This window comes from Eublepharis macularius, chromosome 2 (genome assembly GCF_028583425.1).
Source record: "Eublepharis macularius isolate TG4126 chromosome 2, MPM_Emac_v1.0, whole genome shotgun sequence".
NCBI lineage: Eukaryota > Metazoa > Chordata > Lepidosauria > Squamata > Eublepharidae > Eublepharis > Eublepharis macularius.
In genome coordinates, this window is record NC_072791.1 from 67,941,212 (window position 1) to 68,160,457 (window position 219,246).

The 219,246-nt window shown below is 42.1% G+C and overlaps 2 protein-coding genes across 2 annotated transcripts; both read right to left on the reverse strand.

Moving 5' to 3' along the window:
• Positions 1-1,797: 1,797 nt before the first annotated feature.
• On the reverse strand, positions 1,798-163,186 carry SPTBN5 (spectrin beta, non-erythrocytic 5). Its single transcript, XM_054969930.1, has 70 exons — positions 163,113-163,186; positions 159,811-159,927; positions 157,474-157,641; positions 156,122-156,241; positions 152,378-152,535; positions 150,666-150,894; positions 145,000-145,634; positions 141,506-141,644; positions 139,391-139,623; positions 134,232-134,379; positions 129,609-129,815; positions 128,587-128,799; positions 127,837-127,989; positions 125,686-125,816; positions 124,972-125,223; positions 123,993-124,280; positions 122,999-123,242; positions 119,528-119,667; positions 117,560-117,659; positions 115,764-115,934; positions 110,965-111,129; positions 109,757-109,983; positions 108,267-108,453; positions 103,597-103,797; positions 102,516-102,632; positions 99,916-100,079; positions 99,104-99,236; positions 94,382-94,527; positions 92,842-92,956; positions 92,594-92,704; positions 91,590-91,769; positions 90,438-90,641; positions 89,388-89,537; positions 78,208-79,584; positions 70,043-70,147; positions 69,075-69,260; positions 64,952-65,107; positions 63,139-63,330; positions 62,441-62,533; positions 59,270-59,388; positions 57,186-57,300; positions 54,565-54,678; positions 52,736-52,860; positions 51,023-51,189; positions 48,969-49,153; positions 48,619-48,696; positions 47,423-47,598; positions 46,071-46,161; positions 44,981-45,127; positions 44,338-44,475; positions 42,563-42,819; positions 37,110-37,296; positions 33,830-34,042; positions 27,308-27,504; positions 26,770-26,974; positions 25,073-25,267; positions 24,256-24,411; positions 22,831-23,048; positions 22,443-22,632; positions 14,961-15,137; positions 12,776-12,880; positions 10,757-11,209; positions 10,263-10,334; positions 9,493-9,579; positions 8,368-8,459; positions 7,144-7,229; positions 6,601-6,742; positions 5,819-5,937; positions 3,856-3,993; positions 1,798-2,366 (listed from the first exon to the last, which is right to left on the reverse strand). Exons 2-70 carry the CDS (start codon positions 159,919-159,921, stop codon positions 2,221-2,223), a joined length of 12,939 nt encoding a protein of 4,312 aa, XP_054825905.1. The 5' UTR covers positions 159,922-159,927; positions 163,113-163,186; the 3' UTR covers positions 1,798-2,220.
• A 7,176-nt stretch (positions 163,187-170,362) lies between these two features.
• On the reverse strand, positions 170,363-213,965 carry EHD4 (EH domain containing 4). Its single transcript, XM_054971417.1, has 6 exons — positions 213,647-213,965; positions 203,261-203,437; positions 198,237-198,334; positions 183,741-184,153; positions 181,480-181,644; positions 170,363-176,226 (listed from the first exon to the last, which is right to left on the reverse strand). The coding sequence occupies exons 1-6, from the start codon at positions 213,880-213,882 to the stop codon at positions 175,702-175,704; spliced, it is 1,614 nt and encodes a 537-aa protein (XP_054827392.1). The 5' UTR covers positions 213,883-213,965; the 3' UTR covers positions 170,363-175,701.
• Positions 213,966-219,246: the final 5,281 nt, after the last annotated feature.

A 219,246-nucleotide genomic window follows, 5' to 3' on the forward strand; every position in this document is an offset into this window, starting at 1 on the left:
ATTCAGGCATCTGACGAAGAGAACTTGATTCTCGAAAGCTTATGCTAAAATAAAATTGGTTAGTCTTAAAGGTGCTACTGGACTCTTTTTGATTTTGCTACCACAGACTAACACGGCTAACTTCTCTGCATACTATGCTAAATAAACAATTCATCTGACTACATATCTAAAGGCAGTTCTCAAGGTGGTTTTAATCAGCTGATTCTCTAAGTAATGGTAGTTCCAAACAGGAAGGGAGGGAAAAGCAACTTCATGGAACAATCAACTAATGTGCAGATGATGCTATTAGTACTCTTTCCCTCTTCCTGACTGCTTTATCAACTAAACTAATCCTGTTAGAGATTAGCTGAGGTCCACACCATTCCCATATGAATAGCTAGCATTCTGATGTAGAATGGTTGTCATTTGCCAAAACCTGTGTTGCTTGCTATCACCCTGATTCCTACTCTCATCTGTTACCAGTTGTTGTGCACATTTGGCAATTTTAACTTCATATGCAAAATATGTTAGGAAATGTAATCTGATTTCTATTTACTTATGTAAATTCTGCAACATGTTACCACAGACCTGAAGGTGTACTTTGCAAGTCTCTATGTTCAGTCAAAAGATATTTCTTTACAACACACAAACTATTAAAAGCTAAATCTTCATCTGAGGCAAATTATTTTAGCTCCTCAGGAATTATTGCAGTTAATTTGATTTGCATCATTTCAGAATCTAAACCAGAGGCATTTGCACACTTTTCTTTAAATCCACTTTTCTTTAAATCTTTAAATTTCATTCTCTTATTGTATTGGAAACTAAACATATAAATCGGAAGCATGATCAATTGAATTGTTAGGCACCCAGTGAAAAACAAGTACATATGATAATTTGGTTACAATTTTGAAATCACAGCTTGGTGAATCCAATAGACCCATCTATGATGAAATGCTTGCAAAGCAGGGGGCACATATTTTGAAAGACTGAGTTTAAATGTCAGTATTCAGTCTTGAAGCATTTCAAAACTTGGAATAGCTATGATGAGAACATAAAAAGGGCCCTGCATGTTGGATCAGTACTAGAGATGGGCACGAACTGTAATACGGACCAAAATTAAGCATGAACCAGGCCGGTTCATAGTTCGTGAACAGCGGTTCGTCAGATCCCATTTCTGATGAACCGCCACGAACTTTAGGCTGGTTCATTTGGTTCGTTTTTTGGTTTGTGACTGCAGACAGCCTGGTGCCAGTCAATCAGTTTCCTAGGCAATAGGTGATGGACTTCCTTCAGCTGACCCAGAAGTGACGATTTTCTGACCCAGATGTGACATTTTCACGAACCAAACGAACCTGTTTGTGAACGTTTGTGGTTCGGGGTTTGTGAAATTTGACAAACCACAAACCGCATGGTTCGGTTTTTTTCCGGTTCATGCCCATCTCTAATCAGTACTGGCCAGCAAGAGACTTCTGGGAAGGTCATAATCAGGAAATACAAGCTGCAGCATTACTAGAATCTGCTATTCAGAATTATACTGCTGTTGAATATGTAGACCCCATTTAGCTATCTTGATTGTTGGCTAGTGATATTTATCCTACATGCATTTGTCTAATCCTTCTCTCCCCAGTAGGTTAATTAGTTGCTATGAATGTAATCATTAACCCCTGTATAACAAAACATGTAAGAGTAGAAATGATGTGTGGCTGCAAGACTGAGGAATATTGTCACTGATAAGAAAACCAACTGGATGAGGCAAGTTAGAGCCTTTTACTGTGAAAAGACTTTATTTTACAATAAAGTTGAGAGAAACAGTAATGGTCTTATGTGTAATTCATTTTATTTGAAGAGAAACACTGAAAGTTTATATTAGTGAAGGGTCAGGGGGAAAAATCAGGATTCCATTCCATTACCTAAAGGCTAGTTTTCTTTAGGAAAAAACTGTTTAAAAATTAAAACATAGGAACAGACATTTTCTTTTCTTCAGCTCTAGTGCCATTTACCTCCATTTTAAAGTTGATATTTTTTGTTAGCATACAGCATTGAGAACAGTTGATCATTTGGAGATGCTCGTGCCTTTTAATACCAGGAATGCAATGTACGTATTTTTTCCAAACAATTTTTGGATGTTTCTTTGCCAAAGTCTGCCTTCCTGAGGAATTCATAGCCTTTAGTGACAGTTCAGTGAACAGAACAGCCATACTCATTCAAAGAACTGCAGCACATTCTCTTTTTTTGCTATTCTTATTTCTTAGCAAAAATCTTCTGAAAGACAGTCTTCTCTTTCTTTTGTTTCTGTTTCTTGACTTCTTTCTCTGGCTCTATTCTCCCTGGAGCCTGTAGATCCTCTAAACTCTTTGCTTTTTCATCCACACATTCAGCTTTGTTTCCTGAAAAAGAATTAGTATTTCCCCCCTCTCTTTTATTGAAATAGGGAATGCTATAAAGCTTCTCTTCATGGAAATGTGTAGCAAAATGATTCTTGATAAAAACAGAGCATGGCAAGCAATGCAATTTCCAACTATTATGTTTTATGCTAACATATCCTATTCTTCTGAATTCTTTCTTCTGCTGAATTACAAAATCAAAGTTCAGTGGTACTTTGCATGAATTGATTTAAAGATTCAACTCCCAGCATTTGCAGTTAAAGGTTCCTAAATAGCCAGGATGAAATCTTAGATATCTGCAACTGGTTGAGATATATCTAGACTAACTGGATTCAGGCTGATGACATCCTTTTCAATTAGCAGCTTTATTACAATAAGCCTATAAAAACATAGCTTCATACTAAAAAGCTGTGCCAATACTGTACTCCCACTGGGGGGGGGGGGAAATCTTCCTAACACAGATTAAATTTCCTGTGACAAACTCTATCAGTTGGTGGCACTAGTACTGTCATTAAAAGATTACGCCCCCCTAGTACTATAACACAGCTAGCATAGCCTAGTGGTTAAAATGTTGGACCATAATCTGAGAAACTCCAGTTCAAATCCCTATTCTAAATCCCTATCCCAAATCCCTATTGGTCAGTCATTCTCAGCCTAGCATACTTCTCAGAGCCGTTGTGAGGATATAGTGGTGGAGGGGAGAACAATATAATCCACCCTGAACTCTTTGGAGGTAGGATAGGATAAAAATGCACTACATAAATAAATAGCATCTGCTAAGTGAACCTGGCTCCCAAACAAGTGGTTGACTGGGAATTTTTATGGAGCTGACATAGTATTACATGCAGCTGCTTCACTGAATGCATTGCAGATCTCATGACAGATCAGCTGGTTGTTTGTCTGTTTGACACACTGCCCCAATGTAGACATTTCAGTTGTTGGAGAGAGGCCAAGTGTGTAATGAGAACAAGAAAGAACTTCTCACAGAGCATGTCTGATCGGAGGCAGCTTTCCCAGCTCATTATCCTCTTCCATCTCCCCAAAGATTCAGTATATTTCTCAGTCAACGTACTTTCTCACTTGATTTGCCTTACTTTGAAATGAAATCCTGCTCTCAAGTCATAGCTGACTTATGGCGACCTCATGGCAGGGTTTTCATGGCAAGAGACTAACAGAGGTGGTTTGCCATTGCCTGCCTCTGCTTTAGAATCTCATATTTTTACAAACATTTGCCATGATAGATGTGACTTCTCCAATAAATTCTACTCATCCCCTACGCTATGGAGTTTGAGGCGCCACTTATAAAAGACTGGGGAAGGGAGAGGAGTTTCCCCCATTTTTTACTGCAGCACCTGACCCACATAGCTTTTTCTCCATGTAGGTTCTATGGTGCCGAGCATCAACTTTGTGGGGAGGTGCTGGGAGGAAGGCATATTTGCCAGTGATTGGCAGACAGATGCAGTCTAGTGTTTGCACTTTCCCCCTTATTTACCTTGAGTGTCCTTCTTCAGAGTTCCTCTTTCTCTGCCATTAGAACAAGGATTGGTTTTGTGACAGCTTTGAAGGAGATCCGATGGACTGGGCATCAGCAGAGTTCCCAGATCTGACTCCATGGAAGTCACAGAAGAATCTAATACAAGCAAACACATCTTTAATGGTCAAGTTACAGAATAAGGCTTGCATCAACAAACCAGAAGTATCTTAATAGACCCACTTTTAATTAGTATTTGCTGTTGTAAAAGCAGTAGACTGTACTATTTTTTCTTTACCCATTTGTGTTCCAACAAGCTGAATACAGCCTGTAAGGTGGCCCACTATGGGATCAGTAAACCTGTTGCTGTCAAGCAGCTGGTGTATAACAGTGCTTGGAGGAGGGGGGGGGGGTAACACTGTGCAGCTACACAGCATACCATTTTGCATCTGGCAATAACGTCTGTTAAGTGAGAGAGAGTGAAAAAACACAGCCGACCCTTCAGTTTTCTCCACAGACAAGCTTCCCGTCAATTTTACAACAGGAAAAGAGCTCAGAACTAATAAAGAGCCAAGTGTTTTTTTACTCCACCCCTGAAGGATCTGGGCTCAGAGAATTCAAAGGATAGCCTGCTCCTGTTTGACTGTGTGTGAAGCCCCTCCAGGGCCAGGGGCTTCATCCCCTTCGGGAGGTGCCATCTTCTTTCTACAGTTCCAAAGAACTGTTGACATAACAGAAATTGCTTAGCTCTTTTACAGGGCCAGTTCCAAACTTTAACCATCACCTCGTAGCCTGATCAGTTCACTTCTCATTACTTCCACCTGCCCCCCTCCCCATGCTGGATCATGTTCCAAGCCTGCATCCTTCTTCTGCTCCTGGCTTGGCTGCTGCACCCTTTTTTTTACAGGTCCAAGCTGAGGTTGAGCCTGAGTCAGGTAGAAAAAGTTTCTTCTGCCTTCCTTCTTGGTCAGAAATGTACCTTTCAAGCCTCTAGAAAGCTCAGTACTCTCCAGCCAGTAAAGGCTCCAAAACCTGGCTGCCTATTGCACCTTACATGCTAACAGCCAGCTGTCCCCCCACCTCTTTCAGCTGGGCCCTTTTATCCTTCTTCCCCTGGCCATTCCTTTGCTCTTCTGTTTCTCTGCTCCCACTCCTGAACAAGCCCTTTCTCTCAAGGAGGCCTTTACCACAGAGGAGTCTATTGCTCCATAGGAAATAGTACCTTCCTCCAGGGTGCTCTTCTCCTTCTGTTATTGTCCCAGTAGGCTCAGCTCGGCAACTGGGCTGCTGCCCTCCTTAGGGCTGTGCCTCCACTCCACCCCTTCTCCCCCAAGGTAAGGTTCCAAGCCTGTGACACTGTGCCTGCCTCCACCTGGATCCCCTCACCTTCTGAAGTAAGGCAGCTGGAAAGAGGGTATGGCCTTTCTGCTTATGGTGGCATATCTTTGGACCACCCACTTCTGTGAGGTTTGTCTGGTGTATTCTACACTGATGGCATTTAGGGGTGGATAAAGACTTTTCTGTTTTGTCAGCTCCCTCATTGGTTACATTAGTTTTCTTCAGATGTTCTCCTGGTTATTACTCAAGTGAGATTTGCGCTTGTGTTTTTCCTTTATTTTGTATTAGGTATTTTTGATTGTTGGTTGCTTTCTTGATATGTTTTGAATTTATATAGTGGCTTCAAGAAAATGTCTTTACTTTGAAGAGTGGGGTGAAAATGAATATAATCCATGAATAAAATAAGTACTTTCCATTTATTGAATCCAAATGTAACTTATCTACACAAGCACAGTATGGATAATTACTAGGCCATACACTTGGCTGGTAAGAATTTGTCTCTGAAGAATTAGGAAAAGGGAAAAACCAAACACTGGATGATGATGTTTAAAAGAGACTGCTCCACGAGACAGCATGTTTCTATTTACATAATATAAACTAACATCTTTTGCTAGTTTAATTAATGAAAACCATGCGTCAATATTACCAGATTCTCCATGGTCCTGATCAAAGATAAGGAGTTTGCAAAAATCAGTGGCCACTTCTAATTCCTGCGGACCTCCTGTAAGACTTTTTTCTTGTTTAAATTTGAAGGAAGGAGTTCTCCTGTTAAACAGCAGTATTGAAAAAAATTAGCTTTCTGCTACTGGAAACTCAGAAATGAGTTCCATTAAGAGGCAGTCAAATAAACAGCCGCTAGGAGGATGGGTGTGTATAGTGTATCTAGGAAACTAAAAATCAATCCGAGGGGGGGAGGGGGGAAAGGCGGGGAGAGGGAGAGAGAGAAAGAGAAAGAGAGAGGTAATAAAAGTTCCTCCTATTTGTAACTAGAAGCAAAAGTTCTGTCCCCTATGAGGTGATGCTCTAGACTGTCAGCTGCAGGCATTCAGTGCTTTTATCTGGAAGCTGAAGTGTATATCTCTATAGCATACATGCACAAGAGAGAGAGCTTATACTTCATTTCTAATTAAGCACCAGGGAAAAAATTTGAATATCCAAGGAAGCTGGGTATGAGTATTCATTATCAAAAATGACCCAAATAAAGAGACTGGTCCATGATCAGTTTCTCTCACTGGTGCACTCTTATACAGAAACATCAGCCTCCCTGATCTTAATAGTTGCAACCAGCATGCAACTCCTGCATGTTTTCACCACTTCTGAAGCCATGATTGTGCACCATCTGAAGCAAGCAAGTTCAGGTGCCTTCTTGAGCATTCTATGGATTAAACATGAATGAGGCTTGATCAGTTCTACAAAAAACATGCTTACCTGGGAAGTAAACCTTTGACAACTTGCCTGTCAGAAGAAGAAGAAGATGCAGCTACAAAGCTCCAAGATTTTGCCTGAGGCCTCACTGCATTTGTGGGTGCTGGAGATTCCTTCTGCAGCAAATGCAGGTTGCTAGGGTGGCCTTGTTGAATAATTTTTTATTTTAAAAAAGTAATAAGGATAAGATAAATTATTATAGATCCAGAGGAGTTAGCCGTGTTAGTCTGTAGTAGCAAAATTGAAAAGAGTCCAGTAACACCTTTAAAACTAACCAACTTTTCTGTAGCATGAGCTTTCGAGAATCACAGTTCTCGACGTATCTGATAAATTATTATGAATTAGTTGTTTAAACCAATAATTACTATACTGATGACATACATTCTGGAACATAGAATCATATTCTGAAGGATTATTGTTTCTTAATTTTCTGCATTTTGGCATTCATAATTCTTTAAGCCACAAGCTGTCTTGTTGACCTATTGAGTATAAAAGGTGGGTAGATATAGGAAAAGTTCTTCATATAATTGAATCAAACAGCCCTACCCATGTTAATCTGTAATTTTTGAATCCAGTCCTCCATCAGTTCCTGGGAAGGTGCTGCCACATAGTATTCAGCTCCATCGTTTAACCTGTAAGCCATGAGCATAAGGAATGGATTCTATTAACTTTCATAAGAATATGTACTTCTACGTAAAGCCCCTCTTTGGAAATTTTACTAGAACAGAAAGAATGAACAAGAGGGCTGACAATGGCTTCATCTTTCTGTACTAAGAGAACAGTTGTGTTGAGAAAGTGTAATGCTGGAAAACAGTCACCGAAGTTTTGCTTATATTATTTTACTAGATTTATATGCTGGTTTATAATTTTACATACAGTTTCCAAAGTGGTTCATAGTCACCCCCCAAAAAACATAAAAACCATCTTGCTAAAAACATTAACATCCCCCCAAAACTATAAAAGGGGAGGAAAAGGATATCAGTATATCCTTTATATACTGATATATAAAGGATATATGGGCCGATTCCAGACGGCCCTCTGCAATCCAAAACGTTGCGCGTCGTCGCGCGTCATCGCGCGGAAAACGCGAAATATCGCGTTTTCTCGCGCGAGTTTTGCGCGAGGTCGCGCAAAACTCGCGTGAGAAAACGCGATATTTCGCGTTTTCCGCGCGACGACGCGCAACGTTACGGATTGCAGAGGGCCGTCTGGAATCGGCCATGGTCAGATCTCAGAAACTAAGCAGGGTTGATACTTGGATGGGCAATCACCAAGGAAGATGCTACAGAGGCACTGGTAAACCACCTGCTTCTTACTTGCCTTGAAAACCCTTTGCTGGTGTTCCAGGGCTGCTGCCAGGCTCTGGGCCAAGCTATTATTTATTATTGGTACCTTTCCTGGTGCCTGCTCAGGTAAGGTTTCTGGGAATAGTGCAGTAGGGATCTTGACTTGGATGATGGCTGGAGGAGAGCCTGCTGGCCCCCACGAACAGCCAACCATGAACATGTTCATGAACAGGGCCATATTCGTGGTTGTTCATGAGTCCCTGTTTGTGGATGGCAACGAACAATGAACATCATGTTCTTTTTTTTCCTGTTCATGCCCATCTCTACTCACAATACACTTCTGGAGGCAACGAAGATGGTGGTTAACACTTTTTGAAATGAGTGCCACCACTATCACCACCATCTCTGGACTTATGCAACAGACTGAGCAAACCAAACAAAACACATCTCCTATTTTTCTTGCTTTGCCATTAATGTGATTTACCTTAAGCTGAAGGCATTTTCTTTCCTGGAATAGTTAGGCAATTTCTCACACTTGGCTTCAGCAGTGCTGATTGACAAAACGGGAGTTGTATTCTGGGGGGGGGGGAGAAAGATTATAATTAAAACAGTTATTTGGATTTAAGCAGCAGTTTTCCATCTTTGTTCCAGAAAATTGGGGGACGGTCTCATGGTAGTTATTGGAGGGGTGTGTGTGTTTCCCAACGATAATACAGGCAATTTTCCCTGAAAGCAAACTTTTCTATCATTATCAGATGTCCACTCCAACATGCAACTGCAGGAGAGTGCTTCAAGTTATCCAGAATGCACTCTTGGTTCATATGCCATTGCAGTAAGTCCTAAGTGATTATATATTTTATAGTAGCTGCCAGATCTTTGGTAGCACACAGAATACACACAAGCAAGTTGATGCAGAAAGAGCTTTTTCAAGGTTGAAAGGTTGAAAAAATTCCTCTAGATTAAATGGCAGTACTATTGTTTCCTTGAAGTACTGCAACACAACAAGCAGTTTCCATGATATCTAGAGCCCTGCTGTAGTAATCCCTTGTGGCACTTGCTAGTCGATTTCCTGTTACCCACTTTCTTCATCCCCAAAGCATTTCTTCCCCAAGCAAAGAGCCAATTCTGGCTAACCTCCACCTTACTGAATCAGGAGGTGCTTCAGAAGAACCCAGGGAGCATTTACCTTTGGGTCTGCAGGGATCACTGCAGGGAGCTTTTGCTTGCAACCTCCCAACAATGGTTATTGGTCCCCATGGCAGCCATTTTGTAGTAGCATTCACTACAATTCCAAGAGCCCCCATGTGCTGTTGTATAAGATTGAGAGCCTATGTCCTAACTAGATCTACTCATCTTAAAGAATGTATTTAATTTATAGCACTTCACTGGTTTCAAGGGCTGAACCAGATTATTTATTTTAAAAATTGATGAATTTATGAACCTTGGTGTCATAGGACATGTTTATCTACCTCATCGCAAAATATAAAAGAAAAAGGTCAATTCACCTTCAAACAGAGCACTATAGTTCAATATTTCTTTCCAAATAAATGGATTTTTCAGTGATAAAAATCATATTTAAGAAAAATTAAAGGATTTGAACACAAGTTACCTGAGATGCATCCTTTTCATCACTGTAGAAGTCAAGTTTTTGTCTTTCAAGTTTAACATAAAAAGTGTTCCAAGTCCTTGTCTTTGGCTACAAGATTAAATAAAACAAGTCAACATCCTATAAAGCTTTCGGGTGGACAGCCTAACAACTATCAATACATCTCCCTAGTATTTGGATTTATTTGCCATTGCTAGCTAGTTTTTGTTTTGAGTAGTTTCAGCTAATGTATCATACGGTCATTTGTTCTTCACTTGGTTTTCCTGAGCAAGGCTGTTGGCTAATAGGAGGAACAGAAGAAGCTTGGCAAGAGCTGAGCCATACAATTCAAGCAGAGCTACTTGAAAGAGCTCAGCATCTCTGCAAATTCATTAATGGAAATATACAGCAATTAATGTGAGTGAAGACACAGTATGCAAATATATTAAAGCTTAAGAAGAGAACAATAATTTGTCAGTCTTAGCTTTAAAATATCCGATGTGAAAAATAAAAGTAAAATGAACAAAACAAAATTGTGTTTGTTTTTCAAATAGCCTTATGGATTTACTTCAAATGCATCATTAAAAACAAATGAGCAGGGAGGCAGATAGGTGAAGAAAATGGGGATGGAAATTCTTGCACTGGAGGAAATTTACCTTTTTCAGTTTTCCTACCATCAACTCAAAAAGGGCAAGTAGGTCCGTCTAACATGATCCATTTTTGGTGACCCCTTACTGCACATATCCTACTGCCCTTTCCTTCTGTATCATGAAGACTATTTAAATAACTGTTACCTGTTTCCTTCCTGGAAGAATCTGGTCCCTCTTTTCTAAGACGCCTTCCATGCTTGGGTGTACCATAGAAACCTGTAATGCACAAAGTCCAATAGCAGTTGTAATGTTCCTCCCACCATGGATACAATATGACTATAAAAAAGGTCTTCTCTACCTTTTCAAGCATTACAGAGAAAGGACCTCTGCATTCAAATACAAAGTAAATATATTCTCTCAAGACTAGTGGATGATAATATTTCTAGAATGTTACTATACGAAAAAGCTAGTACAAGTGATATTGACCAGTATGCTTTACTCACTGACACCACCGTGTGATACTCCATAGGATGTGTCTTTTGGTGAGCATATGTTTCTTTTCTGTATCCCAAAGATAATTCCTATTTTATCTCTTTTTATCACAAAAGATACAAAATTCACGTTAATTCTGAATTTATACACAGAAGAAGATGTTATGGATTTCTGTGGTTTTCATAAAAACAAAGACAACAATTTACCCGTGAAGCAGTTTCTGAATCAGGAGACAAATCTGAGTTCAACAGAGTTGGAGAAGTATCTAATGATTCTCTGCTAAGTGCAGACACAGCATACGTGCCTTTGGTTTCCACATCACAGAGGAAGCTATCACTAGTACTGTCTTGCACGCTTGGAGGCACAAAATCGTAATCATGTAGAGGTATCATATCACTGACAGCTTGCTTGGTTTTCAGCTTAGGGGGTAATGAAGAAGGCAAAGAGATTTGGCTGTCCAGGGCCAAATCCTGTAGGTGCACCTTTGGTGCACTTGGCTGGTGTAAATTCTGTTTGGACTTTTTTGATGAAACAGATGGCAAGTGCTGGTTGTTCAGCATCCTTGTCCTCCTGTCTGAATGTTTCCTTCGTAGAGAGGGGACCTTGATCAAGTTCTCTCTCTCCTCAATGCCAGTTTGTTTCAGTAACTTCAATTCTCTCTGCAAGAAATGCACACACACAAACATGAGTGAAAACGGTACACAAATGAAAAAAATTCAGTTGTGAGATTCAGTGAGAGGCAAACTCTCTTCAGCTTCAAGCCTGGGGGAACTCACCCCCCAAGTCTTCCCTACAATACCAAACACCGAATTAGGTTGTAGGATACTCATTCAAATCAGTTCCATGAGCACTAGGAAGGTGCAATTAAAGAAGAATCAAGTAATGTTGGAATCTTCAGCTTTCTCAAGGCAACAACTTTATTTAATTGAAATATTTACAACCCATCTTTCCCTTGGAGAGTCAAAAGTAATGCACAAAATATATGCCAACAAGAATCAGTTGCAACAACAATTAAGAAATGAATAAGAATTCACAATAAAAACTTTACTAAACAGCAGATAGCACAAATATATATTTTCCACATTAACAGTTTTCAGATGTTAATAGAACACCCTTTGAAACAAAACTATTTTGCATCTTTTTCTGAAAGTCAATAAGGATAGTGCCTCAGGCAAATAATTCCATTAGGTTGGGGCACAACTGAGAAGACTTGCACCTGGCCAAGGACGGCCAAAAACTCCTAGAGAATAGACCATTAAGCACAAGTTGATGACAGGGGTGCACCTGGCACGCAAGTTCACATATAAAAAGACTGTCTATTAGATACTGGGTCCCACTCCACATTGGGTTTTAAAGGCAAGAACCAGCATCTTAAACCATGTCCAGAAACAACTAGGTGGAATATGTTAATATTGACTTAACCCAGTCAACAGTTAGGCAGGTGCATTCTACACAATTTGATGTTTCAAATTCGTCTTTAAGGGCAGTCCCCATGTAGAATACAGTACAGTAGTCTAACCTTGAGATTACAGCAGCATCAATCAGCATAGTCAGACTGGCAACGTTCAGTGAGAGAGATAACTGATGAGCAAGATGCAATTTGTAAACAGCACTATGAGCAACAACACTAATCTCTTTTTTGAACTACAAAACTTGACCAAAGGATACCACTAAGTTCTTTATGAGATCTGAAAGGAACAGCCTTATTCCACTCGTGATTGCTCTGTTCTGAGTACTCAGTCTTACCTTGCACTTACATAAACTAAACTTTCAGAGGGGACGAATATAATTTTCAGTTAAAAAACAAAGGACTAGAAATGGAAAAAGAGGGGATGCTTAACCCTTTCTGTGCCGGCCTGTCCCCCTCTATATGAATTCCAAACAGCCTTGCCTGCACAAGGTTCTAGGAGCATATTACTCTTCTGAACATGCAGCGTGAGCCCTACAAAGGGAGAATCAATTGGGAAGGAGATTTTGAGTAGAAGATTTAGACATTCTCTTCTTCCCCCACTGCTTTTTTGTTCCAAATCCTCCTCCCAAAAACTCTTGCTTTTTTTTTTTTTTAAATGTCCCTGGGACAGTTACATGCTAAGAGAGCAAACTGTAAAAAACAGCTTGGAATTGAAATATTTTCCAGTCTAACAAAAAGCCTAACTGTGAAATCACATTTCTGTGCAACGATAACTCTGCCTCCAACAAATCTCCACCAGCTTTTGCCACATCACCTTTGTCTTTCTATTCAGCTGTGCAAATTTCTCCTCTTGGGCCTCCAGCATCTTTTCAAAATCTTGATGTTTCTTCAGTAGTTGCTCAACATCAGAGATAGAATGCTGGGTAAGCAAAGGAATAGAGACAATTTCTTAAAACATAAATGGCTGAGAAGAAAAATAACAATCGGAAAGTCTTCAAAGTCAATGTAAAGAATTCAGCTAACCAGCCTCTTTTGACATTGATGAATCACGCCTGTTATTTCAATCCACACCATTTCATTAAAGTGGAGGCTTTGTGATTTTGTGATTAGGAGGCAACAAGCAGAAGACCCACAAGAACTGGCAGGGGGCATCTCATTTTCTGTTCCTCCACTATTTCCTCTTTCCCTTTCCTGAAAGCTCCCACAGCTTCTCCACTTCTGCTTCCTTCGCTTATTCCCACTCACCAGCCAACCTACCTTTATCTGCCCCTCTGTCTTTAGTTTTCCTTCCTTCCCTCCCCCCGGCAGCTAGGAGGACTCTGGCCCTGTTGGGCCAGCTACTATGCCCAGGTCAGGTTGGATTGTGGGGTTTCCACAAGGACCTGTGGAGGGGCACTTTCCCCTCCTCCTGTCAGACCCTCGAATCCTCTCACCTTTCCTTGCTCTTCTCCACTCTCACCAAATAATCTACCTTTTATCTGCCACCTCCATCTTCAGCTATCTTTATTTACTTCATTTATATCTCCCCCTTTCTCTACAATGGAGAGCCAATAGGGTTGTCAGTTCCCGCTGGGGGTGGGGGATCCCCTGCTTCCACCCTCCACCCCCACCCCCTGCTTACTTGGCTGGCAGAGGAGGCATGGGTCTCCTGGGCACGCTCCTGGGTACAAAGTGTGGTCCCGGGTGGCAGGCCATGCTCCTGTGGGCCCAATTCAGACCGCTGCAGAGCAGGGGAGTATTCCCCCGCTCAGCAGCGGCCTGTTCCAGGCTGTTTTAGGATCAATCTGGGCCATTTTGTCCCCAATCTGGGCCGTTTCGGGCCTGAATCAGTCTGGATTGGGCCACTGTGGAGCGGGGGAGTGATCCCTTGCTTGGCAGTGGCCTGTTCCAGGCTGTTTCAGGCCTTACCCAGACCATTTTGACACCAATCCAGGCTGTTTTGGGCCCAATTCAGCCTGGATTGGGCCACTGTGGAGCAGGCAGCAGCCTGTTCCAGGCTGTTTCGCCCCCAATCTGGGCTTTCATGGGATGGCTGCTGTTGAACTGTAGTGAGCAGCGGAAGTCACATGGTAGCAAGTTGTCTAGTGGTTGTTGGTGGGCCTGGTCCTGCTGAGTCCTCCGTCAAAGGTCAAAATCACTATGGAAAAGGCCCTGCCCCTTCCCCTGCTTTTTATTGATGGAATAATAATCACACTTAACAACAACAATACCACACTTATATACTGCTGTTCTAGACAGATGACTGCCTCACTCAGGTGCACAAAGTCAGTATTATTATCGTCCTCACTTACCACCGAGGCTGAGAGAAGGGCTTACCCAAGGCCACCTGCAGAGCTCATAGCAGTAATAAGATTTGAACCAATAATGTTGTGGTTGCCTAGCAATAGCCACAGAGAGCATTTGTTACAGGTTCTGCTTTTGTTCTTTTGGGATTTTAAAATCCCAACCCATTTTTTTTTAAGATTTCAGAAGAGAGATCTGTCTTATCTCCAGATTTAAGTATACAAATATAGGTCCACATTGAGAGATATGCTGATGATGTTAGGGCTCTTGGACACTCAAACTAACAGGAAGGCTCAGCTCTGAAAGGAAGTTTTGTCGACAGTCACATCCAGGACCTGTGACATTTATGCCACTGTATTAAGCATTATGCTATTATTATTATTGGAAGCCAGTACGATGTAGCAGTTGGGGAATTAGACCAATATTCGGGAAACCTGGGATGAAACCCCCACTCAGCCATAAAAATCACAGGGCCTTTGGCCAGACACTTTCTCTCAGCCTAACCTCCCTCACAAACTTATTGTGAGGATTAAATGGAGGAGGAGAGAATCCTGTATGCTGGACTGTGGTGGCTGGAAAAACAGAGAGATAGCAATATATAAATGAGGCACAGCCCACCATTCATACTACATTTCCATAGGATGTGTGGGTGATTGCTAGGCCAAACAGTCTGCTCACAAAGCAAAATGTTTCAGAATTATGTTGTCCTTGCTCACCCCATAGCTAGGATCTGAGACAAAACCTTCCTTGGCAGTCAGCCAAGCTTCAGCTTGGTCCAGTTCCCTTCGCAGTAACTGGATCTCCCAGTTTTCCTTGTACAAATCCTTCCTCATGTCCCAGGATTCCCTCACTTTGCTCATCAGCTCCAATAGTTCAGAGAGTTTCTCTTCAATCTATAGAAATAAATCCAAAGATTTCTATTAAAGAAGGAGAAAACATAAAGGCATTTGTGAACCAGAGACTGACTTTGTGACTTCTCTCTAGAAAAACTGTTGAAGCAATTCAGTTTTTTGATTGTGTAATCAACAGTAAAGTTATTTACTTATACAACTTATCAGCAATCTTTATTTCAATAGACACCCACAGTAATATATTATAAAAATTAAAAATGTCCTCACCAAGGAACAAAATAATAACTGAGTAAACTGAATAAAAATAACTTACCAGTGACCTTAAAATAAAGTTATTCCACAACTATGTGTTACCACTAAGAAAGCTGTGCATTCTATGTACCTGTCTTCCATGCCAGCAAATGCCAGGAGATTTGGGGGACGGTGCCTGGGGAGGTTGCTGTTTTAGTTGATGTGAAATCACATCCTCTGTGATGCTCTAGGAATTTCTCCAGTTTCTATAGTAAAGACCACAGAGACTGGTGAAATTCCTAGTGTGCCATGGAAGATGTAACGTCATTTCTGAATTGAGGTGTGGAGGATATGATGTTTCTCTCTGGCGATGCTCTGGAAGTTCTTCCAATCGCTTTGGTCTTTATCATAAATATTAGGGAAATTCTTAGAGCATCACCATTAATGCTATCCTCCCTTTTTTCTTTTGCCCCTCAAATAATTGAGGGCAGAGGATTGGGAGTGGGGTGGTGGCACACTGTTAACAAACAAATGACAAGCCTATTTACATGTTGGGATCTTTGTAGCAGTTCTATCAGTAGAAAGTCTTGATCAAAAGGGGGATGGATTTCAGATATGGATTCTTTTGACATTCTTCTCATCCAAATTTTCCAGATTACCTACTTTATTTCCAAACTAGAAATTCATATAATAAAAGATTATCATTTTCAAATTTTGTGCATGCATAGTTTGTTGCATGTTTAAGTTTCTTTAGCATTTTTCCATCCCACATTACTGATGTGCATGTGGATATTGACAAAGCATTGTAGTCTTGGTGTGATTGTATGCATAGCAATATCAAGATTTTGTTGGAGTGTTATAAAAATTTACAAGAGCTCTTGTGCAGATTCTTAGAATATCACACAAGAAGAATCTTGATTTCTCTTTTAAAAGCTCTAAAAAAACCCCTTCACAATGCTATTCATTCATAGTATGTTCCCAAGAACATATACAGGGGAAGACAGATCCAAAGGAACTGAAGAAACAGCTGAGTCAAACTGTGTGTGTGCTCAAATTCTAGAATTAATGTTAAAAGATCCTCCTAGTTAAACCAACATTAAGAACTAGTGAACAAAGCCCAGAATCCACAGCCAAGCTGTACATTACGATCACATCTTTTCCAATCCCTCTGACAGAAATTCTCACCTGCAGGATCTACCTCAGACATTTTTGGATCTATAGTACCCACCTCATGTAGAAAGGAAACAGATCAACAAAGCCAAAATGATACCAAGGGATAACCTGGTACAAGATAGGCCCAAATGTATCAACAATAGAACACCACTGATGGTCACGTACAGCTCTCAGCTCAAACCAGTTCAATGTATCATCATTGACCTGTAACCTATGCTGGACAATGATAGTCTTCTCTCACAGGTATTGGGAGGCAAACCTTTTCTTGCCCACAGAAAGCCCCCTAACCTTAGACAACTTCTCACTCATAATAATGTACTTGCCAACACTGACACAGACTCTGGGACCATAGCCTGCAATAAACCAAGGTGCCAACTCTCTCCCCATATTTACTCTAACAGCATGATCACTGGACCTAACAACACCAGTTATATCATCTCAGGTTCATTAACGTGTTCATCTTCCAATGTTACATATGCTATCAAGTGTCAGCAATGCCCTGCTACTCTTGGACAAACTGGTCAGTCCCTATGCAAAAGAATAAATAGACATAAATATGACATTAGAAATCACAGCTCTCAAAAATGAGTGGGAGAACATTTTAATCTTCCAGGACATTCCACTGATGACTTAAAAGTTTGAGAAACTTTAAGGGGAGATTACAATGTGATATTGTTGAAACTGAGTTTATTCACAAATTCAGAACAATGGACCTCCTGGGGCTGAACAGAGATTTGGGATTTTTATCTCACTGCAGATTCTAATTTCTGCTCTAATCAAGCTGCATTGTACCTTTACATCTTGATGCCCTCCCTTTAACATCCCACCCACCTTTGGCTGGGATATAAAGGCTCAAGGATCTCAATTTCTACTTGTGTCTGAAGAATGGAGCTCTGACTCTTGAAAGCTTACACCCTGAAAATCTTGTTGGTCTCTAAGGTGTCACTGGACTCAAATCCTACAGCCCAGAACAAAATTCTGGGACAATAAAGAAATGGAATGCAGGAAATATACTCCCCTCTAATTCTAGAAGAAACATAAAGCCTTTCACAGCAAAACCAGAGTCACAGCATATTTAAAGACACGAATTGATTGTAATACTAGGATAACACTCATGTTCAACACTGATGACTCTTGCATGGAAAAGATTATCTGTTAATCTTTACTGTACTGCATTAAGGACTCTTGCTTACACTAGAAACAAATGAAATTGCAACTCTCTTCACAATGACTTTGTCTGGGGATGAGCTGTCTGCACCCCCCAGACTTGCCACCGCCACAGCAGGCAGAGAGCAGGGGTGGCGGTGACACCGGGGCCTGGGGGTGCTACAGACGGGCAAGAAGGCAGCCCACAGACACCAGGAGACCCAGGAGCAGCCGCAGACAAGCCCCAGACCTCTCCCTAGGCACAAGGCACTGAAGGGCAAAACACAGGCCCAAAAAACAAAGCAGACAGGCAGGAAATCCCCCTGCCCAGGCACACATTGGGTGGGGCCAGCAAACAGGGCATCAGGCACACAGAAATGCCACCAGCCCAGGGGACCTGTCAAGCTGCACAGGAGAGCCACCCTGGAGAGGCAGCTACCAGGCTGCCTTGCCTGGAAAGGCCCTGCAAGCCCCATCTTTCAAGTAGGGAGTAAGGGAAAAGGGAGAGACTAGAGCTGGGGTAGAGACACCTGGGAGCCTCCCCAGCTGGCCCAGATCAAAAGTACTCAGCCTAGGAGAAGGAGGGTGGAGATCAGAGCAGGGAGAAACACCTGGAGGCCTCCCCAGCTGGCCAAGATCAGTAACAATCAGCCCAGGAGAGGACGGGAGGAGAGCACAGCAGGAAGCCCTATATAAACAGGCTCAGTAGGGAACTGGGGGGTGGAGAGTTGAGGAGTGGATAGAGAAGTGAGCATGTGGTGGTGAGAACAAGCAGGAGCAGGAGCAGGAGCAGGAGCAGGAGCAGGAGCAGGAGCAGGAGCAGGAGCAGGAGCAGGAGCAGGAGCAGGAGCAGGAGCAGGAGCAGGAGCAGGAGCAGGAGCAGGAGCAGGAGCAGGAGCAGGATGGGGCTGTGTATGGAAGGGAGTGGGAAAGGAGGCAGCAGGCAGTCAAGGTGATGGAGTGGATGAGAGGGTGTGTGGGTGATGTATACCCCCCCTACAGCCATGAACCCAATGCCGGCAACAAGCCTCAAGGCAGCCTCCCTGAAGCACCCGTCAGGCATGAAAGTGACCCGTGTGGCTTCGCCCCAGCTGAGGCGGGGCAAGTCTGCTTACCTGAAGCTCCTGACAGGCAGCAGGACATCAGGCATAGTTGCACCTGGATGGGGGCCTGACAGATTTTCAACAGCTAGGGTGGTGTAAAATAGCATTTGGGTAACTTTATACACAATGAATTCCCATGACAAGAAGTTTTATACCCCAAGATACATCCCTGCCAGGAATAACATTTTGGAGTACCCCTAGATCCTCAGACCTCGCACAGGCAAATGCGCTGAGACAATCTATTCTTAATATCAAACAGAAGATGTGTGATCAGGTTATGTACAATAAAGTGGGATCACAGAAGAAACTGGCCTATGAGAATTCTGGCACTCCATAATAAAAGCTCTTTTCTGGGACTCTCAGAGGCCTTACCCAGGACAAGATTAACCAAACCTCCTCCTACCAGGTGTCCAGTGGGGTGCTGCAGGGCTCGGTTTTGGGCCCGGTACTTTTCAATATTTTTATCAATGATCTGGATGAAGGAGTGGAAGGGCTGCTCATTAAATTTGCTGATGATACCAAATTGGGAGCGGTAGCAAACACCCAAGAAGATAGAATTAAAATTCAACAAGACCTGAATACTCTGGAGAAGTGGGCAGCTGTGAATAGGATGCAATTCAACAAGGACAAGTGCACAGTATTACATCTCGGCCACAAAAATGAGAAGTACAAATACTGGATGGGGGATACACTTCTGGGCAGTAGTATATGTGAAAGGGATCTTGGGGTAAGAGTGGACTGTAAACTGAATATGAGCAGTCAGTGTGATGCGGTGGCAAAAAAGGCTAATTCAATCCTGGGTTGTATCAAAGGGGCCATAGCATCGAAATCACAGGAGGTCATAGTCCCTCTCTATACTGCCTTGGTCAGGCCACACCTGGAGTATTGTGTGCAGTTCTGGAGGCCTCACTTCAAAAAGGATGTGGACAAAATCGAGAGGGTGCAGAGGAGAGTGACAAGAATGATCAGGGGTCTGGAGACTGAGCCCTACGAGGAAAGGCTGAGGGCCTTGGGAATGTTTACTTTGGAGAAGAGGAGGTTGAGGGGGGACATGATTGCTCTCTTTAAATATTTGAAAGGCTGTCATTTGGAGGAGGGCAAAGAGCTGTTCCAGTTGGCAGCAGAGGGTAGGACGCGAAGCAATGGGCTAAAACTACATCCACAAAGGTACCGGCTGGATATTAGGAAAAACTTTTTCACGGTCAGAGTAGTTCAAAAGTGGAATCAGCTGCCTGGGGAGGTGGTGAGCTCCCCTTCACTGGCAGTTTTCAAGAAGAGGCTGGATGAATACTTGTCAGAGATGCTTTAGGCTGATCCTGCACTGGGCAGGGGGTTGGACTAGATGGTCTGTACCAACTCTATGATTCTATGATTCTATGATGTAATTTCTCCCTTTCTTCCTCTAACCCTACTTCTATGTCCTACTGTCACTTCCTGCAGCTTAGCTCCTATCTCCTGCCCTTCCTTATGGTCCTCCAGCTTCCCATAGCCTCTCTGTTCTTCGCCCACTATGCTAAGGACTTCTTCCTCTTTCTTTCTACCTTTGTCTGTCACCTGCCCTCTGCATTTTCATGTCCCTTCAGGGACAACTCAACAACTTCCTCTGCTACTGGATGGCGTTTCTTTGGACTAGCCCCATGAAGGGAACATATTAATAAGATTAATTCGAATTAAACACTAGGATTTGCAACATAAATATCTTCACTGGGTTGCCATAAGCAAACTGCTACTGTATTGATTAATGACTGCTGAAGACAGAACTTTTCTTGAAAGCTGTACTTTCCCTTCTCTTTTTTCACTTTGCAACTTGGTTAAGAAAATACAGTTTCCATCTAGTTAAGTGTCTGCCCTATTCCTTTCTCTGTAGATACATCAAGACTTGTTGTTTTTGAGTACACGAAAACCTAAATGCCCCCCCTCCAAAGAACAATTATCTAAAAAGTACACATGCAGGGACACTTACATTTGGGACTAGAGAAGGGTTTTTGTGATCCTGTGGCCTGTTCCAATGCAGTAAAGAGACTGGCCACATTGGGCATGCACTGATCCCTAAAACATTATAAAACTTTTTGCTAATTTTAGTCCAATCTAACTCAGTTTTAGCTTACCTCTATGGACATACTTTTAGCAAAGCACTTGGCATGTACACCATCATGTGTTGCCAAAACCCTCTGACAATCATGCCATCAGTATATGCAAATGTATATTTGTCGTATGTGATAGATTACCAGAGGAGATACACTTTTGTGCTTTTATTTATTTTACAAGATTACTACTCTCATCTAAGCACTCACCTAAGTCTGCCCAAGATGGCTAACACCATTAAGTGAAATGATAAATAATACACTTTAAAATTTATAACAATTAATGTAAATTAAAACTCAGAAGACTCTTTTCTCATGCTGCTGTTTTTATTCATTGCAGACGAACACTCATATTTTCTTCATCTGCAATGAATAAAAACAGCAGCATGAAAAAAGAGAAAGACCAGGGCAAGGGGATAAAAAAAATCAATTAAAAGGTTGGGCAAAAAAAATATTTTGACCTGGCATCTAAATATTAACAGCGAAGATGCCAAGGATTCCGCAGGCAGAGCCCCACCACCAAGGAGGCCTCTTTTTCAGCCATCACCCACTTCACCTCCATCGGCAGGAGCACAAGGAATAGCACTAGAAACGAGGACTTTTAACTGGTAGTCTATACAGTACTGCAGGAGGTAGTAGAAGTGATTGACATCAGTGTAAAATTATGTTGTGATAATTGGTCATTAGTATAAATCCAAATAACATTACCCTATTTAGACAGAACTGTGCTCCTAGGCTGCATAGTGATTCCAAGATTTCATATTATCAAACAAAACCCATCCATTCCAATATCCTCCAATAGCTTGCAGGCGCTATTTATTTTTCATCTTTTCATTTTAAAAAAAGAAATGGAAAAACAGTGTAGTTTTCAATGAACAGAAAATCAAATTAAAAGCAGCAACAGGATCCCAAATGAGTTCAGAAGATGTTTGTCTCCCCCTCACCCGTGATCCACAGATCTCCTTACAAATCATACATAAGTCAAATGGAGTATCATTGTAAAGGTCAATGTATGAAGTTACCAAGTTGAAGTTACCAATGTATGAAGTTACCAAGATCATCAGGATAAAATGGTTCTCTCTACTCTTCCCCCTTTCATAACAAGTGTGTGGAGAACCACATGATGGGTGAAGCACTCAGGGACTCTAGTCTGACATGTTGATTCTGTATCATGTTGCATTTCTGTTTCACCTACACAACTTAAGACTTTTAGATGACAAGACCTTTGATATATTTATTTTTGATTTCTTTGGAAGCCCTATAGAGGTAAGGAGGGGTGCCTTGCACTACATCCTTGCTTGTTAATAACATCAGCCTAACAGAGTAATATATTCCCAAGGACACTCAGTGAGATCCTTCAGGTGAAAAAGAAAATTGAACTAGACTCTCTCATCTTGTGTAGCTGAAACCAGTAAGTGTACTCCAACATCATAAATAAGGCAGGAGAAAATCAACTGTGGTTAAAATTTGGGGCTGGAAAAGGAGTTTTGTAATCCTGTGGCCTACTTCCAGTCAGTAAAAAGACTGGCTATATTTGGTGTGCACTGATCCCTAGACCATTATAAAACTTCTTGCTAATTTTATTCCCATCTAACTCATCTTCAGCTTACCTCTATGGACATAAAGTGCCCATCCTTCATCAGGCTTCTTCCAGATTCTTGCAACTCTTCATATTTCAGCGACTGCTTCTCTATATCATGCTTGTACTCTTCATGCCGTTTAATAAGCAGCTCAGCACCAAGAAGATCATTTGACAATCTCTCAGATATAATCAGGGCATGTATTTCGCTGGCCCAGGCCCTGAAGGGATCAGTCAAAACGAAGGGATTGAACACTAATGTAGCTCAAGAATTTAAACAAAGGAGACTCTATAATACAGACATGAAGGGCACATAGCAAATAATCTGTGTCAGACATTCATATCTGTATCAAAACATTATTATTATTAAAAAAGGAAGACAAGAAGATCCCACATCTAGCAGATTAATTTATACATACATCCAATCTCTGCAATCAGCAAAGTAAATCTGCACTTGTTCTGCCTGCTGTAGCTTCTGCTTTCTCTCTGAAGACCTCCTGTTTAGTTTCTCCCAGCACTCATCCACTTCTGAAAGTCTACTCATCATGTTGTCTCTGGGATGAAGGTACAATCGGCCAAGACGCCAAGCCTCTCCTCTGATCCTTTCCAGTTCTTTTGCAATGGCTATTAGTTCCCTCTGGAACACAGAAAGGTTTGGGGAAAAACCTATCCTGATCACAAATACCAGCCAATATGAAATTTTCAGGAGGCTTAATTATTTATTAGTATAAGAACATTTGCAATTTTATATGAATCTTTTAGCCTGTTGAGTGTCTAATGAGAAGGGAAAAAATTGAATAATTATCAGAGCTATAGTAAATTTCTCCATATCCAGCCTACAGGAGGTACAGACAAGATGTGCAAGGAGCAGCCATCTCTTTCAGAGAAACTCACAAGGCCAGTTCTGGAGAGGTTTCAGTTTTGAGCGTACAGGTCTGAAGCCTAGGGCAGAACTTAAGATAGGCTTGCCAAATGCCTGTCACAGCAATCTGTGCCTCTGCCTACCAATCACCATTTCATAGGTGGGAGGATGCAGGCTGGTGACATGGGGGTGATGCCAGTCATCCCTAGCTGATGAAGTTTTTGGTGAATCCTAAAGCATCCAGAGATGCAAAGCTGTTACTTCCAATTATGTGGAAATGATGTAATGACATTGCAGGATGCTGTTCCAGTGAGTCTCCTCAAGTCTGCTGGGGATTGCCAGCCCTAAGGATTTGCTATTATGTGGCTTCATGCGGATTTCACAACAGAGGCTCCATTCGGTGGTCTAAGGATATGAAATGTGTGTGTGTGTTTCAGTTGCAAACAGAAAAGAGCACAAAATCCGATCACATATTCCCCAAGATCAAAAAGAGTCCAGTAGCACCTTTAAGACTAACCAATTTTATTTTATTGTAGCATAAGCTTTCGAGAATCAAGTTCTCTTCATCAGATGCCTGATCCGAAGTTCGGATCAGGCATCTGATGAAGAGAACTTGATTCTCGAAAGCTTATGCTACAATAAAATAAAATTGGTTAGTCTTAAAGGTGCTACTGGACTCTTTTTGATTTTGCTACTACAGACTAACACGGCTAACTCCTCTGGATCATATTCCCCAAGGACTTTGTAATGTAGAGAGAGAGGCAGATCCTAACAACGCAATCTTAAGCATGCTTACTCAGAAGTAAATTCCATTAGACTAAATGGATCTTGCTAGGGTTACATCCTAAATGTTCTTTAAAGGGAGGAAACCGTAAATGTTTCTGTAAGAGAGTCAACAGCAACACTGCTAGACCTTCCACAAAGCAAAATGTAAGAAGGTTTTTATTCATGTGGGTGTTTCAAAGCACTTGGCTCTACTCACCTCCAGTCGCTCATGCTGGTTAAGGAGGGTCTGCACACCTGACAGGTCATAGCCATACTCTTCCCTGTTCACAACAGCCTCTTTCTCCTGAATCCACCCCGTCAGGTTATCGACATCGTGATCGTACTGGTGCACCTCCCGAGCTGCTCTCAGATTCTGAAGCAGAGAAGATAGGACACTGAAGCCATCTCTTACAGTTATGCAGCTTGTTTGAAGCACAGCAGAAACAAATAGGAGTTCTGAGTCACACAACACAACAAGTACACCACACTTTGTGTAACTCCTAAATAGTACTCTGACAACAATACATCTACAGGTATTTAAGACATGGGGAGCCCTGAGGCATAAGTCTCTGAAACCTATACTGGGGAAGAAGGTTGGCCAGCAGAAGGTCAGAAAGAGAGAGGGGAAGTCTCCTCTCTCCTTCTCTTGTTTGTTGGTCTGTTTTTTCTTGTATTGTAAGCTGCTTTGGGTCCCTCCCTATAGGTAGAAGCACAAGATGCGAATGAATGAATGAATGAACGAATCCATTGCACTGTGAATCATACCCACAACAGCATTAATTGAAGCTAATATGATGCCAATGGAAGCCTTGACACATGATTACAAGAATTGCCAGAGAACATATATGTTGATTATATATGATACAATGTTCCATGTGATCGTCTACACAGGGATGGGATTGTGTGGCTAAAGAACATCTCAATCAGCCCAACATCTTCTGATGAAACAGCTCACAGTGTACAGCAAATTTCTTTTAGCAATAGTGATGACATTATTAAGTCAAACAGAACACCAGGAAAGCTTAGGTTCTTACCTCTGCCCTTGCTTGAGTGGCTTGATACAACCTCTCCCATGTGTTATTGACCAGCTGAGCCCTCTTCTCGACATCACTTATTTGGCTGTAGCACTGACTCTTGAGGTGTGATGCCAACTTGTTTATTAGAAGAACCTTGGCATACCCCAGTGATCTCACCTCCTTTATAAAATCTTCAAATTTTTTCTCCAGAATCTGATGGATGGGAAAGAAATTATTTTCTAAAATCCTGGTACCATTGCCGTTCGTTGAAGATACAGGACATAGTAGATCAATGTTTATATTTTAAAGCAATAAGGTAGCCATTCTGAGTGTAAATGTGGCAATTTTCTCCTGTCAGTTCTGTATGATATCCATATTAGACTGTCCTGCATATACTGAAACAGGTGCAGTCTCCCTATCATATTCTATTGTCATATTTACTGCTGGACTCACCATTGCCCTGTACACAAGTAGAATAATTGAAGAACCATTCTTAAAATCCTTTGGTTTAAGAGAAAAGACAAGACATTAACAAATTTATCCAAGCTCCAGAAATGTGGAAATGGTAAATAAAACCTGCCACCTTAACTGAATGTGAATGTTGTACAGAATGAAATTGGCTGCATTCCAGCATCATGAACAAACAATTTATAATAGGCATGAACCTGGCATGTTACTAGACTCCTTCTCTCCTCTCCATTCTCCAATAAACTTCCTAGTTTTGAAAGTATCAATTCACCTTGTTTGTTGTGATGTCCAAATGTGGAATACCTGGCCAAATTAAAATTTCTTTCTTTCCCAAAATGGGGCTTCTTTCTAAACAATAGGATTAGAAAGAAACCTGGTGTGTTGATCAGGCACTTATATTTGGATGTTAGAACAAAGTAGAATTACAGTGAAGACTGAAAACAGGGAGACTTCAAGCCCCATAAGAACAAGAAGCCAGGTTTGTATTCATGACAAATGAATACAGCTGTTTTGTATTCACTTACTAATTAAACTGAATGCAGCTACACCTTCCTATGCTCTTTAGTGCATTACTGTTCATTCATTATAAAAGAAAAATAAACAGTAATATGGAATATCACCTTAATTTTTTAAAAAGTGTTCATTGAATGGTGTGTTTTATTTCCAATTGTCTGAGTCTCCAGGAACTCTTACCCAATTGGGTAGAAGAAAGGGAGGAGGTGGTTGAAGCTGCTCAGAGTTTAGTGCCATAGTAAAATCTGGTTATCCTATTATTATTAATTTCTTCTAAAAGAAATCACAAAGAATTTGTGAAAGTGGACAGCATATAAAGCTATCTGTAGATCTGTGCCTGATGTGTTCAATGATCCATTGTTGGTTCACTACCCAAGTGATCCAAATGGCCACTTGGGCCACCAAAATAGTGGGGGACAGTAATGTGGGAGGAGGTGCCCAGGTGTGGCTTACACTTGTGGTTACCTCCTGTTCTGGTGCCATCAGCACCAAGGTCCAAAGTAGGATGCAAAGGCACTTCCTCTGCAGCTTGTCTAGGAACTTTCTGGGGTGGCACATGAGCAAGCATGTATCCTTTTATGTTGCTCCCACCTCATATACATGCTAGGCATGCTACAGAGGAAGGTGCTTAGAGCCTGTGGTGGGGGGAACACAGCATCGCAGAAGGGCATTAGCCCCACAGTGGCTCAATAAAGTCAGAATCTAGAAAACACGAAATGCAAACTCTGTTTTACCTCAACATCCTCCAAATCTTGACCATAATTATCTGATTCAGCAATGCTCTGTTTGCTCAAAAGCCAGGCTTCCACCAACTGGACTTCCCTCTCAAATTGATGCAGTTGAGATTGCTCCTGTAGAACTTTAGTTTGGGTCTCAACTTTTGTTAGGACAGAGTTAAATTCATTTAGCAAAGCCTGGAGCTTAGGAAGGATAATTGAGCTGTTATTTAAAAAAAGAGAAGAATTAGCAATCTAAGGGGGAAAACCATTTATATTATTATCAGCATACTTTCCCAATGATCTGTGAATTTCATAACCCAGGAAGGTGCATGCCAGATCCATGCAGCTTTTGCAGAGCATGGCGGCGAGATCCGAACATATTTATTCACATCTACTCATTCACAGCTGAAACGTAGGGAATAAGCTACTTTTTTCTTAATTAAAACTGGAGTGAGCTAAACCCTGCCAGAATGGGTTTGACTCCACTAGTTTTGCTCTTCTTCTGCAGTTTCTATTTGAAAAAGCATCCACAGTCAGTTTTCCACTTGCTTACCTATCTGGGTTGTCACAAGTCAAGAGGTGGTTTCCTGTTTCTTTCAACTTCTCAATACGGGAATTGAATCCCTCTAAGTCAAGCTTGATAGCTTCTACTTTACGAAGCAGTGCTCGAGTACATTCTTCATTCTGTCCATAATCTGGGATGTCCAAGACATATACCTTCTCTGCCATCCAGGATTCCACTTCCAAAAGCTGGAAGAAATCCAGTGAAGAGAAACGGAGAAACTATAGAGATGGATCTGCATGTAGTAACTCACAATTGAATCAGGCTTATCAAACAGGGGAACATGCCCATAAGGCCTGGTAAGACAAGAGGTGCATCCATACTACAAACTTATATTCATGGCTGTAGTTTGGTTACAATAATGAAAACGTATAGGAAGAGATTTCTAGATGATCGCTACATAGGAACTATAGTTCCTACATTTTTTACAGGAGAATGGATAATTGTTAAACCAGTTTAAGTGTTTAGTAGGGGTGTGCATAAAAAATCAGTTTTTTTTGGATTTGGGTATCAAGGGTATATATTAGTATTTCCAATATTTGGGTTAAAAATAATAGTTTTTTATTCAGCTCTGTTTTTCTTCAGGATTCTGAAATTAACCTGGTCCATTATTTCCTATGGGGGAACGTTTCCAGGGGACTAGAGGGGCTTTCTTTGGAGAAAATGGCATCAAAATTGCACTGAAGTGAGGGCTGCCTGTCCTCTAAAGACCCCCCTCCCCAATTTTCAAGATTGGGTCAAGGGGGCCAATTCTATCAGCTCCTGAACAAGGAGCCCCCAGCCCCCCTCCATGTTTCATATGGGGAAAAAATTCAATGCTTTGCCAAACACACAAATGCACAAAGAAAACAGAACCAACAATGGTCAACAGAATTAATGCCAATCCAGAGAATCCCAGCACAATCAACATTGCAGCAGCAAGCATCCAAAAGATGCTCTGAGTTGGCAGCCAATCACAACAGCTTTTATTTTATTTTATTTTATTTATGTCATTTATATTCCGCCTTTCTCATCGAGACTCAAGGCAAATTACATAGTATGAGATTAGTACCATCAGTGGCAAGAACAAGGGCAGGCATTTCTATACAGTGTCAAGAACATTTCCATAAACAATGTCAGAGGGTAAATAAATACAAGTTTACAAAGACATAGTATTAGCAAGGATCCAATATGGGGTTGAAGAATTGCTGAAACAGAACATAATCAATTCTAGGACTTACATTAAACAACATAAAGCACAGGTAGTACATAGGAGTACATATTTAAAGCAACAGATAATATGCAAGGCAACATAATGGTGAAATCTATGGTTCCCAACTCCTTAGTGAAACATCTGGGACCCCTTTCCTACAATACCACCCTCTTAGCTGAGAAAAAGGCCTTTTTGAATAATTCCGTTTTGCCTTGTTTGCCAAGGAGCATGGGGGCTCTCCTGACCTCCTCAGGCAGGCCATTCCATAGGATAGGGGCCAGCTCAGAGAAAGCCCGTGTACGAGTTGCCATTGATTTCTCCCATAAGCAGGCCGGCACCTGCAAGAGACCTTGTTCAGATGAGTGAAGCTGCTGTGGAGGGACACAAGGAGGGAGGCGGTCCCTTAGGTATGCTGGACCAAGGCCATGAAGAGCTTTGTATGTAATAACCAATACCTTAAACTGAGCACAGTAATTGATAGGTAGCCAATGGAGTGACTGTAGGATGGGAGTGATGTTCAAGCTCCTGCTTGCACCTGATAAAAGTCGAGCCACAACATTTTGCACCAATTGGAGCCTCCTAGTTAACTTAGATGGGAGACCAATGTATAATGTATTACAATAGTCAACTTTTGATGTTACCATAGCATGGATCCAGGTGGTCAGGTCAGCTGTGTCAAGATAAGAAGCCATTTTACAGGCTAGAGTGAGATTATTGTAAGCATTTTTTGCAGCTACCTTAACTTGTTTTTCCAGTAGTAGCACTGGATCCAGTATAACCCCTAGATTCTTAACTGAGTCTGCAAGGGTCAAACGAACTCCATCGAAAGTGAGGAGTACAACGTTTTTCAAGATCTCTGACTTCCCAACAAGCATTAATTCAGTCTTGACTGGGTTCAGTTTTAATTTGTTATTTTTCAGTCATTTCACTATGGCTGTCAAGCAGCAATCTAAGATTTCTACTGCATCCTGTAGGGACCTGGATATCGAGATATAGAGTTGAGTATCATTTGCATATTGATGACATCCAACACCATAGCTGCAAATGAATTCTCCTAAAGGTTTTATGTAGAGATCGAAGAACATGGGAGATAAGATTGCGCCCTGCGGAAACCTGCATGATAGTTCCCATTCTGGAGATAGCTGATCTCCGACGGCAACCCTTTGAGTCCATTCCATGAGAAATGATTTAAACCAGTCCAAGGCACATCCTTTGATGCCCACTTCTGTTTCCAAATGCCTCAACAGGATGGCATGGTCTACTGTGTCAAAGACTGCAGACAGATCCAGGAGGAGCAATAAGGAAGCATGGCCTTTGTCTATATTCAGATGGAGATCATCCACTAACACTACTAGTGCTGTCTCTGTCCCATGCCCTGGTCTGAATCCAGACTGGAAAGGGTCTAGAGTGCTAGAGTTTTCCAAGAAGTTCTGGAGTTGGTCAGCTATTGCTCTCTCAATCACTTTGCCCAGGAGGGCAGATTAGAGACTGGATGGTAATTGGCCACACCAGTTTTGTCTAGAGATGTTTTTTTAATTAGTGGACGGATAACTGCCTGTTTGAGTGGCTGGAGGAAGGTGCCCTGAGTTAGCAATTGATTTACAATAGATCTCAGTGGTCCACTTATGTGATCTTTACTTGATTTAAAAGCCAAAATGGGCAAGGATAAAGCGCACAAGTAGCGGCTTTCATAGATGCCTGGATCCTGTTTAGGTCTACCAATGTAATTGGTTCAAAGCAGTCCAAATATAGGCCAGATGGTGTATTAAGCATTTCTTCTATCTCATTTGTATTGCAGCTAGCATCCAGATCTGAGCGTATTCGTGCTATTTCATCAGCGAAAAACTTAGCGAAGGCCTCGCAGCTAATTGTCTGTTCTTGGGCGTAAAGGTTCAGATTTAGGGGTTAGAAGGTGTCTGGATAACCTGAACAACTGGGACAGTCATGAACTAGCCAACGCAATGGTTGCCAACAAGTAACATTTCTTTGCCACTTTCATTTCGGCTTCATAAATCCTCCAGTGTGTTCTGTAGCAAGTTCTATCAGTTTCTGTGCGTGTTTTACACCAGTGTCTTTCTAGATGTCTTCCAGCCCTCTTCAGGTCAGCCAGCTCCGTGGTAAACCATGGTGCTGGCTTCCATCCCAAGGGCCAGAGAGGTTGACAAGGAGCAATGGTGTTGTTAGCTTCAAGGAGCTTTACATTCCACCTCCTACAGCAACTTCTGTGGAGCATGCGTCTGGAATTCTAAAATCCCCCAAATGCCCCCAAGGCATTTTGGAATGTGGGTTTATGAGCCTTTGTGGGTGAATCATTTTAACTGGACCCCCATTCCTAGGGAAAGTAGAGAGTGGGCGATTTTCACAGGCAAATGGAATTGCACATTAGAGAGAGCTTATCGGTCCAATCATCACAGACCATATGAAAGAATCATCATGATTGGAAAGATAATTGAACTCTCCCTAACATGTGATTCCATTCACCTGTGAAAACCGTCTTCCTTCTCCCTCCCTTTTCTGCCCAGCAACTTATAAAATGCCGTCCTGATTGTTTCTGAATATTTTGGGGGTTAATCAGGACTAGCAATACTGGTTTATCACAAAATCTTCATATTAATTAGCACTCCAGAATATATTTTTGGATCAGATAAACCAAATTGCACACCCCTAATCTTTAGTACATATACAGACTGAAAGTATGTAGCAAAACTGAAAGACAATTGCACAAAGCTGCCATGGTGGAACATAGGGAGAGAGGTGGTCCTGTAGATATGAGGGACCAAGGCCATGAAGGGCTTTGTCTATGATAGACAAAACCTGGAATTGAGCCTGGTAATTCATGGGTAGCCAATGAAGCGACAGCTGAATGGGAGTAATATGCATGTTCCACCTAGGTCCTGATAATAACTGAATTGCGGCATTCTGCACCAACTGGACCAAGTGGAGTGTCTCAAGGATCTATTCTGGGCCCTGTGTTATTCAACATCTTTATAAATGACTTGGATGAAGGAATAGAGGGGATACTCATAAAATTGCAGATGCTATTAAATTGGAAGGTGTAGCAAGTAGAACAGAATCTTGACAGGCTGGAAAACTGGGCTAAAACTAACAGAATGAATTTCAGCAGAGATAAATATGAATTTCTCCATTTAGGTACTTCAGGGTCAGAAAGAAATTTTCCTCTATGCTAGATTGCCCAGACATCCTGAAATTTTTTTGCCTTCCTTTGAGCATAGAGCAGAAGTCATTGGGGCAGTGTGGAGAGTAGCTGTGAATGTCCTGCACTGTGCAAGGGATTGGATTAGATGGCCCTTGGTGTCCTTTCCCTCTAGGTTTCTATGTATCTGAGTTGACTTTGAAGGGAGATCTAAGTAGAGTGAATTACAGTAGTCTAGTCTCAATGTTACCATGGCGTAGATCCAGGTGACCAGATCAGCCATGTCAAGGTAGAGGAGCCAGTCTGCTGTAGTGGTGAAGAGCGGCAGGACTGTAATCTGGAGGACCGGGTTTGATTCCCCACTCCTTTGCTTGAAGCCAGCTGGGTGACCTTGGGTCAGTTACAGCTCTCTCAGAGCTCTCTCAGCCCCACCCACCTCACAGGATGATTGTTGTGAGGATAATAACACACTTTGTAAACTGAGGGGGTGTTAAGTTGTCCTGAAGGTTGGTATATAAATTGAATGTTAATATTATTATAATATTCTGAGCTACACTGAGTTTGAAGAAGGTATTTTTGCCACTGCGTTAATTTGCTTCTCTAGCAGCAATGCTCAGTCCAGTATAACCCCATCTTGCAAAGGTCAACTGAACCTCATTGAAAGTGGGGAGCACAATGTCCTTCAATATATCTGCCTTCCCAATCAGCATCACTTCTGGGGTCTTCTGCAGGTGGCACCCTGCACACAGGCAAAATTAATAGTTGCCTGTACACATGCATTCTCTGTAGTGGTCCCCACTAGAGATGGGCATGAACTGGGAAAAATCTGAACTGTGAGGTTCATGGTTTGTCACGTTTCACAAACCACAAACCTTCAAAACTTGCCCCAGTTTGCGAATCGATTCGTTTGGTTTGTGAAAATGTCACTTCCGGGTCAGCAGAAAGTATGCAGACAGCCCATCCCCCCTATTGCCTAGGAAACTGAGTGCTTGGTGCCAGGCTGTCTACAGAGACGAACCGAAATACGAACCAAACAAATTGGGCTAAAATTTGTCACGGTTTGTGAGAACCACGAACTGGCAGAGTTCATGATGCACTTTGGTTTGTATTTCAGTTTATGCCCACCTCTAGTCCCACCTTATGGAATGGCCTACCTCAAAAGGTCAGGAAAACTCCCTCTCTCTCTGTAAAGTTGCATTTGTATACCTCTATTGCATTATTTATTAAATGCCCCTGCTGTTGATTGTTTTGACTTATACTATGTAAACTACCTTGAGTCTCAGTGAGAAACGTGGATTATGAATCATGTGAATAAATAAAAACACTGTTGAGTAAACTTTCCCCCAACTTTCCTCAATTTACTCCGGATATTTGAATGCTTAGAAGGTGAATAGAGTGCACTCAAGACAGTCTCCTACCTCCTTTCAAATAGGAAAACCTTTCCTTTGAGAAGGGGGCAATTGTTGTCAGAATTGTCTTGATGGAGATAGGAAGGCCTTCTGAGACTTTTCGTAATAGGAAATGAGCATGATCCAGAACATTATGAAAGGGGATTGGGTCCTATCAAGGGAAAACTGGCTGACAAACAGCGAGGCAAGAGTGTTGTAATTAGGATCTGAAGTCCAAAAGATCTGAACCCAACTAAGCAGTGGAATCAGACTTTTGAAACATGCTGATTTCATATTTTGTGTGTGTGTATGTGATGTGCAACCATGTGAATGAGAGACCTCCAAAACATCCTATTGTTAACAGACTTGCTCAGATCCAGCAAACTGGAGGACATGGCTTTTATTGTCAAGCTATCTCATTTTGGGTCTTCCTCTTTCCCTACTGCCTTCGGCTTTTCCTAGCATTATTGACTTTTTCAGAGAGTCGTCTTCTCATTATGTGACCAAAGTATGATAGCCTCAGTTTTGTCATTTTAGCTTCTAGGGAGAATTCAGGCTTCATGTGATCTAGAACCCACTTATTTGTCTTTTTGGCCATCCATGTTATCCGTAAAACTCTTCTCAAGCACCACTTTTCAAATACTTTCTGTGGAAACTAGAGAGGGAGGATGCTTTAAATTTCATTTCAGCTTCTATCAGTATTTACTATCTATCAGAAACAGTTGGTTTTTCAAACATATGGAAACTAAACACGGCCTTACATTTCAGCCATATCTTACCTCAGTGAGGAAATGTTGGTTTTCATATGATTGCATGAGCCTCTTTCTTCTCTCCTGAACCTCACCCTTCAGGCTTTCTAAGGCAACCTCCAACTCTTTAACCTTTTCCATGATGTCTTGTGAGGCACAGTGCCCTCCTTTCACCAGCTTTTGGCCAGTGCTAATAACTGCTTTAGTTAAAGCATCGTGACTATTAATTTCATTTTCCAAATTCTGAAACACAGAAAAAATCGAGAACGTTTTTTTAATCTTTATTTTTAAATGCTGCTACCTCATTCAATTACAATACACATAGTTTTTAACAACGCTGAAGCCCCAACATTGAATAATTTGGCTCCAAAGTCATATTTCACTAGAACTGAAAGTATTAAGTTGTGATAAGGAGACAGACTACATAGAGAATTCTCAAGGTGCCATGTGATCTTGGCTTCTTGTCATCTTTATTAACTGGAATGACAGACATGCAGACCAGGAAATAAAACACCTGTTAACTTGCCAGACCTTCGCTCCAAAAAATAGATCATATAGAGACATTACCTCTTTTATTAGCAGGTAATAGGAGACTTATCATTCTTTCAGTTGCAAAAGTTTACATGCTTGTGATTGATTTTCGCAGCCAGTTAAATGTGGTCTAACCTTTTAATATTTTAGTAGTCTGCTTAAAAACTAATATGAAGTAGTATGAGGCAGAGAGAGAGAGAGAGAGAGAGAGAGAGAGAGAGAGAGAGAGAGAGAGAGAGAGAGAGAGTTAACCTGCCAGTCTTGCCCCTTCCCATCATGCTTCCCTCCATGTTTTTAAAAAGGCTATTTGCCTTTTAAAATAAAAAAAAAATTCTCTGTACAATATTTCTTGGTAACAACACAGAAGCAAGCTAACCAACTTTGTGCACTGCTGGCTTGATTAGAATACTTTCAGAAAAACCCCTGGGATGGAATAGGGTCCTTAGGGATGAACACAGTGAGAGAGGGTGCTTCTACAGCAGCCTCACTGTTCCAAAAACATTTTACAGGCCACCATCTTTTAAATCCAAGGGATAATTTAGCTGACCAATAGAGGAATTATCATAGTGTTTGAATTCTTCTCTGTCTTTTAATTTATTGCTCACCTTTCTTGTCAAGACTCAAAGCAGATTGGCAATGGAAAGTGCTATCAAGTCATAGCCAACTTATGATGACCCCTGCTGAATGTTTTAAGGCAAGAAGCTAACAGAGATTGTTTTCCATTGCCTGCCTCTGCATAGCAACCCTGGTCTTCCTTGGTGGTCTCCCATCCAACTACTAACCAAGGCTGACTCTGCTTAGCTTCTGAGATCTGATGGGATTGGGCTCGCCTGGGATATCCAGGTCAGGCCCAAAACAAATTATAGAATTATAAAAGCAATACAATCAAGACCAGTGGAGGATAGACAGTAAATAGTAGTAGAGAATGCCATCAAGTCATAGCTGACTTGTGGTGACTCTGGGTGGGGTTTTCACGGTAAGAGGTGGTTTGCCATTGCCTGCCTCTGCAACCCGGGTCTTCATTAGAGGTCTCCCATCCAATTACTAACCAAGGCCAACTCTGCTTAGCAATAATGCAATAAAATTGGATTATACAATAATTCACTTTACAAATTGCTGGTGCAGTAATAGCTATAATGATACAGCGAACTATAATACGAAATGTGGCTGTGAATATAGAGGTAAAAACACAAATTTGGAACTCAGGTAGAAAAAAGTGCTTTCATCTCTTATTCCGACCCAGAGCAGGCCCAACCTGTAGCTGAATATACAAACCCAAACACAGTATACACAGTCCATGGCTCTTGGAGAGCCACATTTGCAATGATCATCCATCCAAAGAGCCACTGTATGCTCTACGTACCATACAGTGGTATGGACAATATAGCTATTAACAGCTTGTGGGGAGAGTGGACTATAAATTTAATAACATAAATAAATAATAAATAAATCATAACTGTAAACTCATCATGTGCAAAATTAGCATAGTGCTTGTGTGCAAGGAGGGTTGCCTCTTTCCTGAATCTGGAGTGAGGGAGGGGCTGCCCTTTTGACCTTCTTGCTTTCTGCTCAGCCTGAGGCACAGCATCTCAGGTGAAAAAATGAAAATGCCAAGGGCTCCTGGAGGAAACCAAGTTAGCTGTAGAGAAAAGGGTGTAAAACGACGACGACAACCACCCTCCCCTCCTATTGTGGCTAGCTTGATCTTTTTCAGAGCGGCTGCTGTAGTGGTGCTGTTCATGCCCTGACAGTTGTCTGGGCGCTGAGATGAGAATACAAAGGCTGTGGGGAGAAGGGCGAGTGTTGGCTGGAGAGGAAGGACCCTTCCTTCCCTGGCACGAGGTCTGCAACTTGCAGCTTACCTGTTCTCCAGTCCCTGAGGTATCATCTGTTTCAAGGTCAGGAACCACTTGCCAACCACAAATCTCAAGAGGCAAGTGCTTTGCCTACTTTCCTGGGAAGTTGGGGAGCAATGCCCAGAAAAGCCACAAGTGACATGCCAAAGAGCCACAGGTGGTTCCTTAGCCCCAGAGTACCCCTGCCCTAACAGGAATAAAAGAGCTTATGCAATGTTCCCAGGCAGAGGTGAGCCCAGGGCTGCTTTGCACATGATGAGGAAGTAATGACATAGAGTGTAAGAGTGACTCACACATCTTACTTCCAAGCAAAATAAGAACAAGGTACTTGTGCATCTCTCCAAGGAGGACTCCTGGAAGATATGATCAGCACTGATCACCTATTAGATGGGCAGAGAACTTTAGAGCAAAGTTCACTCCCTCCAGCACTTTGAGCTGACAGCGTTGCTCACATCTTATTACTCAGGGCTATATGAACTGCAGGAAAACCACTTACATAGCTCCAGGTGCTAGATGCTTTTGTAGAGGCTGCTGGGCCAATCTGCATGCAGAAGCCTGTTTCTGAATTGTAAATTGTTTCAGAAGATCAAGGAGATTGCCTTTTACTTTTTCTTGTCTTACTGTTTTGAACTTCCAAAATATTAGTTTGATACCTTTGATATATAGACTTTTTATCGTTAGTGCATTCAGATGACAAAATTCTATGTTTCCTGATAGCTACACAATTGACACAAAATGAACGTTAGATAACAGCATTTGGTTTTGTAGACATGCTCCCTTTACAGCAAGAAACTGTTCATTTAATCCAACTGGCAGCAATTTATGGTAACAATGAATGGATTGAGAAAATGCGTTCCTGGAACTCTCGTCACTCCTCCCCACTCACATTTCTTGCTTTACCTGCAAAACTTAAATTATCTTACCTGGTGTTTTTCCTGCAAACTCTGAACATTTGCAAGAGACTGGCCATAGTCTCTGGAGGATGCCAGAGGGAGTTTCTCATGGATCCAAGTTAACTCCTCAGTGACATCTTGGAGGAACTGATACTGCAGCCTGCTGGCCTCCAAGCATCCACTTCTCTCTTGCAACGGCCCCCTAAGGCTCTTGTACCTGGGGATTTAAGATGAACCCTCATTTCAGAACACTCAAATATAGCTAGGGACACATGACTGGTTTTTAAAAAGGAGGGGTGACTGGGAAGGAATAGACTCACAAACCCCTCCTGTTCCTTCTGGTTGGCTTTTGGGAGGTCAGAAAAACCTCCCAAAAGGGAGAGGACAGGAGGGGATGAGCCAGTGTGTGGCTCTTGTGGCCTTTCCATATAGGCCCAGGGTAATGTTGATTGCCACTTTGGGGTCAGGAAGGAATTTTCCTTCAGGCCTCATGGGCCAGGTATCCTGGAGTTTTTCCCCCTCCCACTGAGCATTGAGCAGGGGTCACTGGAGAAGGAGGGGGGTAGCTGTGAATTTCCTGCACTGTGCAGGGGCAGGGGGCAGAAGACCCTTACGGTGCCTTCTGGACCTCTATTTCTATGCAAGCACTTGAGTGCTCTGTGCTAGGAGGTTGATGGCTCCTCTTTTCAACCCCTCTCTCCTAACTGCCAGCTACTGGCCTACTGCTGGATTCCTGTACATGGACAGATAGCAGTCACAATAATTAAAATATTGGGGTAAATTCTTGGGTGGATGGAATTTTCCCCCAGTGACAAAGGGGAAAGTGAGAATATGCTTAGAAGGGAGAAAAGGAGTGGAAGATTTGTTTTCCCTTATTGTGAAGCTTCCTTTCTTGGTGTTCCAGGAGTGGGACAGTAGCCCTTACTCTTGGGATATAGATCCTCCTCTCCAAAGGCAGGGTCAGTCAGCTGATTTTGATCCCAGATGGGAGGGGCTTGTCCCTGGAATCACCAGTCCGTTCCCGATCCCTGACGATACCAAGAAGAAAAAATAACCCCCCTCAATTTTTTATATATAAATAGAAGGGTTCCTTCCCTGACACCAGTGGGAGGAAGACTATCATCTTAACTCTTCATCCAATCCTAGAAACCACCCCCCAAGAAAACTTGGGTGGGTACGACTGCCCCACTCCTGGACCACCAAGAAAGGAAGCTTCACGGTAAGTGAAAACAAATCTTCCATTCTCCGGTGGTCCTAGGGCAGTCCTTACTCTTGGGACATACAAAAGCAATGTGCCTCAGGGTCCAGCTTCCTGGCCTAGAGGACGTGTTATAGTACTCTTCTGCCCAAAGTTGTTTCTGTGGGGGACAACTTATCTATTCTATAGTTCCTGATGAGTGATTATACTGATTTCCATGTGGCTGCCTTATTGATTGTCTCTAACAACTAAAGAATTTATAGGCTGCCGATGTAGCTGCTTCCCTTAGTGAGTGCGCTCTAATGTCCTGAGGCATCTCCAGACCTCTGGCTTGATGTGCCAGAATTATGTACTCTCTGCTTTATCTACTTAGCAAGGAAATGTACACTGTCTGTCCCAAGGAGGACTTTCTGGAAACACTTAACTAGTGTCTCAGACTTGTGAAAACTGTTTAGTCCTGCACAAGTAGAATCTCATATCTCTGTATATATCAAGGCAGTGAGATTCCCTTTCCTTCCCATGCTTTGGATTAGGTTAGAAGGAGGGATGTACTATCTCTTCTGTCCTATGAAAGGTGGAGTTCACCTTCATAAAGAAAGTTAGTTATGTTTGTAACTTTATCATCATGAAGGAAGAGGCATAGATCTTTATCTACTGCTAGTGCCTGCACTTGCCTAGCTAATCTTATTCCCATCAGAAGATGGTTTTAAAGGTCAATTCCTTTAGAGGACATGAGGTCATAGCCTCAAAGCAGTCTTTTGGATAATGCTCTCAGTAAGATTCCGTGTGGAAAAACCAGTGGATCCTTGGAGGATTCGACAATGAGGTACCCTGTTAGAATTTGTTGTATAGGGGAATGTCCCTTCCTAGAACCCCTAATTGCCAAGATGGTCACTACCTGTTGTCTAAGGGTGCTGGTGTTAAGACTTTTCTTCAACCCTTCTTGAAGGGAGGATAGTATTTCCCTAATTGGCCCCTAGAGGGTTATGTGCCTTTATCCATGCACCACTTTGGGGAACTTAGCAGGTATCTTTATAGACTCTGTGGAACTCTTCCTTGAGGCTAACATAGTACCAATTATGCCTTCTGCATAATCCATCCCTATTAGTTGTTTGTATTCAACCTCCATGCTGTGAGACTTGTCAGAGCTAGTCAAGGGTGTGGCATTGTCCCCTGCATCATGGGCCCTCATTCAGTGGGAGGTGCCAGGGATCCATGCTTGAAAGACTCTTCAGGTTTTGAGACCATGTCTTTCTGGGGTGCTATAAGAATCACTTCTGCACTTTACTGTGTGATTTTTTTTGAACAACTCTGTACAACAACCGTACTAGGGAAAACGTACAGAGTTGTAGAGGCAGCTTGTAACTCAGGATGACTATCCCTGTGGTTTGAGGGTTTCTTTTTCTTGTGCCTTGTTGAAACTCTGGCAGACCAGTTGGGGAATCACTCTGGATATCATCCATTCTGCCATTCTGCTTGGTCCATTACTCTCTGCCTTAGCTAGTCTACTGGGAAGTTGTCCTGGTCTGTTATGTGTACTTCTTTTAGATTCGAGGTGATCTTTTGTTTGTATAAACATATGGTGACCTGTGGAAAGATCCTAGGATTCTACCAGACCCAGAATGATGGCTCTGAGTTCCAAAGGGTTTATACTGTTGACCATTTCTTCTTCAGACAGATGCTCTATAACATTCTTCCCTGGGGGTGGGATCCCCATCCCCATAGACTCGTGTTCATGGTCATCACCATTCTCATGGGTTCCCTGAGTGGGATGCCATCATGGGACCAGATGAGGTCCGGCCACCGGCTGGTCTCCTGTTTGAGGATCTCTGGCAACTAAACTATCTTGGACATCTTGTGCTCTAACACCTTGTAGTATGGTAACAGGAATCTCTGTAGTGCACAGGTCTGGAATCTTGCCTCCTGGAGAACATCCTGATAGGATATCCTCATCCCCAGCTGCTGAACTAGAAGCATCACTTCTGCTTTCTGTCTCCTTAAGACCTCTGTTGCCATTACTGACTCTTTGTTACCTTTCCTGTGACTCTTTGTTACCTTTCCTGTGATATTGCTATGCCCAGGTGCAATATTTACTGGGTTGGGAATAAAATCCAGTCTTTTCTTTGTTGGCCATGTATCCATGGTCCTGCAGACAGGCTACCGTCAATTTTATTGCTTCCACCTCTTGTAGTAGAGCTGGAACCATGACCAAGATGTCATCTGGATATGGGAAAGCAGCCACTCTCTGCAATCTAGCCGAGCTATCACTGCTACAAGGATTCTAGTGAACCCCCTGGGTGTCATTTTCAGGTCAAAAAGAAGAGCCTGATATTGAAAGTGCCTCTGAGAGATCGATAGAAGCCAGACAAACTCCCTTCTGAATGACAGTCATGACAAATTTGAGGCTTTCCATTCCAACCTTCCTTGTTCCTATGTGTCTGTTTTATTGGATCAATTCTTTTGGATCTGGAGGAAAAGGGCCCAGCTGGCTCAGAGTTGAATTCCACCGATCACTGTATCCAGGATCATCTCTTACTGTTTGCTGCCAGATTTTCCAAGCATTGTAAATGCTACCCTATCACAATTATGCCTGCTGCCTTGGCATAGACACACTGAGTTCTCTTCTTTGGCCCATTGGTATGCTGACTGGGTTTGGTGAGGGGGGAGGGACTACCCTCCTCTAAATGTTTGATCTGCTTTTCTTTATCCAGAGGTACTCCAGACAGGAGGGAACCATGGTTACTTTGAAGGGAACCGTGGTTACTTTGGCTTTGGGGCAAAAAGTCCACGTTCCAATTTCTGGCTTGCCTGGACTAACCAGGTCTGGGGCTGTGATAAGGTCAGAATTACCATTATTCCCCCAAAATTGCTGGGTAGTTGAGACTGAAAAGGGTGATTTACCCAAGGTCAGCTACTGAGCTCGTGCAGTTATGGGGTTTCAATGAGCAGAGTGCTGATTCGTGGCCCAGTCACTTAATCACAATGTTACAGCAACTCACTTCAGGTGGCATCTTAGCCTGATGAGTCCAGATCCTAGACCTTCTCCCTTTCACTAGTCTGTTGAGAGGCCTAAGAGTAGGCCAAGGCCTGGGAGTTTGGAAGGTCTAGACCACAGGCTTGCACTCTCTGAGGCCTGGGAGGTGGCTAGGCCTACCTTTGCTGACATTCCGCCAGCAGAAATTTTCTAGGCATTCTTGCCTGATGGGTACAGGCCCTTGGGCCTTTTCTCTTTCCCTGGCCTGTTGAGAGGCCTGGGAATAGGCCAAGGCCTAGGAGTTTGGTGAGTCTAGGCCGCAGGCTTGTGCTCTCTGAGGCCTGGGAGGTGGCTAGGTCTGCCTTTGCTGACATTCCGCCAGCAGAAATTTTCCTGGTGTTCTTGCCTGATGGGTACAGGCCCTTGGGCCTTTTCTCTTTGCCTGGCCTGTTGAGAGGCCTGGGAATAGGCCAAGGCCTAGGAGTTTGGTGAGTCTAGGCCGCAGGCTTGTGCTCTCTGAGGCCTGGGAGGTGGCTAGGTCTGCCTTTGCTGACATTCCGCCAGCAGAAATTTTCCTGGTGTTCTTGCCTGACGGGTACAGGCCCTTGGGCCTTTTCTCTTTGCCTGGCCTGTTGAGAGGTGGCTAGGCAGCCCCAGTTCCCCGCTGGATCAGTCTTACTGCGGTTCAGTCAGGGCTGCTGGGATTGGAGCAGTTCCTCTGCTGCTGCTGGAGTCTGCTCCTTTGAAGCCTGAGGGAGTTCCCAATAATATTGGTCTTCATGACAGTCTACCGCGGACTCAAACACCACATCTTCTGGCCATCTGAGAGGGGGTTCCTCCCTGCCCAAAGATGGGGAACCTCAGTGGAGTTTTGCGGTTGCAGCTGTGGAACCTGGGAGAACCTAGGGACCTCTGGCTCTAACGCTCGCCATCACTCTGCGCAAAACAGGGGTGGGGTAGGATGGTAGGGCCTTTCCCTTCCCATGCAAGCTCCACATTGCCTGTTAGCCTCTGCCTTCCTGAGAACTGGGATTACGGATGCACCCCACCGCCACCTGGCTCTTCTCTGGCAGTTTCTTCTTTACTGGGATCGTTGTGCTCTGCAGAGTGCTGCTGAAAACGTCCTGCTTGGATGACTGGGACAGAAAGACTGGTGATTCCAGGGATATGCCCCTCCCCTCTGGGATCAAAATTAGCTGACTGATCCTGCTTTCAGAGAGGAGGAACTATATCCTAAGAGTAAGGACTGCCCCACTCCTAGGACCACCGGAGAAGGAGGAACAAACAGAAAATGGACAACCACTGAAGTACCTATGCACTACATGGTCCACTCTCTCTTCTATTTCATCTGCCATAAAATGCTTCTCCTGCTGAAATTCTTGCACTTTATTTATAAACTCTTGTAGTTGCTCTTTACGGCCAGCAAAATCTTCTTCTAATGCCTCCTGTTTCTTTAGAAGATCGTTCAGAACCAGGAGGTTAGGGCTGCTTTCTGGTACATTCAGCTCACTTCCTAGATCTTCCAGATATTTTTCCACATCATCCACATTACGGAGAAAATGTAGAGCCTATGAGCAGAGAAAACAAAAAAAATAAATTCATAGACCAAAAGAGAGTATTGGGACCTTATTGTAACAGCTGTCTACTTGTACTAAAAAAGAATATTTAAACATTGAAGTGTCCTTTGAAGATAAATAATTAAAAGTTTGATCCAATGAATAGAATGCATTCACAGAATGGAGTCTTCCCCCTTTCTTCCTTATCCTTTGAAAAGCCACTTCTGTGGATCAGGGATACAGATTAGGATACCAACTAGAGGGTGGCAAATTGAGAGCAAATCAGCAGAAGTTATCTTGGAAGCTCCTCTGTAAACAGAGCCAAGAACTCAAACAAGAATGTGGAGGAGGCATTTTCTACTGTCCATCCTTTTTGCTCAGCCCCCTGCACTGCATCCTGCTCTCTTTCTGAGAGCAGAACCACAAGTGACAAAAGGCACAGATTGGACACTTGTCTGCTTCCCTCAAGTTTTGATGGGAAATGTAGGCATCCTGGTCTCGCAGCTTCGCTCTCTGACTGCTGTCCAATGGACTTTTCAACTGTCACTTGTCCAACATTCCGCCAAGCTGCCTACATTTCCCATCAAAACTTGAGGGAAGCAGACAAGTGTCCAATCTGTGCCTTTTGTCACTTGTGGTTCTGCTCTGAGTGTCACCTGGTCCCAAGGAGCGGATGATGAGGTGGGAGGAGAATGCTGCAGAGGCAAGAGGGAGAGATCCTCTCCATGAACTCTTTCCATTCATTGATCCTCCTAATGCATTTAATTAAATTGTTTATTTGCCTTTTACTTAATTGGGATGCAGCAGAATATATGAGACATAATTTTTTGGCAGAAACACTGAGCAATGCTGGTAGTATAGGGATGAAGAAATCCTTTGGAAAGCAAAAATCATGACTCCACACTGAATCAAATTAGAATCTGAATAGTCATATGCTTGAATAAATCTGCAGATGTTTTCAGTGATCACAAGGAACATTTCTTTTGAACTGCCAAGTAACTAAAATTAGTGGGCAACGCAATACCTAATGTACATTTTCATTTCAGTTGAGTTTTTTCTATTGTACATAATGTGAGAACTTAAACTGCATAGAGAAAATAAATACTTCTTTTTGGACAATCTGGATTTTGCACATGTTTGATTGGTTTGTGATGGCCTTTGTTTCTTCTCTATTTCAGATAAAACACTTTCAAGATTTGGGTTCATATTTATATCTGTATCTATCTATCTATATAATAGCTAGCTTTGATCTTGAATTCAGCTCATGGAAAAATGAAACTTATATGGAAGACCTATATTCAAATCCTTGCTTGTATATGAATTTACCAGGGGGCACTAGGCTAGTCACTTCTTAGCCTCTGTTGCTCATCTTTGCAACAAAACCACAGCAAGATCTCTCACTGTTAAAAGTGCAGTGGTCCCTTAACACTGACACTTAGAATGAAATAGATAGGTAGGATTCTAGAGTCATTTTCACTAGAAATTATGCCAAGGGAGATTCCGCCCCACCCCCCTGCATTTTTGCTGTACCTTGCAGGCATCCTGCATCTTTCTTTTCTTTTCATGGCAGTTTTCCAACAATTCATCCCAAAGGTCCTCTATTTCCTGTAGTCTGGACTGGATGGTATCTGAGGCACAATGTCCATTCTGGAGCATCTTTTCTCCTTCCTGCAGCAAAGAAGAGTCAAACATCTCCCTTTATGTTTATTTCCCAAAATAAACTGTGTGTAAATGGTTTCCAGAAGAGTAGCCATGTTAGTCTTTTGCAACCAGTACAACAGAGTCTTGTGGCAACTTAAAGGCTAACAAATGTATTGTGGTCTAAACATATGCCAAAGCTCTCACACCTTTAACACATACTGAATCGGCAGGGGATTTTGGTCCTCACTTTGTAATAAATCCTCTCTCCATCCTTCTTCTGTTTCTGCTCACATTCACGATATCTGTCTGCCAACCTTTTAAGTATCAAAAGCTGCTTTGCCTGAATTAAGTCCTTATACTGTAACACCTTCAAACAATATTATTTTGCTTTTAGTCCACAATTAAATTCAAGTCCCTAATTATGGGACCCTGGCTAGATGTCAGGCTGCAAATTCCCTTCTTTTGGCTCTGATTTTCAGGAAGGGTCTCTTTAGACAGATGCTGATCTCAATATGATGCTGAAATCACTTACAGCTTGAATGCGATCCAAGTCATTTCTGCTGGCTATGATCTCTGCCTGGAAAGTCTGGTGCTTTTGCAATTTAGCTGGAAGATTGCTTGGGTCTCTCCAGCTCTCATCCAAGGCAACAATGTTTTTTTCACTCATCCATGCTGCCACCTTTGTGGAGAAGAGAAAAACAATGATGAAGCAGATGCAAAAGCTCATTTTTCAGGCTTCCCTTTCAGAAAAGTTAATTGAGGGAGAAAAACATGGGGCATTGGAGTTTTAGGACTGGAATGCCAGACATGTAATTTGGCCCCAGAAACTTATATTTTCTGTTTTAATAATATAATTTTAAAAACTTGGCTCAGGCAATTTACCCTCACAAGGGGGAGGGGGGACTCCAGCTGTAGCTGTCTGTTTTTAAAATAAATGTACAAGTCTTACTGTCCCAAGATTATCTTGTTGGGAGTTTTCCTTAACTGTGCCTTTCTTAACCCTGGTGCTTAAAGCTAATCAGTCATTTTAGTGGACTGGCACCTCTAGCTCCCCTGCAATTTTGGTGCCATTTTGTTGAAAAACAGCCATTCCACCCCCGAAAAGGAATAATGAGACTCGAATAATTGTGGAATCCCAGAAAAAACCTGAACATGAATCCCAAAATGGTACCAGGGAACCTGAAAACCATTGAAAAACCTTTTCCCCCAGGTGCATATCCTTAGCCCAGTGTTTTAATTGCTTTTAATGGGTTTGTATGCATTTTAGCACTGATTTTAATTGTTTTAATAATGATGCACTGAGGTTTATTTTGGTTGGTTTTAATGGTTTCAAAATATGATTTTATTATGCATGTTTTAATTTGTTAGCCACCTTGGTGGCCCTTGTGAGGGTATAAATTTTGTAAAATAAATTTTTACAAAACAAATCTTTGAGGTGATTGAAAGATAGACACAACTCAGTATAAACCAGGTACTTTGGCCACATTTTTTGCAAAGTTCACAGCATCCTTACTGATTTTATTTTTTATTTATGTATTTTATTCATGTTATTTATAGTCCACCTTTCTAATGACATATATATTTTAAGAACTCTCAGCAAATAAAGCAAAATATGTTGATACCTCAAAGGAATTGTGCAGAAAGTTTTGGAGCAGCCTTGATTCTTCCAGAAGATGCCTGTGAGCCAAAGAAGTTTCTAGAAGCCTCTCCTTTCTATAATAAGAAACATTAATAACAGAATGGTTCAGGAAGTTGCTTTAAGAAAAGAAAAAGGTCTGTGAATTGCACTACTATATACAGTACATACTATCTTTAGAGGTATGCTCTACTATATAATTTCTGCATGTTTAATCATATCATGTTAATACTTATGCTATGGCTGTTTCCACACAGCTTACCTTTTGCTGGGCTGCAGCGTGTTCTTGTGCGAAATCGCGTGATAACAGCGTGATCTCGCATGAAATGGTGCGATAACAGCATCTTCCTGGCGCGATTTCGCGTGCAAAGACGCTGCATCTCGACAAAAGGTAAGCTGTGTGGAAACGGCGTCTGTTTCAGCTTTGTTTCAGATTTCTTAATCCTATTACATTCTAATCCTATTACATTGCTTATTGGATGCACCATCCTGTTGACTGTATTGACTTACACTGAGTAATCTTCCTTGAGAGAAAAGTGGACTGAAAATAACATAATTTTTTAAAAAAAATAATGACCCAAGATAATAAGGTTAACATTCTCACTCTCTCTTTTATGCCTAGGTTAAAATATATGTTAACTTTTGTGAATAAAGCCCTGCAATTCAAGAACCAGAAAATTGAGCATGGTTGGCAAGGAAATGCTTGAAGAATAAGAAAGGATAAAATGCTACTAAAAAGGAGTATTTCCCCCTTCCCCCAAATGAGTAAATATTGCCAGTCTGATGCTTCCTCAGCCCTATGTATCTGTATAAATGTTACCCAGATTACCTCAAACAGGACTCTAGTAGCTGGGGAGCTGAGATTAGTGCTGAAGAGCTTCGTTGAAGCAGACAAATGGTCCAACAGTTTCCTGTTTCACATAGTGGCCAATGTTGCCCTGGAGGGCTGAGAGACAGGGCATAAAGGCCAAGGCATTTCCTTGACGCTGCTTCCTATCTCTGTTATTGTGGTATGCGCTTCTGACTGTGATGGTTCCCTTTGGTCACTGTGTCTAGTAACCCCTGATGGGCCTATCCTCCTTGAATCTGTTGAATGCCCTTTTAAAGGCATCTGTGCTCATGCCCACTGGTGGTTAATTCTACAATTTAATCACATTGAATAGAGTAGTATTCCCTTTTGTCCATTCTGAGTCTATTGCCCACCAACTTCATTGGGTGCTCCAGAGTTCTAATATTATGAGGGAGGGAGCAACAGTTATGATGAACAAATGAGCGAATCATGGTAAAAAGGCCATTTTAAAGATACACTTAAGGTGTGAGAAAAGGGTTAGGTGCTACCTCCTGAGAATTGTCTGAACCTTTTTCATTATGTTCTCAGAGTCATAATGCTGGCTGTCCATCAGCTGCTGGCCAAATGATGTCATGATGTCAATCTCCTTCATCTGAGCTTCCAGGGCCTTTTCAAATTGCATGTGTTTTTGCTGCAAACTCTCCACACTGGACAAAGAATCCTGCTTAAGATTTTTAAAAACAGGGAATGTTTTCAGTTGGCTATCCCACATTTTCAAGATTCTAATACCTACCTTTGTTTTTCATAGTTTTCCAAAGCATTTTCAAAAGCTTTTTGAATGCGAAAGCACTAGGCCCAAAAGACTGTGTGACTGGTATTATGAGCAGGTGGCTATGTAGAACAATAGCTACATGGAAAGTTACCTTTGGGATTTCCTCTGTAAACTCAGTAGGTGTTGGGATGGAAGCCCACAGTGGGTTCTAAAAGACCCCTCAGACAGCCATTGGAGGAGCTTCAGGGAAATCATTCAATGCAGCTAATGAACCCCATCCTGACATATACAAAAGCTTCTTTCAGGCTTGGTTGTAAACTTGAGACAGTAAGAGACCTGCAATGACCTTTGAGAAGGAATGTTTGGCCTATCCTTACCATGGAGGAGATCTGTTTGACAGCAGGTCTCTTGCCTCAGCCTCTTATATGCAATATGGGAAACACTAATGCTGATCTTCCATACTGGGTTATTTGTAAAGTTTAGTTCCCTAAACTTATCAACAAATCCTGTAAGTAACAAAACAGCAGACTCCAGCCTAGCTTGCTCCCTATTGTGTAAGTGCAAGTTTTTAAAAAAATCTCAAGGAGGTTTTTTCCCCATAAGAAAGCATTTTAAAATGTGATTCCCCACTCCAATCAGCAGCCTAAAGTGAATTACGTGAATTCACCTTTAATTACTGTTTGTTTCACTGTATATGTAAACCAAGGCTGGCATCTGAAGTGCTTTGAACACTCTGAAGATTATATCAATGTGTATAATATTAATATTACAAGTAAAAATAAGAGCAATAATTAATATATGTGTGTGTGGGGGGTGTGTGTGTGTGAAAATCATGTCTACCACACAGAAACTGGTAATTAGTAGACAAGAAGTTGGGCCTTTGGAAGAAGAAACCAAGTGATTACGTTGCATTTTCTCCTCTGCCAACATCTTCTCCCTTTAGCGGAATAAACAGCAGCCTATTTTACTTACCCCCAAATCCTTGTTTGCTAGAAAGGCCTCTTTGCTGCTCAGCCAGCTTTCATTCTCTTCCACATAGCCAAGGAATTTCTGTGAAGGAGACAGAAATCAGATGTGAACTCAGTCTTTTGCCTGTGAAGTCAGGATAGTGCAAAGTTCACTGGTTACTTGCAAATAGATATGTTTTATGCCGTACATTTGACCAATATTAAATTGGCCAGGAAATGCAGAAAGTAATTATTCTGAATTCTGAAATTATCTTTATCCTGTGCTTTTCTCAGACAAAGACGGCTGTTTAAGGGGCTTCTGCCTCGAGCTCTCTCTGTTCCTAATTGACTGCCATGGACCACTTCTTCACTTACCTGCAAGTCCTTGGCTTGAATCAGTTTTAGATGTTGTTCTTGCCAAACCTGGATCATTTCAGTCAAGGACTGTTGTAGCTGGATGAGGGAATGGTGGATCTCAGGAGCTGCATAATGTCCAGAGTTGGTGAGCTCCTGACCATAGGTGATTAATGAACTCAACCTTTCTCCTCGTGCTTCAATCTCTGCCTAAAACATGTCGGGAGAGATTGATGTCAAAATGTTTGTGCAGAACCAGCTGTCCAGGAAGGATACATGTCTTTAGGAACTCTACACAGCAACCTTCCAATACTAATATCTACATGGAAAGTCATATCAGTCCTTGGGCTGTGTCACTGGAACAGCACAGGAAACTCAAGGAAATAACAAATATAGAGAACAAATAATTATTTGCTCTGTTAGTCTAGGAAAGGCTGTTCCCAAACTGGGATTTTCTTGGGAAATGTTAGCAATAAATCAGAGGTCTCAAATACCAATTACTTCTTAACAATAACACAGAGGGTGGTAGCTGCACAGCAAATAGTGTCCCTCAGGGCTAATCCAGATGTGTGCAGGGAGTTCTGTGTTTGGAGCTCCCAGCAATTTTTTAAATTTAACATTCAGGAGCATGAGGCTCAATTTGAATCAGGGCCATTGTGTGCAGGAAGGAGAGCTTTCTCTCCTGAACTGTTTACGTGACTCTATTTGTTCTGTTAAGGACTCCCAGCACACACCTGGCTTGGCTCTAAGATTTCAACTTTCTATGTTTTTCATAAAGACAGTCCAGACAGTTGTGTTATAATCAGTACAATTTTATCCCATCCTTCCTCCAAGAAGCAAAGGGCAGCCCTCTTCTATTTTATTCTTCCAACAATCCTGTGAGGTTAGGGCAGGACTGGGTGAGCTTCATGTCAAGCAAGATTTTGAACCTGGATCACCCTTTACTATCCACTATATCACACTAATTACACGATACTCTATTAGTTTCTCCCATGCAGGCCATTTAAATTAAGAACTCATCTAAAAATTTCTCTACAAGTTTTGTTCCGAACTATTTCTTCTCATTTCCTAAGTAAAACCAATTCATTAGGAATCCTCAGTCCCTTGTTTTACTTTATTATTTCTGAATTTTTGGTAGGATGCTGTACTGTTCAACACAGCTTTGAGTTCTTTCAGCTCACTTGTGCCTTTTCTTTCACCTTAGTAATAGGCAGGTAGGCATTTTGGGTCTAGGAATAAGAAAATTCAGTGGTGGGGTATTGAAGGTTCAGAAAACTGGGAACAAATGCAAGTGGTAGATTATTCTTATCCAATGTTGCCTAAGAGGAAAATATTTGCATCTCAGAAAGATATTCCAAATAAGGGCAAATCTACATGTGATGTTGGGAGTTCCGTGAAAGTAGCTTCCAGAGTTCTTATTTCTTTAAAAATCAAACATATATGTGGGGTGGCAGTTCCAGTAGAGTCCTTTTTCCCAATCTGAAACAGCCACAAGGAGTCGGCACTTGCCTTGTTGGATGAAACATACAAATGGTGCAGGGAAGAAGGCTTACAGTGAAATCAATGGGCTTAGACTGCAGCAACTCTGCTTAGGATTTCACTGTTAATCCCCCTTACCTCCTGTCACGGTCCTCATTGGAAGTGAGTCTGTGGACATATAATTAAAAAAAGACAATCTCTTCAGGGAACTCACTGTGCCACACATAGTATGTGTAACCAAAAAGGAGGACCAAGGTATGGAGAAGGAGTAGTTGGCCCCATAGTGTCACCGTTCCCATAGTCACTGCAGTCGCTTTCTGTACTATGGTCCAAAGTACAAACAGTTTGGTGTGATTGTTTGATGAAGCCTGGATTGTTATGCTTATACATATCAGTTGTCAATTGCCAAAGATATTGAAGCCCTGCATCTTGCAAGATATTCTTAGGAAAGTAACAGTGCAACCCTATGCAGAATTACTCCAGTCTAAACCTATTAAGTTTCAATAACTCTGCATATGACTGTACCCTAGGTGTGAGTCATGGGACTGATATATTCCAAGATCAGGATGACTTTGATTGGTCCACTTAATTCATACTTGCCTTTCGTTGATCATGCTCTTCGATCATACTTTCAGCTTCAGCTAAACTTTTAGGTAGACTCTCAGCCTCCATTGGCCCTCTTATTTCTTGAATCCAGTCTAGAAAGTCTTTCATATCAGAGTTAAACTTCTGCAACTGGTAAGAGGCTGCCAGCTTCTCCCTTCTGTCATACAATAGATGACATACAATAGATATTATTTGCTGGGACTAGCCCGAGGTCACCCAGTGATACAATATTTGTCATACAATAGATATTATTTGCTGGAATAAAACTACTTTGCAGGGGAGAAAAGAGTAAGAAAGGAAGAGGGAGGCTTTCTCAACTGGGGGGTAATCCTTTTTTCTTACCCACAGAACCGTGCTTCTTTCTTCTACACATATAATCAGGCCAACATAAAAGTGGACACACATACTCACAGACTATTCCCCCTTTCCTACACATTCCAGCTCTATATTTTGGATGGTGACAATGTCTATTTGTATTTTACTTTCCCCTACATCTAGAACACAGTGTTTCTCTTAAGGAAGCTAGCACATAAGCTAACTAGCACAGTTTCCCAAGGTACAGAAAGCTTTAAAAGATGGACAATGGGGAAGAGACATGCTTTTCAGTCTGAGATTCATTCAGGTAAAGGCTTCAGAGTTGGCCTCCAGTTTAGTTGGGACCCTATAGCTTATTCTGAATGTCAACTTAACTTAACGCTGGCACAGCAGATCGCCACTGTTCCACTGTAGCGGCTGGATGCTGACATAAGTCTCTGCACTGGCACCTGGGGTGTGTGCTGGGGAGCTGGGAATGAATTAGTCGGCTTCCTAAGCCCTTTTGGGCCCAGGCACGCCCCCAACAACCACAGAAAGGTACACTGCGAAAAACGGTGGCATAGCCCATAGGCACCAATTGTGTGGGAAAAGTCAATCGCTCCCCATGCCCAGCCTTGCCCAAATGGCCTAGTGAAGCATAGGATGCTAATTACCATAGGAACCAATCTGCTTGTGTTGCCATGGCAGATCAAAAAGATGGCTGCTCCCTTAAGAACTGGCAGAGATGTTGGGACTAGCCCATGGGAAGCATACAACAATATTAAACAATTACTTAAATAAATTTTTATAAATTTTCGATATTTAAAGTGCAAGTGCTATCAACAAAGCTAGTGCAATACAACAAGTATAAATAATTCCTCAGAAGTACAATCAATTAATCACGATGTAGCAGCAATAATTCATATACAGTATAAATACACTCTACTAGAACAACCGGGTATAATAAAGTTAATGTCCATATCCTGTCTCCGTTGTCATTTCCTCCTTCAACTGTGTGTTTCCTCTTGATGGTAAAAAAAAGCCGCGGGGTTGAAGTTGGCAAAGCAATCTTCAGCAACCAATCTGGGGCCGGCTGAAGCACAGATTTCACAAAGGCTTCCTCAGGAGTAACCGCTACGGCAAAACCACGGAGAATTCATTGATTCGAAGACCCGGTCTGGGCGGCAGTATATTCTAAATCAAAAAGAGTCCAGTAGCATCTGACGAAGAGAACTTGATTCTCGAAAGCTTATGCTACAATAAAATTGGTTAGTCTTAAAGGTGCTACTGGACTCTTTTTGATTTTGCTACCACAGACTAACATGGCTAACTCCTCTGCAGTATATTCTAAGGCAGTCTGAGTCAATTGGGGAACATATTTAAGATGGCAGCCTTGCAAATATTTTTACCTTTGCATGACCTGGCCTTGGAGTCGTAGCCAATGATTTTTCATCTCCTTTTGCTTCATAGTCAGTTTGTCACTTATAGGGGATGGATTCCTTTTACAAAGTTGGAATGATTCCAGCTCCAGGGACTGAAAAGAATACAGGAAGTCCACATAGTTATAAGCTTGGAAAGAGGCATTATGGTTTAGGTACATTTCAAAGTTTAGTAACAGCAGCTCATGTAAATGAGCAGCATGAGCAGCATGAGCAGCAGCTCATGTAAATAAAGCTCCATGTCTATGTACAGACTCTTGCAAAGTGACAACCTGTGCCATCCTTTGCATATATTACATTCAATTAAATGCTAAAATTTCTGGAAATGGCTGAGCAATTTTTCAGCAGTTGAAAATTTTGTCTTTCAATGTCATAAACAAATTTACCCATATTTTACAAATATGTTTTCAGAACTCACCAAGACATACATATGAAAGAGGTGATGACTACAAGGGCTAATCTTGATAGTACAAGCTGTCACTTGGAAGAGATATGAGTGAGCTTAAAGAATAGGGCAGCACACAACAGAGAGTGAGGTCAAAATACATAAATGTGGACTAATAGCCTGGTTTCTGGAGGAGCAAATGCCTCTTCAAAGACAGTGCTTGAAATGCATGCATCCTCTAAAGCCAGAATGCATTTTTACTTTGGAAATACTGTTTTATGCATTTACAAGTTGATTCAGTTTTAATCAATCATACTCATAAGATAATTTGGACAAGAACTGTTTTGCAGAGCAACAATTCTGTTTTAGACAATTTACTGGTATTTTTTCCTCCAATTGGATAAAAGTAATTTGGAAGTAGAGTCTTCAGGAAAGGAAATAACATGGGGGAAAAGGATAATTAGCCCCTTCCCCACCCATCTGCCCTTAGGAATTGCAGCTGCAATCTATGAAAGAAAAAAATAATTTTAAAGGTCTTGGATCAACATGTAACATGTAGTTCTGCCCTTATACATTATATTCAGCTCACAGGGTGCAACATCGTGAAACAGAACAGGCAACTTATCATTGTATAATATCGAATTTTTGTTTTGTTTTGTTTCCTGAGAACTCTTATGGGGTCCTCTTATCTTTACTACACACCCACACCCTCCAGTGAGAAAAACCTATCAGCTACATCAGTAGCCAATAATATGGTTTGGGTACTGATTCAAGTGTTATACCCTGAGCAAAGAATTAAGGACAGCCAGTGTGGGGTAAAAGCTAAAGTGTTGCATTCTGACTGGCAGGATACAAGTCCACATCCTCATTCAGCTAAGAAGCTCACAGAGAAACCTTGGACCACTTCTATTCTATGAACCTCAAGTGGCTGATACGCAGAAAAAGAAGAGGAAGGGAATTGTACGTGTTATCCTGAGCTCCTTGGAAGAAGGAAGGCATTAAAATATAATTAATAAACAGGAAATTAACTGTGACTTGAGAGGGGCAATGTTATTACTAGTACTGATCTGGATATTAGCACAAGAACAAAATTTCCTTTGTTACAGTGCAATCCTAAAATGAGTTACTCCAGTCTAAGTCCAATTTTTTTTCTTAAAGCATGTGATACTTCAAAGAAAAATATAATGTTTTATCAGTTTTATTACCCTCCTTTCCATTGTGCATCGCTACAGAGTCATAAACTGTAGCAGAAGTCTGACTTCAGGCAGTAATGATCCACTGGAAAATGATAAGGTATCAATGTAATTAGTGCATTGGTTTAAAATTAGTGCTTATCCATACGAAACCTCAGGTGGATGGCAGCCATAATAATCACCATTCCTGTTTCAAATTCTAAGGCCTTCCCATCTTTTACCTCCATATTGGACTGTATGAAGCCAATTTCTCTTTCCGTTTCTTCATGTTTTCGGATTAGGTTTTCTATACTTTCCACATCTTTCCCATAGTCCAGTGCTTGTACCAGTGCACTCTTAAGGGAGCAGGACAAAAATACAAAGATCACAAACTAGTGTGTTTAAACAACAGTTGTACTCTTGCTCTTTTATCCTTTTGATGCAGTCACCTTAATTTGATTTTGAATCACTTTACATATACTTGTGAGTGTAATGCAATAAGTATAGCTTAAAGTATTAAAGAAGCTTTTTGCATACTAACCAAATTCAGGATTTTCGAAGCATGGCAATGCATGTACCAAAATCCAAGGCACCTCCTCCAATCAACAAGGGATGTGCATTCAGATATTTCTTAACCAAAACACTGCCTGAAATCCCCTCCTTAGTTCCTGATCTGAATCTAAACAGGGACGTTTGGTAGCATTGTTAAGGGAAGTTCTTTTCATTCCTCTTGCCTAAGTTCTTCCTGAATTCCCACAATCCATTTCTTTTCTTTCTAAAGTCACAGGTCCCTTTGTCAGATACAAGAAGTGGAAAAAGGAAGAAGTCCTTATAATCGAGGCAGAGGGTGGGAGGGGTATTGTCAGTCAGAGCGTCAGGAAGTTAGCACATGTAGTTAGCTTGATAGAGCAAAGAGTAGAAAATTAGCATCTGTAATGCGAGAAAAATTCTATGTCCTGATTCAATCCTGGGGTATTCATTGCTCCAAATTTGCAAATAAACTCAGTTTCAGCAATCTCGCATTGTAATTTTTCTTTGAATCCTGAGCCTTTATATCCCAGACAAAAGGTGTATGTGTGTGTGTGTGTTATGGATCTGGGGGGGAGTGTTCTGTGTTCTCCCTGCCTCTGATCCCCCAGTTTCTCCTACATAGACCACCACCACTCCAACTTAAACAGGATTTTCATCCACCAGCTGTTGGGGAAAGCTGGTTAGCCTCTGAGGGTGTAGAGAGTTCTGGTATGTGACCAAGCAGCAGGCATATGGGTAAGAATTGACACACCTTAGCCAAGAGAGGTCTTACTACAGAATATACAGAGTACACAAGTTAGAGAAAACAGATCTTGCACAAAAGGTTTGTGGCTGCAAAAGAAAATAAGCAGTTCCTCCTATCAGTTCAAGTATTACAACAGAGTACCTTATTCATCTTCTGCTGGTGATGGGTGCCCAATGTCTAGAAGGGGAGGGGAAACAAGCCTGGCATACCTGATCCTCTGCCCCACCATTCTAGGAACTCACTGGAGCCATGCAGCCAAACAGCTGCAGACTTCTTTTGTGCCCTCTCTTTCCCGAGAGAGGGGAAGAGTTCCCACCCCTAAAACCCAACGTCCCTCCTAGCCAGCCATGGCTAGCTAGTTCTCCTTGCATGTATCTCTCATCTCACGAGTTTACTTTTATAATGGAACCAAACGGACAGAACATACAATTATTTATCACAACTTGTCAGTTTCCCCAAACATCCGAAAGAGAGGAGTTAAGGGGAAGCAAATGACGATTCAATTGGCCTGCACTTCCTGACACTCTAGACTAACTTAGGGTGGAACCACACAAGGCACATGGGTGCATGTCAGATCTTGCAAGGATCCGTGGGAAATGTAGTCATAAAATAAAAAACAACAACTGCTAACTGTGATTCTCAGCTGGGGAGACTTTCTCTCAACTGGAGGGACTCTCTCTAGTTGAGAGACTTTCTCACACATACTCTTTCTCTCTTTCAAAAATCCTCTGGGAGGTCAGGATTGGAGGGGAGGGGAATGATGTAAGAAGAAGCAGGAAAAAAGCCAAGGTGTTTTATGAGTGAGAGAGAAATCCAGTCCCTACCATTTTTCTTCTCCCGGCAGGGAATCGCAGTGCAGATTCCACTCTCCCGGCGTCTCTGAGCTCCTAAAGGAAAACTGAAGTGACTCGATTTTTGAAAGAATCTCTCCAGTCGAGCAGCTGTTCTTTGAAAGAAAATCCACTTGGCTTAGTTTTCTTACAGGAGCTCGGAGAGGGGGAAAGGTAAGACTACCGCTCCCAGGGAAGTTTGCACAACCTAACCTGTGCTCTTCACGTGTAATTCGTCTCATGTGTTTCCACTCTCAGAGCTTGATTTTGAAAAGGTGAATCAGAGGCCAGTTTAATATTAAAAGGCCTATGACAGAAAATAAAAGGGTGTTACAAGAAGGGGCATCAGGATGCAAAGGTACAATGTAGCTTGATTAGACTGACTCTCAAAAGCTCATAGCCTGCAAATCTTGTTGGTCTCTAAGGTGCCACTGGACTCAAATCCTGCTGTTCTACCGCAGACCAACATGGCCACCCATCTAAAACTATCCTTAGGCTGAAGATAAACTTCAAACAGTGCTGAATGGAGTAGCAAGATACAAACCACTATCTCTAGACTAGTTACTACTTTGTAGATACTTTCAAACATAGAGTTAGCAGAATGGCTGATGTCATCACAAAGGGTTCTTCTCTCTATTCCCTTTTGCACATATTCTATACAGTCTATAAATATCCTTGCATTCTCCATTTATTTCTCCACTTTGGGGAAACTTATCAAGAACTTCAAAATGGGAACTGTATAGTAAGAGAAAATCACCTTCTCGCTGATTCTCTCTGTTATGTCATCAGTTTCTCTGATCAAGGTATGAATCTCCAGAGCTCCTTCCAACTTCCTTCTATATGCCTTCAAGTCACCATGGAAATTCTTCCACCTATTCTTCAAGTGACAATTTTTTAATTGATCAGAGTATTTAACATGCAGTCACAGTTGTTGATTTTATGGTCTAAGAGTCATTTCTTTGGGCCTGGTAGAAATTTTCAGCACGGATTCTCCCACACACAATCCCTCCCTTACTTATAATCTCTTGAATAATGAAACAGCACATTCTTATTTTGGAAATGTCATAAACAGATCATATCATAAGCAGCTCAGACTGCCTTTCCCCCTAAAACTCCTCATAAAATGTTCCCCACTCCACGTTTGGACCCTGGTTTATTTCAAATATCAACTTTTAGGTTTGTGATTTTCTTCATTAACCTGTCCCTCTGTAAACATTTGAGGTAAACAAGAAAATAAGGCAAAATTACATATTTTGTATGGTGTCACTAGCTCCACAAATACTTGACTTCTTGGTGTTGTTGTTCTGATAATCCACCAATGTCTTCCCAGGTCAGAAGACACCAGCCACAGCAAAGCACAATTCAGTCATTTTATCTTGCAAACAGCATTCTAAATTCTCTTAAGGGAAAAGATTTCTTCCAAGTTATATGGTAAGCAAAACTGCGCTCATGGATCCCCATGAATCTCCATTCAGGTTCTTCAGGACTGTGAATAGCAGGTGCCTGTTCCATAAGCACTCTGAGAAGGTACATAGCTTGGGTGGCACGGAATCTGCTGATCTCCAGTCCTGCTGCACACCATTGTATCACCTCTTGCGATAAGCTATACATCAAATCGTGTATCAAGCCTGAAAATACTGGGCAGAATGGGTGTCACGTGTGCTGATTACAGATGTCACAGCCACCAGCATGCTGACAGGCTGCTGAGGTAAAGGGTAATAACTGAGGAATTGTGGTCAGAAATGGTGAAGTCTTTCCTCATTATAGCCAGAGGTGTCCAGGGAAAATAGAGGGCAGACTGAGAAATACTAACTGGCACATCTTGAGTTCTGCTGGTGATACAGCAGGGTGCTGTGAATTACATCTTTGGAAAAGGGGAGTGTTTCAACAGTGCTTAGTTCACATGGACCCTCCTTGCCACCTAGGGTAATGCCGATCACCACTTTGAAGTCAGGAAGCAATTTTCTCCAGGCCAGTTTGGCTAGGAATCCTGGAGGTGTTTTTCCATCTTCTGGGCAAGGGTCACTGGGGGTGTGGGTGAGAGTATAGTTGTGAACTTCCTGCATTGTGCAGGCAGTTGGACTAGATGACCTTGGAGGTCTCTTCCAACTCTATGATTCTATGAAACACTGTAACAATGGAAATCCCATGGCTCAGTACTTAATAGGCAAGATACTGGACAATGACCACAAACAGAGGTGTTGTACCAGAGGAAATAAAAGTGTATCTAGGAGTTAAGAACAATTGTACTTGAAGAGGCTCTGTAATTTGACATTTTTGTTGTTGGGGGTGGGGTTCAGATTGTATTCTGTATAACTCAGCAATAATGATCCATTTCCCCCACGGTACCATATTTCTATATTAACAGTGCCATCCAGCAGAGTTCCAGCCTTCTAACCTCATTTACTTTAACTGACTTAGAAGGATTTAACTCTGCTTAAAATGGTAATGCAACTATCGCAAGTGTTCATGATTGAACTGTGTTTTTATTGTCTCTCCCCCCTTCATTTTGGATTTTTAATGATTGAATTACATTAAAACTGAATATTTGATATGAATTTTCAAGACCAAAAAGACATGTTTTTGGACAGAGTCTACTGACTCAGAACAGTGTTGTTGAGAAGATGCTGAACGTCAGGTCCATGCCAGCTTTACAGGCCTATGATGCTATGACAGACAGTTTAAGGAAGAGAGCAATTATTGACAGTATATGAATGAAGCAACTGTCTCCTTGGAGGATTAGTAATGATAGCATTACTATCCTCATCTGGTCAAGAAATCCAGCAACTCTGAATTTTTCTTCCTTCATTTGGACCCCAATATGGATTTTTTTCCACACACCTCTCATTGAGCTGTTTCCGGCGTTGATATACAGTTTTTATTTCTTCCTTGTTCTGTACCTCTAATTTCAAAGCAAGGGCATTGATGGTTTTGATGTGAACATCATCCACAGTCATTTCCTAGAACACAAGAGAGCGAAAGAAACAGATTACTTGTACAGAAAGATAGATTACCTAATGGCTGCTACATCATCACAGAAATACAGGCTCCCCCTCAATGCAAATGTTGCCTTGACAAAATTATAGTGGAGAAAAAAGAGGAGAAATCAACTAAATTTAAATTGCACTGCAGGCTATCAACATAATACAGAATAAATTAATTTTTGGCCTGACATGTATTGCATTTTGGGAGTTTATAAAGTCACCCTTAAAGGTTTGTATGGATATTTGACACATATTCCTATCTTTAAAACTATTACCATTTCATTAACACAAGCTGAAATGGCAAAAACAAATGTTGACAAAATTAAATTGGCATAACATTACATCAGTAAGTGATAACAGGCTGATAGCTTTGTTATTTTTCCTTCACCACTTTCTTGAATGTGCTAATGAATATGAAAGCACACAATATATAAATGCAAAGTAATAAGCATTTGGCAACATGGCAACAATCCAGGTATCACATGGCAATTTAGAGTTATCATGGGCTGGAATCACAGCAGGTTTATGTCTAACTAGCAGGAAATGAATCTAGTCTGACTTGCCCACAACATTCCATTCATAACTTCCACCTTCCATTTGTTTCAACAGATGGCAACACATGCAGGAAAAGTAAACATTTCCTTGTATTTCATAAAATACAGATTACATTGTGATGAACATATTTTCTGGACAATTCTGAACAGTACAAAATTTGGAATATGAAACCATTCCTTTTCATTATACACATATTTTACTTTGCACTAAGTCCAATAACTCAGACAACAAGCAGGAAACTGTTAATTATGGGTCAAAAAGAGGTATTACCATGGGAAGTTAGAGATTTGTTATGAAACTGCTGTCTTAATTATACAGACATATAACTGCTCATTTTTCAATCCAAATTTAAAAAGTAAATAGATTCAAAGCATTTTGTACAATGTAGTCTCACGATTCAGGAAACACTAATCTAAAGTTTCTGAATATTCAATTATATATATTAAAAAAACATGCTGTCTATGACTTTCCTGATACCCCTGTTTGTCTTTTGAAATTCTAGCCTGAGATGGGGTAAGGAGCTGTAAGTGTTAGGCTAGGCTCACATTTCATACTGGGCAACTAATCAAGTATCAAATGAGCAAAATAATATCAATAGCAAACACTGGGCTAAGAAGCAGCCAACAGGGATTGAAATGGATGATGACTGCAGAATAAAGTTCAGCAGGGGCATGAAAAGCAGGGCATAGGGTACAAGAGGGGTCCCAGAACTGACCTGGAGCATCATTTATATTTTGTCTTAGGCAGTTGTCTAGACCATTAATCTGTGGAATATCCATTGTATTGTACTTGTGCTCCTTAAATACATGTTACATGATCGCACAAATCAGGCTCCAAATGCATGGCTGCCGGGCTCCTAGAACTCCAGTGTATCATCTGTAGAAGGGTATGCATTAGAGATGGGCATGAACTGAAATACGAACCAAAATTCAGCACGAACCATGCTGGTTCGTGGTTCACAAACTGGCGATTTGTCAGAGCCCATTTCTGATGAACTGCCATGAACTGCCATGAACTGCCATGAACTGGACTCTTGCTCTTTTCTAATGCATGAACCTGTTTATGGCATTCATATGTACCTGGAAGCTGCAGTGACAAGACAGATAAATGCATGATGTTCACACATGGGTGAGTGTGTGAATATTTTCTATTTATCTTATACCAATCTGGACAATTTTCCATTTGCAAAGTAGTCCTCAGCTACAGAAACAAATTAGATCCAGAGGAGTTAGTTGTGTTAGTTTGTAATTGCAAAATAGTAAAGAGTCCAGTAGCACCTTAAAGACTAACCAGCTATATTGTAGCTTAAGCTTTCAAGAACCACAGCTCTATGATGAAGAGAGCTGTGGTTCTTGAGAGTTTATGCTGCAATAAAGTTGGTTAGTCTTTAAGGTGCTACTGGACTCTTAGAAACCAATTAAAATTTCTTACTATGGATTGAAAGTTCAGCAGCAACGTTAACAATGTTATTAAAGATTTAGTCTTCACCCTATTTTTTGATCCTCTGCCATGGCCTTTATCAGTCTGCAATAAGTATTAAGCCTACTGTTGAGTGCATAAAGAGGGAGTCAGGGAATTCTTTTGACCATGCCTGGTCTAACTCCATGATTGCCTCTTGGTAAAATGAAACAAAGCTGGCATTCTGTCTAGAACTGACATGCATTTTTCATGCATATATTCTGGGGAAGAGTAAACTGACATGAAAGAAAATCCAAATTTCTCTTCTAGTTGCAGGTTTGTTCTGTTCTGTTTTGGTGTCATTGCGTACACAGCACAGATTATCCTGCAACTATGGACAAGAAATCTAGACAAAGGACCCAGGAAAATATGATAGAACCTATAAATAAGGTGATATCCCAACGGGCATGTTCAATTTCAATCTGAACATACATTTCCCTTTTCTAAATTGATTTGCTTCTGCCAAAACAAGTGCATCCCATGGGAATGTGACATTTACTCTAGTATTTGACATCTCAAAAACTTCAGCACAAACAAAACTCAATGAGGCAGCTAATGTGTCGCTATCAGAAAACACTGTCTAGTCACACAAGCTTCTTTTTTTTTTAAACAACCTCCTCAGTGCCCAGATTATCAGGGACAACTGAACTGTAAGAAGAGTCAGCTCTGATGACTCACCATAACAGAGGAAGAACTGGAGATGTCCTAGCAAGGAAAGACGAAACAAGCAGCTGTCAGGTCATGCTGTCTTTGCTAGAAGTGTTACTTTGTTACTAAATGCTGCTTATGTTGCTTTGAAAAGTAATATCACCAGGGCTAGGCCATTTTATTATATTATACTGTTGCATTATAGGACATGATTGAATGTCAGAAGGTGAAAGGGTATTGCTATTACAACCTCAGTGTGCAATTATTAACTGGGATATTTGAATCCAAACTTGGTATGAAAGCCTGAATTAGATATTTGCCCAGCTATATGAGTTGATCAAATTAAGCTCAGAAAAAATACTCTTACCCTTGATGTGCCTCGAAACTCATTCAGTTTTTTCAGGAGTTGCAGGCAGTGCTCATAATCATTTCCGACATCACCGATATTAATCATCACTTCCTGTAGAAAGGGAAATTAGTAAAACTGGCATTCTGGTAAGCACAGTGCAGGTTGAGTCAACCAGCTCCATACCCACCACTTTGCTGGATATTTTTCCTGATGAAGAAGACACGATTTTCCATTTTGTACCCTGGAATTATCCGATTCATAAAATGTCTCATCATATTTAATTACACAGTGATATTGTTATGAATATCCTTATTTGCAAAAGCTGTCATTTTCAAAAAAGAATGCAAAGAATAATAATTTTATTCTGCTATCTAAAGACAGCATTCTTAATAAAGCCAAAATTCTTACTCAGATTATTTTGCACTCTTGTTCTAAATTCCATAAATACTACATTTTGCACATGATCAACAGCTAGGACTTTCAAAGAATAAATAGAGTACAGAAATTTGAAAACAAGCATAAATAGGAACACAGAAATGAAACATTTCTACAACAAAGTGTAAATAATTAAACATGACATAATTTGCAATTGCATTTAGTAAGTGGTCTGTATATAATATTAGTATTTTCAAACAACCATAGTGAAAACAAATATTATTTGAGGATCAACTCTGATATGGTCTGTTGGATGCAACTAACCAATGATATTCACTGACCTTGTCTCTAATCCAGGCTTCTACGTGGTCCACTTTTTGCAAAAATTCCAGGAATTCCCTGCTTTCTTCAAGCATCTTTCCATGAGCAGTAACAACCTGCTGCAGCTTCCCCCATTGTTCTTGAACTAAGCGGGTCTTGAGACTTATCTCCTCTGATTTAGGATGATTCTGGCACACTAAGGTCTCTCCTCTCTTCATGTAATTAGGATGAAATTAATTAAAGTTAATTACAATTAATTAATACAGTACTTCTGGGCTGTTTCTAAGCCCCAACTCCAGGGAACTCAGACTAGCAGTGGGTACAAGGGTAATTCTTCTTTTCAATGACAATGTGCAAAGTCTGAAAAGGAAATTTGTAGCCTTTCTAAGAGAAGATGAATTTAAATTTCATGCATGCTTAAAACACACATTTTACTGCTCTTCATTGTATGCGACAACTTCTATTAATTTTGAATCCTTTGTGTTTCAACTCAAAAAAATCGCTGCTTCATTTTAATTTTTTTCTTGCACCAGTCAAGCCATTTCTAATATCATTTTTGCATCAATGACAAGTTGTATAAAATGGCATTTAACAAGAACAACAAACACTAACAAGAAAAATGGACAAAATTTAAAAACTCGGACACCATACGAAAATTAAAAATAAAAAAAATGAAAAAGATATATTTGCGTACCCCTATCAAGCACTCATTCTTTTATTTCCATTCTCTCCCTTTCTTGCAGAGAAAAAAATGAAACATAAGAAGAATACACTGAGGGGTTAAAAAAAATCCTAAAATAATAGAAGCAATGGCTAATTCTTTACAAAAGGAATACCACTGGGAGCTCTTGAGACTATTTGTGACACCTCAGCAGCCACTTTGGGAGCTGCTAGTCACTTTCTAACTGACATTGCTGAGGATTCCAAGCCTTTTTAGTGTCAGCATGGGAGATGAAGGGGACAGAGACAGACCTAATAAGGCAAAATATAAGAGGAAGAGAAGGTAAAGCTGGGGAGGGGCAAAACAGATAAGGCTGGAGATGGGGGAGGGGAACAGAAAAAGGTGCGCAGGTGAGTGAGCAAGGGTGGGAAAAAGCTGATATGTGGAGAAACAGAAGAAGGGTAGAGGTAGGTGGATGTTTTGAAGAGAAGAAAAGGAAGGAGGCTGCAAGCACTGCCAGGGGGAGGCAAAAGGAAATGCAAGAGGGAGTGGAGCAAATGAGATCCCCTCAAGAGTTTTCACTAGAGATGTGCATGAACCAAAATATGAATCAAAGTTCATCATGAACCAGGCCGGTTCATGGTTCACGAACCAGCAATTTGTCAGAGCCCATTTCTGATGAACCGCCATGAACTTCAGGGTGGTTTGTTTGGTTTGTTTTTTGGTTCGTCACTGCAGACAGCCTGGTGCCAATCAATCAGTTTCCTAGGCAACAGGGGTTGGGCTTTCTACAGTCCTTTTTCTGACCTGGAAGTGAACTTTTGCTGACCCAGAAGTGGTGATTTGCTAGCCCAGAAGTGACATTTTCACAAACCAAATGAACCAGTTCGCAAACTGGGGCATGTTCGTGGAAGTTCGTGGTTCGTGAAACATGATGAACCATGAACCGCATGGTTCAGTTTTATTCTGGTTCGTGCCCATTTCCAGATTTCACAGGTCCTCCACTTGTGTTTTTTTAATGCATAGACCCAAATAATTGCTTTCACAAAGACACCTATAGAATCTAGATACTGGGCAGAAAGACAGAAAGGGATTAAATTTAAAGCTATATTTTAACAAAATGCCTGCAGAGAGACCTTTTAGAACTTAACATTACACACACTCAAGGTTACCATTTTAATAGCTGAGATTTGGTCCATGTGGGCTAGAATCTCAGTCTCAAAGACTTGATGCTTCTGCAGAAGCTTCATTTTGTCACTCAGACTGCAGAGACTTTGAAAAGGAGACTCTTTCAGCTTTTGTCTACACTCCTCAATCCAGTTTTCTGCCTGTAACCAAAGAATCAACACAAGTAGAATTATCTACATTCTCCTGGTCTCAGACAAACCCTCCCCAAATAGTGTTTTCTTATAAATCAGAACTCATGTAAAGGATAGAGTTACGAACAAAACTGAAGGTTTTTTTGCATATAGCAACAGCTGGTATTTCCTGTGCCAGAGTACATTGGAGAATAGTAGGATTCACCATGGAATTGCAATAAATAAATACATACATACATATCTGAGGGTTCATTCAGTTGAATTGTTCACTACCTGAAAGTGATGTGGTAAGATCACCTTGTGGTGATTTCACGAAAAAGTGATGAGAGATTTTGGCTGTAGATATACTAATTGAAAAAAAAGGTCAGACAATAAGCATGTCAAGCTTTTATTTCCTCATCTCTATAATTTTCTTGAAGGACTGAAAATAATCCTTTGTAGTGAGTGTCAGGGTCTTAAATGATATTGAAACAGAGGTTGTTTGATATGAAGCTCAACTAGTGTGGTCTCTACCCCAACCCTCTACCTGAAGACTTAACCCAGTGGCTTTGGAATGTAATAAGTTTAGCATCTGTGAGGGAAACAGAAAAAGAACAGTAACTTTTTTTACTCTCCAGGGTAGGGGAATATAAGGGTTCTGAAAAGAACAGAAGCTATTTACAGCTGTAACACAGTCTTGCTGGGCCCAGACTCATTTATAAGGGTCATTTAAAAGGTAACAGGTAATAATTTAGGAGTGTAGAGAGCAGTTAGCAGGCAAGTTCTCCTCAGAGACTAGATGCCAAGACACCCTAATCTCCTAGTAAAGGATGCTGCACTGGGAAAAGTTTTGATCAATGCAACTTCTAGGGTTATCAATGCCCAGGTGGGGCCTGGATTATTGAAAACTGTGTTCTTGGGGAAAGCTTGAATAATGCAAATGATAATGCTGCTATGTTTATGAATGGGATACAGTTCACTAAATAAATTATTCAGCTTAAAATTGATGCATTAATTACTAAATTAACTCTACAGGGTTTCACTAAACCATAGGGACAATCAGAAATTACAAAATGGTTTTAAATGGAACGTTGTCTGAGGCTAGCCTCAGCAGAGCCATAAAGTGGTGTCTGCTCTTCACATTACAAATGCTGCAGAGCGTCATAAGTAATGTCTTATCCGCTGTGATACAGACGCATGTCAATATTCAACTCTCTCTTCATTTAGTCCCGAGTGTCATGTGACTGGTAGGCTGAACTCTATGAATCTGGTGGTGTGACTCCCCGGGGCATCTGGTCTACACGTTCAGTGACTGAAATTAGGGTTATGTTGACATGAATAATGCCCTGGATGATTCATAAACTAAGCCACCTTTCCTGTTTATTCTAAACGACTTTTTCATCTATGTCCAAAAAGGGCAAAGCAAGAAAGAATCACACACACAGTTTCAAAACTGCAATGGCTTATTATATAGGGCCAAGCAATTCTGCCCTGCTCAACAGGCATATGATTTCCCTTTTAACTCATACAATTTAGATGTTCACAGGAGCATTGTGAGAACCACTTTTAACTGGTTCATTCTGTGATGTGTTTCAAAAGGTTGCAAGTGTCTGGGTGGAGCCCATCATATGAGTGCTGACCATGGAATTGTTACCGCCCATTCTAGTCTAGTCAGTTGACAATGCTGTGGCTTGTAACTGCACGACTAGTTCCACCTGCATAGTTGTAGTCGTTTAAATGTTACAGGGCGGCCTTGTGACAAACCCACAAAAAAGTTTTCACAATATTTCTGTAATACCTAAAAGGAAGTTCATTTTTTGCATTGCAATGGTTGAAGCATATTAAATAGTTGGCTTGATATCACCCAGGAACAACATACAGTACTACGGCAATGGTGTTTGACTGCATGTTTGGCATAGTATTTAGTTTGAGCTTGAATATGTTGCCAGCTTCCTCCCCCTTTTATCTGTACATCCCCACTCCCAGCCTGAATGTACATACTGCATACTGTAATAATCTTGCAGCAGTAACAATTTGTGAAGAAAAAGCCTTTTTCCCCCCAGGAGAAACTGGGAAGGATTTGGAAAGCAGAACAGGACTAATGAAATCAAGCTCCATCATGCTGGAAGACAAAGTCACCTCTTTCTTTTAATATCTGATAGTATTTACTAAAGATAAGTTCCTCCTCCTTTCCTAATATTGAATCCAATCCCTCAATAAACTCCATATTTCTCTTTAAACCCTGTTTTTGTTGTCTTTTTCCTACTGAATCATGCTCCTCACATATACTCACAGCCACCTTACAGCAAGCTAATTCCCAGTCAGTCTGAACACAATTGTTCACATGTGGGCAAGAATGTGGTGATAAATGTTAGCACTAAGGTTGTGCACTTCAAAAATTATCATGTTAATTCCATATTAGAAAGTCAGGAAGAGCATGATTATCATTTTCATTAAATATTGGGAGTATTGTTATCATTCCAGAAAGTTGTATCAGGAAAATTTTCCATACTAATAAATATTGTAACAATACACTCATTCACAGCCTTTCTGAAGGACCTTAAAATGGTAGTTTTTCAAGTGCCTCTTCTCTCAGAGGCAGCCGAAGCCAGGAGGGAGGGCGAGGTAGTGTGGTGCTGGTCTATGGAGCACCTAAACTTTAAATGGCCATTGTTTTCTATGGTTGAGGTGCTACAGATCCACTGGAGGCTCTGAAAATAATGGGTGGTAGACCTGGCCTCTTCCCATTATTTTCAGCTTCCCCTGGATGGTCTATGGTATATCAGCTCTTTAATTATGAAAGGGACATTATTTTCTACAGGCAGCAGACCTGACCTCCAGACTCTAGACTCCATCCATAGAAAATAGTACCCCTTTAAAGTTTAAAGGCAAGTTACGCTGTGGACCAGGAGGAGTTCCCTTCCTGCTCCTGCTGCCTCCCTGACATGGGTCGAATCCACATTACTCATTCTAAGTCGCATGTTCCCTGCATTCCCCACGCAATCCCGAGTGCCGGTCACATTACCTCATTAAACAGACGCATTTCATTCACATTTCTCCCGAATATGTGGTCACAAGTTTTCAACGGGAGTTTCACGGTGGCCGTGAACGGGCCAATGTGCAATTTACGTGGTTTTTTTTAAAAACCACCCCCCTTCCTGTCTCTCCGGCCGTTCCGAGAGTTCCTATTGGCTAATTCAACTTGCAAGTGCTCCGTAGTCTGCAGAAGACTGTTTTTGACTTCATAGCATTGGATTTATTGATTATGCTGTTTCTGAATCAAATCTGGTAGTTTGAAAAATCATTTTGGGGTGAATCCATCCTCAGAACGGACTCACGAAACTTCCTTTTTAAATGTTTTTTATTTTTTTTATTTTATATTACTGTAATATCGAAATTATGAAATATCGAAATAATGACACTCCAAGGAAGTGAAACTTCAGTAAAATTCAGGCACTGAACTGTCCTGCATAGGAAATGCCCACGAAAGCTTCCCACATGCTTCCAAATTTCCAAAAAAGAAACGGGAGAGAGCCATCAGTGCTGTCAGTGGGGGAAAGAGAGGCATCATTATCTTCAATGATGTTTCTTTATAAGGCAAGATCGAAATAACGGAAAAGTACGCTAAAAAAAAATTTAAAAAATGGGCGGGAAAAAAAGGTCCCGCCCAAAAAAGCAGTTTTCGAGCGGCCGTGTGACCAGAGGGACGCGCGAGAAAGACGGATTGGAAGCAGGAATGTGAACGAAGAGGAAAAAATCGCGGATTGGAGGCAAACGGAAGATATCCGATAAACATGCGGGTAATGGGTGAATGTGGATTCGACCATGATATCCTGTTCCAATATTATTAGGAGTAGAAATATCAGAATAGTAATCTGGGGGAGAGGGTGCTTTCACAAAATTGTTGCAAAACAGAATTAATTTCACGCTGCCTCCAAACAAACTGAAAGTCTTCATTTCCCAAACTCTAGACCAGTTTGGTAGAACTTGACCTCACCTCGGCTAGATTCTGGTAGAAGATGGCCACAAGAAGGGCTGTCTGCAATGTTTCTTGCCTGCTTTTGGAGAGCTCTTTGATGTGTCTTCTCCTCTCTATCACGCTGTTGAGCTTGTGCTGGATCGGTGCTCCTTCCAGATCATTGTTCTGTTGTAGTCTACTTGCCTGCTCCTGAAGAGACAATTCCTGAGAACCAAACAAATCTGAAATCATGGCTGTATCCGTTTGACATGTGTAGATAATCAATGCAGTGTTCCTGTTCTGCATCTAAAATATTCTCTTTTGGAAGAAAAGGTTTGGGTTCAAAAAGCTGATGGATTTGAAGGGCTCAGAAACTCGGCGAATTTGAGGCTGCCTATTATTCTCAGATAGATTATTGTGGGATGGTACTACTAGTGCATTGATGGTACACTGGTGTTTTGTGATATGTGCAAAACCCTTCTCAAAACCTCCCCACCCCCCATTTTATCAATACTCTTTTGACTTCACTAAAAATTTCTCACTCGCTTTGTCTAAGGAAGAACTTCCAAATTTGGTTCAAATATTGCTTTAAGCAAAATCTGGTGTCAGGGATTTGAGGCCTCCTCCCTTCAAGGAATTATCAGAACTCTTGTTTTCTTTGGGAATTTCACCCGAGGAGGGACTCCCCCCACACATTCAGGATAGTGCTGCCAAGACACATCTGCACACTGTATTTTCCAAAAACCATTCTAGGCTTTCTGTTTTATTTGTTTCTCTCAGAACTTTCCCAATGATTTTAGTCTGGCCAAACAACAGTGCAGGCAGAAAACTCAGAGGGCCCTTGAAACACTCCATTGAAATCTGAAGGGGGAGTTAAGCATCTGGATTTTGGAAGAAAACCTGAAGAAGTATGGGGCTAAAAGCAGCAAAAATCACCTACGCAAATACAGGCCCGAGTATTTGCTCCTAAGATAAAAATATTTGATACAGGATTATTTGTGTTTTACCTTTTCATCCTGGGAGGCCAGAAGTTTCTCAAAAGCCTCATGTTTCTTGATCTGCTGCTCCACCCCATCCACTGTACTCCTGAAGTCGCTGCTTTTCAAATACATCTATGATAAATCAGAATCACTTTGGATCAGGATTGGTATTATGGATGATTTTGGAGTTACTGAGTCATGTTTGTTATTGTTTTGAGATAGTGAAGATCAGATCTTCTAGTACCCTATGGAGACATACTGTCTCAGAGAGCCAGTTTAGTGTAGTAGTTAAAAGCGGCGGGACTCTAATCTGGAGAAGCGGGTTTGATTCCTTACTTCTCCACTTGAAGCCATCTGGGTAACCTTGGGTCAGTCACAGTTCTTCCAGAGCTCTCTCAGCCCCACCCACCTCACAGGGTGTTTTGTTGTGGACAGGGCTTTTTTTCTGGGAAAAGAGGTGGTGGAACTCAGTGGGTTGCCAGCACAGGGGGCAACTCTTGGCAGGAGGTGGTGCCCCTGGTGCCACATGTGCATGTGCAAAGTGCACGCATGCTCTCAGGGTCAATGACGTCACTTGGGGTCAGCTGGAACAAGGGGGGAGTTTTTAAAAGTTTCAATTGCCCTCAACAAAAATGGTCACATGGCTGGTGGCCCCGCCCCCTGATCTTCAGACAGAGGGGAGTGTAGATTGCCCTCTGCACCACTCCAGTGCATCACTCCTCTGTCTGGAGATCAGGGGGCGGGGCCACCAGCCATGTGACCATTTTCAAGAGGTTCTGGAACTCCGTTCCACCGTGTTCCAGCTGAAAAAAAGCCCTGGTTGTGGGGATAATAACAACATACTTTGTAAACTGCTCTGAGTGGGTGTTAAGTTGTCCTGAAGGGCGGTATATAAATCAAATATTATTATTATTAATGTGTTGGGTAGATTATATAATCTGTTGTACAAAACTGAACATCTAGTCTGATCTTTGGAGACAGTATTGAAATACATGAATACTTCCTTTTAAAAATCAGTATTTTCAATGTATTACTCTATGTTAGAACTTTATTTTATATAAACTTGTGCAAATTAGTGGATGCTTCTTAGTTTATAAAATGTATTTACTTAACTGCAGCCAGTTGTGATGCCCAAAAACAGATGATACAACAATGGACTGGGTTTGTTGGTTGGCAGCAAAGGGACTGAAAGTAGGGTTTGTAGCTGGGCTGTTCAACACAATTTGTACTAGAACAGATTTATTGTGATGTAGGAATTCACAAATCAGAGTTTGTTAAGTAGCTCCATCTATTGTGACTGCCTGACCACAGAGATAGCAGTACAGAGGAGATGTCCTCTCTGCTGGGAGGTGAGACTTGGAAAAGAAGGAGGAAACAAACAAATGAAGGTTTGCATATAACCAAACCAAAGTCTGTTGTACATAGTACAAATGTACTGATTTCTCAATGGAACACTAGTATAGAGATATGAGTATACAAGTATAAAGTTTCACCTAGAACACGGCAGGGATCCCCCACCTTTTCAAGCCTGCAGAAACATTTGGATTTTTGAGGCTAAGGGGCAGGTACTACAAATTGGCTGCCACAGGAAGCAGAGCCAAGTGAGCATGTATGCACACAGAGAGAGGGGAAGAGGAATATAAACACACACACACAGAATGAGGAAATAACATGCACGTAGAAGAAGGAATGACCAATGAAGGAAAGACCACAGAAGGCCACAGAAGGATAATACACATCCACATGCATCGACACGTGCACACACACAGAGAGAATACCACCAAGGGGTGAAAAAGAAGAGAAAAGACACTTGAGGAAGGGCTGAGGTGGTATATGATGTGAAAGACCTCCACCAGAGACACCAGAGACACCAGAGATTCTTTAAACTTTTAATTAGAAATAAATACTTAAGGGCCAGAGAATGTTTAGGACAGCTAAAATGAGAAACTATTAGACTAGAACTAGTTAACAAATTAGACATTATTTCTCAAGGTTGAATGTAACATTATGGATGGTTAGGTTACCACTACACTGTGACAAGTACTATTTCTCTTTCACTTGTGTAGCAACTTCTTGCTTTGGTATTCTTGCTTTGATCTTCCCCAGGGAGATTCATCTATCCCTTTTTACTGCCATCCTCCACCAGTGGATGAAGACTTTGTTTTGTTTGGCATTCCTTCAGTGATTGAATATATATATATATATATATTCAATATATATATTGTTGGTTTAATGGTTTTAAATGTTGTTTTATTACATATGTTTTAATTTGTTAGCTGCCTTGATGGCCTTTGTGGGGGCAGAAAGGTGGGATTTAATTTTTATAAAAATTAAAAATTAAAATGTTCCAGCAAATGTCAGCTACAAAAAGATTACTTTTTTTTATATCTCACACCCCAGAATTTGTAGTCTTGATTTCTCATTTGGTTAGTGTGGTTTACTCTCCAATGTGTTTTGACCCATGAAGCATCTCATCACCTTGTCAGTCCTCCTCATGCTTCAAAGGGAACCTCCACATGTAGAGGTAATAAACCTCTGAATACCAGTGCCAGGAGGCAACATCAGGGGAAGGCCTCTGTGTCCTGCTATTGGTCCTCTAGAGTAACTGGTTGGCTGTCGTGTGAGACAAGATGCTAGACTAGATGGACCACTGGTCTTTCCAGCAGGCTTTTTTTATACTCTTAGATGAAATGCTCATATCTTAATAAACCAGTTAGCATCTCGAGCACCTCAGCACTTTTTGGATCACTTATTTTTTTTACTTAGTTAATTCACCTGGCGCCAAGATAAGTTTGAGGAATTGTTTTTAGAAATTGTTGTATTTTACCTCTTTTCTTGTACTCCAGCTAATAATTCACAGGAGGAGATTCTTCCCTATCTGATACTAGATAGTGATCCAAATATAACCTTGGTTGCTACGTTTCTGTCTAGCGTATTTTCCTTTAGAAATCAATTCATTATTCTATTAGTCATAATAACAACAATATTCAATTTATATGCCACTCTTCAGGACAACTTAATGCCACACTCAGAGTGGTTTATAAAGGGTGTTATTATTATCCCAAAAACAATCACCCTGTGAGGTGAGTGGGGCTGAGAGAGCTCTGGAGCTGTGACTGACCCGAGGTCACCCAGCTGGCTTCAGGCGAAGGAGTGGGGAATCAAACCTGGTCCTCCAGATTAGAGTCCCACTGGCTCATTGCTCGAGATCATTTGATCACAGGAGCTCTGAAAAGGAAAGAAGATAACTTAATTCATTTATAAGCCATCTTTCTTACAGAGACTCAAGGAGGTTTACAAAAATTAAAATCTAAGAAAAATTACAAAATTTCAACAAATATTTAAAATGACAACAATATTTCCTTCATAGAAATATATTCCTGAAAAGTTCTGTGTTGTACATTCTACAGAATGATAGTACTGGGGGGGGGGGGCACTTCCTGATCTCCTCAGGTAGTCTATTTCTCCAGATGGGAGACACAACAGAAAATGCTCAGTTACAGGCTCATCTTACCCATTTGCAAAGCAGCAGCTTTATTTGAGATATTTTTGTACTTGGGCATAATGCCAAAGTATACAATCTATGCATACATCTGTAGTGTATTAGATGTTGTGTGCTCAAGAGTATTTTTAAAATTTGGTTGTTCAGTTTACATACTCTGAAATCATGGTTGGGAAGGACTGGACCACCACTTTACATGTATTTTAAATGGACAAACTGTGCTAAATAGATTTGATGTGAGTGCCTTTTTTGGTAAACATTTAACTTAAAATCTAAGTAAAATTTCAGCTCTAGGCTCAAACCTCAGATTTTCTTCCTTTAAAATTAATCCAGTTCCAAGTATTCTGCCTCTATACTTTGAAGCCTGTTCTTTAATTAGTGTGTGTATTTTAAACTCCAGTTTTACAAGAGTTCAAAGAGGAAACCATTGGCATACAGAACAAAAAACAATTCAAGCCTATCTCAACAACCTAAACCACTGTCAAGTATAAACTTTGACAGAATTTTAAATGTTGCTGAGAAAGCTATAAAGCCTCTGTTATTAAACAGTTCATGGTTCAGACTGACCATAATTGCATGCAGTTATAACAGAGCAAAAAGGATTAGATCATTGGCTTGGACAGCTCGTGACTCTCCAAACTACTCATCAAGGATGTATTGTGGCTTGGCGGGTTTGGACAGTCTCCCTGTTTTTGCAGTCACAACATAAGGCAGCATAAACTTCCTGACTTCCTGTGGTTCATTAGTTTCAATGGTTTTGCCCGCTGAAATGAATGTCTTTATTTTCCGTGCTGTTGTTCCATTCACCCTCTCTCCTTGCCTGTCTTTTTATCTTCCAGGGTTAACAATTATGTGTATGTGTTTGTATGTGTGTGTGTTAATTGGTGAAACTGCAAAGTGAGAAGGCAAAGCAGAGAAGTTCACCATATTGTGATGAAGATACACAATAACTTCATATACCATTCCCCAAATCGTAACAATATGATACTTGATGTTTCCCACTGGCTTTCATTTTATGCACATAAATTATGAATGTATTCACATACACACCCAATCTGGTACACTGTTTTACACACTGCAATTTCCCTAAACAGAGATATTCTTTGCATCATGACTAGAGACGGGCACAAACTGAAATACGAACCAAAGTTTGTGATGAACCAGGGTGGTTCGTGGTTCGCAAACTGGTGGTTTGTCAGAGCCCATTTCTGACAAACTGCCACGAACTTTAGGCTGGTTCGCTTGGTTCATTTTTTGGTTCATCACTGCAGACAGCCTGGCACCGATAAATCAGTTTCCTAGGCAACAGGGGATGGACTTCCTGCAGACCTTCTGCTGGCCCGGAAGTGGCCTTCTGCTGGCCCAGAAGTGACCTTCTGCTGACCTGGAAGTGACAATTTGCTGACCTGGATGTGACGTTTTCACAAACCAGTTCACGAATCGGGGTAGGTTTGTGAAAGTTCGTGCCTGGAATATTTTTTCTGGTTTGTGCCCATTTCTAATCATGACTATACAAGTTGGACAGCTTATATGAGTGGTGGTGGTGTAATGCATACTCATTCAGAACTTTAGTTGTTTAGTAAATGTTTTAACAGAGAGGATCACCACATCTGACTATCAAGTAGACAAACTAATACAAGAGTACGGCAAATGGCTTTCATTGGTACATTTCAGACATCAACAAAGGAACTCATTGTTTTAAAATATATATTTGCTTGGATCCTACCTATAATTTTCATAGCCAGTTTGGTGTAGTAGAGCATGGGACTCTAATATGGAGACCCGGTTTGATTCCCCACTCCTCCACTTGAAGCCAGCTGGGTGACCTTGGGCTAGTCACAGCTCTCTGGAGCTCTCTCAGCCCCACCCACCTCACAGGGTGTTTTGTTGTGGGGATAATAATGACATACTTTGTAAACCACTCTGAGTGGGCATTAAGTTGTCCTGAAGGGCAGTATATAAATCGAATGTTGCCGCTGCTGCTGCTGTTGTCATTATTATAGGTTCAATGAAGTGGGTAGATTTTCACTGATTTCCTCCTCATGTGTGAGACCTCAGATTTACCTTCTAAGCTATTCCTAAGGGGTTTCCTCATCCCCCAGGAACAGCATTTATGGGGTGTTTTAGGATGCCATGGGAAGGGGGAACTTGGTGAAAATCTTTCCCCTGCCTTGCATCCACAGAATCTCTAGGTCAGATACAGGCCACTGAGTCATACTTTTGTCATGAACAAAGATTTATTTCTGAAGCATTTTCATTGAAAACTATTACATAAAGGGCGGGAGTGGGAAAGCAGAGGAGGCGACTACGTGGGCCGTTTTCACACATCTCAGCATAGCACTAAACTCACGGAATGAGGGTGTCTTCATGGCACGATTTCTGATGTCATCGCATCACAATTCCGTTTTTGTGGCACGATGATGTCAGAAATCTGCCATGAAGATATCCTTGTTCCAAGAGTTTAGCACTATGCTAAGATGTGTGAAAATAACCAGGGTCTTCCTCTACACTGCCCTGATACTGTGTGTAAGGCACACAGGGTCAAGCTCAACTGGCTCTCCCTTCCCACTAGCCGTGGCCAACCCTACCCCTTCCGTCCACCTTGTCTGAGGGATGGTCATGCTGGAAAGGCCTTTTTGCAATGCTAGGCCGTTCACACTGGATTCTATGTATCTAGCACTGGGAAACAGATCCAAAAGATAATTACAGAAGACACAATTTTACTGTTTACTCAGCCCTTTGAAAAGTAAAAAAAATAATGTAGTATCAACTGACTCCCCCTCCAAAAGCAATTTTCCTTGAGTAAGCACACAAAATATTACTATTTATTTGTTTTGCACTACCTATGTATGCAATGTTTACAAAGTACAAGAAAACAGGTCCCTGCCCCATGCAGCTTACAATCTAAAATTTGATATAAGGCACACAGCAGAAGGAGAGAAAGAAGGTGCGGAAAACAAACAAAAGCATTGATTTCAGTTACATATGATCAGGGTTAGTTTTGATATGGGAAAGGAACTAAAGCCGGGGTAGGCAATATTTTGGACCAAGTGTCACAAAAAAAATTCAGCGCATACTGTGAGGATGTTGGTGAGATGGCAAAAAGGGGGTGGAGAGAGACAAGGGTTGTACTGAGCCGGGCACACTGGAAGCAAGCTAGGTCCTAATGGCATTGCAAATGCCTTAGGGGCTCAGTACAGTCCCTTTGGCTGTGAACTACCTCAGTAGGCATTTTTGGACAAGCCTCCTCTTGGACTAAGGGATTGTACTAAATACTTCACACAAAAGGTGGGTTTTTGAGGACTTAGACATGAAGAATGAAGAATGAAGAGGAAATACAACTGTTATCAGAATTTTGTTTTTTCTCATGGTTTTTGAAAATTTCAACCGATTTATCAAATTTTTCAGGAGGGCTTCCCTCACCTCCCCAAGTATATGAATGTGTTTCTCATATAAATGTAAAAGTTAGCATAGGATGTGTGGGAATTTAATATTCTTCCTCTTACTAAAATGTCTGCTTACCTTGAACAGTTAATATTTTAAATATGCATTACACACACAGAATGATTCTGCAATCAGCATAACTTTGAGACTACCAACATTCTTTTTCATATTATATCACATCACTTGGCTGGGCTGGAAAGAGAGAGAGGCACCTTTCCATTCCCCTTCTGCATTAGATTCATCAGCAGAGACAGATTCTCAAATGAACTAGTGACGCCCAGAAAGGCTCAGCACGGGTGAATGTTTAAGATACAGACAAGGAAGCTGACAGAGTAGGAAAGATGCAAATCATGTTCCACAGGAAATGATAACCTTCTCCTTACTTTCAGATGAGCCCATTTCTCCCCTTGCCAGCCTAGCAATGTGATTTTTGCAGAAGAAAAATACCTCCCTTTCAAAACTTTTGCTCTGAAATCTCTCAGAGATTTGTTTTAAAAATAGCAATAAATGGTAAAAGTATGATTCTAGCAGTGCTGACTTTAGAGCAACAATAGTTCTTAAATTTATGGGAAAGGTAGTAATACATGTAATATTTTGACCCCCCCCCCCCGCCCCGCTCTCATTCTTGTGAGCCATATTCATTCCACGTGAAATGGGGGTGGTAGTGGTGGGAATTTTCAAGAAACAATTGTTGAATTAGCGTCTATTGCCAGGAACAGATATAAATACATCCAGATAAACAGGTTCAACTACTACCACACTCCCATAATTACTAGAAAGGAACAAAACTCCACCTCAAGAAAACAAAGCAAAGGAGCTTTAGTTGTTTTCACAGCCAGAATTTTTTTTAAAAAAACAGCCATATTAGCACAGCAAAACATTAGACAGAATATTAATGAATTTTGTGTTTGCTGGAAATGGGGTGGTTATGTTTGTAAATATACAGGAGGGAAGGTGTAACCAAAATATTGCTACTATTAATTATTTTCATTATATACTGATGTTCTGTTTTATAAATCAAAACTCAATAATAGAAAAAAATCCAGTCAAAATACAAGTATTAAAATGAACATCTCTTTTCATATTACAGTTCATTTTGCATAGATTTCTAAAATGGAATGGATATCTTCACCACTTTCCTCCCAGTTCCAAAGGAAGCAATTTTTACAGAGATAGATGGACACCATGCATTCTCACCAGCTCGGTGTGATGCTGCATTTGTAGCACAAGTCTGCACAGTTGTTACCAGTGTATCTTGATCTGCATTCCCCAAGATGCTGCCTGGTTCCTGAAAAGTTTTTGACTCTGAATTTGTACTATGTTGTTGTGAAGGCAGCAATTCAGGATAGCAAACTGAGTTTATTGACAGTGAGAAGCCGGAGCCAATGTCACCAGAGTGGAAAGGTGGAACAACTGTACCTGGTGCTCTGATAAGGATGGAAGGTGCTGGACTTTTCTTGTATTCTCGTATCACTTGAATTGGGAAGGAAGTCCATGGTGTGGCAAGTATCAGGGTTATCTTGGAAACATTCTGGTGAGCTGGAATTATCCCAGGGCTTGAAGTCCTTTCAAACTCTTTGCCAGATGAATGCGGGTTCTGAAAGACAACCAGATCTGGATCTAAATGTCCACTTGTGGCTGGCCTTTCACCAACAGGATGATCTCCTTTAGATGTTGAAATAGGTGATAACTGTATCTCTTTGGAGACTGTTTGCTGAGGAAGACCAGGACCAGCAGTGGAGGTAACATGGAACTCAGTTACATGAAGATCTTCAGATGCTATTGAAGGGATGGTGTGATAGGTCATCTGGGATTCTGTTGGGCAACCAGAATATGCAGAAGAAAACTTTTTCAACTGAGGTAATAAAAGGCTGGAGTAAGTATGGCTGCTTGCTTGAGAAGCAGTTCTTAAAGGCTTTATTGCTATACTGCAAGTTGAAATATAAAGCTTTACTGAAGCATGGAGATCTGAAAGCTGAGCATTGCACTGACTGTAGCCATGCTGTGTTGTCTCTGCACTACAAGGGCCCAGAGCTGTGTGCAGGTTTTTGCTATGAGACCGTGAAACAGGTGGAATGGCACACAGAGCAACATCCAGTCGTGACGTCCAGCACGGCAGAGCTCTTGAAGCAGTTGTAGAAGGCAAAGATGCTGCAAATTGCTTGGGACCTATGTGATCAGTAGAGGTGTGGCTCCAGTCACTTACTGAACATGACTTGCAAAAGGTGAGTGGTGACGAAGCACCCACACTGCTGGAACCGTTGCATGGAGGAGTGGGACATGCTGATCCGATGCCAGAAGGATTAACACAACTGTTGCCTTTCCCCAAGCCTTTTCCCTTACTTGCTTGTGCCAAGACTATATCGAGCCTTGAACTATAAACTGTAGAAGATATACAGCCAGATGGTGAGATGTCGTTTCTTGGCGTGGTCTCTGCAGATGATAAATGGGCTGGAAAATACCAGGCTGAGTCTGATAGAATTTCTGCTGATGGCATCTTCTGGAAACTGCTACGCCAGACAGCTGATTTGGAGGCTTGTGACTGGGTCATTCTACTTGAAGACAACATGACTTCCACAGTGGAAATGTAGATGGGTATATCTGGAGTGTTGCAGTGATGGTCCTTGCATGACATCCTTCAATTTCAGTCCTAAATTCTGAAAAACCAAAGTTGTAGAAGTTCCTGGATTCCAGTTTTAAAACAAACTTTTCAACTTTTTTCTCTTTGCAATGGAAATTTCCATTTTCTCTTTTATGGTGCAGGAAAGGTGAAAAGTAATTAAAAATATATATAAAATCCGTATCTGATTAAGAAGTAGTATTTCTTCAATGCAACCAGCACTCCTTCTCCTGTCTGCAAAATGATACGAGCATACTGGAGGCAAACTGAAAAATGATCAAGTATGAGTCTCTGCACTAGAAATGATGAGGCGGAAGTCAGAAGTAAGCCAGAAATGCTAGGCAAAGACCGATGATGCTGACCTTTTTACAATTTCTTCAGCTGAAAGGCTTAAGCTTCTAACCTCAACTGAGCATCTACTGCCTTGAAAGCAACAGAACAGAACATGCTTTGCTGTTTTGAAAAGCAACGTAGCCGTACTTGCGGTCTCCTCTCCCTCTCTCAGCCACTGCCTATCCACACTCGGAATAGCAAGATCTCTGTTTAACAGGTCTTAGAAGAATTTCCTACAACTGTTCCAAGTAATGGCACACCAGAACTCAGCAATAAAAAAGATAGATGTTTGCTTAATTTCCTCCATATGTGCTCTTATTTACTTTAGAACACAGCAATCCTAGACTAAACCTTGCTGAAATCCTTCAAAGGCTTAAGTAACTTGGATGTAACCTTAGCTGTTGGCACAAAGTCAACCCTGTCACACTGGCACCAGGAACGAATGGAAAGAGTTCTAGTTCAGAATATTGCTGGATTCCTTTCACTGTTCACCACTGGTGGGGTAGGCTTTGCATAAAGCTATGTGCAGCGTGGCTTATTATATACAAAACAATTAAGAGCTGGGTTATGGTTGGACTCACTGTAAAAAAGAAAGCTATTCATACATGTCTGGGTTGGTTGGCAGAGGAGTAATATCACCATTCACTAACAAATCACAGTAAGAGCAGATTAATGAATTATACAAGGTCCAGTCAGGTTTTTTTTTTTTAAAAAAAGACCCCACTTTCTGTCAGCACTGAGCTACCCAAAGTTACTAGCTTTCCAACTGAATGTAACTTGGAAACCCCAACTTAATCTTCAGGGAGAGTTTGCATGAATTTCTTTTCATGACTGAAAACAACAGAATACGAATAGTTACAGTTTTTGGTCTTTCACACTTCTGTAATCATATTGTGTACTGCACACTGGGGAGGCACAGCACCCTGAGAAATCAGGGATTTGTGTGAAAGTTGGTTAAAATGTCTGATAAAATCTCAGAAAGTGAGTCAATGACTGGAAAGGGATGCTGGAAATGTTTCTGAGTGTTAAGGGGTAGGTAAGCCTGCAGGCTTGTCATCAATGGCCCCCATTAACATCAAAAATTCTTTGAGCATTTTCATGTATGAAGCTTAAATTGTGCTATTTATATATCTGAATCTAATTGTTGCTTATTGTGGAAGTGGAGAGGAGGCTTTTGTAATAATGAATATGCATTCTGACCAATATACTTTTTTAACCTTCTCATTACAAACCAATCGAAACAAAAGCTGCTTTAAGCCTCATGTGTGCAACAGTAAACCCCACTCCTTTTTAGGTTCTCTATTACCAAATGCTGAGTGATTTGTTTTGACCTAGAGTTATGGTTGCCAAGTCCCCTTACCCTCCTGGCAAGAGGGGGGACCTGGATGTCCTTGCGCACGCACGCTGGATGTCCTTGCACATGCTCGCTCCAGGTGTGGTGTGATGACATCACTTCTGGGAGTGACTGCATCGTGCAGGCCCTGGGAGTGCTCCTGGGCTTCATGAGGGGCTGATTTTGCCCCCCCCCCCAAAAAAAAACAGGCCAAATCAGCATGGAGTGAAGCCTGGAAGCACTGGGGTCTGTGCAATTAAGTCACCCTTGGGAGCGACATAGGTGTGCTGCACTGGGAATGCACCCTGGGGGGCCTATTCCTTTGCCTTTTCCTCCACCAGCCAGGTGAGTGGTGGGGGAGGGAGGAGGCTAGGGGTGTAGGGATTCCATTCCCCTGCTCCCACCTTTCATCCCCAGCCATTGCTTACCTGGCTGGTGGAGGGAAAGGTGGTGAATGGGCCTCTTGGATGTGCTCATTGGGCTGGTGCGACAACATCACTGATGTTATTGCTCCACCCTGACAGTGCTCCAGTGCTTCCCAGTGGGCCAATTTGGGCCACAAATGGGCTAAATTGGGCCCATTTGGGGCCCAAATCAGCCCGCTGGGAAGCACGGCATGCCCTCCCCCGCCTTACACTATGATGTCACTTCATGGAAGTGATGTCATTGTGGTGGCATGGGAGGCTGTGCACACAGGAAGAGGCTCCCAGGAAGAAGAGAAAGATAAGCACCAGGTCCCCCCTCTTTCCTGGAGGGCGAGGTGACCTGGCAACCCTATGGGAGTGGGAGATCCCCTGCTCCTGTTAGGGGGCCAGAAATCCTACCTAGAGTCCAAACGTTGAACTTAAGACAGGATTTGGTCTGAGTGTGGCTGGCCTGTTACTGGGTAGATGATTTCTTATGAAGCAACTGAAGTAGTCTAGATTAAAAAAGAAAATGAAAGCACTGTGTCACAGGCTGGGCCAGCCCAAGCAGGGTGGTTCAAGTCCAAACCTTAATGCCAGAGTCTGAGGGGAGTTCCAAGAGCAAAAGCCAGGTCAAACCGGTGGTCAGAGCATGAGTTAATGCCAGGAGTGAGTCCAGAGTCCAAGAGCAAGGTCAGGTACAATCCAAGGTCATTTACCGGTAGTGTCAGGTCCAAAAGCAGGCACGGGCCAGGAACATGGAGTGGTTGCAGGCAGTAGACATGTTGCTTCCACGCCTGGCTGTCACTCCTGGCTGGTTTTTATAGCCAGGCATGGTTTTCAGCCAGCTGCTGGGGCTCCATCCTGATGCTACTCATCATCGCTCTCCAGCAGCTGGCGTCGTCTCAGGAGACAAGCACTGTGCCGTCTCTCCTGCAGTTCCAGTCTCTGGCGCTGTCTGTGGCGCTCTCTAGGCATGGGTGAACCTGGTGGGGTGGAAGCCTCTGGCTGGGCTTCCCCTGTGGTGCTGGCAGTCCCTGACTGAGCCTCCCCTGTGGAAGTTCCTGGCTGAGCTTCCCCTGTGGTATTGGGGCTAGAAGGTGAGGGTGTCTCAGCTGCTGGCCATAGGCTTTGATCAGCCAGCAGCTGCTGCTCCTGATTGCCTGCTTCTGCTGAGTCAGGGCTAGGGCTGGCTACACAGAACTCTTCTTCTCCTGAGGAGTCCTGGCTGGCTACATGAGGCTCCTCTCCTCTGAAGGAGACCTCACTCTCAGACTGGGCCATGACACACTGAGAGCAAACAACAGAGCTGAAATTCAGGTCCAGATGCTGTATGAAAAATAAACTGACCAACTAGTGAGGACATAGGGGTAGATCCACTGAAGCACATCTGCATATGGATTTCTATGCATGTCTGACAGATACAATGCAATCCTCAATGCAGCGGTGAATGTGTATTTACAGCATCTCAGCAAACTGGAATACAAACCACTGCCCACTCCCACACCTCTGCCTTAGCTTGCAGTGCACGCAGCAAGTATCATCATCAGGGCATGGCTGGACTGCACTCTTACTGCTAAGCAAGAGGCAGCTTTTGTAACCTTACCACAGGAATCCCTCCCTCTCACCTTCTTCAGGAGCCCAGGAAAGGCCTATCAGCACCACTAGGCCACTTCCATTATGCAGTTAAGTGAGGGGGAGGCAAGAGGATCTGCAGAGTGGCCTCAGCTGTGGCTTAATCCTCTGAACAGCTCTCACTCCCCAGTTGAATACACATCCCCTGCAGGGTCCCCATGGGGAAGGAGGGGTACACTTTACTGCAATCCAAGGCTGCAATCCTTGTTACCATGAGAAAAAAAATGAGAATAAACATAGATCATGTCTGAGGATATTTATAAAAACTTATTTCCTTTATCTATGTATCTGTTGTCCAGATCTAGTGAGATTTACTAGAGCCAGTCTGAAGCAGTGGTAGAATAGCAATCCAAAGCACAATTCTGAACTGCTGGGCCTCCTAGGTCTCTCATATGAAGAACTACTGGTCCCAGAGTTCCTTTTGCATAAGCAGAAGGGAGGAACACTTGGGCCATTTCCCCATGTCTAAAAAAATCATGTGACACTCATGGAATGCTGGCGGCTTCATGGCGTGGTTTCTGATGTCATGGCACCACAAAAACCAGAATCATCACTGCCTGATGTCAGAAATTGCGCCATGAAGCCGACAACATTTCATGACTGTTGTGAGATTTTTAAGAGGTGGGGAGATGGCCCTAGTGGGAAGGGCAAAGCACCATAAGACTTTGGGAGCAAGTGCTGTTGCTGATTCTGGTAGAATTTGCAGGTCTAAAATATATGTAAGTGTCTAATTCACTCACAGTCATACACACACTCACACCATGCTGCTGTGTTAAGTGGTGGCTATAAATACAAATCAGGCAGCCAGAAACATGAGCAGGTTAAAGAAAAGAATGAGAAGAAGCTATAGGGCACCAATCTATCCTCTAGTTTTCGAATCAGAAACGGCCTCTGCAGTCAGGCAACAATACAATAACTACGGAAGGAGATTAACAACATTAAGATGAAAATGATTTCAATATAGAGCGGAACCACAAGTGACAAAAGGCACAGGTTGGACACTTGTCAGCTTCCCTCAAGTTTTGATGGGAAATGTAGGCAGCTTGGCAGAATGCTGAACAAGTGACAGTTGAAAAGTCCATTGGACAGCAGTCAGAGAGCCAAGCTGCAAGACTAGGATGCCTACATTTCCTATCAAAACTTGAGGGAAGCTGACAAGTGTCCAATCTGTGCCTTTTGTCACTTGTAGTTCCACTCATAGCCACTGAAAATCACTTGTCACAGGCCCAGTCAAGTATGCATAGCCCTACAGATTCTTTGTGAACTACCAGTGACAGTGGAAGAAGCTGCATTGTTTTTGCAAACTAGCACTTGTCGAAAACTGCAGGTGTTCTACAATGGGGTAGGAATGGTTAAGCCACCTAGCCACCTTTGCTCTTAAGTGTGAACTTGAAAGTAGGGGTGTGCAAACACACACCGTTTCGGGTTTCTCGTTTCGGGAAACGAGAATCGGTTTCGGATACAGCAAAACCCGAAACGGCTAGCCGTTTCGGGTTTGGCAGTTGGGAATTGTTTCGGGTTGTTTCGGGTTTTTCAATGGGAAAATGCCTCCGTCTTCCCGGACGCCTGGGGGAGGCATTTTCCCATCTAATAAAGCCAAAATTGGTGGGAACATTCCTCTAACTCCTCTCTAACGACCCCCCAAGTTTCAGACCGATTGGACTTTGGGGGGCCATGTTATGGCCCCCCAAACCAGGTCCCCCTATCCTCGCCTAAGAAAGGGAAAAGTGAGCGTCTTTTTAGCTTGCTGCTGCTAATCTTCTTCATTATTTCCTATGGGGAAAATTGAAGAGGCAGGCTTGTCCTGCCAGGGGTGGCATTTTGCATGCAAAATGCCCCCCAACCCTCAGGGGCCCTTCTCCCACCTTTCCTCCCACCCCCCCACCAAGGCACAGCCTGCTCCCACTTGGGGGGGGGCATTTCATGGCCTCCCCAAGTAGGTGCTCTTTTCTCTACTACTTACAGCTGGGGGAGGCTTGTCTTGCCAGGAGCCCCAACCCTCAGGGGCCCTTCTCCCACCTCTACTCCCACCCCCACCAAGGCTCAGACTGCTCCCACTTGGGGGGGCATTTCATGGCCTCCCCAAGTAGGTGCTCTCAGCACCCAAAGTCCACCCCCTACAGCCCCACACAAACCCAATTCCCCCCCAGCTGCCACACACAGACCCAAATCCCCACATTAGCCCCTCACAGACCCAAATCCACCCCCAGCAGCCCCACACCCATAACCCCAGGAACAGGCTGGCAAAGGCCAGCCCTCTCCCTTTGTTCCGTATGCTGGGAACTTCTAAACTCTCTTTCCCTGGGCAATTCTGCACAGCCTAGGGGTGCCACAATGGTGGGCACACTTCTGAGTGCCAGCTGGTCCCCGTGAAAGAGCACCTGAACCACAGACACCCTCCCTCAAATTCCCCCACCACCTACAGAGATGGCTGGCCAGCCAGCCCCATTGTTCCCTATGATGGGAACCAACTGCACAACAAAGAATAAAACACAAACAACACAAAATAAAGTTTTTTAAAAAATATTTTCTCCCTTTCAAAGTACAAGTAGGCAAAGCATTATGACACATTACACCAGCAGTCCCCCACACAGAAAAATTAACACAACCCACTTAACATCAGAGAATCACAAAAACACAATTCCTGTCAAAAACACTTTATTTCTTGAACAGCTTTAGGTTACACAGCGGGGGGCGGGGGGGACACCAAAGGACATTCCAGCATTCCACCTCACAAAAATAACACAACTCACTTAACATCAGAGAATCACAAAAACACAATTCCTGTCAAAAACACTTTATTTCTTGAACAGCTTTAGGTTACACAGCAGGGGGGGCACACCAAAGGGCATGGCGGCAGTATCTTACACAAAAATAACACAACTCACTTAACATCAGAGAATCACAAAAACACAATTCCTGTCAAAAGCACTTTATTTCTTGAACAGCTTTAGGTTACACAGCAGGGGGGCACACCAAACGGCATGGCAGCAGTATCTTACACAAAAATAACACAACTCACTTCACATTAAAGAATCACCCAAAAAATTGCTGTCAAAAGCACTTTATTTCTTTAACTGCTTTAGGTTACACAGTAGGAGGGCACAACAGGGCATGATAGCAGTGTACTACACAAAATAATACAACCCACTTCACCGTTTTTGACAGCAATTGTGTTTGGGTGATTCTCTGATGTGAAGTGAGTTGTGTTATTTTTGTGTAGTACACTGCTTTCATGCCCTGTTGTGCCTTCCTACTGTGTAACCTAAAGCAGTTAAAGAAATAAAGTGCTTTTGACCGCAATTTTTTGAGGTGATTCTCTTTTGTTAAGTGAGTTGTGTTATTTTTGTGTAAGATACTGCTGCCATGCCCATTGGTGTGCCCCCCCTGCTGTGTAACCTAAAGCTGTTCAAGAAATAAAGTGTTTTTGACAGGAATTGTGTTTTTGTGATTCTCTGATGTTAAGTGAGTTGTGTTAATTTTTCTGTGTGGGGGACTGCTGGTGTAATGTGTCATAATGCTTTGCCTACTTGTACTTTGAAAGGGAGAAAATATTTTTTTAAAAACTTTATTTTGTGTTGTTTGTGTTTTATTCTTTGTTGTGCAGTTGGTTCCCATCATAGGGAACAATGGGGCTGGCTGGCCAGCCATCTCTGTAGGTGGTGGGGGAATTTGAGGGAGGGTGTCTGTGGTTCAGGTGCTCTTTCACAGGGACCAGCTGGCACTCAGAAGTGTGCCCACCATTGTGGCACCCCTGGGCTGTGCAGAATTGCCCAGGGAAAGAGAGTTTAGAAGTTCCCAGCATAGGGAACAAAGGGAGAGGGCTGGCCTTTGCCAGCCTGTTCCTGGGGTTATGGGTGTGGGGCTGCTGGGGGTGGATTTGGGTCTGTGAGGGGCTAATGTGGGGATTTGGGTCTGTGTGTGGCAGCTGGGGGGGAATTGGGTTTCTGTGGGGCTGTAGGGGGTAGACTTTGGGGGCTGAGAGCACCTACTTGGGGAGGCCATGAAATGCCCCCCCCCAAGTGGGAGCAGTCTGAGCCTTGGTGGGGGGTGGGAGTAGAGGTGGGAGAAGGGCCCCTGAGGGTTGGGGGGCATTTTGCATGCAAAATGCCACCCCTGGCAAGACAAGCCTCCCCCAGCTGTAAGTAGTAGAGAAAAGAGCACCTACTTGGGGAGGCCATGAAATGCCCCCCCCACAAGTGGGAGCAGGCTGTACCTTGGTGGGGGGTGGGAGGAAATGTGGGAGAAGAGCCCCTGAGGGTTGGGGGGCATTTTGCATGCAAAATGCCACCCCTGGCAAGACAAGCCTGCCTCTTCATTTTTTCCCCATAGGAAATAATGAAGAAGATTAGCAGCAGCAAGCTAAAAAGACGCTCACTTTTCCCTTTCTTAGGCGAGGATAGGGAGACCTGGTTTGGGGGGCCATAACATGGCCCCCCAAAGTCCAATCGGTCTGAAACTTGGGGGGTCGTTAGAGAGGAGTTAGAGGAAGGCCCTCACCAATTTTGGCTTGATTCGGTGGGAAAATGCCTCCCCCAGGTGTCCGGGAAGACGGAGGCATTTTCCCATTGAAAAACCCGAAACAACCCAAAACGTTTCGGAAATCGCTGTTTCGAATTACCCAAAACGTTTCGGGTTTTCTGAAACGTTTCGGGAAAACCCAAAACAAATTTTTTCAGATATCATATACCCGAATTGCACACCCCTACTTGAAAGGGAAATTGACTTTGGGGGCTAGTTCATGATTTCACAATGTAAAAGGCCAGAAAAATAAAGGTTTGTTAATTGTCCTAAACTTGCAGCCACATTGATCCATTAGAATTTTTTTTTAAAGATGTTGACAGGATGTCCAGCGGGGCAGCTCTGGCAGCCCCCGCCGACCTTGCTGGTGCCTTGACCCCGCCCACTCCCCCCCAGCAACCTCCTTACTGAGGCCTGTAGAGGGGGCAACTGGCTCACTGCCGAAGACGCTGCTGAGGACACAGCACCACTGAGCAGCTGGGGAGGCACAGGAAGAGGCCGCGCCACCGCCGGAGCAAGCCTGGGAGCCTGGGTCGACGAAGTTGGGGTAGGCCAGCCCCGGAACCAAAGCAACCCCAGTGGGCCTGCTTGAGGTGCGAGGTCTTGGCCCGGGGAACCTGGTGAGCTGGTCAAGGAGGGGCAGCCACCCCAGGTGGCCAGGATGGGCCTGTCCATGGTAACAGGAGTCACTTGTCTCAGGGACCAGGGTCATGGCTGAGCTGACGCCAAGACTGGGAGCGGGGGTGGTGACAAGGGAGGGACCAGACAGGGCTGAGAGGCAGGCCGCAGAGCCTATCAGGATAGGGAGGGGGAATAGGAAGCAGGCAAAGCACAAGGGGGATTGGTGGGGGGAAGAGATAGGCAAACAGAGGGATGGCAGAGGGTGGAATGGCGGGGAAGGAGAAGATTGGGAGGGGTATAAAGGGAAGTCTCCTCATGACACCATGGACGATGAGTGGAGTTGGAGTGGCCTGGTAGCAGGAGAGGCACATCCAGCCAGGCAGGAGGAGGACTGAGGTGTTGTAACCTCCTTCCCTGCCCAACTCTGAGGCGGAGAGAGTCCACCCTACCCCAGGTGGGGCGACCAATGACACAGCAGAACGCTAACTCGGCAAGGTGGGCGCAGGGGTGACGGACACAGGATAATCCCGTTTTAGTGACCAAACTTTTACAGAATACTTAGCAGACTTGTAGAACTCTCTGGCTGGGTGGTGTTTCTAAACAAAAGTAGCAAAAGCAGGCATTTGTCAAAAATATAGAATATGTAACAGTAATTTCATAACTGAACAAACTTTTTTAATGGTTCATGAGATTTTAGGTATGCGTCTGAACCCATGTCATGTTGATGAGTGAGGAGGGCATTTTAAAAATTTGAAAGCCCCCCCCGCCCCAGTAAAGCTTGGTCCTCCTGACCACAGGTATGTGAGAATAAGAGACTGAAGTGACAGAGGCTGTCTGCTGAGAGTTCTGACAAACTCCAATACTGTTGGGGCATTTGCGTGTGCGCGCACAATGGGCGTGGGGGGTGGCGGTGCCAGCGGCTGCTCTTTCTCTCAGATTTATTCCAACGATTTACTTACCTCTTGAGAATTCAATATGTTTTCTAAGTGTTCACAATCCCTGTAAAACATTTGTTGAAGATGGACCTTCTCCAGCCACTCCTTCTTCTGTGTCCACATGCAGCATACTTTATTCTTTTCTTCTAACAAGGCCTGCAAAATGTCCTGGATCTGGCAAAGGAAAAAAAACCCTAAGTTTTAACAATAATCCATAGCAGTGGGTAAGCAATTGTTTATACTTTTAAAAAATATTAATTTAGACAACTAAAAACGAGTCATCAGCAATAAAGCAAAAACAAAACTTTTAATAAATGAATGGGACAGAAGAGTGTTAGTTAACAATTAATCAGAGGATGGATGAAATTTAGTATGTCAAGGACTTGGCTACTAAAAGATCTCTTAAATGCCATTTTGACTAAAGGTATAAGCAGGGCTTTTTTTCTGGGAAAAGAGGTGGTGGAACTCAGTGGGTTGCCCTCGGAGAAAATGGTCACATGGCTGCTGGCCCCGCCCCCTGATCTCCAGACAGGGGGGAGTTTAAATAAGCAATCTAAACTCCCCTCTGTCTGGAGATCAGGGGGCGGGGCCACCAGACATGTAACCATTTTCAAGAGGTTCCGAAACTCCATTCCACCGCGTTCCCACTGAAAAAAAGCCCTGGGTATAAGAATACACAGAGCTAGGTAAAGGAAAGCCACCTCTGTTTGTCTTTTGTCTTGAAGACTACAGGGTTCTGTAAGTCAGCTGTGACTTAATGGCACCATACACACAAATAAAGGAATACAATCTGTGGGAATTTTTTTCACCCATGCAATCCTATGCAGTTATTTCAGCCCAGGCTCACTGATTTCAGTAGAGTTACTCAAGTTAACTCTGCAAATGATTGCACTTTGAGTGGCTTGTTTTTTTTTTTCTTTGAAGGGCCTGTCACATTAAACATTAGTCTATCCTGCTCTCTAATGGTGGCACACACATATATGAGCTAATCTGGTAGGGAGGCTGGTTATGCAAATACTGGTGAACCCTGTTATTTAATTGTTGTCTGGTTATTACATGATTGCTATTACATACATCTTTTGTTGCAGTTTTCACTTCTGGGAGCAGCTCTTGTCCCAGCTGCAGCACCTGATGATAAACCTCATCATGGGCCTCAATCTCTGCCAACAGCTTTTGATGCTGACTTAGCTTCAATCCACTTGTGGACGCATCTCGAGCAGTCTCCTTAGTCATCATTTCTCTCATCACCTCAGATGTCCAGGAATAATAGGAACGGGCCTGAACATGAAACCATTCAATAAAAGATGAATGACAAGGATTATGCCTTGGGTTTGCTAAATTAAGGCACAACCATGTTTCTTGAGCTAGAAACAAAGCCGCAATAAAATGCAGCAATCCCTAAGGAGTGTGGAGTTCTTATGACTCATAATAGGATAGTATAGCAGGCAAAAGCTAACAATTAAAATTGTTTTGCAAGAAAACAATGGGGTAATGTCTCATTAACCTTACAACAGGTCAACCTTTACTGTGCTGTAAGGCTGCAGTCAGACATCATGTTAATTTGCCATGATGAAAATGAATGTAATTCATTTGGGAGGTAATTCAAACCTCACAAATCTGGGAAGAAATTCCAAGGGTAAGAATTTCAGAAGCAACCCAATAGAGCAAGCACATGTTAGGGAAAGAAATAAAAAGGAGAAGCAGAGTTGCTAAAAGGCAGGCATAAGGAGAAAAAGGAATAGTGGATAAACTGCAAACATGAGTCTCAGTGAGAAAGGTGGGCTATAGAAGTACCAGATTTTTTTAAAAAAAAGATGAAGAGTTGCCTGGATTGCAACTCCTGGGAATTCTATGCCAAAAGACCCTAAAGAAATCATACTGAGAAAAGAGGTTGACATAGTCAGCTGGCTTGGCTCTTGCTCTGATTTTTCAACGTTAACTATGTCATCAGCATAGTTTATTATAATATGTGACTGATTAATTCATTATGTTGAATGGCTACCAGCCTTCTGCAATTTAGCAGATTCTAATCTCAAATTTTCAAGCAGGAAACAACAAATCCAAATCTTCCTATACAAGTTCCAAACTGGACCATGAACCTTTATGCCAACATTAATGTAAACATCATGTTCTGAGTCACTTATGTCTTTTCTAATGAACCCACATCAAGCTCTTTGAAATGTGTCTAATATGGCTAATTCTTAAAGTAGGAACACTGACGCTCACTTCTGTTTGAAAGTGGAAAAGTTTGCAGGTTTGTTCCAGCTGATCCCTTCGCTGCTCCACTTTACATCTCAAGGACTCCCATTTCTCCACAACTGCCTGCTGTTTTGCTTGTATCTCCCCTGCTTGCTTTTCAGAGCAGCAGATGAGCACACCATCAGCGGCATCAATTAGCTCTTGCAGCTTCAAAAAGTAAGGAGAATGTCGTTTAACATGTAACATAACCTTTTAAAAATTACTTAACACCACATCTGTCAAATCACACACAAGAATCAGGCAAAACAATGTTAACAAAACTGCGCAGCAGTGACATCTGGTGTCTTCTAAATTTAATAGCAAGTATGCTTATCAGAATTTGGTTCAAGGTGTTTTAGGTCAGCATTATCAGCTATTTGGTTGGGACTCATGTATTGGCGGGGTGTGTGTGTGGCTACCATTGACTAGAGCCTTCAAACTCATGCAGTGACACTAGGCTATCCACTAGGCAGTGGACAGATGACAGAGTATACAAACATATTATATAGTTAACAAAGAGCTAAACATTTGGAGGAGAGGCCATCTGCCTCCTGCTGGAATTTAGGAGGAAAAACCAAGAATATTGTAAGAGCACTGCTGAAGAGGGTACAGTTAGGGACTATAGACTATAATATGTAAATAAATGTATTAAGTTCTTTTGGGGAGAATCTGGTAGATCTTTTTAAGCCCCCATTATGATGGCACCTATGATCCCTTTCTTCACATTTAAGAGGTCCCCTGAAAATGTCTTAACTCTCAAAAACTTGGGGTCAGCATTGCTTTGGTCCTGTGGAGACATCCCTACTTATTTCAGCTTTAATACTAGTAGATAGGTATAAACATAAAAGAAGTAAAGGATTGCCGATGCATAGAATTAAAAAAGAACACATCTAAGAAGGACTATTAAACTTTTTCCAGACTATGATCTGTGCATGATGTGCTTACAAACAGTTGTCTTTAAATGGGAAAGAAAAGTAAGCAATAGATCCTACCTGTTGCTCGTTCCCTGATAATTCATGCTCAAGGGTTGAATGTCTGCGCAACTGGGACTGGATGCCACTTAGATCTCTAGCAATATCATCAGAGATGGTCTTAGATTTCTCCTAGAGAAAGAATGGAGAATCCCACTGTTAATGGATCTTGCATGATTCTATTTGGATGGGAAAAAAGCAACTGCAGCATATAGAAACTCAAAGATAGGCAGAAATCCAACCCATGTATTCCTCAAAGCGATTTTAACCTCAATGTGGATAAGGGCATCTGTCAGGTCTTGCAGACACTTGTGTATTGCCTCAGCATCTTGCAGTTGATCTCCTCGCAATTTTGTCACCTGCAGCAATTCCTCCCACAAGTTCCTGATGAGAAAAATAGTTTAAAGGTGTGAAACTGAAACAGTGCTGGCTTCTGGTTTGAGGGGGTAGGTCTCAGGAAAGATATTCCCAGTAAATCCTGTTATAAGGGGAGGAAGCATAGCCTGATTTCTAGCTGGAAGTACTAGTACCTGCTGTTCTTCATTGTCTTTACCACACAGTACAAATGGGCTAGGCGGCTAGGTGAAGGAATAGCAATAGAAGCTGGAGTGTGTGGCTGACAAAATTACTGATTGACAGGCAACAGGGGTGGCAGCAGCAAAAAGGTTGTGTTGGTGGTGGCAGTAGCTGATACTCTTTTCTTCTTGCCATGGCCCCCACTTGCCCACTGACCCGCAGCTCATTTTGGTGTTCCAGCTGGCAGTGGACCGGCCTCTACCACTATGAGGGAGCGGGTATGTTAAATTGTTGACCATGCCAACTACTGAACTGAACAATAGCAGAGGACAGTAAGAAAAAAAAACATACTGCATCAAACTGAAGCCCAGAGTGTGTCTTTTCATGGGGATTCTAGGCTCTCTTAAAAAAATAAATAAAGATTTTTAGCTCGAAAAAGAAGATTCAAATATAAAAGGTTTGCAGCTCTTCTGAGGAAGCGTGAAATAAAATAGAAATGGTTATTTCCGGAAGGTATCTGGTTCAGATATAAAGACCAAGCCTACAAGATAATATCGGAAGCACAACTGAGGGACTTTGTGTTTAATCATCAAGAGTTCCAGCAAGAAGAAGATTCAGAATCTGAAGGGAGGAGTGGGGAGGAGGGAGTGAGCGCAGCTATTGTAGCTGTTCAGAGAGAATTGAGACCGAGACGCAGGGTGGGGGGGGGGAGGGAAAGACCTGACTCTGATTGACTGTAGTTTGTATCTTACAAGATCTACCAATCTAATAGCATATTAGAAAGTTTAACTTTAATGATGGTAGTATGAAGGGAATGCAATACTTGTAGATGTAGTGTGTGTTTTTTATACGTTGCCTTTCCCCCCCTCCCCCTGTTCCTTTCCCCCCTTTTTTGTAGTTTTTTGTAGTTCTTTGTAGTTTTTGATGTTAGTTTTTAAAAATAAAAATTTATTTAAAAAAAATAAAAAAATAAAGATGTCCTAGCACTCTCAGTAAATTGGACACTCCATTTACCCATTCCTGTGAACCATGGGTTCTTCCCATTTTCTACCATTATTGCTTCCCTAGCATTGGGTCATGATAAGTCAAATTTGGATGTTTACGGAACCGCTGCCCTACAATTTCTGAATGGCTGACTGGTAATGCCTTCCTCCTTCCTCCTTAAAATATAGAGCTAATGTTTTGTTGTAACTTATTTTACTAGCAGTTACTTAACTGTGACTTTACCTTAATTTTTTACTTGGAGGGAGGGGAAGAAATGAATGAACACCATCCCATCTTCTGTTGTCTTACCGTAAGCATTTCTGCTTCTTCCGAATATCCCTGAATTCAAAATGGTTGCAGTGCACCATATCCTCTGCTTGCTGGTGGCACATAGCAACTCTCTTGGCAGCAGCTTCCAACAGGTGCTGGAATGTTTCATATTTGGCACAAAGAATCTTTTAAAGAAAAAAGCAAGCAAAAGGCAGAAACACAATTAAGCTGCAGATACATCTGAGAAATTATTTATTTTTATTTATTTATTTAAACAAAACATGTCTTTGTAGTCTTTCTACCAAAATGGGATTTCTAAGCAGTGAGCATCAAGGCATTAAAACATTAAAACAATAATTTAAAAGTATATATAAAATATTTAACAATGCAATAAAACATCTTATATTCTAATCTTGTATACTTATGTACTAATGATCTGTGGATACTTAAACCCAGAGATTGGAGCCATGAACAGATGTCAGATTTTCCTATACACCTGAAAAATGCCCCAGATTTGCAGAAAAATCTGAAATATAAAAATAATATATTGTGTTTTTTTTAAAAACCCAAATGATAAAAGAAGTGCCTGTAGCTTTAACCAGATGCCCTCAGTGGCCTTTGTTAGGCAACCATAGCAGTTTAGCCAGTATTCCAGGCTTGGTTATGTTAATAAAAGGCAGGGGGAGGGGCAGGACACTTTCCAGGGCTGTTTTGGCCTTTGAGGGAGGACTCATTAGGGCCAGGCCCAGAAATATCCACCAGACGACTTGACACCACATGACTTGCATGACTCATTCAGGCCTGTCTCCTTGTCCAAGCCTGTCTGCTTGCTACTGTTTGCCTGCAGTTCCACCACAAAAGCTAGATAATATAGTGGTTAGTGTTTCAGAGTAGGATGTGGGAGACCCAGGTCTGAATTCCACTCTGCTGTGGAAACTCACTGGATGACTTTGATCCACACACACTCCCAGGCTAACCTACCTCTCAGAGTTGTTGTGAGGATAATATGGAGGTATGGAAAATGCTTTAGGTCCTCATTGTGAAGAAAGGCAGCATATAAATGAAGCAAATTAAGAAATATGGATGGATGATGGACAGATAAAAGGTAAGTAGTAGGTTTGAAGAAGAGAAGGACGTAGGGAAAAATGAGTATATGGAGGCTGCCGGTGTAGTGTATTGGCCTTTTTGGCCTGCCGTATGTGTGGCGTTGGTGCTCAGCCTTAATTAAGCTGATTTATGATCCACGGCCTTGTCTTTGTCTTGCCATTTTTTCTTGCTCACAGCTGCAGCTGTTTAAATGACTTTTGTATCTATGGAACTGCAATAAACTTCTTATCTTTTGGAAGTGGTCTTCCAAAAAGAGGACATATCAGCTGGGAGGAGGAAAAGGGGAAATAGTGCGGGGAAGGGGATACAGGGAAAAGTTAAGTACCTCCTGCAAGTTCTTGCAGGTTCCCCACCATACAACTGGGCCTGGCTCAGCTGGCACTATGCAACTGGGCCATAGGGGAGAAGGGAAAGTTGAAGACATGGGGGCAGACAAAGGTGAGTGGGAAGGAAAGAAGAAAGCAGGAAAAGGGAAGAGCCTATGGGGCCAGGAAATGGAAAGACATGGTGGGAAAGGGGAAAATAAGATGCAACATAATGCAACAACATTCTCTGCTAAAAATGAAAGGTCAAATAAATTCCTGACTTGTCTTGCTGACAGCTTCATTTTCCAGAAAGTGGAGAGGGAAACAAGGGGTTCTGCTATCTTGGACCTGATTCTCACCAACAGAGAATAGCTAGTTGATGGGAGGAAAGTTGTGGGCAGCCTGGGTAGCAGTGACCATGTAATTTTGGAATTTACAGTCTTGGGGAAGGGAAAAGCTGTACATAGTCAGACATATAGACTGAACTTCAGGAAAGCAAATTTCAACAAACTTAAAGTTATGCTTGGCAGAATCCCATGGTCAGAAATACTTAAGGAGAAGGGAGTTCAAGAGGGGTGGGAGCTTCTTAAAGGCAAAATATTGAAGGAACAATCACGAACAATTCCTATAGGAAGGAAAAACAGGAGGAGCCTAAAGAAGTCAAGTTGGCTCCATAAACAGCTTTCTAATGAATTGAGATATAAAAAAAAAGACTCATTTAGGAAATGGAAGGAGGGACTTAACCAAGGATGAATATAAACAAATAACCAATGCTTGTAGAGAGAGTGTTGGAAAAGCTAAAACTTTTCTAGGCTAGCAAGAGATGCTAAAAGCAACTAAAAAGGGTTCTTTGCTTATGTTCAAAGTAAGAAAAAGAGCAAGAAAATGGTAGGCCCATTGCAGGGACAGGAAAGTGAAATTGTAACAGGCGATGAAGAAATGGCAGAACTGCTCAGTTCCTATTTTTCCTCAGTCTTCTCTTGCGAGGGAAATGGTGCTCAACGTGGCAAAAACAGAACATATGAAGGGGGAAAGGAGTTACAGCCTAGGATTGACATAGGGGTAGTACATAAACACCTTGTGTCTTTAAATGAAATCAAGTCCTCAGGGCCAGATGAATTGCATTCAAGGATACTAAGAGAGCTCGCAGATGTAGTTTCTGAGCCTCTGTCCATTATTTTTGAGAATTCGTGGAGAACAGGTGAGGTGCCAGAAGATTGGAGGTGGGCAAATGTTGTCCCTATCTTCAAGAAGGGGAAAAAGGAGAATCTGGGTAACTATCAACCTGCCAGCTTGACACCTATCCCTGGAAAGGATTTAGAACAAATCATCAAACAATCAGTCCTTGAGCATTTAGAAAGGATGGCTGTGATTACTAAGAGCCAGCATGGGTTTCTCAAAAACAAGTCATGTCAGACTAACCTTATCTCTTTCTTTGAGAAAGTTACTACCTTGCTGGACCAGGGGAATGCTGTAGATGTAGTTTATCTTGATTTCAGTAAGGCTTTGATAAGGTTCCACATAATATCCTTGTTGACAAGTTGGTAAAATGTGGTTTGGATCCTAGTACTGTTGGGTGGATCTGTAACTGCTTGGCAGATCGCACCCAAAAAGTGCTTGTTAATGGTTCCTCATCCTCTTGGAGAAGAGTGACAAGTTGAGTACATCGGGGATCGGTACTGGGACCTGTTCAACATTTTTATAAATGATTTGGCTGAATGCTTATTAAATTTGCAGATGATACTAAATTGGGAGGGGTAGCAAATATCGAAGAAGACAAAGTCAGGATACAGGATGATCCTGACAGGCAGCAAAACTGGGCTAAAACAAACAAAATGAATTTCAACAGAGATAAATGCAAAGTTCTGCATTTAGGCAAGAAAAATCAAATGAATAATTATAGTATGGGGGAGACTTGTCTTGGCAGCAGTATGTGCAAAAAGGATCTAGGGGTTTTAGTAGACCGAACACTGAGTGGGCCAGCACTGCAGTGTGATGTGGCAGCTAAAAAGGCAAATGCTATTTTTGGCTGTATCAACAGAAGCATAGTGTCCAGATCACACAAAGTGATAGTATTGGTCTACTCTGCTCTGGTTAGACCTCACCTAGAGCATTGTGTTCAGTTTTGGGCACCACATTTTCAGGATATAGACAAGCTGTAATGTGTCCAGAGGAGGGCAACGAAGATGGTGAAGGGTCTGGAGACTAAGAGCGGAACTACAAGTGACAAAAGGCACAGGTTGGACACTTGTCAGCTTCTCTCAAGTTTTGATGGGAAATGTAGGCATCCTAGTCTTGCAGCTTGGCTCTCTGACTGCTGTCCAATGGACTTTTCAACTGTCACGTGTCCAACATTCCGCCAAGCTGCCTACATTTCCCATCAAAACTTGAGGGAAGCTGACAAGTGTCCAATCTGTGCCTTTTGTCACTTGTAGTTCTGCTCTGAGTCCTATGAGGAAAAGTTGAAGGAGCTTGGTATGTTTAGCTTGGAGAGATGACTGAGAGGTGATATGGTAACTGTCTTCAAGTACTTGAATGGCTGTCATATAGAGGATGGTGCAGAGTTGTTCTGTGCTGCTACAGAAGGTTGGACCACAGCCAATGAAATTAAATCAAAAGAGTTTTTGGCTAAACATTAGGAAGAACTTCCTGACAGTCAGAGCAGTCCGTCAGTGGAACAGGCTTCCTTGGGAGGTGGTGGTGGGCTCTCCTTCTTTTGAGATTTTAAAGCAGAGGCTAGATGGCAATCTGACAGCAATGCTGATTCTGTGAACCTAGGAAGATCATGAGAGGGAGGGCAGGAAAGGTTACATCACTGCTTAGTTCTGGTGGCCCCTTCTTACATGCCCAGGGTAAGGCCTATCACAACCTTGGGGTCAGGTAGCAATTTTCCCCAGACCGGTTTGACTAGGGATCCTGATGGAGCTTTGCCATCTTCTGGGCATGGAGTAAGGGTCACTGTGTGTGTGGGGGGGAGGAATATGGGAAATTCTTGCATTTTGCAGGGGGTTGGACTAGATGACCCCAGAGGTTCCTCCCAACCCTATGATACTATGATTCTAAAATTCACTTCTGAAGGATATTACATTTTCCTCCTTTCAAAGGCACTTTACAACATCTTTGTAGTTATCTCTCTCCCAAGTAATGAAGAATACAGCTTGACACTTGAAAGCTTATACCCTAAAAATCTTGTTGGGCTTTAAGATGTCATGGGACTCAAATCCTGGGTATTGTAAATCTGCCCTCAAGATCTTGTTAATAAGGTGTACTTGTTTTAGTAAGTTAATTACTTTTTTGGCATCATCACTGTATGAATTTTGACATAACATATCTCTTTCCTTCAACTTACCAGGACATGTTCGTAATCCATACCATAATCATTAGAGTTGGCAACCTGCATTTGCTGATGGATCCATTCCTTCAGATCTTCATATTCCCTTAAGAAGTCATGCAGTGCGAGAGTTTCCTCCAGCCTTTTCCCTCTTTTTGGAAAGAGAAAAAAATATATATGTGGATTGCAGTGTTAAGATTTACACTATCACCACGACAGTAAAAAATTTAAAGAATTCAAAGGTCAGGATGGAGCTAGGGGGCAATGATTTGCCAAACTGATAGATCAAGAATAACAGAAAGAACTGAGTAGATGACTCACAAAGCTGCAGACAGTGGGTAACCAAGTTGTTGTTAGAGGACCAGAGGAGAGCGTTTCAGGTCCAAAACATTATTAATAGGTATAGAATTCTGCCCTAGTGCAGGATCTCTCCCTGTATTTAGACTTATAATTCTAGAAATCTGCTTATTTTTTACCAACTTAGAGAATCTTAATGTAGAGTAAAAATGTGTACCATATCATGTACAAAATACGACATGTGACGACATAGTATGGGAAACTGATGCATACTGCACTTTCTCTTCTCCTTTTTTCATGGCAACATACTTATGACATACTTCACAGCACAACTGACAGTGTACATGTTATCCCTTACTTGATGTCTTAAAGAATTTGATTAACTTTTGTCCCCCACTACCCATTAGATATGGTAGCATACAAATCTATCTCTGCATACATTAGTGTGTTCCAAAGCTGGATGAAGAGAATAGAAAAATTAATTTATAAAACACAACCAATGAGTAGAAAGCATTGGTTTTTGCTTTTTATACCTGGATGAGGCCAGTTCTTGCAGTTCCTGAAGCTGTGACTGAACTCGCTCCTGTGGTGCATCAACTTCATCAAAGTGAATGAATCCTGGGAGAGGCAGGGTTTTGGCCTTTTCCTCTAGTTCCCCTGCTAAACTCTGGTAAATGTCAATTTCGTGCTCAAGCGCCTGACAGAAAACAAAACACCAGCTGAACTTTGGAGAAGCAAAAGATACAAAGTCTACAAACAGCAGGCCAGCGGCAGAGGTACAAAAAGAGGAGGCCAGACAACTTCAAAACCTAGCTGGGCTTATTCCTGGCAGAACAAACAGTTTCTTAAAATGTTCACCAGTCAATCAAAACACAGAAGCCAATTAATATACCAAATACATGGCTACCATTTCATTTCTTGAAAGGTAAAGTTACTGCCAAAAAAATATATTCTTTCAGAGGTAAATCATGACTTTCTCCCTTTGCGATTAAATCTGAGCCCAGGCACAACAATAAGGAAAGTGCTTGGCAATCTGATGCCCTCTTCAATTCAGAATACAAACGATGCCAAGCCAGCAACCTCCTGCTCCTGCTTAGCTGCATTGAAATGAAAGAATCAAGACTATATTCCCATGAGCATGATTTTTTTTTAGTTCCAGTTGTCAAATATAATCCTAAAGCAACAGCTTGCCAATTAAAAAAATAATTTACTTAGATATTTACGGTCTATTTTTCTCTCCAATGATAACTAGGGTTACAAGCCTCAAAGTGGGGCTCTATCTGTAGGCCAAAACTCTATGGTTTAACCATGGAGCTTTGACTGAATATTAGCATGTTGCCATCAACTTGATGATGTCACCCTGGAAGTCAAGACACATCACATCAAGAGACAGGTGATTGTTCCTCATCCCCTCCTCCAATTTTTCTCCTGCTGCCCAGGTGGGTTGGGGAGGTGGGAAGGGCCTGTTAGGTGCAAAAGGTCTCCCACCACCAGCAGAAACCTGGCAACCCTATTCTGGGGTGGAATCTATCCTCCTAAAATCCTCTTAATGCCAGAAGAGAGTTTTCATACTTTCATTTTCTGTTCTGGATCTTCACAAAACAAAGAGATTAGCTAGGCTTAAACATTTCTATTATGGCAATAGGTCTGCCCATTTCTAGCAGGGTCTCCAGCTCAAACAGAAAGAATTCACTCCTCTTCTGTGTAGTTTCTGATAGTCATTTGAGTTGTGATTAGAGATGGGCACAAACAGCAATAGAAACAAAAAAAAAAAGCCACAGACAGCCCAATCTGCTGTTCACGAACAAGCTGTTCATGAGGCCCCATTCTAAATGAACAGGTGGTTGTTGCAAGCCTCGTTCATTGCTGTTTGTCAAGCCAGACAGTCTGGCACCTGCAATGAATTCCCTTGGCAACTTAGGCATGGATTGTCTGAACTCTGGCTGAACTCTTGCTGTTTCCCTGGAAACCCCAAACTAAGCCCAATTTAGCTTGATAGGCAGGTCTTCCTTTCAAGTGTGGAGTTCCAAATTTGTTACAAGGAAGCAAAGACCAGGGGGGAAGGGGGTTCCCAGCTCTGACTTTGCAGACAGTGGAGAGGGAGAGAGACAGTTCCTGTTGGCATTTTGATAGAGTGCATTGGAGCTTGAATTTTCTGTGTGTGTGGTGGGATAGGGATCTACCCCTTCAAGTTCCAGAGCTGCTGCCAGGCTCTGGGCCAAGCTATTATTTATTATTGGTACCTTTCCTGGTGCCTGCTCAGGTAAGGTTTCTGGGAGTGGTGCGGTAGGGATCTTGACTTGGATGATGGCTGGAGGAGAGCCTGCTGGCCCCCACGAACATCCAACCACGAACATGTTCATGAACAGGGCCATGTTCGTGGTTGTTCATGAGTCCCTGTTGATGGATGGCAACGAACAACAAACATCACATTCATTTTTTTTCTGTTCGTGCCCATCTCTAGTTGTGATTACCCACCCATCTCACTGCTGGATATGGTTGTCAGATCTCCTGCTATAGCAAGAGACACACTGATGTCACTGCCATGAAAACTTGAAGTGATGTCATGGGATGCTGATGTTATTTCTGATATTCTTTGGAAGTGATGCCAGCATGCCAGTTCACATCCTCTAAATGTTCCCAGGTGTTGCTAGTAGCCCCCTGGCAACCCTACTGCTGGAGTTCAAGAACATGCACTGTTCACCTTCAGGTCAGTTCAGGTGCTTTCCACCTGGCTGAAAAGTACCCTCAATCAGTAAGTAGGATTGCTGGATGGTTTCCTCCTAAAAACCAGAAGGAGATAATGGTTGACAGGAGGGAGTATTTGACCATGCCAGTGTATAGATGTGGGGGAGAGAGATCCTACATAGGATCATATCATGGATAACCTATATAGAATAAATAAATTCACCCCAGCCCCTGGCTTGCCCAATGGGGAGGTGAGGGCAGGGCAGGCAAAGGGGTGGAGTGATTTACAGGTTGTATTGGCCTGTTCAAGGTATGCAGGAAATATTTTCCTCAACAGATCAAGGATGAACCATTTTAAGTTTGGTGTGTATGGGGTTTTGGACAGGCATCTCCCAATGTTGTTTGCTATTTACTGGGGGGGGAGGGTTCCTACACTTGAAGTTACCTTATGTTTCTTTATGAATTTATGAGTTGCAACTTCATCTTTGCCACAGTCTTTGTTCATTACCAGTGGGAGCTTCTCCAGTATCCAACTCTCCAGGTCTGATATATCAATTAAAAGCTATAAACAAAAAAAATGAAAGGTTATTTTTATTTCTATTGACATTAAGATTACCTGCTGAATTTCTTAAATTCTATTTGCAAATTATTGTGATAAGATAAACTTGTGGATTTCATACTAGATCTGGTTGTAATGTAAAATATCTAATTGTAATTATACAAAGGTAGATAAGACTTTCAGAACTGTTGGGCTTCTCTACTTTTAGTTAAAAGGCTCCCAAGCAGCAAGCTAAACTAACATTATTCTCACCAGTGATGAACAAGAAATGGATAAGAGCAAACAGCCATGAAATGAATTATATGACTTACCACATCCCAGTGACCTTTTCCTGAAGTATCTTGTACTTTAAAGGTTTTCCAAAGAAGGTCATGCAGGATCCTATCAGGTAAATGCCCTTGTAGAACAAGGGTTTAGACTAGATAATCCCCTGAATTTCTAGGTTTCCAAATGCCAAGGACAAATCCTCTTTCCTATTGTAGTAGTAGTAGTAGTTGTTATTTTGCATTTACTTGATATCTGGACTAATAGCATGGACCATTGTAAGAAATTTTAGAAAAGTAGCTTTATTAGACTCAATTAAATAATGTGAGTATATGGTGCAGCAGTCCTGGGACTGTACCACTTCTGAATAAAAGTGGGTGAGCCAATCACATATACAAGTGCATACCCATAATAATCATAATAAAAAATCTTTGCCTGAAATGCTAGACAGAGAAGGGTTCTTGTATAGCTTTACCCCTGATGATTTTGATAAGCAGGGAATTTTTAACAATAGTGTACATAGGGTTGAGATAGGTGTTTCTCCACTTACACATTGGTATAATCCAAGAAGGACCTTACCATCATGGACTTTAAAAATATTTAAACTAGCTGTCTAGTACTTGCAGAATGTGTTACCCTCCATATTTAATACCCTTTACCTATGCCTGGATTCTGAGTGATATGAAAATACATTGAAAGATACCTGATGGAAGGCAATAGAATGCTGTAGCTGCTTGAGCCTTCCCTCACATGCTTTCTCCAGCTCTTCCCAGCCTTCACTCAGCTCCTGGCATTTTTCCTTGATTCTCTGGGATGGCATGTGCTTGCCTTCTGACACTGCTCTTCCTTTCTCTAGAACCCTCAAGACCTGGTGATTATGGGCATTCACCTCTGCTTGTAATTCCTAGTACAAAGTCATTCATTAATGGTAAGAAAAGGTGAGAGGCAAGGCTAAAACACTTTTGAACAAGGACAACAGGATATGAACATAGAGGATGTTACTTCTCAAAGCCTGAGGGTTATATAAGTATGCACTGAGTTACTTTTACAATAACGTCTCAGGGATCTAAAATGGATATATATAAATTCTATGCTGTCTTTCTGTCATGGTACATCATTCAAGATTACTTAACAAGTTCAGAAAAACAAAACAATAAAAATCTATATTGAAACAAGAGAAATATAAAATAAAAACAAAACCTACACACAATTTCAGCAGCCAGCACTGAAATTCTAGTCACAATACCAGACAACCTAACAAATAATATCTAGGACAGTGTGGGGGAAACCAACTCTTCACCACCAAAAGTACAAATAAACAGGATAGGTTTTACTTGCCACATTATAGATAACAAAGACAGCTCTGGGTGAACACATCCCTTTGAAGAGAATTCTGTATGTAGTTTTGATTTAAAAAGTAACTCCAGAGTAACTACAAGCAGGAAAAAATTCCAGTGTGGCCGACTCATATATCTTATGTCCTGCATGGGGAACATTTATCTTGCACGCAGTTTGATCATCCGAATTAGTGCCTGGCTAACTGGGGTCCCTCTAGTCTTGTAGACCATAATGACATTTTTGCATTGTTGCAACAAGACAGCAACTTTTTCTTTCCTCTTTACTTCTAATAGATTCACACGCTAAACTCAGGAAAGGCATCTGTATAAAAGTTTATTTAGGGTCAATTCATGTTGTTGTTTCTGCTGATTTTAATCTCTCTTTCCCTCAAATATGTGGTCTACCTCAACTAAGGAGTAAGAGAATGGGCTTGGAAGCACAGCAAGTTGGAAGTAAATACAATAGCCAATGGCTGAGCAGAATAGTAAAAAGGATGTATCCAGATGGGTCTTCCTACATTCTTAGGTCTACCACAAAATCCCAGTTAAGTCCAACTAAAGTTCATTATTAGTTTGTTTTCAATACTGCACAGAAAGATATCAATGGAAGCACATAAGCGAATATGAAGGTGACGGCCTTCCTTTTGGCTTGTTTCTAGCATCCATTAACTATCACTGCTGCTGACAGACCCAGTGGGAATAGGGTCCAGTAGCACCTTTAAGACTAACCAATTTTATTGTAGCATAAGCTTTAGAGAATCAAGTTCTCTTCATCAGATGCATGGGACAGAAACTGGTCACATGCATCTGACGAAGAGAACTTGATTCTCGAAAGCTTATGCTACAATAAAATTGGTTAGTCTTAAAGGTGCTACTGGACTCTTTTTGATTTTGCTACCACAGACTAACACGGCTAACTCCTCTGCATCTATGACAGTGGGAATAGGGGCAACCATTCATTCTGCATTCTAACTCTGAGTTTAGTTTAACAGCACAGGAACATATTTATGCCACATGCTTTCAAATGACACCTTAAGATTCATTTGAACAGTCTTACAGCCTTTACTAGAAAGTGACAGGTGCTATTTTGTAGGATAAGCTACTCCCAAGAGTTGAATGTTTGATGACTCAGAGCTGTTACTACCCTCTCTCTTGAGTTAAATCATAACAAAAATTAAGTTTTTCCAGTTGCTACAACAGTGAAGGCAATGGATTTAGCACAGAGTGCTATAAATGGCTTTTATCCATCACAAAACTCAGGAAACATTTAATTGGCATCTGGCTTGTAGTTTCTGAATGCCTGGGTGTTGCGAGCCTGCATGGAGAGGAAACTGTTAAACATGCAGTATTTAACTAACCTTTCTCACATAAAAAACACAAACTTTTAAAACTTTTTATCACTCATAACTCCAAAACTAAGTTTAAACATCTGTCTTATCTTCAGAATACTGCAAAGTTTCATTGTTTCTTTCCTATATCAATTTCCCAAAGAAATAAGTAAAATCAGATTGTCCAAGCAATTTCTAAAATATACTCTGTGCAAGACCATCCAGTTGATTAGAAAGGAGAAATTATTCATTTTTTTAAATTATTTATGATATTAATATAGCCATATGGTTTTAAAACAGAGATGTCCTCAGTTTGGTTCTCCAGTTCTGGTGAATGAAATGCCCACAGTTACAAATCTCTGTCTGCAAGTTCTGTATAAACTATCCAACTTCATACTAAGCAAATAGGCTCACAGGTCCATTTTCTGGAGCCAGTTACAATGGATGACTATCCCAATCAAAGTTCAAGTATCATTCTTCTAATTGTCTAATACAACCTTGTAACACCCTCCCCCGCTCTTTGATTCCATACACACACAGTTATGTGTTATGAAGGGGGGAAATCTGTTTTATCTATGAAAAACAGACTGTATCATAGCAATGGCTTGCTGCGTAGGTCATTTCCCTCCCCCCCAAAAACCCCCAGATAAAGCATATCTGTTCTCTTCCACACATACCATGTTTGGCCCCCAATGCCAACCCTTCCCTTTAAGTGGTTTAGCTAATATGTTAAAATGATCCTGAAGTGGTGTGGGATAGTAGGACAGAAGGAAACTTCTTTACTAACTGTGTAATTAAATTGTGGAAGTCACTGCCAGTGGACAAAGTGATGGTCATAAGCATAGATGCCAGATTCTTGAAGGAGAGGTCCAGTAATGGTTATTAGCAATGGTGATTAAAGGAAGCCTCCTTCAGAGGCAGCAAACCTCTGAAACCCAGTGCTAGGAGGCAGCACCAGATGAGGGCCTTGGCCTCTATGCCATATTTGTTGGTCCTCTGGGGCAACTGATTGGCCACTGGTCTGGTCCAGCAGGCCTCTTCTTATATTCTTAGAAGTTAAATGCCTTAGATTTGTCAGTGAGAACAGCCCAGTATATAATGTTCATCTGCATATCAAACCATTGTCATAAACACAAAGCCCTGAACCCATATAGAAGCTGCTGTGATCATTCATTTTTCCCTGTTTGGCTCAATCTCAAGGCTGGAAGATACATGATACAGCAACCTTAAGGAGGTTTGGGTCTGGTCAGTGCCTGGAAGGGAGCCTTTTTAGAAACTGTGTACTCTGCCTTGAGCCTCAAGGTGGAATTTAAATGTAATATGCACAACAGCATCTGAATTAATGTAACTAAATAGAAACAAATTATGTGGAAATCCAAGAGACAAAAACACCAGTTAATGTTGTACTAAGCTTTTAGCTGTCTGAAAGCCCAGATATAAAAAGAGAGGGAATACTTTTGATAGATCTTCACCTTTGAGCTTCCAAGTGAAAGAAATTCCATAGATGTAGGGACACTGCACTCTATATGACCATATAGTATGATCCTGGCATACATTAATGGTATAGATGCAGAGGAGTTAGCCGTGTTAGTCTGTGGTAGCAAAATCAAAAAGAGTCCAGTAGCACCTTTAAGACTAACCAATTTTATTGTAGCATAAGCTTTCGAGAATCAAGCTCTCTTCGTCAGATGCATGGTACAGAAACTGGTCAAATATAGAAGAGGAGGGGGGAGGAGGGGAGGAGAGAGAAGATGCAATTCGGGGGTGAGAGAGAGGGATGCAACCAAAACATTCCTTTGCTAGTAAATGTAAACATCTCCTTTTGTGTGGAGATTAATTGGCTTGTGTGAGGCTTCAAAGGAGTTTGCCGTGTTGGTTCGTAGCAGCAAAACAACCAGACCATCCAATTCCAATGTAGTATAAGCCTTCGATAACCACAGCTCTCCCTGTCAGATGCATCTGACAAAGAGAACTGTGGTCCCCGGAAGCCCACGCCAGGTGCCACTGGGCTCCCCCAGACCACGCTTGACCAGTTTCTGTACCATGCATCTGATGAAGAGAACTTGATTCTTGAAAGCTTATGCTACAATAAAATTGGTTAGTCTTAAAGGTGCTACTGGACTCTTTTTGATTAATGGTATAGTCAGTCTCCCCCCCCCCCCATTAATACTTTTTGCTGTGTAATGGAAAGGACGAGAACAAAAACATACAGGCTTCTTGGCATATATTATTTATAAGAAGAAATAATCAAGAAAAGGTTTCTACATGCTACTAAATGGGTTAAAGATATCCTTACTGGCAGACATATTTCTAGGTGTGAATTGCCTTGGACCTCTAAACTCTCAAGAACAGTATAATAATTCCATAGTACATGATATAACAAATAGGTTTTCGTGTATAACACTGACCAGTGGATCTTATAATTCTTTTGACATTTGGAGAGCCTGTTCTGGAAGGTACCGCAGACTAGCAGATAGGTTGCCATAATACCAAGAAGACATAGGGAAGAAAACAATACCTAGACAAGTAGGATCTAGGATTCTAGAATGGTGCTTAATGTGAGATGGTATTTGGGTGGATCAATCCTTGTTCCTAAAAAAAATCTTCCAGCATGCTAAAGAGATACATGCTAACCTCAAAATGAAATGAAAAGAAAATCTGAACACATGATGCCACCTTCAGAGGGGGCATCAGAACTAAGGAGTTACCTTGTGCTTCTGTAGCAAGCTTACAGCCACATCCAAGGACTTGCCTCGGTTCGTTGAGTTGGCAATTGACATTTGTTCATTAATCCATTTCATTTCCATATCGTGGTAATGGTAGAACTGGTAAAGTTCCACTCTTGCCTGCAGCAACTGGCCTCTCTCAGCAATAGGCTCCTGGAGAGAGTAATACCTGTAAACCAGATATTAAAACAATGCTGTTCATTGATCCAGCTTAAGCATAACCAAACATTCTGAATAGATTAGTTCTTATCACCAGATTAATGGTGAGATGCATTGAAAAGATCTATGATGCAGTCTTCAGTGAAGTAGCATTCTTTTCATTTATGATCTAATACTCATGTTTTCCATATCTAGGTTGCTGAAACACTGAAAAACTATTGTGAATATAGAACTCAATCACCACTCCAGTTTTTCTGCCCTTGTTCCCAAGAGAAGTGAAGGTTTTGTTAGAAAGTAACACAAATAAAAGAAACTGACTCACAAGTAAAGCTAGAGAATGTGATCCCTGAGAGGCAGCTTTATTTGAAGGCCACAAGGCTCAAAAGATTCTAGTTTAATGTATATCAGAACTGTTTTCCTCCACTATTCTTAGACCATGAATGGCCATGAGTGCTATAAGTGACAAAAGAAGAAGATGTTTGTGGCACATCTGGACAGAAGGAGGATCTCTTTTGTCCTAGCTACGTCATGCTGTCATGGTTGGACAACAGCTGGCCAGCATTCTCCACTGGTACATGTGCAGACCATACTGCATTGGTGATTTGATGGGAAAAGCAACTTTCTGAAGAAGGGAAATGAAAATGAATGTAGAAGGCATATCACAAGGATCTATTTTTGAGATAAGTTATATGAATAAATTGGTCCAATGGCTAATGCTGCTTTTGTTGTAAATAGGCTTTTTCATGATGGTTGTTGTGGGTTTTCCGGGCTGTATTGCCGTGGTCTTGGCATTGTAGTTCCTGACGTTTCGCCAGCAAAGGTGCTACACCTCTGAAGATGCCAGCCACAGCTGCTGGCGAAACGTCAGGAACTACAATGCCAAGACCACAGCAATACAGCCTGGAAAACCCACAACAACCATCGTTCTCCGGCCGTGAAAGCCTTCGACAATACAGGCTTTTTCATGTTTATTTGTTATATTTATATCCTGACTTCCTTCTTAGAAGCTCAGAGCAGTATTTTAGCCTCACATCAATCTTATGATGGAAGTTAGATTGAAAGAATGTGATTTGCCCAAAGCTATCTTCATAATTTGAATCTAGGCTTTCCACATCTAACCAAGCACTCTAGATACTGGACCACACTGTCTTTCATGTCTTACTTTCCCATGTTCTGCTTTCTTCCTCTTCAGTGTAGCCTTCAGAGTTCTGGTAATAGGTTGTGCTTAGCTGAGATAGAAACAGCCCTTAGTGGTAAGAGAACAAGAGCCTGTACAATACATGGTTCTATTCCCAATAGTGACAGCAACTCACCTTTCCAAATACTTCTGTGTTTCACCCAGAATTCTCTCACTGTCAAAATTATCTATAGCCATTTTTTTGGCATGAAGGACAATGGAACTCATTTTCTCAGCCAGTCGCTGCATCTCATTTTCCAGCTGACTGTGTTCTGTAAGCAGACTGCGACTGGAACGTAAGTCATGACCCACATCTGCATTGTGAAGGACTTTCTCTATCTTCGCTATCTTCTCTTCAGCATCCTATAGAGGCCAGATAAAAAGTGGATTATTCTCCTGCCTGTTTTTCCATTGGCATAAAGACTGAGCAGTGTTTTGTGATGCATGCCATTTTATGAAATTTTGGTTGGTTTTAATAAATGTATTCCAGAATTTTTCTTTTTTGGAATTTTACTACAGACCTGTAATATTTGACAGGTGCAATAAAAACTTCTGTTTAGTCAGCATGTCCAGCCTTTAGTATTTATATCCTAGCACATCTCAAGAGCTGGTTCTAAGGCCCTATGCCATCATAATTTCGTCTATCACATGTTACAATGACAAAGCTTAGTAAAGAGTCTCTTTTTGAAACAGTATCTTGTATAGGGCCATATATTCCTCCCTAAGAATATCAGAATGTGTTTTGCTTAGTGTTCTTTGCATATGGAATGTTTACAAAAAACAGTATTTTGCACTTAGTCTTTAACAAAACTGCTTTGGAATTCACTTTCAAAGGATGTGTTTCTACTTACTAAGCCATACTATTTGGTAAAATGTTTGAAGAGAACCTTGTTGATTCTGTCATACAGGTAAAGGGCTAGTTTTTGTGTACACTAAAGATTGTTTATCATTTTTAATTTTATTATTCATGCTTATTAGTTGGTTTGAGATCCCTGTATAAAAAAGTAGGGTACTCATTGAAATAATATAACAATAACAGTGATAATATTGGATGTTATTTCTCAAAACTGCTCCTTTTTTGTTGAACTTGCAAAACTGCCCAAGCCCCTCTCTTTTAAAAATGCCAGATTGCATTATTTTTCTTTAAAAATAAAATATCCATTTCCATAAGTTTGGATTGATGAATGACATGAAAGTTAGTTTGCATCCCTTCAGGAAAGTGATATCACCATGACCGGTCCTTTACTTTAGTTTTATACTAATTTATTGGAAGATGCCCTTTAGAAAATGGGGGTGAGATGAAAACTTTTTCAATTCTTGCTTTCCCACTAGAAACATTCTGACCTCAAGAAGTTCCATAAGTTGTTCTTTCTGTCCAGCCTGCCTCAGTTTGTCTCCTTGCTCCATCATCTTCCTGTATAGCTTCTCCCATTTCTTCTTCAGCTCAGACATCTTGTCCTGAATGGAATCTGCAGCATAATGGTCATTCTGAACCAGTTGGTTTCCAGCCTGGAGATACACAGTGCATTTGGTCAAAGAAAAATCTCCTGAGAGTTTTGATACATTTTTCTATGTTTATTTCAAGTAAAGCTGTCCAAAACAAAAAAAATTCCCCGTATGATCAAATAAATAAATGATCACCAACCAATCAATCAGCCAACCTGGCTACTGCAAGGCACTCCAACTGCTACAATCAAGCTATTTTAAAGGTCAAAGTATTATTTCTTTTTCTTTTCTTATAGCTTCATTCCGTATCCCATTAGGTCATCTGCAGACAAACAACCTCTGAGTGAGAGGTGGATGCAGAAAATATTTTGGCAGATCAACTACCAGTTCTGGTCTGAATTGTATATATGACAGAAGGCACTTGATATACATATTCCAAAGGAGAAGCTGAATTAGTCTACTGTAGCAAAACAAGTCCAGTGGTACCTTAAAGACTAACAGTGTTTATTCCAGCATGAGCTTACCCTAGGTCCAATGTGAAATGTACTGAATAAACTGCTGTGGTACTAGTTTGGTCCATTATCTGTAAAATTCCTTCTTATATTTCTATTGCTATACATATACATTCTAACTGATATTGCCAAGATCCAAGCATAATTAATTATCTGAAGCTCCTTTCTTCATTTCTAAAAGCATAGCCTGAAGATTCAACAGAAATAGCTCATGCACCCTCAATTTTAGCTTTAGAAGCTTCCCTTAAAAAAATACTACCACTACATGCAAGCCAGGAAGAAAAATTCTGTACAAATTTCCATATTCAACACTAACAGTGCAATTCTATGGTGAGTTACTCCAGTCTAAACCAACTGAAGCCATTAGAGAGCCAGTTTGGTGTAGTGGTTAAGAGTCTAGGACTCTAATCTGGAGAGCCAGGTTTGATGCCCCACTCCTCCACTTGAAGCCAGCTTGGTGACCTTGGGTTAGTCACAGCTTCTAGGAGTAGACATGGGCCCCAATCGAAATATGAAGCAAATTTTGTCATGAAACGGGCATCGCGAAACAGCATTTTTGTGTATCGCGAAACAGCATTTTGTGGGGCTATGATTATCAAGAAATTATCACGAAATTCACAACTTTTTGGCCTGTTTTGTTAGCTTCGTGAACAATTCATAATTGCAGATGGGTTGGCGCCGATCCATTGATTCCCTAGGCAACAATGGGCCCAGACCTTTCGTTGCCACTGGAAACCCCAATCATAGCCCACGTACCCTTGATTGGCAGCTCTCCTAGCCATAACAACAACAACAACCGATTTAGATCCTGCCCTTCAGGACAACTTAATGCCCACTCAGAACGGTTTACAAAGCTCCATCTGGAGAGCTTCCATTATGGAGAGCTCCATCTGGAGAGCTTCCATTCTGCCCTATACAGCCAGGAGCTGAGGGTCAATCCCCTAGGCAACCAAAGAGGTGGGCCTTCTGTAGCCATGGGCACAGCAATCTCACCCCTCCAAACCCTGTTAGGCAGCTCTGTCAGCCAACCACAGACCTCCTGTTCTCGGGATGAATGACGGGGTTTTGGAGAAACATCCAGCTCATCCTCCACATCCCAAACTCTTGGGACTGTCCCTGCCTGCCGTCCACCCCTCACTCCATCTTCCTGGCCCAGCTCCACACCATGGCCGGTCCTTCATCCTCCTCTTGATCTTCGGAGTGGGGTTGGATATGGTTCTGGATAGGGTAGAGTTGGTGCCATGGTCAGACCATGTGGTCTTGAAGGCTCGGCTGGGGATGTCACGCCCCCTGCAAAGGCAGGGAGCTAATTTATGCTCACCCATGAAGACTCATGGATCCAATTGGTTTCCAGAATGCTCTGCGGGAACCAATGCTCCATGGCGGTTCATTGGATGGGCTGGTGAAGGACTGGCAAAGCCGGCTTTCCGAAGCAATCAACAAAATCACTCCCCATTGTCCTCTTTCCCCTTGCTGTTACTGAGCTCCCTGATATATGGAGGAGCTTGGGCAGAGGCAGCGGGAGCTAAGATGACTTGAGCGCGTGTGGCAGCAATCTCTGGACGAAGAGGCTAGAACATCTTATAGGTTGCTTATGAAATCCTATGAGGTGGCAGTGAAAGCTGTGAAGAAGGAATTCTATGCAGCTTCCATTGCATCAGCTAGCTCACACCCAGCTAAATTGTTTAATGTGGTACGTTCATTGGTCTCCTTATTGGGTGGAGACCATTAAAATTTGAATTCAGCCATTAGCTGTGAGGCTTTTGCAAGCTTTTTTGCTGATAAAGTCCTGTCTCTCCGTCATGATCTGCTGGCCACAGTTGACATGGTATGTGAACTAGAGGCCCCTTGGCTGTCTTCGGAGTTGGTATTCGATCATTTCAGCCTTCTCTCTGGAGAGAATGTGGACAGGATCCTGCAGGTTGTGAGGCCTACCACTTGCCTCCTGGACCCGTGTCCATCGTAGCTGGTGAAAGCCAGTGTTGGTGGACTACGGGATTCCTTGGAGGCTATTATCAAGACATCCTTGGGCTCTGGGGGGTTTCCCGGGGCACTAAAGGAGGCTGTGGTGAGGCCCCTGTTAAAGAAACCATCACTGGATCCTGCCAACCTGCTCAGTTACTGCCCAGTCTCGAACCTCCCATTTCTGGGTAAGTGATTGAGTGGGCAGTGGAGAAACAGCTGCAGAGTTTCCTGAAAGAGACCTCGGCCCTGGATCCCTTCCAGTCTGGCTTCCACCCGGGCCATGGGACCGAGACCCTGCTGGTCGCCCTCATGGATGATCTTCACAGACACCTGGATCGAGGTGGAACGGCACTGCTGATTTTACTAGATCTTTCGGCAGCAAACGATATGGTTGATTATGATCTTCTGACCCACCACCTTGCCGACGTGGAAATTCAAGGGACAGCATTACAGTGGCTTGTCTCCTTTCTCCACAGAGAGGTTGTCATCTCGCTATCCCGTGGTGTGCCTCAGGGGGCAATTCTCTCCTTGTTATTGTTCAACATTTATATGTGCTCCCTCACCCAGCTGGTGCAAAGTTTCGGGCTTGGGTGTCGTCAGTACGCTGATGACACCCAGCGATATCTGTTGATGGACGGCTGTCCTGGATCCGCCCTTGATATCCTGGAGCATGCTTTTGAAGCCCGTGGCTGGATAGTTGAGGCAGAGTCGGCTGAAGTTAAACCCCTTGAAGACGAAGATCCTGTACTTGAGTTGCGGGAGTGTGGATTTGGGGCCCAGGCTTCCTATACTCAATGGGACGGTGCTTACACTGGCTCCGAGAGTTAGGAGGCAGGGGGTGATTCTGGATGCCTCCTTGAAAATGGAGGCCCAGGTCATGGCGGTTTCCAGGTCATCATTCTTCCATCTCCGACAGACCAGCTCGCCCCTTATCTTTCGACCCATGACTTAACTACAGTGGTCCAGGCAATGGTCACCTCTAGGTTAGACTACTGTAATGCACTCTACACAGGGCTTCCCTTGAACTTGATCCAGTGGTTATAACTGATCCAAAATGCGGCAGTTCGTGTCATCAACCGAGTGCCTTCTAATGCACACATTACACTGGTATTGCACCAGCTGCATTGGTTACCGGTGGAGTACCAGATCAGATTCCAGGTTTTGGTATTAACCTATAAAGCCCTATGCAGACTGAGACTGGTGTATCTGCGGGACCACCTCTCCCTATATGAGCCCCAGAGGATGCTTTGATCCAGCGACAAAAAGCTGTTAATGGTCCCTGGCCCCAGGGAGGCCTGCTTAGCATTGGCCAGGGCCAGGGCCTTTTCAGTCCTGGCTCCAACCTGGTGGAATGCTCTGTCTAAAGAGACTAGGGCCCGGCTGGATTTGTTATCCTTCCACCGGGCCTGCAAGATGGAGCTGTTCCGCCAGGTGTATGGTTGACGCTGGTTGGGCCTCCCCACCGGCCAACTAAAGGAAAACATGCCCCCTACCCACCCAGCCTGTTAAATACTTTGGAGATGGCTGGGTGGTGGTTTTTGGAGAAGTCTGCTGCTGTGTGTTTTAAATATTTATGTGGTTTTATTGGTTTTAAAGTTATATGTATTTTAAATTACTATAAAGATTGTAATCTGCCCTGAGCCTGCTGATGCAGGGAGAGCGGAATATAAATTGAAATAAATAAATAAATAAATAATCCAGCAATTCCCGGTCCCTGTTTCAGTCATGCACTCTGGCAGCACTTCCCTTCCCATAGACTTTCCCCATCAACGTATTGCAAGCTGGGTGGGTGGGTGGAGGAGAGCCTGATGAAGTCTCCCTGCAAGTTTGGCATCTCTGAGTATGAAGGGGGCCGTTGAAATGCCTGGGGTTCTGACAAATCATGAAACTAACAAATTGTTTCTGCAAACGTCAATTTTGTGAAATTTCGTAATTCACGATTCGTGGATCATGACGAAACATGAAACTCTTGTTTTGGTTTTTCCCCATTTCATGCCCATGTCTATCTAGGAGCTTTCTCAGCCTCACCCACCTCATGGAGTGTTTGTTGTGGGGATGATAATAACATACTTTGTAAACTGCTCTGAGTGGGCAGTAAGTTGTCCTGAAGGGTGGTATATAAATTGAATGTTATTATTATTATTAGTATTTGGCACTTTGCATGAGATTTTACAAACAATCTTCAAAGAATTGTTGAAATAGGCTCAGTAAAGGATTTACCACGATCAGCTCCACAAAGTGCTTTTTGTTGGCCATCATTTCTTGTTCCACAGCCTCGTGCTTTTTCAGCTTGTGTAGGATATTTGTTGGGTCTCGGCAGGACTCATCTGATGCTATCTTGTACTTCTCCTCCATCCATATCAACAGCTCTGCAGTATCGTAATTAAACTCCTAGGATTGAGAAAATGGACACTTGGTGCTGTGAGCAAGAACAACATTCTTGTGACACAAGGATCTTGGGCTAATCCCACAAGAACTTGGAATGATATAAAGCACATTTTTGTTGTATATTAAATTCTCCTATGATCACCACCATTTAACTTTTATTTACTGCCAGTACAGAATTCAGAAATGGCACAATCCCAGTCCAGAAGGTTTAAGAACAATATACACTTTCCTTAAAAACAACACAATTAGCTTCTCAGGTGAATCATCCAGATGCATTTTATAATACATGAGAAATAACACAGCTCGGTGTTTTTTTCCGCATCAAAAACTCTCTGCCACAGAATGCAAGCAAGGGGACACTAGGAGGACTACAACTACTACCACTGACAGGAGAAGGAGATCTAGTGACTTTGCTGGATGTTGTCAGGAAGTGGTGACCATGAAGGCACATAGCTACTGAATAGACAGCAGGACCTGGTGTGGGTACAGGTAATGACATCATTTGACAGCATCAGGTTCTGCCGTCCACTCAGTAGCTGAGGGCCTGCAACATACTGCATGTGTGGCTCCAGGGTATCAGTTGCTGCCTCCTGATGCTCTCCATTCAAGGCACCTGATCCCCCTTCAGTGATGCTCAGCGGCAGTAGCTGTACACCTCCTTGTGAACCACAACACAAATGCTGCTGTCAAGGGGCAGATTTCAAGCTAGTTTTTAAAGCAGAGAGCTTTTGATGCGAGAGGGCATTCAGATATGTGTTCCTCCATCTGCATTCTGAAGCAGCATGACTTTTGGAATGCTGCATCAAGTGCTTAGTCTGAATGCACTGGTTGGCTGTTAACATACAAACATGCAGTGGCCATTCTGACCCTTACGGCAGAAGTAAAAAGAAAATCTGAAAGGAAGAAAGGAGTATTATGCTACAGGGAGGATCAGCTGGCAGTAGACTTGTACTGCTTCTGCAAAAAGCTCTGTAGAAATAGTAATTGCTCTTTATCTGCATGTTATGGTGAACTGGAGCACTTGCCAGTGGTGAACTGGTGAGAGTGTTTGCAGAATCCTGGGTAGGAGGATTCTGTGTGCTCCATCCTGCCTTGAGCTTTTACTTTTAAAGCACAGTATATATTATATGGACAAAATAGAGTTGAGATGCTTTTCATTGAATTGGACTTTACTTGAAGTAGGAGGAAAAACTTAACTGGGGAATAGAAAAGAGTCCAGTAGCACCTTTAAGACTAACCAACTTTACTGTAGCATAAGCTTTCAAGAATCACAGTTCTCTTCTTCAGATGCATCTGAAGAAGAGAACTGTGATTCTCAAAAGCTTATGCTACAGTATAGTTGGTTAGTCTTAAAGGTGCTACTGGACTCTTTTCTATTTTTGCTACTAATACAGACTAACATGGCTAACTCCTCTGGATCTATATTAACTGGAGAATGTGTGCAACTCAGGGCCAAGCTACACATGACGAATGACACTTGAACGGCAAGTGGATTGAGTGGAGGGCAAGTGAACAGGGAGAAATACACTTGCTGTTCAAGTGTCATTCGTCATGTGTAGCTTGGCCCTCAGAAGGACAAGCCCAACCTTTCTATGGAGACTGTGGGGGGAGGGGTGATAGCTTCAGACCTGTAGCAGAAGTGAATCCAGTAGCATCTTCTTTCTTTGTTCATTGATATTAGTCAGCCATTTCCACCTATCCCGTAAAGCATACATTTTCTCTTCAAGGCTGCAAAAGAAATAAGAGATGGTTCAGTTTCTCCAAAATGCATTGTCTGGAATGTAGAGGGGGCAGCAGGTAGAAAATTTTGCATAAATACTTTGTTTCTAAAACATGTTTAATCTGATCTAGACACAACTGAATATGAACACCGTGCAGAAAATTACTGTAGTCAATACCAACTGAATACATGGCTCAATTTAATCTGCTGCTCAGCACATAGGGGGGGAGGAGAAGTGTCAGCTTTCTTTTCACAAATTGGTTTGGCAAACTGGAAGCCAGTTTGGTGTAGTGGTTAAGAAGAATGGGACTCAAATCTGGGGAATTGGGTTTAATTCCCCACTCCTCCACTTGTAGTCAGCTGGGTGACCTTGGGTCAGTCACTCCACCTCATAAGGTTAGTTGTGGAGAAATAACATATTTTGTAAACTGCTCTGAGTGGGTGTTAAGTTGTCCTGAAAAGCAGTATATAAATCAAATGTGATGATGATTATTAATATTAATAATAATACTCAAGAACCTGCTAGAGATCACTGCTCTTAATTTAACATTATTTTCCTACATATGTTTCTTGATCATATAGTGGTTATAGGGTTATTTTTATGTAGATGAAGGATTAATATACACTGAATAGACATAATAGAAACACATGGGACAGGCTAAATTCTGGCAAACCAAGATGAAATCAAATTTTGGAAACCTAGTTTGTAAGCAAGAAAACAATTGCTATTTCATCCATTTTAGGTGTCATGACAAGTTGTGATTGGTTGTGAAGTCTTCATTATCTTAGCTGCATACAAGGGGATTAGACAGTGGAGAACATGCAGGATTGAGGACTTTCCACAACTGAACAGAGCCAAAGACATTCCTAGTTAAACTTGATGTCGGTAAGAGGAACTTGAGAAAGGCCACACCTTTGTGGTTGGCTTTGAGCAGTTATCTGGCCACTCCATTCAGATGACATGTCAAAACATGGATCATACTAGCAGTTTAGAAACCAAACTTGGATTAAGCTTTCAGATATACAGCAAGAAAATATAAAACTATTTGACTGCTCTTCTCTCTTCCCAGTGTTCAGCTTGAAAAGATCATAAATTCACTCTTAGACTCTGGAGGCAAATGATGATTTATCAATCCAAACATCATGCCAAAACATAGGCTGAATCCACATTACCTCCACGCGTCCCAGTGTTGCACTAAATGTTCACTAAACACCCGGAAGTATAGTGTCTTTCTAGCGCGATTCAGAAATCGCGCTTGAAAGACGCTATACTTCCAGGTGTTTAACGAACATTTAGTGCAACACCGTGACGTGCGGAGGTAATGTGGATTCAGCCATAGTTAGCATAAACCATAGTAACACAAATCCAGTCATAAACCATAGTTGTTTTAATTGAACCATGGTTTGGCAGGATGTTTGATATTAGCCAAATACACATTGCATGACCACTTTTAAAAATCAAGTAGATGTGCATAAATGGGCTTCTGAATCATGGCCAGTCACTTTGACAAGTATCAGTGGAAGAGGTAGTAAAAATATTCAGGCCTCACATAGCCTCTGGAATTGGTGCATTTGGGGTAACATTTTTTTAAAAAAAATCAGTCTAATCATAACAGAACAACTTCTTAAAACTAATGTACCCAGTCTATGAAATGTTGACATGCAAGGCTTAAATCAGCCTTGTTTTAAATTGGCTTAGATTGAATACTAAACATGCATTGGTTGTGTTTTGGACTTTTCTTCCAAATTTTATCCCGTATTCATATATTACACAAAAAAGGTATGAAAAGAGGCTTGAATGCACTTCATATTGTTATGTATGACAATATCCTTAATCTCCCTCTTCTCCTTCTAGATCTAAATGCTGAAGATGTACATGTCAGAAGCAAAATGATGCCTCTCCACCAGCTGTTCTCCATGCTCATTAACCGCATCTGCCCGGTGTTTTAACATCAGCAATACTTGTTCAAAATCCCCATGTTGCTTCAGCAGACTCCGAACAGAATTCACATGGTCCTGCAGAGATGGAACAAAAGCATTATGGAATCCAACATCACAAATATATTGTCTCTGTACCCATTTGTGAGGTGGGTTTCTTCTTTGTGGTACATGTACATTAAGCTTATATGTGAGGATACTTAAGACTTTTGGATATGTGAGTAGCTGAAGTTGTGTTTTTCACTAACCAGTAGGACAAAGTATCAGTAAAGCAGAGTAAGCCAAACCTCAGTGGCCTGAGGAAAATCTTAGTCAGATGCTAAAAGCAAAGCAAAACCAAACCATCATCGCTCACAAATGAAGTATCTTAAGAGTACAAATCTTTACACTCAATATTTTGAATTAATTCATTTTTTATAAAAATGAGAACTGGATGTTAGATTCTTATGAGTCCTAAAATGGAGGTCATAGAAAAAAAAATCCCTCTCTGACCCAGTAGTGGTTCTACAGGTAAAACAACAGAATAATATTTTTTTAAAGACTGGATCCAAAGAGTTGTAGGTAGAGTTCTGTTCACAAAATGGGTCCTTCCTTCCTTCTCCAGTCTTTTTCTAGCTTCGCACAACACCTATAAAGTTGCCCCTGTAAGTGCAGGAATAGAGTGGGATGCAGCACAGGGGAGTACCGCTTGACTGAAAAATCCACACTAAGGTTTTTTCTATATTGTTATTTAGTAGTAAAGTTATATCTTGTTTTAAATGTTAAGATTTACATGTTTGTCAAGTTACAGTGAACAAGCTGAAACTGAATCCTCATAAGACAAGGTAACAATGGATGGAAAGGCTGAGATATTGAAGTACATTGGGCTTCTCACTTTTGATGGAGTTTAGCTGACCCTCGCTGACTCAGTTAAGAACCTATGGATATTCTGGATTCAGCATTATTACTGGAGAAGCAAGGTAGTGCAGCTGCAAAACATGCATTCTTCTAGCTTTGTTTAGCCTGAAAGAATACCTCCGGACTGACTTGGTGATCCAACTATGCTATAGTTACCTTGAGGCTAGACTATTGTAATGTGCTGTACATGGATTTGCCTGTAAAGTCAACTCAGAGCCAAGCTACAAGTGATGAATTACACTTGCCTGGCAAGTAAACAGACTCACGTGTATTCCTTTCTGTTCACTTGCCATTCACTTGGGCCGATTCCAGACGACTAACCTGAAGGCGCTGCATGCCGCCATGTTCCAGATCGCGATGGGGAAAATGCGAAATATCGCGTTTTCTCATGCAAGTTTGGTGCGATGTCGCGCCAAACTCGCGTGAGAAAACGCGATATTTCGCGTTTTCCCTGTCGCGATCCGGAACATGGCGGCATGCAGCGCCTTCAGGTTAGTCGTCTGGAATCGGCCTTGGTCTCCACTTGATCAAGTGGAGCGCAAGTGAATGGCAAGTGAACAGGGAGGAATACATGTGAGTCTGTTCACTTGGCAGGCAAGTGTAATTCATCACTTGTAGCTTGGCTCTCAGAAACTCCAGTTGATACAGAAAATGCAGTCTGGTTAGGAATGGGCACTAGGAAGTCACTCCATTAGTTACTAATTAGTCACTTTGCTCAATTCAAGTTTCTGGTTTTCACCCTCAAAGCCCTTCATTGCCTGGGACCCACATACCCGCAGGACAATCTCTTCTACCATGTTCAGCCACAGTAGTTTTGTTCATCTGAACAAAGCCTTCTGAAGGTGGCACCCTGTAAATGGGGTAAGCTCAGCAATTGCTTGTTCATTCACATTCTGTATGTTGACTCTGGGAGTGGCCATTTAGCTTGCAGGGAAATTTCCCTGTGGCCCATTGACCTAGAGGACCACTGGTGGCCAAATGTAAGCACAGCCAAGCCCCAGCAACTCCTCCAGTGAATCAGAGGCTCAGATTACTGGCAAGAGGAATCAGTGTCAGCTCATGCTTGGTCTCCTGCACTACTGTAAGTTTGAAGGAGGATGAGCTCATGCCCATTGCTGGTGCTGCTGCACTAAACAGACCCTACAGTGCTGGCTTGAAGTGCCACAAGGGCTGCTCAGGTTGGCTTGTTCCAGGACCATTTTCTGTTCCCAATCTGCTCCTGGGTGGCTACCACATGGTGTAACAGCTTGCCTGAAGAGGTCTGGTAGGCCCCTGCACATCTGTCATTTTGCTGAATGTACAAAACGAAAATGTTCAGGAAGCCATTTTTATAAAGGGATTAGAGCTCTAGTAAAACAGCCCAGGAGGTCACTTTTATAAGGGAATAGGATGGCAATCTATTATAATGTTAGTTGTATGTATCACCTGCATTGTCTTCTGCCCTGGTAATTCACTTTCCGTGTTATGGCACGATATGTCTTAGGCAGTATTGAGTTTGTATTGTTTATTGGATATCTGTGCTGTCCGGTTGAATTGTTTTCTATATTTTGTAATCTGCCTTGAGTCTCAGCAGGGAAAGCAAGCTATAACTTATGTAAAAGAAATAACTTTTAAAATTGATCAAGATTCAGCTGGCGCCTACAGTCATTTACTCACTGTAATCACTGAAATCATTCCATGAATAACTCTCTATTAGAAACTGTTTAAGAAAAGTTTTTAAACAAGAGAAAGTTTCTAAACAAGTACATAATCTGGAACCTTGTCAAAAGAGATTAATGAAAGAGAGAGAATCAGTACAGTTCTGTAACGCTGATAAGTTTGCCACATGAGGCCGGGCAACCAGTGGAGGGACTTACTAGCAGCAACTTCACTCCCTGTACACTCAGAAGTAACATTAGCTTGTAATGAGAGATGCTCTGGTATTTGGGCAAAACTTGACCATCTGTCGCATTGTGCTGACATCACTTCTGGGCACACAGGGAGTGATGTCAGCATGTTGCCACACTGCCTGTCCTCCCCACAGTTTCCTGTGCTTTCCCTTGCTGGCAGCCAGCTGAGCAGCAGCAAAAAATGCCCACTGGCAGTGGGGTATCCCCTGCTACCAGTGGGGGCTTGGCAGCCCTAATGTTGGAGCACCACCTCCAAGCAGGTAATACCAATATGTGTGTATGCTTTGTCCATTCCTGTCTTGACTCCATCTGACCTCTAATATAGGCCAATGCTGGGGGTCAGGTCCCCTTCAGACCTGAGGGAAGCCTTCTTTCCTCAAGTATACAGGAGAGTCAGCCTGACATTCTCCCCTCTGCCATGTGCAGCCATGGCTTAGGTAGGGAGGCAGGGCAATGGTTGTCACCCTAAGCTCTTCTCTCACTCCCCCACAATGCCAGTCACAACACATGCATTTTAATGCACAGGTGGGAAGCAGTATTCACCTTCCCTAATCCAGATTTTCAGATAATTATGAATCTTCTAACATCAAATGTTTAATTTGAAAATGAAAGCTTGTACTTACCCCCATGTTATCAGTTTGGAGAAAGGCCTCGTGGGTGGTGAGCGCTGCATTGATACGGTCAACTTCCCTATTGAATTTGTGCAGTTCCACACCCTCCTGGAGCATCTTTTGTCTCTTGGCCCACAACTCATCCAGTTCAGTCTTCTTCTTATCAAGGTTACGCATGGACTCACCAACATCCAGAGCCCTGATATTGGATGAGGCATCTGTTATCTTTTGACCCACCTCTTTCAACTCCTTAAACCTGTCAGAAGTCCCATGAAAACAAGACATTGATTATCATCAGAAAAGAATACAGGCATTTCTCCATCACAGACAGGCATGTTTGCCAAATGATTTTACTGACTAATTCTAGTTCTGGTTTCTTTGTATTTCTCTATTTTCTTTATAATTTCTTCATTTTGGGAACTTGTATAAATACACAAAAATCTCCAGTTACAGTAAGGTTACAGAGATCTATGGGCTGGATCCAGCTATAAACTTCTGCTAAAAGAAAAGGGAGTAATTTTTGCTGATTTCCCTCCCTCAGAGCAAACCCTCAGTTTCTACTAACAGGAATTGCTTCTATCAATAGAAATTACTACTGGATTCAACCCTGCATACATATTTTATTTCTAAGAATTAATACATTTACAAAACCTCTAGAATTTTAACAATGATTATGTGAGCTATTGTGCTGAGGAGTCTCACTTAAGTTATTTAGTGAACTCAAGATGTAATTTAATTTAAAAGGGAAATATCATCCCTTCAGTTTATCAAGAACAAGCATAATAATTTATGAGCTGGGCCCCTCCTAATACGGAAGTGCTTGTACCGTGTGCAGGCCTGCTTATAGAAAGAATACACAGCTAGAGAGACTTGAATAATAAATATGGACCATCCTTTCGTCATTCCCCTTTAAAGGCCCCAGCCCCGAAGAACAGACAGTATCTACCCCTACCCCATCACCCAGAACTAGATGACTTATTGATGCTGCCTATCCCTCACACTTTACCTTTTGTTCTGGCTGTGCAGTTCCTTCAGCAAATCTTGGTGCCCTTGTAGTAGTTGCTCTGCAGAAGCTACATCTACACCTGTCTCCTCAGTGGTTAGTTTCTCCTTCAGGCCATCAGTCCATAAAAGTAGTCTACGGCTGTCTTGCAGAAAGATCTGTTGGCTCTGTGCTGCTTGCAAAGCTGCCCCCTTTTCATCTGCCTTTGACTTTAATTTTGACAGTAGCACCTCCATGTCTTCTACCTGTTCTTTTATGGTCTTGCTCTCTGCAGGATTGGTATCCTTGATCCTGAGTAATAAAGCCATTTTTGTTGAATTAATTCCTCAGCTGTGTGTTCCACATTTCTATACAAGTCTTGAAGTTTTGGAATTCAGTTTTTCAGTATAAGGACATGTCCACATGGGGGTTTATTTGGATCTTGGATGCACCCAGGCAAAGTGTTTGTGTATGCTAATAGTTAAAAGGATGAGTTTTTGGCCAGGAATTCCCCAGTTCAAACTGGGTGGCCTTGGCCAAGTCCTTCTTTCAGCCTATGAGGATAATAATGTTTGTCTACTACAAATGATTGCTGTAAAAAATGTTGAAGTAATGTATGTGAAGCACTTTGAGCATTTACAGAAAAGTAACACAACAGCCTATAGGGCTGATCGCTGGTACCATTCCTGTTCATTTATGCTGGCACCATTCCCACAGCCATGATTCCATGTAACTCCTGAATGATGGAGGCGATGCCTCCATATTAAGTATGTGTGACTTGAAAGGATATAATTTGTCTGTATAAATATACCCTAAGTATGGTCAATTAAAATGGGCATTGCAGATTCATCTCCACGCTAGACTTAAACCTCTAACAATTTAGTCTAAAGAAGAATTTCTGGAAAAGGGATATGGCACCATTATTGCTGCTAGCCCCATGAATCCATGTAACATTACATCAGAACCAGAACACACTATAATGCAGCAAAGGGCTGATTCTTACGATTTGGCCACACTCTTCAGGTATTCAACTTTTCTCTCCTCAACCAAGATCTCTCTCTCAAAGGTACTGAGTCTCTGTTGCTCTGCCTCCAGAACAGCAGGCATGTTCCCATGTCCTAAATCCTCAAGACGAGTCAGTCCATCTTGTAGTAACTTTTGAGTGTCCTGGCAGTCCTGAAGGAAAGTTTTCACATCAGCTATACCAATCAGCCCTGAGCCCTTCTCTTCCTTTAATGTTTCCAGGCATTCCCACCTGAAAGTATAAAAACAGGACTAGTTATGGTCAGTCAGTGATGAAGGAGAGGAACTCCTCCCACCCAAGCACTCAATGTTCATGTTAATTTTCAATGTAGAAAATCTCAACAATAAATTATTGTACTACTACTACTACTACTACTACTACTACTACTACTACTACTTTTTGAATATTACTTTCCCATGCATATGCATAACTTTTATGTTTAAAAATTATACATTTTTATATATTCTGTCAAATGTAAAGAGTGAACTGCATGAAAAATTAAGCATCTGTGTCATTTCAAGCACTTGGAAGCAGGAGTCTACTTCTCTCATGTTTTTAGAAGGAAACTGTACTCAGTTTCTTTGGGCTTGATGAAAGATTGATATATATTATAAATGAGTATCCATACAGAATGTAAGTTGGCTTTTAGACATCTTGGTGTCAATAACGTATTTAGACTAAACCACCTTTTACCTCAAGTTTATCTCTTTCTGGAGGGCTTGAATTGCCTCCTGTTTTCCTGGACTGTTCTTAGAAAACATCTCTGCTAAGCAATTGATCTCATTCAATTGGTTCTTCCCAGCAGCCAATTCCATTAGGAAACTCTGAAAAAGGACAATGAGATAGGTAACTTAAAGAAATAGACTGTCCCTCAAAAATTACCACACCTGAAATAATAGTTTATAATCCTTATGCATATTTCCTTTTTATCACAACTAATATTCTTCCATATCAATTTTGGTTTCTTTTCTATTTTTCATTTAGCAGATTGTAGCTGTTAAATGTAACAATCAAAAAGGACCTGTGGCATAACTTGATTTATTCTAAAGTCTTCTTTACATTATCACTATTCAAACTTCTAGATTATTCTCATTCAGTTACTTTTCAAAGCACCAGCCCTTTACTCCCACAGCTATCTAGAACACTTTAATCTCACCCTTACTCCACAGAGCTCAGGGCTGCATACAAAGCCATCCTTGTAACAAGCTTGGTGAAGTAGATTAGGGTGAGAGTGACTGACTGACTGGTTCAAGGTCACCTAGTAGGGATTTGAACCTGTCTCCCCAGTCATCATCCAGCACTCTAATCACTGCACCACACTGGCTCTCACATAACATTCACTTAATTGGTACAGTACCTCATGCCTCTATTACCTGCATAGCTTCTGTTCTTCCTTATTTTCTTCCTGAGGAGGGAAGTAAGGGATAGCCCATATTCTCTTACACTGAGGGCCAAGCTACACATGACGAACGACACTTGAACAGCAAGTGTATTTCTCCCTGTTCACTTGCCCTCCACTCAATCCACTTGCCGTTCAAGTGTCATTCGTCATGTGTAGCTTGGCCCTTAGTAAGGGAATGTGGAAGATATTACCTTTGCCAAAGTATTCCAAGTCACACACACACCACTTTTCACTCCAAGGAATGATTGTACTACACTATTTTTGTCTGTCTGGTTGAAATGCCTTTTTAGCAAATTTTTAAACCACATTTCAAGAATAACAACTCTGTTCACACAGTTAGCTAGACTGGTTTGAAGATAAAGAGATTCAAGAGTGTTGGATCTTTTCAGGGATTTTCTTTGGACTCACTTCAATTATTAATCCAGAGGAGTTAGCTGTGTTAGTCTGTAGTAGCAAAATAAAAAAAGAGTCCAGTAGCACCTTTAAGACTAATCAACTTTATTGTAGCATAAGCTTTCGAGAATCACAGTTCTCTTCTTCAGATGCATGTTTCTTCTTGCCCTCCATGCATCTAACGAAGAGAACTGTAATTCTCGAAAGCTTATGCTACAATAAAGTTGGTTAGTCTTAAAGGTGCTACTGGACTCTTTTTGATTCAATTATTAATTCATCCATTTAGGGAGCAAGAAATTATTAATTCATCCACTTAGGGAACAAGAAATCATCATTCTATTCACTGCTCCTCCCCACCAAAAAAGGTTCAGACCACATGTGATTATTTCCCAAAAGCTCCTATAAATTTAAGGCAAACCACTGATTTTATACATTACCATTATAAGCAATTACATGTTCTTGTTTATTATGGTCATAGGTATGCCAATGACACAAAGCACCTTTTTTCATAAACAAGTCTGTTTGAACTATGTTCATAGCATTGCTATATTTTAATATATAAAGTAATCATAGCAAACGATTTTAAAAGGCATTGCTTTTTGCACTCTAATCTTGAATATATCTCTAAGGATCTTGCTAGTGTAATCGCTTTGTTCCCACTTTTACAGACATTGGAAACAATACCTCCAAATTTACCTCAGGCAAATGTAAAAAAAAACCAGACATTAAGATAATTTTGGAGGTTGATTGTTAGATCATGCAAAATGTCATGTCAGAGTGGTGTAATGGTGCATGTGGCACCACAGTGTGGTGTGTTGGATTAGAAGAGGGAGATGTATACATTCAGACATGGAGCTTTCTAGATGCCCTTGGGTCAGTCACTCTCTCTGAGCCTTCCATAAGATAACAGAGTTGTTTTGTGGATAAAATAAAAAATCATATATACTTCCCTGAACTCCGTGAAAGTAGTGCTGCTGAGTAAAAATATAGTAGATGAATAAGAGATAGACAAACAGACTCTCAATAAGAATTCTGGACTAAAGGAGTACCTGATATTTCTGCTGCATAGCTTCCACATTATGTTCTTTTGGCTGTTCAGTTTGGAAAAAAAATTCTTTGTCACCTATCCAAGACTGAAATTCTTCACAGGAAGCATAGAACTGGTTCAGTCGGATTGTCTCCTCTAATGCTTTCCTTCTGTACTGTTTGGAAGAAAATTGGACTTTGAACAAATCACCTGAGTTTTTGTGGGAAAACTTTACTGTTGCCCTGGGTCTAAGCATTTCGGAAAAGTCAGCCTTTCCTCATTTGGACTAGCTTTTCATGACAGGAGCAAACTTGTAGGAATGGAGTTACCATTTCTCATATGCTTTTTTGCATATATACTTAAAACATTGTTTCCAAGTATGAGCTTTCAGAACATAGTAGTCAACACTGTAATACATTTATCCTGCAATATAAACAGTCTGAAGAACATCTGTTAAGTGTAAGAGTGGATAAAAACAACAACAACAAGTTTAGATACTATCACAAGCTCTGTAGAATTTCCTATTTGTATCTAACATTCAAAATGACATCTGAATTATAAAATAAATTAAAATAGCCTTTTAGAATATGCCTCACTCTTGGTCTCTTCTCAGCAGAACAAACTCAATACTATAGGAAATTGTCACCTTATCATACTTGTCCTTGAGCCAATCTAACAAAAAGGCTAGAGTATTGTTTTATAAACCATTTCTATACATTGGTTAAAAAACAAAAACCTCCCTCACAAGTTATTATAAGAAAAAACATGATACCTCAGTCACGGTCTGCAGTTTTTCATACAAAATGTCAATCTTATTCTTGCTTCTCCAGATGTTTTCTGTGACAAAACGAGGGTCAAAGCCAAATGGAATAATAAATGGAGTTTTGGCTGAAGTCCCTGACATAGATTGATTTCCAGATGCTTTGCTTGTCTTCTGGATTGTGATGTCATGGACTTCTGCATTTACTGGTGGCACTGATACTATCTACCAACAGAATATGCCACAAATATTATTTCTTGTTGAGAGACCTTGGTCATGCACAAGATCAACATATATTTGCTTTAAGCAGACATTTACATGTAGCATAGACTATTGTGTAACTAGGAAAGCAAGATCTATGAAGCTAAGGCACAGAAGGGCAGTGAAGAATTTTCAGAAGTATAAGCATGTTGTCCATTGCACTGTTTACACACATCATTCCTAAAATCCACCTGAATGTTGCCATGAAAAAGTCTGAAGAAAATCATACTTTGTTGTGAGATCCACATTTGGTTGCTTTAACAAACTGTAGTTTGTTTCTTGCCTCCTGGTTTAGAATCCCAGTTTGTAAGGAAGAAACAACCCGTAATTTGTTAAAACATCCAAATTAGTATTTCACATCAAACTGTGGCTTTTTTCAATTCATGAAATCTTCATTGTTAGCTTCACTTTAGTTCAAGGAGGGAGCATTCAAGCCTAAGCATAAACCAGATTCAGACTTGTTACAAACAAACAGAAATTTCTTCATGATGTCTGAATACATACATAGAGACATAAACAAGTAAACATGAAAGTGTACTGCAATGTAAGATGTTATTCAGCTTGAAATATGACTTTGAGAGAAACTATCAACAAGCATTAAAGAAACTAAAAGTAAAAAAGAGAATATTATTTGGCTCAGATAATGCATGATGTGGACTAAGGGATCTGAATCGTATTTTATTTGCCCATATGATATTGAGCATATTTGGGACAGCTGGATGTTCAATTAAAAGTAAAAAGAGATGGAACAGATCATGCAGGAAACTACATACCACCAATGCAGCCTGCTGTGCCACAGAATATGCCTGCTCTTCCAAGCGTCTTATTTCTGAAGAATAAGCAGCAATCTCTTCCTCCAAATGAAAATGGCGACGCAACAGAGCTTCTGCACTGGATTCATCCTTCCCATAATCCTTGCTGGCTAAGAGGGTTTGATGTTCCTGCAGCCACGTGTCTGCCTCATCAATACTAGCAAAGTACTGGTGAGAAAATAACATGTTAAATGTTAACGCTCTCTCCCTGGAATTTACTGGATATTGCTGATCTAGAATAACAAGACCACAAAAATATAAGGGGCTGGTAAAAATATATTCTTTCTTGGACTTGTTTTGTCAGTACCTCTAGATTTCTGCCAATGGAGATTTGCCCTGTTCTTACTGTGCCCAAAAGGTCATGAATTCATATCTGTTAGTCCTAGTTGCCTATTTACTGGCCACTAGCTGTGGCTTGGTAAGCCTAATTGCAGATGACATGATCATCTCAGTAGTGAACACGAAGGAACATGATAACATCTTGAAATGTGTTTTTGACAGAGCAAAAAAGGTATGTAAAGTTTAATGAGGACAAGATCCAGTTCTTAGTGGAAAGTGTCAAGTACATGGGCCATTTTTTTACAAAACAAGGTGTCAGGCTTGATGAAGACAAAGTGCAGGGCTACTGATCAAACACACCCACCAAAGGACAAGAAAGACCATCAGAGACGACTAGGGATTATACACTACCTAGCACAATATGTTCTAAATTAATCAAGTTCAACTGCACTCCTGTGAGCTCTGTTAAGAAATGACAATGACTGGCAATGCAGACATGAACAGCAGAATGCTTTGGACAACCTCAAACAGGTCGCCACAACTGCTCTTGTACTCTTATATTTTGATACAAGAGAACAGTATAAAAACTATTGCCTACGTTCTCAAAGCATTAACACAGGCTGAGCAAAACTGCACAAAGATCAAAAAGGAACTTCTGGCAATTGTGCTTGTCATGACTAAATTCCACCAGTATGTGCTTGGCATCCAAGTGCTAGTCCAGTCAGACCATAAACCCTTGGAGGCAATATTTTCCAAGCCAATGAGAAAAGTTCCTGCACAGCTACAAAGGATGTTCCTACAACTCCAAAAATATGACATCCAGATTGTTTATATTACAGACAAGAATATGCTAATGGCAGACACATTTCCAGAGCTACTAAAACCCTCTGCTCTCTGTACCAAATTCTGTCCATGAAGATAAAGGCATTTACAGCCAGGTGGACATTCAGCCTCTCGGGGAATTTTGTTAACCCAGCTGCAGGACAATAGAAGGGCACACAATGAATAGCAGCCCTCAGAGCCCTTCATATCCAAGGATAGTCACACAGTAGGAAGCAAATTAAACCAGATCCTAGACCCTCCCTTAGAGACCAAATCAGGATTGAATGTGATTTGCTTATGAAAGCTTGTAAAATAATTATTCCTAAAAGGGCATGGTCTCACAGGCTGACCCTATTTCATTTTTCCCATAAAGGCATGCAAAGGTCAAAAGAATGGGCACATCAAGTCATGTATTGGCCCAACTTAGAACAGTGAGTTGAACACTGCATACCATGCCAGTAACTTCAACCAAAAGAAAGAACCGGAGGAAAGCTAATTAAAGAGGCAGTCAATAAATATGCCAAATTAATAAGGACAATAGAGAAGTTATCAAACACAATTGTAATAGTAAATCAATAGATGAATCACCCAAAACCAGTGAAACACAACAAGCAATAGTGTCCAAAATAGTCCAAAAATCAAAGTGCACGCAGGCACACAGTGAAGCAACAATATAAGGGTGCACGCAGGCACTCCCCTGTACAAAAAGTACAGATAACAAACAGATAACAGTGAAAAGTCCAAAGCGGCAACAGTGTCCAAAAAATCCACAGCATTTGGATCGTTATGACTGTTAGGACTGCGGCAGAAAAATACTCTGTGCAATATCATCTGGAAATTGGCAATATGAGAGTAACGTGCCTTTGAAGAAGTGAATTATTCACGAAACAGGTGTTACTTACGTATGCTGGCAAACCCCGTAGGCGTGGCTGACTGGACGTCGGACATCTTCCCACAGCACAGCCTCATATCTTCAGAAAGTGTTTATTTATATTTGACTCCTTTTTTGGACACTGTTGCCGCTTTGGACTTTTCACTGTTATCTATTTGTTATCTGTACTTTTTGTACAAGGGAGTGCCTGCGTGCACCCTTATATTGTTGCTTTACTGTGTGCCTGCGTGCACTTTGATTTTTGGACCATTTTGGACACTATTGCTTGTTGTGTTTCACTGGTTTTGGATGATTCATCTATTGATTTACCATTACAATTGTGTTTGATAACTTCTCTATTGTCCTTATTAATTTGGCATATTTATTGACTGCCTCTTTAATTAGCTTTCCTCCGGTTCTTTCTTTTGGTTGCGTCAGCTTTTTCCGGAGTGGCCCTCCCTCTCCTACAGTAACTTCAACCAGGCAGCTGCAGACAGCCAGTGATCTCAGATGAAATCCTAGACTTGCCTTGGTTCAGAGACTGGCAGCTGATATATTTAAACTCAATGGCCAATTCTATTTTATATTATTATTCAAAGTTTCCTAAAGTTATGTACTTGCCAGATAAGACAGCAGACATGGCTGTAGCCAAGATGAAAGCACAGTTTGCATGTTACAGTATTCCTAAAGAACTAGTTCATCCTTATGCTAGTTTAATGATGAACCAATTTACTGGGGCATCTTCATTATACATTCCCGTACTGGCTACCTCCAGTCCAATGGCCAGGCTGAATGCGTGGTCCAAATCATGAAACATATGTTCAAACAAACTTTAACAGATGGTTCAGATCTTAATTCAGCTTTATTCAATTTGCAAAACATTCCTATTGCAGGTCTTGAATATGCCCCTGAGCAGCTCCTGATGGGGAGAGTTTTATGTAGCACACTGCCTGCTACATCAGCAACAGTAACACTGACTCACAGACTACTGACTGATGTTCGTCAGAACATAAAGAATCTCAGCTGAGAGGGGGAATGTGTGAATACAGAGACATGCAGGATGGGTACCTGCATCAGTCAGAGGAACGACTGAAGCAACATACAGTGAAACACTAAGTGGTCCCAAGAGCTTGTTGCAACACCTCATGAAGCAATTCCAGGACAGATCTCTCATGAAGTTCCAGACCAGCAATAACATGAAGGTGGCTACACTCCAGGTGTCCTTCCAAAACCTGATGACACTCCAGAAGAAGGTGTACAGGCTAAATGTACACAGGTGTTCAAGTTGCCTGCTAAGTTTAGACTATGTGAAGGATTAGTGGTAAAGGTGAACCCTAGTGGTGAGTCAAGTGCTAGTAACGTACGGCTTCATATCTTTGTAGTGTTTGAATTGTGCTGATTAAGCAGCACCCCAGAGTTAAGGGATGTGGTGTATTTATTGTATATGTTACAATGGAACAGTCTGTTTCCCCCTTCTGATAATTGTGTGAGTTGGTTTATTCTCATGGGGTAGAGTCTCTAAAGGGATCTCTTTGTTAGTCAGAATTATGGACGCATGAGCTCCGTCATCTTGAAACCAGTTGCTCCCATTCTTGTATCTTGTTTTGAACACACCTGTCTCTGCTGTGTGAACCTAAGAGCAGGAAGTAGTGAGTATTCTCACAATGATCAAGAGCCTTTTGATCTCTATTGCGGTGTCCCTTTCCTTGGGACACAGAAAAACTTACAGGAGGAAGAAAAGAAGTGGTAGACAAATGAAGATGAGAAAACATTTTGACTCACTGAGGGCAGCAAAAAACCTTAGACCACCTCTAAGATGGTGATAGAATAAATCTCTCCAATTATCATATAGAAGAATTGCAGACCAGTATACCTGTTTGATGAGCAAAGCTGCCTCCAAACAGATTTTGTGACTGGCCACCTTATCTTGTAGCTGTTGCCATAAATATCGGATATTTTCACACTGCTTGTCAATGTCCTTCTGGTGTGAAAAGCTTTTCTGCCTTAGCTCCCAACTCTTGCAGACTATCTTGGAACAAATTACTTGGTGGGAATCACATTCAGCCTGTAGAACCTGCTGGATGAAATGAATGCCAGGTGAACCTTAACTGGATGCTGCCATTAAGTCCAGCTAGCACTTTGCTAATCTTTTTATTTCATTACTGATAGCCCTGATAGACCTTCTCATCTTCCCATCAGCATTAGTCATGGAGGGCTTCTATAATTAAATCCATTACTGTGTGATGGCATTTGATGATTCAGCATGCAATGTGCAACCAAATATAACTCAATATTGGTGTTATTCATCCATATAGATTCTCAAATTACAATGATTTCGAATGACAAACAACCATATATATTTAACAGACGTTACTGATATTGATGGTACAACTAATAACATTTTGATATAGCTAGAAATCTATGTTAATGAAATTGTATCGCTTTGTAGTTTGGTCTTTCGGACAAGCTTTGGTTGAAGTGCTTACAAAAATATCCTAAGAATCTGAAGGCTTCTAAAACATTTTCCAAGGCGGGAACTTTTGGGTAAGCTAAAAGCTGCACAAATGGATAAGAATGGGTTACGTTCATAACTATGAATGATATAAACATACCTTATGGCTCTGAAGGGAGGCAGCAATGCGATTGAGATCTAAGGTTACTGTTTTCACCAGCTTCAATTTATCAGACAACCACAGCTCCTCTTCTTTGCACTCATGGAAAAACTCAAAAAACTTCAAAGCCTCTCCCAGCTGGTTTTGTCTACAACAACAACAACAATGCCTTTATTGACGTATCTCAGGTTATCGATACAGGCAGTAAACAATATAACGGGAACAAGGGTATTTTGAGTGAAAGCAGTTAGACATTTTCAATCGATCCTTGATTACCAGACTTAAAAATACGGCTACCTTTTCAGTTATTTCGGATGACGAATCATTCAGAAGACGGTACACCATTAAGGGCTCCGAATGGCCCAGCATATTAAGTAAAATTGGGTCTAAAAGATTAGAACGTATATCAGCATACTGGGAACAATGGAGTAGGATATGAGGAACCGACTCAACTGAATTTGAATCATAAGCACAAAGTCTTGCAGAATATGTGATCTTATTATATCTGCCATAGGTGACTGCAGAAGGGATAGCATTGCACCTAGCGAGTGCAAATGCTCTGCACATTTGTGGGGTATAAGAGGCAGATAAGTAAGGAGCCAGTTGGCCAGTAATTAAAGGGATTTCAAAATTCAGAGGAGAGCAGGATTTTGGAGCAGCACTGGCAAGCTTTTGCAATTCAATGTCCAAAATTCTACATTTAATTGATTGATATGCATTTGGAAAAGGGAACATAAATAATGAATCTGGCTTTGTCTAATTAAAGGAATAAATGGTGCCTATCAGTTCATTTAGGTTTAGAAATTCAGCAAAATCTCTTTAAAAAGAACTTCAGTACTGCATTAAAATAAACATTTTCCCCTAGTGTGTCTAGGAAACAAATGGTACCGACTGACTGCCAGTCGCGGGGTGGAGACCAGGCAGCTGCTGGTCCCCCAGGCATTCCACCCCACTGTCCTAACCTTTGCCCATGACCACGCCTGGGCCGGGCACCAGGGGGCCAACAACACGTTGGCCCGTGTTCTGTCGCATTTCTTCTGGCCTTCCGTGGCAGCGGAAGTCAAGGCCTTCTGCCGCACCTGCCCGGTTTGCCAGCAGGCCACCACCCAGCCGGCGCCAAAGGCCCCACTGATGCCCCTGCCGCTCATCCGTACCCCCTTTGAACGGCTGGCCATGGACTTCGTGGGACCCCTGCCCCGCACAGCCCGGGGGTGCCGCTTCTTGCTGGTGCTGGTCGACTTTGCCACCCGGTACCCTGAGGCAATCCCCCTGCGGTCCATGCAAGCCGCCAGCGTGGCCAGGGCGCTGCTACAGTTCTTCGTCCATGTGGGGCTGCCCCGAGAGATCATCACTGATTGCGGGATGCCTTTCACCACCTCTCTGACCCGTCAGCTCTGCGCGACCCTAGGCAACAGGCAAGTCTTTACGTCCATCTACCATCCCCAGACGGACGGCCTAGTGGAATGCCTTAACCAGACCATCAAGGCCATGTTGAAGAAGCTGGCCAGGGACAAGCCAAACCAGTGGGACCTCCTAGTCAACCCCCTCCTCTTCGACCTCCTGGAGACGCCCCAGGCATCCATGGGCTACGCCCCGTTCGAGCTTCTGTATGGCTGCCGGCTGCGAGGGATCCTAGGGGTGGTCGAGGGGCAGTGGGCGAACCCCCAGGACAACCCCGCGGCGGCCGCCCCAGACTACGTGAGAGAACTCCGGGAGCGCCTCCAGCTCGCCTAGGAGACAGCTCAACAAAACCTCGCCGGGGCCCAGTAGGCCCAGAAGGAACGTTACGACCGAGGAACACGGCTCCGAACCTTCCAGGAGGGGGACAAAGTCCTGGTCAACTGCCAAGTCTTCAGGGCCCAACAGACCGGGGACCCCTGGAGGGGGCCGTTCATGGTCATCCGAGTCATAGGGCCCCTGTCGTACCTGGTCCAGGGGGACCCACGTGCCGGCAGACCAAAAGACTGCACGTCAATGACATCAAGGCATGGCGGGAGCATGAGGTGCAGGATTGTCAGCTGGCAGCAGACCCCTTGGAGCCGGCGAATGGCCACCTACCCTGAACCCCCCCGAGGGGGTGCGCCCAAGACGCCCATGTTAGACCCCGCACTGCACCCGGACCAGCAGGAGCAAGTAAAGCAGCTGCTAAGAGACTTCCCCCGCAGCTTCTCCCGGGTCCTGGGGTGCACCTCATCCGTGACGCACACCATCCCAACCCCGGCCGGTCAGGTCGTAAGGGCCCCTTCGCGCCCACTGCCCCGGAAGCAGTGGGACTCGGTGGCCAAGGAGGTTGCTGACATGCTCCAGCTGGGGGTTATCAAGCCCTCCCATAGCCCCTGGAAGAGCCTGGTGGTGTTAATCCCAAAGCCCGATGGGTCCGTTCGCTTCTGCACTGATTTCCGCAAGGTCAACCGCATCACGCAGTTCGACGCGTACCCTATGCCGCGGGCCGAGACCCTCATCGACCAGCTGGGGACTGCCTGGTACCTAACGGCCCTCGACCTTACAAAGGGCTATTGCCAGGTACCTATGGCGGAGGGGGAGAAGGAGAAGATGGCCTTCGCTACGCCCCAAGGGCTGTTCCAGTTCCGCACGATGCCCTTCGGCCTGCATGGGGCGGCCGCCTCCTTCCAGTGGCTGGTCGATACAGCGTTGGCCCAGTGCCAGGGCTTTACGGCCACCTACATCGATGACATTCTCGTCTTCAGCTCCGACTGGACTTCCCACCTGCGGCATCTCTGCCAGGTCTTGAAGGCCCTGGATGACGCCGGCCTCCGGGCGAATCCGCAGAAGAGCCGGGTGGGCTTTCAGGAAGTGAAATACCTATGCTTCCTAGTAGGCTGCGGGGTGCTGAGACCGGTTCCGGAAAAGCTAGCCACCCTGGAGGACTGCCCCCACCCAAACACCAAGAAACAGCTGTGCCAGTTTCTCGGGCTGGTCGGATATTATAGCAAGTTCATCCAGAACTTTGCCACCCTAGACAGCCCCCTAACAGATCTCCTACAGAAGAGGCTGCCCTCCAAACTCCCCTGGTCTGCGGCAGCTGAGGAGGCCTTCTGGACACTCCGCACCGCCCTGTCCGGCGCCCCGGTGTTGCACAACCCCGACTTCGACAGGCCCTTCATCGTCCACACGGACGCCTCGGATACTGGAGTCAGGAACATGCTCTCGCAGGAGGTCGACGGGGTGGAGCGGCCCATCCTCTTCCTCAGCCGCAAGTTACAAAAGGCCGAGCAGCAATATGCCACGGTGGAGAAGGAGGCCTTGGCTGTCAAGTGGGCGGTGGGGGCCCTCCAGTACTACCTCACCAACAACCCCTTCACCCTTGTGACGGACCATGCTCCCCTCCTATGGATGAAAGACCATAACGCCCGAATACTCAGATGGTACATGTCACTCTTGCCTTTCAGTTTTGTGACACAGCACCGACTGGGCCGTCTCCACCAGGATGCACGAAGACGACCACCCGACATCCGAGGGCCAAAGGGGGGGCGTGTCTGGGGACGGGTCTCCCCTCCTTCGTCGGCCTCCCCCACGGGCCCGGGACCCTTGCAGCTTACCCGGAGGCGGGAGAGGACCGGCGAGGCAGAAGCAGCAGCGGTGGCCGCGGCAGCAAGCAGGGATGAGCAGCAGCTGCTGGCGACACAGAGGCCGCAGTGCCGCAGGCCAGGCCTGGCAGCCGCGGCCGGGAGGTGGAAGTGCGGCAAGCTGGGTGGCTGGCGGCGTGGAGGCGGCCGCAGCAGGTGGCTATGGCCCGGCTACAGCGGCTGCGGAGGAGGCAGCGAAGCGCAGCCATGGTGCTGCCACCTGCAGAGCTCAGCTCCGACCAACGCCCGCGGCGGGGGGAGGAACAGGAGCTCACCCGGATGCTGGCTGGTGATAGGCCCGCCGGCCCGCCAACCAGGCGGGCCAGAGGCATGGACCCAATGGCGGGACAAGGGAGGGCAGGCGAGACAGCCTCCAGGTGCCCGAAGGCCCGAGGCCCTCAGCCTAGGAGGGGGTGGGGCCAGGTGTTGCTGCCTGCATTAGCCCAGGTAATTGGGCTCATCTTGGGGGCTGGCGACTGGGGAGCGGGGCGGGGCCACCCATAGAGGGGGAGGGAATAAAAGGGGTCTTCAGCTTCCTGGCCGGGGAGGAGAAGCAGGGAGGCAGGTCCTGAGGGAAGGACCATCCCTGGGCCCAAGTGCTGTGCTGCCAGGCCGCTCATACTGTCTAACAGCCTTGGGCCATCTGAGGCCAGTCAAGGGAAGCCCAGACCCCCCTCTTTGCCAGCATGCGGGCTGCTGGCACAACCTTGGATGGATCCTGAGCCCCGGGACCCGCCGCCTGTGGAGGCGCCAGCCTCGCCGCAACAGACCCGCCAGGCGCCGCGTCTACATCCGACGGAGAACGTCACTATGGGATATACCTTCCTCCATTACATAGGTTCACAATTGTGTTGAGGGCACATGTGACAGTGCAAATCTAAGTCAACAGGCTTGGAAAGGTGTAACTCTGCTTAGGATAGCATTGTCAGTATCCAAATACAAACTGTAGCAACTGGGCAGCAGTTTTCACATTATCTAAACCATCCCTCTTACAGGAATTGCTACTAGATAACAGCTGTTGTACCTATGGATGAGTCAGGTTGCACATTAAAATCTCTATGTGACTACGTTTCTCAAAATATATAATATGTAGCCAATTTAATATGTGAGAGAACAAGCCTACTTATACACGTTAATTTGCATTAATTCCTCTTCAACCCCCAGACACGACTATCTCTCTCTTTATTATTTTCTCTGCACAAATGGTGGGAAGGAATGAGGAACAACTCAAAATAATCAATTTATAGCTTCAAAAAATCAAGTGATCTAAAACAAGAGTAACTGCATTACATAGAACAATTCTAAATACCAAGAGTTTATGACAGCCCAGCTTGCTTTCTACTGACCAGTACTTTGTTCATGTTGTAGCTTGGACAATTACTCTGATAGTTAATCCGATTAACTTGTTTTATACAGCCATTCCCCCCATTAACTATACTGAAATTAGGATATTAGTATATATTATATTAATTGACACCTTGGAAATCCATAATAAGGTTTTCTAGTTGGTGTTCTTTGAAACAAAAGATTTTATTAGTCTCCTCAGGAAGTAGTAAATGAGAAGAAATTTACCGTGTTTTACAGAGATCCAGAAGGTTCTGATGAAGTTGGTGGAGCATCCAAAGTTTAGTTTGAAGCACATCTGATTTGATTGATTTACTTTTCAGGTTCTCATTGGCTATTTTAGAGATATGTGTGATCCTCTCCTCAAGGGAAGAAGCCTGGGAGGCAACTAACTGGTGCTTCTCCAATAAATCTACTGCCTCTGAAAGCTCTTTACCACAATCCTGAGAATTCACCAGGACCTGGGAATAGAACGAGATACCAAGAACGTCCACCTTTATTCAACCACTTCCTTGCAGACAGGTTACTGCATTAACCAAATGGTAGCTTACCACAGCTTACATGTAACCACATGTTATATCCTTCCAAGAGACGAGGAGAATTTTACCATAAAGCAAGACCTACTCAGAAATCTGAGGAAGCAGGGCAAAAATAAAAACCTCCTCAATACACAGCACAGTTTTATAAATGTCTAGCATACCAAATAGTTATGTGCACATACATCTTGGAGGAATCTTGACTGCTCTTGTCCAAAGAGCTGCTTACCATAAAAGTTAGAGGAACTTCTGCTGGAGGGTGTACATGTGTGTGCAAAATAAAATAAATTTAATTGGCTACAAGAAAAGCCACAACAGACCACATTTGTATGACTGAATTTTACAGAGCACAGTGGCTATCTTCCTTGGCCATGCAAAGGTGACGCCTTAGCATAAAAGGGATGACTCAATCAGGCATGCTCAGGTTCACAATTATTGTTATTCCAGGAATTCTGAATCAACCAAAGCACTATGTCCTGATTGATTGGCACTAATGTAGCCTAACAGAAGATCCTCTGGAGATCCTGAAAAAAAAGGCTAGTGTGCTGTTGCCCTGCCTCTCTGGTTCTGTCTCTTATTTCGAAAGCCTTTTGCCTTGAACTCCTCCTCAACATACCACCTCAAGCCCTCTACTCTCCTCCCCTCCCTGCTCAGTCAATCCTGAGGCTTACTTCAGATACCTCCACTTCCCTCCAGTCGCATGAAAACCAAATGTTTGTTTCTTTTATTCTCAACAAGAGTTTCAACTTGGTCTTAGATTTGGAATGATTCATTTATTTATAAAATCTATTAGCTGCCTTTCTACCTTAAGGCACTCAAGGCAGTTTACAACAAGCATAAAATACATAAGTAGACTTCAATTTAAAATCACAATTTGAAATTACCATTAAGTAGAAAAATTAATCAAATACCATACTGAATACAACTGTCTTCAGTTGCCTCTTAATGATTAAGAGTGAGGGAGTCAGGTGCACCTCCTTGGGGAAGTTGTTCCAAAATCATGTAGCTGCTATTGAAAAGGCCCCCTGTTGTGTACCCACCAGACAAGCTTCTTTGATTGATGGGACAGTTGGGAGGGGCCCTCCCTATGATCTTAATTCCCAGACAGGAATGTAAAGGAGAAGACATTCTTCAGATATCCTGGTGGCAAATCACATAGGGTTTTAAAGGGCAAAACTAGATTTTAATTGGGCTCAGGACAGGAGTGGATATTAGTCAGTGTAAGTGCTGTAGTATCAAGGTTACTCATTACCGGTAGCTGGCTCCTATCAGCAGCCTAGCTGCAGCTTCTGAATGCTCTTAAAAGGTAGCCCCAAGTAGACTGCGTTTCGACAGTCCAGTCTAGATGTAACTAAGGCATGAATCATCGTGGCTAGATCTGATTGAACCAGGCATGGGTGTGGCTGATGAAACAGCAGAAGCTGGGCAAAAGCACTCTGAAGCACTGCAGCTGCATGGCTTTCTAAGGCAACTGCTGTGGGCTATTCTACACGTTACTTCTTTTACGATTTTTACATAGAGCCAACCTGTGCTCCGTGCAGACATACACTAGCTCTGGGGACTGGCTCCTATAAAAAAAAAGAATGCAGATGGGCTCGGAAATCTGCCACTGGGGATGGGAGAGCTCCTGCCTTTCTCCCATGCTTTTTTCCTTGTGTAAAAATGGCGTGGAAGTGGAGAGTTTTCCCCTTTTTGCTGTCACTCATGCACACAATACCTTCATGTGGAGCAGCTGAAATGTTTAACAGTGAGCCTTAGCTGTTACTAAAACAGTATGTCAAAATGTAGCACACATTACACAAGATACCTGCAGCTGTTTAACTTCTTCCATAATAGTATCAATATCTCTCAGAAGGACCAAAACATCCTGTGTAACTTTCAGGGATTGTTTTTGTCTTTGGAGCTGACTTAAAAGATCTTGCCATTGTTGTGCAATGTCCCTTTGCCTGTAAATGAGGAAAAGAAAAATGTGAATCAGCATGGGACTCTAGATAAATTACCATGACAGAAAGAGCTGCCTGCAAAAATATTAGTTCTTTACTGAGTTTTTTACCATCTCTCTCCATAAGGGCAGTTCTACTGTCATCAGCATATATGTTTCCACATCCTTTCTCTGCATCATTGCCTGAATCTAAAAGCTCAAACTATTTCTCAGAAAGAGGAATAGGATAAACTACACATTACGGAAGGAGACAGAGTAATTTAGCACTTGGTGGCTATGATCAGTCATAGCCTTATGCTATTTGTAAAATGCTTCCATTTATTGTGAAATATTTTGAATACCCTCTGATTAGGCTTTCCAGGCTTCCTGCTATGATGGGAGGACTCCCAACAGCAAGCGCTGTTGCCCACCACCACTTGGAGAAAAATAAAATTAAAAGACAAGCAGTGCCATTTGTGCCGCTACATCAATTCCAAGGAAAACTCAAAAGTGGCATAGGTTTTATCATAGAGTTCTGGTGATTCCCCTGGAAGCGATGTAGCAGCACAGACACTCCTGCTGTTTTTCAAATTTTTCTCCAGCTGCCTGATAACCCTAAAGTAGAGGAGCAGAGGCTGCCAACCTCCAGGTACAGCTCTTCCTTCCCAGAATTACAACTGATCTCCAGACTACACAGATCAGCTCCCCCGACAAAACAGCAGCTTCAGAGGATGGACTCTGTGACGTTACATCTCTGCTGAGCTCCCATCCTTCCCAAAACTCTGCCCCCAAATCTCCAGTAATTTCCTAACCCAGAGTTGACAACTCTACAGTAATATCATGTAGTAAGCAGCATCCTATTAAGCCTCTATTAAAGGAACAGTACTTTTTTCTCCAGGCCTGTTGGAAACCCTAAATATGAATAATGTATTGGGATAATCAAAACTGTAAATGGATAATGTATAATCAATACTGATAAAATGCAAAGACTTCTCTCCAAGCACTCTCATATGATATTTTAAATCTGAGAAAATATGAAAACATCTCCCACGTTTCTGGTAGGATAAAAAAATCTGCATACAGACTCTTCAACAACTGTCCACACATGAGCATTCTCTGTGGTGGCCTCCACTTTGTGGAATGACATGCCTAAAGAGGAAAACTCCCATTCCCCTGGCTTTCTGCAAATTATGCAAAACTGAATTATTCAGGAGGGCTTTTTAAAATAGGTTATGCTGTAAGGAAATGGCCCGGAGAAATAATATGGAAAAAATAGGGACTGTAGGCTCTTCTATTGTATATTTTCTGTTGCTGCAAGTATGCCCATTACTGAATAGTTATCATTTCATTTAATATGTCATGTCAAATTGCTTATTTTTTTCAGCATTATTTTCAGCTCTGTATTTGGATTTTTGCTTCTTCTTTTTTCTTCAAATTTCTGCAATCTATACCCTATTGTATTGTTTACTGAATGTTCCAGCTGTTGATTATATTGACTTGCAATATGCAATCACCTTGAGTCTCGGTGAGAAAAGTGGACTATAAATAACATTTAAAAATAAAATTTCAAAGTCATATATGTGTAGCTTTTTGGCTGAACTGTGAAATCTAGCTGATATTTTAATCTCAGTCACTGATATTCAAAGATACAGATTCAATTATTTAAGTGTCTTTCAGCCTGTTCTGCTATTGGTGTGCATGTAGTTTCTAAATTAATTAATTTATTTATGCCATTTATAGTCCACTTTTCTCACTGAGCCTCAAGGCGGACTACACAGTGTGAGATTAGTACAGTCAGTATCAAGCACTATTTCATAAACAATGCCACAGGGTAAATAAACACAAGTTTAGCAAAAATCCAATACACAGTTGAAGAAATGCTGAAACCAAACGTAAGCACTTCTAGACACATAGAGTTGAAGAAATGCTGAAACAGGAGATAAGCAATTCTAGCGCTGACATAGCAGCACATATTTAAAGCAACAGATAGTGCATAAGTCAACATAGCAGTACATAAGGCAATACAGTGGTGAAATCTATGGGTGAAGTCTATTTTCTCTTACTCATTAGCAGAGCAACTGAGACCTCTCCCTACAATATAAAAGGCTTTTTGAATAATGTGGTTTTGCATTATTTGTGGAAAGCTGGGAGAGTGAGGGCTCTCCTGACTTCCTCAGGCAGGCTATTCCACAGGGAAGGGGCACCACAGAGAAAGTCAGTGTATGGGCTACTGTTGATTTCACCCATGTGCAGGGGGGCACCTGTAGGAGATCCTGTTGAGATGAGCGAAGTTGCTGTGGAAGAACCTAGGGAGGGAGGCAGTCCTGTAGGTATGCTGGACTAAGGCCATGAAGAGCTTTGTATGTGATAACCAATTCCTTGAACTGAGTACGGTAACTGATAGGTAGCTAATGGAGTGACTGCAGAATGGGGGTGATGTTCATGCTATTGTTCACTCCTGATAAAAGTCGGGCCACAGAGTTTTGCACCAGTTGGAGTCTTCTAGTTAACTTAGATGGGAGACATATGTATAGTGTATTACAGTAGTCAAGTCTTGATGATTTCTGAATGAATTTATGAGGGCCATACTGGAAAGTACTGGTATTTCAACCTTTCTGCACTTTACAAGTCATGAGTGATTTTGGTTCTACTATTTCTATGAATGCCCTGACCTGGATACCCCTGGCAATCCTGATCTCTTCAGATCTCGGGGGCTAAGTATGGTCAGCCTTTGTTTGTAATTGGATGGGAGACCTCCAAGGAAGGCCAGGGACACTATGCAGAGGCAGGCATTGGCAAACCACTTGTTAGTCTCTTGCCTTGAGAGCCCCAGCAGGGGTTGTTACAAGTCAGCTATGACTTCACGGCTAGAGGTGGGCACGAACAGAAAAAAATGAACATGATGTTCATTGTTCGTTGCCATCCACGAACAGGGACTCACAAACACTTACGAGCATGATCTGTTCACAAACATGTTTGTGGTTGGATATTTGTGGGGGCCAGCAGGCTCTCCTCCAGTCATCATCCAAGTTTGGTCAAGATCCCTACTGCATCATTCCCAGAAACCTGACCTGAGCAGGCACCAGAAATAATAAATAATAGCTTGGCCCCAGAGCCTGGCAGCAGCCCTGGAACTTGAAGGGAAAGATCCCTATTGCACCACTCCCAGAAACCGTACCTGAGCAGGCAGCAGGAAAGGTACCAATAATAAATAATAGCTTGGCCCAGAGCCTGGCAGCAGCCCTGGAACCCAAAGGGGTAGTTCCCTATCCCACCACACACAAAGAAAATTCAAACTCCAATGCACTCTCTCTGTCAAAATGCCAACAGCAGCTGTCTCTCCCTCTCCTGTATTTATTCATCACACCTTTTCAACTTACATCTTTGTAATCTGAATGTGATCATAATAGTTTTCCTGCTTGATTTCTGCTGCCATTTCAGCCAGGGCTTGGAAGCGCGTGTCTCTGGGAAGCATGTCCGTCTCAATGGCCTCCAGCTTCCTTGCAGCTGCTTCAAGTTGCTCCATGTTCTCAGGTCTCCCAGAATCCTGCTTGCTCATGGTCTCCCTCATAGCTTCCAAGTAGGCCACACGAAGACCTGCTTTTTTCAGGAATCTCTGGACCAGCTGTTCAACTCTTTCTAGTCTCAACAGTTCCTGTTGCAGTGCTTTTCCACGGTTGTGCTCAGCCTTCTCCAAATTCACCCATTCTCTTTCTAAATCTTGCAATGTCTTTCCTTCTGGGGCCAAATAAGGGCGCTGGTGGTTGGCTTGTTGTTTGGTTCTGATGTGGAAAAAACTGGCTTCTATTATCCCCTTCTCCCTGTACTTGGGAGGTTTCTCCACAGTGCGGAAGGTCTTAAAGTTGCCCATGAGAACACGCATCTCTTGTAGGGAGTTGGGGAAGAGGTGATCATCCAGTTCCAATACTTTGAGCTTAATCCATTGCATGAGCTCAAAGACCATTTGCTCATACTGTGACTTCAAATCATCAGTCTCCTTTAGAAAGAAAACAATCTGCAAAAAAGACCACCCCACCCCAACAAACAACACTTAAAATGCTTTTCACATAAAAACCAGGCAGTGTAGAATCAATGAAGCAATGCCGTTCTCCCGCGAAATCGTGCCAGGAAGACACTGTCATTCTGGGAGTTCGGCACTATGTTCCGTGGCCGGTAAGCACTGTGAAAATGGCTGATATTGCCTCAGACAGACATCAACCACATTTTTATAACTGTAGCAAGCATATTCAGTATTGACCACTTTACCAACCATTATATTCAGTATAAATGATTATTTTATACTGAGAGAGAGTTTGGTGTAATGGTTAAGAAGAGTGCGGGACTCTAATCTGGAAAACCATGTTTGATTCCTCACTCCTCCACTTGAAGCCAGTTGGGTGACCTTGAGTCAGTCACAGCTTCTAGCTCTCTCAGCCCCACCCACCTCACAGGGTGTTTTGTTGTGAGGATAAATAAACATTCTCAACTTTGGTTGTTGGGGGTTTTCCGGGCTGTATTGCTGTGGTCTTGGCATTGTAGTTCCTGACGTTTCGCCAGCAGCTGTGGCTGGCATCTTCAGAGGTGTAGCACCAAAAGACAGAGATCTCTCAGTGTCACAGTGTGGAAAAGATGTAGGTCATTTGTATCTACTCAGGAGGGGTGGGGTTGAGCTGAGTCATTCTGTAAGAGTTTCCCAGGGTGTGGAATGCTAATGGCGGGAGGCTTCACTGTATCCTGAGGAGGTTCTTTTGCATATGGATTGGTGCTTGATGTGCTAATCTTCTCTGCAGGGCTATTGTCGGGTGTGGAGTGTTTTGTTGGCCTGGTGTTTTTCAGAACTGGAGCCCATGCTCTGTTCATTCTTAAGGTTTCTTCTTTCCTGTTGAAGTTTTGCTTATGCTTGTGAATTTCAATGGCTTCCCTGTGCAGTCTGACAAAGTAGTTGGAAGTGTTGTCCAGTATTTTGGTGTCCTGGAATAAGATACTGTGCCCTGTTTGAGTTAGGCTATGTTCAGCCACTGCTGATTTTTCAGGCTGTCCAAGTCTGCAGTGTCTTTCATGTTCTTTTATTCTTGTCTGGATGCTACGCTTTGTGGTCCCGATGTAAACTTGTCCACAGCTGCAGGGTATACGGTATACTCCTGCAGAGGTGAGGGGGTCTCTGCTGTCTTTTGCTGATCGTAGCATCTGTTGTATTTTTCGGGTGGGTCTGAATACTGCTTGAAGGTTATGCTTTTTCATAAACTCCAATCACCACCCCCGACAGAAAAGAGGCATAATGAAAACATTAGTGGATCGTGCAAGACGGATATGTGAGCCGCGCTTTCTCAATGAGGAAATTAATCATCTAAACCACGCACTTCAGGCAAATGGCTACTCCAGAAATGAAATCCGAAGAGCAATCAAACCCCGGATGAATCAAACAACCAAAGAAAAACAGTCTCCCACAGGAAAAGTGTTTTTGCCATATATCAAAGGAATTACTGATCAGATGGGAAAGCTTATGAAAAAGCATAACCTTCAAGCAGTATTCAGACCCACCCGAAAAATACAACAGATGCTACGATCAGCAAAAGACAGCAGAGACCCCCTCACCTCTGCAGGAGTATACCGTATACCCTGCAGCTGTGGACAAGTTTACATCGGGACCACAAAGCGTAGCATCCAGACAAGAATAAAAGAACATGAAAGACACTGCAGACTTGGACAGCCTGAAAAATCAGCAGTGGCTGAACATAGCCTAACTCAAACAGGGCACAGTATCTTATTCCAGGACACCAAAATACTGGACAACACTTCCAACTACTTTGTCAGACTGCACAGGGAAGCCATTGAAATTCACAAGCATAAGCAAAACTTCAACAGGAAAGAAGAAACCTTAAGAATGAACAGAGCATGGGCTCCAGTTCTGAAAAACACCAGGCCAACAAAACACTCCACACCCGACAATAGCCCTGCAGAGAAGATTAGCACATCAAGCACCAATCCATATGCAAAAGAACCTCCTCAGGATACAGTGAAGCCTCCCGCCATTAGCATTCCACACCCTGGGAAACTCTTACAGAATGACTCAGCTCAACCCCACCCCTCCTGAGTAGATACAAATGACCTACATCTTTTCCACACTGTGACACTGAGAGATCTCTGTCTTTTGGTGCTACACCTCTGAAGATGCCAGCCACAGCTGCTGGCGAAACGTCAGGAACTACAATGCCAAGACCACGGCAATACAGCCCGGAAAACCCCCAACAACCATCGTTCTCCGGCCGTGAAAGCCTTCGACAATACATTCTCAACTTTAAAAGTATATGGGTTTTCACTGATAACCAAGTCCAATAACCCAAAACTTTATTGAAGGTTCCAAGATTCCCTCATTCCAATTTAAATGTAGTGCCACATTTCTAAATTTTAATTCTTTCCACAAACCTTAGTGTGCTTTCAAGAATATTGGTAGCAAGACACATACAGTAGCAGGTGGCAGGGGGGTGAAGTACCATTTGGAACTGGATTAAAGTTGTTTAGGTAGAGATGTTGCTGTGGAAACAACTGCTGGACCCTGTTAGTCCATTTGAACTATCCACAATTTGCACAGGGATCTGCACACTTTCTTTGTAGATTGCTGTTTGGTTCAACACCCAGCACAACATTCTACAATGAAGCCTCCTTGCAGTTAAAAGGAAGCGATCCCCTAATAATAACCCTTTCCTTGTTTTCCCATTTATTTGCTACTTTTACTTAAGCCTACCTTCAAAAGAGCAAAATTGAAATGACCCCTGGACACCAAGATCAAGACTGCAGGATACCTACTGCCTAGAGCAAAATTTGAGTTCAGTAAAGAAAGACAAGCAAGCTTTCAAGAGTCAAAGCTCCCTTTCTACTGCCTGGAACAATAGACAACGTGGTGTCTTTTCAGTTGCTCTCAACATGCTCTACCCTCCAACTGTTTTCCTAATGAGCAGGGAGACTGGTGGATTAAGAAGGGAGAAGTTCAAATTGAAGAAAAACCCAGGTGCTGCATGTAATAATCTGCCTTGTGTCTCTTTTAGAAGGTGCAGAAGATAAAGAAATCATGCCGCAGTGCAGGAGGAGTCAAACAGTATCACCAACCTTTAGGGCAGGAAAAGCAGCCTGAGGCATCAGGGTTCCCTTCTGAATGTTCTGCCATCGTACCCAGTTCTCGCTGAAGGATCCTAGTAAGTGCATGGTGACTGGCGTGGGTGGGGGAAGGGAGATTTACCGCTTGGAATGGACTCTTTCCCCATTCCTGCTCACCCCTGTAGTGTTCGTACTCTTCTGACACAAGGGAGGCTTCCCTAACACAATCCAATTAGGGACAGCTGCCTATTTAAGGTGACTTTAGTCATGAAGAGATTAACTTGTCATCTCCCTGGACTTGTTTGTGTCTTTCAAGTAGGGAGGAAGAAGACGAGAGAAAGGATCCAGGGTCGGGGGAAAAGAAAGAAGAGGGTAATTGCAGAGGGAAGGTATTCCCTTAAAAAGGGGAAGTTCAAAGGATGGAAAACTAGAAACATAGACAGAGAAAGATGAGACAACAGAATATTTTAGATGTCATATCCCCTACCAGTTATATTTAGCATTGTAACATTTATACTAAATAGATGCTTGTATGAATATATTTCTAATCTTTATCAGCTGCGTGCATCCTACCCATCAGAGCTCAAGCACTGGACTTGTGCCAGGAGAAGGGAAGAGTCCTCTAACGAACTTTCCTTGCAAAGAAATGTGGGCTGCCTATCATTGCTTAGCCTGCAGATCTACTGAGCCCACTGGTGACACAAATAATCCTGGGCTTGGCAATGGCATTACTGCAACAAAACCACAAGGTCCAAGAACACAAAATGCTACTAGACCTGTGAATGCCTCCTGAAGAGGGAGCTGTAAAGTTCCTGCACTAACCATGGTTCCTTCAAAAGCCAGGAAGAGAAGGCACCGTTCTTTCAGCCATGGCTGCAGAACTTCTTGTGCTTCTTTCTTAGGTTTACCAACCTTCAGGTGGGGCCTAGAGTTCTCCCAAATTACAATGTGTTTCCAGGCTACAGAGATTGGTCACTCTAGAGGAAATGCCAGCTACAGAGGGTGGATTCTATGGCTTCAGATCCCTGCTGAACTCCCCAGGCATCACCACCTCCAAATCCCCAGGAATCTCTCAAGCTGGAGTGGTAACCCTATCTTTAAGCCTGCTTGGTACCTCCACGAGCCCTTCAAATTTACACAGCTTTCTGATGTGATTGCCAAAATGGTGGAAAATAGTGCTTACCCTATAAAAATGAAACTGAGTAGCATTTTCAACATGCCTGGAGAAAAATATTCTGTCACTTTAAGAGATTTGTGCGTAGAAATGGACAGTTGAAGCTTTTCATAGCATGGGGGTAAATAACATCACTTGGTAAATAACATCTCATTAAGCTTCTGTTAAAGGCACAGGATTTTTCTCCAGGCCTGCTGGAAACCCTGGTTGAAAGAAGAGCTGCTTGAGCCTTGCCTTGCCTTGCCTTAACTTTCAAAGTTCTTACATTAATAAACCATAATATTTGCCCATTAGAGGCTTCTGCTTTAGGCAAACCATAAAAAAGAATATTGTCTTCCATTTCTTCTTTTTAGGTAGAGAGCCTCACGGCACAAAACCATCACAAATAACAGATAGCATATGTGGATATGCATTTGCTTTGAACGTTTTTGTTTTTATTGCCAGCTTTTTAAAAAAGCCATTCAACTCAGCTTATTCTTGACAGCTACAGAGGATATAAATGCTAAGAATAAATGGAAACAGCAATGTAAAAGAAACTGAAGCAGCAACATGAACAATGCAGATTGTAAAGCAGAACGAGAAGAAACAGAATTTGAAGAAATAGCAGCAGCTGAAGAACGGATGCTACATCTTATTTAATTAGAGTAAATATGCCACCTCAAGAGCCATATGGCCAAGAGTATGGTTAAGAGTAATTTAAATGAACTAAATATTTAACCTGTCAAGAACATAGCTAACACACACCGTATATTTATATTTAGCAGCGGGTGCACTTACTTTAGCTAGCCTTTTTTGGACAGTCTGGCCCAGCTTCAACCTAGAAAAATAATGGTAGTAGAATGACACATAGGTCATAACAGACTTCTCATCTGGAAAGGGCACAGCCACGTCTTCAGCATCCAATAGTTTTGTGATTCCTAAATGCTTCTCAGCCACAGTGAAAGCATTATTGAGGTTACTGATGGGTTGGTCCTGCCTCAAGGAGCTGTACCGAATGAGATCAGGCCTGGAGTGATGAAGGTGGGGGATGGAACATGACAAGAAACATTCTATTTAGAAAATGCAACACAATGAATACTATTTTTTGCACATAACAAGGAGTCCAGTGAATTGTATTTCTAGAAGTAATAAAAAGTGGATTTCAAACAAGTTTAATTAATAGTACCAAGTCCCAACAGTTTAAAGTCAGTCTATTCTTCATTAGGAGATATTCAGAGCAATGTTATATTTTTTAAAAAATTATTTAACAAAATTTATATCCCTCCTTTCTGCCCTCACATGAGCCTCCAAGGTGGATAACAAATTAAAACATACATACTAAAACCATATTATAGGGTGATGGGAAGTGCTGTCAAATCATAGTTGACTTATGGCAACCCCTACTGAGATTTTCAAGACAAGAGACTAACTGAGGTGGTTTGCCATTGCTTCCCTCTGCAGCCCTGGACTATGTTGGAAGTCTCCCATTCAACTATGACCAAGGAAGATCACATTATAAAACTTTTAAAATCAACCAAAACACAATATTAAAAAAAGTTAAAACCAGAGTAGTTTTCCTTTCATTCCAGAAAGAAGAGGGGAACCCAGCTCCCCAAATTGGATAGATTGAGCACTGTGCATGCATTCCCACTGTCTGTTGACAGGATAAATGGAAGAGGCTTGATGCACCAGAATGCAGGTGCCATATAAGTTGAAGAATTAATTAAACACCATCTGCAGCATTTTTGTTGCAGGACCCAACTGGTTTGTTTGGATACCAAATTGATTTCCTATTCAGAAAAACTGAATGCAACTGGCTCCCTCTAGCAATCTGAAAGAAATCATTCAAGCAACATTTTCTTTTTCAAGTGGATCCACCTTGAAAGTAACACTCAGTCTGATATAGGACAGGCTCCATTTTAGTAGGAAAAGTATGAATGTATATAAGTACTGACTCTTTTCTTTTAAGGAAACAAAACCCCATCATTCTTTTTATATTACCACCAGGTTCTTGAAATGACAAAAGATTCCCCTGCAACAGAAGGAATATGTTTAAGCAGAATGCTTTTTGCAGGTAAATAATAAAAAATAACAGTGTATATACTGCTCTACTAGATACATTAGTGCCCCACTCAGAGCAGAGAACCAAGTCAGTGTTATTATTACCCCCACAAGCCGAGAGGAGTGGCTTACCCAAGGCCACCTGCTAAGCTCATGGCAGTTGTGGGAGCTGAACCAGTAGAGTGCTGATTCAAAGCCCAGCCACTTAAACACTATGCTATATCAGCTCTCAGGTTAAGGGTTTTAGCTGGTTTTTCAGGGAAAGCTTAGAGAATCTTTTTTCTCTCAAATATTTTTTCTATTCTTGTTAACAAATAATTTTTGCTTGTTTAAAAGAACACCCTGAAAGAGTGCATATAATAATGTGTAACGTCAAATGCTGTCCCCTTTTCTGTAAAAGAATTCTTTAGAGGTCTGAGTTACTGAAGGGTCTTCCACTGTTCTTTTACCTGTGGGCATGGATGAGGGCATTGAAGGCTAGCCCATTGGACCAGCTTTTGGAGAAGTCCTTTACACTCACGTTGGAGTAGCCGGCAGTCTTACACTGACACCAGACCAGCAAGGCATCATTTGCAGACAGGTCATCACCCCTGGATCCAAACTCTTCCTAGAAATAAAACAAGGAAAGATGTACAGATTTTTAAAGAGTTGGTTCTGGAATGGCTACCCAGACCCAGCTCTGGTTCCCTGTAGCCACACAGCAGCTTTGAGGAATGGCTGTTAAAAAATAAAAGAGAGCACAAATTGCCTTGGAATGCTTCTGCAGGGGAAGGAGGGGCTCCTCCCTCCCCCTCAAGCCATTTCCTCATGTCACAAGAGCATGGAGGCAGTCCCCCCCCCCCATTTTTACTGAGCACAGAAATAGAAAAATTGGGGAAAACTTCCCTTCTGTGCTATTTTGACAGGGGGGGAGCTCCTCCTCTCCCCACAGAGGCATTCTGAGGCTGTTTGGGCTCTCTTTTATTTTTTAACAGCCATTCCTGAAAGCTGCTGTGTGGGCTGCAGTTGACTTGAGTTGTGTCTGAGCAATCCAGACCCAGCTCTTTAAAAACCTGCACATCTAGCTTGACCTTGCACTCACTTGCAAAATGGGGTGTGTGGGGGAGAGGAAAAATTGGCTTGCGAGCTCAGAGCTGGAGAGCCTTTGTTAGTCTCTGTTTTCCATCCAGCATGGACCATAGGACTGACATAGACACGTATCTCCTGGGAAAACATGTGGAACTGAGAGTAAAAGAAACAGTCCCCCATCAGACCTGCAGATTTCCCACTATGCTGTTCTTGAGAATCCACTGACTCCCTGCCCAGAACAAAGTGTTGAGGGGCTCAGTGGGAGTGAGAAAATCTCTGTGCCCCACTTAAGTGAACTTTAATTTTTCTTAACTGTGTGGTTGGATACAGGCTTCTGTAAAAAGGCAAATAGCAACAAAAAAGTTTTTCAAAGTTCTTAAGTGGTGATTCTATAGTTAATTTCAATTCTACAAATTATACAGCTACTCTTTTGCTGGATGTTTTCCAAATCAGTTTGTTATCTTCAACCCTTCTGTAGCCTCTGGTCATAGGCAGCCTTCCTTACCCTCTTGGATTATTCCTTTGGCCTTTTCCTGTCCCATTTTGTGCTCCATTTTCTTTTCTTTTTTTAAAAAGTTTTTTTATTATTTTTTAATATCTAACATAAAAAACTACAGAAGACTACAAAAGTATAAAGGGGAGGGGGGAAAAAAGGGAAGGGAGAACTGGGAAAAGGGAAAATCAACATACAAACAACAAACAAACACTACACTACATGTCTTGTATTCCCTTCATGCTGCAATTTTTCTTAAAAGTTAACTTTCTAATATGCTATCAGATTGGTAGGTTTTATACAATACAGATTATATTCAGGATCAGGACTTCTTCCCCCCTCCTTGCGTCTTGGTCTCAATTCTCTCTGCGCAGCTGGAGCAGCTGCGCCCGCTCTTTCCTCCCCCCCACTTTCCCCTTCAGACTTCGAACTTTCTTCCTGCTGAAACTCCTGATGGTTGAACAAAAAGTCTGTCAGCTGCGCGTCCGATGTGATCTTGTAAGTTTGATCTTTATATCTGAACCAGACGCCTTCTGGAAACAGCCATTTATATTTTATATCACATTTCCTCAAGAAAGCCGCAAGTCCTTTATACTTGAATCTTCTTTTACGAGCCAAAAATGGAACATCCTTCAATATTTTAACCTTATTGCCCAAATAATCCAAGTCCACATTATACGAATTGTCTAAAATGGTGTCCCGAGTCTTCTTAGATGAAAAGTCAATAATAATCTCGCGAGGCAGCTGCCGCTTCGTTGCATACTTTGAAGATGGCCGCCGGACTTCCAAAATATCATTTTTTATCTCTTCTTTAGTTGCCTTTGAGAATGGCGCCAAAAGTCCAGACACCAAATCTTTTAAATTTTCACTTTGCTCTTCTTTTACATTTTGAAGACGCAATACCGTTTGGGCACGGTCCACTTGTAATCCTATTATTTGATTCTCCAAAAGCTTCACTTCCTTACTTGTTGCTTTCATGAGTACTGCGTTCTCGTGTGCAGACTGCTCTGCTCCGGTTGCTATTTCTTTAATGGCTTTCACCTCGCTCTCCACTGAATCAACCTTTTGCCCCATTTCATTCAGTTTCGCTACAAAGGGCTGCACAGCATCAAAAACTGCTCGTCTCACCAACTCTTCCAAAGTTTCCCCCTTCCCCTGTAACGTCGCCATCACCGATTTACTCATTGTTGGGCTCTGCTTTCTCGTCGCCATCTTAGGTGGGGGGGACACCAACTAAGTTCCGAAACTCGGTGCAGGGGAAGAAGTCTGCGCCTTTTTAGCTTCAATTCCCACCGATCCTTCGCATACGCTTAAAAATCAGAAGGGATTCGCTTACTTACAGGTCTTCACCTTAAATCTGCTTATTGCCGTTCTCCATGGCCCAGCAGCACACGCGGTGCTGAGCAAGTCTGCCAGCCTCCGTTGGAGCAAGCGGGCAATTTACCCCCTACATTACTTCCAGGGGGTTCTTCCCGCGGCGCCCCGGATCCAGGCTCCCTCACTGGGAGTCCTGGGGGTTAACCCTCGCGGGTCAACCGCCCGGTCAGGCTGCTCAGACAGTTCCCCCCGGACCTGCAGAGAGGAACGTCCAACATGGCCGGGAAAACGAAACCAAATCCCATTTTGTGCTCCATTTTCAAGCACCTTCCATTGATGACATTCGGTAATCTTTAGGTCTGCCCACATGTTTGTGCCATCATGACATTCTAGTAAATACTGCTGCTCTACCACTACCATGACAAAATCCCATAGAGTGTTACGCCAGATAAATCAGGTAAAACTGACCAGCCTCAGGGCTCATTTCAAGGGGGAACGCACAGGAACGCAGCTCCGGCAGTTCCCCAAAGAGGTCACATGATAGGTGGCCCCGCCCATCTGACTCTCGGCCATTTTGGGCCTGTTTTGGCCTGGATTGGGGCTGAAACGGCCTGGATCAGGCCCCTGATAGGTGGTGGATCACTCTCTCGCTCAGCAGCAGCCCAATCCTGAATATTTTGGATCCCTTTTGGCCATTTTCAGCCCCTTTTTGCCATTTTGGGCCCAATTTCAGCCCCGAATGGCCAGGACTGGGTCCAAAACAGCCAGGATAGGTGATGTCAGGGGGTGTGGCATATGCAAATCAGTTATGCCAATGACACACTTCTGGTGATAGCAAGGGGTGTGGCATATGCTAATGAGTTATGCTTATGAGTTCCTCCAGCTCTTTTTCTACGAAATGACCCCTGACCAGCCTGATATAAAATGAATCTGCTTACACACAACTGCTCGTCCAGATCTTTTCACAAGACTGCTGAGAGACAAAACCATTTTTAACACTGGAGCTACAGTTCAATTATAAATTTAGTGAGGCTTTTAAAAATTCCCAGTTAACCTACTTTTGAGGCAAATATTATTAAGAGCAAATGCAAAATTAACTATGTAAATTAAAATTAGGCTCTGAAACCTAAAGGTAATCTTTGTCTTCTTCCTTTTAAAACAGTGTATTTTAAGCCCTGTGAACAAAGGTTTAATTAATTTAAAAAAACTAAATTGCTAGTGAATGGTTAGACTGGGAATAGAGACGTTTTGGAACAATCAATGAAATCATGTTCAGGAAGTAAAATGAAAAAAAGCTTTCAAAGTAGAATTTTACCGTATCAAGGCTGATGGAAGCAATTTGGAATCTAAGGATAATTATCCAGATTAGCCCCAGGATGAGAGTTCGGTCTCCATCTACAATGTTTTCAGGCCCAATTACCTTCACATGTACCTGCTGAATGCACAAAGGAATGTTCTTCAGAGATTATTACTATTATTATTAACTTAATAATTGAAATGCTTGGAGCCCTGAAGAATGAATGAAGCCGTGTAATTCAGGACAAGATAAAACAAAGTGTATGAGCAGAAGCACAGAGGTCATTCAAGGCTGACGAGTCGACTTCTACTTTAAAAGTTTTAGACAGTTTTTAGCTGTTAGCAACTCTGTGCTTTTGCAAGATTTGATTTTAAAAACTCTGTACTTGCTTTCATCCATTCTTCACTTCTTCAGTGATCACAGCAAAAACATCATTTGGAAAGGTTAATTCCCACTACATTCCTGATCCTGACCACATGTGAGCATCCTTCAGCAGATCACAGTTCTTGCCTCCACATGATTTCTACACCTCAAGGATCACTTTATACATTAGAGATTCCCTTGCAACCTATGAGCTATGTGTCGGCTGGGGTCCCATCGAATGATGCACAGACATTTCTGGTTTGGTTGAAATGGCCACAACTTTATTGATTACAGCACTTTGGAGCATTGGCAAGGGATAGGACAGAGGATCCTTGGCATCAAAAGGCCTTTCACTGTGTTGTTCACCCAGCCATGATGATGGCAAAGGATGGCAAGTGATGTTCCGCCACCAACAGCTGCTGGACAGCCCTTGCCACCCCTTTAGACCGCAGGGGTGAGCTGCCTGTTATGCACTGCTAACCTCCTAGGATCCGGCCCAGTGCCTCAAAACTGCCTAACCACCTAAAGTTATCACTGGCCCATCAGCTGCCCCCTAGGCAAGGGATGGGCAGGCAGGAAAGTGTCCTGCTCCTGCCATCGCTGCTGGATAATGGCACTGATCACGCTTCAGCCTGCAGAAGAGGATCTCCTGCTGGGCTCCTCCTCTTCTAAAGCTGCCTTTGCCCCCCCACCCGCCCCCAGCCTTGCCTTGGTTGCAATGCAGGCTGGAGTGAGTCTGCAAGCTTCCTTGTTGTTGTCCAAGGAATTAAAGCAAGCTAAAGGCATTTGAGCACTGTATGTCTGTACTATACGTTCACCAAGTTGATTCAGATTTTGACTAACTGAACAATTCAGCCCAGTTCCTCAACTATAAATTATAAATAACTTATTTATGGATTACATAGCATGTGGTTAGCTGTCCTGCCAATGTTTACATGTTTCCTTCATCACATACTTTGCACTGTGCTATAATTTGACAAGTTTATATCATGCCTCCTGCTTCATACCTTGGATTTCAGGAACTGGAGGGCTTTGCTGTTGTTCTCCAGAAAATGTACCCTCATCTTGCCCTTGGCTGGCTTGGGCAGCTGTTCTTTAAACAGCAGCTCAAGCAGCTGTAGGAGATAAATACCATCTTTCAATTCAGTGTAGAGATCTTGAATCCTGATGTTTGCCTGTAAAATGAAAAATCCAAAATCAAAGATAAAAGTTTATAGCCATTGATATTGACCATTGCCTCTCAAAAGATTTTTTTTTGTGAGACATAAGAGCAAACATGGTGTTGTAGTTTTATGTGAGACATAAGAGACAGCATGAATAGTGGTTAGAGTGTTGGACTATGATCTGGGAGACCCAGGTTCAAATCCTCACCCTGCCACAGAGGCTTACTAGGTGACCTTGGACTGGTCACATCCTCTCTCAGCCTAACCTACCTCACAGGCAGGTTTACTATTTCCCCACATTGAGTGAGAAGCCTTGCTGTAGTTTGGCCCTCCCACCCACCTTTGCATCCAGGCTAATAGTAAAAATGTCAGGGGAAGGATTGGTAGAAATTGTTGGCAGAGTGCCTGTGTTGTGGTCAAACCAACAAACTGGATAAAAAGAGAAGAAAATAAAGTTAGCTTTTGCGAGCTGAGAGAGTTCTAGAGAGTTGTAGAAAAAAAGACTAAGAAACGCATTCTGCAGACAAGGAAACGCTCCTTTAGAAAGAAGGTACTCCCCCTAAAGTCTTGTCTGACTACGGCTAGCTATACCCTTCAGGATCTTTTCTTCTTTGTACATCAGACATTGCTTACTCTAACAGAAATGATGTGTTGATATCACTTCCTGGTGACAACCTAGACATGATGACAGTTTTTCAGGTGGTTCTGGAATTTCCATGAAACTTGAACCTTTGCCTAATGTCATATTCATCCAGAAGCAGGGTTACCAGCCTGGTGGGGGCATGGGATCACCCACTCCCAGCCTCCACCCCCTGCCACCTCTCACCTGGCTGATAGGGGAAAGGTGTGAGAACAGGCCAAGAAACCCACAGAACATACTCCTGCGCACTACGGTACACTTCCGTGTCATGCTGGGAATTATGTCATTCTCGATGAGATGGGCAAGCAATGGGTTGCACCAAGGGCTGATTTTGTAAAAAAAAACTGGCCCCCAATCTAGCATTCAGGACTGATTTTTATCAGATTGACTCCTGGTGTGATTTATGTGGATATTTTATCTGTCCTATAATGATGTTTAATTTGGTGTTAGTACAAAATGCGCATATCCCCCTGTTGTGCAAAGAACACAGGAAAAGGAATGTGGACTATACCACTGTGTACTTACTGGATACCTTCTGTGACATTTAATACATCATGTTTAATTGCTTATACTTTGTTTCAACAGTGTTTCACCTCTGTATCAGCTTTCTGCTGTATCCAGACTTCTGCAATCCCTACCCTATTGCATTGTTTATTGAATGTCCCAGCTGCTGATCGTATTGATTTACACTGTGTAATCTGCCTTGAATCTCAGAGAGAAACAAGGACTATAACTAAGGAAAATAATAAATAAATAAATAAAACATCACTACTGCTTTGTCCAAATCGGAGCTTACACCACTCTATGCTTGAATGCGCCAAAGCATTAACAGAGATGGATAGATTTTCCAGTTGTGGAGTGAGACTTTCTCATCTCTTCCCTGCTACTGCATCCTCAAATTCTCCCTGAAATGTTATTCCAAGGGGATCCTCATTGCAGGGCAAAATTTTGAGAGGTATTTTGAGCTGCTGTGGGAAGCAAGAAAATGGTACTCTGTGGGCAGGAAAAAAAATCTCCACCAAAGTACTTCAGTGGGATCCAAACCTAGGAGCTGAATCTAAAGGCAACTTTCCACTGACAGCAGGCACCTTCCACCAGCAAATGAAACTTTCCTACCTTCCCTCTCCCTGGGCAGTCAACTGAGGGCCAAGCTACACATGACGAATGACACTTGAACAGCAAGTGTATTTCTCCCTGTTCACTTGCCCTCCACTCAATCCACCTGCCGTTCAAGTGTCATTCGTCATGTGTAGCTTGGCCCTGGGCTCCCCGAAGTGCTGCTGCTAGGGGAGAGGTGGCCCTCAAAAAAAGCAAGGGGACTGGAAGAGAGGAATCAGTGATTACTCCCCTCCCCTTCCACTGGCAGAAACTGTCTTTGAATTCAATCCTAGATGTATTATGATAATGCAATATTATTATTTAAACTGTTGTTCAAAATTAACAAGATTGTTTAGTTCTGTCCAATTTAGATGAGGCACACCATTAGGGATTTGTTTTATTCCACCAAGGTATTCTCTACACTGAAAGAGAGAACTACCTACATCGTGCTTGTAGAAAACATTATTGGTCCATTTGGTGAAGGTTTTCTTTTGCATAGACATTCGTTGTTCTTGCAGCTTTTTGATTTGCCCTTGTAAAAATTCTTCATCCATGGCAACCTAGAAACAGAAGTTTCAACATGATTCGTCCCAAATGAATTATACATCATTAATTCCAACTTGCTGTCAGTTCTCATATATTCTTGAGCTGGTCATTTCTTCTAGCAGAAATCTGACAGCCCACATTCTTTCACTTCCTTTTAGTTAGGGCAAGCTCTGCATATTGTGTAATATGTTTTTAACCAGTAAGAAGGGCTATTACTGTCCCCAAAGTATTAAATATGATAAACTTAAGATCAGAAATAGATATGACACTGATTAGGATCTTTGGTGAGAGCATGTTTTTAAAAAGCTAATTAGCAGACCCAGGGAGCTGTTTTGAAGAGCTGTTCTGAAGACCCCTGCCCACAATCTAAAATGCCCTTCCAAATTTGCAGTTAGTTCTGTGCAGAAAAAAAAGAAGACATTTTCTCATCACAGTTGTAAAAACTACCAACAAAGATGGAACACATTGTTTCAGGAATGATAGGCATGTGATAATGTGCAGTTTTCAGACTGCACAAAAAACTCAAACTTAACCTCTATTAAATATTCTTAAATCCAGCTCTCACACCAGAGAAGATGCCAAAGAAGGAAGTTTTATATCCAACTTTCTGAAGCAATTTGTTCTTTAAAAATTCTCTGAATTGTTAAGGATGGATTTCCTAATGTTCACTCCAAAACTATTTGATCCCCAAAATCCTTGGGTCTCCCAAAGGAGAATGTACTAGGATCCACAATATAGGGAAGCAGATTAGGTAGAGGCCCCTTGCCTTTACAGAAAAAAATGTTAGTGGTCAAAATGATCCCACAACTCCTCTGGCAAAGGGCTGCCCATAGGGGTGGTGCAAATGTGTTTTCCTTTACCACTGAGGAATATCCCTGGAAGAAAAGACCTGTATGCAAGCACTTATATAGGATTGCCAATACCCTTGAGAAAAAGTGTCCTATTCCTTTAATAGAAGCTTAATGGGATGTTACTTACCTACATGCCATGAAAAGCAGTACCTGCTCATTCCCATACACTAAGCTTCTATTAAAGGATTTTTTTCCTCCATGTTTCTGGCAGCCTAATCGTAAACCCCTACATTTGTATTTTTTAAGATGATCCTATTTCTAACTCTCACCATGCCTGATTAACCCCAACAAAATGGGCAGCTGAAACAATAATGTTTTTCAGTTGTGCTTTTCATGGCATGAAGGTAAGTAACATCACCTGGCAAATAACATCCCATTGAACTTCTGTTAAAGGAATAGGACTCCTTTCCTCCAGGCTGTTGGCAGCTCCACACAGGTGTTGTTCAATAATCTCTGACTACTTAAATAGTCTATTTTTAAAAACATTTTGTACTACGCAATATTGGTTCTTTTGTGGAAAAAAACATTTCTTACTTGTAAGAACATTCTTTAAAAAGAAATGATAATTTGATATAAAAAGGATTTCTGCCTCAGCAATACTGTGGGTGCAGCAACTGACTATCACATTAATTTCCCATGCAAGCAAAGTGATGCTCAAAATTCTACAGCAAAGACTTTTACCATATATGGGACAAGAAATGCCAGATGTTCAAGCTGGATTCCAGAAAGGAAGAGGTACTAGAGATCACATTGCAAATTTACGATGGTTAATGGAATGCACCAGGGTTCAGGCCATGTTTTATAGATTACAGCAAAGCTTTTGATTGTGTGGGTCATAAAAGCTATGAATAGTGTTAAAAGAAATGGGGGTGCCAAAACATCTGATTGTTATGATGTGCAACCTGTCCTCTGGAAAATAGGCTACTGTTAGGACAGAATATGGGGAAACCGAATGATTTCCAATTGGCAAGGGTGTCATACAAGGATGCATATTATCTCCCTCCTCGTTCAACCTCTATGCAGAGGATATCATAAAGAAATCTGGATTAGATCTAGAAGCTGGAGTAAAAATTGGTGGAAGGAACATTAACATTTTGAGATATGCAGATGACACCATGTTACTGGCAGAAAATAGTGAAGACTTAAAACAACTACTGATGAAGATGAAAGGAGAAAGCGCCAAAGCAGGATTACATCTGAACATCAAGAAAACAAAAGTAATAACAAGAACAACAACAACATTCGATTTATATACCTCCCTTCAGGACAACTTAATGCCCACTCAGAGTGGTTTACAAAATACGTTATTATTATCCCCACAACATACACCCTGTGAGGTGGGAGGGGCTGAGAGAGCTCCAGAGAACTGTGACTAGCCCAAGGTCACCCAGCTGGCTTCAAAAGGAGGAGTGGGGAATCAAACCTGGCTCTCCAGATTAGAGTCCCACACTCTTAACCACTACACCAAACTGGCTACTGAGGAGGTACACAATTTTAAAGTTGGCAATGAGGAAATTAATAATAACATTCGATTGAAATTGTCCAAGATTTTCTATTCCTTGGCTCAATCATCAGCCAACAAGGAGACTGCAATGAGGAAATCAGAAGGAGACTGAGACTTGCAAGAGCAGCTGTGGGGGAGTTAGATAAGATCCTTAAAGATAAAGATGTCTCTATGGTGAACAAGATGAAGATAATCCGAACAATGGTATTCCCTATATAGTTGAAGGCTTTCACGGCTGGAGAACGATGGTTGTTGTGGATTTTCCGGGCTGTATCGCCGTGGTCTTTATGCCAAGACCACGGCGATACAGCCCGGAAAATCCACAACAACCAATGGTATTCCCCATTACGATGTATGGATGTGAAAGATGGACAGTGAAGAAAGCTGACAGGAAGAAAATTGATTCATTTGAAATATGGTACTGGAGGAGTTTTGCGGATACCATGAATGGCCAGAAAGACAAATAAGTGGACACTAGATCAAGTCAAGCCCAAATTCTCCCTAGAAGCTAAAATGACAAAACTAAAGCTATTGTACTTTGGTCATATTATGAGAAGACAAGATTCTCTGGAAAAGTCAATAATGCTAGGAGAAGTAGAAGGCAGTAGGAAAAGAGGAAGACCTAAAATGAGAAGTCTTGATTCAATAAAAGAAGTGACGACCTCCAGTTTGCAAGATCTGAGCAAGTCTGTTAATGATAGGATGTTTTGGAGGTCTTTCATTCATGGGATCACCATACGTCAGAGGCGACTTGACAGCACATAACACACACAATACTGTGAACAGTCACAACACACCATCCCATATACAGAAAGTAAGGAATTTCTGTAAAATTTAAACTTACCTAAGCTTCTAAAAATGTCCCTTTTATGTTCAGAAACTAACTATTCAGCAGAACTTCTGTCTTATTCTTGCACTCTGTTCTTCCTGTACACAGAAAGAAGTGACCTTTGGATGCTGTTATAGCTAGGAAGTATTTACAATCTATAATATGAAAAACCTATATCTTAACTTAGAGGAAAGAAGTTATTAGAATATTGGGGGTAAAGGTTCTTGGAAGCATCATTATGCTTAATGACAGATATGAAGTAGTTAAGGTTGCCAGCTCTGATGCTGGACATTTCTGGAGATGGGGGTGGGAGGAGGTGGCTACGGAGGATGGCATTTGGGGAGGGAGGTCAGCAGGGATGAGATGCCATAGAATCAGTGCTTCGAAGTTAACTTACTCTGCTTGCAGTGCCTATTTTCTTACAAGTCAACCTCCCAACTAGAGATGGGCACAAACAGGGGGAAAAAACCTGAACACGATGTTTGTTGCCATCCACGAACAGGGATTCATGAACATTGACAGACATGACATGTTCACAAACATGTTCGTAGCTGGAGGTTGAGACGGGGAAAGGAGAGTCCTTTTATGTCATTTTCTCTTCACAGTGGCAAAAACTAGACTGTCTGCTGGAAGCTACTTTCAGGATTTACAAAATGACCTTCCCAATGTCCAATACCCACCAAATTTGCAGGGGACATAGTCCTCACTGTACTCTGAAGACCCCCCAAGTTTCAGAGAGATTGCACCCTGGGAAAGCCATGATCCATGGGTCCCTCCCTTTCCTGCCATTTTCTTTTCACAGTGGAAAAACCTGGACTGTCTGCTGGAAGCTACTTTGAGGGGTTACAAGCCAGAAGGAAAGCCAGAAGGAGTTCAGACAGAGTTCAGACAGTCCATGCCTATGTTGCCAGGGGAATTGATTGAAAGACACCAGACTGTCTGGCTTTATGAATGGCTGACAAACACCACGAAGAGGACTTGGAATGAACACATGTTCACCGGGAATGGGGCCTCACAAACAGCGGATTGGGCTGTTCGTGGCTTTTTTTTGGTTCGTATTGCTGTTTGTGCCCATCTCTACTCCCAACTAGCACAAACTGATGTTATGCTTGCAATTTAAAACACAGATTTAGACTATATTTCCTTCTGCATCAAACCAGCAGCTGATACTGAAGTATGATCAGAACTTTCTGATTCATTTCAGGAGCATGAAAACTAAACATACCTGGAAGTCATGCTGAGGAAGATTGGGAGGAGTCATTTACAGGGAAGATAGGCTTACTTGTACTTTCAAGACCCATCCCTAGTGGCAGGTTACAGTATCCTGTCCTCCACTGATATTGATTTGATATTGATATTGATTTCATTTATCAATCAGTCATTATCAATAAATAAATGTACCCACTGCCGCCACTTGGCGTTTGTACCAATTGCGTTTGTACCAGACAGGGAGGGCCAAGACTCCCCTCTTCCCTGTACAGGCTTTCCTCTCTGAGGGCCTGCCTTGTGGCCATTTTCCTGTGACCCAGTGTCCTGCTAGTGCATGGACTGCTTGCTGCACTTGTGCACCACTGGGAGTTCACCAAATTGCAAACAGTCCACCCTTTTTCCATGGTCCCCATTAAGGAAATTTTTTAATAGTTTGGTGTAGTGATTAAGAGTGTGGGACTCTAATCTGGAGAACTGGGTTTGATTCCCCACTCCTCCACTTGAAGCCAGCTGGGTGACCTTGGGCCAGTCACAGCTTCTAGGAGCTCCCTCAGCTCCACCCACCTCACGGGGTGTTTTGTTGTGGGGATAATAATGACATATGTTGTAAACTGCTCTGAGTGGGTATTAAGTTGTCCTGAAAGGTGGTATATACATCAAATATTATTATTATTATTAACAATGCCTCAAAACCACTTTAGTAAAATTGGAATTCTGAGGAGGTCATATAGGAGAAGCAGGCAAAATGTGGCTACTTCCCTTCTGGTAGCTGACCCAGTACTGACATGGAAAAAAGCCATTGGTCTTAGTTTTTCCCCCAGATTGAGTGACATTTGTATTAGTTATTGGTGAAATCACCATATAGACAAATATATTTCTTGAATAATCTGTCTGTCTGCCTGCCTGCCTGCCTGTCCAGTACTGCTCATACAGCTACTGCCTTAAGCAGAAATTAAAATGGGAAAAACCTTACTTAGTGTTGATTCTTTGATATTTAGATAGTTAATAAATTATTAATTTCATTTATTTATTTATAAAATTTATATCCCACCTTTCTGCTCTTATCAGGGCCACCAAGATGGCTTATAGATTTAAAACATACATACTAAGTGTATGTTTTAAATCTCTGGCTCTGCCCCAGATGTCCTGGAACGTGCCTTCGGAGCTGTGACTGGATGGTTGAAGCAGAGTCAGCTGAGAGGGTCTAGGGTCCATGGGTGCGGGACTCCGGCTCCCTGCTCTCGACAGAGTGCCACTTACGCTGGTGTCGAGAGTGAGGAGCCTGGGGGTGGTCCTGGATGCTTCCTTGTCTATGGAGGCACAGGTCACAGCGGTTGTTAGATCCTCTTTCTTCTATCTAAGACAAGCTCGACAACTTGTCCCCTACCTATTGACCCATGACCTTACAACAGTGATCCAGGCAATGATCACCTCCAGATTAGACTACTGCAACTCACTCTACGCAGGGCTTCCCTTGGGCTTGATCCGGAAACTGCAGCTGGTTCAGAATGCAGCTGCATGGGTGGTTGCCAGAGCACCAATCATGGCTCATATAACACCTATCCTCCGTCAGCTGCACTGGTTACCGGTTGAGTACTGGGTCCGGTTCAAGGTTTTGGTGTTGACCTATAAAGCCCTATGCGAACTGGGCCCAGCATACCTTCGGGACCGCCTCTCCCCATATTTTCCCCGGAGGTTGCTTCGATCAGCTACTAAGAACTTGCTGATGGTCCCTGGCCCCAGGGAGGTCCGCCTGGCCTCTACCAGAGCCAGGGCCTTCTCAGTTCTGGCTTTGACCTGGTGGAACTCTCTGTCTGAGGAAACTAGGGCCCGGCAGGATTTGTTATCTTTCCGCCGGGCCTGCAAGACAGAGATGTTCCACCAGGCATTTGGTGGGGGCTAGGCTGTCCTCTCACCGGCCATACCACTGAAGACCTCCCACCACCCATGCAGGACAATGCTGTATTTTAATATTTTATACCCGCCAATTTTAATTGTTTGATATGATGTTTTAATGTTTTTATAATGTTTTATTGTTTTAAGTTGTTGTTAAACCGCCCTGAGCCCGTCTGATGGGGAGGGTGGTCTAGAAATGCGATTAAATAAATAAAATAAATAAATAAATAAATACACATCTTAAAAACCATTAAAACCAAACAAAACACATTATTAAACCAATTATAAACCAAGCTAAAATACCCATGCAATACATTGTAATACACACACAGAGTACATACATAAACACAACCATTAAAATATAGGGCAGGAAGGAGAGATCAGTGAGGGAATGCCAAATAAAACAAAAAGTTATAACCTGCTGGTGGAAGATGACAACAGAAGTAGACAGGCAAGTCTCTCTGGGGAGAGAGTTCCAGAGTTTCGTTACTATGAGAAGTCCCTCTCCTGGGGTGCCACACACCTAATATCAGAAGGTGGGAGCATCTGAAGCAGGACCTCCAAAGGTGACCACAGTGATTGGGTAGGTTCATAAGGGAGAACGCAGTTCTTCAGGTATGTTGGTCCCAAACTATGTAGGGCTTTGAAGGTCAACACCAGCACCTTGAATTATGACTGGGAACAAATTGGAGGTCAGTGTAGATGGGCCAAAACTGGAGTGATGCTGAAGTTCCCTATGGCCCACTTCAGTCAACATCCTAGTTCTAGCATTCTGCACCAATTGATGTTTCTGAACGCTTTTCAAGGGCAACCCCATGTAGAATGCATTGCAGTAATCTAATCTAGATGCAACCAGGACATGCATCACAGGGGCCAGATTTTTTCTGTTCCGGAAAGGCCACAACTGGCTAACCAATCAAAGCAACTACCTGGCAGTTATACCAGTACATTGCCAATGTGACGTTAATGCAATGATTAGTTTTGCCCAAATCACATTGATGTCACACCAGTGGGGTGATGTGACCTCTAGGTATTTGCCAGAAGTGATATGCTGTCAGTGTGCCGTTATTTCCCCTGTCCCTTTTCTCTCCCTTGCTAGCCAAAGAAAGGGTGACAGGCCTTGAGCAGCAGTCCCCCATATCACCTTCTGAAACATACCATCCAGGTAGGATGGTAACCACAAAATGGCACCTCCTAGTTCCAGCTGAAAAGGTGGTCCAGAATAGTATTTAAAGCTACTGACAAGTCCAACAGAATCAAGAGTTGCACTCCCACTGTCCATCTGCTGGGCTACCAAGGCTGTTTCAGTCCTATAACCAGGCCTAAAACCAGATTGGAAAGGATTAGGGTTGCCATGTCCTCTTGCCCTCCTGGCAGGAGCGGGCAATCTGGAATTTACTTTTTTGAAGTCTTCGTGCAGGGGACCTGGCAGCTCTAGAAAGGATACACATAATCTGCTCCATCAGGGATGCTTCTGTACAAAACAGTGATACCAGAGGAATCATGCAGTGTACAACAAGATACCAAAAAGAAGAACCACTGTGATATACAGCACTTCCCATTTCTAATGCACCATATGTTTAGTGAGTGTCTTTTGGGTTGATATTTGTCACTTTTATGGTGCATTAGAAATTATTTGTGACACTAGGAAGTTTGGATTTCTTTGTAGATGCTCTGCCAGTTTCCTTTACTGAGGAAAGGACTGAAACGCTGAAACGCAGTAGTCAACTGGATGCCCTGTCTTGTTTGTGACATTACATCAACGGATTAATTCTATTCATAAGTCTTCATTAGCCCTTGATCCTGGACTGGGACTGTTTGCCTGTTATACTGTGCAGACTGTGATTAATTTACTCAAGTTATCTTTTGATACTGGACTGAAATTGTTGTATTTTTGTATTGATACAAATAAGTAACACACCTCCGAAATATTTTTAAAATACTGCTTTGTATTTGATCTTTGTTTGGGAAGTGCTGTGTATCATAGTGGTTCTTTTTGCTATCCATCAGGAATGCTTGACATTGTTTGGCTACCTCCCACTTTGCTCAAGAATGGAACACTGGAGTGGAGACTGATCAATAGAACACTGGAGACTGATCAATAGCTCCTGGATCTAGGGCGGGCTTTTGTTTCAAGGCAATGGCAACTGTCCACTCTCTCAAGGAGGCATTATCCACATCTCGGACTCAGTCAGTTTGTTGATCCTTATCTGCAAAGAACTGTGTGCATGTTCTGTAATGTAGTATAATTATGTATCCCTGAGTACGCAATTATGTCTCCCTAATGAAACCACTGCTCTGTTATTCCCTAATTGATTCTGACATAATGGAAAGCAAAACACTTCAGTGGCTCTGAGGGCCAAACACATGGCCGTTAGTCCTTCAGAATGTCATAGAAAATCATGGAACTGTGCGCAGCAGAACCTGCATGCAAAGAAAACAAGGTAGCCAAGCAAACCAAGTTGCTTCCAATGTTCACACTTGCTCAAGGTTCGCTTGTTGGAAAGAAACCTGAACATTTTAAAAAGTTACTGCCATTACAGTTTCCAGTAAATGTAATAAAATTGTCATCAAAGTACCCTGAACTATAAGTTCAGTTGAAAAAAAAGTCCCTAGTAATATTCTGTGACTCATTGCTTTTAGCAAAAGCTTCGACAACTAGCACATTTACTATACTCTATGAAATTCCACTTTGTTGACTGACATTGTAAATCAAAGTCATTTTATATGATTTTCACAATACTGGGGAGCTAATCATTTGCTAATTAATGAATTTGTGAAACAAAGGTCTTTGTGGCTCTCATTTCCTGTTAAAAGAACTATATTTCCTATTACACCAATAACTACATTACCTTTCTTCCATTTCCACAAAGACCTCATTATGTTCTTCTACAACTTCAAAAATGCCATTATTGTATCCAGGGCTCATTTCCAGGGGGAACGCACCAGCAGTTCCCTCAACAGTCAGGTGGCCCTGCCTGGCCAAGCGGTTGGCATCATGCGACTTGGCCAGAGTTTTCCCAGGGTGTGGCTGCCAGCGGGAGAGGAGAAGGAACAGCTTAAGACAAGGGAAGGTAAAGGTAGGTTGGGTTGTGCATGAGAATTAGACAAGGAAGCAGGAAAAGGGAGAAGCTATGGGGGCTTTCAGGGAAGGGAAAGAGGAAATAATGGGGGAGAGGGAAATGAGATGTCCCCCGTAAGTCCTTCCTGGTTCCCCACTTGTCTCCTCTAAATCCCTGTGTACAAGTCATACTAAAACGATTAGTGCTTTGTCTGTAGAAATGATTCACTTAGAATCGTGAGTATATATAAAACTATATCTGTGATCATTTATATCATTTTAACATTCTATTTCCCATAACTATGCATTATTGGAGGGTAGTAATGTATATTGTGATCATTTCAATAGCAATCAATTATGGTAGGAGTAGAACATAAATATAGCAAAGATTGAGCAGTGGGGATAGAGATAATTTTAGAAATCAAGAACTTGCATCAACGTTGACTTCTCTAGTTTATTTAAGTAGAAAGCAGTAAATTAGTGCTTATTTGGAATTATTGAGGCTATCACCTGGTTTAAATCAAGCACAACCATGGCCACAAAGACTTTACACTTTGGGCAATTTTTACATCTGAATGCCATAGTGACAAGTGTTATTGAAAAAAGAGGCAGAGTAGATTTTGAGATTGATGGCTCTGGTCCCTGACTCCCTTGTGGGTTAAATGAAAACCTTGAATTGTTATCTCTTATATGAGAGAAAAACTAAGTCAGATCATCACACTCCTCTCTCTGAAGTTCTGTTGCTGTGGGGACCGCTTTGGCTCTACAATTTACAGGTTAGTTGTATTTTTTCTAATGTGAAAGTTGTGGAGTGTTATATATAACTTTCATTCTAAGATCTATGTTTCCATCTATCTATTGCATTTGTATAATATATGAAACGTTCATGAAGTTCATGAACATATTCATGAACTTTTCACATGCTCAGGGTTTCCTGTTTTTTTACCAACTGTTTTTAACTTTATACTTGTTTGCTATTTTATTTTGAAATTTCTTTCAGCGCTATAGTTTATAAACATATATGGAAATGTGCTACTTCTCGGCCTCCAGGTGGCAGTGTTCTTTAAGCATGGAAAATCAGGACAAAAAATGCCATAGATGAATATGCATTGATATTTATTGAACAGAATGTTGACATAATTTATTTCTGAAGATTTTAAAGCATGTATGCAAAACTATATTACAATATTTATAACAAGTGCAACACTAATAAATTTAACCTTTTGAAAGATTAAAATAGGCATCAATAGTTTATCTGAGCTATCACAAAAATATATGAAGTATTATCTTCAAAGTATTCCTGAAATATTTATCAATGATAACATCTATTGGCAAACTACAGTAAAAGTTTTGTTATCCAGCACTCGTGAGGACTGGGGTTTGCCAGTTAATCAAATATGAAGAAGGGGGGCCACACCAAGGCAAAATGAAGAGACAATTGGTGCAAAGGAAAGGAATCTTAAATAATTATACAACCCCTACGTGAATTACGTGCAGCTTTGTTAGGGGGAATCTTCCAGATCCTTTTTAGTTCCGTTCCCATATATATACTTTAGTTGACTGTATGCCTAGTTAGACCTTTCTCCCTGAGCCATGGAGCTGTCCGACACAGCACACAGACAAGCAAGCAAACTGCCCCAGGAGCCCTCTGGCAGAGCTGGTTGCCGACAGATCAAGGCAGGTTGAAGGTAAAAGAAGCATCTGAGGATGATGTAAGTTCACAGTGCTGTCAGAAGCCTAGCAAGGGCTCGAGGCATCAAGCTGCCTGGCTTGAGAAGTGGGGGTGGGCCTGAAGATGCCGGGGGTATGGTGCAGAGGGGGGAAGAGCTTTGGCAATGCCAGTTAACTGAGCATTCTGGATTAGTCAAGTGCTAGATAAAGCTTCGACTGTATTTAGAAAAACAAAGTGCAAAAAGAGGTTATGCTAATGATAGAAGCTGTGATTAAACAGTTGATTAAGAGATTCACATTCTTTAGGCTATATAGAAGCATTACACTAGAAGACACAGAGGAATTAAAAATATATTCAAAATGTCATTAGTCAAATTTTTTTATTATAATGGCAAATATTAGTTTTGAAATAAGCGTATGATTTTCTGATGTAACACATTTAAAGATGACTCCTTTTGAAAATTCAGATTTAGTAATAACCAAGATTCTAGGTCACATTATCTCCTAAAGTCTGGAACATGTAATTTAAGTTGTAGTAGGTGAACTGGATGTTCCCTTTGCAGCATTCCTGCATTGTGGAAACACCACAATTGTCTGTCTGCAGAACCAAATACACGTACAGGAAGTTTACTTTCAACTTCTTACAGGCTCTGCTGGTTAGAAAGACGGGAATCCCATTAATTAAACAGGTCATTATTGCTCTCTTCTTTCTACAGCCTCCTGAATCTGCCAAAAAACCTGCTTTGGAGGATCTAGGGAGCCTCCAGAATGATGTTTAATGTGGTGTAGGAGCAGAAATCAGAGAAACAATCTTCTCTTGTATGATGGAAGTGCCTTTCCTTGTCCCCTTAGATCTAAAAAATGTATTTTTAAATTCTGTCAGTTTGGTATTCCAAAAAAATTGAGGGTCCAAAGGAAGTCACTTTGTCCAATATAAGGAAATCCAGCATTTTGCAGAATTACATAACTGTAATTTTATTGCCAATATGAGAAGCACACTACCTCTTTGGGGAAAATGTGTGTACGCACATTCCCTCACTTCAATACAGCTTGCACATCTGATGTGCAAATAACCCCATGAGACACAGGAAACATGGAAGTCACTCATGTAGGCTTTTCCCTCTACTTCCATCCTGAAATCTTAGAATATTTGCTGTCTTAGTTCCTCACCTGTGAAATCATAACAATGACATCAGCTGAAAATGCTATAGGTGCAGCCTGCATGGCAGCAGAGTACAGCTGAATCATGAGTCAAAACTGCAAACACTTGTAACTGACAACTCAGTTTCCTCCTAATTGTCTCCAGGAAGGTCTATGAGAAGTTGAAAGAAAAAGTAAATTTCAGTTCAAACAAAATTCTGAAATCTACAGAATAAAAAAAAATCAGGACAGTAGATTTGTTGTGGAGACATAGAAATAACAGGAGATTGCAAGAGAAAAACTTAGAACTTCTTTTAGTAAAATTTAACAATGGAAAATGACTCCATGTGTAACAAGTATGCAGTTCTTTAAAGAATGAGGATCAACTAAAATGAATGATTTATGTATTTGTATGTGATTTCTCAGACAGAATTTAGTACTTTGTGATGTAATTTCGCATGAATTTAATTCATTCTGGGAAAAGGTAAGTTTCATGTCCTCATGAACTGTCTTGAAGTATAAATGGACACTGCCTGCTTGAATCTTAAGATGGGTGAGAGGGACTGGAAAACTTCTTCTCATAGTCAAGCATTTTCTGACTCTCACATACTTTACCAACAGTTAATCATTCTCTCATCTGCAGTCTTTTCCTTGTCCTGTCACCATCTGTGTGTTCCCTCCCTGTCAAGTTATTTAAGATCTTAAACAGTGAATAATATTTATTTATTTATTTATTTTATTTATTCAATTTATATACCGTCCATCCCCAGGGGCTCTGGGCGGTGAACAATTAAAATCGATAAAAACAAAAACTAAAATCAATATACAAATAATAAAACAAATTATCAAGGTGCAGTGGTGGGGAGAACCTTCCCCATCCCAAAGGTGGGAGGCCGACATGGCACCGCCCCCTTCAATCACCAAACCTAATTTGACCTAATTTGCACTGTTTGGGTTAGATCCAAAGTAACATTTCTGCACAAAGATTTCTGCCCAAGGTGAGTGATTTTCCCACTTCTGCCCTCCTGCAGCAGCCCCAAATGCCCCCTGAAATCCTGTTAGTGGGAATCCTCTCTCCCCCAGGTCCATGATTTCAGGGGCATTTCAGGCTGCCACTGGAGGCAGGAAAATCACCCACTGCAGGTGGAAATCTTTGTGCTCATGGAAAGTCTACTCTAGATCCAAGCTTTTACCCAGACTGAAGAATTTGTGTATAAGTGGTAAGCAAGCATATACAGCTTGGTAACAAGATTAGGGTTAAGGCTAAATAATCTTTTGATTTCTCAGTGAACCAAATTACGAAATGATGCTTCAGTCCCTGTTTCTTAGTTGCCATGCAGCTATGCCTGTGAGCTGATTTGGGAATAAAATTCACCATTGTACTTAATAAAAACCCTAGATTGGCACAAACTGGGAAGAGTGGAGATTCTTGAGTAAGTCTTCCTTGAATACTATAAGTCTCAGGGATCAGACTGAGATAGTAGTTGAAAATGAAACGCATCCAAGAATAGATGCTTGGTGATGCAGAAGGGCTGACATTTTGTGCTCTCTATGTAAGAATGGTCCCTACATTCCACAGGTTAACTGATCTGCTCAATCTTAACTTTTTGCACTATACTTAGGCCATAAGGCCTCAGCATTTTTTGCAACATTTTATGTGTGTGTAAAGTGCTGTCAAGTTGCAGCCAATTTATGGCAATCCCATAGATTTTTTTAAGGCAAGAGCAAACAGAGATTGTTTGCCATTGTCTGCTTCTGTGTAGCAACATTGGACTTCTTTGGTGGTCTCCCATCAAGTACCAATTAGAGCTGAACCTGCTTAGTTTCCAAGCTCTGATGAGATTAGCCTAGCAAGGTCAGGGCAATACTTAAGTGCTATCAAGTTGCAAGTGACTTACAGTGACCCCTCGTGAGGTTTTTAAGGCAAGAGATGAGGAAAGGTGGGTTGCCATTACCTTCCTCTGCACATCAGCCCTGGATTTTCTTGGTGGTCTCCCTTCCAATCATGGGTGACCCTGCTTAGCTTTTGAGCTCTAACAAACTACGGGTAGTTTGGGCTGCAGTTACTCATAAATGAAAGAACCAAAAGGAATGTACTAATGGCTTGAAGCTGAAACAAAAACCTGCTGTGCATCTTAAGAATAAACTGCAAACCAGTTTTACCAGTACAAAAAGCTATCCACTAGTTTCAGTTAACACTCCCTTTATTGACAAAATACATATCCACATGATAGCTCCATCAAATATGTAGTTACCTTGTTAGCAAAGCAATACTTCTTTGGAATTAAAGTCACCAACTGGATGCTTTTGCATACAGACTCTTCAGTATCTGCATGGTCAGCACATCTGAAAAAGCTATTACTTTTTTGCAGCTGCTACCACTGCTTCACAGTATTTTTTTAAAAAGTACTTTATTACACAACATAAAATTAACCTATGCAATTCACCAACATAAAATATGGTGGCTACAGCCTTAGATGACTTTAAAAGGGAACCAGACAAATTCACGCAAGAGAGATCCATTATCAGGTAAATGAATCCTTTGAGTCCAGAGACAGTATCTCTTTATCAGAAGCATTGGTAGGGCTGCTGCCCTTATGACCTAGAACCATCTAGCTAACTGCTGCTGGAAACAGGTTAGATGGATCTAGTGGTGTTCCCTCTGGAAGGCAAAAGAGATAATCTCTGCGGTAGCTAGAGAAGATACATTTTAAATTTTAATATAAATATATTAATTAAAATCATACACCGATTTCCTGATTTGTACAAATTACCTTTCCCATTAAACTTTCCCTTTCCTTTCTTCCCAAAACAAGTATCAAAAATGAGTAATTTTAAAAGAACTTTTAGTCCCCAACGTGCTTTTAACTTCTGCCCAAAATAGTAAAGCCACACTTAAAATACATCTTTGTTAGTTCTGATGCACTTTCACAAATATTAGTAGATTCTGTTATTTCATGAAGGCATATGTTATAATTTGTGAAAAAGCTATTATCTTCCCAAAGCGGGTTTTTAATTTTTCTTTGTTTAAAGAATGGAGTCCTTGCAATGCATTATTGAAGGTGGGTATGGTTTGGGTTTTTTTGGCATAACTAAAAATATGTCACTTCTATTGAAACTGATCTCAGCATTTTGATTGTAAACACAATGGAAGATGGTATACACAACATTTCTTGCCCTATATATAGGTCATTTAAAAGGCACTTGTGACAAAACTTTGTAGAGAAGGGATTTCTGAACTGCAGACACACAGGTTTACCCTATGCTACGCTTGCTGGCTGTAATTTGTTTAGAAAGTTCCATCTAATTTGGAGTTACTTCAAGTGTAAGAAAGGTCTTCCATATCATAAAATGTAAAACTATTATGACTACTATACATGAATTTAAGTGTTTATTTTGCCTAATGTATACTTGTTGAACAAACAATGGAAAGGTACAGCTGAAACTGTTGCTTCCCAATATGCACTATACAGTATGATTTTCATGTTTTTTTTTCTGACAAATAGTGATTTTTGCATTAGTTTGAGGTGGACCTAAAAAGGCTTGCCAATAATTGTAATCTCAAATGTGTTAATCATTTACATGGCTTTCATCTCTCTTTAACATTTTCATGTTTTTTTGCTACACCTACAAAGATTTTCTATGCGATGGAGGCACCAGATGTGTGGGTAAGATACTGGGGAGTTCATATCCCTCCAATTTGATCTTGATGAGATGTTTTGCTAATGCAAATTCTTCCTCATCCAACATGCCATCGCAATCACAGTCTGCAAGCTTCCAGATTTTCCCCAGGACACTGTTTGGCAGTTTGGAGGTCAACATTTCCTTCTTCGCATTCACCCCAGAGATTCTGCCATTGATTGGAGAGAGAGTGTAAAAAATCTCATCATATGCAGGTTTATCTCTGGCAACAATCCATTCCTCCTCATCAGCTCCTTCCTTGGCACCTTCGCCATAGCCATGGTCAAACGGTCCTGCTGTGGTGCCATCAAATGCCCCACCATGAACCATCTCTGTAGGCATGCTACGTTCTTCCTGAGTAATCAGATTCATTAGGGAAGCAACTTTACTGGCCAACATGTTATCTACACCTTCGATCAGCTTTGGTTTCAGAGAGTGGAATTTGGTGAAGTCATATGCCTCCAATTGTTCCTGTGAAATGACAAAACAGAATGACGATAAGCAAGAACACTGGTAAAACAAATCCTCTATGAAATAGTTCTCTGCCAAGGCTGAAAAAGATGTCATTAGAATGAATGTTAAATAAAGGACTTATTTATTATTATTATATTATTTATGAACAAGATTTTTACCTCACCTTTCTGCCTCAATAGGGCCATCAAGGCAGCTAACATATTAAAACATACAGATTAAAATCATCTTGAAACCAGAACATAAATACATCACTGAAACAATTTAAAACCAGAGCTTAAAATAAACATATAAGATAAAAACAATTAAAACATTGGGAAGGGAGAAGGGATCACTGAGGGAATGCCAAACAAAACAAAAGAGGTTTTGGCTAAACATTAGGAAGAACTTTCTGACCATTAGAGCGGTCTCTCAGTGGAACAGCTTTCCTTGGGAGGTGGTGGGCTCTCCTCCTTTGGAGCTTTTTAAGGGGAGGCTAGATGGCCATCTGACAGCAAGGTCGATTCTGTGATTGACAGACCTAGGCAGATCATGAGAGGAAGGGCAGGAAGGGTTACATCAATGCTTAGTTCTCATGGCCCCTTCTTACATGCCCAGGGTAATGCCGATCACCACTTTGGGGTCAGGAAGCAATTTTCCCGAGGTCAGTTTGACTAAGGATCCTGGAGGTGTTTTGGCATCTTCTAGGCATGGAGCAGGGGTCGTTGGGTGTGTGTGTGGGAGGGCGGGGGGGAGATAGTTGTGAATTTCTTGCATTGTGCAGGGGAATGGACTAGATGACCCTGGAGGCACCTTCCAACTCTGATTCCATAAGCTGCCTTAAGTTCCTGCAAGGTATAAAGGCACCTTGTAAGCCACCTTGAGTTCCTGAAAGGTAGAAAGGAGGCTAATAAATGTTTTAAACAAACAAACAAATAATAAAAAGCCTTAACCTGGTGGCAGAAATTGGCAACAGAAGGGGACAGGCAAAATCTCTCTGAGGAGAGAATTCCAGTTTTGGTGGCAGGTGGCAACCCAGAGTTTCTCCTGGGTTACCACTTGCCTAATCTCAGAAGGCAGGAGAGCCCAAAGCAGAGCCTCCAAAGATGATCATACCTGTTGGATGGGTTCATAAGGGAGTAGGTGATCCTTCAGGTATGTTGGTCCTAAACCATATACGACATTAAATGTCAGTATTGGTATCTTGAATTGTGCCAAGCCAGTGTAGATGAGCCAGGACTATGGCCCATCAGAGTCTGCATCCTGGCTGCAGCATTCTGCATTAACTGAATTCCAAACACTTTTCAAGGGCAGCCCTGCATACAGCATATTGCAGAAATCTAATCTAGTTGTAACCAGAGTATTTATCACAGTGCCCAGATCTTTCCTGTCCAGAAAAGGCCACAGCAGTCTAGCCAGTCAAAGATAGTAAAAGGCACCTCTGGCCACAGCTGCCATCTGCTTTTCCAGCAGTATCCCTGGGTCCAAGAGCATTCCTAATCTATGGACCTGTTCCTTCAAGGAGAGTCAAACTCATCCAGAACAGCTGACACTTTAAAGCCTGGGTCAGACTTTCCAATTACCAGTAGCCCTTCTGTCTTGTCAGGATTAAGCTTCAGTTTATTATCCTGCATTCACTCTAAAACTGCTTCCATGTTCCAGTTCAGGTTATCAACAGGCCAAGGTTGTTTCAGTCACATAAACAGACCTAAAACCAGACTGGAAACAATCTAATTTGCCTCATCAAGGAAAGCTTGAAGGAGTCCAGCCACCACCCTTTCAATCACCTTGTTCAATAATGGAATGTTTGGTCAATAGTTATTGAGATCTCCTTGGTCCAGCGTAAGCTTCTTTAGAAGTGGGCACACCACAGCCTGTTTCCAGGCTGAAGCAACCACCCCCTCCCTGAAAGAGGCATAGGCTACCCCTTGGACCTACTCAACCAGCCCCCCTCAGCAGATATAATTAGCCAGGAAGGGCAAGGGTCATACAAGTAGGTGATAGGCTTCAATCTTCCAAGGATCATGTCCATATTCTCAGACTGAACAAACAGAAAAGTATCCTAAACAACAAGGCAAGATGACATCCTGGCACCATCTGATGCTGACACTGATAATGTAGATTTCAAGTTGGAATGGGTGAGAGAGATTTTATCTGAAAAAAGGCTGAGCAAAACGGTCACCACGGGCTACTAAGCAGTCCACTTCCTCCTGCGGGCCAGATCTCAACAGGCCTCTGACAACATGGAACAGCTTCTCTAGCTTACACCGTGCAGATGCAATGATGGCAGAAAAATATTCGTTTTTGCCATCACTGTCACAGAGTGTGCTTTAAAATGAGCTTTTGCCTGTGTCTTATCAAAGTTGTCCTGAGCCTTCCCCCACATTCGCTCTAACCATCTCCTTTGTCTTTTCATTATCTGCAGCCGCTCTATAAACCAAGGGACTGCTTGGGCTGGAACACCCGAGAGAGGTCACTTGGGACTGGGAGCAATTGTGTCAACCACCAAGCTCATTTTCTCTGTCAGGAGCACCAACCATATTCACAGTGAAGCCCCCTCCAGTCATCAGAAAGCTATTTGGATCCATATGACTCCAGGGCTGGGTTATTTTAATAGATCTCCACCTCTGCAGAGTCTTGGTATTCCTATAAGTTTAAACTTGAGCAAACAGTGATTTGTCCATGATAAAGGAACTGTCATCAATTCCTCCATCTCTCAGACTGCTTTCCTCCCATCCCAGCCAGTTCTCAGTGATACATACCTTTGACACAGTGGTTAAGATGTAATGGACATGTTTACATCTCTCTACAATGGCATAATCAGTGGCATTACACAGCCATCACAAGTAGCAAATAACTATCCACAAATACGGTTAAGGTATTTTAAATTTTATTTTTAGTTATTTACTTTATTTATAGTCCACCTTTTTCGCTGAGAGGCCTGGACTGTTCCATTCTACTGAAGTTCTCATCTCATTTTTAAAATGTTCTCCTGAAAACTGTGTTTTGTGCAGAATGATAGAAGTATGAGGGCTTTCTTGACCTCTTCAGGTAGGTCATTCCACAAGATGGGAGCTACCACTGAGAATGCACGTGAACAGGCAGCTGCCAACCTTACTTATTTACTGGGGGGCACTTTTCGAAGTGAGTGAAGCTTCCGCAGATGAACTATTGGATAGCTTCCATGTCATTAAAGATGTCATGTTTAATTACTTATGCTTTGTTCCAGCAATGTTTCATCTCTGTTTGGATTTATGTTTGTTTTCAAGTTCTACAACCTATATCCTATTGTATTTGTTCACTGAATGCCCTCGCTCTTGTTCATATTAACTTGCACAGTGTAATCGGCCTTGGGTCTCAGTGAGTAAGGTGGATTATAAGCAAACAAAGAAATAAATAGCAGGAGAGGCAGACTTGGAGGTATGTAGATCCAAGGTCATGAAAGGCTTTGTAAGTGACAACCAGAACCTTGAACTGAAATCAGTAGTTGATTGATAACCAAAGGAGGAGTTTCAGGAGCCAGCTGACTGATCAAACTTTTTGCCTGGTATGGCAAAATTACCATGCATGGGTATTTGCAAGCAGGTCTGGGATAAGCATATGAAACTCACAACTTGGCTCAAAAGGTTTCAAGTTGTGACCTCAAGAGGTAGTTGGAGAATTTGTAGGCCTGGAAAAATTCAACTTAGGTTAAGGTTTCCCCAAGTTAAAATGGTTGTATAATCAACTCTAACTGCTAAGAGTTAATCTTAAAATCATTTTAAGGCCTATTTTTGTTTATTTCCATCACTGTCCTTGTTTTCTGTTTCACAAGAGTTCTGGGAAACTAGAATTTTTTATGTTCAGTTGATATTGTTACTATCTGTACAGAACTTTCACTGAACCCTGAATCAAGTCTTATCCTTGAGCAAAACAGAATTAGTAGTAAGTTATTATGGTACAGTTTCTATGCTCTCCTACATAGTAAAGAGGCACAGGTTCAACAAAGCAGCCATATGTTTCAACAAAACAGACAATCAAATTTTATTTTAAATCTCATCCTGTACATTTAAGCCTGATGAAGGATGTGTAGTTCAAAAGCCTGAATATTTTTAATGAGCTATGGGTTTATTTATACATAAAGAGCTTTACTCTCTTCTTTAAATCAGAATAAGCAAGTTACAATTTTGAACAGGCTCCATGCACTCAGACCATAGCCGTGATAGTGGAAACACTGAACTGATGTGGACATTAGAAAAGAGCAAGAGCAAGAGCAAGAGTCCAGTAGCACCTACAAGACTAACAAACTTTGTTGTAAAGTATGAGTTTTCCTGAGCCACAGCTCACTTTTCAGAAGAAAAAGTTCTTAAGAAGTGAGCTGTCTCATACCTTACCACAAATTTTGTTAGTCCTATAGGTGCTAGACTCTTGCTCTTTTCTACTGCTATAGCCAGACTAACACAGCTACTCATCTTGATGTGGACATTATGCACAAAGCCTCCTCCATGGCTGTCTGATCAAACCTATCAGAATTGGTCTCCTTGTGGGTATGAGGAATTACCAGCAAGGAGAACGTTATGCATGAGGGGTAACAAGCAGGATACTCCACTAATTTTTACAGGGTCCCCTCCTCAAGGGAACTGACAAGATGGGTTCTTTGAAAACAAAAGTAATTTTTATTTAAAGGGGAAAACTCACACATCCAAGAAACAACTCACAAGCACACAACATTTCTAGGAAAGCTACCGGGGTGTGACAAAGATCAGATTGGTTACTCCTGGTGTTTCACAAAGAAACTGCAGTTAATTAAATATTCCTGGAGCTTGGCTAATGAATTTAGAGTCTTGATTAGATGTTCCCAGGAAGGAATTACAAACTTATCAGAGCTGACTGATGGCCCTCAATTGTAGGATAGGATTTAATCAGGAAGAGGGGTGATTGGAATGTTCAGGGTGGTGACTCACGAGCACCTCTAATTGTTGAGATAGCATATTCTGCAACGTGGGGAAGCAGGAGCCAATCACGCCCAGTCACTTGGCTATGCATTCCTTCCATGCATGATTCATTCTCCCAGGCGGGATCTGGTGTTGCTTTGCTCAGCCGGCTGGCTTGCTAATGTGAATTAAGGCACATCAGATTCACGGGGCTTATGGTTTTTATATCATAAGCTGCTCTTAAAATGGTGGAAACCAGGCTGACTGCTCATAAAACTGCAGAAGGGTGCACCCCATTAGAATTAATATTTTTGTTTATACATCCAAATTGTAGGTCAACAATTTTTTTCAGGTACTGTACCTGCATTTTCTTGACTTCTGGGAAGTCCCCTGGGGAGATCTGATATTCCTGTTGCAACTGTCGGTAAATCTCAGGAAGTTTGTTGATCAGTTCTCTCTTCTTATTTTCTTTCCCAAATACAGCAGGCATTTCCTTCTTTAGGTGGCTAATGATATAAGCATGTACCTAAGACAAAAAGTAGTTTGATAAACAGAAAGAGAGAGAGAGAGAGAGAGAGAGAGAATATGTGAAACTATGTTACTCAAGGCAAGAGAAATAAAGTTCTATTTTTACAAGAAGATGAATAAAAATATTTTGTAACAAAATCTTAATATTTCAGCAAACAAAACTGATATATCTTTTTACATTATGTATTTATGGAGAGTGCATACCAACCTCTTCTAGGAGGGCATACTTTTATGGAAAACATGTATTAAATGCCTAACGTTTGCACAGATAAGAATGTTTGGTCTTCAAAGTATTAAAATATCCTCATCACATGTTGTAATGCTGAAGCAACACCATAAGACTCTGATAAGGCCTAGAAGTTGACAGGAAGTTGGCATTTTACTTGCTTTATTATTCTAACCAGACAGTGGCTTCAAAAACAACTTGGAATGATTGTCTGAGAGCAGTAAATTTCTTGCAGTTATTTTGGTCATCCATTCAAAGGGGATATCATAGACTGGCAAACGTGCAAAGAAAGGCAACCAAAATAAGAATATTTTCTGTTTGAGAAAAAGCTAAAGAATTTGGGATTTTCAGTTTAGGGGGGGAAAACCTTCAGTCAGCAGCCTTCTGAACACTATTTATTTATTTATTTATTTAATTTGACTTATATCCTGCCCTTCCCCCGAACAGGCTCAGGGCGGCTTCCAAAAAAATACAGTTACAGCAGGGAAGGAGCAACAGCCTTCCCCAAACAAGATGAAATTTTAGTCTGATACAATAGGTCTATTCTTATATAGATAAGTTGTTTCCTGCTCTTACCACAGTTTTATCTCCAATGTCCCTTATGAATACTAGTTGTGTGTGTGTGTGTTTTTAAAGAAAAATCACATGAACTCTGTTTAGCCACATCATTGTCTATATTTTTCCAACTGCTTAGAGATGGGGGAAGAATCTATTTCACATCTCTATTCTCACTTCTTGTAATTATCTTAGAAATGACTTAAGACTGTATAGTATTTACTTCCTTTTTTAAAACAGTCTCAGGGGGTTTAACAATCTTACACTGAAAAGCAATTTCGCATTATTTGCAAGATTATTAGCAATTCTCTTGTGTTCTTACTACATTTTTATACTATAGTCAGCATTTCTCTGTTAATTGTTTTATGTCCTTATTGCCATCATCTTTTGGAGTCTATACAATGTTCTTTGGTGCAGGCAATTCCTTAAAAAGGAAAACAAAATCTGAATATGCACAGAGGCTGCTGTGTAACAACTATTCTAAAATGCATTAGATGAAGAAAGGAACCGTGTGGCACTGCATTGCGTAGCTGTGACTGTGGCATGTCAGTTGAGAATGGATGGTGCTTTGGGTAATTCTACAACGAGTGAAATATTAGTCTGCACAAACAAAAGCATTGTAAAAATGTTAGCACTTCCTTAATGCTTGCTAGAGAAACTGAAACATTGGTACCCGTCTTTCGCCCCATCCTCCAACATCTGACCCCCTTTTAATTTTTAATTACAAATTCTCCTGTTTCTTCCCCCTTTACTATCCTGCCTTTCTCCTCACTCGCTGTCTTCCTTTCCCCTCCCCCTATCATTTTTTATTCTTCTCACTCATCTTAAATCAACTTAAAGAAACGTTGATAGGGCACTGGTGTCACCCATCTTATAGCACTGTATAATGAAGTTGTCGTCCAGCTCAACAACAAATGCATTACAAAACCTATAATCAGCACAGAATGCAAAAGTGGTGCAGAATACATAAGCTGATTTGTAGGAGCACAGGTACCATATAACAATGACAAATGCAATTGGTGTAAACATACCCCACAATATGTTAAAATTTAAAATAGCTATTGAAGGCTGAAGCAAGCTGGTAGAACTGTGTTTTATACATTTAAAAACTGGATTGTACTGATACATTAATTTAAAAAAATAGTTACCAGTGTTTTGTGATACGGCAAGCCAGAAATGTAGATAATTTAAAGAGCCGTGTGTGTGTGTAAATTCATTTTATAAACTGCCCATTGTTGGATAGCAGGTGGAGAAAGTAAAAACAGAAAGTTGGTTATTTCATCCAGAAGCTGCGTTTTAATTCCATTTTTTACCTTTGCAAGTCGTGACCTCTTGATAAGATCATTGAGTTTCCTCACAGTTGCCTTTTGAGGTAGGCTCTGAATGTCCCGGAACAGATCTTGTGCCTCTACTTCAAACAGCTTTCTGTTTTCAGTATTTTGCAGGGGCTGAGCCCAGAAAGAGCCAATATAGACCCGCAATACCTCTGGAGTGTTAATCACTTTTCCTAAGGACCACATGAGGGCGCCATAAACTCTCATTAACTGCTGGGTGTCCACTTGGTCAGCCTTGTTCAATACCACCCGGATCTTGTCATCCTGGCCCCGGAATGATTTGATCGCTTCTGAGAACTCATCAGAAATATCAAGTTTATGAGCATCAAATAATAAGATAATACGATCCACCCTTTCCGCAAACCACTGCAGAACCTGACAGAAGTCATAACCTGAAAGATAATAAACAAGAAGAGATTATGAGGTATGATCTTGTTTAAAACTCTTCAGGAATTATTTTAATCCTACAACTGAAGTCCTGTGGAAAGAAATCTGATAGAACGCTTGAAAGAACAAGCTGTTCAGACACTCCTCATGTTATCAGTGGGAGAGATAAGGGTAATAAAATAACCCACACAAGCTGACTGACAATGCCTGGTTAATATCACTGGCGTCTTGTTCATGTTGTGTTGGTTTTCATGAATAGAAGAATAATTATTCTGTATATAAATCATAACAGTTTAGACTGCTGAAAATACAGTCTCAACATACAGTGAGAGTCATATGAACATATGAAGCTATCCTATACACTGATCTATCTAGCTAAGAGCCAAAACACACGTTAAGAAATACCTAGGTTCAGCACGTGTTCTCTTACCTCAAGGTTTGCAGGGATCTGTAGGCGTCCTGGAAGCTTAAAGTAGGCGTCCTGGAAGCTTAAAGATCTGTAGGGGTCCTGGAAGCTTAAAGTCCTGGAAGCTTAAAGGATCTGTAAGCGTCCTGGAAGCTTAAAGGCGTCCTGGAAGCTTAAAGCTTAAAATACAGGCGCCTGTATTTCCCTTCCCCTTTTTGCTGCTCTGTAAATGCTAAACTTTAAGCTTCCAGGACGCCTACAGATCCCGGCAAACCTTGAGGTAAGAGAACACGTGCTGAACCTAGGTATTTCTTAACGTGTGTTTTGGCTTTTAGTATTCTGATTTTGTGAAGAGTGCTCTCAAGTCACAGTTGATTTATGGCGACTCCCGGTGGGGTTTTCATGGCATGAGACTAACAGAGGTGGTTTGTCATTGCCTGCCTCTGCAACCCTGGTCTTCACTGAATGTCTCCCATCACATTACTAACCAAGGCCAACCCTGCTTAGCTTCTGAGATCTAATGAGATCATGTGGGCTACAGCAGCTCTTTAGTTTCAGACTAACAACTTCCCCATTTCTGCTGATATTCTTTTAACTGGACTAACCCAGATTTTTTTCTATCCAAAGCAAGTTCTCCCTCTAAAATAAACATTAAGCAAAGCAAAAAGCAAGACTGCACAGAAGCAGATGACTGAGGATAACTTTCGGATTGCCATGTCAAAGCCAAAAAAAATAGAACTAGATTATGACTAGTTTTTAACTGATAACTGTGAGCTAATTTTGTATTCTGTTCCTTTCACCATGAGGAACCAAGGCTAACAAGCAAAGAACAGGAAATTTTCTCGTTCATATTTTCAAATAAATTAAATAGTGCAATGGTGTTGAAAAGTTAAACTGAAACGCAAAGAAGTCTTCGTCCAGTGACACTGTGCAGCTCCATAGATATGTGAGAAAAAAAGAAACTAGAAACATTTGATTTTAAAAACCAGCCCCCCCCCCCCGGATTACCCTCCCCCCCAGTTTTGCCAACAAAGCACTGAAAAACTCTTATGATTTTTTTCTCTTTTTAAATGAGTAAAATGTTTTTTAAACTAAGGTTTTACTCACCCAGAATGTGTAGTATGAAGATTTTTTTGTTGGTGAATCTTACATATTGTAGGCATAGATAACGTACTTTCAAGCAAATATTTATTGTTTGAATGGGATGAATTTTGTCCACAATTAGTATGCTATGATATATTTGATGATGATAATATAAATACCAAATAGTTCAATGTTATGAGTTCACTTGATGTCCTAGTATGCTGTTAGTCCCGTTAGGACTGTACATGGCCTTTTCTGTCTAAACAACACCTTTTTAAACTACAAAATTTGTGTTTTCTATTTTCAACTTTTATTTTTTCCTGCCTCTCAGATGGAGACATTAAATTAAAATACATGTGCTAAGGCGGCAGAGGGCGTAACAGTTTGCAGTTCTCAATCTCTTACTGACTGCACTGAGAAATTTTGCTTTAAGATGACCAAGGCATTTAGACTTAAATTTCATAAATATGCCAAACAGTATAATTTTATATGCTACATGAATTATAATTGTTCAATGTCATTAAAACAGTACAAGAGTTTAGCAAGTAAGCAAGTAAGTACTGCATAATATTTCCATTTCATAGTTTCATACTGTCCACACCAGAAATTTTAGACGTGTAAACAACTATTACCAGACAGCACAGTGAATTAACTGAATGACAAATGAGCAGTCGTGAAATTGCACATTCTCTTTACGTTTTAAAACTCACAACAATGTATTATTTACTCTGAGCTTGCAGCTACTGTATAGCTCATGCTTACACTGTACACAAGGTGGGAACAAAGCACCTTTTTGAAAACTGATGTGCATGCTAAACCAAGTTCAACCAAGCAAAGGAATTCTTGTACTTCTCTGCAATAGAACTTTTACATCTCTGTATGTTCAGCCTACACATTCTATTGAAATTTTATTTCAGAACAAGACAGAGAAGTACAAATATTGAAATACTAGCTTGATGCCTGTGCTTCGCTACGGTATTTAACTATTTTAAATCCAGTTATAATACTTATGGGTATGTAACATTTTTTGGTTTGTGGTGGTGGGGGGGGGTGGAGTTGGTTTTGTAGTATAATAGCATAGTACCTGAGCTTCACAAAGGTGTTTGAATAAAGCGAAGCGTGTTGACGCCAAAAACTGATGATTTCAAAATGTAACATTTATCAAAGAGATTTTTAAAAGAAAAGATTGTAGCGCAATAACTAAAGTGAAAAATATGTACAACCTTTTTTTTCCTACTGAAGAACCTCTTTGTAGACCACATTGGTGGTTTTCCCTTCAGGTGCTAGGATCACCAGGTTGTTGGGTGAGCTCACTTTGGAGCAGGCCACGTAGAACTGTCCATGTAAGAAGTAGTCTTCCCTCAATTCTTGCCACCTTCAGCGTCTGCCCTGGGACTTGTTCATCATCATAGCAAAGCAGGCCTTGAGGGGCAACTGCAGTCTCTTAAATTCAAGGGGGTTCTCTGATGGTGTGAGTGATATGCGTGGTATGAACACCAACTCCACCCCCCCCCCGAGCACTGCCAGTGAAAAATGTTGCCTTGATGATGTTCCTGTGGAGGCTTTCACTCATAGTCTGGTGCCATTGCAGAGTTTGGGTGGGCTGAGGTTCTGGAGCAGCATCACTGGAGCACCCACTTTGAGGAGAAGCTTGTGGGCTGGGAAGCCAGGAGGGTTGAGCATACTGAGGAACTCCAAAGGATAGTGGACCACATCATCCATTTGCACCACTGAGTCCACAGATCTGTACTCCATTTTGAGTTAAGTTGCGTTTCATTAATGATGGCAGCCTTGTCGATCTGGGGGGTCAGAATGGCATGCTTGCACAGCCAGTCCATGGACTTCTCCGTGATAGTGACGATATCAGGGTATATCGTGGTCGTTAGGTCTGCTAGGGTCGTCACTACTGTGCCAAGGCCTGCAGGGATGGTCACCTTTCCCTTGGGCTTGGGATACTCTCTGTCCCCTATTTTTAGTAGGAGTTCAGAGAATTCCCCAATGGTCACCTCGCCTCTCAATTGGACCCTCATGTTCTTTTTTAGTGAGAGTTTCCTGATGAGGGGCCACAGATACGACACCTTTACACACACAAAGTCTGCCAGAAGTCTTCAGCCAGCAGCCTGGTGACTCTCCCCATTGCTCTCTCGTTGCCCCTGACATCTTTGTGGGTTATGCTCAGTGCCTCAAAACACCCCTTAAGCGCCATGGTGCTCTCATCCCAAACAATGAGATTACAGTTCCACAGCACTTGGGCCATCTTGCTTTGTTTTGAGATGCCAAACAGGGGTGTTTCTGCATGGATGAGTTTAAGAGGTAGCTTGAAGGTAGTGAAGGATCATAAGCCACCCCAGAGTGAGCCTTGACCTTCCACGGAAGACGTGAGCGCCTCTCTACTCGTCTTCCAGGATTACTTTACTCATAGAGAGACACTGCCACTCTGTGCACCTTGGGGTGATCTTGCTGGTACTTGGCCACTGCTGCTTGGTGGACCGCAGGAGCAGGACGTTCATATTTCCTTGCCGCATCTCTAAGTTGTTTACTCTTTTTAGCGTCGGTGTATCTTGCACGACATCTGCCAGAAGGCTTTTTTGTGGCAGTAAGAGGTGATGGCTGCAAGAGGTGTGAGGTGGAGTTGGCCTGAGGAAGGGGTGGTGTGGTGTGCACTTCAGCACGTTTATGTGAGAGGTTTGCATTGAAATGGCCCCTAGAAAGGTTGTGTACCGTCTCACTATGAACATTTAAAAACTCAGTTGCCATACTGACTTTTATATAAAATCCCTATTAAGGAGTCTTGTACTGTCTTTCTTCAACCGTCTGCAGTTTCCTTTGCCTGATTTTTACCTCAGAACACAGAGTCCCACAGCTGACACATCAGCTTGCCAGCCACACAGGAAAGCCAGGCCCCAAAGGGAGATTGGCAATGCTAGAGGGGCAGCCTGGGAGCTTTATTTTTACCTCAAGACACATTCAATGATTGGGAGTCACTGAATGTGTCCTGAGGTACTGCATGTGTCCTGCATACTGTTTAGAATGTTGGGCTGATGAACAATCAAGGCCACATATGCAAATAACCTCAGGGCACTGTGGCCGAGTTGGCAGTTGGTGGGGCGGAGGGGGATGAGCAGCCTCCCAGCCACACAGGGAAGCTGTATCCCTATGGGAAAACACATTTTACCCCTTTTTAATCCCCTTAGGGGGCGAATTTCTTAAAATCCCTTCTTAGTGAGCCTCTACATCACAAAAGGAAAGTTCCTCCCCAAATTTCATGCTTCTAGGTCCAGGGGTTTGGACTGGGCATTGATGAGTCAGTCAGGACACTTGTCTTTTTATATATAGACTATCTTGATGCCCATGCTTCGCTACAATATTTAACTACTTTAAGTCCAATTATAATACTTATGGGTATATAACATTTTTTGTTGGGGGGGGGTTGAGTTGGTTTTGTAGTATAATAGCATAGTACCCAAGCTTCACAAAAGTATTTGAATAAAGTGAAGTGTGTTGATACTGAAAACTGATGAAGTGAAATTCGAAATGTAACAGTTATTTACGAGATTTTTAAAAGGAAAAGATTGTAGTGCAATAAATAAAGTGAAAAAAATGTACAACCATTTTTTTTTTCTACTGAAGGACCTCTTTGTAGACCACATTTGTGGTTCCCCCTCAAGTGCTAGGATCACCGGGTTGCTGGGTGAGCTCACTCTGGAGCAGGCCACGTAGAACTGCCCATGTGAGAAGCAATCCTCCCTCAAGTCAATTCCTGCCACCTTCAGTGTCTGCCCCTGGGACTTATTGTCATAGCAAAGCAGGCCTTGAGGGGGAACTGCAGTCTCTTAAATTCAAAGGGGTTCTCTGATGGTATGAGTGGTATGCATGGTATGAACCTCAATTTCCCCCTCCCGAGCACTGCCGGTGAACAATGTGGCCTCGATGACTTTCCTGTGGAGGGCTTTCACTCACAGTCTGGTGCCATTGCAGGGTTTGGGTGGGCTGAGGTTCCAGAGAAGCATCATTGGAGCCCCCACTGAGGAGAAGCTTCTGGGCTGGGAAGCCAGGAGGGTTGAGTGTGTTGAGGAACTTCATGGAGTAGTGGACCACGTCATTCATTTGCCCCACTGAGTCCCCAGATCTGTACTCGATTTCTGCTCCTTTGAGGGAGTTGTGTTTCATTAATGATGGCAGCCTTGTCATTCCTGGGGGTCAGAATGGCACGCTTGCATAGCCAGTCCGTGGACTTCTCCGTTATAGTGACGATATCCGGGTATATTGTGGCTGTTAGGTCTGCTAGGGTTGTCACTACTGTGCCCAGATCTGCAGGTATGGTCACCTTTCCCTTGAACTCAGGATATTCTCTGTTCCCTATTTTTAGGAGGAGTTCAGAGAATTCCCTAGCAGACGCCTCGTCTCTGAAGTGGACCCTCATGTTCTTTCTTAGTGAGATTTTCCTGATGAGGGGCCACAGTTACGATGCCTTGACACACACAATAACCTCGTCAGCTTGAGTTCCCCTTGGGACTACTGGCAGAGTCTGCCAAAAGTCTCCAGCCAGCAGCCTGGTGACTCTCCCCATCACTCTCCTGTAGCCTCTGACATCTTTGAGGGTTATGCTCAGTGCCTCAAAACACCCCTTCCTCCTTTTAGCATGGTGTATCCTGCACGATGTCTGCCATGAGGCTTTTTGGGGGCAGTAAGGTGATAGCTGCAAGAGGTGTGAGGTGGAGTTGGACTGAGGGAGGGGTGGTGTGGTGGGCACTTCGATAGGTTCGTGTGAGAGGTTCGCATTGAAATGGCCCCTAGAAAGGTCATGCACCATTTCCCCATGAACATTTAAAAACTCAGTTGCCATACAGACTTTTATATAAAATCTCTATTCAGGAGTCTTGTACTGTCTTTCTTCAACTGTCTGCAGTTTCTTGACCCAATTTTTACCTCAGAACACAGAGTTCCACAACTGAACCATCAGAGAGAGGGGGGTGCAAGCAGGCAGGCATCACAGTAGGGTTGCCAGGTCCTAGTTGGGAAATTTCTAGAGATTTTGGGAGTGGAGCCTGGATAGAGTGGGGTTTGGGGAGGGGAGGGGCCTCATAATGGTATAATACCATAGAGCCCACTCTGCAAAGCAGCCATTTTCTCCAGGGGAACTGATCTCTGTCACCTGGAGATCATTTTTAATTCTGAGAGATCTCCAGCCACCACCTGGAGGTTGGCAACCCTAGTGAACTTTTAGGGGAAGACTTTGAGGTGCTTTTTACATCAGGACACATTAAATGACTCCCTTAGCAACTGTTTAGAATGTTGGCCCCATATACAAATGATCCTGAAAGCTAGCCCAATCAGGGAAGAGTGGCTGAGTTGGCAGGGGAGAAGAAGCCTGCCAGCCACACAGGGAAGCTGTATCCCTATGGGAAAACACATTTTACCCCTTTTAACCCCCCTTAGGGGGCAAATTTCTTAAAATCCCTACTTAGTGAGCCTCTACATCACAAAAGGAACGTTCTCCCCAAATTTCAGGTTTCTAGGTCCAGGGGTTTGGGCTGGGCATTGATGAGTCAGCCAGGGCACTTGTCTTTATATAGATAGATAAGACCCTCCGGGTCCCTTCTACACCATTCCCCTAGCTTATAGGCCTATGACAGTTTTGTCTCATTACTCTCTAAAACATACATTCAAAACAGACAGTACAATGATTTTTAACTTTCTATAAAGTTTTTAAAATACAAGCACTTCATTAATTTAGCCGCCTCCCACCCCCCCCCCCACCTGGCCAAACCATTATATATAGTAAAAGCCGTTTTGAGAGCCAGTTTGGTGTAGTGGTTAAGAGCGCGGGACTCTAATCTGGAGAACTGGGTTTGATTCCCCACTCCTCTAGTTGAAGCCAGCTGGGTGACCTTGGGTCAGTCCCAGCTTCTAGGAGTTCTCTCAGCCCCACCCACCTCACACGATGATTTTTGTTGTGGGGATAATAATGGCATACTTTGTAAACCACTCTGAGTAGGTGTTAAATCTTCCTGAAGGACGGTATATAAATAGAATGTTGTTGTTGTTGCTGCTGTTCTTATAAAAGCAGCAGAAAACATCCCCATCAACTTAATGATAAAGATTATAACTGTGATCCAAAGAACTTCCTAAGTGTAGATCATGTATGATTTTCCCACATCAGTATAGCTATTTGTGCATCAAAAACTGTTCTCAGAATGTGAGATGTTATAGAATCTCTGTCACAAATGCTTTCAATTCCAGTTTAAATATGTTTTTAATACTAGTAGCCTACCATTTCCTTTTACCCCACTTATTTTGGGGATGAGTACAACAGCATTTGAGAGTTTTATTTTTCTAAGTTACACATACTTCCAGCCACTTTTGTGAAGTACATGTCAGCTGGGAGAAGGATGCCTGCTATACATGAAAAGGCACCTTTGAGGTTCCAAAAACAAGACAGGTAACTTCAGGTATTACCTTGAGCCATATATGCACCTTCAATCATGTCTTAAATGAAGTGTCTATGACCTGCTGTTAGAGATGACTGTAAAAAAGTTGGTTGTAAAAAATAATACATCTGCATTTTAGACACACACTAATAAGAATATGTCCCAGCAGTGGATTAAGTAAATCTTGATTAGTGGACTCGGTGAGCCAAAATTTACATTGCAATTAACACTGCTGAGATGGTGCAAGGAACCGAAAATATTACTTTTCCAATACTAGATCTTACTCAACAAACAGTGCAATCATAAACAGAATTATACCCCTTTAAGCCTATTGACTTCAATGGACCAAGAAGGGTATAACTGTTTAAGATTGCATGGTAAATGATTATAGGCAAAACTATGTATTACTACTGGAAAAACAAACATGTTTCTGTGACGGGCGATCCCCTCTGTAATCTGAAGTTAAACTAAGGAATTTTTATACCATTGACACTGTGCTAAAGATATCACTTATCTTCCAACTAGCAGTTTAACTAGCCCTTGCAACATATACAACCACAGAGCAGAAAGATTGGGTATACCTTTTGTAAAATAAATAAATAAAATAAAAACAAGTCCTCCAATGCTCCGAAGTTCATATGAATGGGTGCATTACATTCAGAACATATATACCCAAACATGCAACAGGTTCTCCAAATGGATACACAAATACCTGTGTGCACAAAACTAGACATATTACACACATCAACATTATTGCCACTACTATTTAGTGCCAGAGTGGTGTGTTAAACATGAATGGTAAAATCCATGGCCCACTGAACTCAGTGTCAAACCTATGGATTTTAATGCTTATGGACAGAATACTCAATGCCACTATTTACTTCCCACGTAATGGTAGGATTACCATCCAGAATCAGATTTGGCTATGTGCAAAGCCAATTTAAAATGATGGCAACATTTCTTAAACAGGTATAAAAAACATTTACTGCATGTTTGGGCAATTATTAAGACACTGTGAAAAAGGGGTGAGTAGGCTGTTTCAGTGTGGAAAATATTTATCAACAGTTCCCTAGTCGCAACACAAGTAACAAAACGTGTCACTGATGAAAACATGAGCTGTCATTTAAATATATAATTATGACAACAACTGTGCTCAGAATAATATAGAAACGTGACATTATGATTGAAAACTGAACATAAAAGACAGGAATTGATGCATTACATTCTGCACTGACTTCAATTCAGGATTTTATCTGGCATCCTTCTTAAGGCTTCTTCTGTTAAAAGATCTTGTGATTAAAAGATGAGCCATTAGCAGCCCAAACTAACCGCAAGGCAGATCTTGTTACTAGAGCCAGTTTGATGTAGTGGTTAAGACTCTAATCTGGAGAACCAGGTTTGATTCCCCACTCCTCTGCTTGAAGCCAGCAGGGTGACCTTGGGTCAGTCACGAGCTCTCTCAGCCCCACTCATCTCAAAGGGTGATTGTCCTGAGGATAATAATAATTACACACTTCGTAAACTGCTCTGAGAGGGTGTTAAGATGTCCTGAAGGGTGTTATATAAATTGAATGTTATTGTTATTATTATTGTTACTTTGTTGGGGCGGGCCACGTGTACCATAAAATTTAATGCCAGGTACCAGAGACACAAACTTTTTTCACAGGCAAACTCAGTATAACAAACCCAGTAAAATAATGGTCAGGTTCTGCCTTGGGCGTTGCCCAGTGAGGCGCCAGCATGCCTGACTTTGGACCAGGGGTACCATCAGGGATTATGTGGGTTCCTGCTCTGTGGAAGGAGGGGGGGTATACCTCACCCTTGCACCCTCTCAATCCTCTCGCAGGCCCGCTCAACCTGACAGAGTCCTGGCTGCCTTCCATAACAGCTGGCCCCTTCCCTCCTCTGGATTTACTCTTACTCTTCTTTCTTCCACCTCCTCTCCGCTGCTCTCTCATTCTCTCCCTCTCTCTCCTAAACTCCTTCACAATCCACCCCGCTCTGTGGGTGGACTTCCCTTTTATCCCTTCACCAATTCCCTGCTTCACCTGTCAGCCACGGCCTTGGCTGACTCAGGCAGCTGCACCTGGGTTTGCTCTGCAGGCTGCCCTGGGCAGTCACACCTGTTCCTCCTTGGCTGGCTGCCAAGCTTTCTCTACTGAGCTGGCTGCTTAGGGAAGGCACACCTCTGCCTTCTTGGCTGGCTGCCAAGCTTTTCCTGTAGAGTGCTTCAGGCAGCTCCACCTGGGGTTGTTTTGCTCCCAGCTTTGCCTGGACCAGACTACTGCCTTCTAGCTGGCCTGCAGGCTGGGGCGTGGATCTGTGCTGCTTTGGCTGCCTCTCCTCCCTGACTGATAAGGCTGCTGACTGACTGCCCTTGCTTCCTGCGCCTCCTCCCTCAGGTCTACTCCCCCCACAGTGGTCCTCACTCTTCCTGCCTGGCCCCCCACTAGAGGATGGGGATAGCTGGCTTCCACCTGCCTCGACTGACTCTCTGAGGTGTGGGTGCTTCTCTGCCCTCCTGTGGCTGGGATGCCTCCTTCCCCCCTTCAGCTGTTCGTCTGTTCTGGTCCTGGGTGCCCATTGGGGTGGCTGGGTGGCTGTCCCCCAACTGCCTCCTGTCCCCTCCTGGTAAGTCTGGGGGCTGAGCCTCAGATCCCGGACAATAATAATATTATTTCTTACTCAAGTCAAGATACAAACATGATTAAAATATTAACATTCTAACAGCATTTCCTTTATCTAACAGTTTGATAAATGACAACTCTTGCCCTGAACCAAAATCTGGAGTTAAAGTCTTTGCTGTAGCAATTTTGAGTATGCTGTTTAGGTTTGTCCCTGTAAGCTGAGAATGTACTTTTGAATTATTGACTTTAATTATGAAAAAGACCTGTTCACAGACATACACTGTCCTAAACATAGGCAGAATTTTAGAAGCAAAAACCTTGTTGGGGTAATTTGGACCTCAAAATTGGTAAAATTTGCTAATGGCAACTTCAGAAAGTTTATCCTTGAGTACAGCATCACACTGCAAATCAATTATTTCCATCTGGAGCCCCTCTGGAACCTTATGGACATCCACAGAAAACAGATTACAGGAAAATCCAGAATCTCTGTGTAGGTTTCTGAAGGCAGAAAATCTTTCTTGGAGTAGTTACAAGCCTCACAGCAAACTGCTGAATACTGGTCGCTCTCTCTCTCTCTCTCTCTCTCTCTCCCTCCCTCTCTCTCTCTGTGTGCGTGTGCGTGTGTGTGTGTGAGAGAGAGAGAGAGAGAGAGAGAGAGAGAGAGAGATTTAACTGCAAAGTGCTTTTTATGGAAACGTCCAGTAATACATTGGGAAGTCAACAAACTGCTATTGGGGGGCATCCCTCTTAAGCTCTGGAGTAAGGAACATGTGCTTTAAGAAGGCTCCCAACAGAGACTCCAGTCCTAAGGACCTCTCCTCATTATCAAGTATTCCTGCCACTTTTCTACCACACAATGCTTTGTGTTATATGAACAATGACTGCATAAGGTTCTGAATCAAGAGGTGGGGAATTCACAGTCTGCAGTAAAGCCAAAATGTACTGGACTTTCAAAAACTGCTCTCTCTGACAGCTGACTGCATTTGTACTAATTTTTTGCCATCTTTCAAAAGCTCTGGGACAAAGCTGCTCATGTAGATGAATATTCAGCAAGATGGGTGCTCATGACAGCTGCTCATGTAGATGGATATTCAGAAAGGTGGGTGCCCAACAGAAGGGAACATCTATTCAGACTATACCCCTCCCATCTTGCCCCAACGTATTCTTCTTTTTCCCTGAAGACATGCATTTGGCCTTTGGCCTTGATGGCTCCCTGATGATAGCAAGTGCTTTGTGAAAGCACCTACATTTGCTCTCCGTTCCCCCCACTCCCTGGGCCTCCAGTGCTGGGCATTCAGCCCCCTGCAAGGGGGCAACCATGGGGCAACCTCAGGGCACAAGACCACCAAGAAGGAGAAATGGATGGACAAATGATCAGAAATGGATGGTTTTAAGGAGGCTGGACTATCCGCTGATATGTGAATTTGAGGAAGGGGTGCTTTGGGATTCCACATTTAGAGAAGAGGATGACACCCACCCTGAAAACTGGATGCAATGTTGGACGATGAAGTACCCCAGCTAAGATGCCACAGGACCAACCTACCCCAGGGCTGAAGGCCGCCATGGAACAGGAAACTAGTTTGAGCAGGCAAGACCCAAATTGCATCTTGAGGAAGGTGGCTCATTTGCCTTGGATCAGGGCCATGGTTGTCACTCCACATCTAGAGAGGGGTAGTTATTCCCACTGAATTTGGAAATTTGGATTTGGAAATATTCATCCCTGCTCTGGGCTGTGAGCCTCTCTCTCTGCAAATGGCAAAGCCCTGTGCCCCTGCCCCCTTCTGAAGTCTGCAACAGATGGGATGCTAACCATCATGTGGAGTAGGAAGGGGAATGCAGCTGGGTTCAGGAGCCAGGCAGTACTCAGAGGAGGGGGGGATTCTCTGGGTGCCTGGGGAGGGGATTCTAAGACAAAAAGAGGGAAGGAAGCAAGGACAGCCTTTTCCTGCCATTTGCCATTCCCTCATCCTATGGCCTGCCTCCTCTCCTCAGCTGTTCATGCAGAAATAATGTCCCCCTTTTTTCTTGACCATTCAGTGTTTGGGGGAAATGCAGCAGAGCAGAGAGGAAGAAATTGCATCATCTTGGGGAGACCTATGCAGACATCCACCAAATCAAGGATCTCAGGGCTTCAGCCTTGCAGCTCTCTTGCAGCTGTCTGGCCTGAAACCCCAAACCTCTGGCAGCGTCAAAATGCTTTGGCTGCACATGAGGCAGTTCCATTTGAAAGAGATGCCAAGCATGTGCAGAATATCTTTAATACAAGCCCTGCTCTGTGAATGTGGCAGATCAAGCTGGTGAGATTGTAAGGGAATGCAATAGCTATTACACTTTGAGCTGCAGATGGGAAGAGTTACATTTTTTTAATGCTACCCATCCATCACTCTGTATTGGCCAGTCGGGTTGGGAGCCAAGAGTCTCAGCTAGCAAACTCCAAAGTGGTGCACCTCACTGAGTGAGCCCTGCTTGCACCCAGGAACAGCCTCCTGCCTCCCCCCCCCCCGTTGCTTGCGGGCCAGAGAAGAGCCCCAGAGGGGCTGGCTCCAGCATGCGTGTCGTATGTTTGACACCCTTGGTATAAGTTCACATGATCACTGACTGGGACATTCAATAGACAATACAATAGGGTAAGGATAACAGAAATTTGGAAACAAGCAGAAATCTGATACAGAGATGAAAAAATACTGAAACAAAGCATAAGCAGATTGATATGGCATAGATTAAACAACACAGGACTGTCCAGCAGAGGCATACCTGCAGCAACAGGCAATACACTGTAGTATACTACATCTCTCTGAACCATCTCCTTAGACCTCAGCCCTATTACTTATGTAAGAAGGTAACTCCTGAATAACTCTATTTTGCACAATCTGCAGAAAGCCAGGAGAGTGGAGGCTTTCATGACCTTTTCTGATCCCCACTACAGAGAATGTAAAATACCAGAATAACCAGTGACCAGTGGAGTGAAGGGAGTGCCAAGCAAAGATTCTTCTGGGACTGAAGGCTTCTTAGAGATGTTTTACAGAAAAAGATATGACAGAGGTGAACAGTTGCCAGTAATCCAAGTACAAGCCATGCAGAGATTTATGCCATGCACTAAAACCACTGTAGTGGGTGCTGCTGTGCATATTTATTAACTAATGTGAGAACTTGTATGTGCTACTTCCTAATAAAGGAGATGCAAAAAAACAGTGCTTGGACTTCAGAAGCATTGCAGATTATTAAACAACATGTCAATTATCTGTAATATTAAGTTGTATATTTTCAGTCAAGCCAAAAGGCATTTTATACATGCTCTCCATTGATCTTGTGGTCTGAATTTCAACATAGTTTAGTTGTTTAAACTGCTAATTATAAAAAGCTGCTGACCCTGACTCCAAGACACATGCTTAAAATACAGCAAACAAAGACATCTAGGAGTGTGGCTGGATCATGCTGTTGCCAAGTCATAAGAGCAAGCCCTCTAGAGATTAGTTGGATTAGTCTGCATAACAAAAACAGGTCACTAGTCTTGCAGTTGTTTTTGAGCACTGCAACTCACCTCTACTGATACGTTGTTTTTCTCCTGAAAGGATGCCAGGGCTGTCTATGATGCTGATACTCTTCAGAACCTGATTAGGTAATTGAGCACACATGAACCTATAAGAGAAGATAAAGAAACTGGATATTTGAACTCTTTTTTCTAGTTTTGTGCTCTGTCATTACTGGATTTGAAACAGTATTCTTAATGTCTGTTTCACAAGAAAAACTAACTAATTTGTTATTCTGTAAGTAGCATCAGTATCAAATACACAATTAAAGTAAATTTTTATTATTCTAAATAAAATTATTGGGTTGGATCCCACAACCCATGGGCACAAAGATCACAGGAAGATGTAAATTTGAAGATGTAATAACGGTGGGAAACGGCCTGAAGCTGGAACTCTTTAATTCGAGAACCACCAAGAGTCAGTCAGATGGAAATGACCTTGAGCTGAATCTCACTCCAAGAACAGCCCTATGGGTCTAAGCCAGCAATTTTCCAATCCCCAATGGGTCTAAGCCAGCAATTTTCCAATTAATACAAGCATTGCTTGTATTAATCTTTTCCAACCGCTCATAGTCACATCATACAGTTGGTAGAAGCCAACGGAACAATGCTGCATTGTTCAGGCCGTTTTCCACTGTTATTACATCTTCAAATTTGAATTATGGATTCTTCACCGGTTGGATCATTGTCTAAATAGACATTGTATGAACTACATAGACGGTTATATTGCTGCTAGTTCTGTACACCTTAACTATTTATGAATGTGGTATATGAAATGTTGTGTATGAAGTATTTATGATATTGATATTTATGACATTGATTGACACGTATTGCTTTTGCACTTAGCACTTTATTGAATCTGACATATTTCATACTGTATTAATATTAACACCTCTGAGTTGTCTTGGGTTCTAACAGTGTGTATATCGGAGGTACCCTCGTTGCTTAGACTATGCTTATTTGGCTGGTGGTCCAAACGTTAAGGGATCCCTCACCCCCCCCCCCCAATAAATACTCTTTACTGATTAACAAGCAGACTTAGTGGGATTTTAATGAAGTTTGATTTCATACACTTTTAATATTGTTTCCCTATTTTTTATTATTCTTGCTTTTTGACTCCAGACTTTTTGTAATTTATAATCTAGTGAAACCTCAAATATGATTTCAATGAAGAATACCTTTTAAAATATTTTAGGTGCCTAGCATTTCCTTATTCACGTACTCTCATGTCATCTTATAAGTTTTGTAAAACATTTGACTTCCACTTAATACTATTAGAGAATCTATGTCAGGAGAAGACTGGAGCTTTTGTTCCAGCTAGACAAGGACACAATGTTTAACATTTTCCAGAAGTCAAGTGACATAGCACAGCAGCAAAGGCTGGTTTTACAGGAAAAACAACAATTGCAGGTAGCAGTTGGGAACAGCACTGTGCCTTACACAAGGTAATTGAAGATAAGGGCTAAGAATAATCAGGAAAAAGAGGGGGGGGGGATTCTGCAAGCAGTTTAAATATGTAACACAGAATTGTTCATAAGAGGTTTTTCTTTTTTTAGGTTGCAGTTTAAAAAGAATGGTGGAGACACAGTGGTTAGTATTATCTTCAAGACTGTTTAGGAAACGAACATAACTGTATCAGAATTAGCATTTTACAAACACTTGCCTGGCTAATAAATAGCCATCTGGAACAAACATTGTTCCCAAAAGATGTAATAAAAATAGTTATGTAATTTAGGCTCTGAAATTTGTTCCTAAAAAAAAAAAGAGAGAAGAATTACTGAAAACAATGAAACGTAATATAGATACTAAAGTCCAGAGAAAGAGAAGGTGCATCCAAAGAACACATCCCTTTCCAGTTGACCTTGAAAGAAGCCCTTACAACTCAGATATTGTTCCAAGGTGAAAGACTGCGGGAGATTTGATGACCTAGATTAGGTGGGAGGCCAGGGGGGCAGCAATGGTGTGATGACACTTCCAGAGGAAACCCAGAAGTGACACATCTCTCTAAGAATCACTGAAAACTCTATGGTAAAACCACACAGATTTTTGCAATTCCTAGAGTGGACTGATGTTGGTTCCAGGTTTTCTTCACACCATTGGCCCAATGGTAATTTACTATTTTTTTTCTCCCGCTGCTTGGGAGCTGGGGCAACAGATTCCTCACCCATGGTGGGGGATTGGCAACCCTAGCCTGGACAGAGATGAAAATGAGTCTTCAGGAGCTGAGTCCTTTTGTTCTTGCTATGGCAACCAAATTGGGACACACAGCTGATCTCCAATTTTATGGCAAAAGCAAGAGAGGTGTTGAAAGCCAATCCTGGATAACCTGTGGTTTACATAATGTGCACCATCATTTATATTCTTCTGTCAACCTTTATGTCATGCTGATGCAAAGCCAAGGTATTTTAGGCAATGACAAAAAGAGGCTGGACCAGTTCACTTTACAGACTCTTGGTGAATACACAAACAGCCTACAGACACCTGAAATGAATTGAGAGCTGTAATATTGCTATTTTTCCCAAAAACATAACTTTATAAGGGAGCTTTTGACTGAACTATTGTGTTGCTTTATTCTATTATGATGATCTGAAGTTTTAATCTTGCTGATTTTTTGTGGTGATAACAGTTTAGCTGGGACTATATTTTATTCTTGTTCATGATGTTTTAGTTCTGGAGTATGTTTTAAACTATTGTTTTTCTTGGAAACTCCTTCAAGTGATACAGAAAAGTGTATAAACAAACACCTCTCATGCTCTCTTTGATCATCAAATGGTGGGAGAAGTATGCAGCACACTATGAACTCATCAAGTAGCCAAGTCCTTTAGGTGACCCAATAATATACACATAACAAAGGATAAGCCCAAGTCCCAGACTCACTAGAGGTGCTATTTGTGGGCTGTGGGGTGCAGGGCTTGGGGACAAGGCAGCTGCCATGCTTGCCCAGCCAGGCCAGCTCCCATCAGCCTCCTTGTGAGGCACGGGAACCAATGAGTTCAAACTGTCTGACTGGCCAATTTGCGGCAGCCTGGCCAGGCAGTGGGAGAGCCTCTTGCCGATGGGCAGGCTCCAGTCAGGTCCATGGGCTAGGAGCTGGCTGGGCCTAGTGCACAATTGTTTGTGATTGGCTTCCCTCCCACCCTCCCCTGGTTTCTTGGGGTCTTGGCACAGATGAAGAATGGCTTCATCCCTTCTCTGCTTCAGGGATTTCTGTTGGTTTGGGAAGTTGGCAGCTGGTTACACTTCTGTCACAACTTTGGTGCAGGCGGTTTGGTATGGGGCATGGATCCTTTTGGGGGGAAACACAGCTGGCTGGCATTTTCCCCCATAGAAACAATGGGGAATGCTATCTCTTAAGGGATCTTGGGAGCGAGACATGGAAGAGGCAAGCCCTGCTCGGGATCTGCCAGGGTGTTCTTGCTCCCAGATGGCAGAGGAACCACTCACAGGCTTACGCCCATGTAGATCCCCATTGACTGCTGTCTTGCAGTTTCCCCCTCAGCAGGTGGGCTTATGGGATTGTGGGGCTCATCAGCTGGCAGGTAGGTCAGCCAGTGCTTGGATCTGAGTCCTATGAGGCACCAATGCTCTGTAAAAACTATAATTAATAAAGTGGTGGCCTTTTGAACTCCATCTGATGACTCTGTGTCTTCTCTCACCTTGCCCTTGCCCTCCACCTCTTGAGCTGGATCTGCAGTAAGCATGCTAAGTAACAAACTATAGCTTACAGGAAGGTAGGATTGTCTTGTGAGCAGCTGATGATTAAGATTGGGGTTGAGTGTGTTTTTATTCTTTAGGCAGGTATATAAACTTGCGTGTGAGCCTTTTGGCAAAAAAGAGCTTTTGGCCCACCACAACCTATGGCCCTGAGTGAGCCATCCTGAAGAACCTATGACCAGCCCAGAATGTTGTTTGTTTACTTTTTGGTGGGTTTTTTTTTTGGTTTTTTATTAAAATCCTCTCTCTTTAAACTGTCTAATTAAACTGCATTTTGGTATTTTGTAAGCTGCTTTGGTCTCCATTGGGGAAAAATATCATGATAAAAATCCCTAAATAAATCTCAGTAGAACCAGAAACACTATTTGCATTTAACTTAAATATGTTTTGAATCCAGAATTCTTATAGCAGCAGCTCCCCTGGACATAAGTTGATGAGAGCAGTTGGAAGTGGTGTATAATACAGAACTTACTTAATGATTCATTATTTAGAATGCAATCCATTGCCAAGTTACATCAGTCTAACTCTGCATAGGACTGCACTGTTAGTTATTTAAATTCTAGCATCTATAGCAGTTAGGGAATTGTCAACTTTATAAACATCAAAAGATCATATACTATATAAATTCTTAGAGTGTCACTATGGGAGCTGTACCAGCACCAAACTATCACACAGGGGGAGGTATATCTTCTAGTTTGATTGTGAGCCTAGAATGAGACAAAAAATATTAGAGCCAGTTTGGTGTTACAGTACCAGACTAGGATCTGAGCGAACCAGGTTTGAATCTCTGCTCTGCTATGGGCCAGTCACACAGTCTCAGCCTAACTTATCTCACAGAGTTGTTGTGAGGATAAAATGGAGAAGCAGAGAATTATGTAACCCACCCAGGCTCTCCATAGGGGAGAAAGGTGGGATATAAATGAATTTTTTTAAAATTCCTCATTCCATTCTGTGCTCTAAGGTCCACAATCTGTCAAGAATTAAGTAGAGACACCTCCCCACTCACCTACAAGAACAATATTTTTCTGGCCTTCTTATACCACTGTTCAAACATTCTCACTTCCTATTTGGGAAAGTCATTCTCCTTGAAGGACTTTCAGATTCTTCCAGTTATCACTACATATATCCATTAAAAAAAGAGAGACTAGCAAATTCTATACTTAAACTGGATTTATAAAAGCAACAATATTTTGTTAATGTAAGGAAGCAATATAGTACAAGCATAACAGAGCAAGTCTCATAAAGTGAGCTTACAAAGATTGCATAACATTCAGCTCCCAATATCAGAGAAGAAGGTTGCAAGCATGTAGTTTTTTTCTTACCTATTCAAGAATGCATTGCCAAAACGACTGAGTTTGCGGAATGGCTTCTTTGGGTCCACTACAAGGGCATTTCCAGGAGTGCTCCCTTCAGTTTCTCCATACATCACCGCAATGAAAGAATCTGTAGTTGGCTCTGGACCAATCCTCATTCCTGGAAAATCCTGCTCTAACAGATACCTGTAATAATATAGGAGAACAAGATTACAAAGATGAAACAATAAGTGAAAACACAGAACACAAAAGGAAAACCTTTCTATTTCGCTCTTATTTACATATAACATTTTTATCCCACCTTTTCTTCAAGAACAAAGTTTGTCTCCATCTGATCCATGAGACAAACTTAAGAGGCAGGTTTGGCTGAGACACAGGGTCAAGCTAAACGAGATGCGAGGCAAATGTTCGTTCAAGTATCAAGTGACGCTATTTTACCTGGGAACTGTAGTTTTCAAAGACAAAGCCACAGGGGTTTGCTGGGGGAGAGAAATGATCAGTTCCCTCCCTTCCACGCTCTGGGTGGAATCTGCTGTTTAAATGTCTTATGAAAGTACTCAAGCCACATGCCAGGAGTTTAAAAAAAAGGTTTCATCTCCAGCACAATAAAGAGCCAAATGAGATTTGGAACCCTACAATCACAATTTACTTCAGCTGTTAGCCTGTTACTTAAAAAAAAACCAGCAGGCTCCTGTGCTGGTATGTGCATGCATACCTGTCTAACTTTCTCTTATATAACTACTGCCAGGACCAGGTGAGGGAAATTTTATTTTGGGGAAATAGTACAGAAGGAAAAGTTGAAAGCTTCTCTAGAACTAGTTCTGCAATCAAATTAACAGTCCCACATAGTTGCTTTAAAGTGTTTTTTTTTAAATGAAGGAGACCTCACAGATCCCCTGAATGACTGTCTAGTTTGAGCCCCAAGCAAAATATTTCATCATTTTTCTTAGCAGCCAGATTGTGCTGCTAAGGGAGCACAATCCCTTGTGCTGCTAAAGGCGGAAGGGAGAGACGGCTGAGCAGCCAACAGAGGCAGCAGACAGCAGTGAGGGAATCCTTCTCCCCCAGCAATCCTGCATGGCTTGGTCTTTAAAACTACAGTTCCCAGGTAAAACAGTGTATCACTGTTATTATTTCTTATTATGACATCATAAAATTAACTGTTAAAACATTATTGCTAGTGACTTCTTGTACTTTGGAGATGCTGAGAAGCTTTGCTGTGCTTCTAGGTTGATCCTGCTACAGGGCAAGCCGCTTTCATTCCTTTTAACAAATGAAACTTGAAATAAAAAAGACCCACTGCTACCTACACAATGGTATGCTTGGCTTCATGGAATATTTGAATGTAGTCAAATAAGCAGTCCACTATGAATATTTGAGTGGAATGCCCACTCTATTATCTGTACAATATTTATTGGAATACAAGGCAATTTTAGTAGCTTTTTAAAAGCGGGGGAATTGTCTTAAATTCAGATACATATTTATACAAACACAAATTAGACATGGGCATGAACCACAAAACGAACCAGATTTCATCACAAAATCGGCTGTTTTGTGGTTCACAAACTACAGTTCGTGGAAGTTCGTTCAGTTTTGTGAATTTCCATGAACTGTCTGCCGGTTCATTTGGTTCATGGATCAGCTGCTTGGTGGGGATTGCTATGACAAGCAGCCAATCCAAGCTGGTGAGGTTTGAATGCCCCTTTCTCTGGTGCTTCTCAGGAGGGAAAAGGGCATTTAAACCCCCAGATCAGCTGCTTGTTGGGGATCTCCCTGATAAGCAGCAGAATCAAGCAGGTGGGGGTGAAATGCTTTGCAGCAGCAGGGAAAAGGGCATTTAAACCAGAGCTGTGGAGGAGCTAGAGGCAACCTGTGCTGCTTTGTGCTGAATTGTGTGTGTGTGGGGAGGATGCACTTCCTGGATCGGGATTGACTGGGCTAGTAGAAGTGCAGGGGCAATCCCAGAGGCCATGGCTGCTGCGACAGCAGAGCCCTGCAAACCTTGCAGCTTGTATGGGGGGGAGGGGGGAAGATAGAGGCTGGCTGGCTCTCCTCTTTTGTGAGGAGAGTCTTAAATTCAAGGTGATCTATTTTTATGTATCTCTCTTCCTTTTTTTTTTAGGGAAGTCATCTTAAATTCAGGGTCAGCTTCATTTCCAGTAAATATGGTCTCAATATGCCACGTAAGAAAAGGCATTATAGAAATCTGCCACCTCTGGAATATGTAGGCATCAGAGGTTTCCAACTTTTGGGATATGACAACCCACAAGTCCAAATATACCTGAAACAGTGACCCAGCTAGGGGTAACTCAAGGTTTTCTGGCACCCTAAGCGAAATATGACCTTGGGGCCCATCTAGTCGAGCATTCCATTTTCTACAGTGACCAACATCACATCCTGCTATGAATCCTGACAAGTGGCATTCCAAAGTACACAGCCTTTGTATATGAGGGCTACAGTCCAGATTATTCCCTTTAAGATTCTAAGAACCCCACTCTAGTAACCATTAGGACACATTTTACTTGATTCTTTATCAATTAACATGCATATGCAGTTAAGAAAATAATACCAACTTGCGTATGACACAGAAGATACTGTTTATGGGGTCAGGTCTTAGTTCCCAAAGTACAGGTCAAAGCCTTGCCTCAAATTAAACACTGAAGTTGTTTCTTATGGAGATTAACTCATGATGATTTTCCTACAGAAATATTATTCTACATATTTGTATACAAGGTGCAGTTATGTGAAGTAATTAAAAACCTTTGCTGTATAACCTTTTTTTCCATTCAGGGTCAACTTCTTTTTGGGTCAATTCACTAATGGAAGATAAAATCTATTAAATTATATTACCTATAGAAAGACAAAGGAATTACAAGCACTATATCTTTGTCCATAGAGGACAAAGAGGGCATACCTATTACAGGATGGCTAGCCACTACTGAAGAAAAATACTGGTTTAGATTGACCCCCATTCTAGTCAGCGAGGCAATTTCTTACATTCTTAAGTTTGCTTTCCTCTGTGGCCTTTATTGGAATTCAAGTACTTGTGTCTGGTGTGTGAGTGCAAACCTGAACATAGTTACTTTTCAAAAAATCTTTTCTCCCTCTTGACATTTGTATTCATTGTTTGTTCCAGAATGACTCAGATTCTGTAATTTATTATATTGCAAACCAGCGTTTCATGTAGTGCTACCTTACACTGGGAGATGCAGTCATGTGGTCCGGGATGACAAATTTGGGTTACTGGGCAGAAGGCTAAAGGCCAGGCTCTCCAAGCAATTCTCAGAACTGCTACCTATTCCATGTGCAGGGCCAGTTAGACAGGCAGAGATTAAGGGTCCTAATGTGGATGAGAAAGTGATGCCAAGAGGAACATTTTAGTTTTGTTAGGCACTGGGGAACTTTCTGGGACAAGCCAAAACTATACAAAAGAAATGGGCTTTATCTGAACCAAAATGGAACCAGTCTAATAGCACTTATCAAAGACGGGGTCAAGCAACTTTTAAACTAACTTCTGGGGGAACGGCAATAGGAGTTGGGCAGCCTCTGGTTTGGAATTAATCATCTCAAAGGAATGGTATGGTAAATTCTTGGGGAAATGAAAGGTCTAGAGGATGTGATCAGGGGAGTGAGGAAATTGGAGGCTCGAGGAAAGCGAGGATCCTTAGAAAGGGAAATGAGGTACAGGTACCTGTATGCCAGTGTCTCCAAGCCAAGAGTGCTAGACTGCTTGGTGCTAAATGACAACGTAGATATAGTGGCCATTTTTCAGACAACTGCTGAAATGGGTAAAAATCAATGGTGCACTGTTATCCCTGGATATAAACGCAATAGATAGGACAGGGAGGTATGTGTTGTAGGAGATGTTGGTCTAAGAGCACACATAGGGTTAACCTGGCACTCACATTGATTGTTGCCCAGGAGTGCTCGCATGCTTTGCAGTGGGCTGATTTGGGCTCCAAATGCAGGAACGCTCCTGGGGCTGTGCAATGACATCACTGATGTCATCACACAGGGCCTGGGAACACTCCCACACTTTGCAGCAGGCCGATTTGAGGCCCAAATTAGTCCGCTGAGAAGCGGAGGAGCACTCCCAGGCCCTGTGCAATAACATCACTCCTTGGAGTGAGCCCAGGAGGCCTGTTCCCTCGCCTTCCCCGCCCCAGTCAGGTGAGTGGTGGCAGAGGGTTGGAGCACCTCCACCAGGGGATCCGGGATCCCTAAGCAGACAGCATAGACTCTAGTAAGCTGCAAAACATTAGGAGAAGAAACTCTTCCATGCATACCTATAAATATAATGCATGCTTCAAATCAGGAAAGGTACCAACAAGTTTAAAAGGAAACTCCAGTCAAGGAAGCCCTAAAAAGCACAAAGGCTTCTCTTAAAACTAGGAAGATTTCCCCAATTGAGGTGAACTCACAAAGATGAGCAGGGAGGATTTCATTTTCTCCTTCCCCACTATTTCCTCTTTCCCCCCTCCTGGCAACTTCCCTATCCGTCTCTCCTTCCAACCCACCAAACAATCTATATTTTATCTTTCCACTGTCTTCAAATATATTTATTATTTATTTACTGCTTTTATGCTCTGCCTTTAGGAACCCGCCTGAAACTTGAACCACTACAACACACTGGCTTCCATGGGATGGCTCCTGTTGAACAGTAGCAAGCAACTGGGCCTTTGTGAGTTATGCAAGTCACATCGTAGCAAGACACCTGGTGGTAGTTGCCGCCACATCTGTCCCCATGAGTCCTCCTTCAAAGGCCAAAATAGTCCTGCCCCTTACCGACAAAAAACCAAGGCTTCAACTAGTGATACTATTGTGGTTGCCTAGCAAAATGCAGAGAGGGGTTTGTTACTTAAAGCTATAGTCACTGCTTCTATTTTTTTTAACTTCACAGTGGGTTTCTTTTTTTAGTTCTCCATTTTTTCTGCAAACCTAGGACTTTTCTCAAGTTTGCAGAAAGAATGCCCTTGTCTGTTCATGAATCCAGTCTCTAGATTTGTATCCACAGATTTGACAATGCCAAGAATTAGATGTACTGATGTTACCATCTTTCATCTACTTTATAAATGCCTCATCCAAATAAACACAGGCAGATTACAATATCAATTAAAGTAATGAAGAAAGTATTTTATCCACTCTGCTGTTAGCATGGGAAGATTATGGATTTATGAGGCCAGCAGCCACTGAAGAAGCAAGAGTTCAAAGGAAAACTGTGCTATACAGGAAGACTATTTTAAGATAGCCTGCATCTTTCAGACAGACAAGTTCACACAACACACATCCTGTGGATGTTAAGAGGCTTTTTTTTTACTTCTTCCCACTGAATGGAACAAGGTTTTCACAACATTTTTTATAACAATGCCTGAAACCAAATCCCATTAATTCAGTTCTGTTTCCAGTTAAAACAAAGAAGTGAATTTCAACCTATATTGGAAACACTGTGCTTTGAGGATCCCTGGGGTTCCTCAAAAGATTTTATCATGGGGTTCTCCACAGAAGAAAATCAGCAATAGTGGAAAAGCTTTCCTAAACATGGCCACCAGTACTGACCCTTCTGCAGTGCAGGTGTGTGAACTCTCCAGGGTAAACTCTCCTCCAAAAGGGAGCAGTAGAATAACTAGGAAGCCCAATATGCCAGGCCAGGGCATCACCAGAAGGACCAAGGTAGTACACGGCCTGCTTCCACTTACATTACTTATTTATGTCATTTATAGTCCGCTTTTCTCACTGAAACTCAAGGTGGATTACATAGTGTGAGATTAATACAATTAGTATCAAGGCCATTTCCATACATTATCAAGGACATTTCCATAAACAATGCCATAGGATAAATAAATACAAGGTTACAAAGACCTAGTATTAGCAAGGATCCAATACAGAATCGGAGAATTGCTGAAACCGAACATAATCAGTTCTAGGACTGACATTAGACAACATGAAGCACAGGTAGTATACAGGAGTATATATTTAAATCGGCAGATAATATATAAAGCAACATATTGGTGAAGTCTAGGGACCATAGCAAATGTCTATGGTCTAATGATCATAACTCATTAGTGAAGCATCTGAGACCCCTCCCTACAATACCACCCTCCTATCTGAGTAAAAAGCCTTTTTGAATAATTTGGTTTTGCATTGTTTGTGGAAAGCCAGGAGAGTGGGGGCTCTCCTGACTTCCTCAGGCAGACTGTTCCACAGGGTAGGGGCCACCACAGAGAAAGACGATGTATGAGCTGCTGTTGATTTCGCCCATGTGCAGGTTGGCACCTTCAAGAGAACCTGTTCAGATGAATGAAGCTGCCATGGAGGGACATAGGGAGGCGGCCATGAAGAGCTTTGTATGTAATAACCAATACCTTGAACTGAGCATGGTAACTGATAGGTAGCCAATGGAGTGACTGGTGGATGGGAGTGATGTTCAAGCTCCTGCTTGCTCCTGATAAAAGTTGAGCTGTAGCATTTTGCACCAATTGGAACCTTCTAAACTTAGATGGGAGACCAATGTATAGTGCATTACAATAGTCAAGTTTTGATGTTACCATAGCATGGATCCAGGTGGCCAGGTCGGCCGTGTCAAGATAAGAAGCCATCTTCCAGATTAAAGTGAGATTGTAGAAAGCATTTTTTGCAGCCGCCTGACTTGTTTTTCTAGTAGTAGCGGTGGATCCAGTATAACCCCCTAGGCTCTTAACCGAGTCTACAAGGGTCAGACGAACTCCATCGAAAGTGGGGAGTACAGTGTCTTTCAAGATCTCTGACTTCCCAACAAGCATCAATTCCGTCTTGACTGGGTTCAATTTTAATTTATTTTTCAGCCATTTCACTACAGCTGTCAGGCTGTAGAAATCTAAGATTTCTACGGCATCCTGTGGATACCTGGATAGTGAGATATAGAGTTGGGTGTCATCTGCATATTGATGACATCCAGCCTCCTATAGGTTTTACACAGAGGTTGAATAACATGGGAGATAAGATTGCGCCCTGTGAAACCCCCACAAGATAGTTCCCATTCTGGAGACAGCTGATCTCCGACTGCAATCCTTTGAGTCCATTCCATGAGAAATGATTTAAACCAGTCCAGGGCACATCCTTTGATGCCCACTTCTGTTTCTAAATGCCTCAACATGATGACATGGTCTACTGTGTCAAAGCCTGCATGAGCTTCCCTGTGATGTTAGATAAATTCCTGGTGCCTTGCATGCCTGGTATTACAGAGGCTGTTAACTGGTACACAGGGCTTTTCCAGCCACGACCCACAAATTGTGGAATCTTTTGCACTGGAAGGTTAATCATATCCTTTCATTTTGTCTTTTTTCCCCCGACATGAGAAACATCTTAAGCAGCTGCCCATTGGGATGAAACACATGAAGCTGCCTTATACAGAATCAGACTACTGGTCCATTGAGGTCAGTGTTGTCAACTCTTGACTAGCAGCAGTTCTTAGGTAAATTTTTCACAGCACCTACTACCTGATTCTTTTAATTTGAGATGCTGGAGACTGAACCTTAAACCTTACCTTCTGCTTGCCAAGCAGATGCTTAATTACTGAGCCATGGACCCATGGCTTTTTAGAAACTTGTCAAAAACATCTTATTCCAGAGGGCATTTTTTTGCATTTAATAATGACATTCTATTTTTAACTGTAAACTATCCCAAGGGCATTTTTTTATAAGCAGAAAAGCAGGATATATGTCTTCTCAACTAAAAAAAGGGGGGCCACCACAGAATCTTTTCTAGCACTCAGAGGTTCCTGTAGCAGATATGTAGACATAAAGTCAATGAGGAAAGGTTTCCTTGAAGGCAGAAAGATGGCAAACCACTAATCTAAGAACACTTGCTACTGAAATATTTTGTTAGCATAAACAAACTGGATCTTGGGAGAAAAAGATCCTCAGGTCAGTCCAACAAATGTTATACTGGCAAAGTCATGATAAAGAGGGCAGGCCTTTTCCTGTTGCATGAACACTCCACTTGGGAGTTACCAGGCTGAGAACTATCTTTGCCTTATAAGTATACATAGGTAGGATTTGAAATAAAATTCACAGCATCTGGAACCAATAAGGAAGTCCTGCATTTAGAAAGCCAGGAGGCTGAATTGGTTAAGAAATCACAGCAGAAGTACAGCAAATGTGGCATTTCCAGAGGGGCATTTTATGTTCTGTCTCATAATTAGACTGAATGGTTAAAAAGAGATAGCTGGTTACAGTACTAAATTTCTCTACATGTTCACATTCTCAGAGTACATAGAGAAGACTAATGGGAAATGGAGGAGTATCTTCAGTCTATCTATAAAATATGTACTTCAGTCTATCTTTAAAATATGTACTTTAGTGATATAAGGATTTGTAAAAACAAAACATCCCCCCAATGTTTTATTTAAAAAACAACAACATTCTTCACACATTTTCTACAGCCTGGCCAAATAAATAAATAAATAAATAAATAAATAAATAAATAAATAAATAAATAAATAGGAGTTGCACTAAAACTATTGAGAGGTCCTGCTAAATTCTTCAGTTATCTTTTCAGTATTTAACATGAACATTTGGTAAATTAGACATCATGATTTGATAAACAAGACTGTAACACTTAAATCATTTAAATTTAAATGAAATTTTCTGTAAAAGCTTGAATGCTATACAAGAATATTGTCTTAAAGAATCTTGGGCATTAGAGCTTGGCTGTAAACGCTAAAAAAAATAGTATTCATTTTGAAAAGTTTTTAAGCAAACAGAACAGTGCACTGGCAAAAGGTATTTATTTACTTATTTTCTGCCCTCATTAAGAGCCACCAAAGAATTGTGGGTGGATTTTTTAAAAAAAACTTGCTACTACAGTTGTGGTACATATGTAGAGTTAAAAATGCTCTTATCCTGTGCAAACTAAAATATTGTTTTGGGCAACTTTTTAAAGGGCACAATTTTGAAAAAAATTCTGCATTGCAATCACTTCAACAAAACATATTGCGCACCCTCCAGTATTGTTCCAGGCAATCTCTGTTGTGCCTATCCCAACAGAAACTACAGGTTCTCAAAGTCACTGTCCTTACAGTTGAATCCCTCCACTTTCTCGACTCTCAAGGGAAGCGTATTACTCTTGTCTGTTTGCAAATGACTGTATGTGAAACAAGTTGGGATATTTACCTAGGGGGTGTAATATTGACATTATGACGGTAAATATTACACACATCAGTAATATGACAATAATATGGCACAAAGGAAAAGGGAACCCTAATGTACTGACCAACAAGTTATTTACATGTATTTAGAAGGGGCTGCAAAAGAGACTGTCCTACTGACACTATATTTATATTTCTCTATACAATTCCCATGAAGGTATAAAACCCGGAACCAGTAATATTTTTAAAAAGGTATCCATTGTATGAGAAGACGTATGTTAGATTCAAAGCACACAATCTGCAGTGCCAATGTAAAAAGAGCTTATGTAGCCCATCTAATAAGCCAAGTTCTCTCAGACTGCAAAATGAAACAGCAACTCTAGGCACAGTTACTCCATCCTAAACCCTGTGAAATCAAAACTATTATCTATATACCAAATTCGGGTTGCCAATAACAGAAAGGCCTCTGCTCTTTGCTGTCCTTCCCTTGAAGACTCATGAAAACCACAAAGCTATTCACACCCTGACCCTCCCAATACTAACCCAGATGCAGTGGGATACTGTAGTAGACTTCAGGATCAAATGAATACACTTGCTAACACTTATGCCAAATTATGTGTGGCCTTAACGGAAACAAGTGTGAGTGCACATTTATTTAAGTGTACTTTCTTCACACTTTTATGAGAGACAATAACTGAAATCAGGTAACCCCCATGTCATCTCAAAACAATTCATCTGGCTTTTTCTGTGCAAGGATAGCTGAGTCTAACCTGTACTTTAGCCTTTCTTCAATGACACACTTTTTAAAGGGCAGGCAGTGGGGCAGGTTACAAAAGGAACAAATTTGGAAAGTCACTCTTATCACCAAGAGAACTAGTCCTGAGGGGAAATGACCCCTTTCCTTTAACAGAAACTGGAAACCGGCAGTTGACCTTTTTATGACAGGGAGGTAAATAACATCCCATTAAAGGTCTATTAAAATGACAGGATAGTTTTCGCCAGGCCTGTTGGCAACCCCAAGGTCAGTTGTCTGTAAGAGAAAATCAGTTTTAATGACCTGGTTGGTTAAGATTCTTGTCATTTTTTTTCCCCAGCCAAGGTCCCTGCTATGTTATGCCCGCTGTTCAACTATAGGCGCATCGCACACAGCGGGAGAGCTGGGCAATCCGGGGCGGGGCGGGGGGTATGCTTGCCTAAAGCAGGGAGGGAATCAAAGAGACACGTCCGGGCAAGGCGCGCCATTTGCTGCCGAGGCGGGGGCGGTGCTTTACCTGATGAAAGTGGTCTTGCCCGTGCTGTATTGGCCCACGAGGAGCACCATGGGCTTGTTCTCAAAGTCGGCGCTCTCCAGGGCGGGCGAGTGGAACTCATGGAAGCGGTAATGCTCCTCCAGCGGCAGCAGCTTCTTAGCATAAAGCTCCTTCAGGCCGCCCGTCACCGTCTGCACCACGTCCTCGGTCTCCCCGTTCCGCTGCCGCCCGCCCTGCTTCCCCAACCAGCTGAACATCCCGAAGGCCGGCGGTAGTGGTGGTGGTCGCGGCCTCTCGCTCCCCGCTCAGCTCGGAAGGCCAAGCCGGCAGATGACGGGACTCGCCCTTCCTTCCTTCCTGCCTGCATCACTCGGGTAGCGACAACGCCCCTGGGGCGGAGGCTGAATGAGCCGCTGAGCTGCCCTTTTTTCCCCTCCCCGAGCCGAGTTGCTGAGCGTTTCACGTCTCCAGGGCCAGGAACCTGTTTTAGGCGGCAGTTTCAGAAAACTAGAAGACGAAAAGGGATAGTGACTTTTTAAAGCGTGTCGTGTCGCTAAGTTAATTTGAGGCTGAATCGGTGGAAACGTGTCAGTTCGAGTGTGTGTGAAGTAATAATGAAAGAGTGCCTGCCTTTGAGCGTGTGCACACGAACACATCGGGGGTGGGAGCCGAAGTGAGACTTTCGAGCAAATTTGAACAGTTTATATTTAGGAATGAACAATTTCCCTCTCTGTTCGGTAATCACTGCCAATGGGAAAAGGAAAGAAGTGAAAAGGCTTCCCAGCGCCAGCATTCAAAATTTCTAGCGCCCCCCCCCCCCGCCCCGGCTCTCATACCACTCATAGAAATGGTGTGCTGTTAACGGACCAGTGCCTATGGAATTGTTCAGGACGCTTTTGACTGTAGTTTATGGTATTGTCTGTTATATGTATTGTCTTGTTCTTACTGCATTGTTTTCTAATTTCTGTAATCCAGTTTTTGCATGCCTTGTGATAGGTCCTGTGTTTTTTATTGCATTGTTTTCTAATCTTATAATCCAGTTTGATTATATTGTTTATTGTATGTTTTATACTGTTCCTAAATATTGTAATCTGCCTTGATTCGCAACAAAAAAGACAGATTTTAAATAAAGTAAATGAAAACAAGAATGCATATTTAAATTTATTAAATCTGGTTAAATATCACACCTGTCAGTTTAAGAAAAACACAAACAAACTCAGAGTGGTTTACATCTATACAGTTTACAATATAATACAGTTGAGTGATCATAACTCAAATTTAATCCAGACAGGACTGAGGTATTGTTGATTAGTGATGGAGCCAATCGAGGATTAGGTGGTCAACATTTTTGGAACATGTTGTACTTGCCCTGTAGGATCAGGTTCATAGGCTGGAGATGGTCCTTTTTGTGGCCATACTTCTAGACAAGTAAATTGTGGAGATGACCAGGAGTGCTTTCTGCCTCCTTAGACTTGTTTGTTAGTTGTAGCTGTTCTTGGAGAAATCAGATCTGACCACAGTTACACATTCCTTGGTAGCCTTTGAACGATGTACAGCTGGTGCAGAATGTAGAAGTAGGGAGTCCTTATGAAGACCCAATGCAGAGAGCCCATCATTTCAATATATCTGCTGCTTTTTGTTTGCTGATTCCAGGCAAACTTCAGAGTGCTGGTGGTGACCTTTTAAGCTCTAAGTGACCTAAGACTGGGGCATCTGAAGATTACTTCCACTTGTAAGTATCTCTTCTGACTCTAAGCCCTAGGGGCCTACTCTGAATACCCCCCGTTGACTGAGGTGAGATTGATACGCTCAACAGATGGATCCTTTTCAGTTTTTGCACACACACCCCACAACAGTGATCACTGCTCCAAGGAAAGTCTACTGGGTTGTTACCAATATGTGGCTGACACCAACCTCTATCTTGTGCTTCCAGCAGATCCAGGGGAGGCTGTAGAAACTCTGAACCAGTGTCTGGAGGCGGTTTTGGAGTGGATGTGAGCTAATAAACTGAAATTTAATCCCAACAAAATGGAAGTGCTACTGGTGACACAGAATTTGTTTCATTTGTTCTGGAGGAGGTTACACTCTTCTTGAAAAAATAGGTTAATTGTTGGGGGGTACTCTTGTACACAGAACTGCTGCTGGATAAGTAGATGGCAGCTGTGGCCAGGACTGCCTTTTACCAGCTTCAGCTGGTTAGCGAGCTGCAGCTTTTCCTGAGCAGAAAAGATCTGTCCACTATGATGCACGCCTTGGTTACCTCTAGATTAAGTGGGGCTGCCCTTGAAAAGTGTTTGGAAACATCAACTGGTACAGAATTCTGTAGCCAGGATATTGAATGGGTTGAAGGGACCATATCACTGCAGTCTTGGTGCATCTACACTGGCACCCATCCTCTTTCTGGACACAATTCAAGGTGCTGGTGTTGACCTTTAAAGACCTATCTCTATATTGGGACCAACATACCTGAAAGTCCACATAACCAAACCTACTCAACCACTGTGGTAGTCTTCCAAGGCCCTGTTTTGTGTGCCTTACCTTCTGAGATAAGGTGTGTGGCAACCCAAGAGTGGGCCTTCTCAGCTGTGGCACCAAAACTCGAACTCTTTTCCCAGGGAATTTCATCTGCCCTCTTGTTGCCATCTTACTCCAGTGGATGAAGACTTTTTTTGTTTGGTTTGGTATCCTCTCAATGATTTTGCATTCCTTTCCTATGTTTTAATTGTTTTTATGTGTTTGTATATGTATTTTTAGCTTTGGTTTTACTTTAATGTATATGTGTTTTTGTTGGTTTTAACAGTTTTTAAGATGTGATTTTATTATGTACGTTTTTAATCTGCTAGCTGCCTTGGTGACCCTGATGGTGGCAGAAAGGCAGCGTATAAATCTTGTAAATAAACTATTTTTATGTTTACTTAAAACATTTATATTTTAGATAGCATTGAGGGCCAGGTAAGTTTCTTTAACAAGTGAAGATGTTAATTGTTTTTACTGCTGATACTTTTACCCTACTTTGCTGTTCAGACTATTCAGACTTAGCAGCCTGAATAGTGCAGCTTAGCCTGGGCTTGTCAGAGCTTGGAAGCTAATCTGGGGTCAATGACAAACCACGAATGCTAGTCTCTTGCCTGGAATACCCTGAGGATGGGGCTTGCCATTTTCTTGTTATTACTTGTTTAAATGTACTACTATCTCAATTTTTTTTTAAATGTGATATGTTTTAGTTTTTTATCTGGTTAATAGTTTTAGAGGCTAGTCATATAATGGATATAAATACTTTATATTCATTGAGGGATGTACTATGGTGCCATAAATCATGCTCTTTGTATATACACACTGTAAACCGGGGAACACTAGCAAAACCAGGGTGGATTTGATTTAAATTGAATTGATTTAAATCATGATTTAAAGACTCCTCACACTTAGCTTCTTGTGCAGATCTATTCTACTCCCAACAATCTTCTATTCATTGAATTTTTTGAAATTTTAGCATTTAAGAGGTAAGGGGTTGGTTCTGTGTACAAAGATTTGCAAAGGAACAATGGGATTAAGGTCTTTTTCTAAACCATATATGTTTATTTCATAACCTTTTTGCTGTGAAGAAGAGACATGTGATCTCCGCAGACACAAATTCACAGGTTTGAGAACTGTAAAACCAAGTATCTATGACAATATCTTCAAGAAAGAAAAATTGCCCAATAATCTTACAGAAACCTCTGGAAGAGCATGACATTGTGAATGGATTAATGGAATTTGTTTACTAAAATTTAAACATTGCATGAACATACAACCTCACAATACAAATTAAAAACAAATCCTTATTTCATGATGATATCCTTTGGACTATAATGTATCTTAAATAGAAAACTATCTTTAGGTAGATTTTTCCTCAAAAAATTTTTATTTAAAAAATCCAATTTTAAAAAATCCGATTTAAATCAATAACATCTGATTTGTTTTTTTAAAAAAATCATTGATTTTTATACACCCTGAGCAAAACTATCTTCTGTGGTTGTTGTGGGTTTTCCGGGCTGTATTGCCGTGGTCTTGGCATTGTAGTTCCTGACGTTTCGCCAGCAGCTGTGGCTGGCATCTTCAGAGGTGTAGCACCAAAAGACAGAGATCTCTCAGTGTCACCTCTGAAGATGCCAGCCACAGCTGCTGGCGAAACGTCAGGAACTACAATGCCAAGACCACGGCAATACAGCCCGGAAAACCCACAACAACCATTGTTCTCCGGCCGTGAAAGCCTTCGACAATACATAAAACTATCTTCTCTCATTTAGGAAACTGATTACTATTTCAGTTTCTCTTCCCCACTTTTAGTAGCACAATGAAACTGAAGAAACTATCTTCAAACAATAGAGAAAGAGGAAAGGTCTGGGTCAGAAAAATCTGCTAAGGAGAACAAAGTGTCAATGTAGAAAGTTCCAGTAATTAGAGATACTGAATGATTGTAGAATGAAATGTAATTGTTCTTATCCTTATTTTTTTTTAATTACTTCTCATTAATATACAGAAGTCGATAAAGTATTTTACTGTGACAACATTGGTTAAATTCTTTGAAAGGGCAAAATACCACCGTTTTAAAATCCATAAATGCCTAATAATAATTTGGTTTTTCACCAGGGCTCGTTTCAAGGGGGAATGCACAAGAACGCAGTTCCAGCAGTTCCCCGAAGAGGTCACATGCCAGGTTGCCCCGCCCACCTGACTCTTGGCCATTTTGGGCCTGTTTTGGCCTAGATTGGGGCTGAAACGGCCTGGATTGGGCCTCTGACAGGTGGTGGATCACTCTCCCACTCAGCAGCGGCCCGATCCTGACCATTTTGTGCCCTTTTTCAGCCATTTTTTGCCCCCTTTTGCCTTTTTGGACCTAATTTCGGTCCTGAATGGCCAGCATTGGGTCCAAAATAGCCAGAATACATGATGTCAGGGGGTGTGGCATATGCAAATCAGTTATGCCAATGACACTTCCAACAATGGCAAGAGGCGTGGCATATGCTAATGAGTTATGCTAATGAGTTCCTCCAACTCTTTTTCTACGAAATGACTGTTGAATAGTGTGTATTGAGTGTGACTGCACCAGCTTAAGGAGGATCCACAAAGAGTCCACACCTTGTTTGTTTAGTAAAGGTGTATAATACAATTTATTTATAGGTGGATTAAGAGCAATATATACAAGTTTATAGTCCAGAGAGACAAAGTGCTTCGCCTACACCTGGACTTGCAAGAAGCCCCAACCATACTGTACGTGGTAGCTATATATACATGTAGACACCCAATCAGATACATGCATGAGTTTAGCTGAGTCATTCACTCCATGGTCTCCTGACTCTTAAGTTAACCATCTGACTCTATGTCACCTGATGTGTCTACCTGTCATACTGATCGTTCTGATCTAAAGCCTCTGCACACTGGCTTTTGACACTTAGATATCAACAATGACCACTGCTTTTCACTCCGCTGTTGAAAACTGAAGAAGGGATTTTGTTATAAGTATTCTACTTAAAGAAGTTATACTTTTTGTAAACTGCTGTGTGCCATTTGCAAAGTTGTATTTACAGTAATGGAATGTGCAACTAGCTTTTCCTCATTCAGGAAATAACTGGATGACGATA

Coding starts and splice junctions, on each gene's coding strand:
- SPTBN5 (XM_054969930.1), bottom strand. CDS start 159,921: ATGGATGAAGAATTTTTACAAGGGCAAATCAAAAAGCTGCAAGAACAA. Junction 57,301..59,269: donor CGGAAACAGCTCAATGAGAG/GTGTGTGGAAAA, acceptor CTTGAAGAATAG/GTGGAAGAATTTCCATGGTG. Junction 52,861..54,564: donor TCATACAGTCCAATATGGAG/GTAAAAGATGGG, acceptor TATTCTTTTCAG/TCCCTGGAGCTGGAATCATT.
- EHD4 (XM_054971417.1), bottom strand. CDS start 213,882: ATGTTCAGCTGGTTGGGGAAGCAGGGCGGGCGGCAGCGGAACGGGGAG. Junction 203,438..213,646: donor GGCAAGACCACTTTCATCAG/GTAAAGCACCGC, acceptor ATATTATTACAG/GTATCTGTTAGAGCAGGATT. Junction 181,645..183,740: donor AGAGGTCACGACTTGCAAAG/GTAAAAAATGGA, acceptor TTTTTGTCTTAG/GTACATGCTTATATCATTAG.